This window comes from Dermacentor andersoni, chromosome 9 (genome assembly GCF_023375885.2).
Source record: "Dermacentor andersoni chromosome 9, qqDerAnde1_hic_scaffold, whole genome shotgun sequence".
Taxonomy (NCBI): Eukaryota; Metazoa; Arthropoda; class Arachnida; order Ixodida; family Ixodidae; genus Dermacentor; species Dermacentor andersoni.
This window is the reverse complement of record NC_092822.1, coordinates 54,915,605-55,192,500: the sequence shown is the minus strand read 5'-3', so window position 1 is coordinate 55,192,500 and position 276,896 is coordinate 54,915,605. Positions and strand designations below refer to the sequence as shown.

General features: G+C 44.3%; 7 protein-coding genes and 1 long non-coding RNA gene across 14 annotated transcripts in view; 5 read left to right on the top strand and 3 right to left on the bottom strand.

The window, feature by feature from the left end:
- LOC126528051 (protein tyrosine phosphatase domain-containing protein 1-like) overlaps positions 1-20,159 on the bottom strand; it is a 111,002-nt gene extending 90,843 nt beyond the window's left edge. Inside the window, exon 1 of the mRNA XM_050175911.3 lies at positions 18,600-20,159. Within this exon, the coding sequence (XP_050031868.1) occupies positions 18,600-18,685 (86 nt within the window). The 5' untranslated portion in view covers positions 18,686-20,159. The remainder of the gene's footprint in view (positions 1-18,599) is intronic.
- A 26,946-nt stretch (positions 20,160-47,105) lies between these two features.
- Positions 47,106-123,990, top strand: stan (Protocadherin-like wing polarity protein stan). The gene is made up of 33 exons (XM_050175905.3): positions 47,106-50,831; positions 54,540-54,765; positions 55,701-55,900; positions 56,724-56,867; positions 60,532-60,706; positions 61,607-61,732; positions 66,084-66,255; positions 67,651-67,855; positions 69,164-69,273; positions 69,897-70,061; positions 75,032-75,186; positions 76,629-76,795; positions 78,847-78,993; positions 80,996-81,097; positions 82,733-82,895; positions 84,705-84,967; positions 85,698-85,881; positions 89,186-89,287; positions 90,066-90,569; positions 92,593-92,772; positions 94,889-94,988; positions 96,780-96,947; positions 98,821-98,941; positions 101,482-101,700; positions 103,556-103,776; positions 105,525-105,591; positions 105,691-105,770; positions 107,217-107,385; positions 107,894-107,989; positions 113,466-113,625; positions 116,264-116,434; positions 117,155-117,584; positions 120,800-123,990. Exons 1-33 carry the CDS (start codon positions 47,589-47,591, stop codon positions 120,822-120,824), a joined length of 8,760 nt encoding a protein of 2,919 aa, XP_050031862.1. The 5' UTR covers positions 47,106-47,588; the 3' UTR covers positions 120,825-123,990.
- A 1,394-nt stretch (positions 123,991-125,384) lies between these two features.
- caly (ubiquitin carboxyl-terminal hydrolase calypso) lies at positions 125,385-134,664 on the bottom strand. The gene is made up of 9 exons (XM_055069105.2): positions 134,450-134,664; positions 134,272-134,356; positions 134,036-134,165; positions 133,829-133,948; positions 133,047-133,295; positions 131,781-131,921; positions 131,194-131,381; positions 129,176-129,332; positions 125,385-126,857 (listed from the first exon to the last, which is right to left on the bottom strand). Exons 1-9 carry the CDS (start codon positions 134,505-134,507, stop codon positions 126,675-126,677), a joined length of 1,311 nt encoding a protein of 436 aa, XP_054925080.1. The 5' UTR covers positions 134,508-134,664; the 3' UTR covers positions 125,385-126,674.
- A 98-nt stretch (positions 134,665-134,762) lies between these two features.
- Positions 134,763-166,517, top strand: LOC126528538 (uncharacterized). Its single transcript, XM_072284534.1, has 9 exons — positions 134,763-135,126; positions 136,224-136,463; positions 137,105-137,178; positions 139,705-139,929; positions 142,170-142,301; positions 145,421-145,685; positions 146,389-146,575; positions 148,430-148,614; positions 160,792-166,517. Exons 1-9 carry the CDS (start codon positions 134,928-134,930, stop codon positions 161,091-161,093), a joined length of 1,809 nt encoding a protein of 602 aa, XP_072140635.1. The 5' UTR covers positions 134,763-134,927; the 3' UTR covers positions 161,094-166,517.
- A 1,445-nt stretch (positions 166,518-167,962) lies between these two features.
- On the top strand, positions 167,963-171,338 carry LOC126528057 (uncharacterized). Its single transcript, XR_007598867.3, has 2 exons — positions 167,963-168,129; positions 171,172-171,338. It is a non-coding gene; the product is annotated as an uncharacterized lncRNA (long non-coding RNA).
- Positions 171,339-191,243: 19,905 nt separating this feature from the next.
- LOC126528055 (glutathione S-transferase Mu 5-like) lies at positions 191,244-205,380 on the top strand. The gene is made up of 7 exons (XM_050175915.3): positions 191,244-191,427; positions 195,482-195,622; positions 196,475-196,556; positions 199,203-199,303; positions 202,273-202,368; positions 204,127-204,237; positions 205,208-205,380. Exons 1-7 carry the CDS (start codon positions 191,392-191,394, stop codon positions 205,310-205,312), a joined length of 672 nt encoding a protein of 223 aa, XP_050031872.1. The 5' UTR covers positions 191,244-191,391; the 3' UTR covers positions 205,313-205,380.
- Positions 205,381-210,136: 4,756 nt separating this feature from the next.
- On the top strand, positions 210,137-233,364 carry LOC126528053 (regulator of chromosome condensation-like). The gene is made up of 8 exons (XM_050175913.3): positions 210,137-210,338; positions 212,088-212,184; positions 216,183-216,373; positions 217,263-217,526; positions 219,759-219,936; positions 227,284-227,476; positions 227,993-228,210; positions 232,939-233,364. The coding sequence occupies exons 1-8, from the start codon at positions 210,318-210,320 to the stop codon at positions 233,094-233,096; spliced, it is 1,320 nt and encodes a 439-aa protein (XP_050031870.1). The 5' UTR covers positions 210,137-210,317; the 3' UTR covers positions 233,097-233,364.
- Positions 233,365-265,344: 31,980 nt separating this feature from the next.
- FoxP (forkhead box transcription factor P) overlaps positions 265,345-276,896 on the bottom strand; it is a 442,873-nt gene continuing 431,321 nt past the window's right edge. For all 7 annotated transcript variants that reach the window (XM_050175910.2, XM_055069104.2, XM_072284202.1 and 4 more), the window contains 4 exons: positions 275,705-275,838; positions 272,039-272,144; positions 270,063-270,325; positions 265,345-269,035 (listed from right to left, as the gene is read on the bottom strand). In XM_050175910.2, the coding sequence (XP_050031867.1) occupies positions 268,759-269,035; positions 270,063-270,325; positions 272,039-272,144; positions 275,705-275,838 (780 nt within the window). In that variant the 3' untranslated portion in view covers positions 265,345-268,758. The remainder of the gene's footprint in view (positions 269,036-270,062; positions 270,326-272,038; positions 272,145-275,704; positions 275,839-276,896) is intronic.

Below are 276,896 nucleotides of genomic sequence, written 5' to 3'. Positions count from 1 at the left end.
AAGCGAAGAGGTGTAGCCGTCACCAGCAAACGGCGACAACTCCCCTGGTTGTTTTTATCTCAATAAAAAAGAAAACGCACAACACATGTAATACAATGTACTTGCAGTGTATTACATGTGTTGTGTGTTTTGGCTGTTCAAAACATCTGACTTTATATATGCGTACGTGGACTGAACTAATGCACAGAACGAACTTTGCGACTCATGTACTGTTGGACTGTATATTTTTTATTGATCCGGTGTTCAACTGAGTGTTATATTTTGTGTCGCTATTCTCCTTTTTTACACAAATTTGTTTCGTTTGCCAAGTGACAAGGAGTAGCCGGTGCCATCATAAAGCCGCCGACCTCCTAACTTTCACTTAATTAAAAAAAAATGGGGCATGGTGAAGGGGGGAGGTCATCAGAGCATCAGAGCATGAATGTGTTATGAGCGTTTTTTTTTTTTATTCCTGGCTATTTACTTACCTAAACAGGAAAGTGGCGTCTTGAAGTAATTAAGAGTGCTAAAGCAAATTATGCCTTCGGAGCGAACATTTCGACAGTGTTAGAGTACGTCTTTTGTGTTAAATTTAGGCTTCATTGCTTTCGGTTTCCATGACTGTTTTCAATTCGGGGGTGAAATGGGGTGTTATTTTTAGAGGCAAACCGAGGAGACAATGGGAATTCCCTTTTTTTTTTGTCTGACATTCGTATATTCGGGATTTCGCTGGTAACCTTCACAGACGATTAACACAGGCAATGTTCTGCTTTTGGACAGGAACGCTTTATTTGAACAAACAAAATCACTGGCATGAACACCTAATGGCAGAGCTACTCGCAAGTTATGCGACAAACGTAACTGTGTGCAAGTTCTCGTTGGCAGGCATTATGCCCACTTTGATAAACCATTGATAAACCAACATTGATAAAACCAACAGACAGAAACGTTTTTGGCGATCTTTTGTTTATTTTGATCTCTATAATGCAGTCTGACCAAACTTGGCCTACCCTATCATGTGCGTCTTGAGCATTTCCATGTCAGTCCTAAACCTGTAGGGCCTTTCTTTCTTTCTTTCTTTTTTTTTTTTTTGGTGTCGTGTTATTTTACTGCTTCAAGCTGTACGCCCTCTTAACAAAATAATGTACCATCAACTAGCCTGATCTGCTACTTTTCTTGAACGTACATCAACTAGCCTGATCTGCTACTTTTCTTGAACGTACCTTAATTCAGAAAGCGTCCTTTCAACGTCCCAGCTACCGTTTGCAATGCAGTGCGGCATCAGCACTGCGTCCGCTTTCTATAGCGCATTACAAGTTCATTTTCATGCATGTGTCGTGCTGGGTGGGCGATCTGACGTGCCATTGTCGTATTCATGTGCTAAACGGTCAGCAGTGTTTCGTTCACTCAAGGCAGGCACTGAAATTATTATATATGCCGGTCTTGCTTGAGTGCTGAGCGAAAAGAAAGCACATATTGTACTCAGATATGCCACATAATGCCAATCACTCAATCAATCAATCAATCAATCAATCAATCAATCAATCAATCAAATGTTTATTGTAGTGTCCAGGAACAGCTACGGAGCCTTTGTACTGGTGCACTCAAAACGTAATAAAGTTGAAACCCGATTTAACGATGTGATGGCCACGCTTGAACAATTTCGTTAAATCGGGAAGTTTGTAAAATCGAGAAAGGGATATTTTGGTCCTTCGACATCTAAAATTGTAACGTATTGACGCGCAAAATCTACTGCGGCATCGTATTTGCCGCTAATCCAGCCATTTGTCGCATAAACCGTGAAATAACGAAAGCAACCACCGTCGTCCCTACCGAGGCAGTGTTGAGTCCGCTGTCCCGTGCATAGGCGCGTCGTGTAGCCTCGTCATAATAAATCTAGCAATGCGAGCATGGCGGCTAGCTGTTTTAACGCGTTAGCTTTAGAGCACACGCTCAAAGAAAACCCCATCTGTGTCAAAATTAGGAAGAAATCACTCCTTTTTTTACTCATCTATTTCAGCAAAAACTTCGGTAAATAGAGTTCGGCCAAGTTATTTTCGTTAATTCAGGTAGATGACAACATTGAACCCTATGGGTACCCACCGGGGAATGTAAATCTTTTCGTTAGATTGGAAACTTCGTATAGCCGGGCTTCATTAGATCGAGTTTTTAAGTGTACGCAAGACAAAATGCACAGAGAAGACAAATGTGCTAGAGAAAACAATGTGAGAAAGTGAAACAAATAGATGGGACAGATGTTTGGACCGGTGTAGGGACTATGTGTAAAAATGGTGTAAGGTACGTTATATCTGTAATTACCTGTATGCACCTTATTTTGGCTAATAAAACATACGGGGCAAAGACTTTGATTCGCTCTCGTATATTTGTGCGGTTTTTATTTATGGCAGTCCGGGCCAAAGCTGTGCGGCTGCGTCCCATACGCGACAAGGAGTGATCGTTATATGACGTCGTCGTGACCCATAGTGAGCAGTTCGAAGAAAAATAGACACCTGAAACGTCCGACTCTGAAAAATGGCGATCTGTAGCCAACTTCGCCACGCCCGACAATACCGACGATGCTCTAACAGCAGCAGTGGCTCACATTGCGCTTGTCACCACTGCGCTCGGTACACTTTTAGCCTCCTGAGACCCATACATAATATTGCACATTGTATTCACTTCTTTACAAAATTACAAGAGTGCGCTGAAGTGGGGTGCTTGGTGTATCCTTAGAAGATAATCGAACGGCGCTTCAGGGAGGATGAAGTGAGGACGAAAGGGTTGTTAGTCAGCGCTGTGTCTGTCGTTTTTACTTCATCCTGTCTGACGCGCCGTTCGATCACCTTTTTTAAAGTTCACTCGAAAGTAATTATGTAAAATATTAACCCAGAATATGAAGTCTTGTACATGCGGAACAATGTGAAAGGTGTTTCTTTCTTGGTCTAAGCACATCGAATATGTAAACGGAAAGGCTCTAAAAAAGGTCGTTTGCGTCGCACTTTAGCTAAGACCCCTTGCGATGTTAAACTGCTATTGTATAACACGTTAATTCACCTTGCTCTAAAATGGGCACCTGTTGTTTGGTTAAGCTCGCTCAATAATGTTCAAAGAAAATCTATCCGTTTCATTTACCAAAATTACAGCCGCAGCTTCTCACCAACACAGGCTCAACAATCTCTGAACATTGAGCCATTACTTTCATGTTATCGCCTTTAAGCCTTAAAACGTTTATATGCAACTATATCACATTTACTAACGCAAGTTGTACCAGTAATTCGCAAACCTTGAACATAACACCTATTTTTGCTCGTACTAAGACATTCCAATAAAGTTTCTTTTTCACGTACAATTGAGCTTTGGAATTCTCTACCCGGTAACATTCGTTCGCTATCACTAAAAGATTTTATAGTTTCCACTCGCAACAACTTCGCTAACATGTAAAGCGCTTTTTTTTAATAATTGATCTTTTTGTACACATGCATGTTTTCAATGTACCATGAATAGTAATGTATGATGTTCCCACTCCTGCTATAGCCCCATATTGGGCTGCAGTATATATATATATATATATATATATATATATATATATATATATATATATATATATATATATATATATATATATATAGCGGTCTGATTAAGCTAGTTCACATTAGGGATTTCGTCCGCATGAGCTATTAGGCTACACGATCAAACATTCTGCAGTAAATGACGGGAAACATCTTGGCAGCTCTATTTCCAAGCACTTCATCGTCAAAATGACGGCAGGCCGTCACTTTCTAAGGCGTACACCATGACGTACTGCATACGGCACCCAATCGAATCTCTTTATTATCACGAGCAAGTATCACGAGCTGCCGAGAGAGAGCAAGTTTTAGAACCACCTAAACCAAACATTGGAAATTAGGCACTGTGTGCAGTGTGACATACAGATCGGTCAGGGTAAAATGAAGTTGCCATACCTTTTTACGTTATGATATCAACCCAAACAAATCGAAGGGTTTAAAAGAAGATGGAGTCGAAGTATGACCGAAGATGTTCGCGAGAGAGGCAGAAATTTACTATGAGAAAACCTGATAGGAGGACGGCTTGCACGAGCATGTTTCTAGTCTGCTGCGCAGAAACAGTGTTCGAAGAAAGTACGTGTTATGTTGGTTCCATGTTGAAGCTCTTCTTGTCCGGCCGCTGTTAACCATTATTTGTGACACGGCTACACCTGTCACCACACCGACACGCCAAGTGTAACGCTTAACGCAGCTAAAACACACTCGTGCACTTCAACTTCGATGCGCACTGAAGAACCGCGTAGGTGCCACAACCTCGGCAAAGACGTCCTTCACAACCCATATACAGGTTACCTTAATACGGTAACCTCGTAAATTATTACAAAGTGTACTGCAACTACCTTTGTTGTTAGCATCAAAATGTTGCACCTAGCTTCTGCAAAAACAAATCGGAAAATGTACCTGCTTCCACGGGTAGAATTATTTGCGTGGCTGTATCGGCCGCATGTTCAGACCTGTGCCTGTAGAATTTCTTCCTCAACTTCCCTTTTCATAATCTCGAAGTTTCGACGCCGTTTGATGATAAAATTTGAGTTCCAGAGTAAAATTAAAGTGGCTGATTGCTCCAGCTGCACCACCAATGTACCATACCACGGCCTCGCCGTCCATCTATACTAGCCCGGTCCCATACCTTACTGCAGTCAATCTACCGCCGCCATTACTATAGGGACAATGCCGATTGTGTTCCGTAAGCCTGACAAACGCTGCTTCCGGCGCTGTCTGGCCGACCTACTCCGGGCCATAACGACCCGAAGCACTGCCGCGTCAGGATTTGTGCGTCGACTCAGGGGGCCAAGCCCGTGTGGAAGACAACGCCTTTCTTAAACGGCCCACCGAAGGACAACAACGTGCACGGGCCGTTCACTGGGGCAACGACGTCAAAAAAACGACCGTTCCAGTTCTGTTCCCCTCGTTTGTTGCTCTCTCTCCCCCCTTTTTGTCGTTCTAGACAGCCCCGAAAGTTGTTAAACCAACTATAAACCCACTGACTCGGCACGAGAAGACAAAACCCTGTAGTTTTCGCGGCGCAATCGCGACAGCTTCGCGAAACCTGTGCAAGAACCGAACGCCAATCCCACCGCCCCCGGCTCCTCCGTTTTCGGGCACGAGAACCTGTCCTCAGATGTACACCCTATGTGGAGCAAAAAAATCACGCCGCGACGTGGCCGGTGAACCGTGAAGAAAACGGCGACGCCAGCGCCGCCTCGAGGCTATTTCCCGGTCGCACAGTCCCGAAAGGCAACGTTGGAAAACCTGATTTTCATTTTCCTCTTCTTTTCTGTCGCCTTGAGATTTTCTTCCTTTACTTCATCGGCGGCCTTAGGAAAGTAGTGCCTGCGCCTCCCTGATGGTCTAACCTCTATTATAAGACAGACCGAAAGCACATTTCACGAGGAGCTGGGCGTCCCAGCATAGGCGTCTCATCGTCTCGACACTTCTCACCTTCTTCGAGACGTTCTCTTTGGAATGCTTTGTTGAGTTGCTTAACGCTTTTTTCCACGTTCTCTCCCCTCTTTTTTCTTTTTATCTCAGCTTTTGTTCGTATACGTGGTCGTTAACCTGCGAAGTGAGAAAAGAAAGCACACTCGCTTACAAGCACAAAAGAAACACGAAGTAACCTTCCCGAGGCTCGAAAGAGCGAAATTCGTATAAAACGAAAGCGAACTGAATGAGGCGGAAGGGAAGAACAATAGAGTCCCCCGCTGTGTGTGTACGGCACGCGGTGTTTAACGACCGGCAAAAAGCACTTTAGCGAGCTTTAGTGAGTCGTCGCTCCGGTGGTACCGTCGCTGTGCCCGTGGAGCCGCCCGTTGGATCAGGGTCTGATGACTTTGTCGCTGACGTCGTTGACAGAGCCGGGGAGAATGCTAGCTTTTATTTGTTCTTATTCTCTCCTTTCAATTTCGTGCCCGTAAGGTGAAGAAACACAAGATGGCGAACATGTTTTCCGGGCGATGGTTCGGGGTTCGCTGCCCTCTTTATGAACGTTCAGAGTTCGTTGCCCTCATCAGATTTCTTTTGAAGAGCTGCTGTGGTTCTCTCTGACGAGTCTATTACATATGGAAGGCGGTGCACTTGACCATCACGCCGGAGCTGAAGAGTAAAGCTAGATACTTTCGAATACATGCCGGGCACTTTCGATCGTGATTGAGCCCGATCCGAATCGAAGCTCTAGATCACGATTGGTTTACTTCCTTAGTTGCGCAAAAAAGCCAATCGCGATCGAGAAATTTCATCCGGATCGGGATCGATCGCGATCAAAAGTGCCCCGTTGTGACAACTGTATTAACAAATGTTTGCTTTAACGTTTCATCACTGCTTGATGTCGCCGGAAAACAATCAAGGCTAAAAAGTTTTTTTTCTTTTTTTTTTTTTTTTGCACGTCGCTTTTTACAGCAGACGCTTCGTGCCAGTTTTCGTGGTTTTATGAAGAAAAAAACGGAATAACTCGCGAAGTCCATATTTTCCGAAAATTTGGGGATTCTTAAGTGCAATTAGGGGTTAGATGAAAATTGCTAAACCCTCGTTTTTGACCCGTATGGAAGCGTTATATGACACGCTTAAAATTCTTCTCTCTTCTGTGGGCGGACCATAAATGGCAGAGATTTCATGTTTTGAAGAAATGGGGGCCATCTTACGGATGACGTATACCGAAAGCTTCAAGTGTCTAGAGTAATTATGTGTTCTAAAATTAATTGTTGAATACTCTCCTTCGCCCAATTGTTATATATACACATTCGCGGCATGTAGTTGCTATTCTCTGGTCTCCTTGGTGAACTATGCCGAAGCACAAGGCTTATAGTTCGTTGAACTAGGAAGCATGTCGTGCGCGTTGAACGATAAGTGTTTCATCTATGTAGCTTAATCATAGCCTTTGTATAAAAAGTTTATTCAAGCATTCTAGAGTGTCATACTGCCGTTATCTTGCAATATAATAATTCCCGAAGTCTTAAGGCAATTCAACTCTGCACAAGACACATACTTCGCGTTAGGTGAAAATAGCTGGAATGTTAAGTGTAACGTGTGGCGCAGCTTTCGGGTTTCTGGTTAAATAAAAACGTTAATGACACAGAATTAATGACGCAGAACGTCACAGAATTAATGAACCTCAGGGGCTTGTTTTTTTTTTTTTTGATTTGTCACACCAGGTTTGCGTTGGCTTCCCTTAAAATGAAGGACAGGTTGTGGCTAATGTGTACACGAAGTACCAAATGTGTAGGGTAATTGTGGTAGTATTTCGAATGAATTATGTATGCAGGTGTTCCGGTGATTTATGAGTGTGCTTTAATGAGCAGCGCTAAATTTAGCCCGCTGCCATTAGCTATAGCTGGATATGCCACGAAGATCAAATTCAGCAAACATTGGCAGACTTCAATAGCAACTTTGCGTGCAGAACCTTTTGCGTGTGGATTTCAATGCAGCTTTTGCAAAAAAATTTCTTAGGCAAATGTTCGCAAGCGTCCCGTTGCCGTTATCAGCTATGTTACCCAATGCAAGGAGAGAACTCTGCGTTACGTAGTGTTCACTTAACAGTAATGAGGGGCATTTGATGTGCAATGTGTCCCAAATGCTGAAGTTACTGGATTAATTGGGAGCTTTACAAAAACTTAATCAATCCTCGTTCTTGCGGTATTTCCACACGTGACACGATATGCGACGTTTGCTCGCTGTCCTCGGTGAGCTAAAGGAGGTACCTCGTTCTAAGTTCCAGGTAATAAGTAAAAGGTAATGTGTAGGCGAAGTCCAAAGTGGGTGCGTTTTTTTTTTTTTTTTTGCGGCTTTTTCAATAACTTACTTATGCAAGGATTCCGGAGCATTATGAGTGTTTTACGAGCGCGAAGTATTTAGCCCGTTTACCTGTCAGAACGGCAAACGCAGCAAAGGTCAAATTTAGAGAAAATGGGAAAAATACTATGGCAAATCGTTGTGCTAAGTTCAATGCATAGATAAATACATCACTTACTAAAAAAAATTTGAGGATGTGTTCAAAGGTGTCATACTGCCATTATTAGTTGTGCTTCCCCAATAAGCCAAGATAACTCTATCTTACACCAAGTTTATGTTTGCTGGAAACGGGGGTCATTTTCAATACAATGTGTGCCAAATCTTTCACTTTCCTGGCCAGATTAGAAGCATTGCAAGTAATTACTGAAATCTCCTCTTTTTTCTCACTTACTTTTACATAAAACGAGTTTCGTAGGTTTCTACGGTGCCCTCAATGAACTACGAAAAACACGCTGTCTAGATTTGCTTAAAAACGCAGCGGCAGGTTATGAATAATGGGTAACCGAAGCTCAAAGTGTGTGGACAAATTACAGGCCTTAGCAGTAAATTACATATGCAGGCTATCATCTGGAGCGTTATAACTGTGCTTTATGAAGAACGCAGAATTTAGCATGCTGGGCCCGGGGGAACTGTAAACTGCAACAAAGTGACATCCGGTGAAAAATGGGGGAATATTATGGACAGTATTCTCGCAAAGTGAAATGCGCGTTGTTGAATTACTCCATATGTAAAACTTCATTACCAAGAGCCCGAACGCGAGTTATATGCTAGAAGTTTTCATATGAACAAGTCATATAGGGGCAACGTTTATAAGTGTGAATAATCGCAATCAGCTCCTCGATAGAAACAGCTTTGCTGGTTTTATTTTCTTTCTTTTTTTAATGATGCAACATCGAACTTTCTTTTCAGGTATGTAGCTGTAACGGCAGTGACCTTCGAGGGCAGCTTCGTGTTTTATGCGCGTTCTTGTGCCTCTGACTACCAATGAAACGTCAACTATTATCTGTCTCCAGTCAAAACGAAATGAGTGGAGGATGTTTGAACAGCCTGCAATAACTTTTTTTTTTTTTAGCTGCTGAGATGCGGGAGAGTACGTTTTCAGATATGTAGAGCTGGTCAGTTACCGTGAGTGCAACTCAAACGTCCACGGACGTGATTTATGAGAAATGTTCCACCGATAAAATAACTAAATGTAACATTACTGGAACGAATTCCCGCCCACCTCACCATGTTAACAGATTACACCCAGTTTAAAATAGGAGTCTTTACACAACATATTAAGTGAAAACCGCTGCCTTGATTTTTTTTTTTTTTTCGCCCACCCCTGATGTAATATCTAGAATCTAGAATAATTTCTGGGGCCACAAGTTTAAACGTGCTTCCGGCATCCTCACAAATCTGACCCTGAAGTTTTGGCCTACACATTCATTTTTTTTTCTTTTACAGTTTTCAATGAAAGGTTTTTTCAACAGCGCACATGCTTCCGCTTACGAGCTGCTATACAGAGACGCGAGAGAAGCCTCAACAGTGAATTCCTTTAACGGTCCTAGCCTAACTTATTGTTTCCTAACCTAGCCTCACGCATAAGCTTGTGCGAATAAACTGCTACCTGCTTAACAAAAAAAAAAAAAGAAAGGAGAAGAAAAGAAAATGAATGTGTGTGTAGTACGTCCGTACGGTCGAAGAATCCGACACCTGAATAGATGCGGCGATGTGGTTATGTTCATTCCATATGTGAAGTTTCCTAACGCGAGTGTCCAACCATCTGTCACAATCATAGAAGTGTTCACACAGTGCCTACTCACACGCACTGTAAGCCAAAGTAAAGTCGCCACCGACAACTGAAACTTACGCGTGTGACGTCCGAAAAACGGGAACGAATGCCCGTCTCTCTATATACGCCTACGTCCGGTATAGTTGTGCACGCGCATAGTTCTCAACACGGCAGCGCCTCCAGAAATGCGCAAATGCAGTGCCGACGATTGGAGAGTCTTGCACAAGTTAGCGAACGTGTAGTCCACATCCAACGTGAGACGGAACGGGTCATTTGGCCGCCTTTCACACGCCCATCTACCTCCCATCGACCTGCAGCGTCGACAGCTCCAGGCTCGAGCTTCGCGATATGCCAGCATATATCTCGTCACCCATGCAACCGAACGCGCGGGCCAAACCCCCTGGGCAGCGCTATCGAGCGCATTGCGCCAGTGGAATCGACGCGATGATTATCTCGACTTCCTTCGCACGCCCTTCGAAGCGCTTCATCATCGGTTTCGGCGTTGACCCCCCCCCCCCCCCCCCCCCTCGGCGGGCGTGGGAAATCAATTACACGTGCCCAGCCCACGCACGTATCTACCTACGCAGTGCCGCCCCTCGCGCTCGGTATGTCCCCGCCAAGAACAACAACACCGGACGGGACGGGCCCAGCCACACGGAGGAGGCACGTCGAACGCTCGTTTTAACTGAACGGGTCTGTCATCACGTATACCTCGCGCGCGCGCTCCGCTATCGGACGTCCCGTTCCACGACACACGTTTGCCGCGCTCTTTTATCGTCGTCGACGGCGGTCCGTGGCTCCGCCGAGTGAGCTTTAAATGTGGCCTTTTTTTTTTTTTCGATTACGCAGTGTTGTCCGAGCTGCGAGCTTGACGCCGACGTATTGCACGCCGCGCAAACGATGTTGCTTTCACTGATGGGACCGATGGTGCCGGTGTCGCAATTGCGGCGGCGTCGTCTGGAGGGGACGCCTCGAAGCTTTTTGTTGTTGTTTTTGCAGAGCGTGAGCTGCGTGGGAAACTCGCACAGAGAGCGGCGGGGGCAAAGAAGAAACCATTACGTCTCTCGCTTCCCCAAAGTCGCGTCCCACGGTGCGACTGCGTGTTACGGTTGGGCTCTGTGAAACCTCGCGTTCCTGTGGCTACTTGATTGCTCCTAACTCAGCTGCTGCGAACAGCAACCTATGCAGATGTACTCTGACATAAGTATAACACGCACCCGCCCGTACTCGACAACCTCACACGTCACCAAGTTGGGGAAACACGTTTTTTCGGCGACAATTGTGAGCGTAGGAAGTCTGCTGAACATCTCCTCTGCATCTATCTGTTCCAGCTATGTCGAATGGCACCCTCCATTCGGCATCACGTTACATCACTTGAACTCAAGAGCGTTGTAATGTATTTGGACTGTGTCTATACCACAGCCCTCCCTTCCCCCTTTCTTCTGCGCAGGGCTGGTACCAAACGGGATGCGCATCTGATTACCTCAGATGAGACTTCAGATGTACATAGTCGATATTGATGTAACGGGGTAGAATAAACCATTTTTCCTCGCTTCCAACTGTACCGCTTGTGGCAATGGCAAGTACGTATTTATTGCATTGCGAAGAGGTAAAATTAGTTTTCTTTTTTTTTTCACACTTAGAACGTGAAGCGAATCGCTTTAAAAGGCTGTAGAAGGGTTCTCGACGGAGTGAAGTTTGAAAATAAGCCATAGAAAAGCATAATACGGTCACTTTTGCTCAAAGTACGTTAAACAGTGCGGGGTTAACTGGTCAAGATTAATCCGGAGTCCCCCCTTCGCCCCACCCCTGTAAGGTGTGCGTTGTAATCATATTGATGTTTTGGCTCGGGAAACCCAGGAACTTAATTCATTTAAGTCGGTACAACACCGCGCAGTTTCTATAGCGTGAGCTGCTACGAAGAAAGCACTGGGAACAAATGGGCCGGAGCCCGGAGATGGCGCAGTCTAACACGACGCCCCAAAGCGCGAGCTGTCGCGAGAAAAAGACGAGAAAGTCGCACTAAGCGCACACATCGAGTTTTTTCAAAGAGGTGGTTGGCTTTGGAGCATGAGTGTGCGTGCGATTGTGGCCTAATGGCTAGAGCACCGTACCGCTGTGCTCGACGGCAGATGTTCGATTATATCCATCGGTCGCACATTATTTTTTATCAAAGCGGGACGAGACAGGAACCTATACCTACCTACCGCGAAGTGTCAAGAATGAGGCAGAGAATGTTCCGCATTAAAATAAATATGCGCGAACAAATATTCTGACTCCTGTGTGAGTATTCTGTAAAAGCCAACATGTCCATTTCGTCTGCTGTTGAAGTTCTGATTGGCTGGGCTGGGCTGCGCGTCCGCAGCTACAAGGCACCACAGCCAATCAGCACTTCAGCGGCAGACGAAATGGCCATGTCCACTAGGTGGACTCTTACAGAGTACCTCCCGTGGTCACCCGGCTACACATTGGCCCCGGTATAGAGGGGCCCAAACGGCGCTTACGTGCACCATGCCGAGCGGGTAGTGCTGAGTCACCCTGCAGCGAGCCCTCCCGCAGCCCCGTCCGACTTCCCGAGCCACCAACGTTTTAAAGCGAAAGCTTTACTGGCCGCGAACTTGCGATTTCGCCGGGCCGGTGCTCCGAGGAGGCACATGACGTCACAACGCGCCCCGCCTCGCCGCATATATTTCTCTCTCTCTCTCGCTCCCTAGTCACTACTGCGCATGCGCCACTAGTAGCACCGAGCCACAGGTGTTCCGCCGCTGTGCAGCGCCGCGCCTTTCCGCCGCCGCCGTTTGGGATCACGTCGCACCGCATTCCTCGTCGTTGCGCTCGCCTCCGCTCGCTTCGCCAGCTGCGTCGCATGCCTGATAACATGTCGGAGGATTGAAAAGGAGAGCTCGCGTGCGCCGCAACCACAGTTGAGGCGGCAGTATGGACGGCGACAATTCTGATAAGCAGGAGGAGGCCTGGAATGGACATCGGAACGAGATGAAGAGGAAACGAATCGCCCAGGGAACCGACGAACAGCGCGCCGAACGACTGGCTAAACGCCGCAACATAGCTAGACAACCAGACTAACTTGGACTTGCAATCAAGTTTAACCAAGGCTAACCATGCTATGCCTTAGCTTTCGCTACGTACATCCTGCCATAGCCGAGCTAAGCCACTGCCAATTATTTTACAAGAGTATAAAGGAACCCGGCGTACAATGTTCATCACGACCAGCAGATATTGAGCGCTAACTTCTTTCTCGTGCTCTTGTTTTGTCTACGCAAGCCTGAATAAATTAAAAGGCCCCCGCTTCTTATGAAGTTCTGCGTAGCTTATTTGTATGTTAAAGGTTTTTTTTTTTTTTTACAAAATTTAATAAAATCGGTTTAATGAAAACCGTACCTGGCCAGACCATTTTTCAAGGTTGCACAGGATGACATGTTGGTAGCGCATTTTCGTTATTGCAAACTTAAGCAATTAGTTTTAACAATGTTATATGTTGCACTTACCAATGACTGTGCCGCAAAAGTAATGTTATATCTCTGTCACACGAGCACACAAAACTCTTCAGTGGTCTATTACCAAGTTGAAAAACTCGTTAAGGAAGAGGCGTTGCGCAGCATACACACGGGCACCCACGACCTCTTTTTATTTTTTCCTTCTGCACACGCTATCGAAAGCGTGGCGCTGGCGTTAGAAACAAGATCAGGCAAATTAAAGTGATCTGTCTGGAAATACAAGTTCTTGTGTATAAGTATATAAGTGTTGTGGAAATATAAGTTCTTGTATTACACATTTTTCAATTAAGTTTAACAACGCCAGATTTAGAAACGTTGTAGCAAAGACTTATTCCCGCACTTTAAAGTGCGTTTGCAGGACAAGCGAAGTGCACAAGTTTGTCTGGCAACACTGGGCTTCTTCTGTCGCGTTGGCTGCAGCGTTCCCGCCATATTGTGATTTTTTTGCGTGGCGTTTTGCGTGCGCCCAGGGCTGTTTCGTCAGCGGCGTTGGCCATCGATGCTGCGCGCGATTTTTCTCGTCCGCGCGGCGCGCGTTGGTAAGCATCATCACGTGACTTCCGCGACCCGTTCGACCTCCTTACGAGAGTGCTGAAGCAAATGAGCATCACTGGGTTTACTGCACCTTCTGCGATACATGAAATAATTGTTTGGGATGAGCCTCGGCGACAGAAAAATACGCATTTACATATATATATATATATATATATATATATATATATATATATATATATATATATATATATATATATATATATATATATATATATATGTCTATTATGTTTCTTTATATGTTCTATATACTCTGTTAATCTTATTGTAACGCCCCCCTTACCCAATGCCTCATACGAGGCCTGTAAGGACATTGTTAAATATATATATATATATATATATATACTACTACTACTCCTTTTCTACTCCTTTTCGGCCGTAAAAGAGATCGACGAACTCCGTTTCCAGGAAAGGCCGCTTCTGGAAAAGCAATCGCTCCCTGTCGTGTCTGCGGACGAAACTCCTTTTCGGGAGAAGCCTTTTGGTTCAGAAGTCTTCCGAGTGCCCGTGCGACAGGGGTATTAAACGTGAACGATGACCCTAATGTTACTTACCTCCCAGCGTTTATTAATATTGCAGAAAAATTTTGGAGGACGCCTAAGCTTCGCCTTTAAGCGTAGAACGCGATAGCATACGTGTAAATGGTTACTGAGAAAGTGATTGAAGTACAGCCAGGCGTTGCCCAGTAAAAAAAATGTAATCGATCAATTTGAGAATTACCAAAAGACGCAACTGATTACGAATAAAAAATTGCTTGTATTCGTTGCGATCAAGTCTGGTAAGTCTTGTGCCTTGTCTGCTGCTACGAGCGAAAAATTTTCTTTTGTGCGCCACTTTTGAGTAAGCTAGCATGCCCGTATCGTAATTAATAAATGCAGGAGCATTCCTCTGACTGCCCTGGCTACTCCACTTCGGTCTATGTGGCCTCGATATGATGACTGCGTAAAAAAAAAACTCACTACCATTCCACTCTGAGCAGAGAGAGCGAGAGAGAGAGAAGAATACAGGAAGGCAGGGATGTTAACCAGTCAATAGTCTGGTTGGCTACCCTACGCTGGGGGATGGGAGATGGGGAAGAGAGAGAAAGGAGAGAGAAGGTGTGCAGGAGGACCAGCGAAGCTGTGTATGTGGGCCCCTTCATGGTGAACTGCACATCCGCCGCGAGTCGGCCCGGCATTGCACTATCTTCGGGGTCAGCCCACGTATGGAGAGTGCCTAACGCCTGCTTCACCTCCGCCGCGGGTCGGCCCAGCATTGCACTATCTTCGAGATCGGCCCACGTATGGGGAGTTTTTTTGCTTACAACGACCCGAAAATTTCCTTGGATGGTAGAGGTGTAGAGCTTCGCTGTAAAAAAAAAAAAAAAAAAAAAAAAAACCTAGCGCCTACGAGGAATCAAACACAGGTTGAAGTATGGCAGGTGAGTTTACCTATCTTCGCCGGCAGCGCGCCGACAGTTGAGAAGGGACGCGGAACACATGCGACGGTGAAGCGAAAGAGCACCAACGCCGTCACGCTATCATGATATCGACGCGCATGTGCGGTTCACGCGTAGAGGGCACGGTGAAGGATTAGGTCTCCATGCACAAACGCAGCAGTGCGTTTGGATGCAAAAAGCGACGAGGCCAAAATGGCTCACCGTCACGCTCCACTCAGTAGGCGGTAATGAAAGTTGAATAAAGTATACGTGTACTCTTCGGATGACTCTCGCATAACACAATCATCGTAAAAGGGTGCTGCCAATTCTTTTCCTTTTTTCCTTTTTTTTAAAGAAAATGAACCCCTTCGATAGCGTGTGGGCATGGTTACCAGGTCCTAATAAGGTTTTGCTAGAGCAAATGTACGTATTATGCTAATGGGGATTGGTGAATAGTAGCAGTTATACACAAAATATATACCTTTTGGTCATATTCGGGAACGGGTCATGACTTAGGGAACTGAAGCAGAGTAAACCACCGGGGTTTCTGTGTGGCTATAGTGTAGGGCTACTATTATAAGCACGAGGTAGCGAGATCAAATCCCGACCACGGCGGCCGCATTTCGATGGGGGCGAAATGCGAAAACACCAGTGTACTTAGATTTAGGTGCACGCTAAAGCACCCCGGGTGGTCGAAATTATTCCGGTGTCTCCCACTACGCCGTGCCCCATAATCAGATCGCGGTTTTGGCACGTAAAACCCCATAATTTAATTTTTAAGCAGAGTGTCACGCGTCGCGGGCCTGCTTAAGTGTGATGACGATCGAACTCCTGTCACAAGTGACGCCGGTGGCATTCTCCAATAAAATTATTTATACACAAAACGCCTGCGATGAGGCAATCGAACACAAAGATTGCGTACCTTCATGCGTTCGCCTCAACAACCTGCGCAGCTATAGGTTCCTCACATTCACCCAGCGTTTTCTCGACAATGCGTTCTTATTGTGAAAGTTTTTGTAATTTGTAATTTATGTAATTATGTAATTTCTAGAGCTCGGATGTCTAGGCACTAAAAATGCTGTTTTCGCTCCCTGTAACAGTCGCTAAGACGGTCATTTAGGCATGTGCATATAGGTGATATCAATAAGAACAGCCTTTGTCCATCTGATTATAAATTGGCATTTTCTGAGTAACACGGCCGCGTAAAGCCCTGTTTGTGAAAATTGTTTAATTCTCTCAATAAAACTGAATGAGGCAAGTTGCGTTGGTAACAAGATTTACTCAAAACCTAGTGCGATTGGAAACCACGGGAAGAGTTGTGAAAGCCATGACAAACTATAGCACCATCAGATTTCATGTTTGTGCCTTTTTTTCACTGAGTATTAGTTTGTGCAGAAAAATAACGCTAAACTTTCAGGGAAGTTAGCGCCACATTCTTATACTTCGGGAACGTTCAATATGATCCAATGCCACGTGGAATTACGGAATGTTCGCCGGTCAGAACGCTTCCTCAACGTCCAAAATAAGCCCTACATTCCCGGCCAGAGTTGCGCCCAAGCATAGAAATTTCTCGAGGACATCGGCTAAAAACGCCAAGTGAGCGTACAAATACGCAAAGTCTCATCTCCACGCGAATTGTCAGGCTGAACAGTTTGAGCCCTTCTCGCCTCGATGCTGCATAGTCTGCCGTAAAGCGTAACGCGTAATGTATAACAACAGTCTCTATACGGGCAAAATGTTTGCGGTAATATTCGGCTGTATCTAGTAGTGTTTCCCTGTGGGTTACAGAACACGGAAAAGGGCATATTTAGACTGGGAAACTCCCATATAGGCACCAATATCAACATGAGCGTTTATAGGCGCGATAAAGGTGCCACTAATGTTTCAAGACCTACAGTCCGTGCTTATATGTTGAACAGGCACAATAAGGACGTAAGGAAGAAATAGGCATTTTACGTAATGTTACAGTCTCCAGCAACGTCTCATCAGGCGTCTCAACGCGCTAGCGTTCCGAGGCGCCTCGTATAGCTGTCCGGGCGCTGCTCTTGCCTCGTAGATGCAGTTGCCTCGCGTGCTGCGTTGTTTCAAAATGTCGCGCCCGCGTATTGTTAGAACGTACACAGCCCGAAGAGCTTCAGCATATACCGGGTGTTGTCCCACGTAACTTGAGCCAAACATGAAAGATATGCAAATGCCGCATACAAGCTGAACAGAACCAAGGTAATGTTGTCTGCCGTCGCTTGGAGATACTCGGCTAATTGTTTTTTTTTTGCATTTAGCTAAATTACGTAATTAGTCTTAATTACTTAATCGGCTTCTCAAATATTATAATTAGATGGAAAGTGTCGAAGAGAAAATTGTAGAGCAACGTGATGAACTCCCAACACAGCTTTCTGTTGCTCAATATGCGCAACACAAAAGTGTTTATCCAAGCATGACAAAGGCCCACGAATACACGCAAGATTGCCGCGCCGCGCGACTGGCCGCCCGAGAGACTTTGCGTGTATTCGTGGGCTTCTTTCATGCATGGAACATACATACATACATACATACATACATACATACATACATACATACATACATACATACATACATACATACATACATACATACATGCATACATACATGCATGCATACATACATACATACATACATACATACATACATACATACATACATACATACATACATACATACATACATACATACATACATACATGCATGCATGCATGCATGCATACATACATACATACATACATGGACGCTTCGGCGTTGGCGATATGCTGTGTCGCTACACTGTCTCAATGCTAATCGCATTAACATCGGCATTCATCGTTAGAAGGGTTCTGCCGGCTTCCCCTTTTCTCTTTTGGTTTTGTATTTATGTACGACTTTCCTACACGGTTCCTTAAAGGGGCCTACAGTATGTTATAGATATGTCCAAAGAGCGGGACGACCTCCCTTCAGACTATCGTTTCAATGTCAGACCATGATTCCTTGATTTACAGATATTTAAGTAGTGATACGCTAATAATGAGTGTCAAACTTTCTTTTGATGTTTGCATGTACACTATACTTTGCGTCGCATTTGAATTCTTCTTTGTGCTGTGCGAGATCTTGAAAATTTCGTGCTCATATATGACCTTGTACATGTAAATACTACATTTTTTGTCGTTTATGCCGTGCTTTATTTGTATATAATTTTTGTATTCGAACCCCCTCTTTAAAGGCCTCTTCCCTTGAGGATAAGACAATAATAAATAAATAAAAATATAAAGACAGGTTAGATAGATAGATAGATAGATAGATAGATAGATAGATAGATAGATAGATAGATAGATAGATAGATAGATAGATAGATAGATAGATAGATAGATAGATAGATAGATAGATAGATAGATAGATAGATAGATAGATAGATAGATAGATAGATAGATAGATAGATAGATAGATAGATAGATAGATAGATAGATAGATAGATAGATAGATAGATAGATAGATAAACAACTCACCGCGACGGCAACGGGTTTCCGTAGCTGATGCAGTTCTGTCCCTCTGCGTCTGTAGGCGGCAGGGCAGCCTCCAAGTCCTCGCTCATGGCATACTAGAGCTGTGCCGGTCACTCTCGGCGGTTCGGCACCGTCGACCGCGCAGGGCCGGCATGACGACTGCGCAGCCTACGCGGGCATCCTCCGCACACCACACGTCGACTGCCGCTGACTATACCAGGACTGAAGGCGCGTGAGGCTTCGAGACTTGCTCGACGATATCGAACGAACCGATGCCCCCCTCTTCTTCTTCTTTCGGTTAGCGTCACGAAACGTGCACTTGAACCAGATGACCGCGTTTAATGAGACCCGTCTTGCGAGCTTCGGCGGCTTGACAGTCTGCGAGCGAGCGAAACTTAGTCTGCCAGTCTCCGACACGGTGGACGGTGGGCCGATGAATCTCTGACGGGCGTTTTTGTCAAGAGCACGCGCGACGCTGGCAGGCTGAAAGCATCGAACACGTCCGCTGTGACAGCTCGTCTAGCACGCGATAAAATCCTGCACCGTAGGCAGTCCAAGCACCAGTACCTGGCTCTACCTGTCCGCGATGCTTCTTCGGTCTATAGAACCTTGACAGTTGTCAGTGGCTACCTTTCAACACACGTACGGGAAGCCAATTGCTACGGCCCTCCTCCCTTCGAGCACAACATAACACACGCCGTCGCAACGCTGCCAGACGGGCTTTACTCCACGAAACGAAGATCCGCAACGACGCTCGCCACACCGGTACACACGCCTCTGACGGCAGCCGCGACTGCAGCGTGCTCAGGCTGAACGCACGCTCCAAACACCTATACTACTCTCCCTTCTTCTCTTCCTGCCCTCTCTCATCCTTCTTCTGTCCCTGTGGCTCTGCTACCTTTTTTCCCCTTTCGACTCCCAAGGGCGACGGGAAAGTGAAACTGACCGAACCACGTGGTTCGTTGACGCCACGACGCGCGGTGGGCCCCACAGCGGTTACCAGGGGCAACCTTCCTTTGTATGGAGTGCCGCAACGTTTGGACGCGTATATATCGACGCGTAGGCTTTCCTGTTCTCTTTCCTTTCGAATGATGCTCTCTCTCCCTTTCCCCTTCTAGTTACACATCATTACTTGCTTTTCTTTTCCTTTCTTTTTTTTTTAATGCCAGCATAACACGCTCTCTTATTCTTCAACGCCGCATGTGTTCCGCTCCTTTTCGTATGCCTCTCTTTAAAGAGCCGCGTAGCTAACGTGAACGAGGAACGAACTGCGCGAATGCCTTCAGATGTGGCGAACCGAGGCGCGCGGTGCGGTCTGCCGCTGTGTATATATGTACGTGCAAAAAGCTCTGGCTTTGCTGGAGCGTGTACGCTTGCTCTACTATTTCTATTATCCACTCTTTCAAGCCACGACCTCGGGACAGAGGAATTCCGCGGCGCGCTCATTATAGGCGGTGCGTTTCCCTCGCTGCGCCTCTGCCGACCTTGACTTTGCTGCTTGCCCTGAAAGGATTTCGATGTCCTGGCCCTCGCCCTCCGTCACCCTTCTCTCCCGAGCTTTGCTTCTAGCCTGCCTTCTTTCCCTGTAGCGGAAAACAACAACAACAACAAAAAGCTCTTGGTTCTTGGTTTATATATTTGCGCGCTACGAGCAGGGCCAAGAAAAGAAAAGAAAAAGGTGTCACGTTACTTTTTCGGTCATTTTCTTTTGCTCGAGCTCCTCGCGAGCCCAAAGGCATCGTCTGAACACAATTTCAGCCTGCACGACAAGGGAGTCCATCATTTTTCGTGTCGTTTCATCACTCCCTCTTTCTTTTTCAAGCTGTGTAAGTAAACTGTTGCCGTACTACTCTGGGGCTCGATTTAGCCTCAGTGTGTTGGCTCTATCCATACTAGATAGGTAACGCGACATACTCACTTCACTTTTGTTTGAGACATATGCTGAACGTGCGATTCTCCGGGCGTTGGCCTAAAAGACCACACTTTTCACGTTGTGCGCCACGTTAACCATGCGCGGCTTGGCTGCGAGGTTGCTTAAAGCATTCACGGCGCAAAACGTTTTCTGTAGCGTATAGCCTTTTTTTTTAATTTTTCCTCGCGAGGTCCATGTTACTGCCACGAATAATTTCACTTTACTTTGTACGGTTCATGTATTATAATGGTGTTTCCATTATGGTGTCAAAAGCATATTGCGCTCATTGAATGACTGGCCGTGTCTCAAAGTTATGGGGTAGCCTACAAAGAATTTCGCGCCGGTCAACAAGCCCACCAGCATCGTCTATCGTATGGAAACATAACCGGGAGAAGCTTAAGAGTTTCTTCGTCACTATTTGTTTTAGAGGGCGGGGGAGGGGGACGGGGGGTGCGCTGCTGGCTGAAGTGCATAGTCTCCCCCACTGACACATCGAAAGCAATACAGCAGTGCCACCGTCAAACCAAAGTGGCCACTTCATTTCAAAGCGCAGCTTTGTGAATCCTTCGCAACTGACTATGTCTGCTGTTGAAGTCTTGAGGAATGGAACACTTGCGCTTAGCAGCATAGGCGCCGACTACGGCGGCGCTCCGGGGCGCGAGCCCCCTCCGAAGTTAAACGGGGGAAGAAGGCTGAGCCCGCCCCCCCCCCAGGCGATGCCAACACCCCCTCCACCCCCCTTCACCCCCCCCCCCCCCACGCACACACCTAAAGCGCAATTACCAGAGCTTTGTCACCCACATCATTTGAGGTTTCTTTTAACTTTCCTCTACCTTGTGAATTGAAATTTTATTGGGGCTAATAGCTTACTGCATAATTGTTGGCGCGGACGTGCACGACTTTTACTTCAAACGTTTCGCTTTACTTCTGCAAATCCTGACAATATGAGGACAAGCGCATTAGAAGCACCAGCGGCGGCTGCTTCATCCGTATTTTTTCACTTCGACATTGTTTTAAATTTCCACTGCAAACACCATGCACGTATACAATATATTTAAATATGTGCACAGGTCAAAGTTTACTATATTTTTGAAATAGATGGAGGTAGCCAATTAAAAGTTATTTCTAAATGTATGGATCGCCTATGCTATAGAAAACTAATATGTTGCTGTATGTTCACCACGCTTCAAATTGCTTTGCGTGCTCTTTGGACCATGAAAAAAGACCTATAGACTTCAGTGACCCCTTCGGCAGAGTTTTTTTATCAATGGCGTGTGAAATGCACATGAATGTTGTTTGCTTTATATCGCTTCTCTTTCCAGTAAGCAATGCTAACGACTCACGAAAAAAAAAAAACATTTCCAATAATTTACAACATTTATTAGGGATGGAAACATCGTCACTTGCATGCACAGGTGATAAATATATACAGGGTGTCCCAATTAACCATCGTGCACAAAGATTTAAAAAAAGAGAGCAGTGCGTTACTCGAATAAAACCTAGTGCACATTGCAGTGGAGTAGCTGCCAGTAATTTTTCATTACTGAGATTTAGTTAGGTAGTTGTAATTAATTATCGAACTCGAGACGTACTATCCTTATTATCAAAGTGTCAATGAGGCATATGAAGGCACAGCCAATGGACAGCTAACTGCGGTATCTTCAGCGACGTACTAATTGCGTACTAATCTTTTTCCGAGTGATAAATAAACCCCGCGAAATATGGAGAATACCACGTGACTGCGCTCCCACCCGGATCATAAAGCAACGCCCTCGAACAGATTCCCTCTGAGTTATCCAGAACGAAATAACGGAAATAAAGAAAAACATCGTGATCGAGCTGGTGCCTTATCTGCCGCGCCACGGCTGAAGTAACACGTCGCGTTTGGTGCTAGTTGGAAACAAGCTGTGATAGATGTTGTCTTAGCGCAAATAAAGTACACGGATATTTTTTTCCCCACATAACCTATCATCACAAACGCGAATCGACAACGTCAGTGCAAAGGTCTAAAGGTGCGTCTTTCTTCGTCCCAGTCGCCATGTCTTTCTCTAATGAGCAGGAGGTAAACATGACCTTTGATCAGTTATTGAAGTGTGGCGGTATACCACACGCATCCACTATCATCAGAAATTATGAAAACCTGAGACAAAGCGGCCGCTTCAAGAAACAGCGTCGGAGGACTCCATTTTCGAGTCCTAGCCTACGCACTGATGTTCTAGCATTTATGGCCTCAAACCCTCATGCTAGCGTGCGGCACACCCGCCGTGGTTGCTCAGTGTCTATGGTGTCGGGCTGCTGAGCACGAGGTCGCGGGATCGAATCCCAGTCACGGCGGCCGCATTTCGTTGGAGGCGAAATGCGAAAACACCCGCGTACTTAGATTTAGATGCACGTTAAAGAACCCCAGGTGGGCGAAATTTCCGGAGTCCTCCACTACGGCGTGCCTCATAATCAGAAAGCGGTTTTGGCACGTAAAACCCCATAATTTAAATTTTTTAGCGTGCGGCACGTGGCCACCCAGGTACGAATTTCCAAGTCATCAGTTTGGAGAATTCTGACGGCCCTTCACCTGTACCACCTTAACCAGCACCAATGCTTAAAAGACGAGGACCTGTAGAATCGTCTAGATTTCTCGAAATGGGTCCTCACAAAATGCCGATGAGTCATCGGACTTTTTGAGGATCATCATGTGCACAGATGAAGCTAATTTTCGCCGAAACGCCTAGGTAAATTTGCATAATGCACTCTATTGGAGGGACTCTAATGTACACTGGGTAAATCGCAATCGGTACCAGTACCAGTGGTCGCTCAATGCGTGGTTCGGAATTTACGCCGGTGCAATAATCGGTTCCATCTTCTTCGATCACACACTGACTGGACAGCGTTACGTGAATGAAATCCTTGAAGGCTTGGTGGATTAGTTTCTCAGTGAAATGCCGTTGTCACGTCTTCCACTTCTGTAATATCAGCAAGATGGAGCACCGCACACAGCAGCAGCCGAGCACGAAACTGGCTTGATGCGACTTTTCATGCCCAATGGATTGGAAAGCACGGACCTTTAAATTGACCGGCTAGGCCACCTGACCTCTCTCTACTCGATTTGTTTCTTTGGGGTTATGTGAAAGATCGTGCTTACATGATGGAAACGGACGTCAGATTAGTTCGATGCACGGATAACAGATGTCTGCCGTAGAATTCCGGCGTCGGCCATCAAGAAAGCCACTGAAGATGTGATAAAACGGACACAGTTCTGCGCAGCTGCAAAAGGAGACCTATTCGAACACGTCCTCTAGGCTTGTGTTCAACGGAGCTTACGAATTCATAGATAGTAAGGGAACACTGAAATCTCATGTCTTTCTTTTCCTTTTTGTCTTTTCGTGCAGACATCCTGATTGCCAATTCGGCTCATTTAGGAGTGGTTTATTTACTTTCGTGAACGCGTTGGTTTTGCTTTTCTCTACACGTTGGTCACTTCCCGGTCTGTTTATTTCTCTTTTATTTTTTGACAGGAACCCTTTTTTTGCAGCCACGTATACACTTTCACGAAAAATAAAGTGCTCACTTTAATTTGGCTTGGGTCCGAAGCGAGTTTCTGGCGCGAAATGTAGCTTCGCGCGTATACTCTTTCGATGCGGCGCGAGCAAGGCTGGGATGTTGAAACATTCTATGCTTATTGCCTTGCTTTTCGCGCGTGGTCGGAGTGGCGCTTCGGCTGCGTTATCAAGGAACTTTTGTTATCAATGTGATCAGTCAGCCTTAAATTATTGGGTTTTACGTGCCAAAACCACGATCTGATTATGGGGCACTTCATATCTACTCAAGAATAACAAATTATCGAACCATCCTGCTCCATATGCCCGACCTTTAACCACAAGACAAACCGGACATCACAGCACTCTGAATCCTGAACTCCCGATCAGACAAGAACCAGTGCCTTCAAAGTTTCCTTTTTCCCCCATACTGTTGAAGAATGGAACGCACTATCATTTTTAAACAGCACTGACTCAATTGATATGATTAATTTTTGATCTGGTAATTTCGCAACGGAGATGTCAGCGAATTGTTTGTTTTGTTCTGAATGCATGTATGATTATTTTCGATTTTTTTCCCGCTCCTGCTTGGGCCCGTTAGGGCCTGCAGTATTTTGTAAATTAATAAATATTGGCGAACCCTGGAATAAGTTAGAAAACCTGGGGTTCTTTTTAACGTGCACCTAAATTTTAATACACGGGTGTTTTCGCACCCAGCGAAATGCGGCTGCCGTGGCCGGGATTTGATCCCGCGACCTCGTGCTCAGCAGCTCAACACCATAGCCACTAAGCAATTACGGCAGGTCGTTTTCTAAACACAACAATGCAATGCTATCTGTGCGCATGCGTAATCACTGCGAATTGTGGCATTGCTAGCGCAGTATTCTGTTGAAAATGGTCAATTTGTGGTTACAAAACCGCCAGAAACCAAAACGGGGAAGTTCAGGCAAATCCTTGCATGGCCCATGATTCCCGTGCTTGCTAAATTGTCGTACTTTCAGCCCTCGTAGACACTATAGCACCACAGTTTCATGCTGTAATTCTTGTAGAAAACTCGTGGTAAATTTTGTAGAAAAGAAGACGTTTCGGTGCGGCGACGGGCAAGCGGCGCTTCCCGGCGTGAACATCGGTCGCCGCGAGTCGCTCCTTTGTCGCCGACTCGCGGTCGGTCGCGCGATCGAGCTCCGCGATTCGCCTATGTGTGAATGCCGAGCGCGACACTTTTGCTATTCCAAAAGCGAACTTTATTAACGCGGCTTAATTTAGCATCCGTTTTTAGCGTCCCTTCAAGCTTCGATCCATCCGCGCTTATTCGTCCGGAACGGGGACCGTTCCATTTGCAAGCGACAAATGCGCTCGCGCTGGAGTGCGCGTCGAAGACAATTACCCGCTCGTCGTTACTGCATGAGTCCTCTTGGCATGACGCGAGTACCGTGTCGCAATGCCGGATAAAAAAAATCGAATTCAGTTCCTTTCTTCGGGACGCACCGCTCCAGGAAGGGCGAGTGCGATTCGAAGCGTCAACCGACGCGAGCATCGATATCGACACACCGCCGTCGCTGAAGTGGGGCAGCGGACACCGAGTCACGCGAGAACGGCATATCTATCTACGTGATCGCTTCAGAATATGACTGCTGCATCCAGCGCCCCACTGCGGCTGCGGTTTTTCTCTCGGCTTTCAGAAAACATGTGGTAGCAGCGCTGAACCGGAGAGCCAACATTTAATTGTTGTCTTATAGCTGCAGACGACAAGAGGGAAGGTAAAGGGAGGCTCTCGCAAGGCACTGGCAAAGAAACATGTACTGCGAGAGGCGCAAAACATTTATTGAGCAGCTTAGTGTGTGGTGTGGATCCTTGTTTCAGAGAGGCATGTGCCTTCTTGGCTCGACCGGCCCTCTCAACCAGCAGGAGTTGTTCTTGGGCTACGGAACTGGACAGCAGTATTTCCCACGGCTCGGGGGAAGGGAAAGGAGGCGGTATGTCTGGGTTGTAGGCGCCCTCCCATATGATACGTCTGGGTGTGTCTGGCTGATTGTAGAACTTGTATTGCGCATTGAATTGTGTCTGCTAAGCTTGTAGTGTTCAGAAATTTCTCGGTTGGATACGTGACCATTTCGACTTGCATTTCCTTTTTGCGTTGAATGAAAAACTCAACCGCTCTAAGCCTTTAAAAATACTGGCAAGCGCCGGAATGCCTTAATTAACTTGCTGTAACGCCGGAGTCTACGAACTAATTTCGGCTTCAGAGCACAGGTGGTGGATGCGTCATGACGTCACGAAGCAATGGTTTCTCCGGTCTTGCGATCAGTGCGGTCACTGCAGACGCGAGCGTAGCCAGAATGAACCGCGCGCAGCACTCTTGTTTATAATTTTCTTTTATGGGAAACGCCATCATGCGTAGCCTTATTGCTGCACCACATCAGCCAATTTGTCATTGTGTCATGACGTCACGACAATGTCGATTACGCCAGGACCACCATTTAGACACAGCTTTAGGGTAAAATTGAAATAACTTACTAGTGTTTTCAATCGTTCGTACTTCTTTAGTATTCATACTTTCCTTTTACGTGTGAGACGTGCGTGGTATAGCATCAGTACAACTTCGAAAGTATGTCAGTATTCCATCAGAAAATTGCTGACCCCGGGCTCCCAGCAACACAACCTAGCCCAACATACAGGCCTTCTAAATTTAATAAATCTTTCGACAAGAAAACCTCTGAGAAGACGATCGAGAGCTGAAATGATTCTTGTCTGGCCGGGAATTATCACCACACAGTGGCAATAAACAGGTAGTGTGGAGAAATAGTTTATAGATGTACCAGACCCCTCGACGAAGCAAGGTTTGGGTACGGGCTAGTTGGTATTCCATTGTTTCAAACATCACTTCAGCGCATGCAAGGACAAGGGACCCAAAAGAACGACGAAGCGCTGACTTCCAACTGATATATATATATATATATATATATATATATATATATATATATATATATATATATATAAAAATAAAATCAAAATAAAAATCAGTAGGAAGTCAGCGCTTCTCTTCGTCGTTCTTTTGATCCCTTGTCCTTGTATGCGTTGTAAGTGATGTTTGAAACCCTCGACGAAGCTTAAATTTTTTTTTTTTTTCATGGAACAAGTGTGTGGGTGAACAAGGCCTTTCAAGGCATGTACAAAACATGTTCTCAGTTATGAAATTGACCGACAGGAGGTGCTCGCTCTTTCGAAGAGCCGTTTCAAACAAAGCTTCTTTTTTTCTTTCTTTCTTTCTTTCTTTCTTTCTTTCTTTCTTTCTTTCTTTCTTTCTTTCTTTCTTTCTTTCAGTTGTCACACTTTGGTTTCAGTATGCACGACTTAGCGTAAATGAAGTAATACTAGAGCACGTATGCCTGGCATCCGAGTCAACGAGTATGAGCTTTCAAGCCGAGAGTTTTAATCACTACATTACGGATGATTGATTGATTGATTGATTGATTGATTGATTGATTGATTGATTGATTGATTGATTGATTGATTGATTGATTGATTGATTGATTGATTGATTGATTGATTGATTGATTGATTGATTGATTGATTGATTGAAGAACGCTGGTAATCACACAAGCTTTATCGACGGTCCTGTTCCACTACCTCACTTCTCAGGAGCGCGCCGATATATAAGACCTGCAAGTGCGCTTCTTTACACACCTCATTAACATAACCAAGATGGCTGACCAAGACTAGAATTTTCATTAAAGTATCAACATACGGATCGATGAGATCATTCGTGCGGCCTTACGTTCTCCGCACATGTCCAAGCTTTCAGAACACGTGCCTCAACTTTTACATAGCTACTTGCGGGAATGCCGCCAATTTGCATAGGGCACGTTATGTGAGTGGGGAAGACTGCTCACAAAATTTTTCATATCGTCTGTACTGCCTGTAGGTGATAACATTTGTTGGGTTCCCTGTATACGAATGTGAAGCGTGTGACCATTCTGTGGGAGGTTTGTTCGAGATTCCCCGAGTTTGGTTTCTCGATATCACTGCGATAAGGCCACCAGAAGCAACCTCCCAATTCTGGTGAAAGCATCGCTGATGTTCTCAATGGCGCCAACGTACCCTTGCACTCGCTACATGTACACCGTAGTGGGGAATTTTTTTTTTTTCGGCGGGTTTTTTAGCCTGCTCGAATCTGATTCTCCTGTTTAGGAAGGTATATATAATAGACGTTATTAAAGCTCCAATGGACTTCCTGACGTCCAGAGAACTTCTCTTTCCCGCACACTTACGCAGCCTTGCTCAATGCTCAACATTCAGTTCCCTTGGAACAGAAGTAATGAATGGATTCCAGTGTTTCATTTAGCCAAACAGGCTTGAACTGCAAATGTGTCACGCCGTTTTGTGTACTCATATTTTCTTTTTCAAAGTACAATGTAGCTAAATTTGAGACTATGGACCAAGCCACAACAACCAAGCTAGAACAGCTGAACGACAAGATCCATGAGGCAAGCAGCCAACACACATTGCTTTAGAACATGTAAAGGCTCACTCGATTTTGATGCCTGAGGATCATCTGCTGTGTTCCGCTGGTTAAACCGCGCTGTTCTTTAGAATGTTCTACAGATAAGCGTTGTTCAGGGTTTGCCTACCTGATTGAAGCACCGTTAAGTTATCGCTTTGCTGTAATTTGGCGTCAAACAGAGCTCACTTTTGCCCGCACAAATCGCCAGCCATCTTGCTCCATCGGTAGCTTTGTTTGCGCATATTTAGTATGGCATCTAGGATAACCGGCGGAGCTCGTAATGAATGCAAGACTTCTTCGACCGAAAACTTCGATCGAAGTGAATGACCGAGATCAGATGGAACGAATCAAATGTCGTACAGAATGTTCCGATAACAGTAGGCGCGCATACAAGCCTAAATTCGGCTTATATACTTGCTTGCAAAACGCACCGCACACTTATACGCCTCTTTCGAAAGATGCGTCAAAGCACCCAAAAGACCGGACTTATGAAGCACGCTGACGAAGTAGACGCGTGGTGCCTCGCTTCCCGCCTCTCCTTATAATTGTAGCGATGTGTTTACAGTGTCATTAAGACGCGCACGTACGTACCACCGCACCTATGAGGCACGTTATACAGAATGACCGCGGTAGTGAAAGTTAAGTGACCGCGAATCCGGATCATGAGACTGAAATAATCAGAAGAATAAGAATGGGATGGGGTGAATTTGACAGGCATTCTCAGATCATGAACAGCAGGTTGCCGTTATCCCTCAAGAGAAAAGTGTATAACAGCTGTGTCTTACCAGTACTAACCTACGGGGCAGAAACCTGGAGGCTTACGAAAAGGGTTCTACTTAAATTGAGGACGACGTAACGAGCTATGGAAAGAAGAATGATGGGTGTAACGTTAAGGGGGGATAAGAAGAGAGCAGATTGGGTGAGGGAACAAACGCGAGTGAATGACATCTTAGTTGAAATCAAGAAAAATAAATGGGCATGAGCAGAGCACGTAATGAGGAGGGAAGATAACCGATGGTCATTAAGGGTTACGGACTGGATTCCAAGAGAAAGGAAGTGTAGCAGGGGGCAGCAGAAAGTTAGGTGGGCGAATGAGATAAAGAAGTTTGTAGGGACAGCATGGCCACAATTAGTACATGACCGGGGTAGTTGGAGCAGTATGGGAGAGGCCTTTGCCCTGCAGTGGGCGTAGCCAAGATGATGATGATGATGATGATGATGATGATGATGATGCAGAATGACAACAACCGACGCGCGCGCGTTTTTCTCAACTGCCCTATCAGTGTATACGGTTTCCTGCCTTCCTGTGCGTAAGCAAGTATAGCTTCCTTAGCCGCGGAAGCTGCGAACTCGTATCATAGACTTCATATTTCTATGACAGGCACGTTCATTGGCCAAACTTCATTGGCTCATTGGTTTGAAAATCGACAGATTATACTTCCACGTGCAAATAGCCAAAAAAAAACCTCACCCATTGTTCACGTCGTTATGATTCGAGACGCTTGACTGTTTCTTGTTCAGACAATGCGGGGCGTGTACGTGTGATTCAATAGTTGCTAAAAATTCCTTGCCGGATAATTGAAGCAAAGTTTTTTTGCAATCGGTGTGTAGTTGAAGAACGCCGAGCAAATACACCCACGCACGCCATAAACCTTGACCGGCAAACATCGAGCGCTTTGAGGGGGCCGACAAAGCTGCGCTGCTTTAAGTTAGCCATGTTCAAAGGCGAGCACAAAGCCGAATCGATTCCGGAGAGTTTGCAGTCGACTCCTCACCATGCACGGTCTTCCAACGGCTTTGTTGGGAATTCAAAGCGCTGTCCATCCAATCTTTGCGTGCACAACCGGTGCGATCGAATCTCTACACGAACAGTTATACAGTCTTGTCTGGGCAGCGGGACCGTGGTGGGGGATAATGGGGAGGGGGGAGTCGTATTGAAAGGCATTGTAGGTGCGTGCGGCTGAGTCAACTTCGACGCTCACGGCGTGCACTGTGGTTTCATGCAGCGCAACTCGACGGCACAAGCCCCGGAACGTGGCAATCAATCGTTCTCAACCGTCACTCGCAGCCGACAGAGTCTTTTGTCAAACGATGTTTGCGCAGGGTTCGTCCCACGAAGAAGAAAAAAACTGTACTTAAGAAAGAAAGGGGGAGGGGGGGGAGGGTGTCGTTGCTGCGTTGCGCCCAGACAAAACAAACACGGTGCTTCTGAAGGTCATCGCGAGTGTGTAAAAGTTTCGGTTTTTGATAAAATCACTATAAAGTTTGCAAACTAACTATATAGCCACCTCGACTGGCAACGGGAAAATACTAGTCTAGACTTTTGCGAACCTTGAAGTATAAACGCGAGGTGCAGATTCAGAAGATGCTACTACAACGAGGTTATCACCAACATCAACACAATTACGAGCGGCAATTCTTGGTAACCGCGTTCACTTGTGACATGTTTTTACGCACAAAACCTATTGATTGTCCTTTTTTTTTTTTCAAGGCAACAACCGTGGGTTTGTAATGTATATTCTATCGTTTTTTTATTTGTTTGTTCTTTTCCGACTGTACATTAATTTGCACTTTGTACGAAATTTCTGATCGCGTCTATTACTAATTTGGTCATTGATAAACTCAAGGCGTCGACACTAAATGTTGGCCATTACGTGTAACTATGTGTTGTTGCTGTTTTACCTCCTTAATTCTTCGTGTTTTTTTCCCTGTCTGTTCATTTGACAATCGGATGTTGTGAAAAGGCCAGCAGAAAAATTTTCCAACATTTCAATTATCATCAAATAAATAATATCAAACTAAAACAGCAAGACTTCCACGCAATAGAGAAGCATTCACTTTGCTGATGAAGCCAACAAATGCAGCATTTGGCATCAATGATTGGTAACCTCGTACTCTGGTTATTGCTGGTGCACCACGATTGGTCACAAGATTTGAGGCTCTTGAAAGGGGTCGCAGGAGAGACTTCATTCAGAGCACTGCATGGGCCTGGTCTGGGCCCGTCTAAACGGAGCAAGTATAAAGCTAGAATGAAAAATCCGAAGAAATGCAAAGGCTGAGTTTAAAAATTACGGCAAAACATTTTACTTCAAGCTCTTGCGTAACACTTCGTTGAAAACGCTATAAGGCTTAGCATAAGGGTTTATTAAGTGGCTTCTTATTACTGAACAGTTCTTGCAGCAAGCAAAGGCCGAAAGTTATATTAGGTGTACAGCAAGCTAAAGCAGGGGAAATTTCAAACTAGCATGTTCCAGCTTGGGCACTAAATAAACGAGGCAATAATCGTCTACAGTATGATCAAGCTATCAGATTATGATCAAGTTATCACATTATGTTCAGGCTATCACTGCTGAGATGGTTTCCCACTTTTTTTCTTCATTTGAAGTTACATTTTCTTAGCTTAGTGACCTACGCATCTAGACGCACGCTAGCTGCCACGCAGGCCATTCCAGACCCAGGACGAAGCAAAGCTATCGTATAGATTTAAGGCCTACGGAGAACGCTACGAATGTCGTTGAGATTCACCTATCGGCACCGCAGTTACCATTAAGCAACCTACACTGCGGTGCAATATATAACAATTTGGCAGTTTCGGCAGAAAGGCAGAACATCAACAGCGATAGCGAAGTTTAACACTGTGCACGACGCAACGCGCAAGGCAACTGCTGCTCGGCAGGAGGAACAGCACCCTGGAAGCTGTAGCAGGCATCTCACAACGCTGGCGTGATGGGTAGCAAGCTAGTGGTGCTGCAGACATCACACCTCGGGTGCCTATCCTGAACATTGTCAAATTTCGCCATATCGTCGGATTTACTGATGGCGGCATTCTTAAGCCAATCGGAGAGGCCGTGGCACCAAACCTCTGGGCCTCTGTGATTGGCTAAAAAAGAAAGAGCTTGATTGAGCATATCCTCGATGTTGACGCAAACGCTGCTCAGCGCGAAGCTGGCGGGCCGTAGGCCGACCAATGACATCCGTAATGGAAGTTTTCAAAACGGACCAAGTGAGAATGCCAGTCTCATGGTTGCGGTACCACAGTTGCGCGATGTCAGCGAGAGAAAACATGAGTGAGTGAATAAATATTTATTTGGTCCAGCAAAACGCGATAAAAAGCGCACCCGTCTAATCGCACGACGGGACTGGCAGATCTAGTCTGCCGGCCCGATCGCGGGCGCGCTGGACGGCCAGGATTGGGTCCTGACGCGACTCTATTTCGTTGGATCGTCCCATTTGTTATTAGCGATGACACCTTCGTACGTCGACAACCAACCTTCAACATCTGAATCGCCTGAGCCATTGAAGATTGGCGGTTCCCGCTGACGGTACACGGCACCGCAGATGGCATGGGCGGCGGAAGGGTCAGTTTGAGCCGAGGTGCCGTTGGCCATAATGGCAGCAGGAACAGAAGGGAGCGTCCGAGAACGAAGTTCCAGGGTGGTGCAGGGAACCCACGCAACCTCTACCAAATGTCACGTGATTTATTGACGTCTAGACGTCAAGGAACGACGTAGGACGTCAAAACTGAGCGTCGAGAAACAGCGAGCGTCAAGCGGCCGAAAATACGGGCAAGCGCAAGCTTGTCTTGTGTCCCAGACAGTGGCGCGTACCCACTATGGGGGATTGGCCAAGAAGCAGGCGGTTTTCCGTATGGTTAGAAGTAGAGAGAAACTAGATTTGTATAGTGGAGCGTGGGACGATAGTACTGTAATTTAGAAGTGTAATTAAATATTGTTAGGAATTCCGATAAAATAAGTAAACGTAAAGAAATGAAATAATTTAAATTATGGATAATTTTAGAAATTCAGCAAGGTACTCTTTTTGTGTCTTAATAAAATTGTAAACTGCCAGAAAAGCATCCCTGTGGCTGGATCCCAGTGAAGTCGCCCCAAAATAAAGAATGGTTGGCGAGGTTAGCGAGAGGCCAAGTTTGGTAAATGAGTATTCTAATAGTTTTCTTTGTCTTAGAAAGCGGCGGCACGAGAGACAAGCTGGTGTCGCGTAGCTAACACCAACACTGTGGCTTGCTTGCTTGGCTGCTTCGTCGTCTTCTTGCCTTCTTCATTACAGCGCCATTTACCAAATTTCAAAATATGCCGGAATTCGGCAATGTCCAGAATAGGCACTGTTAGACACGAACCGTTAATTAGCATTGGTCTAGTTCTCCGAGAGCAACCACTCCGGGTTGCGTTCCAATTATGGCGCGCCGATGAAAGTCGACCGTGCTGCCGGACCCGCCAGACAGGCTGGCTGTCCCGCCCCCGTGAGGCGCGCGTGAAGCTTTTGTCTCCCTCCCTGTGTAGTGCTTCCCGAAATTGTACCTGGAGGCCGGCACCATTCGAGGTAATTGACCTTAGTCCCGAGAAAAGCTGCTTTGCAAAACTGGAAGGTCGTTCAAGGACGACCAAGCGAGGAGACAACGCTGGACGGATGCGGCCATCGGAGGATAGAGCCCAGGGAGTATCCCCATTGGCCGAACATGTCGCCACTGGCACGGGCCCTACGATTGGATGAAAATGACGACACCTGTACAGGCTCGCTGATTGGACGAAAATGACGACACCCGCACGGACTCGACGATTGGCAGAAAATAACATGACCCCGACGGACTGAACGGGTTATAAGCCAGAGAACCTACGGAAAGGGAGAGACGTTCTTCTTGCCACGGGCCGCAGCATGCGGTTTGCTGCCAACGGTGGATGAACTTTCAGTGTTATTTTAGCTGTTTCTAATCCTGTACTTAATGTACATAAACCTTCATTTCTCCAAGTCCCCCTCAACGTCGGCCAACTCGCGCACTCAGCAGCAAGATATAATAGCACCCTTTGACGGTGCCCGCGATGAGACCGAGAGGAAACCGTCGACGTTTGCCAGCGCACAGTGAAATATTGGTTTACGTTAGCTTGACCTTTACTGCCCGTTCCGCTCGGACCAATGCATACAATAGCTCAACAGGAACGCTAATGTACTTATCGTGTGCTTGCGCACAATGCTCATGTCAGTAGCGGAAGGTAATACGCTACCCCTCTCACAAGTCGATCGCAGCTCTGCCGAAGGTACGAGGCGTACACGGGTTATAAACACCCTTGCGCAGCAGAACATAGCTCCAGGGGTAACTGTCTGATTATTGGCGGGATTGGACGGTTTTATTTTTTGCTTGGCACATGATACGTTAAAGCGCTACATGACACGCTAGGATCTGTGCGTATGCGCGTTGTATACCGCGAATTACTGTGATCGTGAGCAGACGACGCGGCGCGGATGAACACAACTCGAGGGCAATTCAGCCTTCCTATAGGGCTGAGGAGTCCCGCAGCTTCCACAGGGCTGCAAAAGGGAAGCGAATCAAGCACAGCATCGACGGTGCTTCATGAACTCCGTCCAATTTGCTTCGTCGTTTTCGCAGCCAAACAAACTGCGCGTCTCTTTTCTAAAGCTTGGACGGGCGCCCGCGACGCCAGTCGCCAGGCCACGATCACACGCAAACTTCTCTCATTCCAAAGCCAGCCAGCTCCTTGAAACATTCAGCGAATGCGTCAAATATACGTATCATTCGATGGCACTTTATCGCCTTCTTTTCTTGTGACATTTCGCGCTTTGGGACGTTGTTATATTGCAGTGTCTTCGAGATCGGCCCACATTTCCCAGTACTTTCCGCGTAGCACCTAATGCTACTTATAAACTGCGCAACGTTGTACCGGTTTCATAATCCGCCCAGGTTGATTCCGTTGGAACACTTCTTCGCCGGAGTACAAATGGCATCGTCGTTTTACCATAGACATATGTACGTACGATTTTATAACACCACAGATAATGTCAAAATCTGTGTCTCTCTCACTAACGCCCGTTCAATACCTACATGCGGAACCCAGCCATCCGCAACTAAAAATCCGCGTTCTAGTAGAACTCAAGCCGTTGTCGTCAAACGATTGTGGTGAACGTTGTCGTTGTCTTGCTGCAATATAGTCACGCGTGCGTACACTCGCGTCACACACATGTGCACATTTAATCAATATATTCAGGCACGTTAGTTCATCTGGTAACGCTGTGGTGAACGCCAAACAATGCTGAATAGCCAGCTACCTGCAAAGTGCTTCCCGTAATATCGATTCCCGCAGTGCGTGGGATTTGCAAAGGAAATTTTTATGCAATGCGTTAGTATTAGAAATGTCAAAGTCGAGGAAGCGTATGGGTGTGAGGTATACAGGGTGTCCCAGCTAACTTTAGCCAGAGTTTAAAAATATGCAAATGCCAAACGTAGCTGGACCGAACCCAGGTAATGTTGTTTGCCATCGCTTGGAGATACTCAAGCTATTTTTTTTTATTTTATTTATGTTTTCTATTTCTATTTCATTCTGTGTTGTTCCGAGCGTGAAAGAAGCCCGCAACAGCACGCAAAATTGACGCGCGACTGGCCGCTCGACGTACTTTGCGTGTATTCGCAGGCTTATATATACACGTATATACAAGGGGGTACAGATATATATTTACATTTTCTATTTATATATATATATATATATATATATATATATATATATATATATATATATATATATATATATATATATATATATATATATATTAATAGAAAATGTAAAGATGTAGTATCTGTACACGCCCCCCCACCCCTTGTACTTGGTGATCCCATTGTTCCTGACGACATCGGTAAACCAGAATGCTTCAACGACTATATGAGTTCCGTTTTCACTCCTGAAATATCATTTAATGCTCGTGCGACTGTGACGCTTACAGGGGTTGGTAATATTGATGTTACCGTAATCGGTGAGCGCAGCATAGAATTTTTTTGCGAGGAGTATAGACTCTCTGAAAGCTTGTGTTCCTGGTAGCTTACCTCTCATTCTTTTCTTTTTTTTTTCATCTTGTGGTGCATCTGTATCATATAGTACTTGAAATTAATTTACGATAAACCACTTGCGGGGAGACTGGCCCAGAAGGCGACATGGAAAATTGCTATTATTGTTCCTATTCACAAGTTTCGCGCTCGAAGCGATGTAGAAAACTACCGTACAACATCTCTAACATGTGTTGCCTGCAAAACTTCGGAGCGTTTTTTTTTTTTTCACGAACATTGTAGCACATATGAATCTTCATTCTCTGATTACGCCTTGTCAGCATAGATTTCAAAAGCGCTTCTCCTGTATCACACAGTTAACTTAATTCATGCATGATCTTGTTTCTTCCTTAGATAAACGACTTTCTGTTGACTGCGTCTTTCAGGACTTCAGAAAGGCGTTTGATACGTTATCGCATTCTTTACTCGTAGAAAAAACGATCATATACAATATTCATCCTCAGATTATCTCTTTGGTCACAGGCTATTTTGCATTAAGACGACAGTTCGTGGGGTTCAGTCGCGTTTACAGAAATGTACTTAGGGCGTGCCTCGGGGTTCGGTTCTGAGGTCCCTCTTGTTTGTATTATAGGTAAATTATATTATTGAAGGTGTGACATCACAGATTAGGCCATTTGCAGATGACTGCATTTTGTATGGAGCGATTACTACAACGAATTATTCTGAAATCCTCCAGAAGGACCTATATCAAGTCTATCGATGGTGTAATTAATGGCATATGCAATTAAATTAAACTAAAAAATGTTCATATGAGGCACACTCTCAAAAACAGTCCTAGTCTTCCTACAGTATTAACGATGAACTAATAACTGAAGTCACAGAGTGTAAATTTTTAGGGGTGTATATATATTACACAGCCGAATTATCATGGCAGTGACAAGTTGACGACGTTGCAGCCAGAGCGAGTAAACCTTTGGCTATACAGCCTAAGAAAAGTTTACACCCTCTGGAGTGTATATTTGCCACACAACGATAATCGTCATCTGTCTTGCCCGCATTTCCTTTCTTGAAAACGCTGCGCTCGTTACTTTCCTGTCGGAAATGCTATGTCATGCTGATAACGCGCATGCCGTTCGTTACTGGAAAGTACCGGGCTCGCCGCGTTAAAGAAATGAAATGCGGACAAAACAGATGACAATTATTGTTGTGGGGCAAATATACACCCCAAAGGGAGCAACTGTTTTTAGAATGTACTCAGACGTTACTCTCTATTCTTCAGCCAATCTACGCGCGAGTTAATTTAGAAACTTATGTTAGATAAGTTCTTGAATATGCGTGTCTTGTAAGGGACCCTCCTGCAATGCGCGGCTGGGACGAGCTTGAGAGAATACAGAATTTAGCCGCTCGGTAATTTTAGTGCGACAAATGCTAATAAATAATTAAAGTGGAGGACGCTAGGGAGTAGGCGAAAAAGGCTCTGGAGACCATGCAAGGTCAAGCCCTACGCACGTACGTGTTTGGGGCTGCTTCGGTGCACCTCAGCATCAGCAACAATTGCTATCGCGAGATACAATAAGATCCAGACACACGTAGCTGTCGACTGTCTCAGAGCGCACATTCGCCATCTGTCAAGGATCCTCGACCATAACTAAGCTTCCCTACCAGCCGAGAGACCCCAAGCGACCTTTGCAAGAGTGATTACCGCTGATCAAGAGTGCTTACCGTCACCTTATACACCGGCGGCGAAGCCTTCATCTGCCCTGTGGTGCTTGCCACAGCGTCAAGTAAATTTTACTATTCCCGGAATTGCAAACAAGGCCAATCATCCATCGCCAGCTCTGAAACAACTGACGCTCCTATTACTGCACAAGACATAGCATGACTGCATACTAATATATATATACCGACAGTTCGACCTCACCTGCCAGCTCAACTGCCGCATTCGTCGTTCCACCTAAGCAGATTAGCTAAAATTCAAATTGTCACACATGACTACATCTACGTCGGCAGGACTCAGGGAAGTACACCGCCATGCTCTGGAAACAAGGCACAACATAATCTTTCAGTAGATTCCTGCTCACTGTAGCATTGTGGGCAACGACTTTGCTGACATACCCGCCCGGTCTGCCCACGAAGACACCCAGACAGGTCTAATACATTTGGCGAGGTCGGACGCTGCCAGGGAACTTCTCCTGCTTGCACGCAACAAGTCACAAGATTTCTGGAGTTCAAGTGCCTTCAATTGCCGATTGCATAAGCTGGACCCCACGCTACGGCTACAACTGCCATCTAGCCTTTCCTGCGGCAAAACAACCTTGCTGTGCCGCTTGGGGCTGGGAGCGGCGTTCACGAACGCGTGCTCCTATCGTATAGGAATGGCTGATAGACCGATGCGCGACCCCTGCAAATGCGAGGAAGCCATCGAGCACGTATTCTGTATCTATCTTCGCTACGAGGTACAACGCCTCTCTCTCAGGACAACCTTAAAACGACTGGTCTCGAGACTGTTCTCTGAGTCAAGGATACTTGGACCGTGGCCACACCCGTCACCGGCACAAAAAGCTATTCGTGCATCAATACACCACTTGAAGTGCACCGGTTTAAGAGTCTGCTTATAGTGTCTTTGTGAATCCTCCCACGTGCACTCAATGCTCTCTCTCCCTCTTTCTATTCCCCTTTCCCTTAACCACAGTGTAGGGTAGCTAACCGGACGCTCGTCACTTTGATCTCCCTACCTTTCCTTTACTTGCTTTCTCTTCTCTTGGCATATGTAGCATAGCAAACTGGCTCGCTATTCACATTGTCAGGAACGCCATTGCTCGCAGACGCCGACGCGTCCGTCACAAGCCAAGCGCGAATCTCGCGGAACTGAAAGTCAGCAGCAGCAGGCTGTTTTTATGTCCACTGCAGAACGAAGGCCCCTCCCAGTGATTTTCAATTGCCCCTGTCTTGCGCTAGCTCCTTTTAACTTGCCTCTGCAAATGTTCTAATTTCGTCATTTCACCTAATCTTCTGCCGTCCTCGACTTCGTTTCCTTTCCCTTAACACCAATTCTCTAATTCGAATGGTCTTCCGGTTATCTGCCCTGCGCATAATATGGCCTACCCAGCTCCACTTTTCTCTTAATGGCAACTGGAATATCGGCTATAACCGTTTGCTTTCTGATCCACACCACTCTCTTCCTGTCTCTTAATGTTACGCTTAACATTTTTCGTTTCAGCGCTCTTTGCGCGGTCCTTATATATAGCTTGTCCTCGAGCTTATTTGTTAACCTCCAAGTTTCTGCCTCATGTGTTAGCACCGGTAGATCGAATGCAATGATTGTACAGTCTTCTTTTCAGCGACAGTGGTAAGCTCGTAGGCAGGATTTGGTAATGTCTGCTGCATGCATGCACTCTGGCCCATTTTTATTCTGTAATTTTCTTCTCGTGATCAGGGTCTCATGTGAGTAATTGACATAGATAAACGTTCTCCTGCACTGACTCTAGAAGCTGACTGGCGATCTTGAATTCTTCTTCGCTTGTCAGGCGATTGAACATTACCTTTGCCTCCTGCATATTAATCGTCAACCCTATACTAACATTTTCTCGGTGAAGGTCCTCAATCATTCGGTGCAATCTATCCCCAGTGTTTCTGAACAGAACAATGTCATCAGAAAACTGAAGGTTGTTGAGATATTCGCCGTTGAGCCTCACTCGCAAGCCTTACCAACCAAATAGTCTCAAGCCCTACGCAATACGTCGAGCGAATTGGCACCAAACGAACGCACGAAAACAATGCGGCCAACGTAAACTGGGGTGCTATAACGTAAACTATTCCAAACTTTTCTATTCCAATTCTGCTATCAGCCCTCCACGATTGGTCAAAAACTTTTTTCGACCACCCCGACTTCACCTGTCTGTCACGCGACGTCACGAAAACTGCGATACCTCCCCATCTGATATGATGTGTACACACTGATTATGCATGATTTGACAGAAGAAAGAAAAACGGTTATTTCTTATTCGACCCCTTTTCGCCATTAGCCCTCAGCTATTGGTAAAAAGCTTTCGGGCTGCACCCACTTCACCTGCCTGTCACGCGACGTCACAAAACCGCAAGAACTCACCGCGTCAAAGTGACGTGTATGCGATAAATATGTATTAATATGCCGAACAAAACTGAATTTTCTTCGGAATAGCCGCAGGCTGCCCCGTTCCGAAAGGAATAGAAGACGGCTGCCGCCGATCGCTCAGACGCTGGCTACTCGCACCTGCCGGAGAGCATGGGTGTATTTGCGTATAATAAAACTTCTTGCGTGGCCGTGTAACGTTTTCGAGCATTTTCGGCACGTTTACCTCCTCATTCTGCCAACTCTTATTTGCTGAGGGTCCGTTTTAGCGTCATTCTTGAGCTTCCGTTGCATGCCGCCGCGATTTTTGACCAGCCACCGCAAGCTAAGTAAGGGAAAGCCGACCAATCGTAGCCGCCGGCACCACCCTCTTCATCCGGTTATCGACTTTCAGTGCAGTGGCTCAGCCCCATCGAATCCCTCTCCACTTGAGCGTTCTCCTCGCCTCTTGTCACCCAATTAGATACGACAAGCCGCTCAGTGTAAGCAATGTTATTCGTTTTTCAAGCAAACAAAAGTGACCTCCTATGAACGAGGAGAGCGTTTGATTGGTCTGTTCAGACAACCCTGTGGGTGACCGCCCGGTGCTTGCGTCGGTGGTTACGCAAATTTGACGTCAAAAAATTGGAATAGAAACATATTGGAATAGTTTTACGTTATAGGGCCCCTGAAGTCTGGAAAGCGAACGGGCTGGCGAAGGTGGGCCCCAACGGCAGGGACGCTGCAACGAGAGTCAACGTGAATAATGCGGCCAGCGCAAACAATGCTCTGAAGACTGGAGAACGTACGGGGGAGTATACGGCGGTGATGCTGCAACGAGAGTCGACAGATCAGCTTGCGGAAACGCCAGACCATGCACCGTACTTCTGCATTACCTCGGCTTGATTCGTAATCGTCTATGGAGCAAAGCGTGCCTAGACATGGGAAAGGTGTTCGCCATCCGACCGCTTGCGAGGCATATTTCTGCGGGGCTCATCACATCCAAGCGACGGCGTTCACTTTAGCACGATGTAGAAGAAGCGGATTCCCAGAAATGCGCGACACGGTGGTGTTCAACTGTTTATACCAGCAAGGGATCCCAAGTGTGAAACCTAAGACCCTGTATGTGACCACTTGTTATGAGAAGGAACAACAACACCGACGTAGCAGTTGTTCTCACGCTGATCTAAAGTCTACGGGGGCGGAAGAAGGCGGCAGCGATCGGTCCTCAAGATGAACCAATGATCGTTGCGGTCACGGTGGTTGCTCCCCCCCCCCCCCCCTCGGTCGTGCCATGGGAGAGGTTGCTGTTGAGTATGAAGCCAATGAATAACTCCTGGGAAAGACTGCTGCTGAAGTCGGGACCAATAGACAATTTCTGGGAAAGGAAAACTCAGTTGATTAGTTGATTGGAACTAGCATGGCGCTCTTTCGTCATACCTGGCCCTTGCGCCACTAAACATCAAACATTCATTCATTAGTTGATTGGACATTACTGTACACTGTCTATGAAATGATGTTTGAGGAGAGGATCTAGCTTTTGTGGGGAGGACTGGTCAGAGAATTAAGATCTCAGAAATTTCCATTGCTGGTCTGGAGAAGTCTTCTAATTGAGCCGAGAGTAGCAGAACAGAAGCAGTGTTGCGAATAGGAGTCTCGGACCTTGAATTAAGCGTATGACCATCTGAAAACAGTCGCATCAAGCTTCGTCAACCTAACTAATAACGTCAATACTTATTCTAAGCCTGCAGTGAAAGTATATGCTTGAAAGTGATCATCCGGAACGTGAACATTCTCGGAAGAGAACAGCAGTTTACGATAGGTAGCGAAGCACTGGAAGTGGTAAGGGAATACATCTACTTAGGGCAGATAGTGACCGCGTATCCGGATCATGAGATTGAAATAATCAGAAGAATAAGAATGGGATGGGGTGAATTTGACAGGCATTCTCAGATCATGAACAGCAGGTTGCCGTTATCCCTCAAGAGAAAAGTGTATAACAGCTGTGTCTTACCAGTACTAACCTACGGGGCAGAAACCTGGAGGCTTACGAAAAGGGTTCTACTTAAATTGAGGACGACGCAGCGAGCTATGGAAAGAAGAATGATGGGTGTAACGTTACGGGGGGAATAAGAAGAGAGCAGATTGGGTGAGGGAACAAACGCGAGTTAATGACATCTTAGTTGAAATCAAGAGAAAGAAAGGGCATGGGCAGGGCATGTAATAAGGAGGGAAGATAACCGATGGTCATTAAGGGTTACGGAATGAATTCCAAGAGAAGGGAAGCGTAGCGAGGGGCGGCAGAAAGTTAGATGGGTGGATGAGGTTAAGAAGTTTGCAGTGACAACATGGCCACAATTAGCACATGACCGGGGTAGTTGGAGAAGTATGGGAGAGGCCTTTGCCCTCTAGTGGGCGTAGCAAGGCTGATGACGATGATCATGGTGATCATCATTCGAGAATACATACCATGCTTGCTCTGTCTGGAAAAGAAAAAAAGATTGTGCTGAAACCATCGGCGATGATTGCCAATTTAATCGAATAGTCGAACGGCCTCTATAGAAAGCTATTCGCTTTTATTAAATGAATGATGTGCTTGCATGGAGGCGTAGATTTGTTGCAGTGGGGATATTTAGGTCCCCCCCCCCCCCGTTGCGTAATTGCGTAGCGAACAGATCCGTTAACCAGAGAGACAGAGAGAGAAACGAAAAGGTAAAGGTAGAAAACTTGTCCAACGACATACCCGGTTGGCTACCCTACACTTTAGGTGGGGGAAAGGGGTCGAATAGATAAGGAGAGAGAAGAACATAACAAAGAGACAGTCATTCACAGAGTCAGTCGCCGAGGACCGTCCACTGTCGCGAGTGCTCGTACAGTCCAGTAGCTAGCGCATCTGTAGTGGTAGTATAGGTGGCTCTGCATATAAGCGCATTCGTAATAGACGTGCGTTTATCTCAGCGGTGCAAGCGCCGGCATGGAAAGCGGGTGCAATATCCTCCTATCCCGCCGCCGCCAAAGCGGTAGAGGGCAGTGGAAGAGGAGGAGGGCTGTCCTTCCCGGGCGCTCCATCAAAGCATCTGAACCTTCAGGCGCCCGAAAGCTCTCGCACGGGAGCACGCGCACTTTGCATCGGCGCCTTCGTATACAGGCGGTGAAATTCCAACCACGCATGCAAACTAATTTACACCTTTAAGGAAGCACATGGGTGTGAATATCGCAGTCTCGCAGTCTATAACGTACGCCCCCACACCCATAAATGTGTAAGGGTGTGCATTATAGATCAGTTTATACCCGTCAGGGTGTAAGTTCGTTTACACTGCCGTTTATAGACCGATGCACCCTTAAGGGTGTAAATCAGTTTACAGTGACCACAAAAACGGGTGACAGAGCCAGAAAAAAAACTATTCGCTTATATATATCCGACTAGCAAGCGACGTTCAACGCGACAGGGCCTTCCGACAGCCTTCATCCCGAGAGCCAGTGCGTATCGCGGAACGAAACACGTGTGGAAAACGTGCCACGCGGCACGTTCGAGAAAAAAAAAACAACGCGAGCGAGCGGGACCGTGAGCGTGTGCGTCCACGGCACCATAGATACAGAGGGCTCGGTCGACACGTGGCAAGGTATACCGACGCTCTGGGAAAAGAAAGTGCAAGGCAAGCATGCAAAGTCGAGTATTAGAATAGACCGCTAATGTCACGTGGCAACTGCATGGAACCAACTGCCGACGTGTTTTTTCCACGTCGCGTCCCTCGCGTGTACTTTACGCCGGGCAAGGCCTTTACGCTATACAACCAGTGCTAAACAGGCGACACGCATCCGCGTTTCCTGTTGTTCGTTTCTTTATGCCAACTGTTGGACTTCTTGTTATTACTACATGAGCAGTGCATGAGACGAATACAAAATAATCATAATAATGATAAGAGTCGTGGACTAAGCGCAGTAGATCAAAAAGTCGCCCTGTGTAGTGCCTTCTTTGTCTTTTTTGGTGCCCTCTTCCTATATGCGCTAGAATGCTTTTTTTTTTTTTTCAGTTATACCAACTCGCCGTTTTGTTACCATTACCTTTCGTTCGGGCCGATTCGCACTGCGTTACCGTGTCGCATTAAAACGTTACATGCACAGCTGCGCGCATATGTCGCCGGCCTGCATTTGTTGGCGCCTGTGCAGCCGCGCGGTCCCTAGCTTGAAAGCGATCTGCGATAGGGACAGTGTGCGCCGAGTGGTGATAGCTTCGTGTGCGCTGTGTTCTCGCCGCGCAGTTCGCGTTGAAGCGAGAAGCAGCACGAAGGTCAATTCGCTCGCTGCTGCAGGCCCCAGCTTGAAAGCGATCTGCGATAGGGACAGTGTGCGGCGAGTACTGATAGCTTCGTGTGCGCTGTGTTCTCGCCGCGCAGTTCGCGTTGAAGCGAGAAGCAGCACGAAGGTCAATTCGCTCGCTGCTGCGGGCCGTATCTCAAAAGCGGTCGTCTTATACGGACGGGCAGGTTTCCTCGTTGGGTAGGCATAGAAATGCTTACGCATTTTAAGAACTGTTTGTCCTAAAGTGGTCGCCGTTTATGACAGCTCTCGTATATTTACTTCCATAACGGAGCACTCATTCTTGCTCAGGGAGGCTACACTGCACTAATGAACGAGATAGGGGGAAGGGGCGGAGAGGGGGGCTACTCTAAGATTCAGTTATATGTGAAACAAGCAGTTACTCCTAGAAGAGGAGTTGCCAGCATTTCTTTTTTTTTTGTTCCAAGATTGTATAGCTACGAGTGACTATACGACGGCTTGGCTATATAGCAGAGAGAGATGGACAGACCATCGTCCGACTGCATTCACTGCATTCTTCTCCAAGCGCGAACTCTTCGGTATGTACGTACGTCGCCGATCAGCCGACGCCATTTTGGGTCTGTCACTCGACGACGTAAGATGAAACCACATGAAACGTGTTCGCGACGGGTTTCCTTTGCTTGTACTTCGTGACGCAGCTCGGCCACGCTGCAGTGAGAAGAACGAACATCCTTATGGCGATTAAAGATTGAGACACTAAACCTTCGTTATAACGAAATTGCTTTATTCGCAATTTGACAGGCATCTGTCAGGGCGCTGTTCCTGCTGCGCAGCAGCAGTAAATCGCCTCGCATGCTGAGTCCCCTGGTGGCCTCAGCATATTCTTAGAACAGCGTACGAAGAGCTAGAGCGCAACACCTCGCTTCCGCTGTCAATGCTACGCCTTCTGGTGAAACTGTTACATATTTTACGAGTCGGCATAGTTCTTGGGGTTTACAACACAAATTGTTGTGCACTTGTGTAGAAAGAAACTCCCAGAAATGATTCACCCAGACTTTGCTTAATCTGTCGGCCTTTCCAGGTTTCTCGGTTTATCAATGTTTTATTGTCACTGCATTTAGTTTTTATTGTAATGTCCTATCTGAAGAAAACCACTGAGGCAATGACAGTTCTACTGCGTAGACGTGTTCCTCCGGCGCGGCCTGGCCGAGCCCGTTCATAAAGTAACAGGCCCGGGCTTGGTCATGCAGGCATAGGCTCGGGCGGGACCAATGCTTGGATTAACGATCGCAGGCCGAAAAATTCGACCCGTGCAGTGCTCTACTATGTGGTACACATACGAAAGTCTAAAAAGATCCGTCGCGCAAACAGGGCTTACGGCGTCGGCAAACGAGCCGGCTATGGAGCGTGTGATTGGTGGTCGTTATACGCGGATCGACCCGGGTTTGTCCCGCGGGGCTTTTCATTGGCTGTCGCGTGACACGGTTGTGTGATTGCGACGCGTCACGCCAGCCACACTACTGGTTTGCCGGCAGCGCTCATCACCAAATTCATGCGGCGTACGGCCGGAACTGCCGTGCCCACTGGTTGTTTGTGCGCACGCTGGGCTCAGTGATATATTTATGCCCGTCCTTGTGCAAAACGAGGTGCACTGTGCACGTCATAACGCCCGATCATTTCCTATATCGAAGCACTCTGAGAGTTACGGAATGCCTCCACCCATAAATCCGCAGTCGCTTCGCGCCCACCCGTCGGAGAAAGCGCAGCCTTGACCAAATAAGTGCGCCTTCAAGGTAGGCGCTCAGCATGAGCCACATATACTGACCTCCTCCTACAAGCCGCTCTACACAACGAAGAGGAAGCCAAGAACAATGCGTGCACCATAAACAACAGTGCCGTGTTCACCGTAAACGCGCAGTACGTTCGACACCGTACAGCAAAGTTGCTCCAGAAAACGATTCCTCTTAGCAAGCGGCCTTTTTGCCTAATGCCCTTTTGTTCGTAGCCACGCCGCGGGCGGTAGAAACAAGGGAAGACCCGCCGCGAAAAAAAAAAGCAGGGCGCGCTGTGGAGAAAGCCAAAAACATAATATTCTAGAAGCACGAAGTGCCCATAGAAGTGCCCGCGAGCCGTACGTAATGACTTGTTTCCGGACTGCACGCGGGCAGGCAAGCAGGGCAACCGCAGCGCCCCGCAGACGCCTAGCGGTAGTCGCGCGAATTCGAGTCGCGCTGTCCGCGCGTCTGTTGGTGCGTGGCGCACTGAACCTGCCTTGTGCTCTTTTTCATTGACTCCTTTTTCTCTCTCGCTCGTTGCGAAGCCGGAGCTGCCGCCGCTCTCCGAGGGTGCTCCTCCTCCTCCGAGAAGTCGCCGCGGCGCGGCGATGGGAAAGACCGGTTTTCGGACAATGAGGGCCGATGGGGCCACAAGGATCCTTCGAGATGTCGTCGTCGCCGTTGCATTCCGTGCTCCGAGTGACTCGCTTCAAAGCGGCTAGGACTGCCTGAAACGCGAGCAGAGTTTGACAAGGCCGACGCGTGCGATATGCCTCTGTGCGGTCACCACGCGCGCTTTGTTTCCCGGAGTGCGGCTTCACCCCAACGCCGATCGATGCAAGGTGTGTGCGTGCGCGCAGTGGAGCGGCCGTAGAAACCAGCGCAATAATTGATGCCAGCCGTCGTGGCCCCTGTGGATACCGCGCCATGTCGGCGATGTTGTGCAGCTTTCGAAAAGTGCCCGATTATTTAGCCTGTGACGTGACGACAATGGTGCGGCCGTCTTGCTCCGGAGACGCCGCGTTTGTTGTGGTTTCGGCGTGCGCGCTGTCATCGTGGTCGCCGGCACCCGACGCGGAGTTGTTGTGACATGGGCGAGGGGGTCGCGCCGTCGCCTCTGCGGCGACGGTCGCTGCTCTGCTTGGCGTGCCTCTTCACGGTCGCCGACTCTCTTGTGACCTCCGTGGGGCCCGCGGATAACCGGCGTGGCTTCGCGGTCTTCCTCGCCGCGCTTCTTCGCCCCGACGAAACGCCGCCGTGGACTTACGACCTCCGCGTGCCGGACTCGACCGCCGATGCACGTATATTCGACGTCGGCCGTCATAGCGGAGTCGTCACGTTGCAAGACTCGGTGCAGTGTGGTTCTCTTTTGCAGAACCCCGTACCGGTGACAGTGCGCGCTAGACGACCGTGTTGTTCGACCGAGTGGACGACGTGGGTGCGCTTCTCGGAATGCGAAGTCACCGACGTCTCGCCGGACACCTCGGATACAGTGCGCGTGACGCTATATCAGCTTCAAGAGGCGTGCTTTGTGCAGAGCGAACCAATCGTAAGATTGGCTAGCCTCCTGCCCCGCCTTGGGAACTGCAGCCTTACGTACGGATACTCACCACCGAGCCGGTGCTGTGCCATAGAAAGGGTCGCGGGAGACCTGGTAGCCCACACGGATTTCTGTGGTCCCGTGGCAGACACTCTCACAACAAGGTTGGCTTCGCCTTGTGGAAACTCCAGCTATGACTTAATTGTGGCCTTTGGGCGCCATCGAAGCAGGCGTCACACACTTAATTTTGAGAAGAACCTTTACATTGCTTCAGTTCCAGAAGGGAAAGATCGTGGCTACGTAGTAGAAACCATGACAGCATCAACTACTGGGGCTTCATCATCCGATTTGTCGTATTCACTGCATGCTGTTTTTGATGCAAGAAGCCAGGCTATGTTCAACATCGAACCTCTGTCGGGTGTCGTGACAACTACCACTGTTCTGGACAGGGAATTTATGGACATTCACTATTTAAGGGTTATTGCCATAGATGGAAATACACACCCACCAGCAACTGCTAGTAGCACTTTGCAGGTGAATGTTCTTGATGAGAACGATCATGCTCCTCTGTTTGAGCAATCAACCTATGAAACCTCAATCCGAGAGTCTGTTCCAATAGGCTACACTGTTGTTACAGTCAGGGCAACGGATCAAGACTCGGGTTCCAATGCCATTATTGACTACTCAATCGTGAACCCAGATGGTACAAATAGTGCCTTTGGAATAGACTCAAAAAGTGGCATCATTACAACACAGACATCTCTTGACAGGGAGTTGATCTCCTTCTATTCACTCACAGTTCAGGCAAGCGACTCGGGTTCTGTCACTGATCGGAAATCAGCATCAACAACCGTTGAAATTACTATCCTTGATGACAATGACAATTACCCTCAGTTCTCGGAACGTTCTTATTCTGTCAAGGTGTCCGAAGACATCAATTGGTTAAATCACCCTGAGATAGCAAAAATCCGTGCTGTAGATGCTGATGAAGGTGCGAATGCAGCTTTAAGGTACAGTCTTATTGGCGGCAATACACAGGGCCATTTTGCTATGGACAGCTTCACAGGGTCTGTGACTGTTCTGTCTCCATTAGATTATGAGTCAGCACGCAGCTATCGCCTTGTAGTCAGGGTTCAAGACGGCGGGACACCCTCTCGGTCCAACACAACTCAGCTACTTGTGAATGTTCTTGATATTAATGACAATGATCCAAAGTTCTACACCTCCCTCTTTCACGAAACAGTTCCCGAAAATGTTCCAATCAGTCACAGTATAGTGAGAGTCCAAGCCTATGACGCGGACGACGGGGCAAATGCCGAGATCTCCTACACCTTGTCTTCTGCTGAGCATGCAGACTTGCCCTTGAGGATTGATGACATCACCGGTTGGATTCTGACAACGCGAGAGCTTGACCGAGAGGAAAGCGCCAACTACAACTTCCAAGTGATTGCTCGTGACCATGGCTCTCCTGCACGATCTGCCACAGCCACCATTCTTCTTCGAGTGCAGGATGTAAATGACAACGATCCGGTGTTTGAGCCACGTATCTATGAAGGCACAGTCTCTGAGGCCGATCCTCCTGGAACTCCAGTGGTGAGCGTCACGGCCACAGACCGGGACGAAAATTCGCGTCTCGTCTATCATATCACAAGTGGAAACACAAGGGATCGTTTTAGCATTGTTAGCCATAACAGGCAGGCAGTGGTGTCCATAGCACAACCTCTTGACTACAAACTCGAGAAGCGGTTTGTCCTGACAGTTAGTGCTACAGACTCTGGCGGCCGGTCGGATACAGCCACAATCTACCTCAATGTGAGCGATGCAAACACGCATCGACCGATTTTCGAGCGAACGCCGTACACCGCTACGGTGCCAGAGGATGTACCAGTGGCAACGACTGTCCTTGTAGTGGAAGCACATGATGGTGACGTCGGTCGAAATGCACTCATCACCTACACAATGGAGGAGGATGTCCCGGAGTTTCGAATTGACTCGACAACCGGTGCAATCGTAACCACGAAACCTCTTGACCGAGAAAAAGCTAGCGGCTATACATTAGTTGTCATGGCTCAGGACAATGGCAACCCACCACTGTCTGACACAACAAATGTGGAACTGGAAGTTGCTGACGTCAATGACAATGCACCCACTTTTCCCACAGCTGGCTACACCAGCACGGTCAGCGAAGACGCTCTCATCGGGACAAGCGTTGTTCATATCTCAGCGACAGACAGTGATCTTGGCCTAAATGGGCAGATTCGTTACACTTTTCTTGGAGGGAATGACGGAAGCGGTGCCTTTGGAGTTGATCCGACGTCGGGTATCATTCGGACAAACAGGGTACTTGATCGTGAGACATTGGCTGTGTATCACCTCGCTGTCTTCGCCGTCGACCGCGGGTCGCCATCTCTTTCAGCGTCTGTGCCTGTGACAGTTTACATAGAGGATGTCAACGACAGCCCTCCCCGTTTTTCGGCAGATCGAATCCGGCTGTTTGTTCCAGAAAACAGCCCGATAGGTTCTGTTGCAGGCGAGATAGAAGCGCACGACCCAGACGAGGGACCGAATGCAGTCATCCAGTATGCCATTGTTGGTGGCCCTGACGCGGATGCTTTTTCGCTGGTAGCCAGACCAGGAGAGCCAGCTGAGATTGTTACCAGAACAGACCTTGATTATGAGTCTCCTCACAAGAAGTACACTTTGATTGTGCGAGCATCATCTCCGCCACTCCGAAATGATGTTGAAGTTGAAGTTTGGGTGACAGATGTCAATGACAATGCTCCTGTTCTTAAGGTAAGTTTACGGAACCCATCCTCAGTGCCCAGACGTGTTTGTTTAGCCAAAGTCTTTATGGATAAGTGTGCCAGAAACACAAGGCCATTCACTGGTCCACCCTTTTCAACTTTGATGCCCCTGTTACTTTGGCTAATAATATAAAATAACCTGGTATGAAACCTTTTAGAAGAAAAAAATAGGTCCAAGATGACTGATTTCATGTGTGCATTTGTTTTTGCCGGCTGTGTTTGCTACTGCTATACAATTTGTTACTTTCAGTTTATGTTAATGAATCCCATTCACTACCCTTAACTATTCCTTCATGGCCCATAATTGCTGTTTCATTCAGGCCATGTTTTTGACTGTAGCAGATACACAGTATGCTATAGTGATTACATTGAACACGAATTTACAAGTGCATGTAGCAGTTGTAAATGCAGATGCCACTTTTTACTGTGAATTTAGTGTGGAGCCACTTCTTTGTGTGAAGCCCAACCATCAACCATAGTGGGAATTTAATAATACTTATTATGCAACATTTATTTGATACTTTTGAGAGTAACACTGTAAACTAATTCTCTCCACACTAAAAAGAACTAATGTCATGGGTTGGTGCTGTCGTCTTTCATTTTTCCTCTTGCATGAATAATTGTAGTAGAACTTCATTGATATATGGTGAGTTTTTAAAATGAGTTATGTACAGAACTTTAAAGAAATTGTCTGTGGCACATTTCTGATCATTGAGGTGAGTTGATCGAAGAAGCGGACATTAATTGCACAAGAAATCAGTATGCATGATTGACTAATTAACAAGGTTGCACTAATCATCTTCATAACTAATTGCTTTTATTATACAATTTAAAAATTGTAGCGAGTGAGTTCACGAGGCGAATCCACATGGAATGCATATCCGTTTCTACATGCGTTCCTAAAGTGTGCAACAAAATGCATTAATGTTTCACCTATTTTTGTCCTGCAATACATAAAAAGGTGCGTTGTTAAAAAGAAAGTGGAACAACCGTGCATATTACTGAAAGTACAATAGTGCTTATCTCAAAGCTGCTGCTAGACTCAAAATTTGTTCCACAGCTCACCGGCTTCGTAAATTGTAATAAATGAGCTGCAAAGTAGTTAGTTAAAGACTGTTCAGCTAAATTTTAGTATCTGTTCAATTACGTGTTTCATTGTGCACATGCTTTGTTCCTCTCTCTTTGTATTTCCTTGTCTTTCTACTTCTCCCTCCTTCCCCCCCTCCCCAGTGTAGGGTAGCAAGCCGGATTTCTCCCCATTGCCTTTCCCCTCTTTCATTTCTCTCTCTATCAGTTTCATTTTCTTGTGTAAGTAAAGTATGCCTCTACAAGTAGTCCAGCTCAAGGATTAGAATATAGCTATCTGCCATAGGGGATTCTTTAGGAAGTAAACAATATACAAAATGTTTTTTTTTTTATGGTATTATAAGAAATAGCCTGTGGCAGATTGCACAATTCCAATTCTTTAGTTGAATTGTGGACCTTCTTGCACAATAAATGCAAAGGCTTGAATGATTAAGTAACAAAATATCACTAATATACGCTTCTAATTTGTGCACCTACTACAGTTTACGAATTGCAGTTGCTAGGTTTGCGAGGCATATCCACTTGGGAGTGAATTTCAAGGATGGCACCAGTTTCAGGATATGCGCTCGTCAAACTTGCAGTAAAGCTACATTCTTGTTCCATCTAAGTTTTTAACAAAATGCTGTTTATGCATTGAATCATCCAAATAACCGAAAGGCCAATGTATCTTTCGCAACGTTGGGAATGAATATCTCAGAGCTGGGGTCAGCCTGACAATTCATGCCAAGTGAATTATGTATTTAGATTTCTCATGCAAGTAATGTCCACCTCTTCGTGTAATTCAACTGTTGGTCGCAGCCAATTTTTTAAAATTCTGTATAGTAAAAATAACACCTGATATATTCCTGAATGTCGCATTTTCCTGGCAGCTAGGCCGCTCCTGCGCAATTCCGGCACCATGCATGTGTGACCTGTGCACGTGTGACCTCTCAGTTCTTCCAGTTTTGCAACTGTTATGTTCTTTTTCCGGCAGTCCTGTAAAGAGCACATTGATTGGATCCTAATATACACACTATATGTGTGGGAACACTAAGAATTCAAGTCCTTGAAACCTCTTACATTTCACTGTTAAAAAGTGTGCATATTTTGCTTTTGGCTAAGCTCACTGAAGAGTGTAATGGAGAAATTAACCAAGTAAGATCGCCGTTGGGCCTGGCATGCAGTGTATGGGAAGACATAGCCCACTTAATCTGTGCTTGCAAACTATTTGCATTAGTAGAACAGCCCTACTGTCCGTGCTGAATATTCATTAAAAACTGCCATTTCCTTGAACCATGACATGTACTTGGCCCATGGATTAATGCCGCCTGTGCACCTCATGCAAAGGAGGCACTCTTAGCTTTCTTTAGAGGCGCTACTCTTGGTGAGATAGCTTTTGTTTAGTGTTGTATGTTTTGTGTATGTTGCATATCTATGACGTTCACTGTGCATATCATTTCATTTTTCACCATACCCATATGGAGTAGCACGCTAGGTAGGCTGCGAGTCAAACCTATCCAGGATTCGTTAAAGAGCTTCTCTCTAACTCTCTCTCTCTCATGGAGGAACGAAACAAAGTAGAAGGGAGTATTATGCAATAAAATCTTCAGGTACAGGCTGCTATCGATATATACTGTGCTGAAATATGAACTGTACTCAGCTGCTGAATCGTAGACATGCTACAAAACATTGTCAAGCTCAGTAGAGCTTTTACTTCCTGGCCCTGTGCTCTTTAAAGTAGAAAATAAAGTGATCGATTGATTGATTGAAAGCCAACCAAAATTGTACTCCACTATGTGATCATGTCACAGTAGGTTTTAGTGCCTCCCACTGTCAGGCTTTGCACACACTCTTCCTAAATGACAATAGACAAAAGTGCAGCAAGCAGCTGCCACAAGCACACATTGCACCAAACAACATAAATGTGTATGTTGCAAGAAACAACCAAAGTTGCACAACCATACTGGGAGAAAATGTGCAGAGTAATTGGCAGAGCACCTGAACAAGTGCACATTGATTAAAACCTGTGGGGAACAAAGCAGACTGTACCAAGTCTGCCGAGTGGAGCCAGAGGTCACATGTCAAGCCGACTTTTGGAGAAATGAGAGTGAGAAAAAGTGAAGGGGGCAGCGTTATGGAAGGCTCATTAAGTGTGGCTTCATGATGGCATGCACCCTTCTAGTTTCTTTCCTCTGTGGAGTGTGTTTAGACATATGGAAGAAAATTGGGGCAAACCAAAGTTCAAGCCAATCCAATTCATTTAACGCCGATGTGGTGAAGGTGGTTGACATTTCTTCGATTTGCTTGCTAATCCTTTTTAATGCAAGTTTTCTTCTTTGTATGCAATATGAGAAAAATAATTAGCTCGTTGATAACATCGTTTTGTTTGCTTTGTCAATGTCTTAGAAAGCCACTGACATTGTTGCCGCTACTACTAGCTGTACACAGAAGCCAGGGGAATGTCATAATAAAACACACAAGTGGTGAGAAGCTCTGTAATCACAAAGTGGACTGACCTCTATTTTTCTGATACCAAGCCTTGCTTGCTTGCTTTCTTGTATATTCGTCTTTTTTTTTTCTATTTTGAGAATATGTAGGACCTCTGATGATGTCACTTTTGTGTTGTCTTCAGGACTTCAGCATCGTGTTCAACAACTACCAGCATCACTTTCCCGTGGGCTCAATCGGACGCGTCCCTGCCTGGGATGCGGACGTTGCCGATCAGCTGCGATATCGCTTTGTCTCTGGCAACAATGCCAACCTTCTTGTGCTCAACGAAACATCCGGAGATGTCCGGCTTAGCCCGAGCCTCAACTCTAACGTGCACATCAATGCCGACATGGAAGTCAGCGTGTTTGGTGAGCCCTGCTCCCATGTACCAAAGAACCGAATTCATACTTGTGCAGCGTAATCCACTTGTAAGAGTGTCGAGATGCTGGAAAATTTTACCTTTAAAGGGACTCTAAAAAGAAAAGTTAGGCTGTATAAGTAAAGTACATTTATACAATACCAAAATGGCCACTCTTACTATGAGGACACAATTGGGGAGGTAAAAAATGGGCAGAAATTAAAGAGGGATGCCAATGCCGCCTTGAAGTTCCAGCACCAGCCAGCCGGGACACTATGAATTTTGACGGCCTCTACCTGGACCTAGTTAACATTTTATCAGCTAAAGTGGGCTATATTGTATTTAAAAGACTTAAATCCTGAAGTTAGCAAGATTCGAGAATGTTTAATGAGCCACAACATTCCAAATGCGAAAAAAATACTTTGAGATCCGTGACATCACAGTGACATACCAGGCATTGGTTGTCTGGCATGAAATTTGAACAACCAAAGTTTGACCTTCATTTTCCCTGCTAGCAGTACACAACCTATTGTCACAGACTGAAAGAATATAGGGTTACAGAAGAATACTTTATCAGTTTAAACTGACTTAGTGCCTCTTTTTAGTGTTCCTTTGAAATGTAATGTCACATTCAGGCTGGTTTTATGCACTTTCAGCATGCAAGCAGGCAAACCTCTTTTATAAGGCTCATTACTAAAAATGCAATTGGACCCTGTGTTCTTTCTGTTTTTGTTCTTCTGGGTTGCAGTCGATAATTCTTTTGGTTCATAGCACTGGGCCAACTCTAAGGACCTATGCAGTGCATTGTGCAGTTCTTCCACATCTGATGTGCCTCCAAAGTGTGTACCGTGCGATAGCATGCGTCCTATAGCAGTGGATTTCACTGTACCATTAGAGAGTCTAGCGTGAATTTGGCGTCACGTGCTTGTCCCAATTCCCCACCAGATGGCATCAACGAAGTGTCGGCGATGTGCCACCTTTCGGTGAGGCTCGTGTCGGAGGCCATGTTGTTCAACAGCGTCACCGTGCGTCTGGGTGGAATCACCAAGGAACAGTTCCTCTCGCCGCTGTACGACCAGTTTGTCAGCGGCCTTGCAGCGATTGTGCCCTGTGCCAAGGAAAATGTCTTCATATTTAGTGTTCAGGTAAGGTTTGCAATGCTTCAAGGGGCAAGTGTCTTCTAGGAAGGTGTTAAAAAAACTTTGAAACTTATCTGAACTTGCGTGAACTGGTTCACAGCAGAGTGCTAATTTGGGCCAGCAAGTTTGTGCACACTGCTAATAGAAGAAAAAAAAGGAGAACAGCAGTTACAACGAGACATAACACAGAGAACAAATGTAAATGACCGTGTGTTTTTTGTAAGTGCTCTTTCTTTCATTAACCAAGGGAAGTGGCTCTCAGTGGTCTCAGTTGAAAAGAAACTGGTTTGGAGCTGGTTTAAAGCAGTTCTAGTTGTAATGCTAAGGCTTTGCAGCTGGTCTTTGCTTGCCTAATTGCTTTAGTTGAGGAAATCTGCCTGTGGTATCAGGTGGTAATTGTGTGGGCTTAAATGATCCAAAAAATATGTCATCAGCCAGCATTAATCCTTTTTACTTGCTCATTGGTGCTGTTAGTTCAAGTATTAACGGACTTGCCCAAATATACAGTAAAGTGCCAAAGTAATCATGAGCTCCTTTGGATTGAGGTTCGATAAAAACACCCACACTAGTAGCATTCGTTTTGCTACTTATGGCGTCAGTGCATGTTGGCAAATTTTATTACACATGGTGAGAGCAACGCTTTCAGCAATTTTATTTAACAGTGCTCACGCTACAGCAGCCTAGGCATCGCAAGAGCTTAGTAGTGCAAACTGACAACTTTCTTTCCACCCAGCTTGCAAGGACGGGTCACTCTTATTTGTATAATTCCTTTTTTGGAATTTTTACTTTTATTGCTAACGTATATCTTAAGCAATGCACCTAATTCCAGGACGACACAGACGTCGACACCACTGTCCTGAACGTGAGCTTCTCGGCACTAAAGGGCACTGAGGATGACTACTTTCAACCGCAGTACCTCCAGGAGAGAGTCTACCTCAACAGAGCCATACTTGCCAAACTCACAAATGTGCACGTAAGTTTTCTTATTCCCATTGCTGCCTTAGTGATTATTTGGCAGAAATGATCCAGGTTACTAGTGTTTTAAAACTGTGGGGAAACAATCTGGCAGTACCCATTTATGACTATTGTCTAAGTTAAGCAAGAGCACTCGTGCAGTGCTCTTGTTTTAGTCGAATTCCATTACAGCTAATTGAGTAGAACATGACACTATGTCCATCTGGCTTCATCACTTTTGTAGCCAAGCACATTGTGCTTCTCTAGAGTTACGCTCATTTTACAGATTAAGGAAAAGAATAACATTGTAGTCGGCTGCATATGGTATAGCATAAGCCATGAGAGATCTACTTGTGTTTAGCAAAGCCTTTGCTCTTACCTTGACTTTTCAAAATCATGTGAAATGTGAAAGTGCTCCTCTTAGGCAACTACTGCGTCAACTTGATGAAAATTTGCTTAACTGTGAAGGGAAGGTCAAGTTGTACTGACTATTAGCAAGAGAATTTAAAGTGAAAGCCTTTCTGGGCTCATGGTGAAGTTTGTGTCAGCAGACCTGACTGCCAGAGTGTCCGCCGAAGTGTCATCACTCCATATGAAGACAGATTAAAGAATAAAAATTGATTGATAGTGACAGTTAGTGAATGATATCGTTATAAGAGAGATTGGTGGAGGTTAATAATGACTAGTAATGACTACTAATGACTTGTAATGACTACTAATGACTCCAAAATTTCCAATATGTCTAACGATGGCTTGTAATGACCACACTTGATTACAAATGACTAAAAATGCTTACTAGTGAGCAGTAAGGACTAATAACGACTGAAATGACCTGTAATGACTAGTAATAACTATGAAATGACTAATATGTCTAACGACAACTTGTAACGACTACAACTGATTAGGAATGACTAAATATGCTTAGTAATGACTGAAATGACTATGAAATGACCAATATGTCTAACGAAGAATTTTAATGACCACAGGTAAGTACAGATTATTAAAAATGCTTAGTAGTGAGCAGTAATGACTAATGACTTGCAGTGACTAGTAATGACTACGAAATGATCAATATGTCCAACGACAACTTGTAACGACTACAATTAATTAGAAATCACTAAATATGCTTAGTAATGACCAGTAATAATTAATAATGACTGAAATTACTTGTAATGACTTCTAATGACTATGATAGTACCAGCATGTCTAACGACGGCTTCTGATGACCACAATTGATTACAAATGACTAAACATGCTTAGTAGTGAACGGTAATCACTAAAAGAAAGACGAGAAAGAGAAGAGGCAGGGAGAAAGAGGCAAACGAGAAGAGGAAGAAGAGTAGGCTTTTGCCGTTCACCTCTTTAAGAGAGATCTTAAGAGACGCTGTAATTTTTCTTTACTTAGACCCTTAAATGTCTCGCGAGAATTGATGGAAATCTTTAAATGTCAAAAAAAGATTCACACATATGAGGGCACCATATTTATGTAAAATATGTACTTTGTTGGCTAAGTCTTGCAAGTCTTCCTGTTTTAATATTTTTCTACAAGTACTTTTTTTCTGGAGCCAATTGCTACATTCAAATTTCGTGTTTTAAACATTCTAACAGATTATGCTTATAGAATGGCAATGTCTCATTCTGTTGCAAGGTTATGTTGTTCTAAAAGATGCTTCTTTCTATATTTCCTTATTTTTACTTTTCAGTTTTGGTTAGTATTAGTAAAAAGAAGTCGTAAATAAACATTTGCTTCCAACAGTCTCTGCTATATCATATATTTTATTTTTGTTTTTTGATGCAAAAGGGTCCACTGATGTCACTATGTTATCTAGTAAGTAGATTTTATGCATTTCTTATTTATTTGAAGAGGATTCAGTAAGAGCTACAGCATTCTGCTAAAAAAATTTTGCTCATGCTTTGAACCATTCCTTACTCAAAAGTTCTTTATGGCTGCCCCACTCAAAATCCTTACTAAATGTTTTTGTCGCTCAACAATGTGTACAGGCCATCTTAATCAGCACTGTTGACACACTGTTGTCAACCATTCATCACCACATCACCAGATACATGGTATTATGGGTGTACAGCAAGAGGGTCCTAGATGAATTTGCACGATGTGCTATCACAAGCAGCGAAAAGACAGCACAGGAGATAATTGAAGCCCATGAAAGAGAGAAGGCTTGTACCTTTTGTGTCAGTGCAACATCCATTGTATTATCAAAAAAGAAACGTGTACCTATCGATAGACAGGGGACGACCTTTGTGATTGTTAGTGAACAGTGGTGGTGGTGCGCAAGTATCTTGCTTTCCTTGTGTCATCTTGTCTTATACTGATTCGTCCTTGGCATAAATTGACGAGCCACTCTCATTAAAACTTAGTTGGAAGTCAGCACTCTGTCCCATCCCGTCTTGCATTTTTTCCCTACATTGTATAAGCTGTAATACTGTTATGAAGAATCCATCACCGACTATCCCAACAGCAAATACAGTAGAGCCTCGTTCATACGTTTTGGGGGAAAAAAACGCGAGAAATAAACGTACTAACAGGGAAAACGTACAATCCGAAGTAACTAAAACAATTTGACAGGCTCAACTATTGTTGAGATCTACATAATGCAAAAGCGTCGCACGGATCCTTGCGGCACGATACGCCGACGCGCGTCGAGCTGGTGGTGCTACGGCGGCCTGAGACGGGTTTTGTTGCTTTCCTGTTGCGTGGTGTTTTAAGACGGCGACGGGAAACCGAAAAAAAAAATAAGAATCGAGCTGGTGGGCGATGCCGGATGCCGCCGAAGCGTAACGTCGCCTGCTAAAAGCGTGCAGTACGCTACCAATGGCACTACGCACCACGCCCTGTAAAGCAGATAGGTGATAATGTTTATCGCAATAGGTTTGGCGGCGATAGCTGTGAATGCGGCGTGCGACGGCCCGGGCGGAGATTTTCTGGTACCGGAATAAGAAATTGTTCGCGCCATCGTTCTCACGTGAGACAGGCGGCTATATACTGTTCTCGATCGCGCGCGCCTCGCGCGCTTTCTTGTTCACATGGGATCTAGCGGCCGGAAAACGTATACGATCGCAGTATGCAGCAGGGAACGGCGGTGCGTTTCGGTTATCGCCTATTAAAAGCGTGCGCTTCCGACGGCACCATGCGCTGTGAAACAGGTAAGCGAAGATCCTTATCGAAATAGTATTGGCTGTAATAGCTGTGAATGCCGCGTGCGACGACCCCGGAGAATATTTGCCAGTGCCGAAATGAAAAACTGAGTGCGCGCCGGCGTTTTCACATGAAACAGGCGGGAGAGTATTGCGGTAAAGCTGCCGTGGCGGGCAGCTATATACTGTTCTCGATCGGGCGCGCCTCGCGCATTTTCTTGTTTACATGGGACCTAGCGGCCGGAAAACGTATAATACGATCGCAATTTGGCGACGTAATGAACGTTGGTGCCGAAAAAACGTGTTTTCCGGGATCGTATGAACCGGTATTAAATGAGCGTAACTCTGTTAGGTGATTTTTTTATGTTCTCGAGTGCGAACGTTGGCGCCGGGAACGCATCAACGAGGTTCTACTAAATGGAACATCACATGCACATTTTCTTACTTACAGCCTCGCATTTTCAATGTGAAGGCATCACCCAACCTTAGCTAAGATGACCTATTTTAAGGTTTAGTTGGCCTCATTACAGGTGCTGCCCTTCGATGACAACCTGTGTGTCCGTGAGCCCTGCATCAACTTCGAAGAATGCCTGTCAGTGCTCAAGTTTGGGAACGCATCCTCGTTCATCGCATCAGACACAGTCCTTTTCCGACCCATCTACCCTGTCAACACGTTTGCTTGTCGATGCCCTGTCGGCTTTACGGGTGGGTGGTGGTCGGATTATGTTTTGTCACACAAAAACAGCAATAAAAACAAATTACCTTTACATTGTGCCACAAAATGGAGGACTGGGGCAGTTCATTGCTGACAAATTGGTGGAGCAAATGTGACTTGTTATCTCACTGGTGTCTCGAAGATCTGGTAGATATTTAAAGAATGGTGGCTGCCAGCTGCATGTTGCTGTGCCCTTCACGAAAGTGCGACTTTCATTTGATTGACTCATCAAGCTCCGAAGATGATTAGCTTCTGCATGAAAGCATTGATAGTGACAGGCAGTTTTTTGTGTGCTATAGGCACATCTAGACGATGAACGAAACGAGAACAAGGTAAGAGCGGGAGCCAGCGTTTCGATAAGTGGACTTGTCTTTTTCAAGGCAAAAGACAAATCCACTTGTCGATATGTTGGCTCTCGCTTTTACCTTGTTTCGCTTTGCTCATTGTCTTGAATTTCCATCTCCCGCCTTCCCCGTGTTTTCCATAGGTACATGTAGTGACTATGATGTCGCCAACTACAATGATAGTTCTAATTCGACGCAGCAATGAATGTAAATCAGGAAAACCTTCTGTCAGTGCCAAAATTTTTGTCTTTCAGACACAAGTTGTGAATTTACTACCCCCATGTCATATATATTTCGCATCTGCAGAAATGTTGCTATCCAGATGTGCAATAAAAAATGAAATTCATTTTCTGAATGCATTTTTGGATTTTTGGGCTTCACTTTTAAATGGTAATGTTTTCATTGCTTGTCCTGTAGTCATTAGCCAGGCCTCATATGTTGGTATTGTGATTCATTTACCTGTTGAGTTGTATGTGCTCCTAAATTACCGTTTTGCAATCACCGATTGTGTTCGTGCTCACTGCTACCTTTTGTGCTGCATTTCAGGTATGAAAAGGAAGTATGACTGCGACATTGAGATCAACCTGTGTTATTCGAATCCTTGTGGCCAGAATGGGACATGCATTCGACGAGAGTCAGGATACACATGTATCTGTCAAGAAGGTTTTACAGGTAATACACAATTAATAATTGCCGTGTTGTATTGTGAAAATTGTAGTATAACACATTTCCTGTTGTACACAAGTTCATTATAACAAAATGCTGCTCATAACCACCTGACTTTTGAAGCATCATTCTGAGAGCACTGTTTTTAGGTGCTCTGTTGATTCCTACCTGACGAAGTTTTGACAGTTGATATGTAATGATAGGCATGGTAGTTGATATGAAATAATTTGCTACGATGGTAAGTAGAATGGTAATAGACAGGAAGACAGCAGCGAGTGAAATTGGAGAGAAAAGGGGTGTAGCTGGTATTCTAGATGAGATTTAAGAGAAAAAATTGGAGTTTGGCAAGCCATGTAGTGTGTAATGTAGTGTAGTGGCTGTTGAGGGAAGGGATATGCAGTTGTGGACAGCAGAGAATGAGTCGGCGCGATAAAATTAGGAAATTTGCAGGTGGAGTCAGTTGATTCAATATAGGGGTAACTGGAGAGATTGCTGGCAGTGGACCTCGTCATCTGTAGACATAAATTTATTTGATGATGATGACGATCTGAAAGTGTTGACCTGTGGGGCCAGAACGCAGAGCATGACAAAGAAACTTGGGTGGACACCAAGAACTGCATGACAAGAAAATGACCGAAATGGGACAGCTCACTTTTCTTTTTCTGCATCACTTCGCTCTGCAACACTTGTATTGCATTCCCCCTTTTTAAGTATACTTGTATAAGTGCATTGTATAACATCACTTTATAGCTTTCTTTAGCACCAGGCTTTCTTTTCACTTCCCACACATTTGACTAAGTAAACTTACTTAATAGAGTAAAATTTCATAAGAAAGTTGCATATGACACGGAAATACCTTCATTATATTCAATATTTGCTATAAGCTCATATTTGTTACAGGCTGATAGCGGCCAAAAAATTTTTGGATTTACTTCATTGTATGTCATAATTCGTAACCTGTGTTTTTTACATTGAGCTTCAACTGTAAAAAAAATAAGCCAGTTAGAAACTGTGTGATAATGCCATTCATAACTTCACTATCACCGTAATAGCACTTGTCAAATGACCATTGTGTGTGATTTTTAGCATGATAGGCATGTGCGGGAAACAACACTAGCAGGATGAAGAGGCTCTTACAAACACTTCATCCTATCGCTTGTGCTTATGTTGATTCATGCAAGTTCATGTTCTTCTGAAGTGATGTTCCTTGACTCCGTCTTTTTGTGATTCCAGATATATTGTAAGGAGCAATAAACATTTTGACTTAGGGCATTCAAATTTATCTAAAGAAAGAGTGTTATAGTCCTGAAGAGCAGTGTTATCAACCAAAATTAACTATTATGCCAACACACCTCTAGAGAGATCTGTTTCTCCTTACCTAAATTATAATATTGTCCTGCTGTCTCCATGCGAGGTAAACATAGTGATGCTTTCTTGTCTTCACATAAATACATTTAAACCTCGATATGATGAGCTTCAAAACAACGAAATTCTCGATATATAGAAGTACTTAATATTTATAACTTCTTTCCATAGAACACCATCTACATTGAACCTCAATATAACAAAGTGGGTTTGTACATGATTTCAGTATAACGAAATTGCATTGCCACCACAAGAAAACAACGAGGCAATAAATAGAAATTGCCGCGAATGCAGACGGTCATCATATGGTTGAATTACATGCGGCTACTTGCAAATGCACCTCTCAAATCGTGCACTTCATAACAGAAAGCAGCTGCAGAAGTGCAGTAGCATAGCAAGAGCCTCTTGCCATCATGTTCCATATAAAGTCCACATGCGATGAGATCCTATTGCGCCCTATACACTGTATGCTGTGGGTGCAAGGAATAAACATGCAAGGCTGAGCTGAAAGAGATGGTGGATCGATGTGCACCGACCTCCCGCACGAGCAGGGGAGAGGAGGGGGGCAGCACAGTATAGTCATCGCGGCTCGGCACATATGCAACCAGCGCATCCTATCTTGAAGGTAATCTGCGGCAGGCGCATAAATTGGGTGAGCCTAGATGACTGCAGTGGCTTCATTTGCACTGACTTCTCACGCGTTTAGTGCTGGAGATTGCTTAATCTCGAGTTGCCGATACACGTTGAAGCGAGAGGCAGCCAAATCTATCACACCCCTTTGCCTGCGCTCTTCGTGATAGAATCGTCTCATTGCGGGCGACACTGCCAGCCGCGGCGGCAGAGTGGTTGCGAACACTCCACTTCGTATCGCCGATGTGCAAATATTGTTTACATGGCATGAAACCGTATCTTTGGTTGCAGACTCTCAAATTCAATAAACTGAATATTTTTCTCATTAAAATTCTTGTTTTCCGATTTCGCGATAATTCGGAAAATATTACGGCCCCTTTCGTTTAAGAAAAATCTGTCGGCGTCTGTACTTATATGTATGAAAATTCGAATTTCAAGTAACGAAATTTTGATATACAGTTAAAGTCCGATTTGCCGGACTCTCTAGGGACCGGGAAAACGTCCAAAAAGTCTGGCAGTCCGAAAAATGAACGATGTCTTCAACTGCCCTGAAGGGCTCAAATTGCCGCAGCCATGTCTGAAATAGCTTTAAATACCTGCCAGTGCGATTATTAAGCGTATCGGTGCTCGTACTCGGACATGTATTGTCCGGTGCGCACGTGTATAATTGAGAAACACATTTTGTGTCCCGTGACTGCGGCCCCTTTTCACTCTTGGTATGCTTCACCGCAATACATTGCGTATGTTTGATAGTATAACATTGCTATATTGCGGTAAAGCTGACTTTCGGTAACCGGTATTATGCAACTTGTTAGACCCTTGCTGTGCTTTGCGTGCTTCAAAGCGACCGGCGAGGATGACGAAGCCGGAGTCGGCGCCATAACCGATGGTAGCGTATCATTTCAATGAGAAAAATGGCCCCGAACTGCGAGAAGCATCATAGCGAACGTCGAAGCAGCTAAGCCTAACGACAGCACAAAAGGCATGTGAGGGCGCTGGTTTAAGCTTAGGCTGCGAGACAACCAAAGTAGTGGCTGTGGTGGCTTCAGTTAAAGCCGTGTCGGACCTGCGGTCATATCAATAAGTAAAAAAAATCGGACAGCGAAGGGTTTCAGAGGCCAAAATTTCAGACGTCGTTATACATTGGCGCTATGGGCTACATGCCGCGAAGGCCTCCGAATTATGAGGCATGACCGAAAAATCGGTTGTTGACTTAACAAAGTAAAATGCCAATTTAACTGACTTCATTATATCGATGTTCAACTGTATAGTTCATAAAATACATCTTTGAGGTTTTATTAAATGGAGTGATGACATTTGATAGTTATAAAGCTTGTCTGAAGGGCGAGATATCATGCCTCTCATATATAGCGATGTAACTGTGCAATACCTTTGATAGAAAGTACGTGTAAAAAAGAAAGAAAACAATTATACTACCATAGCCTATTGGTTCAGAAGGATACAAGCGCAGCTGCAGATGAGACACTGAAAAAAGGTCACTTCACAAGGCGTTATGTTGAATGTATATACTATTAGGGTACTTAATAGTTGCAGCTACAAAAGTCCTGATGTCTTGGGGCAAGGATAGCAATGCACCAAAATGCAATGAAAAGGATACTAAACTTTTCCCATGCTTAAAGATGTGGCACTTATATTTGATAATGCTGCTGCAGGCCAGGTATAGACTTGCAAAACCTTGCTTTGAATCGCTTCCTTGTTGATTGGGGGCCAACCGGAGGGCAGTGATTTCCTTAGTTCTCGGTGAAGTTTAGAGGGCCCTTGAACAACTTTGAGCTGGCAGGCGAGAAGGCGCTTCCTCTCACACCTTCGCTACCCTCCCCACAGGCACTTGTTTCTCCTTGCTGCCAATTCCCCTAGAAAACATGATAGATACCACGTGAGTACCAAATGTCATGTTGGTGCCCTTGTGTTGTTTGAAAATCCCATCAGCTTCCCCTTATTGGGACTCTGCGCTTTTTGGCTACACGCTGTTGCCACCTCACGTGCTTTGCAAAACACGCTACACAAGATGAAATCGGTTGACTGCGCACGACAGGTAAGCGAGATGAGGAGGAAAAGTGATCATGCGACAGCATGGCAAAGGCATGCTAGCAGACAGGTTGCAACTGATGTCCCTCATATCTGGACCAGTCAACAGCTTTTACTCCGGTGACATCACGTCACCCTGTTGGCATAATGACGGACGAAGAAGTGACTCGAAAATCATCGAGTGGAGCACACGATTGTTTTTCTAATTGTCAGAGACGGTTTAGGCTTTAAGGTATGATGGCTTAATCGTTGTAAAGGTGTCTCCATAGTCAAAACCACTATAGATATCCAAGACTGTTTTGTTCCTTACTAGGGATCAACTGTGAGATAAAGATCAAGAGCTGCGGCCAGGAGTGCACCAACTGCACAGAGGACCCATTGTGGACAAACAGCCAGTGCCAATTGAGGGCGCGCAGCTTCAACCGTGGCTCCTATGTCACGTTTCCATCTCTGAGACAGCGTCACCGAATGCACTTGCGTCTCAGGTGTGTGCAAGCTCATGCTGTCATCACTGTTTGTTCGTTGTCTCTATAGATTGTCTCATTAGATTTAGCATGTTCGAAATGTACCACTGCAGACGTGCACCTTAATTCTAGGAGACATGGGTGCAAATAGCAGTGCTAGTAATGGCATCTTTTGACATGGCACTTAACTAAAACATGCAATACTTCTTTTTTTTTTCTTTTTTGCAATGATTGAATTTACTTCACTAATTTTCCAATGCTAAGTGGCAAAATCATCATGAAAGCAATTTTGTATCTTCTTTCAAGATGAAAGTTGGGCAGAACAAGGATCTTTATGGTTTACGGCATGTTGTGCTTAATCAAATCATCACAAGACTTCAGCACCAGCACTACTGCACTTAGATACGTCTTCTGGTACTTCAGTACGTGTCCGCACTGGTACATTTCCACTGTTCCAGATCACTCTACCAGAAGGTGTTGGCATGCTACTTCCACTGTGACACTACCACTGTGTCACTCAGTAATTGTATGCACTGTGTGGTGTGCTGCTGCTGGTGATGATGATGATGAGGTTACAAATAGTTGCTTTGCGTGCTTGATCACGTTTGCTGCAGTCTAGCGTTTTGCTTATCTCTGCCTGATCTTTTCTTTCTTCATTAAAACCTCTATCACTATATTGTACAGTTATGTATGCCTGTAACACCTCTGACTCTATCAGTTAGCTAATCTTGACTGATGGCCAGATAATGCTTCCATCTGCTTTGAATCTCAGCACCCCTGAAAGGTGGACGTTCGCTACACTTCTTGCTGGGTAGATATCTTGGCATTCCATCAAACCATAAATGCAGCTAACATTGTGCTTATGCAGTAGTGGTAAAGACAACATGGTTACAATCTGGTGTAATGCTCTACAAAAACTGTACAATGTTCTGGAGGCTGGAGAAGGGGTCAGAAATTGGGGACCAAGTTTACAAAGCTATTTGCTGAAAAGAATAGTGCTCTATTGGCAAGCACTCATGCAATGACCAGTGTGCAGCAGTAAAGTGCTGGCTAATTACAAACTGTTATTCCAGTCCACTGTGCCACTTCAGTAATATCAGTAGTGATCCCTGCTTGTGTAAGTGTACTTGCTTGCGGGACCTGTTCACATGTAGCAGAAATCCGGAAACAACCACTGAAAGAACGTGCTGTTTGTTCCGGGGTTTCCAGCATTTGTCCTGCCTTCTTTGCCTTTGATGTGTTCTTTACACCGAGGTGTTTTACTACTTATTTCCTAAGAACTAAAGAAGTATGGCATTACCTGTGGCTATCACCAGTCAATCGCTTTGAAAATCACTGTGACTTTGAGGCACATATGCTTACGTTTATCCCTTGCCTTTCTTTCTTTTCTCTTTTTCTGGCTTTCCTGCAATGCAGCTTTGCCACACAAAAACGGGATGGCCTGCTGCTCTACAACGGACGCTACAATGACATGCATGACTTCGTGGCCTTGGAGGTCGTGCAAGGCAGCATTGTGTTCTCATTCTCGACAGGTGTCAACATGAGTCAGGTGTCGGTCGCAGTGCCCACTGAGGTCAGCAATGGACAGTGGCACCAGGTTGAAGTCAGCTATTACAACAGAGTAAGCTTACCTACTGCGCTTCTTTTTCAATCAGCTTCACCCTTTGCATGTGGTGCTGTACGTGACATCTTTCAACTACAATTACAACTGCACTCTGGGAGGTTGAAAAAAAGATCACTAAACAGATTGCATTCGTTATTAGTTATGTGTTATCGCATTTGCTTTAAATACGGTATTTTTTGTAAATGTAACCCAGAGAGTAGTAAGTGTGCAGGTTATGTAGATTTGCTTCAATTGTGGCTTTATGGTAATGGGTGCATTTCCATGCAGCCGCATATGCTTGAACTGTGGTAGGGAAAGTGGCAATGGCCAAACGTATGAAACAAGATGGTTTCTGATGCTTTGATTTGTGCCTTCAGCTATATATGGCTGTTCATATTAAGATTCTAACTTTGTTGCTTGAGGTTGTTTTCACAAGTTATGTAGTTTCCTTTTTTCTAACGTAAGTTATTGGTGGTGTGGTTATATGCAGTAGCGAGTTAGCAGTAACATGATAATGCGGCACCTAACTGTCACGCAGAGGGTCAGATTTATGGGCCTCACAGTTTTTTGTGTCATTTGATTGTTTGAACTAAAGGACATGTTGTGGAACCACTTACCTTGATTAAGTTTGTCGGGACTGCCGAGATGCTGCTGACTGGTAATCGGTATTAATCAGCAGCCACCTCCATGTGTACATTACAATGCTGTGTTGATGGTGGTGCCACAATGGTCATGTGATGTTCAGGGCATCTTAGAGCAAGCTTGGCCATGGCTTCATAAGCCAGCGGCAAGATGAATCCAGAGGGAGACTGCTTTGGGCCATTGCACCAAGTACGCATGCATGAGGCGTACACTCTGCTGGGGCAAAAGTTGATTGGCGAGCCCAGGGTGGCGATTGCAGTGAGAACAGACATTTTTTAGCATTGTAATGTTTTCTTTATGCATGCAGTTCAACCTGTTTTATAGTTATTGTATTATTGTTTGATTCGTGCCAATGGCTACAGTGGCGGCCTCTCCTTGGCAAGGACTGCATTGAACCTAGCAGAAGCACAGTCTCTTCTAGTTGTACGAATAGCTTGTTTCTAATATGAAATTTTTAAGTTAAGTGTGCTGTTCTGGAAGGATGCAGACAGTAGTTTCAAGTTTCAAGTTTATTCATCAATAATGTCAGTTTTACATAGAAGTGTGCAGAAAACTAGTACTACACAGGGAGCCCCAAAGTTAGAAACTGTCAGGGGGACTCCTATACATACACTAGTGAGCACTACATTAAAGATGTTACATTAAGCCATGCTTTTCTGAAACCTTGGTATTTTTATATTTCAGACGGTGACATTATCTGTGGATGGCTGTGACTCCGTACTGGCCACCCGTTTTCAAAATCGTCTGGGCAACTACAATTGTGCTAACAGTACAACACACTACCTAGAAGACAGGTGAACTATTGATTGCTTGTGTTTTGCTTGTCACGCAATGTCTTTATTTTGAAGTATGTACATAGTTGCACTAGAACACACAATTATATGGTTGAGTTAGAAAAAACAGGAACTATGGGATATGTGAATTATCTTGGTAGCTTTTTATTTTTTGTTTTGCATTTACTGTTGGTGGCAACCTATAGGGAGGAAATTTTAATTTAAATACATGCACAATTCAAAAATATGCTTAGACATGTTTGTTTATCTGCTTGGAATGAATCAGTTCTCAGCATAGTGCACATTCCATCTACCTCATGTGTATGTCTTTGTGTTTCTAGCATGTTTACATATTTCTAAAAAACAGCTAGATAACCAGCAAGTACTTATAAGTCATGTAATGCCAGGGGCCTTCTGGTGGAAATTAATGCAGTGGAACTAGGTCTAAAAAATGCTGGTAAGCTTCCAGCTTCCAAAAGTTGCAAGTGACTTTTCACTTCCAAGCAATCTGTAATTTGTTTATTTTGCTAGTTTGCTTAGATTATTTTTAGAGCTTTGTGGCTTGTGTTTGCTGAGGCGTTATATTTCACTGTGGTCTGTCAAAGAAGCAATGTTCAGAGCCTTCTTTTTCTTCTGTTCTGTAGGTGTGCTGATGTGATGCAGACTTGCTATCGCTTCCTGGACCTTACCGGCCCGTTGCAGATCGGCGGCCTGCCAGATCTGCCGACACATTTTCCCGTCTCCCAGATGCACTTTGCGGGCTGCATTCGCGACCTCTACATTGACCACCAACTTGTTGACCTCAACAAGTAAGCCTTTCTGTACTAGTCTTCAAGAGAAGGAAGTTTACCTTTGACACTTACATTTAGGTGCAGTCAGCATCAAGAGTTTATGAACCACAAGATCTGTGAAAACACTGAATTTTCAAGCAATTCGTGACTTTAACCTGTAAGACTTAACACTATTTTGTTTGTGTATACCAGTCTAAGCTGAAAATCCAAAGATGAAACTGCGGAAATAATTGAGCCTGTTCTCAGGTCCTGCTGTACGTGAACATCTTACGCAGCTCAAAATTGAAACAGTGTAGGTATAGTGAGTTTTCAAGTGCAAGTTCTCATTTTTTTTCTAATTAGAAGCTACAGCAGTTATGTAAACAACAGTATTATTTCAGAAATATGCCCATATCAATAGATCATTCCCTTCCATTACAGGGTGCAACAGGCTGTTTCAAAATATACACCCAAAACATCAACTCTTCCTAAAACTGTGTTTTGTTTAACGTTTTGCTAAGGTTGTTACACGTTCCCAGCTAATGTTTGGTATGTCGTCAGGTTCAAAACATTGTATGTTCCATACAAAGAAATATCTCAAAAATCATTTGCATCCAGGTGTGATGTGCTCTGTCTCAAACTTCGGCCTGCTTCTCAAAGGATGTCATGTCGTCACCTCTTGCTCAGTAGGCCATCTTAAGAAGCCTCAGTGATTTTGGAAGGACCTAGCTAAACCTCCACATTGTGTCACTGAGCACTGAGGCACAATAGGGCCTAAAGCATAAAAGAAACTGAAATAGCTTCTGCAGTTAATATTGTGATCATGACAGATTTAACTGTTTTGTTGCCAGTAGAAATGTGCACATTTTCGATAGTTTTATGTTTTAATGTCTTATTTCAAGACGTAGTAATCACAACGTATACCGCTGTGCATAAAATTATAGCCTGATCACAGGTGTTTTGGGATGATGTAAAGCAGTAATAATTGCTCAGACAGTTTGGTAGACCTCTCATGTGAAACTTCAAAAAAGCACCTCAAAGAACAAGACTAAAAGTGATAATTTGCTATTTTTAGTATAAGTACCGAGAGTAAAAAAAAAAAATCTGAAATGTGCTAAATATACACCTGGCTCCTTGTTCCCAACTTCTTGAGGTCAGATCGCGCAAGAAAGATATTACATAGACTTGTTAGCATCAATACTAGCCATAGTAATGCCCATGATATGGAGGAAAGCGATAGCTTTGAAAATGTGAAAACGGGTCATTTCCTATTGGACCAGGAGCATTTATTTTTGCTCATTGGAGCAGGCACCTGCTTAATGATTTAACTGCATTTTTTAGGCTTGCAAAGCAATGGTTTTCTGGTCAGAGAGCATGCAGAAGCCTCTACCTACTTGATTATTGTGTTCAGTTTTTCTATGCAAGCAAGGTGGTCTAATGTGCATTCAACTGGCAATGGAACCTCCATGTGCTTTCTTCAGTTTCTGTACAGTGATGCACAGTAATGAGGAGTGTTGCACAATATCGTACAGTAATGACTAAGGGTACTTGCATAGGCAATGTTCAAAATGCAAGAAATTAGGCTGCTAGTCAAGATTCAGTCGAAGGTCGATCTGAAATCGACTGCGTGCTCTTGTGTGAGTGAAAACTCCATACGACGTGAATGATTGCTTGCAAGAACTTATACATGCGCTGTAAAAACGCTGATGGATAAAAGCAACTCGCGGTGAGTAAAATAATGTTGCACTTCATATTAGTCGAACTGAATTATCAAAAGAGCCTATACGTCAAATTGCAAAATTAGACAACCCAACAGAAGCATCTGTGTCTTCACTGCGGTTTTCATTTAAAAATGATGTTGCAGAGTCGACCAAAGTGCAACTTTTGCGTCATTTTATCGTTTTATTGAGGAAGTGCTAGAAGGACTGGCGGCTAGTTTCGACAATACCTCCAGTCAAAGTTTTATTTTTCCCAACTCCCCAATTAGCCAAAAATTGTAAAATCTGACAAATAGTTAGAGTTCAGTCATCGCAGTGCATGGCACTAGTAGAATAATTCCAATGGAAATGGTTAGCAATGCATAGAAAATTGTAACAAGAAAGTTAAAGATAAAAATGGCAATTATTATACCGATGTCACACAGTGCGCTTTCGATTGTGATTGAGCCCGATCAAGATAAAGTTTCTTGACTGCGATTGGCTTCCTTCTGCATTTTGTCCAAGGAAGCCAATTGCAATCGAGAACGATTGCGATCATGAACGAAAATGCACTGTGTGACACTCTTATAAAACAAACAATAAAGGGGCATGTACCCTTTTTAATGGCTTAGCACCAGAAATGAAAAAGATTATTACTTACTTTGTAAGTTCATTTTTCTTGCTTTTTTTTTAACCTATCATGCTTGAGTTGACTATTGGCTTCATACTTTATGGCACAATAGCGCACCTGTGTTTTTCAGCCAGCTAGGTTTTACCTGCAGGCTTAAGTATTCGGAAGGTATAACCAAATAATGATAATTTTTCTATTAGCTTTATATTACAAATTTTATAAACTACAGTTGTATTTAGACGCGGAAGGAGCAGTTACTCCAGGCAAACACCAATCTAAGAAATTCTTCTGGCATACTCACGCTTCACAATATGTGGTAACTTTTGTCCACCTGAATGGTGTAGTATGGAAAGATCCCATGCTCTGCTGAGTTTGGGATCAAAACAAATTGGCACATTTGCATGGGCTCAAGTTTATCTGTGAAACAAGACATATGCTGCTTGGTTGGCAGCACCTGAATATTTTGTTAGAACTGTTTGAACAGAAAAATGTTAGCTACCTCATCCTTCCACTCTGCTTACTCTACAGGTCGCCCAAAATACTGCCTTACAAATTATCCTGTTTCTCTCCGTTTTGCTTTTCTTTACTAAACATCCTACCAATAAGAGAAATCGCTTAACATAAGAAAATCATTCTGGCATTTAAGATGCTTCGCAACGTCAAACGCTGTACAGTTGTAAGATTGCAGCAAATCACTTGGTTGTCTTCCATGCAACTTGAAGTCCCAGCTATTTGAACAAACTATGTAGCATTTTCATTTACTTGTAGCACTTCTAAACTGTGGAATTCACTCCCTTCAAAAATAACAAGCAAAAAAAATTAATTTAATGCTCATACCTTTAATTTGCACAGGCAAGAGATGTTTGATCGTCATCGAATAATAAAAATTAATCACCTCTATAACTACCACCTGGCGCAATCGTACTCCCTAGCTAATATATACAATACCCCATTCTATGTCAACCTGTCAATGTTAAAGAGAAGGTCAACAACAACATCTACAACACGCGCTGTCCGGAAACATGGATTATTCCTACACCAGTGAACAATTATCACTTTCAATCACTAACTTACATGCTCCCCCGCCTGTTAAACAAGTTCTCAGGGAATAGTGCTGACCTTACTGAGCTACCACGGAAAATATTATATGACATCTTTCTCTCATCGAATAAAATTACTGATTCTGTGCTATCGTAATTACTTGTTGAGGTGTCTTAAACATTTTATTTGCTTCTGTTAAAATGTGTCATCTTGTCTGATCTTGTTATGCGAAGAAAAATCTCCCATATGACTTAAGTGTTAGGATAATCTTGACTGCCTCTCATTGTGCTTAGCAAACACCCTTTATGTTTGTCTGTTCCTCATGAAGTGAACGGTTATCTTGTATATACTTTGGTTCTTTGATATGCCATATGTTGTTGCTAATATAGGGGCCGTCACCTCGTCTACCTCCTTGTAAAAGTATGCTTTTAGTGACTGTTTCATCCTTTCTGTAACGAAAGGAAAAATAAATGATTTGTTTTTGTATTTGTGTTCCTTTAAAAGCGATTTAAAACAGTAACTTTTTCTTCTCCTGGTATACAACTAAAGACTACCTTAGTTCCCATATTTTTCATATTCCTTCAATTCTTGCATTGAAATTGGAATAAACAGATGTTTGTGCCACTTTTCTGTGATGATAACAATGTTCCCTACTTTCCAATGCCCCTCTCGTAACTCTTCAATGAGTTCTGGGGTTCAGCTGTATGAAAATCTTGTAATATTTCTCTTGTTTGCAAGAAAATAAATTGATTGATTTATTGATCTATATGTCGAAACATTGAATTTATAATATGGCTTCAGCTGCACAGCTCACAGCGTTTGCAAATTCATTGCCAGTAGCTTGATTCGCAGGCTGCCATTAGAAGCATTGCTTCAGTCAGGCCATAGTAATACTCAATATGATAACAATTTGCCTTCGAAATCATGTCGAAATAAACAGCAACTGGTAGAAAAATGTGCATAGAAAATATAGATACAACTGTATTGAGCATTGATTGCAAGTTAATAGGAGTTGGTCGCTTGTTTCATTAAGGTCAGACTTTTTCTGCATCGGAACAGAAGGCAGACTATTGTTGACCAATGGACTTTGCCTGAAATTAAGCGTATTGGTTTCTTGCTTTTAGAAGAATAAGAAGATTCCTGGCTAAAGTCTGTGGGTATTGGCTGTACCTTTTTGTAGCACTAATGCAGAAATGGTGTATGGACTTGGAAGAAACGAACTTTTAATGAGCGCAAGAAGGTTTTACAAACCATGTGTATATAGGCAGTGAAACATTTCACAAGAACATGCTCCAGAAAATCACGCAGATAATTAGAACACCATAGGAAGAGAGCACCATGAAAAATGTATCTCTACTGGCTCGCAGTTTGCACATTTAACAAGACTGTTGTACTCTTGAGTGCAGTACATGTCCTTGAGCTGAATGTTCTTGTGACCAGGCGTGTAACAAATCAAAACACTAAGCACACATCTGCGCACATACCTGTAACTATGTAATAAAACTCAGTTGATGGCCAGCACTTGACCATTCCCATTTTCTCTTTTTTCTTTGGCCACGTGATCACCTAATTCACCCTGCCAATACATACAAAAGCAAAACTGAATTTCTGTGAAGTTCCAGTTCTTACGTTTCCTGCAGATTCGTCGCCAACAACTCGACGACAGCCGGCTGCCACGAGAGGCGCGGTTTCTGCCATACAAGGCCTTGCCAGAATGGCGGCACTTGCTCGGAGGGCTGGAACACCTTTGTGTGCAACTGTCCACTTGGATTTGGTGGACGAGACTGCAGTGAAGGTAAGCGGTGTGTTGTGGGCTGTGTTGACTGTAGGCTGATGCAGACCATCTGCGGCATAGAGCCTGTCACTTTACCAAAGCACTTATTTGACGCAGATCTCCTCTGTGTCTACACGCTGTCTGCGTTACACTGACTGCTTTCATGGTGATGTTCCAACAAACCCACATTGAACAGCAACAGTGCGCACATGCTGTGAAAGAAAGACATGGCAAAACAGCACAGCATTCATGTTCCCTTCTGTCATATTTCTGACCAAGCACCTCAGTGACATGTGCTACTCTGGCACTCTAGGTTGGTGTGTTGCCTAACACTACAGCAGTAGCTACTAGTGGAGAAGCATGTCAATCAGTGACGAGTTATGCAGCACAAAAAGGTACTTTAGCCAAAAGACAAGAAGCTCGATGGCTGCGAGAGGTGACTAAGAGAGCTAAACAAGAAGCTTTTCTTACTTCAATCATCTTCGATAGTCTTTGCATATATTTTTGGCTTTTTCTACACAGAATTTTAGGCAGAGGTCTTACTACAGTAGACATCCGTTAATAGGACTCCGGTTAATTTGATCATCCGGTTAATTTGATCCTGACTGAAGGTCTCGGCCAGCACCCGTGCCCAAACTTTCAATAATTTGTTCCTAAAATTGGCCTTGGCCGGATAATTCGAACTTGACCAGTCAGCACACATGCGTCTGACCCCTATGGTGACCCTAACAGACACCCCTTTGGTGGCAGCATCTATCTCAGCAGAGCTTAGGAAACAATGATTGCGTTAAACACACATCATCTTTCATAAAAAGAAACACCTATTTTCGGCCTGCCTTAGAAAAATTTAAAGCAATAACCATAGTTCCTAGTGTCTGATTACGGTATTTACCCAATTCTAATGCACTCCCTCTCTTTTTTTTTTTTCAATAAGACTGAGCTGAAAATTGCCTGCGCAGTGCAGTCAGATACGAAACCAAAACCGTCTTCGCATCGTTTGTATGCTTTACCGCATAACACGAATGTATTGCGGCGAAATTTCCATTAAACACCGTGTGCTGAAGCTGATTTTAGAAAACCTGCCACCGTTGTACAAAATGTATTGGCCCCTGCCAATTTTTCGTGCTAAAACATCAGGTCCGCATAAGATTTCTGCTTTGTTTAGGAGTTTTAATGTCATTTCTACGTTAGTTTTCTACTTTGGCCACCTAGAAAGTGGGTGTGCGTTTGATTTGAGGGCGTGTTAAAATTGGAAAGATACTGCCAAATGAGTAGCTGGTGAGTTTTTTTCTTTTTTTCATTTTTTTCTGTATCTTGTTTAATTCGACCCACCGGGTAATTCGATCAACTTGGTTCGTCCCGTCAGGGTCGAATTAACGGAAGTCGGCTGTACATAGCTCCTAATGTGAAGCTGCTAGAGTGTGCACTACTGCAATGCATAAAAAGCGAGCGCTTTATCGCAGGTGTGGAACCTGTGCGTCGATTCGATGGCGACGGCTTCCTGGTTTTCAATCCCCTGCTGCGCCCGATCCAGTTTCCCTGGTCCTTGGGGCTCACTTTCCGCACAAGAGCCACCACGGGTCTCCTCATCCACGTCCACGTGGGACAGAGCTCAGAGATGTCCCTCCACGTAAGCCGATGCCTCTTTCGGCACATTTTAGGCCGCTGTTGCCTCTTGCACCCACTGCCAAGGAAACCATAGCCCCAGCTTTTCCAGCAAGATGTTCAAGTATACCTACCAATTGCTGCCAGAGTTTTGTGAGGCTCAGCTGTTCTCATTTTTAAGCTTTGCACTTTGAATATCCCCTATCTATGTTCTGTATACACCACTTATCCCTTGCATATGCTGATGTACAAAAGTTTTTAGTGTTCTGTTGCTGAGCTCTAGGTAACAGGTTCAGTTCCGGCCGCAGCAGCTGCATTTCGATGGGAACATTGATATTCATGTAGTACTTAGGTTTAAGTGCACATGAAAGAACCCCAGAGTGTCAACATTATTTCGGTGCCTCTAACTACAGCTTGCCTCATAATCAGATTGTTGTTTTGGCACGTAAAAGTGCAGAATCTAACTTTTTTGGAAGGAAAGTTTTCAGCATGTAGCAGCAGCACAAGCACGAAAATTCATTGTGGTCACTATGTTCAATTAAAAATCCAGCTGCAACATAATTTCACTTAAGGCAAATGGTTATGATTGAGTAGTACACACTATCGAAATAATCTTTACAATGTAACGGGGTTGGTAAGTACCTAATCTTTTTATTGCCAGATTTTAAATAGCATGTTAGCAGACGGTGTGGACATCTGGTGGTAGCAGACGCGATGCAGATTCCAGAACTGTGTACGTCTGCTGATGTCGCTTGTCATGCCTGAATGGCCAGGTGGGCAGTAGTTCTCAGTATTCTGAGTTCTGCCTCATTTCCAGTGAACAGTAGAGGTGGCTATTTCTTTAGTTTCACCATCAAAAATGCAGTTTTCATAAAAAGCGTTAAAGACGAAGACGAATCGTCTTCGTCTTTAGCGCTCTTTATGAAAACTGGCGAGATGAACCAACTCGCCCAAATCAAGGTATTGTTGCAAAAATGCAGCTTTTTGCTGGATTTTTGTGGCATGTCCACTCTGTTTTATGGAGTAAATTTTGTATGGATATTGCTTTGTATTTACACTGCCAAAAATTAACCATTTTACACAGTTCTAAAATCTTGTTGCAGTTGACTTTTAATACCATGATTGGATGCAGTAATTGCTGGTTTCATCAAGAATAAGTTGCAGGTACGAGTTGTCTGCGGCGTGACGGACAGGATGCGCAGGTTTTCTCAATCAAAAGAACACAGGCACTGTACGTAACTGCTATGATGGAACACAGCATGTTCCCTTATGTCTTTTTTATTGGGCGATAGAACTCTGGACATTTTTGTTAAATGTCATTTAACTGGGTTAATTAAAAGTGCACAAAAGGAAAATATGAAGTTCAGCTAAATTGAAAGATCAGGTGCATCAACGAATTTGACATTTGTAGTGAGAACAGAGCTTTGTAAGTGCGAAAGTGACAAAAATGAAAAATCAGAGTGATGCCAGTTATTCTGGACTGCAGTACCTCTCATGTGACATCAGTGCTGGCAGTTTCACAGAGAGCGACAGAAAGGGAGGTCATGTGGGGATTGTGTCAGCAGCAGTGGGACCTTCAGTGCAGTTTTCTATGCTACAAAGTCATATGGGCACATTGAAAATGATAGACTTCCAGATGAATGATCTGTTGATCTTACTCGGCTTTGTATTTTCCTTTAGTGTCCCTGTAAGCACTGAGGTGAAAGATACTCGGCGTTACACAGGTGATGGGAATGCAAAATGTAGACAGAAGAGCCAACAAGCTGGAGGGTCTGATGCAACTTGATACTTCGTCTCCTTGAAAAGCAGCTGCAGAAGTAGACACAGGTAGCAGAGACAGACGATCCTGAAGTAATTCTCAGCCAGCAGGAAACTTCACACAGAAGGCTGGTGCTATCTCTCGATCCTTCTAATAACACTGTACACCGCATTTTGCTGTAGATGATTGAAAGACTTGATTCACATGGCACACAGAAGTTAGTGGGAAGCAGGAAGTACTGAGCAGAATATACCTAAATGCTGTCTTAACTTCTTACGACTTTGAACTAGACCTGTACATTGTGTGATGCATTGCAGGTCGAAGGGGGCCACCTCAAGTACACGATAGATGGCGAGAGCATCTCCCTCGAGGACATTCGAGTCAACGACGGCAAGTGGCACAACGTGGCGGTCAAGTGGATGGTGGGTGATGTGTGGCTCAGCCTGGACTACGGCCAGTATGAGGTACGCTGGACCAAATGCTCATGGAACAATCTTTTCATGGACCAAAGTGAAAGCACTTTGTTTGTCTGTAGGATACTTAAATCATATCCCAGTATCTATCTCCTACTTGGAGACAAAGAGGTCTCCCGTCAGAGGTCTTAGTTTGCACCACTTTGGTTACAGTCGAACCTCATCAATAACAAAGTCGCATCCAACATGAAAATAACTTCATTATATTCTAGGATTTTTTATAAGCATATAGATAGTATTTGTTAAACCCTGATATCGACAACCAACATTTTATACTTTTATAACATTTAATTTGTGTTATGCTTGATTGAAAGCTGTAATTACTTGAAAGAAATCGACTGTAATCACAAAATCCTCTGCAAGTCTTAAGCAGAATGTGCAATTAGGTAAAGCTTTTTGAGTCGGCATTCTTAGAAAATACATAAGTTATGGTGCACAAAAGAGGCTGGAGACATGGTAATCTTGGCGCATAATATATAATGAAACATTATATCTGACAACTTGGGATATCCATTTTCATTATGTTGAAGTTCTGTTGCATTTATCAAGGATGTTTTATGCGTATCATACATACTTTGACTCCTTTGGGCACTTGCATGCAAAAAGAGCTCTCCCCCAAAAATCGGTCTTTTGCTTTCTGTGGTGTAGAGGGTGCTTCTAACCCTACTAACGTCACCAACGACTGCCGCTACATATTATTTGTCTGTTCTGTTATTCTGTTGGCCGGTGTAAAACATGCAATAATAAATTAAGTGGATGTGTACGCCTGCCACGATGTGTCATGCAATGCTGCTTCGTTCAGTACACTTTCTATATGAGAAGAATGTGCTCTCTGGTATTTTCCAACTATGCGCCAACATTATCATGTCTCCAGCCTCCTTTGTGCACCATAACTTACGTATTTTCTAAGAATGCCGACTCAAAAAGCTTTACCTAGTTGCACATTCTGCTTAAGACTTACAGAGGATTTTGTGATTACAGTCGATTTCTTTCAAGTATTTACAGCCTTCAATCAAGCATAACACAAATTAAACCTGCTGGATCTTTCACGTCACTCATTAACCATTCGTTGTGACACTGGCCTATTATCACTATTTCACAAGTTTGTTCACAGTAGAAGGCTGTCATCTGTTCATTTTAAACCTTCCAATCGATCAACACGCAGATTATGCAATAACATCAGCTTTGTGCGCATTTATGGAAATGCTGATGCTCTTAACTTGTCGACCCTACCACGAGCTATCTCATAATGAATTGACCTTCCAGACTACATTGTGTCTGAGCATAATGCCTCTGAATTTCGTGATCGCCTTAATGATTATTTCTCAACTAAACATTAATCTATTTGTAGTGCCATTTCTTTTTTTTTTTCTCTCAAATAGCCTTCACATAGTGCAGGATCACTTTTTACTTTTGGCTGACATGCTTGATGATTTATTTGCTTTTGTTTTCTCTTTTCACTGCTTGCCAGAGTTTTAGCAAGCTTACTCTCTGATTGATGTTGGGTACTTTGCGCCAGATTATTTTCTTTGTGTGTGTGCGTGTGTGTGTGTGCTTGCATGTGTATTTAAGATATGCTTGATTGCAGTGTTGTGGTATCTACATCGTATACTTGCTATAAGTATGTTAACTGCATATTTACTAATGTATTTGCTGTTTATTTTAATTGTTCGCTTTTATGTTTATTGATAATACAACACTTACATTATTTACATTGTTTACATGAGCTGTTCTGACTCATTAATGATATGTATAGCTTTCATGCATCGTCCCCCTTACCCTATGCCCCAGTTGGGCTCTGTAAGGTATTATTAAATAAATAGAATGAATAAATAACTTGGCCAGAACACTTGTGGTGCTGCCTATTAGTACTTTATGCATGAAAGCTACAGCTTGTTTACCTTGTTACTTCTTAGTAGAAGCCAGATGCGGTTAGCCCACTTGGCAGTTTAAGCAGGCAATCCGCACCGGCATTCTTCCATTCACGGTGCAGGTATCCAAGGAGTTTGCCGCAGCAATTCAGGGATTGTACGTGGGCAAGGTATCACTTGGAGGGCTCGAGGAAGGAGGTGCCAACTTCTATGGCTGCATTCAGGTAACGGCAGCTAACCTTATCTGTTTGCCCTTGAAAAGAGCAGGGATTAGTCCACTTCAGGCATTCTTTTCAACAAATTCTTCCTGTTTTTGTTCATTTAATTTATTCTGTTTGCCACTTTCCTGCTCATTGGCATCCCATATTTCTTTATTTAAGTTAGTTAGTAGCTTTGAACATGTCCAACACTTCAAGGCATGCAACATGTTTTTTCTTTTCTTTTCGCTTTGCTAAATAAAGTCACATTTTTCCTGTGCCCTGCTGTGCCATGTGGCCACGGTAAAAGCACTTTATATATGTTCAACAGCCTAATTTAATATGTACAACTACACCTCAAGGGCTTTTGCAAGCATGCAAAATGGCTGTATATTCGAAGGATTTGTTAACATTTTGTACCATTACCACAAAGAAAATATTGGTAAACTTGGTTAAGTAATCGTTTTCTATTCCTCAATGATAAGTCTTGTGCGTTGAAGCTGCTGCTAAATTTTTTAAAATATCTTACACTTAATGACTTGTGTAGCTTAGTTCACTTGTGCTGTCTGTAATTACAGCGAACTCCCTGTTTTTAGGACTCCCTCGGGGCTGCAAAAGCATCCGGAAAATCAGGCTGTCTGAAAAAAATGAATGCATGCCTTTTACTGTCCCCGAGGTCTCAAATCGCCACAGGCACTTCCAAAACAGCTCTGAAGGACACTTTGTTAGGCGCATCGGTGCTCGCATCGAGACAGGAAGCGGCGAGGGCAAGCGTGTATAATTAAGGAATGCGTATTGTGTCCCATCACAATGGCCTCTTTCTACTCTTCGTATGCTTCACTGCGTAACATTTGTGTATTGCGGCGAAGCTGACTTTTGAGACCTGGCATTGTGCAACGTTTAACCGTTGCCGTTCTTTCCGCGCTTCGAAGCCATTGACGAGGATTACGAAGGTGGAGTCGGTGCCATTGCTGACAGCGGCGAGTTCTTTCAAAGAAAAACACGGCACTGAGCAGGAGGCAACTTGGTAGTGCACATCGAAGCAGCTAGGCCTAGCGTTGCCACGGGGGGGTGACTACGGCTGCCAGCCGATCGGCGAGCGAGAACGCTGGTTCGAGGCTGCGAGATAATCAAAATGACATCGGTGGTGGCTTCTATTAATGCCGTTTCGGACCGACGGTCACGGCAAAGAGTCCGTAATAATCGGACGGAGAAGGGTTGCGGTGTTCGAAATTTCAGTCATTCTTTGGCTCTATGGGGTATGTGGCGGTGCCCTGAAGGCGTCCATAAAATCGGGCGTCGACTGTATTGCTACTTATGGGGATGTACGTTGTCTACGATTTTTTACCAATGAAGGAATTGAAGGAATTTAAAGGCAGCCACAACAACGTAATGATACACAGTCATAAAAACCACTTTTCCATTTGTTTTGTAATCATTACAATGAAATTGCATTTTATTAGCTGAGCAGGAAATATTTACTGCGCAAGTAAGGCCTTCCACTTTGGGACAAATGAAAACTTGTGTGTGCCTGCAAGCACAGTTCATTTTGAAGCAGGAGCAATGCACATGATTGTGCTTGTAAGTTTTATATTTTTTAGTAGGGCTGGAGGACATTGCTTTCGGTGGTAATGGGACTGACTCTTGCCTCAAACAATGCAGGACGTACGCATTGGCACAAGCAAAGAAGCATGGCTGCGTCCCGTGATGGAGCAGAACGTTCGAGACGGCTGTCACGTGCCAGATCCATGCCTTTCGAGCCCTTGCCCTCAACATAGCACGTGTGTTGACACCTGGGAGGAGTTTGAGTGCCGCTGTGATGCAGGTGACCTCATCTCTACTTCGATATTTTAACGCTGCAGCCACTATTACCTTTTGTCACAGTGATGGCCTCTATATAGACTCTTGACTTTCTTAGACACGTTCCGAGTCAGCGGTTCTGTAGGCAACACCTGTTGTGTAACATCTTCACCACATGTTAATTCGCAAAGTGTACATAGTGCTTGCAGTAGAATCATCACTGTTGACAAACAGCATAAATGTTTACGTGTCTACATAAGTTTACATGTGCTTTAAGCATCGCATACCATTTCCCAAAATGATTACAAAGTATGCTTAATGATTGCATGCTACATGTCTCTTTTTGTCGTTGCACATTATGTATTACGCATCTGCACTGTAACTGCTAAGCTTTTATAAAGGCTAATAGCCCGTCTGTGGGAACTATCAGTGTTCATTGCATTACCTTTGTAGTCGCCTAAGTGTCATTAAATTGTATCTCTCAGGTTATGTGTTACGTGGTAAACTAGCCTCTTGACAAGCCTGCTATTCTAAACACTGTTGAAGGACAAAATTAGATCAAGAAAAGGGAAGAAAAATTTTCACCAATGCGGGTCTGTGGAGTTCTGCAGTCTATTACTCTTGCTGCTTTGCAGTTGCAACATAATACAACGATGTTTTTTAAAAAGAAATTATAGCATTTTTATGCTAGAAAATGACCAGGTCACTAATAGGCGGTGGACTTCCAGAAAAGCATATACAGTCAGCTTTCATGACTTCGACCCTGATGGTACCAACGAAATAGGCTGAGTTATCCGGCAGGTTGAATTAAACAAGAGGCAGAAAAGAACATCAGTACACACTGCTGAATCATTTATCAGTATTTGTTCCAATTTGTCCAGATCCCGAAATTGAACACGCGCCTGCTTTTAATGGGTTCAAGGCAGAAAACCAACATATAAATGACACTAGTGTTTCTAAACAAAGTATGAATCAAACGTGCACCCAATTGTTCTAGAAAAAAGAAAGTAGCATGCCTCCGATTCTGGCAGTAACAAAAAGACAAAACCAACAAACTTTACGTTCACAGAATGAAAATTTCTTTGCTTCATGTCCGACACCATCGCTCTCAGACAGTGCTTTATTGTTCTCTATGAAAAGCCACAAAATATCATCCTCCACACAGTCCACAGCGAATTGATCGTCACAATGCCTTGTGTTTCGCGCTGGTGGCATCATATTTCGACATGGCCCAATAGGTAGATTTTGTCAAGGTTTCTTGTCACCGTCTTGACGCACGCAATAGGAAAACGACAAGCCGCGTCTCAGCTGCTGCCACTATTGTAGTCACCACTATTGGGGTTGGGCACGTGCGGGATGACCAGCAAAGTTCCGAGTTTGAATTATCCGGTGAAGACTAATTTCAGGATCGAAATAACGAAAGTTTGGTAGCATAGAAATGTATGAGTGCCATCCGGGACTATTTGTTGGGATCTCATTAACAGAAAAATTGAATTAATAGAAGTCTACTGTAATTAAGATAATCTCAAATGCGGCTTGCCTACAGTATGAGTTACAGCGTGCACAATTCTTGTGCACCGTACTGTAACTAAGTTGTGTGGAAAAATGCTATTGTCAGGCTGATACAAAATTTTTCAGTGTACTGGAAAACTAGTCTGACATTGCTGGTAGTTAGCGGTGATGTTTGTCTAGTTAACGATTGACATCAAACCTACGTTCTTCATTTATTTTCATTTGATTCTTATATCAGAGGCCTACTTGCTACATGTGTTGCACCTTCAGTTCCTCTGGATATCTTGATCAGTCAGGTCAACGTTCGTTTGAAATGCCGCAGGTTACGTTGGTGAGCAGTGCACGGAATCGTGCGGTCTGGACCCTTGCGAAGCAGACGCCAAGTGCCTCGTGTCCGAGAAGGACCCCGGTGGCTTCCGCTGCCAGTGCGGCGAAAACCGCTGGGGTCGCTACTGTGAGGAGGCAAGCACGCAACCGTGCCCCTTCAACTGGTGGGGCTACCCGGTGTGTGGCCCCTGCCACTGCCCCGTCGAACGCGGCTACCACGCCGACTGCAACAAGACCACAGGCGAATGCTACTGCGAGGTGAGCCAGCATTTGTGGGACATTTCATCATTGACAGACAAAATGCCCCCAGGAGGCATCCTCGTGGCAGTTTCTGGTATCTGAATACGCACTAAGATTGAATCGGTTCCGACTGGTCAAGTACTTTGTCCTAAAAGAAAAATTATTTCGGATGCCTGATGACACCATGCCTTGTGTGGCTAAGTATTGTACAATTCCTAAAGCGATTTCACTTGGACGTTCTGCAGAGAGACGGTTTTTGTCGGCCATTTAATATCCAGGGAAGCATGCCGAAGAAAAAAATTTTTCTATATGCAATAGAAAACAGTTGAGCAAAGTGTTATGTGGTAGAGCTTTTTTCCCTATGACAAAGCATAAGAAGCTGCACTTTTTACCTATATAAACCAGTATGATAGACTTCCATTAGGTAGTTCGGCTGTCAGAAGACTTGGAGAATAGACTTGAACACAGGAGAAGGGTAAGTGGAGATATCTGGGTTAGGCTTTTGTCTTGTGTTGGGCCAACTTAGGCTTATGATGAAGAAGAAAAAGCATGGTGGTCTGAAAGTTCAAAATAAGTAAATAGTATTTAACTAGCATGATCTCCGTCATTTGAAGACCACGAAATCAAAAAGAGGCTGAGTTACCCATTGTTACATAAATGAGAATGAACTGAAACTTTCCGAGTCAACTGAGTATTTCTGTGCTACTCCTATAAAATCTTGACAACATTTCCCCTATGTTTCCTGCAGGAGAACCACTACCAGCCGGAGGACAGCGATGTGTGCTATCCATGCGACTGCTATGCCAACGGATCCTACAGCAACCGATGCCACCCTGTCACAGGACAGTGCCGGTGTCGACCTGGAGTCATAGGCCGCCAGTGTGATGCCTGTTCCAATCGCTTCGCCGAGGTCACACTTCGAGGCTGTGAAGGTCAGCCACAGCTCCTTGGCTAACTCGGACAAGTGCAGTTTATACAGAAGTTATCCAAAATGCTTTAGAAATTAGATCAGCAATCTGACAGTTTGGGCTATTTGATTGTTATTTGTGCCTCTTTACTCCAGTTAGGCCCTCCAATTGTGCTCCAGTGGGGAATCGAAGTATGTATAATGGAAATGTGTTCTTAGCCTAGACAAATACTTGCTGAAAGCCACATTTGTTACTAAAGTGACATAAAGAAGCATAAATGACTATGATGGTAATGACCCATGTTGTCATCAGCATTTTGACGGCATGGGTCACTTTGCTTGCATCTGTGTCATTTTGACAGCAAATCTGTCTTTCAGAAGAAATTTCCGGTTATTAGGCTGAGCTTCGGAGGCTGATGAAACATACTGAAACGAATGCTTAGGATAACAGGTAATTGAGGAGTGGAAAGGAATTTTATTTGCCCAACCTTGAGATATAAAGTAGCATTGATTAGGAGGTCAGTTAAAGTTGATTTTATTCTGGCTTAAAGGAGCCCTGAACCACCCATCAGGCTTGGTGAATTAACACATTTCACGGGTAGTACACGCTGCTGTGAACATCTCAGCCAAGTTTTGCTATCGTACACGATGCGTGGAGCTCGCAAGCCGATCACAAAGTCACCTTTCTCTCAAATGCTCTCATTTCAACAGAAGGCCCTGTCCTCACTCTCTTCTAGACACTGTATTTTGTCATTGGATGCACTATTTTGTCATTCCCTGAGACGGCTGCTATTGGCCGATAGCCGACATCAAGCTGCAGTCAGCTAGATGGCGTAAATACCGCAGCCATCATGGGATGCCGCCACGAGTCCACCGGCTAAACGCACTGCGGCTCGTTGAGGGCAACTGTGTTTGGCATATGTTTAGCACGTCGTAGGCACCAAAGGCCGTAATCGTGGCGTCTACGTTAACATCCAAAATGAAATTTGAACTGCGCGCCACGGTGACATTTAGAAGGTAGAGCGTTGTGGGCATGCCCCACTGCGCCGTAGCCTTCGCAGTGCAAGGCATTGAAGAGGAAATGGGAGCGCAGCGGAGGCCATGTTTGATTGCCAATAACTCCGCTTCTGCTGAACGCATTGAAGTACTTGTTGCAGCAAAGTATTTCTGGAATAGCCTATTTTCACTTCGAATGCATTTCTCCACTTCGATAACAGGGTGTCTACCAACCGGTAAAACCGGGAAAACCGGGAATTCTCAGGGATTTTGAGTAGTCTGGAAAAAGTCAGGGAAAACTCAGGGAATTTGAGCCTCTATCAGGGAGAATTAGCGGCAATATTATTGAAAGGGTCGAAAGTCGCGGTAATGCTGGCTCGAGTTGCAGACAGGAATCATAATGAATCGTCTTTGACGCTCTGTCGTCGGCACGAGGAGTTGCCAGTGTACAGTCAACGAGCGACTTTCCGGATTCCCGATAATTTGGACGGCTTCGCGGCACCACCACGTACCCCATAGAGTCAACGTATCAGAACGTGTGAAATTTCCGACGCAAGAACTCTTTGCCGTCCGATTTTTGCGGACGTTTTGCCGTGACCGCAGGTCCGAAACGGCAATAATCAAAGGCACCACCGCTGCCGTTTTGATTACTTCGCCACCTCGAACCGACTCTCTCGCACGCAGATCCGCTGGCGCCCGTTGCCACCACTGCGGCAACGCTAGGCCTAGCTGCTTCGACGTTCGCTATGAAGCTTCTTGCCGTTGGGTGCCGAGTTTTTTATTGAAAGAATTAGCTGCTGTCAGCAATGGCACGGACTCCACCTTAGTGGTCCTCGCGATTGGCTTAGAAACTTAGAAAACACGGTGCGCTGCATAATGCCGGTTCCTGAAAGTCAGCTTCGCCTCTGTACAGTAATGTTACTTGGTAAAGCTTACGGAAAAGTATTGCAGTGAAGCATAACAAGCGTGGGAAGGGGCTATTGCCACGGAACACAGTATGTATTCCTTAATTATACACCCGGGCACCCGGTATTTCCTGTCAGAGTACGAGCACCGGTATGCCTAATATGTGTACCGACAGGCTTTCAGAGCGTTTTCGAACGTGCCTGTGGCGGTTTGAGCCCCTAAGGGCAGTAAATGACACGCATTTATTTTTTTCCAACTGGCCGATTTTTCGGACGTTTTCGCGGCCCCTAGGGAGTTCGAAAAATCGGTCGTGGACTGTGCAATTGATCAAGATGCTTCAAATGGTCCTTGGGGAGAACGAGTGGTGGAAGGCGGACAAGAACAGAAGTGACCTACACATTGAGGAATAAACGAGAAAAGAAGCCTGCTGCCGCCGTTTTGAAGGAGCTTGAGCTCAAACCATAAAGTTTTGGCTTATGCCGAGATGCACGTGTCCCTCATCCAAACCAAAATAAACTCTTTAAAGCAGTGAAACACAACACTCGGGCATCGTGCGCGGGCTGAGAGTATGTTAGGACTGTTGAGGTTGACTTACGAGCTGTTGAGAGAGAATCTCAATTGTGACAGAGTTCGGGCCTCATCCCACTGAGGTTGCTATCAGTTGATAGAAATAGCTCATATTAGAAAATATTTGCTTCTATATGCATCTCCTTTTTATTCGTATTTGATAATGTCCGACCCCATTTGCAATTTTTTTCGAAGACACTTTATTTGCTGTGCATTTTACTAACCCCTGCCTTCTATTCTGTTTTTGAATAACATAAACACTGCTCCTTAGTATTCAAATTGGATCGCTTTGTTATTTTTTTCATGTGCTTACTAGAGAGTAACAGCATCAGGCGGTATGGTTTCACTCCGTCTTGACATAAAACATAGTTCTGCATCACTCAGGGAAACTTGCAATGGCACTCAGGGAAAACCTGGAAAACTCAGGGAATTTGGAAATGTCAACTTGGTAGACACCCTGGATAAAGAGTGGTTCAGGGCCCCTTTAAATTAAAAGGAACCAGTTGCTATGTGACGGGCAGTCCAGAGCTCAGTCAAGCCAGAGCATGGCTTGTATTCCCAACCTCTGCTTCTCAGATGGAAAATAAAGTGAATTTAGCTGAAACACATCACTCATAGTATAGGTAACCAGTAATCTTTTAATGAAAAATATACTAAGACAAAGAAAACGTAGTTAGGGACACAGCTGAGCATGAAAGGGAAAGTTGAGGTTAAGAAGTTTGCAGTTATGGCAGGAGTGCAATCAATGTGGGACAAGGCTAGATGGAGCGAATTGAGAGAGGCCATTTGTGCAGCAGTCAGTTTAATTAGACTATGGTGATTATGATGACTGCAAGCAACTTCGCTTTCTTTGCTTCCAGTTATCTATGATGGCTGTCCAAGATCGTTTGGTGAAAGGGTGTGGTGGGAACGAGCGCTCTTCAACCAGGAGATGTCTCGGAGCTGTCCCAAGGGATCTCAAGGTAAGTAAATACTAGGCTGGTTTTTCAGCCAATAGACAGCTTCAGTCTGTTGGCAAATGTGTAACCGTTTAAGGTACTACCAGTGACATAGACGGTACCACTGTGCCAATGCTATCCTGTAAGGTCAGAAGGTGAAGGATAACATAGGAACATGAAACAAAGTTAAAAGCTTTGTAATTATTGAGGGAACAGAAAATTATAGGCGTAATGTTACAAAATAGGAAAGCAAATGTATGAACTGAAGCGCAAACATGGGTTAGTTATGCTCTACTAGTTGCCATTAATAGGAAGAAGTGGAGTTGGGCACAAAATATAAGGCTTAAGACATATAACCAGTCGTCTTTTAGAAATGCAGGATGGTTGCAACAGCAAGAAAAGTGAAGTCACTGAGGGCACGGAATAAGCGAGAGTGATCGGATTAGGAAATTTGGAGCCACAAGGTCGGTGCATCTGATCAGCAATCAGATCAGTGACGCAGGACAGGAGTAACTGCAGATCACTGGGAGACATCTTCCTCCCACAGTGGATGTAAAATAGGATGACACCATACAACTGCTTGTCTTCATGGCGATGACAAGCAGTGATGTGTGAGACCTATCCCAGCTGCTGTTGCTACTCGTTTGGCTGTATGTTGTGGCACTACAGAAACTGTCAGCACAGTCTTCCTGTAGCAGCAACTGAAAATATCAGCTTGTCCCTAACGTTGTGCCCCAGATAAATATCTGTTTTGATATGACTGTTCCACTGTGTGTTTCTTCCTCTCTTCTCTTTTCAACAGGCAAGGCAACCCGCCTCTGCGACCAGGAGAGTGGCTGGCTGGAGCCAGACACATTCAACTGCGTATCCGATGCATTCGTGCCACTTTCCGAGCAGCTGCGCGTCCTGGAACGTGACAAGCTCCCTCTCAACACCTACAGTGCCGTCCGCGTCGCCAAGCAGCTCAGGGCCGCCACCAACGCTACCCACTCGGACCCGATTGGCCTGTACGGAACCGACGTCCTGCTGGCGTCTCGGCTCCTGCACCACGTGCTCTCGTACGAGAACCACCAGGCAGGGCTCAACCTCACTCACCGGCAGGACCGGAGCTTCATCAAGAATTTGGTGAACGCTGCGAGCATCATCCTGGACACTCGATATGCAATGCACTGGGAGCGCGTGGCGTCACTCACGGGACAGGGACCGGCACACTTGCTGAAGATGTTTGAGAAGTACGGCCACACGCTGGCGTCAAGCCGGCAGGACACGTACACAGAGCCGTTTGAGATCTCGGCTCCCAATGTCGGTAGGTGCACAAGCTCGGGAATGTTTACCGCATAGGGGCACTCTTGAGAGCTTTCAAACCAACCGTGGTGCATCAGTGGCTGTGGCATTCTACTGCTGAGCATGAGGGCACAGGTTTGAATTCCAGCCATGGCAGCCCGCATTCTTGTGTGGGCACAATGCAAAAACTCTTGTGTACTTAGATGTAGGTGCATGTAAAGAAAGAGCCCAGACGGTCAAAACTGATATGGAGACTCTTACTGCAGTGTCTCTCATAGCCTGTGTGTTGCTTGAGGATATTAAACTCCATTATTTGAATTTTTGAGTAGTTTTCGAACTTTTGAAAAGGATTTTACTCTGCATATGTCACATATATAAATGTAGTTGGACCCATTTATAACAAATTCGATATTTCCGCAAGAAAAGTGGCCATTGTATCAGTAGTTTGTTATATGTGAACTCACCCTTCAAAACTTGCAAAATTGATGGTGCTGAAGCTGCCATTGGCAGTGACAATTCGACATCATTCTGGCTGAAAGTCTAATTTTCAGTATCTTCACTTTTGTTCCCGGCACTTTCCCACATTTAACTGTGACTTTGTCAAAAAATGTCACCTAGATAATGAAATGCAGCGTCATACCTCTTTCAAAACTGCACCCGGCTGTTTCTGATCACGTGCCATATCGAAAATATGAGTGCAGCCACCGCCATTCTTTCTTCCAGAGCTTGTGATATATTTTACTATCAGTGGGACGCATGTGGATTCTGCACATAGTAGTGAAGCATTCTGATTGACTGAAAGCAGAAACTACTGTGGCATGGCGGCATTTTGCAAAGTCTTGCCGTTAGGGCTGCAGCATCAGCCACATGCATGCAAAGAGCTGTGAAGTTACATTTTCTGTGTCGCTTGGGCCAAGAAAGTACCAAGTTCGAAAGGCAGATCGCCATTGCAAACCGTTATCAGCAACGACACACTGCGATCTCCCAATACCGATGTGGTAACCCCCAACTCTTTGCAACTTTGCATGGCAGTGGCATGTTGTGCCACATTCACGCCGACTCGGACCATGTGAATATAAACAGCAATGATGGAGTAGGAGGTCTTTGCTGGGATGCGTCTTCAGGCATGGTTGAGCGCAGGATATGGGATCGAAGTTCCAGGGTTGACGTTGTAGGCCAAAGCAACCTCCACCATTTGCAAAGGCGTTGATTAGTCACCATTGTTTGGGACTGACTTAGTGCTGGGCACGGACTCAGCATGAGCAGCATTTACGAGCAAGATCACTGAAGAGGACGACCCACTATATCGTTCCAATCCTTCTCTACAATAGCAACATGTCCCGCCATTAGTCCAAATCATCCTAATAGGCGCAGTGCGTACGGTGTCACACAGAGAACTGTACAACGAGTGCCGGAGGCCACCACTGCCGTGCGCTGTACGAGTAATGTTGCGCTGTACTGCCTCGCCCTAAAGCATGCTGGAGTCGAGCCTTGAAATCATGTTTACCTAGTATGCTTGAAAGCGAGTGACTTTCCTTGTGGCTTCAGAAATCTGTGCATGGCGCTCACTCATCACGACGACCGTATCTTCTTCGCCTTTAGATTGAAGCGAGGTAGTGCGCTGCCATGTGCCCAGTTTAGTCACGCTTCTGTGATTTGGGTGCGCGACCAAACATCACGTGGCCTTCCTTTTACCATGACCGAGTTTGAAGTGTTCTTTGTGACAGCACGATGCTTTCGAAAATGTTTGTTATATCTGAATGCAATTTCAACAGGCCGTATCAGAAAATCGTAAATGCAGTGAAATGTAGTCGTTATAATCAATCATTTGTTATATCTGGGATCATCATAAGTGGTTTCGCCTGTGTACAAACTACTTTTTATTTGCATACTTCTTACCCATTCTGCACAGAATATTTTCTAAAAATCATTTTACAGTTCCTATGTTTCATATACTTTTAACACCAACAGTGCATACCTGCATGCTCTGGCTTACTTCCATAGTGGTACTTCATGCCCTAAAATGGCTTTTGTCTTCTGTGCAGTGCTTGGAATGGACACCATATCAGCAGCTGAAACGAAAGGTTCCTTCATTGAGCACGGAGCTCCTGACGGACCATCAGTCTGGCTACCTAAATACAACAACTATGTGCTGCGAAAGCCAAACCCTGAAATCACTTCCATCTGCCTCTCACTGGCATCCCTTGGCATCACTGCAAAATCAGGTGTGTCTGTAGGCCACGCGCATTGGCGCGCATATAGCGCAGAAACTTGGAGGTTAACAAAGAAGCTTCAGATAAAGTTAAGGACTGCGCAATGAGTGGCAGAACGAAAAATTTTAGGCATAACGTTTAGAGAAAGTAAAATTGCGGTGTGAATTAGAGAGAACAAGGGGTGTTTGATATTCTAATGGAGTTGGGCTGGCCATGTAAAGCATAGGGCAGATAAGTGGTGGTCTACTAGAGTTACAGAATGGGTTCCAAGAGAAGGAAAGCGCAGTGGAGGACGGCAGAGAATTAGGTGGTGTGATGAAATGAGGAAATTCGCAGTCCTAAGATGGGGTCAGCTGGCACAAGACGGGGGTAACTGGCTATTGCTGGGAGAGGTCTTTCTTTGTCCTGCAGTAAACGTCAATAGGCTGTTGATTATGATGAATGGCGCACAACTGTTTGGCGGCCAGTCGGCACCTCAATACCCTGCCAATTGCTCCCACATTGATCACAGCAGAATTGGCAGGGGCTTAGTAGCTTTGGCATTCTGCTGCTTAGCACAAGGTTGCAGGTTCTACACCTGGCCATGGCGGCTACATTCTCAATGTGGCAAAATACAGAAACATTTTGGTACTTAGATATAGGTGTGTGTTAAAGAACCCCAGCTGGTCGACACTCGAGTTTCCCAATATGTTGCTTCTCATAGGCCATGCATTTCTTTAAGGCATTGAACTGTATAAACTAACTTTACCTTTTTTTTTATATAGATTGCATATTCACTGAAAGAATTGACTCTTTTCATAATCGTTAAGCAAGCTTTCCGTGAGGCAGTTTGCCAAGCTAATGGTGACACCATCGTTTGTTGCGATTCACACACATGAACACAGTTTGCTTGTCTTAGGACATGGGAACTTAGGTATGGCCCCTAGCTGAAAGCATTGGGAGTTGAGCAAGTCGGTGTGAGTTCATGATGTATGCACAATGCAAGGGAACATTACACGTGAGGGCAGAAGAGGCAAGCCCCAGCATGCGCAGCTAGCACTTTGTCTTCATTTGAACCATGCCTGGTGCTACCATTAGTTGGGATAATAAGCAGTGCAAGGAGGCAAATAAGCAATGCAGGGAAGCAAATAAGCAATGCAAGGAAGCAAACCTAAAGACAACGCTAAAGCAGTGGTGTAACCGAGACTTTACTTTGTAAGGTGTTGTGTGTTACTTGTAAGGTCATACATGGAAGAGTTTCTCTATCTTGCTTATAACCAGGACCCATATTCACAAAACAGCTTTTGCACAATCAATTGTTCGTAAGAGCAGGTGCGAGCCAATTGTGATGTTGGACATATGATTAGCAAAGGTGGCTTGCCAATAGCGAACAGCATTTTCAAGCAAATGGCGTTGTAATTTCGGTCCCAGTTCCTTCGTTTGAGCATGGCCGTCCCATTGAGGTTGATAGAATTTCAGGTGCTTTTCTGTCATCTCAGCACTCTCCCTGGCTACATGCCTGTGCTAAAATGATTGAACTACTCCGGATCAGGAGATTTATTCTCTTGGAAATCACTCATAATGCACTAGTTGGGAAAACTAAGTTATGGTATTAGTGAACGAAATTGTGACTGAAGTCAGAACTGCTTGTTCTCACTGCTTCTTGCTTCCTAATGAAGGTCTGAACTATATCTTTGCTTGATATGACTGATTTCGCAGTGGTTTTGTAGATTAAGGTCTTTTAGCCACATGAAAGTTGGAGAAAAAGCTACCAGGTTGTGTTTTTTGTTTACTATGAATACCAAACTTCTTTTTTTGGTGGTGGTCATTAATTGACTAAACTTGAGCAGTTGTTGCCATTTTCTGTAACACTTGAAGCTGCCTTAGAAATACAGAGATTTCCTCGATACCTTTTATTTATTTTTTTTTCTTTTACCTGTGCTCTAACAAACCAGACATTTACTGATGGGATAAGTAGTCCATTGGCTAATTGACAAGCCTAATTGGTGAATTTACCTGGAATTAATAAATTTCTCTAGTGTTCTATCAACACTGTGGTTCAAAGAGACCTTAGCGAAAATTGATGTTTTTGAGTGAACGAAAAATGTGCTAATGAAGCGTGTAACTTTGGCGCATCTGTTGTTTTCAGAACCACCTTCACGTAGCTTCACAAAGAAGGCAGTTGTTGTCTACAGTGTCTACCCAAACTTGGATGGCCTATTTCCAGCTGCTTTTGATCAAACCATAAGGTGCGTAAAGCACTTAATTTTTTTCTTTGTATTGACATGCCTATATATTGACACATTTACATTTTGTCATACCATCACCGCAGTGTAACGGTATGAAAAAGCCTTCACAGTTTGACTAGAGTATGATGATGCTATGCTACTGTTAACCTACATTAACTTAGTATTCATGAGGCCAAAATTATTAACTGTCTGAGAAAGGAAAACCTAGAAAGACAGAAATATGACTTAATATGTGAGAAAATATATATATAGAACATGCAATTACTGTTTCATGTCCAGGACTTTAAATACTATCAGATGCAGAAACGCTTAAAGACAATGAAAATTTGCAAAATAGGATTGTAATATAGGAGTCATCATGAGCCTAGCAATTATTATTGACTGCTATGTCAGTATGCAAGATTTCAGGATATGCAATCTATATTTTGTTTATCCAGTTATCATCAAATGTAATCTAATAATTATTAAATTTTTTTAAACCAGATCACTATTTAGGAGTCATCACAAGCCTAGCAATTATTAGTATTAACTGTATTATCAACACTTTTTGTTATCAAGCTATTCTAGAAAGTAATCAATTGAAAATTAAAATTAGAATTCGTAAAATGTACTCATAACTTAGAATTGATCACAAGCCTTGAAATTATTATTGACTGCTCTGTCAACATGGAGTTCAATGTCTGTGAGCAATATTTTTGATATATAGTTATCATTAAGTGTAATAAATCTATGATTCAGTCCTGAACTGAATTTTGCATAATGGGTGATGATGATGATGATGAGGATGAGGATGAATTTTACTGGTAGTAATACAATACAGTCTACTTCCGTTAATTCGACCCTGGCAATACCGACGAAACCGACTGAATTATCTTGCGGGTTCAATCAAACAAAATGAAGAAATAACTCTGTTACACACTGCCTATTCATGGCAGCGCTAGTATTTGCCAGTCTAAACACGCCCCCCGAATCAAACTTGTGCGCACTTTCTATGTGTCCGAAGTAGAAAGCTAACGTAGAAATTACATTAAAGCTCCTAAACAAAGTAGAAACCTAACGCACACCTAATTTTTTAGTAGGAAAATAATGTGTTGAACAATGGTGGCCGGTTTTCTAAAGTTAGCTTCGCTCCAAGGTTACCTTTAAAGTCAGCTTTACTGCAATACGTTTATGTTATGCGGTAAAGCATACGAACATCGCGAAGTCTGACTTGGTTTTGTATCCGATTGTGCTGTGCAGGCAATTTCCGGCCCAGTTTTTCTGAAAGAATAAAAAAGCCACGTGTTATAATTGGATAAATGCCGTAATCGGACATTGTGAGCTACGGTTATTGCTTGAAACCCTTCCTAGGGCTGGCCAAAAATAGGCGTTTTCAACGGGTGATGGCGTGTGTTCAATGCATTCGCTGTCCCCTAAGCTCCACCAAGACAGACACTGCCACAAAAAGGATCGCTATTGAGGTCACCATAGAGGCCAGGCACATGAATTCTGACTGGCCAAGTTCAAATGCTCTGGCGAAGGCCAGTGTTAGGATCAAAATAATGAAACTTGGGGCTCATATAAATGCATGGGCACCAGCCAGGACCTTCAGTTGGGATTGGATTAACCAAAAGATCAAATTAACTGGACTCGAATATAACAGAAGTTTACTGTACGTACACACACATATATAGGGGCACTTTTGCGTGGCCAACAGATTTAACCTAGATTCCTTAGATTTTTAGCAGAGCATTCGCCTAATTCATGTTGTCTTGCTGTGACATGGTTCTGCCAATGTGTCCAACTTTGCAGGCAAAAGTTTGGCGTGGAACTGGCACTCGGAAGCCCTGTAACGACGCTGGTGGTCCAACCCGCCAACGCTGGCACTCCCGTCGGCCAGATCAAAGTCCGCTTTCGTTTCCCGAGGATTTTATCTCGTGGCGAGCACCCGCAGTGTGTCTTCTGGATGTTTTCTTCCAGGTGAGGCTCTCAGTAAGCGGTTTGGGTTAACTACTGGATTTGCACGAATACAGCACAACCCAAATTTTCTTTTCTTTCTGTAGCTGCCTGAGAAAGAAGCTCGCATTGTGTTTAGTACCTTGCTTATAATTGGACACCTTGTCCCCATTTTAGGGCTTTGAATTGCAGCAAACTCGACCACCAGACAACTGAGATGAGGGGAAACACGGACGTGTCAATACTCCAGAGAGAATAGGGATGCACGTGCACAGGAGGGAGTGTGTATATGTGAGAAAGTGACTCGGTGTGATTTAATGCAACAATTTAGCAGTCAATGTACAGTCCTTTATTTTAGGAACCTTCTATGGGGAATACAGGCTGAATCACACGATTTGCTACCATGCACTTTGCTGCAGTGAATTGCATGTTAATTGTTTGCTAGACGTTGCAGTTACATTACGGTTTCTTAGTTCTCATTATAACACTTATGTTGCTTTTCATACTATCCGGTCCAACAAAAGTCACTCCTCACAAAATATTAGTGGTCACCTTGCATTCATGAAAGTGCAGTAGTGTGCCAAGATTTGTTGCCTTCAGGTTTAGCTGCACGTCCCTCATGTGGTTCTGTATTTATTGAGCTTAAACGAGCATTGAAGTAAATTAATGTTCACATCGAGTGCTGTTACGTGGCCGCTCTCAGTTGCAGTTGAAGGCACATACAGCACTTCATGAACTGCAACTGAAATGCACAAGGTGCATTAGAAGGTGCCATTTCCAACTTTGGACTATACGAGCATCTAACAAGGATCTGAAGTCTTGTAAAATGCTGGTACTTAATATTTTTAGATTGGGGAATGTGGGTGTAAATTGCAGCCCTTCCTATTTAATACATGGTATTTAGGAGATATTGGCACCTAGTGGTGCCGGCTACTCGTTTTCACTTAGAACAAATATATAATAAATGCGAAATAAATACAGCCTTAAATATTTTAAGGACTAGTGGTGCCACATGGTGTATGTGTGGTGAACTTCACAGAAAAAGGTCTAAGCTGAATTGCCTAGAATCAGTGCGTCGCTTGCATTCGAAAATTTTGCTGTAAGCTTTATCAAAAGCCTGTATGACAGGTGCCTTAACATTGATTACAAGAGCAATTCAGTTCCAACATTCGCAACCTCCGAGAGTTACATTCTAAGCAGACAGTGCTTACCTTGACAAAACCTGTTAAGCTGTAGCTGTGAGTGGTGGTTAACTACAGATGATAATGTGTGGTTATCAAGAGAACATAGAGAACTGATGTGAGCATTCTCTTTTTTATTGATATAACAATTATAAAGAGTGTCAAGCTGACGTAAGAGCTTTCGACTTAGTATGTTTAACAGCTGCTAAACAAAATTTAGTTAACTTTTAAGAAAGTAAAGCCTCTTTACTGAAGATGAAGTAAGAACTGCACCAACTGTGAATAACACTACCAACTTTCGCACATTCATCATTTCATCAGAGAAATAGTGTTGCGCATGTTGCATATGATGATGCATATGTTGCATATTATGGGGGAGGAGGAGGAGGGATAAACTTTATTGATAGAAATGAACTGACATTGAAATCATTAGAGGTGGCTGGCGTCCCTAGTCCAGCATGCCATGTGCCTGGGCTAGTAGCTTGGCCCTGGTCATTCAAAAACGTTCTTCCTTTTAATGATTGTTATCTTTTTTTGCTGGAGTGACCATTGGCCGCAAGAACTCCTTGGTCAGTATAGGTGTTTGAAACAGAAAGCCATTATCTCAAACATTATTAATACTAGGTGATGGGATAGCATAATAATTTCAACCTTGATTCATGCCTGACCTTGCTGAAGTTATCTCCTTCTTTCCTGTCCTGTGTTTTGCATCAAAGTGGTCGCGGCAAGTGGTCAAGCCGAGGCTGCAAGGTTGAAGGATTTGACGCTTCGTATGTCAACTGCTCCTGTGACCACCTCAGCAGCTTTGCAGTTCTGACAGACATTGTCAGCCGTGAGGTATGGGTCAGCACAACATTTTTTTTATTTTTATTTTCACGGGCAGGGTACTTGGTTTTCATTGTATGTACTCAATAGTATTCAATAGTCGCAGGGCACCAAGTTTTACCAGAGTGGTTTCTTCAAACTGATTGCATGCTGCGAAAAATGTCTCAGTGTCTCAGTAGTTTTTTCATGATTACAACGAAGGCGCCAAATAAAACAACGGACGTTTCGTCTGCTGTTTTATTTGGCACCTTCATTGTAATCACGCATAACCAACTTGCCCACCAGCATGTGCTCAGTAGTTTGTGATGCCATAGTGTATTCTTTTTTTTTTGCAATAAAGTTCCAATGTGAAAATAAATGACGAAACTTACTTTCAGAACGTCCCTCATACTAAAATGCATAGTAAATGTCAAAGAACACCGTCCATAATTGTCAAAGCATAAGACCTCTCAATCCATCTTTTCTGTTTCATTTTTTTTTTTTTTTTAGGCCAGTGCCTCATGATCACTTACAAACTTCTCCTATGTGCAGCTATTACTCATCTCTCCTTTTGCTACATTGAGGCCACATTTGTGTCAGTGTTTTACAAAGTGAGGAATAAACACTGCAAAGAAAAACATCTTCAGAATGGCTACATAGTCACACTTCTTGTGACTCACGCTTTCTTATCTGCTCATGGCTGAAAGGGCAATTGTATGCCATCATTCCGTCACCCCAGTTGATGCAATAACCAGGCATATCGCTTCAAGCTTGTCTTCAATGCCACCATATTGTTGCCTGTCCATCCCCTTCTGCACCTTTCGCCACTTGAGACACTATCCTGACTTTGTCTAGTAGTTCAGTCAGTTTGTCTAGCACTTAGTGAAATGAGGCACACCAGTTCTGTGCTCATACAAGATGGTACCTGCACTGTCTGCACAATAGTGCTTCTAGCGTATCATGCCACTTTGACTGTTGCACCACACGTGTCCCTTTTCCACTGCCTTCTGTACCTGCCAAGGTAGGTCCATTGTGCACATATCTAGACAAAGGAGGGAGCGGCACGCAACATGTCCTCTCAGATAGGGTGCATACTTTGTCTCGAAGGCCATGCTCCATGTGACCGCTCTTTGTTGTCCGCTGTACAACAGCACACTCAGCAGAATTTGCTGGTTGGAAATGAAAGCTCATATCTCATATTTTTTGCAGTCTCCAAAAGGAGAGTTCTAAAACTGCAAGATTAATTTAGCAACTCTGTCGTACAAAGTCTGCACTACAGCTGTAAAACGAACAGTTACAGGTGACTTTATGCTCCATTGGTGAAACAAACAGTTATGTTCGGCACCTCGTAAACTACAGTTGCACCTCTATGTAATGAACACTGATTACAAAGATCAAGTTATGGGATGTAACAAAGCAACTCTGAAATGCTTCTCGTCAGTATGAGCATTCAATGACTATTGTATTCTTATAACGAATATTAAATGTAATGAAGGTATTGTCATGTCGGATGCAACTTTTTTTTTATAATGTGGCTTAACTGTAGTAAGCTCAAGAACTGCAGATGAATCAAGTAAACCTAAGCTTTCTTTGTTCAAAAGGATAAACATTGTGTTGTATTATCTAGTCAACTGCGGATGTTATGCTGACAGTAATGGGTAGTGTCTGCTTCTAAACATACCCAGTAGACTTCTGTTAATTCGGCTTTGGTTAATTGGATTTTTCGTTTAAATAGATCCCGGCCGGCACCCAGCATTTCTATGGGACCGAACTTTCGTTATTGCTATCCTAAAGTTCGCCTGTGCAGAATAGTGGGAATTTTACCAGTCAAAATGCATGTGCCTGGCCCCTATGGTGACCCCTATAGTGGCCCCTTTAGTGGCAGAGTCTGTCTCGGCGGAGCTTAGGAAACAGGGAATGAAGTGAACACACGTCACCTCCAGCCAAAAACACCTATTTTCTGCCAGTCCTAGGAATAGTTTCGAGCAATAACTGTAGCTTACAATGTCTGATTACGATATTTACCCAATTCTAACATGCGCCGTTTTTGGTTTCCAAGAAAATTGGAATGAAAATTGCCTGCACAGTGAATCGGACACAATACCATAAACCGCCTTCACGGCGTTTGTATGCTTTACCGTGTAACACAAATGTATCGCTACAAAGCTGACTTTAAAAACTATGCAGCGAAGCTGATTTTAAAAACCAGCTACCGTTATGCAACACATTAAATTCCTGGCCTTTTTTTTTTCTTGTGCTAAAAAATCGGGCGAGTGTTCGGTTTCTACTTTCTTTAGGAGCATTAATGTTATTTCTATGTTAGTTTTTTACTTTGGACACACAGAAAGTGGGCGCATATTTGATTCGTGTGCATGTTAGAATCGGGCAAGTACAGCACAATGAATCAGCAGTGTGTAATGGCGTGCAGAAATTTTCTTTCATTCGACCTGCCGGATAATTCTATCAGTTTTGTCGGTCTCGTCACGATCGAATTAACGGAAGTCGACTGTACTATGTTGATCTGTCGCCACCCTTGTTTACACAGTGCCATTTCATTTTCCTTCTCTCTCCAGCATTTGGCTGAGGTTTCAACGGCAGAAGGAGCCGTGGCCTGGTCCGGTCTGGTCGGCGCACTCGTCATGCTTTTCCTGACCTGGCTCGTGCTAAGCCTTCTCCGTGGAACCTGTACAAACTCCAACTCGATCCACCGGAACCTTGTTGGCTGCCTTTTCGTCTCACTGCTTCTCTTCCTGGTTGCCCTCAAGTTACGTCGAACGCTCCTGTACCAAGAGGTCAGTGTTACAGTACGAAGCAGTCGCTGGTACTGGCAAATTCCACAAGTGAAATGTGGCATGCTTCGACACAAAATTGAGGCTTTCTAAAGTTTGTGATGTTTTTCTATTGTAGACAAATGAAATGTGAGCATGTTAGAATGCACATGTCTTAGTGTCCCAGTGTTTCAGGTTGTCGATGCATTCACCCTCACTCTGTGACCTGCAAGCCTCCTGTTTTTCTCAGATGGTGGAGTGATCGCACCGGAAAGGTGTTGGTCCCAGGTTCAAATCGCATACCAGGGCGCATTTTTCTTCCTCTGTGAAGTTTTCTTTCTAAGGAACACGCACAGGTTTCCTTTGTAGGTTTGTGCTACACTTAAATGAACGACAATTTTTTATTTCATGAACTTTCTTCCACCCTATGCATAACTGCTCCTTCCTTTCTGGTTTTGCCACTTTGTGCGCAGTCTGTGTGATTTGAACTTGTACTCTTTAGTTGGGGGCATGCATCATTTCTTGCGACCAGCTACATAACAGTTCGAAATTGAACTTTTAAGGTATTCCCTATCAGAGCTGTTCCATACTATACTTGCCTATTCACATTAAAATTGTTGTACAATGTTATGTGCTCAAAACAGCTCAACAGGCAACAGGATGCTGCACAGGCAAAGGCTGTGTGGTTGTTGCTATTGCTTCCTGCTTTTTTTTTTTCATTTTCACTAAGTAATTAAAACCACCATTGTTCCTAAAGGCCAGCTGCAACGAAATTTTGGATTTAGCAAAAAGCCTAGCTTCAGATATAGTATAGATATAGAGCACTCCGGGCAAAATTTTAGGTTTGAAATAAGAGTGGATGCATCACGAAACCTTCCAAGAATATGTTTTTGATACATACCGAAACTTTAAAAAAAAAAATGCATTGCCATTACCACTCGCTGGAACTGACACACAACCCAAAATGTTGAAAACCAGCACGGCTTGTGACCTCCAAGAATAAGCTGTGCCTGCAGCTGCCCACAACACTCCGAAATTCTCGGAGACAACGCGTTGGGATTTACGTCACAACCACTAGTCACAAGGTGCATGCGTCACCTGCTTAGGTTCTAGTTAAAGGCTGGTAAAAGAAAATTAGATGTTTACAGCCCTGCAGTTTTTTAAAGATGGCTTCGATAATATACGCTACTAATTTCTAACCAATTTACCCAAAATGACTTTGAAGTTGGCCTGGAATCATTGGCCTTTCTAGGCCAATGATCCCTGGAGTAATCATAACGCTTTACGGCAAATATCCAACGTGAAAAAAAAGCACGCGCTAACACTAGTCCTAGAAATCTGACTCGCCAACTATGATGACATAACTCATCATTTTCAAATGGCATATAAATGTGGCTCTTCCTGATATCTTGTAAAAGTCCAAGAGTCGCATCAAGCCCAACTCAGGCCTCTGTGCATCATCTTTGGAGCATGCTGCCAAAGACATGTCACTTGCCTTGGGTGGCATAAAAATGTTGTTCGAATATTTTGTGGCCGAAGAACCGTACACTGTCTTCAATGCCTTCATTTGTTGGCAATTCATGAGAAAAGGCTTTAATAGGTTGCAATAAACTGCACTGATATTTTTTTATTTAGCCTTTCTCATTTGGATATGCAAAATATAAGTTTCTCGCTTCGGTAATCAGATTAGGAACAGAAAGCGTTAAATAAAGTTAGTTACAAGTCAGAACTGTGTGTGTTTTCGTTTCCTTTGTTTCACTTTCCCCATTTTTCGCTGTGTTCTCACCAAGGCATGTTTTGCTTTGACTCGGGCGAAAACTTTGTACAGCTTTATCATCTTGATTTTGATGCTTTCATTTCGAATGCCCTTACTCCGCAGTTTCCTTGCAAGCTGCTGGCCATCTCTCTGCACTATGGCTTCCTGTGCGTCTTCTCGTGGCTCTCACTGGACGCTGTCCACCTGTACCGCATGCTGACCGAGATGAAGGACGTCAACCACGGACACATGCGCTTCTACTATTCTCTCGGCTATGGCGCACCAGCCGTGGTTGTTGGGTTGGCCGTCGGGGTGCGGGCTGACCACTACGCTACCCACAACTTGTAAGTTGTTCTGAATGAAATTACATATCTCTGTCTTGCCTGGAGAGAGAAAGGTCTTTAATAAAACCTGCCGAATCAGTTCAGCGGAATCCCACAAGGTGGAGGAAGCATCATGAAAGGGAAAAATTGTCATCCACCCGAATGTAGCACAAAGCCACAACGGAAACCCATACGGGTTTCTCAGAAAGAATGCTTTGCAGTTGAGGAAAAATTCGTCCTGGTCTGGTGTTAATTAAACTTGTAATGACTGAAAGTTGAGGAAGTTTGTAGGGATTCATGTTACTAAAAGGGGGCACTATGTGTGTTGTCTTTTTAATTTCTTCTTGCGTCTGTTTTTTCATACCTGCCTTGCAGTAACATGATTATCTTTAATAAACACAGAGAATTAAGCTGGCACATACGTAAGGACCTACATGCTACTCTGCATAGGAAAGGGGACAGAAAGGCCCTAGGAGGAGGAGGGTGGAAAAAGGGAGAGAAAAAAGAAGGCAAGGAAATATATAGTCATTGTATGTACAGGTGTGACAAAAGTGATGGTATTGTTGCAAATAGGATATCTAGAGCTTGTCAATTATGCCAATGTCTTAAAGGAATGACAACGGAAAATTTTAAAAGCTTGACGTTGCTCTGAAGGAGAAGGCATAAAATTTAGTATATTTCCTTGATGTAGTGATTCTTGGGAAGGCAGACCTAGGTTTCTGTCACCTGAATAGAATTAGATGTATTGCAATATCATGTAACTCTCTCAAAATGTAAACCACATCCAACAGACCCCATCAACCCTCCCACGTGATGTTCAAGCACTGTGATATGTTTGCAAAATAGCATACAAGCATTCTTGTGGCATATCTTTGACCGGTCATGTCAGAACACTCTGAAAGATCTTTAGTGTTCATGCAAAGCAGCAACGGAGCTGTATTACAAGGACGAATTAGTTTAGTGGCACATTCTGACTGTGTTAACAATATAGAAGGAGCCTTATTATCGTAATAAGGCTTATTTGCTTTGTTAAATCACTTTTGAAGCTTTACAGGAGTGCTTGGAAACTACGGTCAGTCAAATGTGTTATCGGCTGTGCGATTGGACAGGTTGGGTGAATCGGGCTCATGCGAGTGGTGCTTGTGTCTTGGCAATTCAAAATAACTTCTTATTTCTATTAAAGAACAAGCTGCCGACAATTACTAGCCTTAAGCGAAGCCTGCTGAAAGTTATAAGCACCTTTTTACCTGCGCTGGTCGCCGTCGTACACTCACTACCGTAGTATATAATACTAGGTGCCAGGTAAGGCACGTAACCACATAGCTACAGTAGGCATTTGGCTGCATGCCCTTTCTGATGCTTGTTCAACTCGGGTTGCCAAATTTCAGTAGCTGCACAATTTTCTACTGAACCACTCTTTAATTGGTCATATTTTGCAGTGAACCCTTTGTTTTAACCGATATTTCCTGAAGGTCATGTCGATTTTTTTTCTTGGCAAAGTGAAATTGCATATGTGCTGTGACGAACATGTGATGTGCACATATGAAACACGGAGAAAGGTCCAAAGCACAGGTCTTGCTTTGTTTATTGATATGCATGTGGCACCTGAACTCCTACATATGGTGATGTTCACCCGAACATTGGCTAGAAAATGATACGAGCTTCTCTTTTTTTTTTAGTTGCTGTAGAGTGTTTTCTTAGGCCTTGGCTAGAAGGAGTGAGCTGTGAAAATCTGAACTTTATGAAAATTTTTTTTTTTTTCTTTGCAGTTGCTGGCTTTCAATGTATGAGAACATTGTCTGGAGCATGGTGGGACCAATCTGTGTCATGGTTCTGGTAAGCTTTTTATCACGTGACATCGTAGCGAGGGTTATTGAATTGAGGGAAGAAGTGGTGGTTCTTCATTTCTTTTTTTTTTTTGCCGCCTTTACGCAGGCAACCCTTGTGATCTTCTCGCTGTCAATACGAGCTAGTGTGCAGATCAAGGACACTGTCATGGACTTTGGAAACTTGAGGTTAGTGAAAAGCTAAAACGAACCACCTATGCAGGCCTCATGATTATTTTTATTTGTCTACCTTGAAAGCTGTTTTTGACACCACATGGGGAAGAGACAAACATGTCATGCTTACATGGCAAAATATTAAAGACTAATAATTTTTTTGCGTGTACCTTACACAGCCTCCGAGATGGCGGCGACATGCTGTGTAGTGTAGTCTACCGTGGCCACCACAGAAAGCTGCGACAAGCCATTTTGCCGCCGCGACACTCAACTTTTAGTCGAGACTTTGTCCGCTTGGCTTCTCCGCTGTGTAGCTTCCAGCGCGCTAGTGGAGATCAAGAGAGGGAGAAAGCCGGGTATTGGCGCGATAATTCTACTTATAATTTAAGGATATGAAAAATTTTTGCAGCATGAGATTCATGGGACAGCATACTCTAATAGTGAGGACATTCTATGACAAGTTCGAAAAATGTTTCAGGGCTTCTTTAAAAACGAGAGATTCAAGGCAAAGGAACCAGTTTTGCTGGCCAATGTTAAGAGTAGTGGCACATGCCAGAAGTTGTGATGTTGAACCTTGTTTTTCTAAGTCTTACTTGTTTCCTTATCTTCTGGACTATTTCTTTATCATTTCACAGCAAACCAAATTCACCAAACTGCTAGAATTCTTACAAGACGGCAACATCATAATGAAAGTTATAACGATTTTCGCTCTCAATGGTACTAATTAACTGTACTTGTTTATTGATTGTAAACACACAGAGAACTCAATTACGGAGCCAGAGGAAACTTTGCAGCATAGCGAGAGCATAGAACAAACAGTAGAGAGTCGGGGCTGCAGTGGTTGACCACCTGCAAGGACCACTATGCACCACTGTAGTTGTCCATGATGCCATGCAATACTCCACGCATGGATTATACAACATCATAGCTGTCCTCGTGTAAAAATGAACAGACAAACAGTATGGGAACTGCAGCAACACGTGGTTAAGAATTACCTATTGGACTTTAATTAAGACTCATGTGACAGAGACTTACATGGTCTTGTTGTTCTTGCAAGCACCATCTTGAAGTACTAATACACTGTGAAAGCAGCAGGCAGAGTGGAAAAAAGTGGCATCACGCAGGCAGTGTCAGCATCTGTGTCGTCCCACTTGTTTGTTTTCTCCATTTGTTTCACTGCTTCAGGATATTGCCTACGCACTGTGGTGGCCATGTAGCTATAGCATCCTGCTGCCGAACAGAAGGTCGTGGGTTTGATCTCCTGCAACCGCAGCTGCATTACGATAGGGGCAGTGAGCGAAAGCATTCATGTACTTAGGTTTAGGTGTGTTCCAAAAACTTCCCCATGGTGAAAAGTAGTCCGTAGCCCTGTACTCTGGTGCTCCTCATAGCCTGTGTGTTGCTTGTAATGTTAAACCTAATCAATCTGAATCAATTAATCAATCGCCTGTGTTTTTGCAGAGTCTTGCTGTGGGTCAGCGTACTGCTTCTGCCGCTGGTCGGCAGTTGCTGGACGCTTGCTCTGCTGTCGGTCAGCGACGAGCCACCAGAACTGCGCCTCGCTTTTCCAACAGTTTGTCTCATCACTGGCATCTACATCTTCCTCGGCTACTGCATTCTGAACAGAAGGGTTTGTGTGCAGTTCCTTGCAGCCTCGTCGCAGCCCACGTGTCTCACGTTGTGACAGCCCCCTTGGTTATGCAGTCACATGCAATTTTTGTCAGTGCTGAACAGTAATGGTATACTTGCCACCACATTAATTACATCGTCTGTGTAGAATAAGCTCAAAACTTCCTTACACAACCTCTACAATTACTCTGGTAACTAATGGGCTTCTAGGATTACAGGAAAAGGAAATACAGAAAAAAACACACAATTCTCTTATGTGATAAGCGATACTATAATGGTTATGAAATGCTGCAGCAAGAAGTAGATGCTTCATGCAATTAGTGATAAGATATAAACCACTCACAAGTGTTTGTGGCAGTAACTGCAGAATTTGCACATAGTTTTCTAGCAGCTTAGTTGTCAAATTCTTTTAAAAAGTTGTTACATTAGTGTTGTCACTAATGCGACAACACTGACAGTGTAAATAACTGCCTCGTTGGTTTTTCTTCTGTTTTGTTTTGTTTGTTTAGGTTCGTCAACATCTGTGCTATGTTTGGGCTAGGATGAGGGGCAAGAAAATTCCTTACGACGAGAGTCTCAGTGGAACCAGGGCTTCCATGATTTCGGTTCGTATTGAGTTAGTACAGTACTGTCATGTTGATGTATAGTAAGGTTAGTGTCTCTATAACCCCATTGCACTAACACAAATATATTGCTACGGCACAATATGCGCGATCACGAAAGGCCAGCAGTGTGAAGACGACGACGACGATTAGAAGCTAGCGCGGGCTGTTGCCTCTTGGCCAAGCGCAGCGTATTTTCCTTGTAAATATATTTGTACATAGCTTTTCGTCTGCGTCTTCCTACGTAACATATCTGGTGGAGGTGGACGTTCCCTGTGCCTCGTCACGGAGCTTCGCAGTGGACGGTACGTCGAGCCTTCCTTCATGGCTCCCGGCGACGACAACCCGACTCCGCCGGCTCCGACACCTGCTGCCACTTCGACGACCTACATCACTCTCCCCGCTCCCCGTGATCCTGGCGTATTCTCGGGCCAAGATGGGGAAGACGTCGATGACTGGATCAGCCTGTATGAACACGTCAGCCGCAATAACCGGTGGGACCCTACTATTATGCTCGCCAACGTAGTCTTTTACCTCGGTGGCACACCTCGAGTTTGGTATCGCACGCACGAAGATGAGCTCACCAGTTGGGATTCACTTAAGACACAGCTTCGAGACTTGTTCGGCAACCCCTACGGTCAACAACTTGCCGCGCAGAAGGCGCTTTCCGGCCGTGTGCAGACGTCAACAGAGCCCTATGTCACGTACATTCAGGACGTCTTGGCTCTGTGCCGCAAAGTTGACACCCACATGACTGAGTCAGACAAGGTTTCCCACATCCTCAAAGGCATTGCCGATGACGCCTTCAACTTGCTCGTTTGCAACAACGTAGCGACGGTGGATGCTGTTATAAGAGAGTGCCGCCGCCTGGAACTCGCCAAAAGCCGACGTATTGACCAGCAGTTTGCCCGTCTGCCCAACACCCCAGCGACATCTTCCTGTGCCGACGCTCCTCGTCCCAACAACACTGCCGATGTTACCAGGATCGTCCGGCGTGAGATCGAGGCCGCCTATCCGGCTGCCTTCGACTCCAGTCCCACCAACACATCTGCAGTCACGGTCTCACTGATCCAGGCAGTTGTCCGCCAGGAGTTTGAAAACATGGGTCTTCACACCATCTGCTCGGCCCATCGCCCTAATACCCGCCCGGCTTCTTCGATTTCGCCCCGTCCCGCATCTTCTTACCCACCACGTTTCCGCAACCCATCTGAATGGCGCACTGCTGACGACAAGCCTATTTGTTTCCACTGCCATCGAATCGGGCACATTTCTCGGCACTGTCGTAGTCGCTGGAGTTCCCCGAGCCGGCCTACTTATACTGCCTACTCTCGCCCCTCAGGTGGCCCTTCTCGTCCCTATGCCGCACGCTCCGATAATGCCGCCACTGATTCTCCTGCAACGAACCTCCCCTATTCTCGTTCGCCTTCGCCCCAACGACGACAATCTCGCTCTCCCCAGCCCCGTCGCTCCTATTCGCCGACTCCCTTCGGACGCCGCTCCCAGCCGGAAAACTAGACGATGCAGCGCCTCGAGGTGACGCTGCATTGCTCCCTACGCCGCCAAATCCTCTACTGACTTTGCCCACTCATCTGAACCTTCTTGACGTGCAAGTCGACGGTGTTTCTGTGTCTGCTCTCATAGACACTGGGGCGCATTTGTCCGTAATGAGCGCTGACCTTCGTAACCGGCTCAAGAAAATTATCACGCCCGCCACGACGCCTGTTGTCCGTGTCGCCGATGGCGGAACAGCCCCCGTAATTGGTATGTGTACCGCCCGCGTCTCCTTCGCCGATCGCTCAACAATCGTGCTATTCACAGTCATCGCCCACTGTCCCCACGACATCATCCTCGGCTTAGACTTCCTTTCCGCACATTCTGCTCTCATCGATTGTTCCGCCAGTACTCTCCGCCTTGACCTGCCTGTTCTGGATCCTGCTGAACCACACCCCAGTCGCCTCAGTTCCGCCGACTTCGTTCGCTTGCCACCTTCGGCACTGACCTACGTTGACCTAGTGTCATCCCCACCAGTCCCCGACGGTCACTACATCGCGGCTCCTATGCAAGACGTCCTCCTTACACATGGGATCACAGTACCCCATACAGTTTTATCTATTACGGCGAATTGCGTCTGCCTGCCAGTGGTCAACTTTGGCTTGACGACACAAGTGCTGCCACGTGGGATGTCTTTGGCCCAGCTTTGTTCATTCGAGGATCACTCAGTAGCATCCATTGCAGTAGACGACACTTCATCCGATACTCCTCTACCATCGCAGTCGGCAAATTGTACCATCGCTGACTTACGGAAAATGATTGCCCCCGACTTGCCCTCCGAGCACGCTCGTGAACTCTACCGCGTTCTGTTTTCCTACCACGATATTTTTGACTTTAACGATCGTCCTTTAGCCCAAACTACAGCTGTCAAACATCGCATTAATACCGGCGATGCCCCTCCTATTCATCGCCGCCCGTATCGAGTGTCACCAGCTGAGCGTCAAGTTATTCACGCAGAAGTTCGCAAAATGCTTGCCAAGAACATTATTGAACCATCATATAGTCCATGGGCGTCACCTGTAGTACTGGTCAAAAAGAAGGATGGCTCATGGCGCTTTTGCGTGGATTATCGGCACCTTAACAGGGTTACCAAAAAGGACGTGTATCCCCTACCTCGGATTGATGACGCCCTTGACTGCCTCCACGGTGCTCGCTATTTCTCTTCTATTGACCTTCGCTCCGGCTACTGGCAGATTGCCGTGGACGATCTCGACCGCGAGAAGACTGCTTTTGTCACACCCGACGGTCTTTATCAATTCAAAGTGATGCCGTTTGGTCTATGTAACGCCCCTGCCACTTTTGAACGCATGATGGACTCCCTTCTTCACGGTTTCAAATGGTCCACGTGCCTGTGCTACTTGGACGACGTTATCGTATTCTCCCCAACGTTCGCTACGCACCTCGAGCGCCTCTCAGCAGTCCTGGACGTTTTTCGGCGAGCCGGTCTGCAACTCAACGCATCGAAGTGCCAATTCGGCCGTCGCCAGATTACCGTCCTTGGACATCTCGTTGACGCAAACGGAGTGCAACCGGACCCAGGCAAGATCCATGCTGTTACGCACTTCCCTGTTCCGAAGTGTGTCAAGGATGTGCGCAGCTTCATCGGCCTTTGTTCGTACTTCCGCCGTTTCGTGAGAAATTTCGCCGCCATAGCACGACCACTAACCGACCTTTTGAAAAAAGACGCTCCTTTCCAGTGGGGCGATAACGAGGTCTCTGCATTCTCTCATCTAATCGACATTCTCACAACGCCTCCCGTTTTGGCCCATTTCGATCCTTCTGCGCCTACCGAAGTCCGTACTGATGCCAGCGGTCACGGAATTGGAGCAGTACTGGCACAACGCCAGCGTGGCCACGACCGTGTTATCGCTTACGCCAGCAGGCTCCTCTCACCCGCGGAGCGCAACTATTCCATCACTGAGCGTGAGTGTCTGGCCCTAGTTTGGGCGGTTGCGAAATTCCGCCCATACTTATATGGCCGATCCTTTTCCGTTGTCACAGACCATCACGCGCTTTGCTGGTTATGCTCACTGAAAGATCCTACAGGAAGACTTGGTCGCTGGGCCTTACGCCTCCAAGAATATTCGTATACTGTCACCTATAAATCTGGCCGACTGCACAAGGACGCTGACTGCCTGTCTCGCTACCCGGTCGACGAGCCTGACGACGCCGACAGTAGTAGCGCCAACGGCATTTTCTCTGTCTCTGCCTTCGGTAACATCGCCGATGAGCAGTACCGAGACCTATCGCTGCGAGCACTTATCGAGCGTCTGCGCTCTACACCTACCGACGCATCCGTTCGCCGATATGTCCTCCAGGGTGGCATTCTGTATCGAAGGAACTTCCTCCCTGACGGCTCTGACCTTCTTCTTGTCGTGCCAAAACAGCTACGACAGACTGTGCTCTTTGAGATGCATGACGCACCCACTTCAGGACATCTTGGGGTAACCCGCACGTACGACCGCGTCCGCCGCCGCTTCTATTGGCCTGGTCTCGCTCGCTCCGTTCGACGCTATGTTGCTGCCTGTGATCCCTGCCAGCGTCGGAAGACACCTCAGGTGCTACCTGCCGGTCATCTCCAGCCGATCACCGTCCCTGTGGAACCGTTCTTTCGTGTTGGATTAGACCTGCTCGGTCCCTTTCCCACGTCATCTTCTGGGAACAAATGGGTAGCCGTCGCGACTGATTACGCCACCCGATACGCTATCACTCGGGCTCTCCCTACCAGCTGCGCCACTGACGTCGCGGACTTTCTCTTGCGTGACATTATCTTGCTTCATGGCGCCCCGCGACAGCTGCTTACTGACCGTGGTCGAAACTTCCTCTCGAAAGTTATCGCTGACATTGTGCGTTCCTGCTCCATTCAACACAAACTGACTACTTCATACCATCCTCAAACCAATGGCCTGACAGAGCGGTTAAACCGTACTCTTACCGATATGCTGGCCAAGTACGTTTCCAAGGACCACCACGACTGGGACATTGCCCTTCCTTACGTAACATTTGCGTACAATTCTTCCCGGCACGACACCGCCGGATTTTCTTCCTTTTATCTACTGTACGGTCGCGAACCTACCTTGCCCCTAGACACGGCACTTCCTCCTGCTGCGGTCTCAACAAGCGAGTATGCGCGCGACGCCATCGCCCTCGCTGACCATGCACGCCAGCTTGCCCGTGCTCGACTGACGGCCTCACAGACCACTCAGCAGTGTCAGTACAACGCCCGCCATCATGACGTACAGTTTTCACCTGGTGCGCTCGTGCTCCTGTGGTCGCCCTCTCGTCACGTCGGACTTTCAGAGAAGCTCCTTTCGCGATACACAGGGCCCTACCGCGTGCTGCGCCAGGTTACGCCTGTGACTTACGAAATTGCTCCTGTGGCCTCAACCTCGTCCTCTCCTGTGGCATCTAGTGATGTCGTACACGTCAGTAGGCTCAAGGCCTACTACACTGCTTCCGAGTCCGATCTTTAGTCACTCCGGGACGGCGCTTTTGCAGCCGGGAGTAGTGCTACGGCACAATATGCGCGATCACGAAAGGCCAGCAGTGTGAAGACGACGACGACGATTAGAAGCTAGCGCGGGCTGTTGCCTCTTGGCCAAGCGCAGCGTATTTTCCTTGTAAATATATTTGTACATAGCTTTTCGTCTGCGTCTTCCTACGTAACAATATATTAGTTTGGTGTGATTATTAGAATGAATAGGTATTTAGCATAGGTATTTCACTGCAGAGTGTGAGAAACCAAATTGTGTATTTTATAATTGACTCTTAAGGAATTCAGTACATTGTGCAGTGCACAGATAGCTTTGTTCCTCTTATGTTTACTCATTATCAAGACTGAGTTAGTGTGTGTGAAGCGCAGCATGCCCATACGATATCCATGTGCTAAATAGGCTGGTGATTTTTTCCCTGCTCTGTCACTTCCCAGAGGTCGGCGCTAGCGTACCACAACTCATCCTTTGACATACTTCACCGCAATGTTGGAATATCAACTTCGTCGACGACGAGCCGCTCCACAGCTAAGACATCGAGCAGCCCCTGGAATAGCAATGGAAGGGTTCATCATCGCAGAAGCCATGTGCACAATGGTAGGAAGACTACGGCCTTTCTGTCTGTATAGTCGATGTCAAATCAAGCATGCAAGATATGCTTCTGCATTCCTGCTCCTCTGTGCTTAAAAAAAGGGGGGGGGGGGACTTGCAGATGCCACACACTGTGGCAATCTATGTGTGCGGAGAACTCAGCTGTGCATGCAGGCAATTGCCTCTCCTCGTCGCCACAAACGACGGAAAAGACATGTACGGTTAGACCTCCATATAACCAAGTCGGGAAAATCAGCAATTTACTTCGTAATTGTGTAATTTTGTTGTATTGAAAGTCAACCTTTTATGCAAATAAGCACTGTCACCGCCGGATGTTTTTTACACGGAAGCAGCCATGAAATTTTCCGAATTATCAGGCAGTCATAAAAGCAAGTTTCAATGGGAAAGAGAATCTAATTTTGTTGAATTTGAGAGTTGATGAACAAAGACATGGATTCAGGTTGTGTCAACGATATCTTCACATTGATGGCACGATGTGAAGCCTGTGATGCATTTGCGTTCACTCTGCCGCAGCAGCTTGATAGTGTCGCCTGCAGCGGGATGACACTATCATCAAGAGCGCAGGCAGAAAGGAGCAAATGCTTCATCTGCCTCTCACTTCAACTTGTCCCCGAAACTCGAGATTGCGCAATCTCCAGCACTAAACATGCAGAAAGGAGGCGCACATATGAAGCCACAGTTATCTCGGCTTGCCCAGCCTTTACGCCTGCAGCAAATTACCTTAAAGGTAGGGCACGTGGGTCGCATATGCGCTCACCCGCGCTAACAGCCAGAGAAGGAGATGCGTGCTCACATGTCCCCCACTCCCCTCCCCCATCATGCGCTTGCCCCCTTCTCCCCTTCCCTTCCCTTGCTGGCGCATCAAGCCACCATCCTTCTCGGCTCACATTTGCCCACTTTTCCTTGCATCCACAATACACGGCACGCAGGGCTTGATAGAGTCTTAGCGCACTTGGACTTTATATGGAACATGATGGTGAGGAAGTCTTGCTCCTATGCTGCTATACTTCAGCAGCCACTCTCTGTAGCACAGCGCATGATTTGAGAGGTGCGTTCACAAGTAGCTGCGTGTAGTTCCATCTGTGTCGGCAGGAGTTTTCATTTATTGCCACAGTATTCATTCGTGGCGGCAGTGAAATTTTGTTATATTGAAATTGTGTATAGATACACTGCCTTATATTGAAGCTCAAGATACATGGTGTTCTGTGAACAAGAAGTTATAAAATGTTGAATACTTCATTATATCAAGAATTTCGTTATGTTGATGATTGTTACATTGAGGTTTAACTGTGTAGCGAGAGTCTCACTACAAATGAATGGCATCATCACTTGTGTCATCCATTTGGCACCGTGGCTTTCCCTTCAGGTGCTCCCCTCACCCTATGACAACATCACTTGTGGCAATCAGTCAGTACAAGGACCACTACCTCTCTTTCCTCCTCTCAACCCTGAGCCTACCTTCCCCCTCCTCTATACATATCAACCACCACCGACCACATCACCTAAAAGGCTGTCAGAAGCCACAAAGAAGCTTTTAAAAAATTTTCTTATCAGGTAAGAGACACCATCATGCTTCAGTAATAAACAACCACGCACACCATGGTAAGGCACACATGGCCATAAATGGCAGAAAGTAGGGTTGCCGACCGTCTTGAGTTTAGCGAGACAGTCTCGATTGTTTTGTAAATGTCCTGTGTCGACCCAGTCGAGATGGCCACATGTCATAACTTTTGCTGTTGGTTTTCTTTTTCTACTGAATATCGATAAATACACGCGATTTCATTTTTATAATGCCTGAAAACTCGTTTGCACATCCTTCTTTTTTGTGTTCTGTTGCATTGTCTACACGCATAAACATAAATGCAGTTTTGTTTTTGGCATGGTTCTAGTTTTGTTGCAGGCTTTAACCATTCACAGTACCTCTATCCTTATTGATAGCTGTGTTAGGCACCTATAAGGCACTTCTCATGTTGTGAATCACGACACAGTCGTAATGCAAAAAATTGTTCTGCTTTGTTGCACATACCGACTGGCATCTCTTGGAACTGAGATGGGAGGGAGAAGGGGGAGGGAGGAGAGGTAAGCAACAGCCGACCCTGGCTGTTGCCTTACCTCTCCTCCCTTCCCCTCCTCCCGACTTCATCCACTCGAGAGTTGGCAACCCTAGCAGGAAGGGTAGTGTGAGGCAAGCAGACACTGAGAATAAAAATAACCGAACACAGATGCGCGCACAAAGTGAGAGCTGTTGCGGTTGTGAGCAGAGCCGGCAAAGAAATGTGCACAGGAATGTGTGTCAGTGACACCAACAACAGCATGTGTGCTTAGAAACCAGTATTTTACTTAAACATACACACCAACACGCATGGCAGGGACACGCAGCAGCTCACTGCTTGTGTTGAATGGGGTGTGGCCTTTGCTGTGTCGAATGCTGCAGACGTGCGTCGACATCGGGGAGAGAGAAGGTTACGGGTGATGCTGCAATGAGGAAACAAAACATGTGCACGGTAGGAGGTGCACGGTAGGAAAGAAAGCTTGCATGGGAATTTGCAGTGCAGTGACCTATTCTTTGTATGCGCTGCAAGTACAAAGTGTTGCTTATGTGCGCAAAATTATTTGACGATAGATCCCGACGCGGGCGAAGTGGTACGAAAGCGCCGCACCACGTCAGACTCGGACTCGGAAATGTCCCTGGACCACGCCTCCCTTGACCTTGCATCAAGTCACTCTTCAGATGAGGAAGAGTCAAAGCCATCCTGGAGAGATACCTCCGGCCTCCCAACTGTTCGTGAGGAAGGTATGGATCTATGCTAATATAGAATTGCTAATATGCTAATATGCTAATATAGTTTTCAGGGGTGTGGTTTGTTTGCAAGTACATGTTCTTTTGGTGGTGGCGACTTCTGCAAGATGGCTTGAGTCCCTGACTTACGCTAGCCCATATGTTAGCATCAAGCTAAAGAGGAACTGCTAGTGGAAACAAGTTTCCAGGACTGGTCAGTCTGCACTGATATGTAATTAACTAGGCTACACATGGCTGCTAGCTTAAATTTGGCTGACTGCTACGTATGCAAAATACATTTTGAGCAAATTTGTGAAACAGATTATTGATTGTAGCAGGGAAAGTCTTACTCCTAAGATGCGGTAATTATTGCACACTGCTAACAAGCAAATTGAGCATACCGTGATGTCTAAGCAATTAAGTCTGTGCTGCACCGTTATTTGCAAGACCCAACCGAATGCTGAAGTTACGAAAGAACTGAACTTCTTTGCAGCTAATGCATAAATCTGGGCAATCAGATGTTTTCAATATATTGACACCTTTTGTACATGCAACTGTCATGATCTGGGTTTTTTAAGGCTCTGTGCTCAGGCCATGAGAAAGTCTTTCCTTTGCACGAATTATATTTCACAAACTTTCTCAGTCCCTCGTAGTACTCTATGCTTAGGGCTATCCAAACTGTGCTCGAACCACGAATAAAAACAACGTCATGACTCATTTCGTTTTCCTTTCCAGATGTGCCGCTTCCTCCCACGACAACTATGTCACCCATGTCTACTGCTCCAGTCACCATGTCCGACGTCATGTCACCGATAGTCTACAACGGTGGCAGTCTGTGGGACTGCGGGTTGCCTCCACAGTTGGGGCAGCAGCAACAGTCGCTGGCTTCGCCGCAGCAAGGGGTGCTCACGTCTATTCCCACCCTGGGCTCGTTGACCACCTCCCACAGCTACGGCACAGCAGCTGGGATAACCTCCATCTACAGTCAATCGCCGTTGGTGCCAACTTTGTCATCCCCACAGGGCCTGCTCTCTCCCTCGTCTAACGTTCAGTGGGCTGACGAGGACGGCGAGTTCAGGAACAACCTCGATCAGCCAACACCTAAGGGCAAGGACGGCCTCTGCCACAAGCCAAACATGCCGCCACTGGCCGCGTCTGATTCTGAGTAAGTACTGCAACAGCCAGGGTTATTGGAGCTGTATCCTCAATCTGTTGTTGTTGTTGGGGACGCTTTAACTTTTATATGACACGTCACCCAGCATACCACGTCATAGAAATAGTGGCCATTCTGCAACCGGGTAAGTTGCACTATACATCCTGAGGCTAATGTTATTGGGAGTTGTGTCATTGCTTTTGAATCTTATTGCATTATTGACCATCAGGTATTACGTTTCGGGTAGTCTTATGCTTGTGGCAGCTGAGATGCGATGAGCGGCCTCGTTTATTGAAGGAGCCGGCATGGCCATGGATGCGGGCACATTGAACATGGCCAAAGAATCAATGAATATTGCGACCATTTAGCCAGGCACCTAGCTCGTTCTCTTCCGCATGCCTAGCGAACTAGCTCTTTATTGCCACCATATTAACGGTGGCCCTTCAGGGGCCACCATCTAGCGCGAACGAGCAAAAATAGTCACAAAAGGGAATATGCATGTACATGTGAGCACACCGAAAATATTTACATAAGGGAATGACGTTAGGAAGCTATACACACAATGTACAATTATGTGCAGTTTGACAATCAAGGAGCGAGTCGGAATGAGTCGAGGTCAAAAAGGTAGAGGCTGAGAGTGTATATGCGATATACTCCGGTGGTGTGGTTTGGAAGTGGAGCAACGGATGAGGTCTTGGCTGTATTGGGATACCGTATGTAAGTAGGCAATACAGACCTGTTTCTCGAACCCGCAAAAGGCAGGCTTGCCGTAGGTTTCCGTCGGTGGCGAGTTTGCGGTGACGGAATCAGGCTTGCTTGATAGATGCAACCATGTCGCCATGGTTGGAACTTTAGTCGGGCTTAGTAAGAAGAGCTTGATGGTGTGCTTGGATGCTTCGAATTTAGTGGCATAGTCTGCGACAGCGAAGGGACGGGTGCCTGTGGGTCTGTTGTCTGCAGTAGACAAGAGGCTTTCCGTGTCCAGTTGTGTGAGCTAAGGAGGTAACTTTTGGATGAACCGTCACACCAGCACCTGGAGCGTGTGAATTGAGAAAGTTCTGATGCACTTTGAGTGAGGATCAGAAGGCAAGGGTGCCATGGGAAGGGCACAGGATTGCCGCAGGATCTCGGTGGCAACAGATGAGCCGGTACGCATCCCGCTGTCAGCAAAGGCGTTGCTAATGGCTGTAGCGTCTCCAGAACTTGGAGGCAATACTTGGAAGTCATCACTGAGAAGTAGCGGGCTCACTGGTTGTGGATTTGATGGAGCTGGCAGTGGGGTGGGAAGTTGTTTGTCGCCGTAGAATGGGGATGAGATGCAGAAGTCACAGTTGTCATGTGGTCTCCCCGTCATGGCTCCTGTGGTGTAGGTGTTGTGGTAGATTTGCGAGCAGTGGTGCAGCTCTCACCAAGCGCCAATAGCAAAGAGGACGATGCAGGTTGAGTGGCTCCTTCAGAAGCGTCAGCCTTCAAAGGACACTGCGTGCTGCATAGTAGATGAGGAATTGGTATGCTGAAGTATTTGAAGAAGGCGGTCTTGAGGCCTTCCTACAGGTTCTCATCTGGTGGCAGAAGGTCAAGACGAGAGAACACGTTGCGGGTATCTCTCGTTTGAGGAGCAGGTACTGCCATAGCTGTGATGATGTGCCATTGTTGTACAGCTGCACGTCTACCTGAGCAAACCACATGATAGGGTTGTGCAGACGATGCGACCACACTTGCGCATGCCAAGGGTCGTTGAGCATCATCAGCGGGCGCCACTCTTTTTCCAGCTGGTCCATAGCTGCAGGTGGGGCTTGGTGGCCGATGGTGCCGAGCCGGTCCTTGTTGGTGCTCTGGTTGGGATGTCTGTGGTCACCAATTTTGTAGAGGCTGAGATGCGATGAGCGGCCACCTTTATTGGCTGAGCTGGCATGGCCATGAGTGCGAGTGCATTAAACACGGCTGAGGAATCGGCGAATATAGCGACCGTCTAGCTGGGCACCAAGCTTCTTCTGCTCCATGTGCTAAGTGAACTTCCTCTTCATCGCCACCATGTTAACGACAGCACTACGTGCTTATTGGCTACCAAATGCTGTCCATGCCATGCCATCATGGCCTTCCATCTTTTTTTTTTAGTTGTCACCATGGCCACTGAGATCAGTCCATGCCTATACCCAATCCTGGAGGCCATTGCATCAGCATAGCAGTATTGTCATCTGCCACTAGATGGCGCCGCTGGTCATGTCATAATGGTCATTCCAGAAGCACTTGTTAGACACATCTAAAGAAACCTGACCGATGGTTACTGTCTTTGTAAGTGTGCAACAAAAAACAAAAAAAGAACGTGGCAGGGAATTCATCAAGTTTAAGGGAAAGGCAGGTAACCTTTTGGTCAAGCACTCACGGGCCCTGCTGAATGTACGGTCAGCAACAAAAGTTTATGGGACATAAGATTTTTGAAGAAAATCAAACTCCCACAAAGCCTCAGCACATAGCCTCAAATTCAAGGTTTCTGCGTGTAGTGACTTTTTTGACCAACACACTGATGTGTGAAATCAGAGGCAGCACGCCTTCACAGAGCAAAAATTTATATTTACCAAAGAAGTGAACTGGCCTTCATGGTTTGTCCAGGCCTCTCCCAATCCCAGTGGAAGTGGAATAAAATGAAACCTCTGTCCTGTACGCTTTTGTGGCAGATTCTGTAAGCTCTTATAACAGATTGTCAAGCTTTAGAGGAAGGTAGTTGAGTGAAAAGCAGGTTTTTCATTATGTGTTGTAGAGCCCCTTTTACATTTGGCTTCTTGCATCCAGCATCCTTCCATACTTGTACCAGTGTTATAGCAAAATTCGACACATTTCCCATATTTTTTAAAAATTTATTTAGAGAATACTGCAGGCCATCAGGAGGCCCTAGCAGAAGTGGATATAGATATATTCAACTAATACAAAAATAAATGCAATTCAGATCGATCAATACAAAAACACTAAGTATTGTCTTGAAAAACCAAGTTGCGCAACTTGGTTCTTCAAAGCAATGCACCAACTAGCCCAGCAAGAACTTCTTCTAAACTACCAAGTATTGTAACAGCAACAACAACAAATAAGGTAGAAAGTGTGATAAAAAAAATAGAAAATAAAAGAGTCGCAAAAGAAGGCAATACCAAGAAGCAAACAATTGAAATCAAGAGTTCTGACAGCATTCTTTATTTCCACATTTTTAAGCCACCTTTTTTTTTTCTTTCCAGGGACAGCAATGAAACGTCCGTATAGAAAGATCTCAGGGCAGCGTCTGTTTCACTTGCCTCCCAACTCTGTACATAAAGACGGCAACAACAGGAACAAACGTGTGGCAAGGCAGCGACAGACTAGCAAGGTCAAGATGATGACCTCGTGACCCCCATGACCTCGGGAAGGGGGGGAAAAACAAATGTTCACATTCCATCCACTTTGGGACCAATCCATCATCGTCGCTTTCACATGATATACATGCATTGTACACACACAAACTCAAGAAGGGCCCTATACAACAGCCCAGAAAGAAATAAAAAAAGCCAATAAAAACCACATGGTAGTAGTAGAAGTGGTTGTGAGAAGCACTGCCCTTCCCCCATTTATATATACAAAGTTCACAAGGAAATGTAAATGTCACACAGGTGCATGCTGGAAATGCTTTTCTCTGAAAATAATATTTGCATAAATTTGCATCTGAAGTTCGAAATGAGAAATTGACATTAAAGTTGACCACGAAACAGCGAACACTCTATTGATGGCTATGGACAAAGCTGGCGCCGAGTACGTTGACACATGTTTTTAATCTTGCCAATGCTTAATCATTCAAAGGTTAATTACTTCACACATCACATGTTTAGAAGGTGTTATTATGATTCAAACTTATTTTAATTTCTTTTTCTAGCCCCTAGTGCCCGTGTCAAGGCTACAACCATGCAACAGTGTGCAGACACTACAAAGTTCAAGCTAAGTGTGTCTCCATTTCATGGAGAATGAGACAAGAACATATAATATATATATATATATATATATATAGCTGCACCTGTTACACAGGTGCAGCTAGTCGAACCTTGCTGTAATGGAGGCGCATCTAACATGAAAGTACCTTGACTATACCCAAATATTCGTTACATGCTGCAAGATGTTACCTTCGTCATATCTGTGTCTGTTATATAGAGGTTCGATTATACTATGCATGTGTTTCTTTATGGCATTTTTTGCAAACCCCGACCTCAACAAGAAGAAAGGCAAAAGCAGATATCACATGTGCCTGGTCACCTGGAGCATCTCTAGCAACACATTGGAAGCCATTTTTTTACAAAGCTAAGTTCTTATATTAGAGAGAAGAAACAAATTTTTTCACCCGTGATTACGATACTCGCAATGTGAAATTTGAGTGCAGCTCTGTACGTGTTTTCATTTCACTATATTTTGGACGGAGCGAAGAGTGGTGCGACTACCTCGCTAATCAGGAGATCGCGAGAGGCAGCACGTGGGTGAGGCGTGGGCGCATTTCACAGTAGCAACTGCAGAGAAACCTGCACTCATGCAGTGCTTTGTTTCCATACAGACACGCACTACTCTGGTGCCATCTCATAGCCGTCGTTGCCGCACCGACTGCCTTGCACGGCACTACACTTTTCTTCTCATGCTTTCACCATACCTTCCTCCTCCGCTTCCCACCTCATGTTGCCGCTGCACCCTCCTCCTCCGCTTTCCTCCTCGCACTCTCTTCGCCATTGCCGTCTGAGCTGTGCTCCGCGTTCGCTTCCATTTTTCGCTGTGCTCGTTCACTCGGTTATCAAGTATGATGCTGACGCTCGCAGCAGGAACGGGCGCCGAAGAGCTGTGCTCTGAAAGAACTGTTGCGGAGAAAGTGGTGCCTTCAGCCTACTTCCAAGATGACCTGAATTGAGTCCCTACTATGCAAAATTTGAGATAATCACATTTACCACTCCACATCTGTTGTGCCCGTTTGCATACCTTAGCACGGATGCCAACTTTATTTAGAAAGTACTGGAGTCAAAAACTAGCAAATACTAAAATTTTGTGAAAAGCACTAAAAATTGTTATTTAACGCATTCACAGTTTATTAAAGATATAGGAGAGCTTGTTCCGTGGGAACACCGTGAACAAGCTCTCGGCCCTATAGTCGCAGTTTGGATGACCTATGGCGCAAACAGAAATATCCATGGTTTTACCTTTGAAATGCCTATGTAGCGGCAGCTGAAATTTTAGTTGCCGTTACACAATGATTCTCTAGAGTGGGTGGTAGTACTGCTGCTAGATCTGAATTATCAAGATGGCAACCAGTCAAAGTTATGAACACAATAGTAGTAGGGGCAGCTCGCCAGTGGCAAAAAGCACTTACAATTGAGACATCCTCTGAATTTGACTCGGGAGTCTCAAAAGTCAATCGGTAACTGTGCCTGTATTCTATTGAAATCAATTTTGCCCTAAACAGGGTGCCAATCAAAAGTAATAGAATTATTGTCATTACGACAATTACAAACAAGCTCCAAAACTGAGACCTTTCACAGTATGCTTGTGGAAGCTGACTGATGCAGTGATCTAAAGAACACTGTAAGTGCAATAAAAAAAACTGTAGACATCACAGATAGCCCAGGATTCAAATGCAAACCAGCTTTACCGCTCACCAATTCATCATCGCTCTGTAGAAATTCATTCTGCAGAATGGGCGCTGGCAAGTGATGTACAAGTCTGTATTCACTTTTATGCACAATTGCACTCACCATTTTAACAAAAAGAAAGAAAAACGGCTTTATTTATGATTATAGCTTACACTTCTACCTCACTGTATTTCCAATAATGGTCATCATAATTACCCAGCAAGCACTTAATTCAGAGCGGGCATTAGTAGTTTGCTAAAACATTGTGAAGCTGTTTCTAACTGCTGGTCATTTACCTGTTAGGTAACCTTTTAAATCCTGACCCCTGCTGTGCCACCTGCCATGTTCCTGTGCGTATAACCCACAATGAAAAACTAAAATGTTTAAATTAGGTGTCGGTTACCCAGAAGCTTTTCTTTCACAGTTGTTTTTGCAGCGAGCAAGTCTTCACAGCAATGCACTCATCACTGCCGTGAAGCCACACCCAAAGGCAAAATTTGCACGTTAATTCACTCTGCGAAGCCGCAGCGTACTTCAACAAGGGACAGCAGAAAGAGTAGCGATGACTGAGCAAATCAAAACTATTCTTGGAGCTTACTTTAGGCTGGAAATTGGACTTATACAGTAGAAGTTCGTCATAACAAATTTGGATCTGACACAGAAATACATTCCTCATAAGCAGAATACTCCCCATACAATAATGTAAGCAAAAAACACTTTGCTTTGTTTGCTTTGTTTCATCCGGTGATTCATTACATCTACATATGACTGCATATAAAAATTTGACTGTTGTTTTATACGGTTATTCATGCGGGTTAAATGTTTACCTTTGCTTTGAGGAGTGTAATTCATGGTCATAGATTGTACTCAAGAGTGGGCTACGACTGTGAAAATGTTTGTTCCATCAAAAGTGGTTCTTCCCTTTTCATTGTAATCACGACAATGTAATCACGACAAGTAAGAGGCCGCTACAGTTGCCTTGGGGATTAGAGAGCTTTAGATTAGAGGACGCAAGCCGCTTATGTCCCCTAATCTAAAACTCTCTATTGTCAACGTTGTACGAATTGCAGTCGCCGAGAAAAAGCCTCCGCAAGCTCTTTAATACCTTTTTTGGTTGACGCATGCTGCTCAAGAAAGAGCAAGCAAATGTGAGAAATAGCATGCCGCTTCGTACAGTCACCCAGAGAAGATCCTAACTCTGCCACGATTGACAGGCCACAAGAACAGAAACAAGTTTAAAATGGGATGCCAAAGAGCAAAATTATTTCAACTGTGTTGGTAAATTACTCTTCCACAATACCAAAAAAAAGCCTCTCTTACTATGAGGGTAGGCTTGATAAGTCAGAAAAAGAGACGAGAACTAAGGACGGGTGGCTCCAGCCTACCGTATAAACCGGAATACAGGTTGAGGTTCACCCCCCCTCTCCCCCCAAACAGGAAACGCAGCTAATGTTGCTCCTAGTCTTATATAGCAGTCTTCAGCACATTGTGAGTCGCCATCCGGCCAAGGTCAGGAGTCAACCTATGTTCCGGGCCAACCTATAATCTGATTTATTAGGGTAGTTTATCTTTTATTGGTTAACAAGGACTAAATTGTGCTCCAAAAGAGCCAATGACTGAAATTGGGAAGTTTCAAGTACTTTCGCCCGGACAAAAGGACCCAAATATGGAAAAAAAATTACCTTGAAATCCGCAACTTCACACTGGCGCTGGAGTTTCGGCGCGAAATTAAGAAATGGAATTTCTAGTTATCAACCTTTTACTGCGAAATGAACAAAGGAGTTTCATAAGAATACGTCATCAGACTAAAGTGACGTGTTTCTGTTTACTGTCCTTTTAATATAGCCCACGCACCATCCAACACACTTCCGTAAGCTTCAGTATGCTCATTAGAGAGAATGCATGCAGTAGTTTTAATTTCATTACTATATTAAGCTATATTACTAGCTTACACCAGCCTGGCAGATTTCTTTAATGACAGATACATTATAGCACTATTGTAACAATAGGCAGAGATGAAAACTGCCAACAAGCATGAACACATTTCTATCTACACATTTTTGACCAATCCATGACTTGTTTTTCATGCCTCTGATGTACATTCAGTATAATTTTGCAGAAGTGACTTGTGATCACGTTTTGCCATTTTACATTCTATTTCAGGGATATAATAAAAAAAGGAACACTTAAAGCATGGGCTAGCAAAACTTTAATCGAAAGCAAGAAACAGGTCCAGTCAGGTTGTCAAATGAATTAAACCACTCGCTGCGCCTCCTTTACGCACTCGTGATGCAAGACAGTTAAAGATTTACAGATGCAGTACAACTAATAACCGTACTGCGAAAATGCGGTGATGTGGCCCTTCTGCGGCTAAAAAAGGGTGGTAAAGAGACCCCTTGCTTCACCACATATGAGCAAAGTTATCACATTTTTAATGAACGGTTATTAGTTTTGCTACATCTGTTGGCTGCTGTTCGAACTAATGTCAAGTAAGCAGCAACCCGTGATGGTGGTTGAATGCCCCAGTTCTGACAAAATAAAATCCGATGTGGCTTCAAAGAAGAGCACTGGCGGGGACGGCGGTAGTACTCGCCGGAAATGCCAACCAATGTGTGCATACACGCATACATACACGCACTGCTTGAGAACACTCTCGTGACAGACGGCATACACAAGCAATCGAGGTGCCAGCCTGTTGCTGTCGGAGCAACTATACAGGGAGTGCCAATATGAGAAGGATATTCAAATAATTATTGCAGAAGTACGAGCCGTAACATGGCTCACTGACGCATGATAAGTAGTTATGGTGTTCAAGGAAGTGTGACACGGCATCATAGTTTGCAACGTAAAAGTATAAGAATTTATTTTATAACGAAGATGTAGGGTGCCATGTAATTCAGTGTGTCGCAAACTATGGTGCAATTACTATGATTCGATTAATTTACTGTAAGCCATGTAATCAATGTAAAATTATCTCAGGCATTTATTTCGCAAACTATGATTTGACTCATTTTACTGTAAGCCGTGTAATCAATGTAAAACTGTTTTATACTTTTTATCACAAACTATGATGCGATTAATCTCTCTGTAAGAAGCAAGGGGGCATAATGGTCAAGAAAACAAATCCACCATTCCTTTTTACACTGGTCCACAATGTGTAAAACAAAGTGGGGTTCTGTCGCAAAACATACAGACCTGCCATGTGGACTTGTAAGAACAGTCACTCAGGCTTAAACTAATTGCAACAGACACGTAAATGCTATGGTGGTCGCAGTGTCTTCCTCTAGGTGACCATGCACAACCAACAGACGACAGGATCCGGCCAAAGCAAAACGGACAACACGCACACGCTTCGCCTTGTCGGTGCCGTCACTTAAGACAGACGTGTAAGAAATGCAACAGCGGACACGTGCGTCTTCAGGTGGCTGTACAAAGAGAGAACTCCGTGCGAAAGGGTCCAACAGATGACGTGCACCACACGTCAGCGCCGTCGCTTGGCTTTGGCCGCCGGGCGCCGTTTGCGATCAGGCTGCTTGGCGAGCAGACGACGCTTGGGCTGAAGCTGCTGCTCCACCAGGTCGGCCAGCTTTCCCTGCTCGGCCAGCATCGACAGGAAGGTGCAGATGAACTGGTCGTAGTTGTGCGTTCGCCGGCAGTCGTCCACCTGTGCAGAAGTGGTACCAAGAACACTTTAACGTGAATCAGAATGGTTGTTAGCCAAGCCTGCTGTTATGACCATGTAATGTGACAAACGGCACAAAAAAGGGACAAAAGGTTCTGGGAACAGACGACACAGGTAACTGTGTCGTCTGTTTCCTTAACAATATTTTGTCACATTTCTTGCACTGTTTTCCATATTATAATGTACACTGTCTACGTGGCCATTCCACGGCGATGACAGTTGTAGTCAGTCTCCCACAAAAATTATTGAGGAAAATATGGCGTTAGCGTGGGAATCACGGGTACTACTGCATACATTGCCCTATACTTTGTCTGGACTCAGTTTCGTACATAGCATGCAACAGGGACTTCCCTCAGTTGCTTGCATTTATTATCAAGTTGCGTGTCACATATTAAAGAAAGATATAGGCATGCATCAAGTAATTAATAAGTAATAATAATAATAATTAATATATAATCTCGTACTACTGTGTTACACAATATGACAATTATTACATGGAAGGAATCGCAGATCTGGATATATTTTTACCATCCGGGATTCTTTAAATGGAAGCTAAAGAGAAAAAATTTATTTGAGCTGTGTTAGTAAATTACCCTTCTACAGTACCAAAAAAGCCACTATTATACAGAAAAAAGCGTAAAAAGGAAAGACGGGCGGCAATGCCACCTTGAAATTCCAGCTCACCGAGATGTGATGGATTTAGATGCCGCCTACAAAGGCCTGCCTAATTCATTCCTTATTGTTAAATATGGACTTCATATAACAAAGCCAAAGACCGAATTCGGCAAGTTTTAAGAACGTTTACTCAGCTGCAACGGCCCACATACGGATAGATGCCTTGAAATTTTTTATGTTACACAGACGCTGAGGCTTCAGCATGATATTTGAAAAACCGAACTTTGACCTTCATTTTCTCCTCTAATAATCAACGAATTACTGCGTAACCAACAAACATACTTCAGTGTTTCCCTTCAGTATCTCTTTAATGTGCCGATCATGTAGTTGAACATACTCTGATGCTTAAAAGGATAATAAAAGGAAACACTAAATCAGTTTACATAGATAAAGTATTAATTCAAAACTCTAATTTCATTAATTTCCGGGTAACAGGTTAATTATTTAAAGACAAATCGAAGATCAATGGTCATGAGTGACTAAACAGCATGTTGCTGTCAGTCCACAAGTTTGGTCCGGAGCTTCTAGTTACTAAGAAGTTTTCCAACCTGCGCTTCAAGCACTCAAGAGAATCGGCCACTAAGTTGTCGGTTTGCCTAATCTCTGATGCTACTTAGCAAAGTGCGCAGGCATTGCCTCAGACTTCATTCAGAGGCCCACTGCAGTGAAATTTTGAGCCACGTCGAAAGCCTAGTTTCGGATAGTGTCAGCATAGAGCAGCCACTCAGCAAAAAGTGACAACTGAAACATGAGGATGCATCACAAAAAAACTAGCAAAAATAAACATTTGTCATGCCAAAACTGAACAATAAATAATAAACAATGAAAGAAAGAACACATTGTCGTTCCCACTGTCTGGAAATGATGCAGAACCCAGAAAGCTGAGAAACACCAGGCATAAACTCCGAAATTGAGCAGCATCTGTATTGTGCTGACGATCTTGCAGACCATGCTCCAAGATTTGGTATCATATCCGCTAACCACTAGGTCTCAGTGTTATCTGCTTAGGTGATATTTAAAGGCTGTTTTAAAAGGTAGACAATTACCAGCACTGCAGCTTTACCAATATTGCTTAAACGGTATATGCTACTCATATACATGACCAGTTTAGTCAGTTTCCTTGCAACAGGCCTTCAATATTAACAGCACAATATGACAGCAGCCGGTGCTGTAAAATATTTTCCTTGCATTGAAGTGCTGTAGAAGAATGTTAGTACTATTTCTCTAATCAAGCAACTACCCTTGCCGCTTTCATTCAGTCAAATCGCATTACGACAAAGTCGCGTCCGACATAAAAATTATTTTATTACATTCAACATTTGTTATAGACATTTATTCTTTACATGATAATATTATTGATAAAAAGTTATTTACTTAATTACATCCAATTATCCATTATATCAGGGTTTGTTATATTGAGGTTCGACTAAGTTACAGCTATGAGCTGTCACACTACAAATCACATCCATAAATACTGCAAACAGGCCTTCCTTGCCACAATACACCACTTCACTTCTACGATCATTCTGTGCTCTTAAAGTATACTGAAGATACTGCACAGTTTTGGCCACAGTGGCTGCTATGAAAGTACAAATGGTCTGGTCAATGCTCAAAAGAGCACTCACCACATATTTGCGCCGCTTGTCGACTTCGTCCTTGAGTGCACTCTCACATGCATTGATCTCGGCCTCGACTGTCTTCAGCAGAGCCAGCAAGTCATGCGGTGCAAATGGGTGCTCCTCTCCTAGCCTCACCACAACGAGCCGGTCTATTTCTCCACTACTTGCTGCCCCTGTGGTAAGAGAAAAAAGAAAACGATGGAGAGATCAATGAGATGCCTGCAACTGTAATGCATTAGCATTGGTTTTCCCATGTAGAAGGCATGGCGTCCATCGTTACAACTAATTATACAGCACACAGAACACAAACGCAGCCACTAATGCAAATTTGAAGTGGAGCTGCTGACGGCTGAGTGCCAACAGTGCTATGCCACGTTACAGCGCGCTGCCTCCTCTCCCCATCTTTGCCGTACACAAGCAGACAGACGATTTTTCGTTCGCTTGACAGTTCTAATGCTGACACATTAAAAAACAAACGCACACAAATTACAACACGTTCAATGCGGCTTGAGTCACGGTAGTTATTCCCGCTGTGTGGATGTGCAAGGCTTTCCTCCAGTGTGCAAGCGATGTCTTTGCTAGAAATCAATGGAGAGGATAAATTCTTGTTGCTTCTGGTCTGGCGAGTCGTGGTGCCATCTCTCTACAACTTGAGGAAGTTTTAAAGGAAGCACAACTTCCGGGTGACTCACTGGTGGGTCATGACACACAGGAATCAAGACTTCAAAAAGTGCTGCCTCAGTGAACACGTTAAAAAGTATAACTGAACAAGTTAGTGTTGAAATTTATTTACATGGAATGTCTTGTGCAATCCTTGAAACCATTTACACTTGTTAACTCTGATGTGTTTTTCATACACACTCCTGTCTCTTCTTGAGGCTAAATACAAGCCCAAGTTAAGCATACTGTGTAAGTTAGAATTCCAGACATTAGTATATATGTTACGTGTTCCATACATAAAAGCATCAAATTCAATTACAACACACAACAATAACAATAGCAATGCCTGAAGTAAAACTGCCATGGCAGTTGATATACCAGGTGCCTGCGCTTCATGAAACCAATACGTAAATACAGCACGACAACACAAATATGAGAAACAGTGTGCAGTCCTCACCAAACAATCACTTCTTTTCTCCTGCCTCCGCCATCACAACGTTAGAGATGGAAATAACATTATGTTATTATTGTTATTAAAGCAAAGCATTTGTTGCCTCTTCCCTCCCACTTTGGGGTTGCTGGCTGCTACTGTCCTGCCGGTCATAGAGCATGGGCCAATGGGTACGAGTCTGAACAGACAACTTAGGCCACTGGACACGCAGAGCTAGGTATGCGAACATTCTTGGCCAATCCCTCAGAATGGGCAGACGAGCAGAACAAGAGGCAAGAAATGAAGAAGTCGGCAACAGAAAATTGAAGACGTCGGCTACAGAGATGTCAAGAAGTCAGCATCACAAACTGCTGAGTGTGGAGAAAGAGGTAAAGGAAACAAAATGGGACCATAGCGTGCATTGAGAAAGGAATGCTGAGCCACATAGAAGTAAACAAGAAAGGAAGACATTTCAGTAAACAACTAAGAAAGCTTTGCTTTCATCCACCATATGCATGGGATCAGCCAATTTTATTATTAAAAGTATTATTATTTACTGTGGCAACTATGCCAGAAAAATCACAAATGCAGACTCTCTGTTCACATACTCAAATCGGCAAGAAAGTTTCACAGCGAAGCTGGGGTATTCACGCAACAGTTTTCACGCTGACGAAGGTCCCGGCACATGGCAGCCTTCGTCGGCAGGCCGCTCAGGCCTGGCACTGACGCCCATGTATCAAGAGTGCTGCTCTCTCCAAACGCATCCCCTTCTACATGCTGCCTTACAACAATGTTCATGCCTGTGGATGCATTACTTCAGTGAGGCCCCGCAAGACAGCTCAACTTGCCTGAGGACTGCGGTGCTATGGACTGGTGTGCTGCCGCCTGCTGCGCTGTTGATTGCTGCTGCTGCTGCAGCGTGTGTTGTTGCTGCGGAGATGTGACTGGCTGTGGCGGTGGTGACGCACCCGGTGGCGAACCTCGTACGGGAGAGTTGAACGCACTGCCCACCTCGGACGCAGTGTCTGTGCTCGAAGAACCCGAGCTGGGTGCAGGGGAGTGCGCCTCCATGAGGGGGCTCTTCGCATAGTTGTGGCCATCGAGCGCTGGTTGCTCGCGAACCTGTAACGTTCACGGAACTGGAGGCTTACAGGGGAGTGTGGCGATCGTGCAGTGATGCTCGAAGCACTAAGGTTCACTGTTCACTGACTACAGGCCTACTACTGTTCCCACCGATAAGATTTGTCACTAAGTAAGTTCATTGCAGTCTAATGGACACACATTAGTGCCAATGTTAGACAGGGCAGAAAAATAACAGTATCAACGCCAAAGAATGGTTGCAAGAAATGCAGTTCCTAGGAGTAGGGTTATACCGAGCTAGCTGGTATGGCTTTACATTGAAAGCTTGCTTTGCTGTTCTGAGACAGCATTCTCCACTAAAACAGCTAATGCTGTCCCAAGCAAACCTGATGAATAGACAGCATAGCACTGAAACAGATAACAAAGGTAAGGGGTGCATACCATTTGCTGAAGGGCTTCTAAAACGATGCCACGATTTGTCCTCAGTGTTCGCAGCTTCTGTTCGTAAGCCTGTCTCCGGTCAGGAACGACAGCCATGAGGTTAAAGCGGATGTCTCCACCACCGAGTCTCTCAGTAATGACCTGAAAAAACGTGTTTGTTGGCTTGTTGAAACCGGTGTACATGTCAGGTCTTGTCTGTGTCAACCAAATAACCTGCCAGAACAATATGACCATTTGCTATGTGTATCCTTAAGAACATTGCAAGCTGTAACACAAATAGTAATTTCTGAGGCTGAATCAAATATAGACAGAACAGTTCCAGAAGCGAATCAAATCAAATACCATATTTGCACATATATAAGGCGAGTTCTTACCCAGAATTCCCCACATCAGAACATGTCCTGCGTTATAGTCATGTTCCTGACACAAATATAACACTTTCTTTATCTCAATTAAATTTATTTACGGCGCGTCAAACCACAGTGGGCTAAGCCAGTATAGGTATAGAGGCACTACCACGTACAGAGCTGTTTTTAATTGTACGACGGGCATTCTTGATGCGATGCCTCTCAAATAACTTTGGCAGCAAAGGCGATTTTGTTCTCGACGACAGTGACAAAGACTTAATAAAAAGATGTTATAATCATAACAAAAACGTTTTTTCTTTTCTGAGGAATGTCCCCTTGTGTCCCCTCGCATTATATTCATGTTCATGTTATCTACATTAAATATGGTATTGAATACTTTTCGAATAATAAGCAGCCGCTTTCATAATTCATGTAAAATGATGTTCACATCCTAGTATTCATCATGTTAGCGAGTATCTGTCAAGACAACGCACATCATGAAGCACTTTTTATAAAAAGCACAAATGGGGCATCAGGAACAAATCAGCAGTTAGTTCTCCTACACAGGGCATTTCGCAGAATTCGAATCGCCGCGTTTTAGCTGGAAAATCCTGGCTCCATGAGAAACATAGCCTGCTCCGCTATGTACAAAGCCTGCGGGCATGAAACTTCTCATACCTCTGTCCCAATTTTATGTTTGATTACGCACAGTTGACATAGTGAAATATTGAAAAACAATTTGATAAATATTCATATTTAAGCTCACACCAATTAATCAATCAAGAACAATAGTTGTTGCCCTGAAAAGACAAGCCTCCTCGTTAAAATGCTGTCTTCAACCTGAGACCTTGTTTGGCGTCTGCAAGTACATTGTTGTTTGGCCACTGTTGATGACTTAGAAGAGCAAAGAAATCCTTGCCATGCGAAACTTGTCCGTCCAGTCTTGCCCAGGAAGCCATGGCCCGTGGTCTATAGGGTATGGTTTCAGGCCGTCCAATTCATAAAGGCGGCCATCAATGGGCACGTAGCTGACAAAGTGGAATGCTTCCATGGTCCGACCCATGGGCACGCCGTGGGGCTTCTCCTGGGGCTGCCTGGGCTCTGGCTTGGCATGTGTGTTGTGTGCCCTTGCCAGCTCGGGAGTGTTGCCAATGGCATAGCCCTTGTTCTGCATCAAAAACATTATGGCCTTAATTTTAGTACCATGCGATGCTATGACATGAACAAGTTCCTGTTAAAAGGCTTCCATAATGAGCATCAAGCCATGAACTTGTGAGTATTCTGATTATATAATTTATTGTGTTATCAAAAGAAGTACAATCAACTTCTGCTTTGTCTTGGCCAAGCAAGGATTTCGTGATGAAGTGGTTAATTAGGTGCACACCAATATGAATGCAACAGTTTCATAATGATGTAGTGAAGAAGTGTTTCATTGATGGCAATCTCTCAATAACGTGTGTACACATCACTCATTGCCAAAAAGAAAAAAAAACTGCTTCATAGCGACAGCCGCTGATTGTTCAAAGCAGGAAGATGTAAGAACCAAAACACTGCAAACAAGGCAAGTCTGTCGTATGTACATTTGAAGACAAAACGCGGAAGTTAATGTGCATGCCTTGAAAGCAGGGGCACGTCTCGTGTCATCGCCACAAGAAACCTAACAAGCGCTTTTTTTTTTTTTTTAACCAGGTGCCCTCTTACCTCGGGGTCCATGTTTCGCGTATACTCTTTGAGCCTTGTGAGAGTGGAACCCAAATATATCTTGGAACAGTTGAGCAGAATGCTTAGGAGAGAATGCGTGGCGCACGAGTTGGGAACAATCTGCAACCAGAAGAGATGGGTAAGAAAGCGTGTCATGTGTGCCAACGCTACTGCAACAGATGCACACATTCATGATCGTATGTTTACCTGGTGCGCGAAAAAGATGGAATTGACGATTTCCTCTTTCTCGACAAACTTTTCCTCCTGGACGACGACTTTCCTCCGCGACCGTCTTTCTTCGATCCATTTGAAGAGAAATATAAAGCCGTACACAGGCCTGTGGAGCAACAGTGTGAAACGAAACGTTCCATGTCGTGTTACCGCCAGCCGCTACATGGCAGCCCGTGCTTTGCTCGCGCAAATGATGCTAAGAAAACGCTCACCCTTCTATGGATTTCTGAAGATCATATATCTCGTCCACTTGTACGCCTTTCACGCCAAAATCTTCCAGCAGAAGCGTGAACAAACCTGCAAATGCGACGGAGCCGGAAAATACGACGACGTCAATAACCGCAATCAATGTTTACGTCGATTGCAACTCGCCGCACGCGCATATGTTACCTGGGTCGCTTTCAAGTTCAAGCCAGCCATCGGCGAGACGATTGAGATCTACGGGCATCGCTCCGATGACCAGTTATCTGTCGACGGCTAACAACAACATGCTGACAAACAATCAGCCAGTAATAAAAGCCGATTGAATACTTGGCCGTTGGTGTGGTTGTCGTTGCCACATGCCTGCGACTGCGTTTTCACCGTCGAGCAGCGCACATTGTGGTTGACCAAAAACGTGTAAGCGCCCCAGATGTGACGGCAGCGGCCTGTATTTTCAGAGCACACGCGGGTGGTTGCTCTCTCATCCTTTAGTAGCCGCAGCGGCGCACGCATCCGTTTCGCATGCCTGACTGTCGACTGCTACCATCAACTGCTAACTGTTTCGACCGTGTGTTTTACGGGCGCATCACGCATTTTAGCCTTTTAGCAACTAACGTACGTTAGTACTGAAGTTTGAACGTAACCATTCGATGGACAACCAGTCACCATGAAGTTCGCTGGTCTGCTGTTTTCCCGGCTAGGTGTTAAAAATGTGCCTGGTGCCAGGCGTTTGGCAACGTTATCGGATGAACTTCGATCAAGATTTTCAGCTTTCAAGGGCGGCACCGTTCAGCTGACAAAGGATGACCATACGGGAATCGCTGAAGTTTACTTCAGCAATCCTACGAAGAGAAACTCGTTTTCCGGTGCGTTAAGTTGTTTCGAATCCCATCTGGCTACGACGTGACTAGATCGGAATGTGCTACGTCTCCCATGCATATGGCTCTCGCAGCTGCACCCGGCTCGTACCTACTCATACTGCTCACTAAAGCAGCATTGGGCAGTGCGCTTTGTTTAATATTATTCTTACACGCAGTAACTGTCTCATTAGAAACCGCCGCCTGAGACCATATCTTCATAATTCGAGCGCCGCAAGCCAGCAGACTAGCTGGGCACACATTTTAACCGGTATTCGGCCCTGAGCAACATAGCAGCACAGTTGCATGCACAATGCTGTACTTGTGCAGTAGCAATGGCTGCACCGCTTATGGGTCTACATGATGTGCTCTAGAGTACGGTGTTCCGTGTCGAAACGGCAGAAGCACTCATGCACGAGCTAGCTGTCAGGAATATTTATAGCTATTGTAAAATTCCAACACCGGACTTGAACATTGACTGTCCGGTACTTCAAACACCTGCGCTGCACTAGCCATCTTACATAGTCTATATGAGCAGCTGTATCTTTTACAGGCCCGTGTGTGAATCAACATACATTTACTTATACCGCCACCAGCACAAATTAATATGCGAAGAAAATGCTGATCAGGACACCCAGCCGTTGCATGTAATTATATACACAGGAGGGACGACACATGCAATCACTTCATAGCTGGTTTCCAAGTATTGCAGTCTCAGATTTACGTTTTGGGGCCTAAATAAATTGAGCTTCATTTACAAATGCAAGCGAATAAGGAAGTGAAACAATACACTGTAGTCATTTTCGACTTGTTTGCATTTGAATTTATGCTGATACTATGTTGTCCTTTACCACAACATGTTCTTTTTTTTTTTCATAAAATGTTGTAAAAGACATTAATGTAGAAGCATGCTGCATTTCACAAAGCACTAAAAAAATATCACATTGAAACTCTAGAATTCTTACATACCTCACAAGATTGTTGAGCAGAGAGAGCAGACTGATTTCATACGGGCACGACTATTAATTGAAATGCGTTATATATACACAAATACGAGAATTCGTATCAGCTGTTTGTACATGTCACATTTGGCTGCTTGCTTTCAGGGCACATGATGCTACAGCTACACGATGTTGTCACTGAGCTGCGGTCTTGGAAGGAAGGCAAAGGTCTCGTGTTTTATGGTGGCGACGGCGTCTTCTGCTCCGGTGGTGACCTTGACATGATGAAGGCACTGAACACACCAGAGCTGGGCGCCCAGATGGCAACCATCATGCATTCAGCTCTAATGGGTCTCCGGGAGCTGCCTCTCATTAGTGTAGCCCTGATCCAAGGCAGGGCCTTAGGTATGTTTGGACATGCATCCATTCACGTATTGCAGTCTACAAAATGTTGCATGTGTCCACATGATAACAGGATAATGAGACTTCTGCCTTGGACTGTTGTCATAAGATGACACCAAGGCAAATGATTAGCGCCTTGCAGGAGCTACTTGGCGGTTAAAACATGCCAGTGGCTAAAACAGCAACTCACATAATGCAGGGTGCGGAGGCTTTGCTGGCTACTCTGTATTAGCCAGAAGCATTGCTACCACATCTGTGTGACATCATGCATTTGTTTTACCATGAGGTCCACCCGTTGCCATCATCTACCTCTTTTGTCCCTACCTTTCCCATTTTCTTTTTGCCTTAGTGTGATGTAAGTCAGAAACATGCCCTTCAAGCTTTCCAGATGTTACTGTAGTCTCTAGACTATAGTCGTACAACCACAAGCGAATTTATTAAGAGGAATTGTTTTGCCAACATTACGAATGTTGTCATCGACCATACAGTTGAAGAAACCTCAGGATAGAACTATTGCTTTGCAAGATTGCAGAATCATTTCTTGTCATAAAGGAACTAGTCACAGCTCATAGAAACGCTTTGACTATGGTTAGCCTTGTATCTTTCTTCATCTTGCTGCAAACATCACTTTTGATGCCTTTCAGGCGGAGGAGCTGAGCTGACAACAGCCTGTGATTTTCGCATCATAGTACCTGGGGCTGAAATTCAGTTTGTTCAGGTGGGTTTTGTTGAGGACATTGTAACAAGCTTGCGGCGACAAGTAATGGGAGCATGGAACAAAAACTATAATTGCTGACAACCCAGGACTGCCAATACCACCACTGTGCAACTCAAAGAAAATTTTTATAGATGCTCCAGCCTGTTGCCACATTTACTCATGTAAGACCAGCCCTCATGTAAAACCCCCACACACTCCCGCTTTCATGGTAAAAAATGTGAAAGAAAAGAAGTTATGTCAAGGTTTTACAAGGGTAAATCAAAACGTAAAGGCAATTTCCACATAGCGTCCTTTACTTAAACACAGGAAGTACGTATCACACTTTCCACATATGCATCCTGCATGGCAGTCTGCTTTTGATATTGTGCAATCAGCTTCTCTATCCCGTCCACGAAGAAATGTTTGGTTGCTCATGAAGCCATGTCTGCACTGTTTGTTGGACCTGGTGATCTGAGCTGAACCAAAGACCACGCAGTGCTTCCTTCAAAAGGCAATAGGTACGGTAATTTAATGGCTCCAGGTCAGCACTGTATTTTGGATGGGGAAGCAAAAACAGCCTACCGTGGATGTCCGCTGGTTCTACACCCTTCGACCACGGAAAGGACAATACAGCGTGCTGTTCTTCAATGGCGCAATCGTAGATTGATGCATCCATATGTTTTGGCCTCTTTTCTCTGCAACAATCGACTGAATGAGGCAGTGATTGATACTCCTACTTCCACATCACTCCAAGTAGGCACAGGGTGATGTCGACGCACCCAGCCTTCATTTATTCCGTCAAAAACACGAAATTGCCTTTACTTTTTGGTTTACCCTCGTATTTTGAATACATGTAATTTGCTATCCGTTGATACCATCCCTAAAGCTTTAAAGTTGCTAGAACACCTAACGGCATAGATGACACCGAGGGCAACCGATAGAATTGAAAGTTGTGCGAGTTGGTATAACTGCATTTCGTAACAACAGTGCAAAGATAACACGAAGACGAAGATGGCCACAGGACAGTGCTTGTCTCGTGGCATTCTTAGTCGGCGTGTGTTGTCTGTTTGAACTGCGGTTACAGGAAGAGGACAGCCATACTTTGGGAGTGAACCGATGACATAGCTCTGTTGATGAAGGCAGCAACATCAAGAGTAGGCGCAATAAATAATGCAGTGAAACTTGATCACTGATGCTGAATCTTGAATAAATATCTGTTTGCTGTGTAGCCAGGGTTTGCATTATGCCGTACGTCATTCGCAATGTCATTCACTGTTGTAGCAGGTGTTTCTGTTATGGCAGGTGTGACAATACACATAGCGTCTTTTTTTAATTATTATTGTTAGCGGAACTTTGAAAAATCACCCGTGACATGTATGTACAATTCTACTTCTTGAGCTGGATGGCACTCAGAGATGGAAATTATTTGCACGAGAAATCAAAATGAATATTTTACTAATTAGCAAAGTTTTACCAATAACTTTACGTCACATATTGCAATTTGCAAATCGTAGCCAGTGGCTTATAATGGTTTCACACGGCACACTTCATATCACAATCGATCCAGGTCTAAATTCCTGACTGTGATTAGCTACCTCCTGCAGCTTGCAAAAAGGTGCCAGTCATGACCGAGAAAGGAGATTCCGATCTGGCCTAATCACAATCGAAAGTGCGCTTTGTCACATTCCTATTAGAAACTCCACTTCGAATAAAATTATGAGGATGACACAAGTTTCAAGATATGCATTCTCAAAGTTTGCGATGAAATTACGTTGTTGTTCGAGTAAATTTTAGCTTCAATGTATAAAAAAGCATTTTTGTAAAAAAGTAAGTGGAACAACAGTACATTTTTGCCACAAGTTTGACAGCACTTATCTCAAAACTGGTGGTAGCTTCAAAATTTGTTCCCAGTGGACATGCTTTGTGAAGTCGCTGTATTCAATTCATATATCGTAATATGTGGGCTCAAGTAAGTAGTTAAACATTTATTAGTGAGATTTTGCTAATTAATCGATTATGCATTTTGATTTCCAATGTAAGTAATCCCTGTCTCGTTGAGTAATCCTGCCCAAGGAGTAGACTTGTGCTATATTCCATAGGCGATTTTTAAAATGTGTTAACACTACAAAAGAACACCGGGTACATTTACAATCTTAGTATACAAGCACAACCAAGATAATGATCTAATTGCGATCAGCATGAGTTTGTCTTCCCCATCTTTTTCGCTGTACTAGGCACCTTGAGGTGGTATTCATCAGCTGTTGTCCTTATCTATACACCAGACTTCTGTAAGATTCGTCCCTGTGAAGATTCCGAAAAGCTGTGCAAGTCTTACATGAGTAAGTGCAGTATTTTTTTTCATTTCCATGACGTCATTGTGGAGAACTTCTTTCAGTATCAGTGTCCCATGGGAACTGGGTTTCGGAGCACACAGGGCAAGTGCATATCACATATCACAGTTTTGTGCATGGAGCTTGTACTGAATTCCTAGGTTGTCACCGAGTATGAAGAAGAGGCGAGTAAAAAACACTTATACCCGGCTTGCAGGTGCGGATGGGCCTTGTTCCAGGCTGGGGCGGGACCACAAGATTGGTGAGGCTTCTGGGTGCTCACGAGGCACTCAAGCTGCTGTCGTCGGGCCGAAAAGTTGGCGCCGAGGAGGCTCTGGAACTCGGGCTTGTGGATCACATCCTTCAGAACTACGAGAGTCCTCTAGCTGAAGCCAGAAAGTGGCTTGGCCAGTACATTGCTTGTGACACCCACGTCATAAGGGTATGTTTCTTAGAAGCCAGTGTACATCTACTGGTGGTGCTTTACATCTGGCCCTTTTATTTTATTTTATTAATTTTTTGGAAGCAAAGCTTTCTTTGTGTAGCCACCCGGACTTTTCCGATTGTGGCTGCTGTCTTTCCATACAGCTCACGCTTAAAGAAAAGGAAGCTTGGATTACGTGACTGATGGTTGGACCTTACTTCAGTCCCCTAGCACAGCAGCCCAGTGCTTTAACCATTAAGCCACAATCGCTTGTATGGTTCTATTGTATTAATGTCAACTAGCTCTTTCAGATGATTGCCTCATGTGTGAAAATGTGTATGTAGCAAGCATACGCGGCAGTTTCCTTTGCACCAAAGACGCAGGAATGAAATGGGCAAATTTATAGCATTTGACTAGCCGCTTCACACAAATTCCAGTATGTAAATTGAATCTGCGTAATCTTTTTTTGGCTAAGTCGGTTGTCTGGTGGCGTGGCTTGATCTGTGACGAGTCGTCCTACGTGTCAACCATGCGTAAAGTGTTGGTGAGCTTAAAAGTGCTGATACTGAAGAAGTGGTGTACACTGTGATAAAAGGTTATTTCAAAAGATTAATTGGTGCATGAAATAATGAATCTGTTCATAAGGAAACAACAAGCCATTTGGTGTTTGACATACAGCACAAGGAGGGGTACAGCAACTCTGCGCAGCTACGCAACTGACCAAACAGAAAAAGTAGGAGCAGGAGGCAGGAACAGCTGCGTTTCCATGGTCCGAGCTGGAGCAAGGAGAGGGGCTTGACGGTGCACAAATATGCAGAATGTGTGAATCATGTTCCCTTTCATATTCATGCATGCAGTGCACAAATGTGAAAGGGAACAGCAGATTTCTGTTTAAAGTTGGTAATTTTCCTTGTTCCTACTTTACAAGAAAATAAAGAAGGTTTCATCAGCGGGATTCTACAATGTGAGAACGATGCATTGAATAGAAGTGAGCGAGTTTCTCATTTACACGTTTGCAGGAATTCCTGTTTGAACACAGAAGAAATGTTCTTTCACAGATTTTTGTAATGTGTACATTTGTCATAAAAAAAAGATTAGCACAAGTGATTGATGACTGTGGTGGAAAAATTCTGATGCTCGCTGGCTTCCCTTGGCTTTAAATATGGTCGCATGGAGTTAGGCAGTTGAAGTGACAATGGCTGTCTTTTTCGATGCAGGAATCACAGTGTTTTTGGAACGTTTCTTTTCCTAAAGTAAATAATTACACCCGGAAAGCTCTAGTGAGTTTTATTCAGAGCTTCAACTTGGCATTTACAATTGCAAAGAAGAAGTCAAGTTTTTAACAGCCTCTCTCACGTGGCCAGCAGCTCGATGAAAACACTTTGCTGCCAGTGCTCCTGCAATGTATTTTCCTAGCACCACCAGGAACAACATGTCACATGGAGGACAACAAAATCACCCTTGATTTCTCGAGCTTCATATAGACTGTTTCTGTGGCCATGCCTATTACGAAAACACAAAAGAACTAGCTGTCACAGAAAACGGGAGATAACGAATAAACTGCTGATGTTGTAATAGCACAAGCTTTTCACTCATTAAGAAGATTGCCATGGAAAAAAGACTATAGAATTACCGACATGACATTTTTGACTTTTTGTTTTTTACGTTAGATAAGGCCCTGTGCCTTGAAACCATAGAAAAATGAGTGGCAAGCCTCAGCGTACCTTAAATGCCTTACTATAATAACTTTTCTGTGAACCAGTTTCGATCTTGTTTCCCAGGACTGGTATGTGTCATTATACAGAGAATGGCCAAGCGGGAAAAGAACATTGTGACATTTTGACACTATCAGGCTTGTCTGTTATGCTGCTATTCATTGTGCGACTCGATGTAGCAGCATAGCAGACGACCAAGCTAGCCGGAGCGAGTAGCCGAGCATTGAACAGACAAGAAGGTAATGCCCCGGTGAAGCTTAAATGTAACTACTCATTCGCTAGGTTGAATTGGTTGATTAATTAGGTTCAGCATCTCAAAGTAAACACCATTGCTCTATGATAGACAGTACAGTTGAGAGCTCCAGGTTAATTTTAACTATCAAGTAAGTTCTTAATTACCTGAATCTAATGCACTAGTGGTCTTGCAGCCCCCACTGAAATGCATGGGCAACAAATACATGACCGGGTAGACCATTTAGAAGCACCTTATCATAGCTACTGGGCTGCCATGTCATTGTGGGATACTGTTCTAATTTTTTGCAGACTCTGAAGGAAACTATTGTGAAAGCGAGAGAGCTCTCCACAGACGATAGCCTCCGAGAGGAGCTGAGACTCTTCTCCACCGTGTGGAGTGGCCCAGCCAACCGAGAAGCCCTGAATAGGAATATAAAGCACTGACGGGTGTTTAATGTCCACCTGTTCCTAGCACTTCAATCAAAAATGTTTTGGCACAAGAAATGTGATAAGTGCATTGAATACCAACTGGGTTTGTTCTATATTAGAGACCCAAGTCTATGCTGATTGGCACTGACTGTTTTAGGTTATGGGAGCGTCTAGTGTCTATATAAAATGGACCATTCTTTTACTTCAGCAGAGCACTTTACAAGTTTGCCGCCTTAATTGGTGGCTTCTTTTGTGTGTGTGAATCAAGCTTTCAAATAAAAGAAGTTGTGAGTGGAGATCAGTGTGTCTATATGTTTTGCTTGTTTGTAACCGAATCTTTTGAGTATATGTGAGGCATATTGGACCAAACAGCTGGTGGGTGCTTGGAGGGATGTGATCAAGTAGCTGAAAAGTGTGTGTGTATGTGTGTGGGAGAGAGAGCGAGGGAGGGAGGGAGGGAGGGAGGGAGGAACTGGCTAAATTTTTGTGAATGACAGTACAATCATAGCAGATATTTGCAGAATATACCATTATGAATGGGAAGATGTGATTGAGCAAGAAATATGGCAAAAGTGTGACCCAATTTCACTTGCCGGTACCTGTAGTGCAAAAACAAAAGTAATCTGCAGTCTTGAATTTATATAATGTGTTTCTTTTTGTATTGAACTACCAGGCAATCTAGAGCGAGATAGTATAGTGACACTTGTAACACTACATTAACCCAAACAAAGAGCTTGCAAGAGGATAGAGACTTGAAGTGATCAACATTGAGCGAAAAAGGGACGCCTTAGGCTAGAGCCAATTTATCTCACCTTGATGATAAGTTCCCTTGGTGAAACTTTTGATCCTGCCTGAGGCTTCTCTCGTTTGCTCTCTGTTAATCACTACACTTCAGCAACTTTTATTGCAATAACCAACAGTGCTATATAGTACTTATATCTTCTGGACATAAACAAGTCAGCAGCAACATAATCATCACTAGCAAAGAGAGGTTCTGTGATGAGTATGTACGTGTCAGTTTTGTTATGTGTGATCGCAACGTCGCCTGATATTCCAGTGTATTCTGCCATATATGTTCTAAACTGTGTACACACGTGTGTGTGTGTGTGTGTGTGTTTGTGTGTGTGTGTATGTGGAGGAATTCCTTCATGCCTGTTTTGCAACCTGTCCCTCTCTTTTATATGCAAATTGTATTAGCATTCATTAGGAACTTTCCCACTTTCTGGTTTGTACATTTGTATCTAACATCTTTCCCCAGTGACCTAAGTTGTCTACTAGCTTGGGCCACTATAGGTATGTGCTAGCTGTAGTCTTGCAGAGAAGTACAACACAGCCCACTGGGTATGTGGCCGAATAGACAACTTCTACTGACAGTTGTCTGTGCTAGTAGGCAAGTTGGGTCACTGGGTATATGTGCCATTGGGAATGTGCCCAAACAGACATCTTTGACACTGCATGTATGTACGTGTGATACTGGTGTGTGCTCATTCTTGGCCAATCCCAGGTGTATCCGCCAAAGTGGTGCAAGGTATGCAGCCTCGAACATATTGCCCCATTCATAATAGAGATATATATATATATATATATATATATATATATATATATATATATATATATTTACAGAAACGCAGAAAGGTCAGCCTGAGCCATAACTTGCTCTGGCCTGCTTCTCTACCCTGGGGAAAAGGGACGGGGAGGAAAAGGGCTGATGAATGATGATGATGGTATGAGGAAGAGATGTGTATGTACAAATTCACAAAGTTGTAGCATCTCTAAAGCTGCGCATCCAGCCCAGTGGCTTGGAGAAAAGCTATAGGGGCACTTGTTATCAGGGCTGCGCTGTTTGCATTAGGCCAAGGACCTAAAGGAAACTCGTCTGATAGCAGCTTCTTATCGACGTTTACAATGGAAGGGACCAGTTGCTGCCATTCTTGCATGTACACAAGACATGCAAAATATATGATCAAGTGCTTCCATTACCTCACAGTATTCACAGTTTGGGCTTGTATCACTACCACCTATCATATGTTTGTAATAATTGGTGAATGTGACACCAAGGCAAATCCAGTGCACCATGCTCGTTTAGCTTCTTTTGAGCTTGTGAGGCATACGAAATTTCATTTCTTGGTCCCATTTGTGCACTAGCTTGTATCGTCGATCTGGTTGGGCCCAGTGATCCAAAGTAGGGTTGCGTATTACGCGACGAAGTAGGGTGTTTGTGTCTGTTCATGAGAACAGAATGGGTACTTCAGAAGCATTATTTAAAGCAGTTTTCACTTCAGGTTCTGCCTGCTCGTTGCCTATCACGCCACAGTGTGAAGGTATCCACTGAAAGGTGACATTGCGGCCATTTCTATTTGCATGGTCGAGATGCTGTGTAATTTCTATAGCCATGGAATAATACGGGCCCCATCTGAGGACACAGTCAATTGTTTGAAGAGCTGGCTTAGAATCGCAGAATATCGTTCATGCATGAGAAGGCACCTCGGAGAGAAATCGAAGTGCCTCCCAGATAGCAACAAGTTTTGCAGCAGTTGATAATTACACCTTCGTCCTGAATGTGGCCACTTGATGGAGAGCCATCGCAACGAAGTTGCAGCCAGGATACTAAAAGGATACTAGGAAGTTTCAACTGGGGTGCATGTGTCATATGGCACATGTGATTTGTGATTGGCTCTTTGTGATTGGCCGTGAAAATCCCACTTTGTGTGTCTACGTTGGCAGTACAATGTGTTGCTATGCAAATGTTTTAACGTTTACATTCATGGCGAGGTGGGTGCTGCCGTAATTTTTTTCACACAGGTTAGGTCATATAGAGTTTCTTGCAGTATTGTAAGCAAATCCGTCCCTCCAAGTTTCCGGCCTTCATGACGCCAAATACATTTGCACCTTTTTTTTTTAAATTCTCGCACAGCGTCGGCGCACGTATTTTATTCCCTATTTTATCACTAGCGTGAATCCCCAAAACTCCGCACCTGGCGCTGCCGTCGCAACAGCAGACGCGACGCGCGCAGACAATCGAGCGTGTTTGTTGACCTGTCGAGTGCAAGCTGTGGTGCGAGTTGCGGGCGTACGGCGCCTAATTTACGCGACATTTGATCTTGAGTTTAGCCATAGAGGCTATGGTTTAGCTCAGCCGCAGTAGCCAGCTGTGTACGTGTATGTCGCATGAAAAATCGGACTGGCTGTCCACGCGTGCTGCTCGTGAGACTGTGCTACAGGTGTGCCGGGGGAACCCGGGTAGCTGCAGCGGCGACGGCATGCCGCTCGTCAGCGAAGAATTCCGTGTCAAATTAAACTCTCTCAAGTCCAGCGGTAGAATCGAACTCGTCGAGGACGTCAACGGCATCGCACGTCTAAGCATCAATGATCCGGCGAAGAGGAACTGCATCTCCGGTGAGTGATCGAGCGCCGAAAATTAGCAGGAAAGTCCGCGACGAATGCGAAACATCGGTGAATTTCAACTCAGCGGACTGTGCTCTTTGTGTAAATGGCTCGTTTACTTAGCGCTCTTGCACGTTTGAGGCCGCACGTGTCCACGAAAAAAAAAAAAAGAAAACGATAGGAAGGAAGCCTTTCGCGAACGATTAGCGCGATGATTGAGAATATGTATGGGTGAAAACATCGCATTTGCTTCCTCGTTCCTTGACGTAAGGTCGCGTGTCTGAATAGGCCGACATCTTCGGGTTTGCCTCATTAATGATGTGTGTTATAACTCGTTCTCTTATATTTATGGCTGTGTACGTTCGCAAATACAAAGGATTAACTAATTAATTAAATTATGGGGTTTTACGTGCCAAAACCACTTTCTGATTATGACGCACGCCGGAGTGGAGTGGAGCAGCCTAACCATAGCCACTGAGTAACCACGGCGGGTAATACAAAGGATGCCGTTACACGAAAGGTTATGGAATCGAACTGCAACGCCTAAAATCTCTCATGGGTACGAAACAGAGCGTCATTTCGTGATTTTACAGCCGTTACAATTGCATCCACGGAACTCAGCTTATTGCGTTTAACACGCTTGTTGCATTTATAATTTTTGACACTATTTCTTCCTTCCTTTCTTTCTTTTTTATTTTATTTTATTTTTTGTCAGGAGAGATGATGTTGGAGCTGGCCAACGCCGTCAGAACATTGGAGCACTGGCCCCATATCAAAGCAGTTTTGCTCTACGGCGAAGGCCCGTTCTTTTGTTCAGGGGCTAACCTGGTGTCAATGAAAGGCATCCCCAGCCCCGACGAGGGACGCCAGATGTCCGCTCTTATGCAGGACACGTTGACAAGGTGATCTTAATTAATTGAGTTGCACGTGTACCTTAATATGCCCCCACAGCTGTATCCGTCGTAATTGAACAAAGCGCTGGGCATCCTGTATTTTATGACGTTGCCTCAGTACATATGGGTGCCTCAGCATAGTTTACTTAAAATATGTACTAGTTGAACTCAACTTGAAGGTGTGCGCTTTCAAGTTTTGCGGTATTTGTGAAATTGAAGGGACTTTCACATGTTTTCCTGAACTATGCCATGTCTAGACATTTGCTATGCAGTATTTGTACCTCACAAACTGTATAGTAACCGCATGTGAGCTAGGTGCTCTCATTTATTATTGCATGCACTCCATTTCAGGCGATATAAGAAGCATAGACACGCACATGTAATGTTCTCCCTCTCTTTTTTTTTCATTTTCTGGTGATTTTGAAATTATTTATTGCAAGCGTCAATTGAGACTTGTAATTTGCAGCTGTGCATTCATGAACTAAAAAACAAACAGATCAGTTTAACAGTTACTTAAAAGTCACTAGTGCTTCATTAATAATAAACAAGTATAATAAATGAAACATTAGAATGTTTCAAAATAATTGCATCATGTACAGGGGCTGTAATGGAAACAAATGCTATGCCAGCCAATTTTCAGCTTGTGCAAGGCATTATACAGCCATTGTGTCTTTTTTCTTTCTACCTGCAATGAATTGCCGCCAGCATGTAATTGGGTCATTCGATGCCTATGTACAGCTGCCTCTACCATAGCACTCAACTGTCTGAGATTTCCTGTTTTAAATTTAGGTGCTTCTCTATAACACGAAACGTCATTTTATGAAATAATTTTTTAGCAATAAAATGTTTTGTCTGGCTCCAGCAGTACTAGAACTTTTTCATGGTGTACGAAAGTGTGCGTCATAAAAGGCATCACTAAAAACTGTGTTCCTTCATTAAAAAAGCAACACATCATTTTCTCAGGAGAATGAAGAGAGGGCCTTACACCTTAAATTTCATTATACTCTCATGTATACTTTGACAAACGCTGTACATACTTATCTGCATAGATATGCACTTCCTCCATTCACACACATACATTGTTCTTCATATATGCAGATGTGTACATACGCTAATGTGCATGTAATATACATGTAGGTAAGTGCAAAGTGAAGAGACAGGAAGATGGCAATGTGGATTAGAGAGCAAACAGGGGTAGCCAATATTTTAGTTGACATGACAAGGAAAAAAATGGAGTTGTGCAGGCCATGTAATGGATAGGGCAGATGACCAATGGGCTATTAGAGTTACAGAATGGGTACAAAGGAAAGGGAAGTAGAGTTGAGGATGGCAGAGAATTAGGCGATGTGATGAAGTTACAAAATATGCAGGGCACACCTAGGAATCGGCTGGTGAACAAGGTAATTGGAAATCACTGGGAGAGGCAATTCATCCTGCAGTGGACGTAAATGTAAGCTGATAATGATTAACGTGCATACAGTACAGCACTGCACCAGTACAAAATTCAGCTGCATTTCGTGCCCTCAAAAGCACAAATGTGCTTCTGGTGTGGACAGGACATGGCATAGCAGAGCTATGCCTTGCCCACCAACAGAAAAAAGAACAGCACAGTCGCAGAAGGAAGTCTAAGAGTACAAGCTAGAATACCAGATAGAACATTAAGGTACAGGCCGTGAGGTCTACTCACTGCACCACGTCACAGAAATTCCAGTATTGTATAAGACTGGCTGACACAGCGACTTTGCTGAAGGTTTACATGGTTTTTATTCAAGAGTGACTATTCCAATATATATTTGCATCTTTTTATTTATACGAATGCTGCAGAGGCACCAACTGCTTATTATACTATGCTCTCTCCACCAGGTTCAGCAACCTACCGATGATCAGTGCCGTCCTCATCGAGGGCCGCGCAATTGGAGGCGGAGCAGAACTAACCACGGCAGCAGACTTCCGAATCATGGCCCCCGACTCCGAAGTTCAGTTTGTTCATGTGCGCATGGGGATCACTTCTGCGTGGGGTGGCATGAGCCGACTGACACAGATTGTTGGTGAGTGCCAGATGTCTGCCTAGCTTTTTTTTTATTCTTGTACTTATTGTGTCATGCATTACATACTTGCTCTAAGCCAGTCACCAACCTAAATTGGTGTCATTCAACTGACCTACATATATGCATGTGTATTGGCAGTGCTATCTCTTAATGGCAACATGATGACGATGATGTGTGGCTGTTCCCTTTGTAATGGGCAGGCACAGATACACCTGTGCCCTATCCAAAAAAGAAAAAAAAGAAAAAACAAACAAAACAGCTGTTCGTATGCACACACACCCACATTTGCCGATCAGCGCCGCACAGTGCTCCACCACTGCACAAGTCTGTCTTTAGTTATGTTGATGCTTGCATCGAGGCGTGTAGCAGCTGAAGAAACCCCAGGGATTGCTGTATGGTGGTGCCCTCTGTGTGCCGTGGAGACAAACCTGCGCATAGCAATACGAGGTGTCCAATAAAGCCCCTTAAACTTTGTAAAGTAGCGACACTCTCCTCCTCCACCTTCACTCCTCCTCGTTTCTCCTCCCTTTCACGCTCCCTCCTTGACTGTGATGCCACCTACACTGCTCGAGCGTAGAAACGGCACCAACATATGCTCCTCGCCACTCCGTAGATGCTTCTCGAGCAAAAATGGCGCTGAAGCAAGGCGCGAGGGCCCACGTGAGGCTATTAGGCCAATAGCGACGCGGCGTCAGCCTCGGCCAGAGTGCGCGAGGAGGAGGCGGCATTCTTCAAAGCATGGCTCTACTTTGCGAAGTTTAAGGGGCTTTAGTGTCCAATGGTTTCCTCTTTTTCTCCGCAGATCTGGCTCAGCGCAGCTTGCACTTCGGGGGAGAGATCGAAACTGCGCTGGTGTGTCAGGGTGCGTAGGGCTCCCACGCGCGCCTCGAAGAACAGTGCCCTTCCGACGCCATTGTCGTAGAAGCGTTCTGGTGCGATGGCTTGCTTGTGTGCCCGATACACCTGTAGATCGGACTTAGTCGCCATCGCCTCTTGCCACTGCGAGGTTTCCTCTTCGCTTACTCGTGTCCACACTTCCAGTGACCATTTGTGTTGGCTGGATTCCTGAACCGTGTGAGCGATGATGCCAAACTTATGCTTGAGTGTCTGGACTCGCCCGCACCATCGAGTTCGAATGCCCTTGATGGATATGTATCGATACAGGCCGACGTGCCCATCGCTCATCGTTCATGAGGCGCAGTCATCCCTCATATGCCAGTTTGCTGCGTGTTTCCCGTGCTTCAAACAACGACCACCCTATGTCGCCTTGAATGGCCTCCACGGGCACGCAGCCATGGCAGCCTAATGCTACTCAGTCAACGTCTCTGTGCCCATTCTAGGCATGCCCTGGTACTTGCCGAAATAGTGATAATGGCATTTGCAAATGTCAGCGCCGGCACGTGCACCGCTTTCCACATTTCGCGTACAAGCAGGAAACGATTGCAGCCCCATAGCGAGTGACGGCGTAGGATCCTGCTAGTGCATCTTGAAGCCTGCTAAAGGTGGTCTTCATGCATCCCAAGTGCGTCTTCTGATGTGCTGATGGTGACTCCCAGGTATCGGCACTGCGTCGCCCATGGTACTGGTTCACCGTTGGGAAGGGTAACTGCTGTGTCCAGCTGCGGGCCCGAGAATTGCGGCACGGCTGATTTCTTGGCGTTAAAACATAGGCCGAGGTGATCTAGCTGAGTCGCGGCCATTGTCAGCAGACGTTGCAGCTGTGTTACATCCTCGGCAAGTAGAACCATGTCGTCCGCAAACACGAGTCCCGGTAGAGTCCACGTATCCGGCATTCCGTCCCACATGCAGTGGAGATCAAAGCCTAGACCCGACTTTAGCAATGCCCGTTCCAGTCCAGATACGTTGATCATGTATAGGAGTGGGGAAAGAGGGCAGCCCTCTTTTAGACCTCAATGGGCCCCGTTTGGACGTCAGCAAAACGCGCTATGACCTCATTCCCCGCATACAGTCTACACATCAGCTCTACCCAGTGTGGCGGTAGACCCAGGGCAGTCATGCTGCTGAAGAGGCGGCTGTGCGGGACACTGTCGTATGCTTTTGCAACATCGAGGAAGCAGCCGACGAGGCCTCATGTTTCTTTCTTTACCACTTCAATGCACTGGCAGAGCACAAATAAATTGTCTTCGAGCCGCCTGTTCTGGTGGAATGCATTTTGAAGTTCGATGAAGATGCCCTCAAGCTACACCCATGTGCCCACCCATCCTTTGACAATGTGTGCAAAGATACGGTAGAGGACATTGGTGACAGTAATCGGGCGATAGTCTAGTACATTGGTCGCGTCACTGCCTTTCTTGGGTACTAGGGTGACTCTACCGAAAAGCCAGTCTGTTGGGATCGGGTCACCTTTGATGATGCCGGAGTATATGATGGCTAGTTGTTCACGCGCATAAACATAAACCATAATACAGAGACACCTGGCGTCTATGTTTAACATCACAGGGCTGGTAGCCCAAGTAATTTCAACCATCATGGAGGGCTAATGGCAGATTTGGAATAAAAACAGTTGGAATAGTTTTAGAATGGCAGAAAGCTGAGCTAGTTGGTAAAGCTTCATAATGTAAAGAAGGGGTGAGGATGTTCGTGTTGTCCACTTCTCTTTTCTTGTGTCCATGTCTGCACGCCTTACCCCTTCTTTGCATTATGGAATAGTTTTACATTATACCGGCCCAGGTTTGAAACTTATTGTGGTAGCTCACATGAATTATCAATTTTCTTGAAAAGCAGTGGCAACAAAATTATTACACACTTAACATATGGTTGCCTGCATCTAGCTTTATGTTACACCAGATTATTTTAGCTTATCATTTCTGGTTTAATTTCCTAAATGGCAAAAGCTGGTGTCCACATCTTTAGACATAGGGTTTAAAAGGTTAGCTGGTGTGATTCTGGAATTTAACTCCAAGTGGATAAGCTTTGCAAGCTCACCGGCTACAATTAGTAAATTTCAGTATGTGCCATAACATAATTAATTAAAATAATTAGTGTTTTTCTTTTAATTAGTTGAATATGTGTTTCAATTTCTCATGCAAGCAATGTCCGTCCCTCTGAAAAATCCAGCTCGCAGACTACAATTAGTTATCTGCAACAGGCAATTTTTAAAAATTCTGTCAAAATGATCAACCCCGTATGTGCTAAAGACTGCTTCAAAATCAGAATTCGTCTTCTCCAGTTTGCTCCAGAATGAAAGCTTCATCTTCTCCAAAAATTGCTGCAACGTGACTTTGGGCATTCCCACCTCTCTTCATTAAATCAACTATTGTACACTGTGACAGCAGGAAAAAGCACAATGATGCAAACCTGCTTCTTGATCGATGTTAACTATCGGCCAATGGCAGCACTCTATGAGAATCTGCCCACTGACATCAAGGGGCAGCCATTGGCAGCCCTGAAACGGGTGAAGAGAAGGCCACAAGAGAGTGTTTGAGAAATAGGTGACTTCGCGCTTCGCTAGCGAGCACGAAGTCACCTTGAGTCACCTTGACAATTTGGCTGAAATGTGCGCAGCAGCGTATGCTATACGTGAAATGTGTTTTTTCACCAAGCCCCGGATGGGTGGTTCCGAGCCCCCTTTAACCCTTCCACAGGCAAAATTTTCGTGTGTGACAGAAGGGTCTACCTATGTGGTCTTCCACAAGGCATGGTTGCGGATGTTCACTGTAAAAATTTCTAAATTCTTTCAAGTAACATTTGCATAAGTGCTTAGGTAGGATGTATTCTTGCCCACTGCCCAGTAAGCATCCCCCCCCCCCCCCCGCCCAAGAAAAACATTACTTTCATATTATCCAGGGCTATCTATAGCTCAGAAAAAAAGAAAGTAATGGTCATTATACTGTTATGGTCATTATACTGGTCATTATACTGTTGTGTAGGGGTCAGCATTAAGTGGCCCAGCACAGCCCTGAGAAATGCATCACACCTGCCCCTCTGCTATCTTCATGCTACAGGACCGGCACATGTTCACGATAAAATAGACTTGCTGCGAGATTTAAATAAGTGGGGCTTTTTTGTCGCAAAGAAAATTGTTTCAAAGCATTTACACGCATTCTGATGCCACCACTTAGTAGGTTTGTGAAACACTCGAGCAGACAGCATAGCTGAGGTCATATCTCAAAGTGCAGGAAATGCTGTAGATTCACATTTACAGCAACAAAGGAAAGTACTGTATTTATTTTATTTTGTGAAGTTTTTTTAAGATGGCATCACATTCTTGTGATAACAGTAACGCTCCCCTTGGCCTAGTTAGTTACACACATATAACAAGTGGTAAGTAAACTTGTTAAGTAAAATTGCCGATGAATGGCTGCATCAGTTTGGGCTGTTTATCCTTAAAAGGAAGCGTTAGCTTGGGCCCATCTCTGATGCCACCTATTCAAGGACGTGGAAAATGCAGAAATGCTGTTGTGAGATAAATCCCGACCAATGTTAATGAACTTTGGTGCATTTGAGAGAGAACGTTAAATTCTAGTGACTGTACAAAGCAGAATGTCGATTCAAAGCCTGAATTTTTTCTACAAAATTTGCCAGAAATTCGTCAGTTAAAAAAATACAAGTACGAGAGAGAGAAGTAAACTTTATTGGAGGCACAAATTAGTCGTAGAGACCCTGGCAGAGGAGCTAGAGTGGAGGTCATGTGGCCTCCACGCAGTTAGCCCACTCTGCCCGCATGACTTGGCATTCTGGGCCATCAGTCTTGACCGCACGCTCCCAGACCTCGAGCGTGGACGCTTGCCGAACAATCGTCCTTGGCGGGGGGGGTGGATGGTACGAAGTTTGCAAATCCGTAACTCAACACAGAAAGCAGATATGACAGTTCTGTAAACTGCAGCCATTAGAACATCCAAAGGGCACAAATTTGGTATATTAGTTTACAGCTTACATGGATTTGTTACAATGCTTACAAGGGTTTTGCAAAAGGCCTATTCACAAGTTAGTAGGGGGTATGCAATACCAAAATTGTTTAATATGAATCGAATATGAATACTTAGCACTGAATATCGAATAATAATATGCCCATGCATTTATTAGCAAGTTGGTTTATTTTAACATGTTGGAACATTGCAATGACATTATCATTGGTAAAAAAATTAAACTTGTAAGCCGTTGTACTGAAAGATTGTGTGTTTGGATCATGTTAGCTTCGGAAAATTGAATAATTTCTGCTAGTTAGCTGTCCTCGTCAGCCTGTGCCTTATTATACCGCATAAGATTCCCGTAAACTCATAGGCATTTGACCCTGTACCAGTCGTCATTCGTCGCATTTTCTGTCAAGCAATAAGCTCAGTATTGGTTTGGGGATGGAACCTACAAAAGATTGCACCCTCGCTGTTCGCAAACCCGCGCCCCCTTGCTACTGAGAGGCTGGCTTTCTTGCAAATGTTTGACGTCCAGTGGCTAAGCATGTTTTACCGGTGAAATTTCGCTAGCAGCATGAAATTGTCGCAAAGTTTACCACAAAATCAGACACGCTTTTTTAAATTATATAGAAATAAACGCTAAGAACCATCTTTGCTCCCGCACAGCCAGAAATACATTGGATTTGTTTCGAATATTCGTATCCCATCGAGTATTAAAAATATAATATGCACAATTTTCGGATATTTGCACACCCCTACAAATCAGTGATGTATTTCACACAGGTGTATAATATATGAATTTTGTCCAGTTTAGACGTATTATTAAACGCAGTTTACAGAACTTTTATATTGTTTTTCATTGCTGAGTTACAAAGTTGTAAACTTGACAGTTCTGATTTTCTAAACTTTGCAATTATCAGCAATATTTTTTAAGATATCTATGGCTTGCATCAATAACCTGCTTCCTACAGTCACTATATTTTAACTTATTCTTATAAATGTAACAAACTTCATCACATTCGGTACAGTAGTTGCAGATAAAAACGATTTCTCCTTTTCCATGTATTTAGATAGAAGTCCCCGAGCTAAAGCTTCCTCTTAATGCTTTGAAGGGCAAGTAAATGCATAGCCATATTCATTCAGCACAAACTTGACCACACAAAGAAGATACAGGAAAATGTGCTATTGATGTAGTTACCAGAAGTTTGGACACATTTAGTGCATGCTCGGTGCTGTAATGACTCGTGCAAAATTTTGTTCTGTGCAAGTAAAATTTAAGGAACTTGTCGTGCCTCAGCCTACTATGTGAAGAATTTGCCTACTTTGAGTGAGTTCTACTGAGTGAAGTGATGCTCCGAAAGTTCATCATATCACTCCCGTTTCAATTGATTTCAGACATGACGCAAGGAATCGGCACGTATGGTGGGGCACTACCTCGTAAAATCTGTGATGGCACATCGTTGTGAACGATTTTGTGAAAGCCGTGTTTAAGTTGACTTCCGTTTATTCGACTCCCGTTAATTTGATTTTTCGGTTAATTTGATCCCAACCGGAGGTCCCAGTTGGCGCCTGCGCATTTGAGTAAGCCCAAGCTTTCATTATTTGGATCCTAAAATTGGCCTTTGCCGAGTAATTCCAATTTGATCAGTTGGCAAGTACGCGCCTCAGCTCGGCTGACGACTCGGCGCGGCCTGGGCCAGTCACGTGAGGCGAAACTCAACACAAACTGAATGCGCGTTTCGAACAACGATCTCCGACCGCACCCCAGTTTAGTGGTAGTGTTTGTCTCGGCGGAACTTAGGAGACTCGGAATGCATCGAACACGCGTCATCTCCTGTAGAAAACTCCTATTTTTGGCGTGCCCTAGGAAGATTTTCGGGCAATAACCGTAGCTCGCAATGTCTGATTATGATATTTATCCAGTTTTAATGATCGCCTTTTATTTTTGTCGAGAAAATTGTGCCGTAAATTGCCAGTCCAACATACACAGTCGGTTACGGAACCAAAACCGCCTATATGGCGTTTATATGCTTTACCGCATAACACAATTGTAATGCGGCGAAGCTGATTTTCAAGGGACGTTTAAAGGGGCCCTGAACCACCCCTCGGGCTTGGTGAAATAACATAGTCCACGGGTAGCATACGCTGTTGTGAACATCTCAGCCAAGTTCTGCTGTTGTACGTGGTCTGTGGAGCTCGCAAGCAGAGCGCGAAGTCACCTTCCTCTCAAACGCTCTCATTTCAAAAACCCCATGATCCTCGCTCTCATCTGTGCGCTTTATTTCGTCATAAAGCACACTCCAATACGTGGCTGCTATTGGTCGCTGCGCTTGGCTACACCGCGGCCGCCGCGAGGTGCCGCCACGAGTCCAGTGGCTAAGCGCACTGCGGCTCTCTGAGGACAGCCGTGTTTGGCTTACATTTAGCGCGGCATAGGCACGAAATCAGAAATTTGAACTGCGCACGAAGGTGACGTCTCCGCCGTAGCCTTCGCAGTGCAAGGCATTGGAGGAGGAAGGGGAGCACAGCTGAGGCCGTGTTTGATTGCCGATAACTCCACTTCTGCTGAACGCATTGAAGTACTTTTTGCGGCAAAGTGGTTCTGAAATAGTCTATCTTCCCTTCAAATGTCCTTCTCCACTTAGATAAAAAGTAGTTCAGGGCCCCTTTAAGGTGAATAATAACTCAACGTGGATGTTTAAAGTACCAGTACAGAAATAGCGCAGCTTCGTGTTAAGAAAAGACTTGGTTTAAGAAAAAAATCACATCTGAAGGGTTCGCATACCTCTAACGCAACTAAAATAGCCTGCCCCTGAGCTCCTGGGAAGTCGTGACGTTGCCTATGCATCACCGTTCTTTACAGCTGTCGGTAAACAAAACGGTGCCCGACAGCTGGCGCTACACATTTGCTCGCACAAAACGCAATAGCGCTGGCAGAAACCGAGGTAACACAGCTGACAGTGCAAAAAAGGAAGAGAAAGTGCTTGCCGAATCAGGAATACAATATTCAGCATTTGTTGTGATGGGCTTCATTCTCTGCTATTTGTGGTTTGTACAAGTTTCATGAGCCAGGAAAACCAGCACAGCACTATGCAATAATGTGACTACTGAAATGCAAAGGCGTAGGCAGGGCAGAGTCGAATGAAAACGAAATATGTAGATCTCCCGGTTGTCAAGTATAATGTCATTGAGGTATTTTTTTTTCTCTAAATATGAAACAGAAGTAGACTAGTAGCATGTTCTTCCATCTTATAATGCAATGCAACAATCTTTTTGTTAAGAGTGGTGTAGTACTGGTGACAGAATTATAACCACGTGTTGCTACGTCATCAGGCTAGTACTTGAACGTGCCGATGGCATCTTAAATTGTGTCCTGCATTTATAGCAATTTCACATTCTCGAAAGATTTGTTTGCGATAATACTGACGCCTTGGACGTCCTCGAGCATTAGTCTATCACTTTAGCTTGACTTAATGTTTGCCCTTAAAAGTCCCTTTAAGAAACTGGCCACCATTGATGCAACACATATTAGACCTTTGCCCATTTTCCTTGCCAAAAAAATCATGTGCTCGTTAGATTTCTACTTTCTTTAGGAACTTTAATGTCACGTCTACATTGTTTGTTTTTACTTTGAACACAAGAAGAAGTGGGCATTTGGGGGCTTTTTAGATTCGGGCAAATACTGCCAAATGAATCGGCAGTGTGTTATGGCATTTTTTCTGCTTCTCATTCCATACGACCCACCAGATAGTTCAGTCAGGTGTTTCTTTTGTTTTTGGTCTGTAATGGTTGAAGTAACAGACATTGATTGTAAAGGCATGTAAAAGGGCAGGGTGGAAATGGCTGTTATGTAATATCATGGTATAATGAAGCACTGCACCTCGTGCACAATCCTGCCACACAATTGCTTGTTATTGTGTAGTTGGTATTGCACGATGAGAGCTGTAAAAACAGCTATATTTGTTGTTTATGACTCTGAGCACCACATGCATACGCAGATTTTAGGGGTTTTTTACATACCCGCCAACTTTCCCGAATTTCTCGTACAGTTTACAAATTTGGGCTACCTCTACGATTCTACGAATGCTGCGTCAAGTCTTATGAAAAATAGGTTTCGTTTGTGAATATGTTTTAAAGCTCTTGTAAGATTCGTGCAAAAAAGGACATTTTGACGGTACCTGCGTCGCCTTCTTGTGACGGCACAAGGCATCCTGTAAGCCAAAGAGTACTTGGTTTGAAAAAGTTTATTGAGAAAAGTTTTTAAGCAGGGGAGATCACTAACAAAAACATTACTAAAAGTTAACTGATCTAAAGACCATGTGTTGCTTGTCTGTATCTGATGGCCTAAGTTTGCTGCTGCTTGTATGTTACGCTTAAAGGGCCCCTCACCAAGTCTGGCCATTTTGAGCTGACAAGCGCAGAGCATACAAAGCATGCTAACAATTGTGTTTGCAAAGTATTACATCGCTATGTGCTGCGGAAAGGTTTGAAATTTCAATCTGAACGCCGTTTTCCCTTTCCCTCGCGACGACCACACTCCAAGCCGGACGGTGACCTCGTCCCTGTACCTACGTACTCGTGCCCACAGTGGGATGTCATTCATCGAGACACATGACTTCGAGAATTATTCGAGGCAACATCTGTTATTTGTGTGATCTGCTGCTTCAGTTGACGAGTTTAAGTGTAGAGAGTGAATAAAACACACAAAAGGAATGTTCACATGGTTTTTTGTTTTACTTCGCACCGAAGCAAACGAGATGTACTTCCGCTTTGTCTGCTTGTTCCCAGACACATGCACAGGTACCAAAACTATGCCATTTTCTACCGTGTTCCAGTGCGTGAGCATGGTCTGTGATCCACTTGTGTCGGGCTCAGCATTTGTGTAGCACTGAACTATACCGGTAGTCATGTGTCCTTGTGCACAGCGCACAAAATCGTGCGCTGCACGAAATGAGAGAATCACAGCAGTGTGCGCGTGATGCCGGCAAAGAAAGCGCGCAGCGCCTAACAAAAAAAAAGAAAAACAAGAAAACAAAAATGAAGGCGTATGCGTCACGTATGCATCATGTCCCTGATGTATGCATCACACCATCCTCAATGTCCAGTATGGGACAATGAAGGGAAGGAATTTCACTTGCGGAGGCTAGACGAGGCAAGTGGAAAGAGTGTCTCGCTTTGCAGTGGAGCTCGCCTTCTGAAATCATGGGTTCGCGACACTGAAATATTTCCATCTCGGCTATTAATGAGCCAATGTGAAAAATTTTTCCGGCAGAATGCTCCCTAGAGGACACTTAACAACTTACAGCGTATAACCAAAATTTTCTATAGGGCCTGGTGAGGGACCCTTTAAAGGTAAACGATCGTTAATGAAGTGTGTATGTACCCACAAAAACTGTGGGTTCAGAATAAACATCTTTAAAAAGTGCATGCTACTCGCCCCCTCTCTCACTCATGTCGTTCAGGATTTTTACAAATTTTAATGTTTACAGGTTGGCAGGTATGTTCCTATCATAGTGAAATTTATTGTAGGAAGTAGCCAAAGGCATATCTTCAAGTCGGATCAGCGTAAAAAGGCAGGAATCGATTTATGCTGTACAAAGTCTTTCTTTCAGTCCTTTTTTTTGTTTCAGCTACTACCAATAACATACTTTTTCATTCAGCATTAGCCTACATATTCAGGAGAATCTTTATGCTATTGTTGACCTCAACTTGCTGTGCCTGTTGTGTTCTGTTGATCTTAACAACTCCCTTCTTTAATGCACAATGGCCATGAGGGTAGCATAAACTCAAGCGGAAAAAAAAACATTGGAGGATGAGTGCTTAGTCTTGGTGGCTAGTTGCTGCGACAGTGCGTTTCAAATAACTACAGCTACTGTTTGTTTCTGTGTGGGCGAACAGCTGTGGCCTTGCTTATCTCGAGCGTTTCATGCGTTCCATTTAGAATGAGGAAAAAGACTGTCAGAAAAACAGTATCACTCTAGAAATAGTTTCATTTGGCCTTTGATCTAAAGTGCTGTGGCTTTCCAAATGAAAAGCTCTGCGTTTTTCAAGTCGTTTAGTGGAATGGTTAATACTAGTTGAATAAATTAGCTAATTAACATTTAAGGACGGTAATAAATCCGAAAGAAACATAAAAAATCAGGTATCTTTTTATTCGTGTGAATAATTTAAATATGTCTAAAACACACATTCATGCTTGTAATCTGCGCATAAAGGTGTGTACTTTATTAGAGAAAAAAAATTACATTGTTACAAATAAATCTCGGCATGGACACAAGGGATGAAAAAAAGAAAGTGCACAGCATAAGCGCTGTCTCACAACTGAAATTTTTATCGGGATCTACCCCTAATATATATAGACAAATGCAAACAGAAACGAGCTAGAGAGAGAGAAGAAAGAAAGAAAAAAGTGAACAAAGTAAGAAGTGTCATGTACTTGAGAACATTTTTCTTTGTTCTTTGTGTTCGTGCTGAGTTTCGTTTGTAACAGTAGATCAATTTGAACTAGCCTAATTTACAGTCCTAATTTAATAAATAATAGTATGGTGCAACAGAAAGTGGGCTTCACTGCACACAAGCATCATTTGGGTCATTGGGCTCTTCGTTGAAGATTTGAAGGAAGTAACCCACCACAACGGCTTCATCATCACGTTGGAGGTACATTTTAGGAGACCCAGTGAAAGGGCATATTACTCTTTGTGGCGTCAAGTTTTGTCCATACACATGCACAGCTTATGTCATGCACCTTGTGTTCACTGTCATCAGAGCTGGGGCATAGAGCTTATGACTCGCCAGAATCGTTCGAGGCCATTTTGACATCGCTTCCACTTAAGGATGATGAAGTTTTGGAGAGAATGCATCATCTTTTTGTATCAACACCACATGCTTCAAATGAGGGCTGCCATGTTGAAGTTGAGCGTATCCGGTGCAACAACAAACCCCCACTCAAAGAATCTTATCTTTGCTGGACATTGCGCCCCATCTGGCATTGTTATCTATAAATGCAGTGCAATGGATGAGCCGTATCCATCTCCAGGATTGTATTATGAGGCCAAGATTGTTGGGACAAGCTTGGCTTGCCTTCACTATTACCTGCACGTAAACCCTTGATGAGCTGAGCTTGCTTTCCTTACGAAAAGGGTACGAACTGAGGTAAAAAGAAGTGTTGCCGCTCATGGTCATATTATATGATGTTGTTTTTGGCCATGACATATTGGCAATTTCTGTACTGACTACTGGCACTGAGGCAAACTTCGTTAAGCATTGAGGCTGTCAAGTTTAACCTTGGCTCTTATCACCGCAGGTCCCACACTGACGTTGGACCTGTTTTCCTCGGGACGGCCACTGCGTCCCGACGAAGCAGTACGGACAGGCTTCGCAAGTCACATCCTGAGCGGCCAACGGGACGCCAAGGAAGAGGCGCTAGAGTGGCTCAGAGAGCAGACCAAAGGTCCAGTAGAGATCATGCAAGCAGTCAAGCTTGGCATGGTGGCCGCCCGAAGCCTGCCCCTCCAGGAGGCATTGCAGCGTGAAAATGATCTGTTTGCCTCTGTGTGGGGCCGGGACGCTCACAGCGACGCCCTGAGGCAAAACGTCAAGCACTGATCTTCGATATTGTTAGTGTTCCAATAGTTTAACGTTGTTGCTTCGCTGTAAGGATTTTATTGTTCTGATAGTTTAATGTTGTTGCTTTGTTGTAAGGATTTATGATGCTTCTATGTAAGACTGCATGAAGCCAGCTTTAGCGCGCAGTTGCACTGGCGACTGACGAAGGTCACACAGTCGACAGTGATTAGCAACCAAGAGAAAACTGATGGGAACCGATCTTCATGCGAGCAAGCACATCCTGCCTGTTGTCACATTGGAATGCCTCGCAGTTATTGTTGTTCACACCTGCTCGCGCAGTTATCGCTGTCAAATTACTGTCAGCATGTTCCCATGCTACACCTATGCCACTGATTGGTTCAGCAGCCTTGTGACTCCAGGCACGGAGCTGAAAAATCAAGTGGCAAGCGTCTCACCTGTAGCAATCGCTTTTTAATCAAAACGCCTATTTGTGACCAACTTGTTTGCAGGACCTCTGCGACTCGCCAAAGCGACCGAGTTGAAACCCAAAACACCCTATTTTTTGCTTTGCTCTGCCTAAATAGTTTACTGCTTGCGTTTGCATTTATGCACTTTATAATTCGTACTTTTGTGCACTTTATTTAGAGTTATGGGCATCGAGAAAAGCTAATTGCATCTCGTTTCTTGCCACTCAAGGTGTTACCACGAGATGCTCACCTGCATGGCTTTGCCGTAGGTGTGCGATTATACTTAGTTTAAAAGTGGGCGTTCGCAAACCATGATACTGCTGCACGTGCATCCTTTTTTGTGAGTCACTCGAGTACTGATAGAATCTCATCTAGCGATCTAGCAATTGATAACTGCAAGTTTCTCGCATGCTTTATTTTTTTGACAATACACAACACTGAGATTGCTTGCAGGTGCTCACATGGCATGTGTCGCTTTTGATATGGGCACATTTCCTGGGGCCTTATTCTCTAACGATCCACTTCATTTTGCATTATTCTGGTTCTTCATTGTTTTAAATTTGGATCGGAGGCCATTGCATTTCCATCTTGGCTGGAATGGCACCCTCGATTTGACGCATGATAAAAGTGGAGAGTGAAATAGAATATTTTGAAATACGCGCTTAGTTATGTCAAATATATTGAAAGCAGAATAAGTTGTGTCAAGTTTATTACATTTTTAAAAAAGTTATGCTAGTTCATTCAAGTGCTCAACAATAAAGCGCTTATAAATCTATACATACATTACAAAGAATTTCATTCCTATTTTTGTCATTTTAATATTATTAGCTCACTTTTTGTCGAAATCAGTTGCCCAGATGAACTAAAATCTGCAATTTAAAAATGTTGGCCTTGAGGGCACATTTCCTAAAAAGATGTTAACCTCTAAATTACCTCCTGAGGTAGCGAGTCACTGTTTACAATTTGAAAAAGTAAAGGTGTCCATTTTATAAATTGGTGTTAAGTCTCAAGATTGTGCTTTGCCTCGAAAAGCGACTTTGACGCACCAAAATGACTCACCAATAGGCTCTTAGGTAAGTGTAATAAGCATATATATCCCCTTTGAGGGTGAGGCAGGCAAAGCATTGAAATTAGCCAAAGTCACTTGAATAATTTTACCAGGCCAACTTTTACTGGCTACTTGTCACCCAAATAAGTAATTGTACCGAAACCATCAGTGATGATTGCCAATGTATGCAAATAGCCACTATCATTATTATATATTATATTGTTATCCTGCAATATATGCGAATAGCCAAAAACCAAAAAAAGTGGTTTACTTGATGTATGTTTGTTGCATTGACAATGTTTAGGCAGTGTTTGTAGTTCCGTTGCCTAATTTTGTAGGAAACAGAGCCGTTAAGTCACACATCTGTATGAGTAGGATAGGTAGACAGCCTGTGCATTTCAAAGAGCTGTAATAGTTAGCATTTGATAGTTAGCAAAGACGTGTAATAGTTAGCATGCCCTGCAACTTGATTGCTCAAGCACACGCACCCTTTGTGTCGGCGTCTTTGTATTGGGGGGGGCGAAAATCCGCTCACTGACCATGAAAACAGGCAGAAGAGCCAAAGAAAGCTGCTTGCCTTAAATCTCACTAACAAAGTTGCTAAGGCTTCACAAAAGGCAGCGTTGTTAAGATGAATAAAAACTCGCGACTGCCTCACTAAGTTACCAAAACTGCTATAGAGGCTCTGTTGTCTCTAGCATTGTTAGTGCGTAAGACTGTGGTAAATTAAAATGTATTGTTTAGATACTTAGTTTGTCATGGCTCTGTAATGGCAGCAGAGGAGCAGGGCAGCCAGCATCTTAAGATCATCTTACCATCTCCTGCATTATTTGTGCTGGTTGCAACGTGTGGAAAGTGTTAAGTTCTGCAATAGAGCATGGTGCTTTCACATGCTGTTTGTCCTAAGCTCTGTGCATTGAGTTGTCATGTCTGAAATGCTAGTGTATAAGGCTAAATGAAGTTTTATGTATCGCTCCATTTCTTTACAGCTCAGTGCTTTGATGCTGATCTGAAGCGTTGATGTTTGGCACCACAGGAATGGCCTTTCTAATTACTCTTGTCAGCACACAGTGCTTTTAAAGCCTGCCCACAGCAAATTTTTTTTCTCTTTTGTAACCACAGCTGTCATGATCACTAATGATAATGCCATTTCATTGCAAAGGATTGATTCCTGCACGCCGTTATGCCCACTGGCTGTAGGGCCTTGAAGGGCCCCTCGCCAGGTCTGGTCATTTTGAGCTGACAATCGCACTGCATACAATGCGTGCTAACGATTGTATCTGGCAAGTGTTACACCCCTACGTGCCACAGAAAGAGCTTAAATTTCCTTATGAAGGCTCATGTTCCTAAATGTATGGTGTGCAGAGCCACATGAAAAGCCTTTCCGAGTGTGCCACTTCAGGACATCTGAAGAGGTTTGTAGATAACTGAGGCAGTCAAGCACGGGTAAATCCAGTGCAGGAGCCCTTCTTCAACTAGGACTGACCCTGGACACACAATGGACCTACTGACCTTATTTTCAAAGCACATAAAGTACTGTACTTTAGCATATAATCCTGTCTCTCTGAGACTTGGCTGCGATCAGAGCATACTGCTTGCTGTGGGCTTTTTGGAGTTTTCTGCTGTTCTGCTGTTTGTCTAGGCTCGCCATGGTGACTCAATGGCTCTGCTGCCATTGATGTCATTTGAAAGTTGCATTGATGAAGGTTTGATGCCAAGCCACGGCAGTCGTGTTCTGACAGGGACCAGACGCAAGGACTCTTGCACGCTTTTTAGGTACACCCAGGCAATCGAAATTGATCCAGAAGCCTGTTACTGTTACTTTGAATTGTTGAACCCTATTGATTGAATCTGTCGGTGATGGCATGGGTGAACCCATATGGCACATTTTTGTTGTGATGCGAATGACAGTTAGTGTTAGTTTTACACACACATGTGGCAGTTTGCATTGTTTCTGTGTTAGGTTTACATAGGTTCAATGGAGGGTTACTTTTGCATACTTTCAATCGAGGGTCATGCTTTCCTGTTTTTTTTTGTTTCTTTTAGTGATGTATGGAATCTGCAGTTCTATTAGCTCTCTCTGAGTGTGATATATTGTAAACAGTTTTTCAAATATTTGGCGGTCATCTTCGATTGTGCACATTGCAGGATGGAGCATGTGGCACATAAACCGACTGCAGACGTTTGTTATGCGTGGGTTAATAGCTGGTGTTATCGTGTCACGGTGAGATAGATTATCTGTACATATACCGAATGCGCATGCATCAGAATTTAGTTGGCATTCATTTTGCACGGAGGTGTCAAGGCCATTGCTTTGGTGTTCTTTATAGCTACATTATATTTAGCATATGTCATAAAATTTTATTGCAAAAGAGGCCATGAAACCTGTCGCATTGGCTGTGTAAATTATTATATAGTGCAATGTGTACTTGCCGGAAAAGGAAACAGTAAACTTGTCTAACTGGATCATTTCCCCGTTTCTTTTTCTTTCTTTTTTTAGGAGGGGGGGGGCAGTTAGAACTTGCAACTAAACCAGCAAGATACAAACAGTTCAATTTTTGGATTTGAGCAATAATTTCAGTTTTTGCTGTCCTGTCAGTTATTTTCACCAGGGAAGCTTATCATAAGCCTTAAATAGTTCTTTTTTCCATTCACTAGCAATAGAGTTTATTTGTGATATGATTAAGCTTACCACTCATAAAGTGCGAAGATGGAAAAAAGAAGTGTTGAGGTACTTTCTCAGCATTGCAATTATGTAAACACGTCAAAAGCTCGCATTATATTCCTTACAATAAAATTGCAGTCCCTGGATTGTGCCTGAATATACTGGCCAGGTTGGGCCGTGTGCCTCCATCCAGGCACCATTTATTCACGTTGACACAGCTTCATTATATATAATGAGGCCAATCAGCTTTTGCACATTTAGCATGACATTCTAGTCACAAAACATGTGTTAATTCTATTTACTCTTTAAAGCTCCACTTGCAATGTATCTAAGCATTAGCACTGATAAGAAAACTTAGAATGCTAAACTTTGCATGACAAAACTGCAAAGAAATGCAGTTTCTTGGAGCACCAGGTAGGTTATATTATTTAAGCTCTGGGCATTAGCTGCAGATTGTGTGGGATGCAGTTATTAAGTCTGCTTCCTTAGTGCTCAGATATTCTCTTGCCCTTCGTACTGTTTATCTATGCAGCTTAATTTGAAAATTTTTCATTTTTAATGTGAATCAAAGTGCTTAGTAAACCTTGATCGTGTTCTATAATCAAGGAATATGCTGTCAGTTTGGATTGGATATGAAACGATTGGTGTTTATACTAAAGCTCTACATGTGAGAATTTAGCTAGGTTCCTACTGCTCTTTTCATGAGATTGTGTTTTATCTTTGTCTTCATTTGCAGTATCTTTTTTTATAGATTTTCAGAATCATTTATTGTTATGCTTGATATTTGGTCTGAGCACCACTATGGAAAGAGGACAGCGCTGGAAAAAAGTGTATGATACATACTCCTAAGTTGACAGGATCATGCTCAGATGAGATGTCTAATTGTTGGGCACATTTAGGATGTATGTGATACGTGCTTGTCACTTGTGGATTAAAAGTAGTCGATCCTGCACAGCAGATTAAGGGTGTGCATGTATATATATATATATACATGCACACACACACACAGTTTGTCATTTCATATTTTGATGCAATGTATATGCTGATGTCCTGCGAAAGCCTCCATGTGGAGGATAGCACTATGTATGAAATAAATAAAGACAAAATTATATATGTGCGTGTGTGTGAGAGAGAGAGAGAGAGAGAGAAGTAAGCAAGTGCTGAATTGTATTTCAGCATACCACGGCCTTTCTTATGGAGCAATAGATCCATATCATATTTACGTGCTAATATGTTCAAACTTGCTTTAAAAAAAAAAGGAATTGGGCCCACGACCTTTGTCACACACACCTTGCACAAGGAACTTGCGGATTGTAAAAAATAAAGGATGCATATAATGTATGGTCAGCTTGTTGCACTTTTTTGTTAAGTTAAATTACATTTCTGCAATAGCAAAGGTCCACCATGAGAGGAGGCTTGGTGACCGATAAAATATGCAAAAGCGAAAGACAGGTGGCGACGCTTCTCTAAACTTCCTGCGCCAGCTTGCCGCGACCATGTCCTTCGATATCGGGCGAACGCTGGTAAACCTGCGCTTGACCTCCAATAGCTTGCTGCGACATTGTACACTTTGACAGCGTCTGCACGGGCCTGGTTAACCGTTTATCGGTGTATTTCATTTGGAAGAAACAAAAGCATCAACCTTAACAAGTGTGTAAAATTTTCCCTGCGCCGACAGCCTAAATATTCAAGCAAAACCGTAAAATCCGTGACGTCATGCTGACGTATGCCGGCTCTGTGTTTGTGGCGGGAAGTTCAAAAAGAGGAAGTTTAGCGTTCATGTTTATCCGCTAGTTATCAACCTTTTTTTCCTGCAAAACGAATAAAAATTGAGTTTTTAGAGGATACCCTCCCCATCTCTAAAAAACGCCGCGATCACAGATTACGGCAACGACCTGCTTGGTCGTTCTGCTGGAGACCAGCTGCGAGCACGTGCTTCCGCGATGTCTTCAATCTCGGAGGCCATAACTCAAGTCAGTTGCTTACCAGTACTACTTGCTGCAGTAAAGAAGGAGTACATGGTGTAAAAGTGACCATATCCAACGTGTAAACTTTTGTAACGTTATTATGTACAAGAAAAAAAGGGATACGCGAAAGTACTACTCTGCGAGCGAGACTGACATATCGGCTCTGTCTATGCGCCAAATTAAAAAAAAAAAGAAAAAAGTTTTCTCAGTAAGAAAATAAAAGCAAAACAATAGCACAAGAAGAAAGAAAGTAAATATAGCGCTCTTAAAGAAAGAAATTGCACTTTACTGAGTTGATTTAGTGCCTGAGCGTCGTTGCATTGATTAACGCGTTCATGTATCTTTTCGTATCACATAATTGCATGAAAAAATTCACTGTACATGATTCGGAAGCCACATAAACTATACGTTCAGTGCTACAAAGGTGCGCGTGCCATGCAATGTTTGATGAATTGCCGGTGGATGCGACGGCCTCCGACATATGTGCGAGCGAAACAGTACGAATATGTACTATATGTCTCTATTGACGCACGCGGGCTTATGCGGACCGCAGAGGTTATAATCAAAGACCGCGTGCGTGGTGTCCCTGTATGCTAATATGCTTCGCTCGGACAGGCGCACGGCCCGCCCAGAAAACGACTGCGTGCACGGAAGACAAGAGCCTAGACACTGCGCTCAGACCGTGCAAGGACATGAGTCACCTACGCAGACCAAAATTATATATTGTTATTCTTCTTCCAGCGTTTTGTAACGGCCGTGTCTGCTGTGCCCGGGGCACAGCAGACGAAAGGTGCCCGAAATGTCTACGTTCACCCATGACGTCACGTCCGCTATAACCCATGATGTCACATCCGCTCATTTCCATGGCGTCTGTCTTGCGGAGCCGGCTGCGCTGCGAAGCGGTTCGTATTCCGTGCCCACTTAGAGCGTGAGTAATTCATCTTTCCACGCTATATGCGTGTAATAAAGGATTGGGGCTGTGAGCTGTTTGATGCGTTACCATTAGGTACCTTGTGCGCATATTTTGCCTCATGGCCGCGTCAAATTGCAGCCGGCATGTGGAATGGGCCGTGGCATCTTATATGGAGCTGCTCATATGTGAGTGGTATTGCCTCCGTCAGGATCGTCAGTGCGTGCACAGAACCATTCAGTAGTCTTTTTCAGGGGAGGGTGCGCGTAAGAACGAGGACGTGAGAAAACACTGGCATGACGAGCTGTTCCGTCAGATCGCGTTACGTCGTGCTTTTTGTCTAAGACCATCTCGCTCGAGCGAGAGGATCTTAGAACAGCATTACTACTGCTTTTTTACAGCTTTGCTGCGGCTCATTTAATCATCGCCTGCATTCTTTTAATAATACGAATGGCATCGCTCCGCGGAAGAGCGTCTCTTGAAGTTTCCAAACAAGAGCCAATGCCGCCGTGCCTGCTGCATATACGCTTACCTTTCCTAACGCAGTTAAGACGCGGCACCAGCTCTGCTACTGCGTGATACAGGGTCACTATGATAAGAAAATTAAAAAGAACAAACGAAATTAATGCAGAAAATGTCAAACGTTGCCAAGCGTGCTAAACGGACCTGCCTCGCTAGATAAGTTGAATAAATCGGCGTCCTGAAGTCAGCTTCGCCGCAGTAGACTAGTGTTACGCGGTGAAGCATGTCAGAAGTGAAGAGTGACCGCTTTCACCGACATATATAATATGTGTTCCTTAATGATGTACGCGTGCACCTGCCGTCTCCTGTTACATTACGCGCGCCGAGGCGCCTAATAAGTGTACTGGCTGGCCTTCAGCGCTATTTCGGACGTGGCTGTGATGCTTTGAACCTTTGGTTTGTCGGCCTCGTAAGCAATTGAGTTAATGTTTACACAGCCATTTGTTTCTGAACTGTTGATTTCTTCCATAATAGCTACGTAATTTCGTAGTCTCCTGTCTAACTGCTTTGGTCATATGCGAGTCAAGGTGTTTTCTTTAGCCGAGCGCAGTTTTCGAAAGCGAAACGACGCTTTTGCATCGATCAGCATATAGTGCCGTCGCCCATTTACAACACAGTCAATCAATGTCATTTTGTATGTCACTGGGAAACCGCCGAACGCAGGGAACTCACTCGCATGCGGGGAACTGCATAACTAGCCACTGGATTAGCGTGCCTCTTGGGAAGCTGCTTTGCATCAAAGGCCAGGTACCCTTGCTATGATTCACCGCAAAACATTTATCTCTAACTGCTTAATCTATTTGTATTGCGGTGAAGCTAACCTTACGGAACCGAATTTGGCAACGCTTTTTAGACTCCTGTATCTCTACCAGCCACTACCAAACGCTTGTCGGTACGTCTCTTGGCAAAGGTCCAGCTAAATCTCCCTGTTGGGAATTGGGGGGACTCACGTATATGAAAACTGCCAAGGAAAGCAGTTGCCCTGATGAAGGCACGCTCCCCTGTCGAAACATTTGCACCAGCCTGTTCGACCACCGTTATCACCGCAACATAGTTGTGTGTTGCGGTGAAGCATGCCAATATTGGGAAAGATTTATGTGAATCTGGAATGTATGGTTTCTGTTGGCGACGAACCTAATATTCTACTCTCAACAAAGCAGATTTTTGCGGCAGGATGCACGGTGTCTTAAGAACTTTTGTTGGCTAAAGCCATACATGCCAGATTAGCTCTTGTCACAATAATACACTTTACCGCAATACACAAGACGCCTCGCTGCAGGACACGCCCGCCGTAGTTAGCCAAAACCTTACATGACCGTTCACTGCAAAACACCTCCTGTATTGCGGTGAATCGTAATAAAGCACATTTGTCAGTTTAGAATGTAAAGACCCTTGCCCTTCGCTTTTGTAATATTATGACTCAGTTTAATGAGAACATGTATTCACTGCTAAAAACATCCACATTGAACTAGAGATATGAACACTGATGGCAGCCTGTGTGATGTTTTATCTCTTTACTTCTTTTGTGTACCTGTCACGCTGCCATTATTAAATTTTCCTGTACTTTGTAAGGTGCTGACGTACATAACATTACATCGCAAGGAGCCACTGTGTAATTAGTGTTCAAGGACCAGTGTGATGGTTTTTCTCAAGAAAGGTTTGGGTTATTTTGTTGTGAAGGTTTTTTTTTTAGAGAGGTAGCTTTCTGAGAAGAAATCAGATGTCAGGAAATAGACCTCAGTGGCACAGTAATCTTGGCTGCCTTTTGCTGAAACGTGCCCTAGACATAATTGAGTGATTTGCACTTGCAACTAGACAGCAGCCTTAGCTTGGGAGACCAGTGATATGGCATATTTTATCAAACTAGGCGGCACATTGCATTACCAGTCCGAACAGAGACCTGTTTAAATGTTTGTCACCTTTAACACCTAGATTTTCGACCATGAATTCAGAAAAATCTGTAGCACATTTAGAACCTAGATTTTAAATGCTGTATAAGTTGGCTTCTTGTTCACTGCAGCTGTGCTCGGCTTCTGTCCAAACGGGAGAGCACTTCTGCACAGCTTATTAGGGAACATCCTTATTTACATACCTTCTTTTTATTTATCTTGCCTACAATAACAATCAAATGTTTATAGCACATGAATGTACTATGCATGAATCTTAACTTACAATGCCATGTTCAACAGCACAGTGCATGTAGCTTGTGTTGGTTCATTCAAGCTAAGCATTGCTATAGCCTTTAACTGTAGGTATCATGGTATGAGAGCAGAGAAATGGATATGCAAAGACAGTTGGGTACATTGAGACAACATCTTTGTTGTGTGTGAAAAGGTGACAGATACACAATATGGGGAGAACGCATGCACTTTCATATTTTCTCGCGCAATAAGGTTTCTTCACTGTGCCATAGAAACTATATGTTTGCTCTCAAAGGTAATTCTGATTCATTGGATATGTTCCTGTGCTGTGTTTATTTTCTTGAGTGTGCTTTAGTTTTTGCACGTTAATGTTTCAAACTCGTTTTTGTTTTCACAGACTGAACATCCCACGTCTTGGTTTGACTTCCTGGTACGGGATACTTGCACTTAGCATGGAGTGATGAAGCAGAGCAGTGTACTTTTATTAAATGTGCAGATTTTAGCAGTATAACAGCCGTTCATTAAAAAAACATGTGTGCTGAAAATAAAGTGTTCTTACCCACATCCCTCGTTGTCTATTTATTTATTTATTAATACTGTCAACCCTCATAGAGGGTCATAACAGAGAGGACAATCCAATTACATAAATCAAATATGGACAATGTCAATGTACGTAAAGTTGCTTAACACTTGTCAATTCACAGTGAATAAGATGTTCACTTGAATGCTGTTCAGCACACTTCTGACATTTATCAAAATACGTACAATGAATATCAAGTTGCACATATCACTTGGCACTTCAAAACTAAATCGAAAACTCCCATAAATATGCCTCAGCAGCATATTCAAAGTCGGTGACATCTTTTAGGCTAACAATAGCGTTTGGCAATTGGTTCCACATTTCTATCGCATCCAGGAAAAAATGAGTATCGATATGTATCACTATTGATACGGTCGGCTTTATGACATAGTCGTGGTTAGTTCGCGGGTATCTTTTGCCTAGAGCATGTAGATATTTGAGCTTATCAATCTAAAGTTGATCCTGCATTATTTGATAAAGCACCTTCAGCCTATATTTTTTTCCTACGTACCTCAAGAAGATAGAAGTTGTAACGCTGTAACATAAGCGTGACCGATTCCTTCCTTCGGTATGTCGAACAAATGAAACGTGCCGCCAGACTCTGTATCCTTTCCAACTTCCTCTTAAGCGTCACTTGATGGGGACTCCAAACAACGGCTGAATATTCTAGTATCGTCCTAATGAAGGCGGTGTACGCAATAAGTTTTACATTACGCGATGCACGTTCCAGTTTTTTTTTCTCAGAAAATATGACTTTTGATAGGCAGTCATGCAGACGTTATCTATATGTTGGTTCCATGTCAATTTTGCTCGTATTCCTGTATTCTCATCAGCAAAACCACTTATATGGGGAACTGATCATGATAAGTGCTCATGAGCATTTTAAAGAACAGCCTTAAACCCTACTCATGCACTCGTAAAATGTATAGATGCAGTGAAATTGAAACAGAAGGCAAAATAGCAAACATGATGCAGTATTTGTCAGACAATTATGTCAGAAATTTTTGCATAGAACAATTTACTTAGAGCATACTAGCACTACAAAGTACCCATATTTCTTGTTAGGCATACATTACCACAAGCTTTTAAATGTGGTCACAAGAGAGATGCTGGCTTTAATGAGGAACTATAGAGGTTAAAGGCAGCCATGAAAATGTATTAAGAAATAATGCAATGCATAGCATTTACTCAGTTCAGAGAGCTTCCAAAGTTGCCATAAGGCCTTGATAGCTGTGGATGAGGGAACAGTTGTAGTCCAATTGGAGTATGAGGAATGAACATTAAGATCGAAACAAGTAACAACTTGTATTGCAATTAAAAAATATTGCTATACCTTTAAAAAGACAGTGAAATGAAATTTGTGTGACAATTTCCTTTTCCTTCTACTTCATTTAGGTGCAACATACTTATTTTAGTAACACAAAAAAGCAGAGGCGTGAAGCACATAAGAAAGATGCTAGTCTGTTTTTATATTCTGCCTTCTCTAAATTCAAAGTTCAGTAAAGTTAACTTAGAAAGCTACAGTGAAGCCGTTGCGTCTGCCTGTATGGTGCATAACAGCAGCAATCGCCAGCCTAACTGATTGGGTTTACAGTGCCTTATCTGTATTGTATACCTTTTAAGTGCTGAGCTACTGGAAGATTGATTAAGGTGGCCAACATGCTGAACCAGTAGTTTACTGAGTAAAATACATGGAGAAGGGTGGAAAGATAGGACAGAGCACAGGGGATGTATTCCGTGTCCACCTAGTGGAAATGTCCATTTCATCCGCTGCTGAAGTTCTGATTGGCTGGGCTGGGGTAAGCATGAGAAGGAGACATGCTCCCCCAGCTAATTCAGCAGAAGAGGATATGGACATGTCCACAAGATGAATACTTACAAAGCTATTTAATAGAGTACTTCTGTAACCAACATGCCTGCTATGCCATCCTTGCTTTCAATGTCTGTCTTAGTAAAAGTGTGAAAGAACCAGGTTTGTGCATGAAAAGTCTTCCTGAGGGTGTGTGCCTTGAAGCCCATAGTGGTAATCACAGGAAACGGGGGTGGATCCGGAGTAGCACCAAAGGGCAAGCCTTCATCGAAACAAATATGGAGGGAAGTGACTGCATGCTCAAGCTTGTCAGCTCACAAGTTTGCCAAGACCAAGTGATGTCAGAAGTTGATGAAGCCTACATGGTTAATGTATAACCGCTTAGGCCAAAATTATTTAGATACTTTTTATGAGAACTACGTATTTACTGGAAATCTCAAAATAATTATGTTAGTGCAGAATACCTTCCACTAGTTGTGACTTCCTTGAAAGAATGAAAATGTTTGAGTTGTACTTGTGTGGTGCATGAAGTTACATAAAAAAAAAAAAAAACTCAGCAATGGAAACAAAATGCAAAGAGTAGTATTTGAAATAAATTGCCACCTCTTTAGGGCTAGATGAATTCAAATAATAATAACAATAAGCAAATGAAGATCGGGCATACAAGATAGATGCTTCGGCTCCCACTTGAAAGCCTTGTTCGCAAAGATTGCGAACAAAGCTCCAGTTGAACCAGTTCTTATTTTTCATTTTTATGGTTAGCACCTAATTTTAAACTACTTACCGTGCCTCTTTTGACCAAACCAGACAGGCTGCCGTCAAACTCTTCACTACTTCAATGCAAATAACTGGAGGTTGGCAAATACATTTTTCTAATAGGAATAGTAGGTAACGAATAGTCAAACACTGATGCATACAGTTACAGCAGGCATATTTATCTTGGAATTAAGCACCATGCTTATATTGTCTAGTAAATAAAGGACAGCTATCAAGGAAGATTAGGATTATTTTTAAGCAAAAGCAATTATACCTCATATACTTGAAGCAGACGTAGTGCTTCTCAAGAATCACGTCCAAACTGCACACACTAAAACATTAAGCTGGGATACTCAAAAAGACAAGTACATGTTTTGCTCGCCAAGTGACTTTTAGTGTGCTCAATTATGTAAAGTGTGCTATTATATGATTAATGTAATTTGCTAATGTAAAGAAAGAACAAGCCAAGATCTCTTGCTTCATATATATGCGCTGAATCAAGAAAGTAATTAAGGAAGAAGAACACCAGAAATAAACACAAATATTTGTGTGCTTTCTGGCATAAAATAATTCTCATGTAAGCCACATAACATGCTTTCCAAAGCATCCCCTACCTTAACTTACAGCTGCATTACATGAAGGCACTTTCTAAGAACCCACATGCTTCATGATCATTCATTGTGTTAGTTACTCCTACTGAAGTAGACTGAGAACATATCTGGGCATTACATTCAATAGCTGATGTAAAGTGAAAAGACGGCTGCTTGTAGGTATGAATGAACCAAGTGAATAAGAAATATAAGTTCTCAAACTTCTAGTAGTAAGTGTGGCAGCACTTAAGAAGAACATATTGCAACTAAAAATTGCAACACATGATGAAATAACTGAAATAGCTAGGGAGAGTTTAATAGACAAATAAACAGGAAACTGCAAATTCCCAACATTTCTGAATACTTTTCTTCACATGTACTCACCTCATAAGTATGACTTCCCTTAATGCTCGAACCTCTGCCTCAATTTCATAATTCCCCATTCTCGCTGCTTCGCTCATGCTGATTGACATCTAGCACAAAGGTTGGCAAAAGTAGCTCAGCATGTGCATGTGTTGTGAGGCAAGCTGCCCACATCTGGTAGCCGCATGCCAATTTCTCAGAATAGATGAAAGGGAAGCCTTGAGGGTAAACCATAGAGAAGACGGATACCTTGGTTCAATGATAACTGAAAACACCAACATGGAAAATTTGGACAGCCCACAGAATCAGCAGAATTGACATAGTTTGGAAAAACTGAAAAGATGCATTATGATATTTATGTTACACAAGTTCCAGTCAAGTTGAAGATTTTCACTGTCTAATAAACTTACAAGACAATACATGACCAGCAATAATGTATGGAACCTAAACAATTTTAATAAAGTCATCTGATCCCGAAGAAGCACTAAACAAATTCTGCACTTTATTTTTATTGGCCGTTTCGACTAACACAGGCACGGTAAATTTGGGAAAAAGTATAAATATCCGCGCAACCCATGGATGACGGAGGGTCTTCTAGAAAGTTTAAGAAAGAAGGAAAACATGTACAAGAAAACTAAATGTCAGCCCTTTAATACTAGACTAGCTAGACGCTATAGTAGATACTGTAAATTACTGAATGTTTTACTTAAACATGTGAAAAAAAAGTACTACAAAAATAAATTTGATCAGAATAAGGATAACCCCAAAAAGCAATGGCAGTTATTGAACTCTTTTCTTAACAAATCGTCTGTTGATGCCTCTATAACCAAAATAAATTACAATGGCCTCACTCTTTCTGAGCCCAACGAAATTGCTAATGCTTTTTTGGACTACTTTTCTTCTGTTTACACTAATAACAACACACATGCGCAGTTGCATAATAGTTTGAGCCGTACGACACAATCGTTCTTCTTGTTACCAGCTACACCAAATGAAGTGTGCTCCACGATTGCTAACTTTAAAAATACAGGGCCTGGCTTAGACAATATTTGTGTCAGGCATTTAAAACTGGTTGCGCATTTAGTTCGTCTGTATATTTGTCATGTAATTACTTCTTTTTTTTTGGAACCAATAAATCTGAATCTGAAATATGAGAAGTCAGGATGGAGAAGTGACTACATTGAGGATGCTAAAATGGATGAGCTGGAGGCAGATTGTGAAGACAGGTCTTAAAAAATTAACATTCAACACACACTTAAGTTGGCAAAGATTGGACTCAATGTTCAAGAAGAAATTGACTAATATAATTGATTGGTATACATACATGAGAGAGCAGCAACAATACAGCAGAGATAACTGTCATTCAAGAGGGAAGGACGTCAGTCTAAAAATTAACATTTGATCAGAAGAATGGTTATGCATGGGCTAAGGCTCATGTACAATTCTGTATGGTACGCATGATGTCAGAGCTGCATCGCATAAGGAACTGTGGCCTTACATGCCTCGATTATGAAATGATGTGGGCCAAGAGTGGAACAAGGATAGCACCAAGAGGGGGCCTCCTCCAAAAGTAGGACGGTAGGGAAACAGGGCGAGAGAGATTTTCTACTCAACAGATACAGAGTTATATGAGTCATAGTCATAGAAACCATGACCCAAGGAGCTGAACAACAAGGTATATAAATTCAAATCTCTATACAGTTAAGCCTCAGTATAACGAAATTCTCGATATAACGAAGTATTTAACTTTTCATAACCTCTTCTCCATAGAACACCATGCCTTTAGAGCCTCAATATAAAGAAGTGTGTTTGTGTGCAATTTCAATATAACGAAATTTTGCTTCTGCCGCAGAGGAGTGCCAAGACAATCAATGGTAACTTCCGCGGACGCAGATAGTCAAATGATTGAATTACAAGCGGCTGCTTGCAAACGCACCTCTCAAACGGCGTGCAGCGCGACAAGAACAGCTTGGAGCCGCATCATGTTCCGTATAAATTAAGTCCAAGTGCGATCAGATCCTATCGCGCCCCGCGCACTTGTGCTTTAGGTGCGAGTGAAAGTGTGCGAGGGTGAGACAAGAAAGATGGTGGCTTCATAAGTGCGCCCTTCCCACGCGAGCAATGGCAAAGTGGGGAAGGAAAGCGAGCTGGCGGTAACGCGATCAAGCGCGCGCGAGGGGGCGGAGTGGGGGGGGGGGGGGGGGGTAAGTTGACGCGCGTCTCGGCCATGACTGCGCGTGGCTGTAAGCGCGGCTGAGCGCATATGCAGCCGCGCACCCTGCTCTAGAGGTAATCTGCTGCATGTGGAAAGAGCGGGGATGCCAAGACGGCGTGGCATCATGTAAGCTGTTTTCCAGTACGTTTAGTATTGAAGGTTGCGCAATCTCGAGTTTTGATGACCCGTTGGAACGAGAAGCAGACGAAGCATTCGCTCCCAGCTGCCGGCGCTTTTCATGATAGCGTCGTCGCAGTGCGACCGGGCGACGCTTTGGGGGCGGAGTGCACGCGAAAGCATATGGCGTCACTTAATTCGTACCGCTGATGTGAAGATATCAACGTGGCATGAAACCGTATCATTCATCGCCGCTGACTCCTATATTTCTCAAAATAAATTGTTTTCTCATTCAAACGCTTTTTTTTATTGCCAAATAGTTAAGAAAATTGCATGGCCCCTTTCTGTGCAATAAAAATCGATCGGCGACTGTACTCATTTGCATAACAGATCGAATTTCAATGCAACGAAATTTCTATATAACGAAGCGAATTGCCGATTTTACCTACTTTGTTATATCAAAGTTTAAGTGTATAACGAAATTTCCTGTTCTCTACACGGGGGCGGCAATGTGGGCTTGTTCGTTGATCATCATGGAACAGCATGTAGTGTAGCGCAGCAAAAACAAGAACACAAGAAGTGAAACACAGACACAAGCGCCTAATTATGTCTGTGTTTTGCTTTTTCTTGTGTTCTTGTTTTCGTTGCATTACACTACATGACATTCAATACTTTCACTGTCACATTCATGAGCACTGAAAACCTAGAATCAACTAATAGCTTGCCTGATTTGCCATAATTAAAAAAAAATGTGCGTATAGTAGGTCTAATTGAGTTCTGGTGATTTTAGTATCACTGACATGTAGCTTTTAAGAATGTTTAATCGTTTCTTCTGTTAAGGCAGAGTACATGCTCAACTGCTACAATAAGTGTGAATGTAGGCAAAAACGACATTTCTGGCTCTTGCATCAATTTTATGGCATGTTGCGTGATCTAATCAAGTGGTTTGAATTTGACTAAGTTCTCGATTTAACAAAATAAAACCTCACATCCCAATAAAATTTATTAACTAGACTTATTGTACTTTATAACCAAAGTACTGTATAACTATAAGCAGCTACAGCCGCCAAGAGTGGCGAGCAGAATTGAAATGAAATTGCTTTAGTCGAAACACGCCGAGCGCTGCTGTTAAAGTACGCGCCACATGCATTGGGCAACTGCGGGAACTGTGGTACCACATGCAGTTATTCAAAGCAGCACATTAAAGTGCCGCGGACTCAAATTGGTTGGTAAATGCATTCGGAACCAGTCTTTCGATTACTCAATTGATACATCAGCCACACACTCGCATAGCACGGTCACGTGGCAAACGCAGCCATGCGGACGCTTCACTATGCACGGATCGGCTGGTTGCAATATTGGGGCACTCTATGGGTGCATGTTTAAAGCACAGCGTTTTTTGCCTATCGCATGATCATTGCGGGTGCTCCATGGCTGAGTGTATTGCGTGGTACAGAATTGGCCCCAGTACCAAAAGTACACAGGTAGGGTGGTCCGTGTAGACGAAGCGTGAACGCGAGCTCAACATAAGCACGTCGTCATTATTCTATAGCGATTATTTATGCGAAAGCGTCAAATGGCCCATTGAGCAAAAAAGCCGGCGTCTGTCGTCTCAGCGAAACAGCACCTAAAATCCCATTGGCTGCGACCACGTCACAAGCGCACCTCGACGAAACAGAGTGGGTGAAAGGGTACACCTGCTGTCGCTATAGTGCACCAGGTGTTGCGTGAGGGGAGAGGGCGTCGCCGCGACGCCACGTCATCCTTGCTCTCGCAAGCCGCCGCCCGGTCCGTATCTCCCCTCTCCACTGGGCTTAACTGCTGCGCGTGCCTGCCGGCCTTGGTGGCCACTGGTGTTTCCTGGTCTCTGGTCATGCAGCACGTCGGTGGCATGTGGTGTTGGCACCGCAGGCTGCTGCTGCTTGCTAGCTTGGGCCCAATGTAGCTCTAGGGTGCATCACTTGTAGCGTAAAACTCGAAGGACTGCTCAGCTGCATTCAATTGGGCATTAATGCTTTCGCAATCACAACTCAGATAAGACATGCTTAGCTGTCCTCATATGTTTTTCTTTAGTTGCCAAGTGGATGCAGCATTGTTCACCATTCACAGTCTTCAATCTGTCGTCATCATTGCATTGTCATTTCAAATTAGTTGTAATATCACGCCGTCGGATGCTGCCGCCTTCACGCTGTGTAGTAAATACGCAGTCATTGCCATGCATGCACTCATCATCCCAAAGTCGTTATGCCTCAATCGTGATGACTCTAGAATTGTCATCCCATCTTTGATCATGCCATCGTTGTCACCGCATCAGCATCATACTGTTGTCGGCATTCGACAGATGCATTACACAAATTAGCATTACCTTTTCAGCTTCTAGAACAGAATGCACGTGGTGATCTGCCGCAGTAATATCATGAGAGACACTTGGGCGGAACAATTGCTGGCCTCAATTGCCAAGCCTCCCTGTGACATCATTTATTTCAATCTCCATAATAATCTTAAATTGTGTCACAAAACTTCTACAACAAATGTCAACATGGTTTCCATAAGACCTTGTCTCTCATGAAAAACACAACTATATTGTCATGTTCACTAACTTGATCTCCTCCATTGAACTTAGTTCTTGCGTTGAATGGATGCTTCTAGCATTTTAAATTCTGCTACTTTGTGCCACTGCCTCCTTCTCCTGAATAAGCTAACTTAATATTGATCCACATGCAATTACTAAAATTCACTGAGTGCTTTCTTCATGACTAAACACAATTTGTATGTTAACAACTCCAATTCATAAATCTGTCTTTTGTCACTTCTGGCATGCCACAATGCTGAGTGTTTAGGCCCTTGATTTTTCTCATTTTAGATCTCGCAATGGACTTAACGTAGAAAACTAAACTTTCTGTTGATGACTGTGTCTTTTGTCGTGAAACAACCGAACTCTGGTAGGTCCGTTTCTGTTCAAACAGACTAAACAAATGGCCCAATCAGTAAAAAAGGCAGCGTCAGTCGTCTCAGCGAAATGGAACCTCAAATCCCATTGGTTGTGACCTCTACGGAGCAGAGCGGGTGAAAGGGTACATCTGCCGTCGCTCTAGCGCGCCAGGTGTTGTGTGAGGGGAGAGGGCACCGCCGCAATGCCACGTCATCCTTACTCTCGCAAGCCGGCGCCCAGTCCATATCACCCCCCCCCCTCCCCACTGGGCTTAGCTGCTGCACAAGTCCAGTGGGGCAATGTCTACACTAATGTCTCTCCGGGGTGCCATCACTAGTTAAAAACCTAACATATGTACCCTAGCAAAAAAAACTGATAGAAATTTCTATAGTCTCTTAGGAATATGTATAGGTTGTACGGGTCCTTCTAAGAGTGATATACATTCCTACCTGACCCATAGAACTCTTTACCAGACTGGCAGGCAGCAGATAGATCTCACTGTGCTGCCTACAAGACCAAATAGCATGATGTACGTATCAGTCTTTTAAACCCAGATAGAGATCATCATATGACATACAGAAATCTGATTGAGGCACTGATAAAGCATGTTAGAAATAGCACACATGCCGGTGCCCACATGCCTGAAGAGACGTTTTTAAAATGAACTGAATATACAACCCTGAATGCATTGCCTGCCACGTGAACAGATTAACAAACACAGTTGGGATATTGGAGTATCAAATAAAAATGAAGTTTGTAAACTGTGCAATTATCAAAACTTTTTACAGCTTGTATGCAGATATATTATTCTAAACATGTTTCAACATAAATTAAAGCACACGTTTTCAAAGCACAGCAGCGTTACTTAGCCTGTGAAACTACATTGGGGAAGTTGCATGAGAAAACTATCAGTCCATCTTTGTAGCAGGTGTGCTCCAGCTCTTTTAATACAAAATTACATTTACAAATTTTGCGAGACGGATGTGCAACATTTAATGCATATCCAAAACAGGATTACTGTCATCATCATCATCATCATTATATTTATGTCCACTGCAGGACGAAAGCCTCTCCCTGCAATCTCTAGTTACCCCTGTCCTGCGCCAACCGATTCCAACTAGCACCCGCAAATTTCCTAATTTTGGCGCACCACCTAGTCTTCTGGCATCCTCTACTGCACTTCCCTTCTCTTGGTACCCATTCTGTCACCCTAATGGTCTAACGGTTATCTAATCTGCGCATTACATGACCTGCCCAGCGCCATTTCTTTCTCTTAATGTCTATTAGAATACCATCTACACCCGCTTGCTCTCTTGTCCAAACTGCTCTCTTTCTGTCTCTTAAAGTTGTACTTGGCATTCTTCGTTCCATCCCTCTTTGCACGGCCCTTAACTTGTTCTCAAGCTTCTTTGTCAGTCTCCAAATCTCTGCGCCATATGTCAGCACCCGTAAAATGCACTGATTGTATACTTTCCTTTTCAATGATAATGGTAAGCTCCCAGTCAGGAGCTCACAATGTCTGCCGTATGCGATCCAGCCCATTTTTATTCTTCTGTGAATTTCCTTCTCATGGTCAGGGTTTCCTGTGATTAGTTGACCTGGGTAGACATACACCTTCACAGACTCTAGATGCTGACTAGCGATCTTGAACTCTTGTTCAATGTGCCCGGTTATTTATCATTATCTTTGTCTTCTGCATATTAATCTTCAGCCCCACTCTTACACTCTCCCTGTTAAGGTCCTCAATCATTTGTTCTAACTCGTCCGCAGTGTTCCTGAATAGAACAATGTCATTGGCAAACCGAATGTTGCTGAGGTGTTCGCCGTCGATCCCTACTCCTAAACCTTCCCAGTTTAATAGCTTGAATACTTCTTCCAAGCACTCAGTGAATAGCACTGCAGAGATTGTGTCTACTTCTCTGATTCCTTTCTTCATAGGTATCTTCCTACTGTTGTAATAAAGTTTATTTACAAAAGCAAAACAAAGCACTTTCAAGACTGTGGATACTAACTGTAGCTCTAACATGTCCGGCTGAGTTTGTGAATGCCATAAATTAGATACTACCAACGTGATTTCATTAAAGCTACTTTCTGGGCTAGTTTGTGCATACTTGATTTGAAAATTAGAACAATGCTAATGCATCCATCCACAAAGGAACAAGGACAAGACACAAGCAACATGACTACAAACATGACTAGGGTTTATTTTACACTCCACTATCTAAAGAATAAGCAAGCAACTTTAGCCACATTTAAACAAACACATAACAGGAAGAACACAGACTGAAGTACCAACTTCACCATGCCCATTTGTGCTCACAGATGCTGTATAGAACACCAGGTCTACTTGGCATATGCTTTTATAATATTACAACTTCATATGAAGCTATTTTCTCTAGACTATGCATTTTTGCATTCACCCCAAAAGTGTTGTGATATGTCACAGAACACAAGTGAGCTTGTGCAAAAAGAACAAACTGGCATGGCACACTGACAGGAAGCAAGGAAACAGGACAAGCATTGCTACTGGTACAAGATCTACAGCAATATATCAGAACATGACAATGCAGCAATATTATTTAAGCAAAAGTGAGTACAGATCTGAGAACTTATTCAAGTAAGAACATGGATTTACCATTTTTAAAACCACATAATCATGAACAAAAACAGCTAAACATCAGTGCACATATTGCAAAATCAGAAGACACAATTCTTCACTGGGTGCTAGTTCAACCACCGCACGTTGAAATGTGTAAAAGTAGTTTAACCTGTGTAGCCTTCAGCATGCGAAAGCAAAGAAGACTATCAGAACAGGCTTCATATATAGTGTTTGGAGTCTTTGATTCAAACCATAATACACTGTTAAAATAAAATTTCAGAGTTTGCTTGTTTGATTCAGAAAAAAGATAGTGTCTGAGTCATGCTGCCACAGTTAACGGATAAACTTGCACCAGCTACATTGAGTCAAAGGAGTAAATAAAGTGAGGAAGACAGATGCACGGTGTGAAAATGATGCTGTTGTATCAAGTAGCATAACTGCTCACTTAACATTCAGCTGCTTTCCATGCCTCTGCATACAGACTGATATAATTTTTATTAGGTTGCTCTATCAGATTTTTTGCTAGTGATCTTTCAGTGTAAATGCATGTCAACTTTTTGACTAATGCTATAATAACTGAACACATGTCTTTTTTTGCTGCAAGTTTTCTTGGGACTCCTGCTTCCCTTAAACTTATACTGAATAATATGCTTGTAAGATCAAAACTGGAGTATGCTTCATCAATCCGGGATACACCGACAAAAAACACAACTCTCATATTTAGTTGAAGCCATACAAAACCAACCTGTACATTTTATTGTAGCTGCTTATTCCCATACTGCAAGCATATCAACAATTAAAACTTGCCTTGATTGGCCAGGCTTGTCAACAAAAAAACTTACCCATTTATTTCACAAATTCTCAATTGAAACATATGTTATTACCTCCTTGTATCTCATTGAGAGTGAACTACAACCTCAAGGTACAGGTGCCAACTTGCCATACCAATCTTTACTCTTCCTGTAAAAGGCAGCCTCAGAACACACACACGCACACACACGCACACACATATATATCAATGAGCTACAAGGAGGTAATAAAAACATGTTTCAATTGAGAATTTGTGAAATAAACAGGTAAGTTTTCTTGTTGCCTAGCCAATCAAGGCAACCTTTAATTGTTGATATGCTTGCGGTGTGGGAATAAGCAGCTACAATAAAATGTACAGGTTGGTTTTGTATGGCTTCAACTAAATATGAGAGTTGTGTTTTTTGTAGGTATACCCCGATTTATGAAGCATACTCCAGTTTTGATCTTACAAGCATATTATTCAGTATAAGTTTAAGGGAAGCAGGAGTCCCAAGAAAACTTGCAGCACAAAAAGCCATGTGTTCAGTTATTAGCATTACTCAAAAAGTTGATATGCATTTGCATTGAAAGATTATTAGTAATATGAATACCTATGTACAAGGTGCTTAATTAGAACAGAGTGTTTAATTTTGTAGGTAAATGTGTTAAAAGGACTAGTCATGATGTGAAAATCTCTTCATTTTACTTTTACCACCCCACCTTACCACCATTTTACCTTTACACACACACACACACACACACACACACACACACACACACACACATATATATATATATATATATATACCACGGCACCCATTCCGTAACTCTAATGCTCCATACGATAGAAAATACGATAGAAAATTGGGCAAGTTGTTGAAGCTTCATGGCAGCTACTGCATGACAGATGCTGACAAAAGTAATAGAATGGGACAGGATACAGCACTATCAAATGAAGTTTATTGAAAGAAAACAACCAATATATAACACACATCACGTGACCAACACCCGGCCCCCTAGCATATGCAGATACATACCAAAACAACCTTCACATCACCGAATGCACATGTTTTGACGGCAACACACATGTCACGGCTGATTAATCAATGTAAAAAAACAATTACTAAGGCACAATGCAACTCAGTGGCTTTACTTAAGATCTAACACGGCAACCTCGCTATCTTACAGCGAGATGGATGGCTGGCTAACACATAGTGAGCCTTTCTTTCTAATGTGATAAGCCTCCATTAATTCATGTGAGAGCTTTTCACAGTGTGTGAACAGCAGAATAGTGCTTTCAAAAACTGGATGACGCCCAATGCTGCAACAATGCACAGAAAGGTGTGGATGTGCAAAAACCCTTAAAAAACTATGGTACTTCCTTAGTCGAATGTTTAAGCACCTTCCAGTCTGACTGATATATATTTTGTAGGCTTCAAGAAAAAGGAATCGAATAAACAACATTTCGTGTGCAAGAGACAAACTGTATGCTATATTTCACTTTGCAGTCCTCCCTGCTCAGACACCCGTTGTGAAGAATGTGCTTGTTTATTGCTTCACATATTCCCTTCAGCTTATCTTTAAATGAAAACCCAATCCTCTCCTGGAACTTAGAAGCCACCTTTTTCTGCCTGTGCGACAATTAATAGAGGGGATAATGGCAACTTTTTTCCGCTCTTGCTCCTTAAGCTTCTTCCACCCTGGTTGCACCTTAAGTTTCTTAATTAACGTGCTTCAAGATAAAAAAACCACTGAAACTGAATAACCTGCCTGATTAAGCCTTGTCTCCAGATTCCTTACACTTTCAAGGATAAGGTGAGGATAGCTCTTGGTTAGGGCATCTCTAATTGCGTGAGTGGCAATACTGTACTTAATAAGTTTTGAATGGCTAGACCTATAATCAAGAAGGAGCTTAGAAGTTCTCGACTGATATCCCCAGCATACGTGATCCCACATAAAAGTAAGCCTGACATAAGAAGTTGCAGCACATTTTTTTTCTGGAACTTCTAAAGTGAAGTTGAAACTTTGCTATTGTTCTTTAAATAGCTTAAGTACTTCGATGACAGCTCTGCGAAAGTTATCATTTGCTCATGAAAAACAAATAATGATCCGCGTATCTGAAAATTTTAAGAGCAAGCCCACTCAGGTTTTGATTATTTTCTGGTCAACATAACTTAAAATATTACTGAGCACTGGTGCAACACCGGAACCTATGCAGATGCCAGCATTCTGGACACATATTTTACTTTCCCACCAAATTGACCTTAAATACAAATCAAGAAGCTCCAGAATGTTTGCAACAAGAATTTTACACCTTTCAGCAAATTCCAGCTAACCTATTTGCTTGTGTATGCAGTCCTTAACAAACTGCAAGAGACGCACCTGCGGCAAAGAATTGTATAAATCTTCTGCATCTATACTAAAGCCTGCCCATTTTCCCAGATTATGCTCCTGCAGGAAGTGTACAACAGTCTGAGAGCTGGCAGCAAGGAATTCGTTGTTGATTCCCAGCCTGTCAAGGTGTGTCTGCAGAAATTCTGAAACATGAAGCCATGATTTACATTCCAACACAATGGTTCTGAAATGGATTCCCTAAGCTTGTGTGTTTTGCACTGAAGAAGGCACATAAAAGAAGATCTTTTTCCACCTTAACATCATTTGAGACTGTTGTCAAACCAAACTGATTTAACTTCGTGACAGCTCAACATTTTATGTCAGCTATATTGGTATAAATTTCATTAAAATTTGTCAGTGGCTGACACACCCTCCTCCGGAAAAGTGCTTTCCAACATGACAACACAATGCCCTTTTTTGTCTCCAAGGAACCTCCAAGTTTCTGCCCCATACATTAGCTCAGGTAGAAGGCAATGATTCTATGCTTGATTGTACAAAATTATATATATATATATATATAACTTTGTATTCACCATCCAGGGCCAGGGAACAAGCGAAGCCAGACACCATTGACCAATTTCTGACTAAAAGACTTAATTTTTGACCTTATACATCTTGTTTTTACTGCACATGTCCCTCACCTCCATCCGGGTTCCCAACATTTATATCTAAAAAGCTTGTCTATCACCACATACAGGGTCTGTCCTGAAAGTAATGTCAGTAAATTTATTGTGATGTGACTGTATGTCAGAGCGGTCTAACTGGTTGAAACTAGTGGTGACGGAATCCAGCTAAGCAGCGGTCCGTCAGTCAGTGTGCTCCGAACATCAGAGAGTGTCGGACGGGCCCGTCCATGAGAGCTGTTTTTTATTCTTGTGCAAGTGAAAATGCAGCGCTCATTAGAACAAAAATTTGCGATCAAGTTTTGTGTGAAACTTGGCAATACCGCTGCGGAAACTGTTACTATGCTCAAGACTGCTTATAAAGAACATGCATGGTCAGATCGGCAAGTGTTTCGGTGGCACAAGGCCTTTTGGAAGGCCGAGAAGAGGGCGACGACAAGGACTGCGCTGGATGGCCATCCAGACCACTACGACTGACAATGTGACACGAGCGAGGGAACTGTTGAACTCAGACCAGCGATTAAGTGTTCGTTTAATGGCCGACATGTTAAACCTTTCGAAAACTCAAGTTCATGAAATTGTTACAAACGATATCGGCATGCGGAAGGCGTGCACGAAAATGGTTCCAAAAGTGCTCACTGACAACGAAAAGTCACACCGCGTTGAAACATGCCAAGAAAATCTCAACATGTGCAAATGTGAGCGAAAATTTTTGGACAACGTCATTACAGAAGACGAGACTTGGGTATTTGAATATGACCTGGAGACCAAAAGGCAATCATCTGAGTGGCACACACACTCGTCCCCTCCCCAGAAGAAAGCCAGGATGAGCAAATCAAAGATCAAGATCATGCTCATTTTTTTTTTTTTGACATCCACGGACTGGTTCATCATGAGTTTGAAGAACCTGGAACCACTGTGAACTCCAAATTTTATGTGGATGTCCTCGAAAGACTGAAACGCAGGGTTCAACATATCCGGCCGGACATTGCACACAACTGGAAGTTGCACCACGATAATGTGCTGGCCCACAGTGCCTTCATCGTCACCGACTACCTGGTTAATGCAGTGGGGCCAACGATCCCCCAGCCCCCGTACAGCCCGGGCTTGGCTCCCCCCCGACTTTTTTCTGTTTCCATGCCTCAAAACACCCCTGAAAGGCAATCATTTTGGGACAGCGGATGTGATTAAAGCAGCTAGCACCACAGCATTAAATGCCATTCCGGAGGAGGACTACCACAACGCATTCGAGAGCTGGAAGTCTCGCTGGAGCCGATGTATTGACGCAAAAGGAGAGTATTTTGAAGATTTTTAAACTTTTTGTAACAGCAAAATCAATAAATGATTTTTAATCGCCTTACTGACATTACTCTCAGGACAGACCCTGTACATGCACCTTGAAGGTATGTATGTGGAAAGCATTTCAACCTCTGCTTGCTTTTCTGGCATGGAATAAAATGGCCTTTTGTCTCTAAACCACTTACTTTTAAACTATTCCATTTGGTTCATTTTTCTAACTTCTGCAGAGTTGCATTCACAAGTTTCATAGTTAACCGGCTCCGTTTTCATTCTTGCTTCCTAAAATATGCCCTCCTGTCATGCATAATTTGGAAGGCCTTCTGTTAGCAATGGGTATTGTATTTCAAGACTATCAGTGCAATGTTCCACGAAGGAAACTATTGTTGGAGTAAATTATTGTTCAGCTTGATATCATGATACTACTGCATGGTTGTTATTTATCTCTGCAAGAGAATGGTACTGCCATCCTACCAAGAGGGCATTTCATGGGTATTATTCTCTATCTTTTGACATTAGTTTATGAGGCTCACAGATATGTATCTGTGTCAACAACACCACCTGACATCTAATTTTGTGCAACATACACTACATTTAATCAGATAAAAGTTGCATGTTTGGTCTCTTGGACCAGTCTGCTCAGTGGTAGGAGGTCGAGATCGCAAATGAGAATGGCTGGCCAAGATCTGTGGTGTATGTCCCGTGTTATGCATCTGACAAGATTTCATGGTGGCAAGAAGACATGTCAGACATGATGTGATCTTTCTAATTATTGTGCACAGAGTTATCAGCATGATAATATCCTTAATGCTATGAAGAGTACCTCCAGCAAGCAGTCTATATGCTTATGCCTTTTTGTTGCTTATGGCAACAAAATCCAACATCCTTTGAAACATGCTCACTTGCTGTCTGATGCACAAAATGAAGAACGCTGCCTTCTGTAAATTTATTAGCAACAAGAAAGCCACTCTGGAAGCAATTATATACATACACAGCAACACACACTAAAACCTACAAATGGGAGAAAAAACACAAACTAAGCTAACAATAAAAGAAACCAGGCACTTAACAAGTGTTACATGTTACTCATGTAGGCACATTCAACCTGAGTTAGAGAGATAGATGGTCGACTCCCGCACTCCTGTGCATGCATCTGGATATATTAAGCCTCAACTACTCTTTCTGTATCATAACTATCCCCATGTTTGTGAAATCTGGTGTACAACAGCAAGAACAATGATGGCTTGACAGGTGGTTCACCTTTCAATGAGTTCTATAAGGAGGATGCATCAACTCTTCCAGCCAATCTACACATTACCACATGAAAGCAGCAGCTTATAAACAGCACAACACCATACAGCACAAATTATATATTTGCCACGTGTTATTAAACTTACATCATTAAAGTACATCAGAATTGGCGCTAAGGCTGGTGCACAATATATGAATATACTTTAATCAATCATAAATAATGCAGGAGCTTGGAATATGGTTGACTATTCTCGGAACTGCTTTGATAATACAGAAGTCAAGGCTTTGTTTTTGGCATCACCCACTCCAAGCATCACCCACTCCAATTCGTTTTCTTTCTTTTTCCAATTGAAGCGTTGGCAAGGTTTGTGCCATGCGCTTCGACCGTGATTTTTCCTTGTTCGCGCACGGCCATGACCATGATACAAGAAAATCGCCCCAGTAACGCAGTGGTCCCTGCCTACTTTTTCATATACTTTACCGCAATACATTACATGTGCTTCACGGCATAACATGACTGTTTTGCGGCAAAGCTGATTTTATGGAACTGACATTATGTAACGGACCTTTTGTCCTTCTGCTGCTCGCATGAGCATAAGCTCGAAAAAACACAAAATAAAGACTTGGCTTGCTGCTGGTTGATTTCTCGCTAACATTTCGAGACGTCCACGTTGTTTACAAAAAAAATCGGTGAAGTTTCTCGCGCTCGACGCGCTTCAAAAGGCAGCGTGACCACCTATACTTAAGGCAGTCATAAGCGGCAACGAATTCCACACAAGGTACACCAACTTCCACAAAGCTACTGGGCAACGCCATCAATAACTGGCACACGGGCCACCCAGGAGCTGGCAAACGCTGCGATGACATCCACACAAACCACGTCGCTTTCCACAAAGCTATTGGGCAACACGATCAGTCACAGGCACAGGTGAAGTCCGCAAAACACTACATGGGCAGAACTACTACGGCCATACTCAATCACTTCGCCACAAGCTCTCACATTTAACGACATCAAACAGCTACAATCACTTAATTCTCCACAGCCACGGACACAGGCGAAGACCGCACGGACAGAACGGAAGCACCGATTCAGGGCTCGATCGTCGCGTTCATCGCTTTAGCGCCACCTATTTAAAAATAATATACGGAGCCAAGCCAAACCATTATTCAGCGTCTATTTGGGTGAACCTAACGCTTTCGGGCCCTAAGCGTTCGAACGACCAGGGCACTATAACGCTTACCCCCCCTTTCCACTCCTGCGACCGGGTCGCAGGAACGGCGGCCTTTTGTAACCGCCGCGCCGCAGTGAGAGGAGGGTACGAAGGCGCAAGACAAGCTTTATAGACAGCCTTCACAGACTTCACTCAAGGCAGCACCTAATTAAAGCAGCGTACAAAGAGCTACGAAGGACGCCGTCGCCGCGGGCCATTGACGGGATTCAGCTGCCTTTTCCGGCACTGCCCACCGCCCAAGACCGGCTATTATGCCGGGGAAACAGCTTTCTTATGTGCAATGCTTCTTTCGTCAAGTCTCGTGTCCACACGACCCATTTCCACTCGAGGCCGTAACCCTCCTTTCCCTGGCCCTTTACTTGTCAAATAGCACACTGCCGCACACATTGTCCAAAATATTTGTACAAAAACTGTGCACAAATTAAGTACACACAGATATTTGCGACATCTATGGACAGTCACGTAAACTACTTAACGTATTTTTTAACCTAAGTTTTTAAAAATGTGTTCATTTTTATAGCTTAAAGGGAACAGGACAGTTAGTGAGTGTCTGCACGTTTGGGCTGTAATGCGCTAGTTCTTGAAGCGGAGTTTTGCAACTATTACCTCGCTAGACTCAGCTTCTTCAGCGCTACGCTTTAGCACCCCTCCTCCTCGTTCCTACTGAATCGGAAAGACATTTTCCTGCGCACAGCTTCACCAAGGTTTTTAATGTCTACGTTAGTTACCAACTTTGCCGCTGCACGCAAAGACGTTCAGTCAAGCAGAAGCGTAGCGCTGTAAGTCAACCACTTTTTTAAGACATTTATTGGAGTGCACGTGCAGCGCCAGTATCTTAGGTTATCGAAACAAAACGTGTTCGGAGCGGCAACTTCGTCAACTACTCCGTCTTTGGCAAGTGCCGCGTAAGGGCTGATTCAAATGGTTCGTGTTTCGTTTCCGCAGTAGGCTTGAGGCAGTTTTAGCGGACGGCAGACAACCGGGAAAATCGGTCTGTCTGCAACATTCGCTTCTTGGCGCGCTTTGGGAACGGTCGTGGTACTTTTCCGTGCGTGGCTTCTTGATCAACCATGGCTCCCGTCCTCGGCTACTGGGACATTCGCGGGGTAAGTGAGACTGTCGCGTGCCATCAGCTTTCGTTATAAGTAGTGCATACTTTATCACCTTTGCATTTCAGTCTGCCTGCTTCTTGACGGTGTTTCTGGCATTTTTCTTTTTATCTTTCCCAAAGACCCGTTCAGAGCCGGCCGGTTTCGCACGCCGGCTGGAGGCGCGCCATCTTCTTTTATTCAACTCGGCAATGCCGTGGAGTTCGAAATCGGGTCATCTGCACTCTTGGTTAACTTTTATGTGTCGTTGCTGTCTTTGAAGAACTTCGCTTGTGCCGCTTTGCTTTGCACTTTACTCATGCCTGAGCTTTGCTTTTGGATGGTCGTCAGTGGCATCTTGAGGCATTTTGTGTTATTGAAGTGTGCCTCCCATAAACGGCTAAACTACGGTTAAACGTTCAGATAAAATGTTTATATCTCTGTAGCGCGGACAGCCTCGCTCTGCAAGCAGTTCTGTATCAGCCTAGCCCGCGTACGTTCGGTGAGCGCGTCATGCGCGTATACAGCAAAAAGCTTTAATTTTATGGCAATGACAAAACTGGTCACGAGCTGTTTTTAAAGGCGGGGTCGCGACGTTGCATTGCCGGACACATATCCGGTGGAGGCCGGCCGACGCGGCACGCCCATGCGTGCTCCTCAAAAGTGTAGGCTCTGCCTTGTTCACACTTCGACATGTCGTCGGACGTTAGCAACAGGTCGCAGTTCAAAAAAGCGCCTGCTTTTGCGGGCGCTGTAAAGTAAATGGCTTCTTTATCGCGACAAAAGATGTCCGGTTGTGAGTGCCCTGGCGTAACTTGTGGTAGCTCAAGAGAGAGAGAGAGAAAGATAGACAGAAAGCTACTTTGCTCGAGCAGCGGTTTTTCGAGATAAGGCCCGGCGGGCAAGCGGTTCCACTGAGCTAGCTGGACAGGACGTTCACGCGGGAAAGATAAAACTGTCAAGTAGCTCGTACGACCACTGAGGAGGGAGTAATTGTGTACCGTAATAGTGTTTGAGTGTACCGGGCGGCTGATTTTCAGGAACACACGAACAACGATACTGCAGACGCACGCCGGTTCATTTTTTTAAAATTTTATTTTGCTGTTTTGCGTATAGCGGGTGATAGGTTTTGAGAATGTCGCGAAACAAACACAACTGCTAGACATTCCCCCTCCCCCCTCTCCCTCGTCGTTTCTGTAATGAAGTTTGCACAGTTCCAGCTGCGACGCGTTGGCGATTATAGCGAAATTTGCGTGGAGGTACACCTTTCCGCTTCGACGCGCTCACTTTATCGACAGCTGTGATTATACATAGTGAACTATAGAGTATAGATTGCAGGCTACTAGAATCGCTGAATGCGTCCGGTCGGTGCTTGACATATCGAATTTGCTAGCCCCGGGCGCGTTGCCGAAATTCTTTGACTTCGTATAATTTATTCAGCAACATCGAATATGCATTTAATTTACGTTTTCATGATTTTTAAGCTGCTATTCAGGCCATCTTTTATTCCCGGAACTGAGTGCACCTGTTGGAGGAACGCGGCGTGCCCTCTGTGCGCGCCTGCTCTATCACGGCTCCGCGTATAACCATGGCAACGGCTGCATGTACGCGGGAGAGGAGAAAGGCGCTTGTTTGTGGGAGGGAGCGAATCTGCCCACCTGCCAATTTCCTCCTCTCTGTCGGTGTGTGCGTAGGAATACATAAAAGCTGAAGGACATATCGCGTCGATATCGACAATCGCCGCCGTGTTTTTGTCCGACACGCGCGCACGCACGCACGCACACGCGCACACACACACACACACACACACACACACACACACACACCAGCTATTTCTGCAATGACTACGTAACGTTCAAATATTGCCCGTGGCAGATTCTATTCTATTCCATTCTAGTCCTTTGGCTGGCCTACTCGTAGAGGCAGACGGTACTTGCATGAGAAATTGAAATGCATCGTCTAAAAATTAACAAAATTCACTATTTAAATTTGTAACTCGTTACCTCATGTAACATATTGCAATTTACATATAGTTTGTGAGAGTGCAAGGCATTTCCACTTGCAAAGAATTCTATGGGTGGCATCATTTTCGAGATATGCACCATCAGACTTGCTATAAAGATGCACTGTCCCACTTAATTTTAAGAAGACACTGTAGTGCATTGAAGCACAAAAGTAACCGGACCGCCAATATATTTCTTCACAAAGTTTGGGAATTAATCTCGAAACTGGTGCCATTGTGAGAATTCATTCCAATTGAATCTACCTTACGAACTCCCCGGCTAATATTTGTGAATTGCAATATGTGCCATAAAGTGATGAGATAATTAGTAATCTCTGTTAATGAGTCGACAACGCATTTCCATTCCGAAATGTCTGCCTGTTTGGGGCGATCCTGCTCAAGGAGCTTAATTGTGCCATAGCACTTGCTGTGTGTATGTCTATACATATGTTTATTTATTTAAAGATACCTTACAGGCTTCAAATTGAGGCATTGAATAAGGGGGGTAGTACATGGAAAATACATAGAGTACATGTTGCATAAAACAGTAGTTCACATAACACAACCGTAATTACAACTGAGGTGGAAAAGAAATGATTCATGTATCACTAGTAAAAAAGATAATATAATAAGGAATTAATCACACAGTATTTTCAATCCAGTCGTGTAATTTAAAAGACCACAGTGTTATACAGTATTAAAGATAAAATATGGTACTACGTAACATGACAATAAGATGCAAAACATAGTGCCAATACAAAAATAAAGGTGTGATGCGACAACCGTAAAGTCTCACATTTTATTAGTCCTGTAGTCGGTAAAGGGGTCACAGAACGAATCGTAGTTGGACAGGCATGCGATGCTGTCGGGGGGAGAATTCCAAAAAATTTGATGGCACAAGGAAGAACAGAGTAATGGAATGCATGTGTAGATCCATAAATGCGGGCATAGCTGAAATGATCATGAAGCCTGTGTGTATGGTCATTTCAAGCATGCTGATGTTCGAGTGGAGTAATATATATAAATATATATATAATCTAGAGAGAGAGAGACCGGGTGTCCCAGCTGTCATGCATTGTGTCTTTTTAATAAAGACTGGCCATTCTACGTGAAGATAACCAAGTGTGTATTGTTCAGTTGAGTTGACTAGCCGCCAGTAATCTTTTGTTGATGCCATTCAGTTTAATAATTAAGTGCAATGAGCTCATTTTTAAGTACTGCTCTGAATGCTGTACTGTCAAGGAATAATTTGTAGGAAATTGAAAAACTTTAAGGCTGGCACGTTTTCATTCGGGTAGTTTTTGCCCTTCATAATGGTAACAGCGCGATCAAAATGACAACTGAGTGAAAGGACACAGGTTGAGCGCCGACTCGCAACTAAGTTTACTGATGTGCGTTTCAGTAAACTTAGTTGAGTCAGGGCTCGTCCTGTGACCTTTCACTCCATCGTCGTTTTGATCGCGCTGTTATCATTATGAATGCATACCAACTCGCCCAACTTTCCACTTTAATACTCTTTACCTGTTTATTTCTTCCGGCCGATAAAATAATGCCTGCAAGAAATGAAAAGTATCACGTGGCTGTCTGGCTGCATTAAAAAGCAGTGCTCTTAAACAAGATCCATAGCAGTTAGCAAAGGTACCTGGGCGTGTCCCAATGCATCGCCAAGGTATCGTGCCATTGCAGCCAGGGCGTGACAGATTGCCCACTAACTCTTTGCAACTCCTAATTTAGGACTCCTAATACATGCTTTCAATCTAGCATTTTTTTGCATACATCTCTCAATACTTCTCTATCTACCTTGTGCCGCTACCTATGCCTGTAATGGATCCAGTCGTAGTAATCTCTTCCCTGCTTTTTTTTTTCCGCCAACACTTTAAAAGTTTGTTGCTTAGCTCGACTGCTGACCAGTGTTCCTGATGGGTAGTAGCGCCATTTGGCGACGGCCACTGCACTGTGGTTTTCTGGGCAGAGCTTGTACGAAAGTCTCGGGTTATCGCCGAGTGCAGTCCCTCTCAATGTTGGTGGTTGAACGTAATATGAACATTTTGTTTCATTTTGCTTTCCCAGTTGGCACAGCCCATCCGGCTGCTGCTTGCACATGTGGACACCAAGGTTGAGGACAAGCGCTACTCGTGCGGACCCCCGCCGGACTTCGACCGCAGCACCTGGCTCAAGGAGAAGACCACGCTCGGCCTTGAGTTCCCCAATGTATGATGACTTCTCACTTGTTGCCAGTTTCACATTGTACGGGAAAACCCACCGCGGTAGCTTAGTGGCTAAAGTGTTGCACTGTTGGGCTACACGTTGGTACCCATTGTGTTCAACATTAATTCGGAGTCTCCCCGCTAGGGTGTGCCTCCTTATCAGGTTGTGATTTTGACACGTGGAAGCTCAGAATTTAACATTGAGGGAGGAAAAGATTGATTCCTTTTTATGCGTACTTTTGTCGCATAACTGTCACTATCTCGTTACACCAAGGTAGCATGCAACGCGCAAATATTACGTTCATTATATCCGATATTAATTATGCGCATATATTCTGATATTGGCGACAAACTTTATTTACTTCTTTATATCAGGTAATTTCTTATTTCGTGTTCATATATCAAGGTTTAACTGTGTGCTCTTCCTCCCTCTAGCCACTAGAGCTTACAGGACACGAGACATGTGAAAAAGATGGATTCCTAAACAGCCTGGCCAAACAGCTTTTAATTCAAAGTTCCAGTGTGTAATAGCCCTTGCAAACTACACAGTGACTTATTAAGTTAGAAGAGCAGCAGTTAGAAGCGCCTTAACAGAGCAGCAATTAACATTTGTCATAAAACTTGGGTCCTGTAAAATTTTTTTGGCCGACTGTACGTATAGTGCTTGCCCCTAGGTACCACACGCATGCTTAGCATTATTGACAGGAGCGCAGTCTTTGCTTCCTGTATCAAAAACAAGAATTGGGGAAGGGGCGAACTTGTTTAGTTGTCTCTTTATATGTGGCATCTGAGGAACTTGATCCCAGAAGAGACATTCTTCTCAGCGCGCTGTACTGTGTCCAATCTCCAATTGCAGCTGCCCTATTACATTGACGGTGATGTCAAGCTCACCCAGAGCATGGCGATTCTGCGCTACCTCGCCAGGAAACATGGTTTGGGTAAGACTGCTCAAGCCCTTCTTCTTGCTCGCTTGGTGCAAAATTCTTTGAATTCCATGAAGCACTCCGACGTGTTGCTCGGCTCGAATGAGGTAAGTTCCGCAGAAATTCACAACGTAGAGAACGTTCATGAGAGGGAAGGCTGGCGTTCCACCTGAATTTTGAAGCAGCTAATTGCAGTTTCAGTTTGTTCAGGTTAGTCAGTGGTGTACATAATGAAATATGCAGAAGGAGGTCCCGAGCGCAAGGCTGTATGTGCTGTATAAAGCTACATCACAAGGTTCATAGCTTTGTTGTATCTTCAGGCATGTGCAAGCCTTAACATACTCAGTGGTGGTGTAGTGGCTATGGCGATGAACTACTAGTCCCGAGGACGCGGGGTCGAACCCCGGGCACGCATTTCGATGGGCGTGAAATGCAGGAACGCCCATGTACTGTGTATCTGGTGTGCGTTAACTAACCCCAGCAGGTCAAAATTAAACTGGAGTCACTCACTACGGCGTGCCTTGTAATCAAATCGTGGTTTGGGCATTTAAAACCACAGAACTTAACTGAACCTTTTTAAAATCTAGGGGTGTGCAAATGCTAATACTAGATTTCAAATCGAATATTGAATCGAATATTGGACAAGCTTTTATGCTTCAGAGTTTTGTGCAAAAAACTTAGTGCTGAACACGCTCAGGAGACTGATCACATTACTTAACAAAAAACTTGCTAGCTATCAATAACTTGGGTACCTATGAATTGATATGCATAGTTTGTTCTACTGTAACTAAATTGAACAACAAATTAGTGTGCCATCACTGATAACAACTCAGTATATGAAGGTCTGGAAAATGTTTTTTATCAGTTGAATGTCTGTCGAATAGAATTAAGTGCTTTTTTCCCTCTGAAGCTGAAGAACTGGTGAAGTTACTCGCTGTGGTTGCTTAGTGGCTATGGTGTTGGGCTGCTAAGCACGAAGTCGCGGGATCGAATCCTGGCCATGGCATCCGTATTTCGGTGGGGGCGAAATGCAAAAACACCCGTGGGTACTTGGATTTAGGCGCACGTTAAAGAACCCCAGGTGGTCCGAATTTCCGGAGTCTCCCACTACGGCGTGCCTCATAATCGGAAAGTGGTTTTGGCACGAAAAACCCCATAATTTAACTGGTGAAGTTGTTCTAAATACCAATGAGTTTTTCACTTTAATAGTGGGCCATACTGTGCTTGATGACAGTCCTTTATTGCTTAGAAAGTACTGCTTTCCAGTTTTCTTCCCTCTCTTACGGAGTCTCCTTCTTCCACAAAACTGGAGGGTTTGTCCATCTTTATGGCAAGCGGTTTCTGTCTGTTATCGTCGGCTCGTTTAGGCCAATCTGTGCGACAGACAAAAGCAGGGAACGGGCATCATGTCACTCGGCACTGCTCCGTGCGGTGGTCTGCACTGCATGCTTCAACCGTGCTCGACGCAAAGCTAGGAAAAGGGACCGTTGTGTGCCTCTGAACACCATTCGAACTAAAGCCCCTCTATACACGTTTTCAATTGGCACTGGTGCATGGATGGAGGGGCTCCATTTGGAACGAGGGGCCACCGTACAGTATTTTGCAAAGATGGTGATTGTGAACATGCAGCTGTCATCCCGTGCACTCGCTATTGCTGGCGAGGTGGTTTGTCAGCCTTCTGAGGATTGTGCGATCACTGTGAATAGAGCTGCATTGATTTGGTAACTGCTTTTGTTGTTCCCTCTGTTTGCGTGCGCTGATTGTTTCGATTGGTCTGTTTGACCTGGTCGAACCTTGTACCGATGAAAATTGCGTGCCATAGGAATGCTGTACGCTATCAAGGCACCGGCCACGGCCAACCCATTCAGTGAAGGTGCCGATATTCGGGAAATCAAAATCTAATTTGACTCTCAATTTCAATTCAATTCAATATGAAGTCCAAAATTCGAGTATTTGCACACCCCCTATTAATGTCTCCTCCACCTTCCAGAACTGATGAATTAAAGGGAAAGGGGGTTACACTCGCACGTAATGTTCTTTTTTTTAACACTATTCTGCCATGTTAAATGCTACAGTAAACAGTTTTGCATTTTGGACACATTAATGCAAGATTCAAAACTGCGATGCAATCAACCGTGATTGCCGAATGTTGGTGGGACAAAGAAGTGCACAGCATGTTGCTGACAAAACATTCTCGAAATGTGCTGTTAATTCAAATCTGTGTCAGCCAATGGGAAGGCTGTCTGGGCACGTGCAGCAGCAGTAATCAAATTGTAATGCTTGTTTTTATTTTCTCTTGCTTCTTTTGCTTTTGTTTTGCACGGCAACATATGGTGCTGCTACTATCAATCTCCTCTTTACAGTGGTATCAAGCAGTATCAAAGATTCAATTCTGTAGTTTTTTGACAGTAACAATATGGCAGTGCTGCATTAATGGAAAGCGGCGCGATCTGTGGTACAATGGCATCTCAAGTTGGCTGTTCTAATTGCCTGGTTACCCCTCAAAGAGGTGGGCAATCGCCTGAAAGTGGTAGGCAACATTTTCCTCACCGCCCATAGTAGAACTCAGAGTCAGACTAGCACTATGTGGCTGTAGTCTCGCCTAATACTAGCTTTGAAAAGAGCTCATTTGAGTGGTTTTGACATTGATGTGTTATGCAGAGGGCAAGACTGAGGCCGAGAAGCAGCGAGTTGACGTTGTCGAGCAGCAGCTTGCGGACTTCCGCATGAACTGGGTTCGTCTCTGCTACAACCCTGACTTCGTGAGTATAGCGCTTTTGTCTTGGTCCTTGGCACTGATTTAGCAGCATCATTAGTTTACCGGCATTGCGGGACATGTCCATCCGATTCATCCGAGGCTTGCACACTCGAACATGTTTGAGCGATTTCGGCTAGCGGCTACAGGAAGGCAAAGCTATGGTTGGAGACGTATTAACTGAGTAGACCATTTTTTACGTACTCATGGATGTCTTCACATGTGTGTAGCTTTAATGCTGCAAGTCGTAATTATGGGACTTCTGCAAATTGCATGCTGCTCGGCGTAGCGTAGCCTAAAGGTGTGCTACTTCTAATGGCCATAACTAGAATAGCCAAGATTTCATGATGAAGCTTCGCACAGAGCTGGGGCGCTCTTTGCAGTCATAGGTGGTAGTTGTCAGAGTTGCCTGCTGCAATTCGAAGCGCTAGAATTGCTGAAGGGATAAATCTGGCCAGAGCGCCTCAAGACAGCGGAGGGCGTGATGTGCATGACAGAGGGCAGCTGAGAAAGCCGACAGTGCTGCTTACAATGCCACTAACACAGGCCACAAAAAAACGAACTGAAGGAGTTGAAGAAGTTGTGGGTGGAAGAGTCGTGTGTAAAATGTGTATTGCAGGATGACACTGCATTTCAATTTTCGTTACCAAGAGTTTTCCAAGTCTTCTAAAGTTTCCCAGTTTTCCTTTCCTTTCTCTTGGTCTAGTTTTCTTTTTTCTTTCTTTTTCCTCTCTGGTCACTTGTGCTTTCGAAGACCAACTGCGACGAAATTTTCGACAGCATAAAAGACGAGTCAGTGCATTGCGACAAGCCTGCAGAAATAGACATTCTAGATATCGAAACTTAACATCGCTAGTCATGATACAGAACCCACATTGTTGAGAACCAGCATGGCCCCCCCAGACGGCAAACCTCCTAGATGAGTCAGTGCTCACAGTCCTCGCAATATCTGCGTCAGGCACGTACCCAAGGGGGACACCCCCCCCCACCCCGAAATTAAGCAGCATACCCCCTTCCTCCCTGCCCACGCCACCACTCCTCACACACATTCCTGAAGCGCTGCCAAATCAATCTTGAGACTTGACAGCTATTTGGAGATCAACATTTTGCTGCCTTTTTCGCTCCTTTTGGATGGCGTTAGTTATCAGCATCTCCTGGGGTGTGAAGGCCAGTTTTGTTATTGATTTGGTGCCCACGCAAGTAACTCGAGATGCGTTCAATTGTCACCATCTCTTGCAACGGTCACGCGCATTGATTTTGCTTCGTTAGTTCAACTTTTGTTTAGGCTGATCCAGGGACGAGGAAAGCGATTCAGTTCGTAGTCAGCTGGTCTGTATGCCGCCGCAGAAAACACCAGTTGCGTTCAACTTTTCCTTTTGCTTCATTATTTCCTCGAGTGACTGTTCGGCACGAGGCTGGCAGATCCTCGGAACTATATACCCTTCATACGGGTTAGATAAGATGGAAAATAAAATGATGTGAAACAGCGTCCATCATCAAACCCTGCAATAACTGTTAAGCCCATAATCAGTGTAACCCATATATAACCCATCTATGTATAACCCATATACATATAACTCATATATAATGAATATATGCAACAAATAGAAACCCATAAGCAACCCGTTACCTCATCTGGTTTTTCTCTTATTGTGCAGCACTTCTCGTGCAAAATTGGCAACTGGAAACAAGAGTCGCAAGGAGTTGAGAAATTAAGCGGTCCACTAAGGGGAGAGAGCCGTGGCAACAGCCAAACGGGAAGGAAACCCTAAGATTCACAAATTTAACCGTTGTTTGTGAAAATATTTATGGATGAACATCCCCTTATTTAAAAAGGAGGTAGAGAAAACGCCACCAGAAGTGGAGAACGATTCCATGTGTTTTGAATAACACTTCTACAGTTATCAGTCAAGCCGCCTGACGTAGCCACTTCTTTGCTGTGCTTATGTGGGTCTTTTTCTAACCTTCCGCGGTGAGCGCAGTACATCTAGAACCGCAGCGTCTTGCGCTCCACGCGGTTGTACGGGACTGGCCACCGCACATCGCTACGCAGCTTCCCAAATAACAATACGAGTCGGTTTTGCAACTTGGCAGAGCAGTGAACGAGGGATCAGAAAGAACCGTGATTGTTCCGTAAATATATAATTCTCTAAAATTCTTCCAAAGCCAATTAAAAAAAAAGCTACTAGAAATCTTTATTTTACGCATTCATTTGTTTACTTCTTCTTGGCAGTGTTCTTTCTGTGCTTCTTTCCTGCACGAGTCCATTTCATGTGGTTCCTTGTTTGTCAAGTAAAGGAGAGGTGTATTTGACATGCGTACCTGTGAGATAGACCTTATTTCATTTCTCTTTTGCGGGTTTACGAGTCATTATGGCGAATGGTGGACATCATTCACATTTGTACTTGTAAAGGTACTACCCTCCCTCATTTGCATAGAAAAGTGACTTTGGGTTGCCCCCCTCCCAAAAAATAATCCTGGGTATTACCTGATCTACGTCATGTCCTCATGGCAGCCACTAACACCCATGTTGTTTGAGCTGCTATTTAAAAGCTGTTAATAAAGAGAAGTGAGACAATTACCAGCCCTGCAGCATTGAAAAGATTTTACGATATCACCCGTTTATAACCAATCTAGCGGAAATGAAATTTTGTTGCATTTAACCTTTAGGCGAGGTGAGACTTGCGAAAAGGTATAGCAATGTAGAGAATTCAGGACTTTAGGAACGAGCAGTACAGGGTACACTTAAGCACTACTCTTCAAGTTTAAAATAAGAATGACGGCTCGCAGATCACGGACCCAAAATCAAGTTCGTTGGAACAGCTGATATTTTTGTTCGTTTGGTCCGGCATCTTGCGTTGAGAAACGTGATGACAGGGTATCAGATATAGAAGCCGTGAAAGCAGAATGAAATCCACGCATAAAAGTTACTGTTACTTGCTATTAATTTCAGCTTTGGTTCTGATGTTCTTTCAGGAAAAGCTGAAGGGCGACTACCTGAAGAACCTGCCGGCGTCCCTCAAGGCTTTCTCAGACTATTTGGGAAGCCACAAGTTCTTTGCTGGCGACAATGTAAGTGTGGCCTATTGTGCACTGCACATTTCAAGGAACTTAAAGGGAACCCCGACACAGTTGTTGAACAATTCTTAGTTAATCATTGTAACTGAGAGTAAATGGGCAATATAAGATCGCTGCCTCTAAGCCCCTTCTAGCGACTGCCGTTTTTGCATTACCATATCTACTAGAAGATAGGTCAAGCACAAATATAGGCCGACCCCTATATATTGTGCTCTCCAAGAGATAAAAATAAAGATTGAATATAAGTTGACCCATTAGAAACGCTGCGTTAGGATTGAGTACAACCCTAAATATGCTTTACCATATCGTCAACGGCATTTCAAAATGGCCACCTCGTACATGCTTTGAGCCTAGCTGCAGTAGCTTCCTTCATGTGCGGTATTATGTGTGCTTAGGCATTAGTCCACCTTCTGTCTTCCCGTTTTCTGTGTTTGCTTTATCAGCATGAAGTGCCAAGTTCGTCATGATGCCACTTTTCGAAGTGATAATGTGTGTGGAGATGGACAGAAATCGGGCCGCATCATGGGCGTTTGGAGTACCTGAAACTTGTGTGTGGGACTCGCACGAACAGAAGATGGTTTTTGCCAGCAAAGTAGCACGGTGGACCAAAGCAGGATGCATTTGCGACGATCCGCTTTGGGGATACGATCGCCTAGGCCATATCTTAAAATCTATCTGTTACGAGGACAGTCTGCTGCGCGCTGTTTTCGCCATTTAGAGTTTGCGTTGAAGGTAGAGGCAGCTGCTGCTACACTCCCTCACTCCAGCGTTTTGACGAGTTTCTCCGGTCATCGAGTGAGATGTGTTCACGTTTGCTAGTGCACGTGTGATACTATGCTTGTTAATTTAGTTAGTACTGTACTGTATGGGTGCGCATTACAATCAGTGTGCTTTAGAATCGAGTAAATAAGGTGATTTGCGATTTATGCGACTGCAGCTTCGACATATGGTATCGACGTGCATGGCAGCTCATTTTGTTTTGTGGCCTTGGCCCTCGCGGCTCCGGCAGTGGCTCTGTTCCACATTGGAACTCTATTAGCTCAGTATTTTCGCTTGCTTTGATCAGAAATATAGGTTGGTAGCTAATTATGGGTAACATTTCTGGAAAAAAAATTCAATCGATATTTGACGAAATATGGTAATTGTGGGGTGTCGGGAAGTGCAGCGCCGTTGTAGTTTGTCGCCACTCAGTGTCAGCAGACTGTCTTTAGAGTGTCGCTGTTGCTTAGTGTTGCTTGAATTAGCCGGTGTGTGGCCAAATACCTTGTAATTAATGAGAGTTTGATGCCATTAAATAAAGCATGGGTCCTGTCTGGACCAAAGGACAAGTCCAAATTTGCTGAATTAACGAGGGTCGCAATAGTGAGGTTTTTGCTGTATTGGTATTTGCTTCTAATACTAGCTATATAAAAATTTTTGAATATTTGGTTAGATACGAATATTCAATGCAAATGGAACTTATTGCTGGCTGTGTGGGAGCAAGCACTGTTCATAGTGTTCTGATATTGTGCTGAATTTAGGATGTCGTGCTGCTGGCGATGTTTTTCCCTGTAAAGCATGCTCAGTTACTGAACAGTTCAGCTTTGTGGGAAAGCCAGCCTCTCAGTAGCAAGGGCCATGGGTTCCCAGTGACTGCAATGAAAGGGGATGTGAGAAGTGCTGTGAGAAACGATTAAATTTATGCTGCAGTGACTTCAGCAGATGACATCAACTTCTGTGTGTGTGTGTGTGTGTCCATTTTTGCTTTTTCAGCTCACTTACGTTGACTTCATTGCCTACGAGATGCTTGCCCAGCATCTCCTTTTCGCGCCTGACTGCCTGAAGGACTTTGCCAACCTCAAGGCCTTCGTTGACCGTGTTGAGGTACAAAGCATTGACTTTAACACTAGAGAATGTGTAACAGTGCTCATGTGTTGCAACTCTTTTGAATGCCAGGGGAGATGAACGACTATACAGTTTGCATTGCAAATATGCCGCTTGTGGTGAAAGGCGTCTGGGTACTATTATATAGCTGCCCATTGCCTGGCTGAGAATGGAACCCGAATGGCTTCAGGGGTGTGCTCATGGTGGCCACATTTTGATGGGGGACAGTGCAGTCGTATTCGAACCGTGTTGTAGCAAAGCCGTGTCTGACACGAAAATACCTTCATTATGCCTGGTAATTGTTATAAGCCACCCATAAGTGTGGTTTGCCACTGATGTTTAAAAAAAATGTAAACGGATCCGTGTGAAAAAAATGCAAATGTGATGCCTCCAGTGGGCTAGCGAAAAGAGTCTCCTGTCAATTTTCATAGCTTGCGCAGCGGTTTGCTGTGCCGATACGTGTGCACAGGAACACTAAATCGTAATCATTTTTCTAAATTGTTGAGCCAAGCCGTTAGTCAAAATGCACATGCGCATCTAGAATGTGCTGTTGTCATTTGCTCTTGCTGAGTGTTTGATATTTTTACTCCCGGAATACATATTTTGAGCTGCAATCGAATAAATATTCCCTTCACTGTAGCTATATATTCAGTTTAGTTAAGTAGTGTTATGGAAATAAATTATAGCACACGAAAATATTATATTTGTGTCATTATATTTGTGTTTGCTATGTTGAAGTTCAACTGTACTTAGTTGCACGTGAAAGATAAAGAAACTAAGCGTTTTGAGTTTATTAACCGTAACTATAGCGCCAATAGCACTTCACTACAATGTTCCTGCAGACCACTGTGCAACATTTAAGTGTTAAGATCTCTAAGGTCATTCTTTTGCTATAGATTTAGTGTAAGAACACGTAACTGTGATAGGAGCAGTAGGGAATGTGTTCGTAAACCGCTTTCCTTTCCAACAGGCTCTTCCTCACGTTGCGGCCTACCTGAAGTCGGACAAGTGCATCAAGTGGCCCCTCAATGGTGACATGGCCAGCTTTGGCAGCAGGCTGCAGAAGAAGCCATGAACAAACATTCATTTCTTTCGTTTCGAACAAAATTTGCACAATAAAATAAGCATAGAGTTTTACTCCCATATGCTTTTGCTCAATTATTGCATGTGTACAGTTGGAATGTCTGGTATTGAATGCTCGTCGCAGTGCTTCCGCTGCTAGTCTCTCTGCTTTGGGCTTTTAGTGTGCCTCATGAGGTCTCTTCGTTTGGACGGTGCTGTCATTGCGGCACCATAATGAGGTTGAAACGTTTGCAGTAACACTTCGCGAAGCTCGTTTCGCACCAAGAAAAGTCTTGGTTTACGAGAAAATTGCGCCTGAAGAGTCCGAAGGGCTTTTTTTGAAATTCGGATGTCCCACCACTCGACCAGGGAAGTGGCGATTTTGCATACACCATCACTACCCTTTGCTGCCGTCGGTGAGTAAAATGGCGCCCGACAGATGGTGGCACCGAGCCAAGACAGAGCAGTGGATTCGCCGCTGCAGCAGCTTTTTGGTCAAGTGGTGTAGACCGTTCTGGCATCCCGCGACATCGCATGGAGGTTGAATACTTTGCTACATGCAGTTTGTGCGAGTTTCGCAAGCCAGCAAAACCAGCGCAGCACTACGCGATAAGGAAACTAGTGAAACGCGAAAGCTTGGGCGGCGCGGAGTCGAGCGAAAATTAAACCTTCTGACCGTCAGCGTCGTTGTCAAGGGCAACTTCAGGGAGTTTTTTTTTGGTCTAAAAAATGAAATAGCACTGGACCAGTAGCATTTTATTTCGTCTTTTAATACAATGCCAGGATGTTTTTTTGCAACGAATGGTTGAGTACTAGTGACAGAATTTAACTGAGGAGTGCTTTCGTAATCGGCAAGTACTTGAATGTCCTGGGGGAGTCTCTAACCATTTCCTGCATTTACCTCAATTTCTCTGTTATTGAGGCTCTGTTCACGATAATATTGACGCCTTAGAGATTCTCAAGCACTATGACTTTTGCTTGACTTAATATTTGCCTTTAGTGTCCCTTTAACTATAACACCGAATCCTGTGATTGTGTGTAATGTGGGAACGACAAACACTGGGGGATGCAAGAGTTCAGCATCCCTGATGGCTCTTGCATTGCTTGAGTCATGTTATTTCGGACATTGATAGGTTTGCTTTGGCAAGAGAGAAATGGCAGGGATGTTAACCAGAATCTGGCTACCAAATAATGCAATGGCAAGCCACTGCATTAAGAACAGGTAGCCAGCATTCTTGCTTGCCAAAATTGTCGGGGCTGTGTACCTGCGTGATAAATTCCTTCTGGTGATGCTTTTGCACAACGTAATGTCAAACAGGTGCCTCGTCGGAGCAATGGGCATCCTCCTATGGCTTATTTGATCAACATCCAAAGAGCCAGGCCCTTGTTTCACCAATTTGCCTTTGTTCTCCGATTCAACTTTCTTTGAAAGGAAATAAAATTCAATGACGGCCAAAAGCTGTATCCCCAGAAATGATTGAGAAAGTGGCCGCAGTTTCCTAGGTGATGTCTCTGCAGTATGGCAAACTGCACAGGTTTGTTACTGTGATGGGGGCACATTCATGGCTATAAGTGAAGGACAAGGGCACAAGACGTGACTGGGACAAAGTTGGTGCTATTTCTTTTTGTGCCTTCCTAATTCCTCTTTGCTGTGCCTGCTTATGTACTCCCACCCCACCCCCGTCACGTACGTACGCAAAACTTTTTATCGTATGTCTTGTAATTTGTGAGTGGGGCTCCATGGAGCAGTACTTCCTTTTTTTCTCTTTACGTGTTGTTTTGGTCACGAACAATTGTTATAGCTATTGTATGCATCGTGCAGACATTTGTTGCAGTAGGCTTCTTTTCTTTTAGCCCCAGTGTGCAGTTTTAACATTCACTAGACAATGGGGACACTACTATGCGTACATAAAGGATTTGAATAGAGTAACTTTGAAGTTAATATAGTTTCGTATAACCAAGTTTATCAGGTGCAGTTATAGTGAGCATGCTAACACACATTGGTGCACTTGGTAAAACTGCAGTCCCTAGTTTATTGGGCACAACTTGAATGGAGCAGTTGCTCTCTTATTCTTGCAGTGTATGCTTTAGCACAATCTATGCACTTTAATAATGCAAGTAATATGCCTGATAGCTTAGGTCAGCATGCACTCTCTCGCGTGTTGTGAAAAATGTCATAGCAAAAAAAAAACCAAGGACACTTGCATGTTGTGAATGCAAAAGCATTAATGTCTACTTGAATGCCGCTGAGTGGTCCTATGAGTTGCGAACTCCTCGTGGGCAAGCAAGTGCATTAAGACACTTGGCTCGTGTTGATTTGGCCTTACCAAGGTGCAGTTGGAACGTAGGCGAGAGCTTGTATGGACAGGGAACGTGTGGATAACACAGGCTTGCGAGAATGAGGGTGCTTTGGGAAGAGCGACAAAAGTTGAGCAAAGACCTTATACGTGCCTCGACAAACCACTGTTGTCAGTGGACATTAGGCCCTTGGCCAGACGTTAAATCGAATTTTATGGCCATCCAGGCCTTACTTTTTAACATGTACAGGCCTGGACTGTAGGCTTTGAGCAGACCAAATTGCTTGCTATATGTTTTACATCCTCCTCTCGTCTTCATCACCCATAATGTACCTCTTCCCTTCCCAAGTACAGAGTTGCCAGAGGAATATATCTCGGGCAGACCTCTGCATTTCGTATCATTAAATTGTTCTCCCTCTCTCTCTTGGCATCACGGCAACACTCCCCTCGCGCAACACCTGGTGCGCTACTACGGCCAGCAGGGGTTCCCTTTCACCCACTCTGCTCCTTTGAGCCACGCTCGGGCCGTGACGTTGCAGCCAATCGGAACTCCATTGAAGTGTGCTTGTGACATGTCGTTGCAGCCAAGTGGAATTTAGGTGCCATTTCGCTGCTACAGACACTGGATGCCAGCTTTTTCACTCAATGAGCATGCTTTCGCATAAAAAAAAGGAATAATCACAATCAACGTAATGCTCAGAAGCACAGTTCAGTGAGTCAACTAACCAGCATGACCGTAGTTCACTCGAAAACTTTTTATGCTTCATTCCACATGCGACCGTAACGCCGTACCAGACATTGCAAATTGAGGCAACCACACAGCGGCAGGGAATGCGCATGAGCACAGATGTGACCTCCAACACCAACATGCTGTCATTGTTTCATTGTTTTCATGACGCTGGTCATTCTTCCGTTGTCATCTCATCGTCATATTTTGACTGTTTTTACTCTGTTGCTGTCACTTCATTGCCAGCACGTCGTCTTCGAGCCGTCGTCATACAGGTGACATTGTTCAGTCGTTGTCATCACAAAGTTGCTGATATGACGTAGTACTCGTTCTATTGTCATCATTTTGTCATAGGGATTCCAATGTCGCCAACCTACTGTCGTTAAGCCGTCGTCATGATTCCACCTTCGTCATCCCTTTGTCGCCATGCCTCGACACACCACTATTGTTATACTGTCATCATCAAATCAGTTTATTTCAATACCAGAGGAGACTAAAGAACAGTCACGACATTGTTCTCATGCCGTTATCGTTGTACCAATGTAATAATTTTAACATCATTGTCCCATTGGCATCACATTGTCAGTATGCCATCAACGTCACAGACTTGTCGTCACTGGAGCGTCATTATACCATGGCCAATGTGCCGCCATCACATCATCTTCATCATACTATATGTCGTTGTCACTCTAGCATCGTCCTCCTCTAGACGTCATCACACCATTATCGTCATACCATTGTCTCAACACTTTGCACACATACATTTCAGAAATGCTTTGAAGCATGTAGATAATCTTCAAGGATGATAGACATATTGTGGGGCCAGCCGTGTTAGAAGAGCTAAAGACAGAAGCAGTAACAAACAATCCTCAGAGGAGCTAGAAGATATTTGTTCTGCTTTAGTCTAACTCGTAAAGCCTACACAAAAGGAAATTTTGCATAAAAAGAAGCGCATTAAGGGATCTAGCTTAGATATTGACGCTGTAATTCAGTGAAGGATGACGTTATCAAATTTTAAGGAGACTTGTATGAAATTCAGTGGCAAGAAATATATTCAATTTGTTACACGTAAGTTGTTTTTCAATGGTGATAATTTTTGCAGCTCTGTCGGATTCAATGGTATTTTGCATGATTCTAAAAGATACTCGTAACAGCACGGTGTACAATTTCTGCTCATAAAATTGTGACCGTGTGTTTGCTCAGTAAATTAAGTTTGTTTGGGCATTCTCGCATGAACATCGACCCCTGCTAGAATACGACGAGAATGTGTTTACTGCAGGCGATATATATTGCACTGCGGAGAAGTGTCGGGGTGAAGTGGTCAAGAATACAAATTATTAACGTAATACTAACAAGAGCAAAATGCTCCGTCCTGAAAGTGTGCGCAGGTGATGTGCACCTGCGCTCTCGGTAAGCGTCTATGACGTTCCGGGTGGTGTCCAAAACCCGACATCTGTGACGTGTATTCAGCTCCCATAATCGCTTCCAGCACCTTCAGCCAGCAAAAGCATAGCCTTTAAAACCAGCATCTTAAATATGAGCCGTGAATTGAGCACCAGCAGGTTCCAAACCCATGCTTCATATGTCCTCTGGAGTTTGAGTGCGGATCTTAAAGGCCATTTTTTTGTTGGTTGAATGCGGTGAAAGCGATTTTGGGAGCCGGAAACACCTCATAGACATCAAATTTTGGGCGTTCAAATTCACAAATTATAGCATGGCGCCATCTAGAGTTAAAATGCGGGTCTTGTGATCGGAAGTTGAACTAGAATATCGGAAGCAACTTTTCATTCCTTAAATGGTTGCATCGTCATCGACAGCGCTGCTTGCCACGTGACCTGCCAGCACAGGGAGGAACCCGCCGCCTGTTCAATTTTCAAGCTGCTTGAAGTCTATGCTTGAAGTTGTGTCTGTTCTGTGTCTGCGTGGCGACACATATTAAGAAATAAACCGGCGTGGAGCATAAGGGGTAACGTCTTCAATTTCCAAGCTTTGAAATGCCTCGCCGAAAGCCCACGGTAAGTGATTTTTTGTTACCACGCGGTCTAAAAGAAAAGGCGCGTGGTGTGCTTTCTCGTGGTCACACCGGCATCGAAGCTAGCGTAGCATAAGCGTTTTCGGTGCTCTGAGTACAGAGACAAAAACAAGCGGCTTATTCGTTGTGGAAATGTACTTCACGGGCCGTCGAGTTAGTGCTGTCGTACGGTCTTGCTTTTCGAATCGTCGAAAAATTTGTGCGCGTCGTTCGAAAATGGAATTTGCAAGTCTTGCCCGGAACGCGGCGATATCGCACACCTCTGCCATGCTTCGACAGCGTAGTGTTATTACTATGAACGTTGCTGGCTAGTCGCTACTAGCACTGCCGTGTACTGCGCATTGTGTGCACGTTAAAGATCCCCAAGGGATCAAAATTCGGAGTCTGCACTACGGTGGGTCTCATGAGGTTTTCATGAGTTCTGGCACGCAAAAACCCAATATTTTTTTTTCTACTAGCATTAGGGTTTCCTAAGCGCGTACCTTTCAACTTCAGGGACACGGTATTGCACGGCAGCCTTTTCCCCGCGTTTCGCGTGGTCATTGGCCCCATCGCGTGGGGGGTGGGGGCCTCCAGGGCTCAGTGTATGACAGCGTGAGGTGTTTTAGTGGTTTCCGTGAGCAGAAATGAATTACCGGTTTTATGCGAGATTGCGGTGTCACTTACAGCTCAGGTTTTGATATAAGCGTGGAAGTTTTCATTTGCTTACCTGCGTTTTCTCTCGCGTCTGATGTTCTGAGCATAGACGCGCTCGCTGTTCATTAACCGAGCACGTCCACCGCTTTTGCAACTAGGGAGTTTTAGATTTTGCGTACGCAAAGTTAGTGCACGCAGCCCGTCGGGCTTGCGAAAGAACAGAGTACAAAAGCACGCAAGCTGGACGTGGCGTTTTGCGTGCACTCTTAAAGTTTGCATCCTTTGAGACTTACCTTGCCCTACAGCGATAATCATCTGCCGCAGAGAGAGAAGGAATAGTTCAAAACCCAAAGCTGCCACAGAGCTGGCTCTTCCTTGCATTAGCTCTGACAGGCATGTGTCGACCGTGTACGACAAAATTAACTACCTTAAGCATGTTTGGGTCGAAAATATTTCTTGCGCATGCACAGAACATTTTTGTTAATGGTCAATTGTCTTTGAACCTTGTTTTGGCTAGTGCATTATTTGAGCAGTCACAAAAGCTGTTTCATCGGTATTGTAGATGTGATTTGTCGCTTTCCAACTTGCGGGCTCCCCAGAATTGGGCGGATAAGGTACCTCCAGGGTGGTATCGACACACGCTAAATATGGTCAAGGCCCCGTAATATGGCCCCCTGATAAGTAATGTGAAATAATGAAAACGTTAATTTTATTAATGACATTTCTTAAAATATTGCCTACGATTTTTTTTTGTTCACATTACAACTGGCAAACAGTATTCGCTGCAGCAATTATAATTGTGGCATATAATTTAAAATGCAGGCTTAGCTGTGACTTTAAATATAATGGCATGAAGGAACCTAATGTCCCAGGTCCTGAATTGCATAAACCTTGGTTGTGGCACGGGTAGTAGTAGCCAGTTGGCATCTGCTGAACATGACATCCCCAGAAGTGATTGACCATTCCTAAATTCACTTACCCAAATGCTGTCAACAAATTAAAACTTCAACAGGTGTTCAGGCAATGACTACTCAGTTTTATGCATGAGTTGTTCCTTGGTTTTACTTCAATATTGCTTGCTTGCTTTGTTTGTTAGGAGTCTCGGGCTCCACAGAAGGCGGCGCCTGCCAAGAGGAAAAAAGACGACCAGGAAAGTGTCTCTAGCTCAGCTCCTTCCATCAAGAGACCGAAAGGTGACAAGTTCAAATCTTGTTTGTCTGCTGCTTTCTTATGGGGCCAATGAACTACTCTCATCGCTACGTGTTGCTGGGTTAGTTGGTTCCTACTTAATATGGTGTAATGGGATGCCAGGTGATAATACCAGCTGATGCTGACAACCTGAACTGGCTAACAGGTACAAGGTACCAGTTTTATTGGCTCCACGAAAGCTGGCTGGCTTGCGCCAATGTGTTTCAGCACAGCAAAAGCCACCCTGTGTGGGAAGAAATATCCTAGGCCATACTTTGCCTGTGGTGTTGGTGTCATGTACGAAACTCCACTCTCTTGCTGTTGGGTGTATATTTTCAAGACAGGACACTGCTTTAATCCCTGAAGGTGCTCTGCACGCAATTGTGTCGCCAAAATACTGCATCAAAAGCATTGATGAAAATATTGATATTTAAAACATCTCGAATACATCTTGAAACACTTCTGATTGGACCTGCACTACAAATTTGGATGTGTATAGCATTTTAGTAAGGCACATTGGAAGGTAGACTGATGAATGTTTGCTCTTGGAGTCGTTATGCTTTCATGTAGTGGCTTCACTTCTCTTGTCATCTTTCAGTGTTTTACATCCGGCATCTTTTTCAAGGAGCTGGATAAGTACTTTCCAACTATGCTAGGCATGCAAAATTTGCCTTATGTCTGATGTTGCTGTAGTGAGTTATCCCATGGAATTCACACACTCAAGGTGTCTACCAACTCGGGGATTTCGAATAGTCTGGAAATACTGAGGGAAAACTCGGCGAATTTGTGCTTCTATCAGGGAAAGTTAGCTGTAATGTTATTGAAAGGGAATGAGTCGCAGTAATGCTGGCTCGGGCAACAGAGAGGGATCGTAACGAATCGTCTTCGACGCCATGTCGTCGGCTGGAGGAGTTACCAGTGCCCCGTCAGCGACCATCTTTCCGGATGCCCGGTAATTCGGACGGCTTTGAGGCACCACCACGTTAACCCATAGAGTCAATGTATAAAAACGTCTGAAATTTCAGGCGCAAGAACCCTTCGTCGTGCGATTTTCCAGACTTGTTGCTGTCCGCAGGTCCGAGACGGCATTCATCAATGCCATCACCGCCACCGTTTTGATAACATCCTCCGGCGCTCTCGCACGCAGATCTGCTGGCAGTCGTAGCCACCACGTGGCAAACCTAGCTGCTTCGACGTTTGCTATTAAGCTCCTTGTCGCTCGACGCCATGTTTTTCACTGAAAGAATTCGCCGCTGTGAACAATGGCGCTGACTCCGACTTTGGGGTCCTCACGATTGGCTTCAAAGCTTGGAAAGCACGACTCATTGCATAATGCTGGTTTGCAAAAGTCATCTTCGCCTCAATACAGCAATGTCGTGGTGAAGCATAGGCGAAAGTATCGCGGTGAAGTATAAGTGTGGGAAGGGGCAATTGTCACGAGACACAGTATGTATTCCTCAATTATAGATGCGTCCACTCGCACCGGCAATCTCCTGTCACAGTACGAGCACCGGTTTGCATAAGTGTACTGGCAGGCCTTTTCGGACGTGCCTGCAGCGATTTGAGCTATTCAGGGCAGTAAAAGACATGCATTCATTTTTTTCGAACTGCCTGATTTTTCGGATGTTTTTGCGTCCCCGAGGGAGTCTGAAAAATCGGACGTTGACTATACAACTGACCAAGAGGATGCTTCAAATGGTCCGTGGCACGAACGCATGGTGGAAGGAGGACGAGAACAGAAAGGACCCACGCATTGCAGAATGACCGGGATAATAACTGTGCCGTGGCTTCTTCCAAGGAACTTGAGCTCAAAAAACAAAGCATTGGCTGATGCCGAGATGCAGGTGTCCCTCATCCAAACCAAAATAAACTCTTTAAATTAGTGAAACGCAACCTTGAAGCGTTGTGAACGGGCTGAGAGTATGTCAGGACAGTTGAGGTTGACACACCAGCTGTCGAGACGGAATCTCGCTTGTGACAATGTTCAGGCCTCATACCAGTGTGCTTGCTATCAGTTGATAGAAATACAGCTCGTATCCTCTTCAGTCACAGCATCCACATTTCTGTAAGCGACCTATTTTCGCCATTTCTATCCAGTGGTAGCAAGGAATAGAGCAGACATTAAGCTTTGGGTAGATTGAACATTCTGATAACCTAAATTCTATTTTACTTCTGAGTGGTATGCACTGCTTTGGTGAAGGCACTACTGTGTTTTAAGTGATTTTTGACGTGGGGCATGTTGATGGCAACCTTAAAATATACTTTTTCCTTTCTTGAATTCGAGCGGGGGATTTAATCCTTTTTATAAAGAAATGTAACATGACTGACTTCGCAATATTCAAATGTTTATTTACTCTAATTCTGACGACTCAGCATAAAATGCTCAGTCATTCTGCCACCTTGATTTGCTTTCAGTGAAGTCTCAAGCACCATCTATAACCATAGCATAATAGAACTGTGTAAGGTGCTTGCACTCAAGAAAACTGTGTGGTTGTTCCCGTCAAGAAAGTAAAACATGTGACAAACTTCTGCTAATCTTCATCTTATCGCCAACCAGAGGCAGTTAGCTTTTGCAAGACTCAAAAAAAAAAGGGGGGGGGACGTGGACAGTACCATCCTTCCTATGCGCACCCCTGTGAGCACTAAACAAGCGGTCTCCCTTTGAGCGATTGGTAACGGGACAGCCATCAGTTTTGCAAGCGCAAGAAGCCAAAACCGCCCTTGCGCGAGCCGTAGTATATAGACACGCCAGAGCAAACTAGCTCTAATACAAACCGTGCAACGAAAACCGAGAGAGGGAGGCATGCAAAAAAAAATCCCTGTATTCCCACATAGTGGCAGCACATGACAGAAAAGAAAAAGTTACGAAATTGGCGCGCTTTTTAAACATGCAGACAGCGCCGTAAATATATGGCATTAACCATTTTGGACTTGTTTGTGGCGCCGAAACTTAACCCTGAAAGGGTTAAGTTTTCCATGGAAAGAATTGGCGCCCGAAGGGCTTAATGACGGCACGGGAGCACGAGTTTTCCGTCAAGAGTAAGACAGCTATACCTTCTCCTCTGCACTATGGTTCCTTCATGTGCGTCAAGTCATCCTAACAACCACATATACGGCAGAAGCAAAGATGCCTTGCCATGCAAGTTAATGGATGCATATAATGTAAAAAATACACATTTGTATCAGTGATGCACCTGTGGCTCTGTGCAGCACTGAACATCAATTCTTTGTGTAACAATAAGTATGCGTTTTGTCAATTTCAGCTGCGTGGTCTGCACCCAATGTGCCAATGCATTTGTGCATGCGGGCACCTTTTCTATAAAAGTGAATCTGCCTGCTATGACAGCGTAGTTGCCAGTGACTTTTTCCAGGCATGGGCTTACATTGCTTTATTTCACGTTCCATCAAAGCGTGATACATATGACCTGCTTTTGAAGAAATACTGACCCACACTTTCAATATTGCAGAAACTGTGCCGTGGGCTTCTTATGCTTAAGACACTTGGAAAGTTTAATGGCTGGTAAAATCAAGATATTTTTCATCTTATGCTAAAATTAGCCTCGCAACGACAGTCCTGCCATCATCGTCATTATCTGAAGGCATTGCACAGATCTGTATTTGCTGACGTGTAGAAATAAGGCTAGCCCCCCTCCTCGTATTCTAGAACGTTCCTTCATTCGGCACTCCACCTTGGCCCCAGAAAGTAGATAGCAGCATCACCCCTTGACAGAAGTGGTCGCTGAGCTTTCATGATCATTTTTGAGAAGCCTAGGGTGTTGATCAGCCAAAGGGGGGGGGGGGGGGGCACTGTGCTCAACTTGGCGGAATGGAGGAAGAGCATAGTCAAGGATATGGCTTGATCGGCACAAGTTTCACCAAGTGCAGAACATGTTAGCAGAAATGTTTCATATGGTTAGTGGAGCTTATGCGGAACAAGATTAAGAGCGTAAACTGTGGCTGGACCGCAGGAACCTTGTGAGATAATTGCGTAAATCTTTTGTAGGGGAATTGTCCGTGGAACGCCGCAGTAGCCCTGGAAGCGTCTACACCGTTGGCCAAGGGGATGTCGGCCAGCTCGGTTTGGGGCCTGATGTCATGGAGTTGGCACGGCCCGCTCTGGTCGCCGACTTGAAGGATGTGGTGGACGTCGTGGCCGGCGGCATGCACACTCTGTGCCTCACAGCTGACGGCAAGGTGAGGGTTGTCCAGACGATGCTGCAGGAGTGAGTGGAGGTATGGCATTTTTTGGGGCTAGGAAACGGCGCTTTTGGAGGTGGCAGGAGTGGGTGACTCACACGAGTGCAGTCTAGCAACCGTAGTGTTTATTCGTAGCAAGAGGCTACGTGTCATCGCTATGTGCATGAGGGCACGACACATTTGCACATCACATTCAAGATACAGAAACTCTCTTCTTTCTTTTTTTTTTCTTTAGCAAAAGTACGGATACTTCATTGAGCACGCACGTCTCTCGTAGTGTGGCCATGGTGGCACATGGATGTCAGCCCATAGGAGCGCAGACGCGACCTGCACACCTATACTTGTACGTAATATGAATGTAATACGCAAGGTTAAGGTTGTAATACGCAGTTCCTTAGTGAAAGCAGATGAGAAATGTACAAAAAGGCACAGGAGAAGTACTCGTCTGAATGTTTGCGAATGACGCTCAAGTAAAATGGTAATAAAGGGCACCCTTGCATTGAAACGTTCTTTTCACTGTTTTCTGACTTTGCTTGAGACCGTTTCCTTTCTTTCCCAATTTTTGTATTTTACTTTTTGCTCCTGTTTCTTATACTCATCCACGAACCTCCCCTTACTAAATTCCATGCATTGAGCTGTAAGGTTTAATAAATAGATGGCTATGCATGATAATTTAAGAACAGTGGCAGCTTTCAGTACACTGGGGCCACATTATGTAAGAATTGTTTTCACATTTTCTTACTGGCTTGCACGTCAATGCTGAGGTGGCATGCTCGAAGCACGCCATCCGAGCAGCGTCCGAGTCGGTGAGGAAATGCAAGAAATATCTAACAAGAAAAGAATTCTTAAATAATACGACCACTGACTTCTTTCCCATTTGACGCAGGTGTGGTCGTTTGGGTGCAACGATGAGGGCGCCTTAGGACGCCAGACATCAAGCCTGGATGGCACCGAGACGACACCAGGAACCGTGGAGCTCCCAGAGCCAGTTGCGCAACTGACAGCGGGCGACTCCCACTCGGCTGCGCTCACAGTCTCTGGAAAAGTCTTCCTGTGGGGTAACTTCAGAGATTCCCGAGGACAGATGGGCCTTGTCACTGAGGGCAAGGCCGAACAGGAACCAAAGCTTGTTGTCTCCAACATTGTGCAGGCAAGGCTTATTTCTCGTGGGCCATATTTACCCACTTCTGGAGTGCAGCCCATTTTACACAAAAAAAAAAAGAGGGTTCGGAAATTGTCTGAACTTCACAGTATACCAATTTAAAAGCAGTACCAAAATCGTATTCATGTCATTGGCGTCACAGCCATTGTTGTTGCCATAGTCATTGCAAGATGGCTGCAGGATAAGATTTTTGCCGGTTGGCAACATCGGTGTGCCATTTTCACAACAAAAGCTTACTGTTGTACTGTGGACTTTCGTTAATGTTCGATTTAATTTGATTTAATAGCAAAACCATGTTCACAGCATTGGCTACTGGCTGAGAAAGCGCCATTGGCAATATAAGTTGGCAACAGAAGTTCTTGTGCAAGTTGTTGACAGTGGCATGCCATTTTCATTACGCAAGCTCACTTTAAAACATTACTGTACACTTTTAATTCGACTCCATCTGATTAGATTTATCGGTTAATTCTATTCGAGAAGTGGGTGGCACAATGGTACATGCCTACAACCAAGAAGCGGGAGGTACCTGTCGCCCCAATGCCAGCTAGGTCTTTGAGATTGCAGTTGCAGATGTCTGATAATTATAGTTTCCGTATTACAGTAAAACCTCATTATAACGAAATGGGATATAACGAACTAATGGATAGAACGAAGCAGTCGTGATTCGCCTTAAAATTCCAATAGATGCCCATGTATTGAAAACTTCGTTTTAACGTAGCTGAAATTTCCTCGCAATGGGTATAACGAACCTCTATGCCATGTTGACTCCAATGACAGATGCTGCCTTCTGTGGCAACGTCTGTCTTGGCAGAGCTTAGGGAGCAGTGCATATCTTGAACACGTCATCTCCGGTTGAAAATGCTTATTTTCGAGCTGCCTTAGAAAGATGTGCAAGCGACAACTGTAGGTGACAATGTCTCACTACGGTATTACCCGATTTTATTGCGCACTTTTTTAAAAAGAGAATTAGACCTAAAATTGCCTTCACGGGGGTTGTAGGCTTTACCGCATGACACATTTCTATTGCGGCGAAGTTAAATTTTGTAATCGTGTGGCGAAGTGGACTCTAGAAAACCGGCTGTCATTGTGCAACAAATATTTGACCCTTGCTCCTCCCCCCCCTTTTTTTTTTGCTAAAAAATCCTGTGCGTGTTAATTTCTTTGTTTAGAAGCTTTAAAGAATCGGGTAATTACTGCCGAATAAATCGGTGCTGTTTTGGTGTGTTTTTCTGCATCTTGTTTAATTCAACATGCCAAATAATTCAAACGATTTTGTTGGTCTCGTCAGTCGAATTAAAGGAGTCCTGAAACACTTCTTGAACATAGTAGGAAAATGCTGCCGATCTGTTAACGAAGCTACTGTAAACATGTGAATGAAATATTATTGGACTGTATGCAGCGGGGTCTTTTTAAGGTCCTGTGTCAAAAGAAACGAAATATGCCTTGCTCACGCTTGTGCAATCTCATCATGCAGTACCGTCACAAGGAGCTGGACCCACAACAGCTATTGGCTGATTTGATTGTGAGGATGTGCTCAGTTGTATGCTTATTGCTCATTTGAGTTAAATAAATGAAACATATATATATATATATATATGTCTGCTATCTCTAACAGAATAACCATTTCATCTTCGTACTGCCAGTCTAAAGACAGTTGCGTGTTGCTGCATCTGCTGCGCATGGTCCCCGAGACAACAAGCGCAGCATAAATACTGCAACTGTCATGAGGTGTCTCCACAAGCAGTCTCGCATTCAACTTTTTATTTGGGGGGGGGGGGCATTGTTCCCTTGCACCCCCTTGCAGTTTCAACGAGACTGAAAGCCACTGATTGGTCCAATAACTACGTCTGACTTCACTTGTGTTTGAAGGATTCGCAAGTTTTTGCAGCAGGAGATTCTTGAGGTGACGTAATGCAATAGTGATGTCATTCTGTGATTTAAAGGGTTTCAGGGTCCCTTCAACAGAAATCAACCCTACTTTCTTGCGTAAACAAGGTAACGACAAGGGTGCCCACTGTTTGAAGGCCTTTGAAACATTGGTAGAGAATAGTCAGCTTTTCTAGCTACCAGTGTATCAGCATGCACTTCGCTGCTGAGTCGCCAAATTCTTTTTTCAAAGGCTTTTGAAAAGGCTTGCCTCACACTGGTAGAACTGGAATGAGGCAGCATGTTATTTATTTGTGTGCTCGATCTGAAGCATTCGTTGCTTGCGTGACGCAGATTGCCTCCGGCAGTGATCATGTGGTGATGCTGACGGCTAAGGGTGATGTGCTGACTATGGGATGCGGAGAGCAGGGACAGCTGGGACGAGTGCCTGTGCGGACCTCCTCGCGCAGAGCATGCACTGCTTCACTAGAGCTGCTCAAGCCCACCAAAGTCTCCATACCGAAACCCAGCGGTAAGTAGACACCCGAGCTGAACTTACTTTATGTCCATTACTTTGCCAAATATCTTTCTTTCTTAGTCATTCCTACTCAAAAAAAAAAAAATGACTGTTATATGTCAACTCCAAACTAAAAAAAGGTTTCAAACCGGTTTCAACAGGTTTGGTTCTTTGCGTAACCTAATATTTATAGGGAAAACACCATAAACTTTTTTCGTGCAAAACTCAACAGCGCTTTTGTTCTACGCACAGACTCCACTAAAAGGTAATGCGTGCTGCACTTCAAGCCAAAAAGTACTACAATAAAACCTCGTTCAACTGTACCCACGTAAACAGTAGTTTCATTTTAAAAGTAGTCAAGTCAAATCCCCAACTCAGCCGCCAATGAACATGATGCGTTTTGTATCCGCATAAACCATACCAGCTTATTGCTTATGTATTAGTTAACACATAGTGTTTCCACTTTTCATCGCGTAATCACGGTGGTGCATCGTTCCAAGCGGGTGACCCGTCAGAACAAGCCTCTGAGATCGGAACAGTGGCCTCCAAGCGCCCTGTGCGTTTGCGCGTGAAGTCACATCGTCAACATCATTTCGATGTCATGCAAGCAGGGACTCACGTCATGCCGAAGCTTGGATAAAAAACACCAGGTACTCAGCACAGAAGAAAAATTGGATGTTGTTCGTGCTATTGAATGTGGCATGAAGAAGTGTGGTGCTGGCACGCGACACGGATCTGCCATTGACTACGGTGTGTGGCATTTGGAATCTGAAGAAGTTACTTGGCACCTGCCGTGGTTGTTCAGTAGCTATAGTGTTAGGCTGCTGAGCACGAGGCCGCAGGACCGAATCCCGGCTACGACGGCCGCATTTCGATGGGGGTGAAATGCGAAAACACCCGTGGTAGGTACTCAGATTCAAGTGCACGTTAAAGAATCCCAGGTGGTCGAAATTTCTGGAGTCCTCCACTACGGCGTGCCTCATAATCAAAGTGTATTTGGCACGTAAAGCCCCATAATTTTAATTAATATTTAAGTTACTCAGCAGCTCTGCTACGACCGCCAAAAGAAATGTCGGCTACGAGGTTAGACTTTTCGTCATCATTGTCTCTGTTGCCAAAGTGCCGCCTAACGACAGTGATGAGGATGACACGGGAAGTGACAGCACGGGTGGTTGAGGCTGGACAGTGGCAGAAGCTGCGCGTTACATCAGCCTCATGAATGCAATCATCGCGATGAGAACAGCACCCCGCGATGAAAAAGGTGCCCCGTGACTTCTGCAGCGCTACTGTGTCCGTGTACGGAGAATATGCAATGCCAACAATGAATCTGCCATGCGAGTGTTTGCCGACGAGAGGGGGCTGGGTGAAAAGCTGGCTCGCAGCTTCAGTAAGTTTGAGGCTGTGGCATAAAACGAAAATAAGACGTCTGTTGCGCGAAGTGAATAAATACTTCATGTTTTTGCCCTTTCATCGCACTCTCTCAGAGATCAGTTTTTGACAGGTATGTGGGTGATCTCGTGCTATTTCGGTTAAGCAGTACTACCGTTTAGTACATACTTTTTCCGAGCTCCGGCCAACTACGGCTTAACAAGGTTTCACTGTAGTTGCAAAGTAATTGTACTGTGGAAGGCACACTTCAGCAGCAGTATGTCACTTCTATCAGATCTACTTCCATTTGTATGCCTGTGTTTTCAGGAGTGATTGCCCAGCTAGGAGGAAGTGCTTTATGTGCAGGTCTTTCAGCTATTTGAGTCGCTAATTTCAAGTCGTCATGAGTGTATTACTAACATGCCTGCCTGCTGACGAGCTGCATTGAAAACCATACCAACGGTGCTTCACACCATATGCTTGTGTGCGCCTACAAATCTGGTTACATAGTTGATGCACAAGTGCAGGAAATGCGCAAGGATGAAATGCCCTATAGACGGTGGACAAGTGAAACTTTTTTTTCTCACTCCTGAACAAAACCTAAATGACCACAGGTCCGAAATGGCATTACTAATCAAAACGACCATCTCTGCCATTTTGATTATCTCGCACCCTCAAACCAGTGCTCTTGCATGCTGATCCGCTGCCAGCCATAGCCGTCACAGCAATGCTAGGCCTAGCTTCTTCGTCGTTCGGGATCAAGCTTTCGTTCTTTTTTTTTTTTTTTGTGCTCTGTTCATTAAACGAGCCCTGAAGCACTCTTCCTTTATCGAAATCGTGACATGCACTTAAAGCTAAAAACGATCGTATTTTTGCGTGTATAACCTGCTACAAGAATTAAAAAAACAAAAACAATAAAGTTGGGGTGCAGGTTATATTAGATTATATTGCCTTGAGGTGTGGCTTCACGGCAGCGCGCGCTTCGCTGCCTTGAAGCCACACTTTGAGTGAGGTTCTCTTTAATTAAAGATGAACTAGTCGTGCATCTGCAGATGAAGACTGTTCTTGCAAAGATTTGAGTGTTGTTGTATGCTGTTATTTCCGCACGCTATGCGTGCATTTTTTCTTTTTATGCGAAAGCTTCATATGACTAATTGAGTGAAAAGGCCAGCATCTGTAGCAGCGAAATGGCAGCTGCATTCCGATTGGCTGCAAAGCCATGTAACGAGCGTGGCTCGACGGAGAGGGGCGGGTGAAGAGGAACATTCTGCTGCGGCAGTGCCAAACGTCTCGTCACCCTCGCTCTTGGAAGCCAGAGTGCAATGCCCGAGCCAGCATCGCAGGCTCCTGCTGCTTGCTGGCTCGGGCAGCATGTATTGCTATGGCGCATTACCCGCAGTGCAAAACTTGAAGCACCGCTCAGCGGTGTTCAGTTGTACCTTAATGCTTTCACATTCACAATTCATAAGTGCTTAGGTGTCCTCGTATTTTTTTCTTTCCGGGTTGTTATTGGGGGGTGCAGGTTATATGTGGCGGCTCGTTAGACACGAAAAAATACGGTACACTATTTCAAAAATAGTTTGCAGCAAAGCATACTTCGGTGCAGTCAGCAGAAACGGAGCGATTGGCTATCAAATAATGCCTGTGATCCCCCTTTGTGGTGCTCCGGCTTCAATGCCTTGCTGTGCAGAGGCTACGGCGGAGTGGGGTGTGCCCGCAAAACACGCCCTACTGAATGTCACCCTGGTTAAAATATGATTTTGGGTGTTCATGTAGACGCCACTGTTTGAGATTTCAGCGCCACAACGAGCCGCAGTGCGCTCTGCGAGTGAGGTCATCGCAGCACCCTCAGCAGCCATGGTATCGGGCTATGTAGCAGATTGCAGCTGTTTGCTTTGCGAGACAGGGCTTGAGTGCGCACTCATGCTTATGTGCTCCAGTGTGGCCGTGCTACATGGTGCAGGCTGGCTTTGTTCTGCACCAGCTTGAATCATGGATAACTGCCACATCCAACTGGTTCATTTTGAAGCGCTATCAATAGCTCAACACAAAGAGAAGTCTGCTAAGGTGTCTAGCCAGGAGCATCCAGGAGTGAGCGAGCGTGTGGTCTGACCTTAACCCTTTACTGCATAATTTTTTGTTTCCTCAAAACATTATCCGTGGAATTGTAGGGAAGCATAACAGTAGCTGTACTCCCATGGAAACTAACTTTAGCGAATTTCTGTGGTTTGAATTTGCAGGAAAAGGGTATGTTGCATATTTGCAACAACGCGCAAATAAAGAAGTTGAAAGTGAAAGATACTTAGTGCAATTCATATTCAGATGTTTATTTGCTTGTGACAATCATTGGTGCACCTATGATTTAGTGTGGAAAAAAAAAGCAATTGTACTTGCTGGTGCAGCACAGGTGGTTCCCACACTTTGTGCAGTATGTCATGCAGATTCCCATGCAGCCAGGAAACAATGCAGTGTTTTCGCGTTATTGTCAAAATTTAGAACATAGAAGCGCAAACGTAAGGCTGTGCCAGTGAAGACGCGACACGGCAGCTTGCGGATGCACCACGTCCTTTTGAAGAAAAATAAAGGGGGGGGGAGAATTCGACCAGAAAACATCTTGCACGCGTATTGAATCGAAACGGACTTACACTCGTGGTTGTCATCACTACTGAAAAGGTCGCTGCATTCACTATCAGGAGGAATTGCTCCGCCATAAATCATTTGGGACCATTTCACTTTTCCGAAAAAAATAAACCATATACTGTCGCCGACTGTTTCTTCGGACCTCACGGGGACTGCGGAAATGTCCGAATAAACAGGTGTCCGAATAAACAGGTGTCCGAAAAAGCAAATTAAGGAAAAAGAAATCCTTTATGTCCACGCACTTATTCAGGTTGGGCAGTAGGCTTGAAGAAGCCGTGAATGCGCCGTTGCACGCTGTTCCGTTTACGCGCAATCAGTTAAGCCTGAATCTCGGAGAGGGTCGTACGGTCACTATAGGCGGCTGAAAGCACAGTCACTGCTTGAGCACGCTTCGCATGCGAACGCAGCGTAGCTCATGGTGCGTCATCTTCCGACTCGGAGCCATTGTTCGGCAGTGCAGCAGAAACTTGACGAATGATCTCGCCATCATAGAGTTCTGCGCATGTCAGTACAGCAGTGTGAGCACCTGTGAAACTGTCAAATGAGAGTGTCCGGAACCACTGCACAGGTCTCGGAACACTTTCGGCATCAGTAGGGTGCACATCGGAAGGCGACAAATCCTAGGCACCCGGCACCCGCTTGCCGGCGTTCCCCAGCGCAGTCTGCGCGGGCACTGTCGGTGCCATTAGACACTTGACGCTATGTTTCCGTATGCCACATTGCATCACCGCAACCTCGACACAGCACACAAAGCAAACATCACCACACCGTCACGCTGATACCAGTCGCACAAACGAAAAATGTGGCCTACTCGCAGCGTCGTGCACGAAGAAACAAACAAATCAGCTGCTGGATTGCCTTGACATGTCTTACTAAGCTGAGACCGGAACTGGTGTAGCCACGAACCAGGCAGAAACGATGATGAGCGGGGATTTGCAGTAGCGCCACTTCGTGGGGCAGCAAGGAGGCTCCGTTCAAAACAAAAATGGCATTGAGCAAGTCGAACCATGCACCGGTCAGTCGGTGCATGGTGCTTTCGATCGAATTGGCTCAAGGAGTCCGAAAAATCAGATGAGAGGTTTCAAGGTGTCCGAACTTTCGGCAGTTATACATTATGGTCTATGGAAGCAGACAGAATAATCGAGCATGTCCGAATTTTTGGAGTCCGAAAAATCAGTCAGCAACTGTACATGTCGTTGCATTTGCGCAACATAGCAATGTTTCGTCACCAGGAACAGACTATTCCGAAATAAGAATGTTTTCTTGAATTCACAGAGTCGGGAGGATGTGGAACTCAGCGTAAGATTTCTTTTTCGCTTTGTCTTAAGGAGAAATACATTTACAATTGGCAAAATTTACCTGTATCACTGCTCGCGTGCAAGCACAGTCTCCGCCATGTTTGTTTTGGTAGAAGATGCGAACGTTGAGCACAAATGGCAGCACAAAGCAGTGCGTTTTCAGACTAACGTTGCGGAAACTCAACATGTACAGCAGCTCCAAATGGACTTTGCTTCTGTTTTTAATGCCGTTCATTGGAATGTTGTGTAAATGCAACAAGGTGCAGTAAAGGGTTAAGTTTCGCAAGGTTTGAACATAGTTGAGTGTTCAAAACTAATGGAAATTAGTCTCGACGGCTATGACACCGATAAGCAAGGCGGCTACAGTTCTTATGCAGGCGGCCATAGCCGAGCATGAGCATAGTCTGCTTCTTCTGGAACTACATAATTATTATTGAATTGAAAAGCAAATTTTCGCTTACTTCAACCTGTTTATTAAAATGCATCAATAAATATACGCACTAACAGGAAGAATTGGACAGATCCAAACATCCATCTTGATTGATCTCCATCCTTAGCGAATAGCAGCCATCTATGGCAATATTGCATAGGATGACATATACAAACCACCACCAGCTTTAAAGAGGGCAAGAAGGCATTGTTGGCAAAGTTTTTGAGAAATATATGTAAGTTCATGCTCAGCTTGGGAGCGCCACAGGCCGTGCTCGTAAAATTTTTCTGTGTTCACAGCAGTGTATGCTACAGTGCACTGCGTTTTCTTGCCAAGCCTGACTGGTGGTTCAGGACTCCTTTAAAAGGATCTGCCACTGCAAGCGATTGCTTCGACCTTCTAATCTTGTCGATGGCTTTGAAGGGTGGAAAGCACTGCAAGGGTCAAGCATTACATAATGCCGGTTTCCAAAAAGTCAGCTTCGCCTCCGTAGAGCAGTGCTACGCGGTCAAGCATAAACGGTGTATTGTGGTGAAGCATACCAAGAGTGGCAAGGGACCATTTTCAAGAGAGAGAGTATCTGTTCCTTAGTAACACACGCATACAACCTCCTCTCGCAGCACGAGCATCAGGACACCTAAAAAGTGTACTGGCAGGCCTTCAAAGCTGCAGTAGAATTTCGCTAAATGGAAATCAGTTAAATGGAACTGCCCATTAAACGGAATAACAGCGTCTAAATTGGTTGGTTTTGCATTTATATAATGGTAAAAAAATTTCTTTCATGTACTGGGAGTACACGAACTACAGAAGTAACTATAGAAGCAAGCTCTAAAGTATTTTTGTTTCTTCACAGAAAAATTAAAAAAAAAAATTTTTTTTTGAGGCACTTGTCATCTAAGTTGAATGCCATCCCTAAAGAACGGTGGCAAAGATTCAAGCAAGCAAAAATTTGATATAGATACGTAATGCATAGCATGCGCAGTCCTGGCAGCTTCACGGAACTGCCACTCGCACCATAGATGCCCGAAATAATTGGCGCCTTGCAGCATGCCATCAGAGAATTTGTGATCCAATTTGTGAGAATTTGTGATCCGGCTATTGGTCCAATTTTGGACCAATAGCTGGAGCTAGTTTAGGCCCATATTTCTGTACAGTTGCAGCAGGAGAAATGAAAAAAAGAATGTTCAAGTATTGTAAGATATAAGAGTCATTATGTAAGTCAAAGTGATTGTCAAACAAAATGAAACAGTCAATACTGTTATCACACGAAGCCGTCTAATGCTAATATTAAAAACAAAAAAGTGCCGTGGATATTAACAGTAAACTCGCAACAGTAACAAATTATTCAAGTACATGTGTATTGTTGTGTTGTGCAATGATAGATCACTCAATCTTTCTGAAATGAAATCTTTTAATGCATTTTTTTGTAAATTTTTAATGCTGTTTGCATTGATCATTTCTTTGTGCATATGAGACATATATTTTGCAAGGCACTGGCAGTATTGAAGGTAAAGCAAATATTTAAATAAATTAGCCACCAGCGGAGCTCCTAACCCTTGTTCTTTTTCTCCCCTTAGATAATTTGTGTTTGTTTACCACTGGCATCCATTATTGCATCATGTCCAGGTTGCAAGACACGAGCCTTCGACAGGATATGGGCCGGAGCATATGCTACATATGCACGGCTGCGTGAAAATGGCAAGCTGTACGGGTTCGGTCTAAACAACTACCACCAGTTGGGTGCGCAGGCACATAGGTCGAACGAGAGTGGCCAAATTATTTCTGTGCCTCGACCACTGACCTCCTGTCAAGGGCATAGGTAAGTCCTTTCTGTACAGTCAAGCCTTATTACAATGGACAAGCTCATTAGCAAGGAATAACCTGTCGCAGTGGGATAGGGGCTACGGTGTTGTGCTGCTAAGCATGGGGTCGTGGGATCAAAGCCCAGCCGCAGTGGCCGCACTTCAATGGGGCGAAATGCAAAAACGCCCGTATCCCTTGCATAGGGGGCACATTAAAGATTCCCTAGTGGTCAGAATTAATCCGGAGTCCCCCACTACGGCGTGCCTCATAATCAAATCGTGGTTTTGGCGCGCGAGTCCCCAGAATTCAATCATTCGTGCATAACGCGGGGTGTGTTCACACCTCAAAGGCTGACCATGCCTGTGGTTTGGGACCTCTCAACCTGATATGGGCGGACAAAACATAATGCCTGCACTGCTGAAGTTAAGCTGCACAATTCTTCACTTCTCTCTCTCGTGCATAGCTGCGAACCAGTTTACAATAGCGCAGGTGAATCGAACGAACCTGATGTGACGTGCTTCTGTTGTCCCAGGTGGAAACTGGTCAGTGGAGGCCAGCACCACACGCTCCTCTTGAGTGAGGAAGGCTCGGTCTTCACCCTCGGCCGCAAGGACTACGGCCGGCTTGGACTCGGGGCCTCCGTGCCTGCTGGTAATGAAGACCAGGGGACCCCTGCCCCAGTGCCTGGCCTCTCTGGCTGCGTGGAAGTCTCGTGTGGAGAGGCAGTCTCATTTGCCATTGATGGCGAAGGTTGGTCTATGTTAATTTTTTTTTTTTTCATGATGTTCTAGTGTTTTTTTCTTTTTCTCTAATGTTTCCTACTTGAACTACTCAAGCGAAATCTGGCGTAATATCACTGTGTGCCAGGGGTACAACTGTGCATCTGGTGTGGGTATACAGTCGCCGACCATTCATTTGGATGCTGAAAATGTGAACACCTTCACAGCACCGCCTCTCGTCCAGTTAAAGTAATGCATAATTCGATTTTTTGGGCTCCGGCTGCCTCATCAGGTGTGACGTCAAACACTATGACAAGCTGACATCGGTGTTTATATTTTGCTAGGTTGCCAGCACTGAAAGGGTGCACTGGGTATGGCTGAATAGGTAGCGTCAAAATCCACACAGTAGCAATGGTTGCCTCCAAGTTACAATAGCCGATCTCAAAGGCTGTTTTGTTAGCTGCATGTGACGGTTGCAGTGTTTTTGATTTAGCCAGTCCAGTATCTATTGACTATCTACCATGGCCAAACCGCAAGCCAAGCGACTGAGCTTTGAAGTTGGTGCCCGGCATTCACGTCTTTGCTTTGTCAGTTGTTTCTTGAGCTAGGCCTTGTCAGCTGCTACATTTGAATCTCGCTGTTCTAGTGTTTGTTGCTTGCTGTGCTAGGCTTGATCTGCTTCTGCATGATCTCATCCGGTCGTTACGTAACATGAAATGACTTCTGTGCTGTCAGGACCAATGAAAAAAAAAATTCATTGACAATTGCAGTGCTCCCTGACATGAAATTTGAGTGAAGTGCTAGAAGTGCTTTCATTTGGCGATATACTGTATTTATGCGAATCTAACAGGCACTTTCTTTCCGATAAAACAGGTCCAAAAATTGTGTGTGCATTAGAATCAAGTACGAGCCTAAATCTGCAGTACCATATCGCCCTTGGCATTTCCAAATAACCACTTCACGCATGCTTCAAGCCTAGCTGCTGCAGCTTCCCCCATGTGCTGTTGTACGCGTGCTTAGGTTAGTCCACCATCTGTCATCCCGTTTATTGCGTTTGCTCTATCAGCATGAAAGTGCCAACTGTGAAGACATGCAGTGTTCATCATGACGCAGCGATTAAAGGAAAGTGATCATGTGTGCGAAGACGGATAGAAATCGGGCCACATCACGGGCGTTCGGAGTTCCCGAAACTTGCCTGCGGGACTGGTGCAAGCAGGAGAGGTTTTCTACTTCAACGAATGCTGCATACGGCATGTCCACGTGGCCCCCCCCCCGTCTTGAAGCGATCTGCGACGGGGGCAGAGCTTACGTGTCTAGGTGTACAGCATTGCATTCTTGCCACTTAGTTTGCATTGAAGTGAGAGGTAGCACAAAGGTCAATTCGCTAGCTCCTGCTACTATCGTTCCTCGCTCCATGTCTTGATAGCGAGTTTCCACAGTCATCGAATGAGATGTTTTATGTTCGCTTGTGCGTGCCTGTCACCATGCTTGTTAATTTTGTTAGCAACTGAATGTTTGCAAGTCTACACGGCCGACAAGACTACTATCCTTACTTCATATAGCTGTCTGATAATTTCCTATCTCAATCGATGCTTCGCCTTTTGGGCAAATCTTGATCGCAGCTTTAGTGCATTGGGAGTAAATTTGTTTTTCCAAATGAGCGAAAGTTTCATTTCTGTATGAAACAACGAGGTGCACGGTGCTGTAAAGGACTTCTCTTTTTTTACGTCGCGGCAAATGCGTGTGTTACATTACAATTGAGGGCGCGTTACAACGGAGTAAATATGGTACAGTGAAACCTCGTTAAACCGTAGTTGGCCAGAGCTCGGGAAAGGTACGTACTAAACGGTAGTACTGTTTAACCGAATAGCATGAGATCGCCCACTTACCTGTCGAAGACGGAACTCGGAGAGAGTGCGATGAAAGGGGAAAAAACATGCAGTATTTATTCACTTCGCGCGACAAAAGCATTATTTTCGTCTGATGCCGCGGCGGGCTAGCACGACGACGACAGCGACCTCAAACTTACTGAAGCTGCGTGCCAGCTTTTCAGCCAGCCCCCCCTTCTCAGCAAACACTCGCATGGCAGATTCCTCGTTGGCGTTACGTATTCACCGTGCACGTGCGCAGTAGTGCTGCAGAAGTCCCGGGGGCGCCTTTTTCATTGCCGGGTGCCGGAGTTTGGAATAATTTTCATTTGGAATAGAGTTACGTTATCGCGCCCCTATTGTCGTCACGACGATTGCATTCATGAGGCTGACGTAACACGCAGCTTATGCCCCTGTCGGGCCTGAATCGCCCGTGCTATCGCTTTCCGTGTCGTCCTCGTCACTGTCGCTAGTCGACACTTCGGCAACAACACAGGCAACGATGGCGAAAAGTCTAACAACTTCTTCGCATTCCAAATGCCACACACTGTAGTCAACAGCAGATCCCTGTTGCGTGTCAGCGCCGACTTCTTCGTGTCACGTTCGATAGCACGGACGATGTCTAATTTTTCTTCTATGCTGAGCACCCGGCGTCTTTTTTATCCAAGCTTCGGAACGACGCGAGTCCTCGCTTGCACGACACCATAACGCCCTCTGGCACCGCGTCGAAATGATGTTGATGTTGATGTGGCTTCACGCACAAACGCACAGGGCGCTTGGAAGCCGTTGTTCCGATCTCTGAGGCGATCTCTGAGGCTTATGGCTATGGTGTCGAGCTGCTAAGCACGAGGTCGCAGGATCAAATCCTGGCTACAGCGGCTGCATTTCAGTGGGGGCAAAATGCGAAAACAGCCCAAACACCCCCCCCCCCCAAAAAAAGTGCAACCCCTCTGTCCCTCTTATGGCAAAATGTTACTACTCAGAAGTTTCTTGGGAGATCTCTATTGATCTCTATTTTAACCTATAGTTAAAATAGAGATCTATTGCGCTTACTCTGATAAAACTTTGTACTCCATGTTGCCTTGTACGCATGCGCGGTGTTTTGGAGGGCTATATATGTCAAGTGCTTTCACCCTCATTAAACAGTTGAAGTAGTGCCCGTGGTTTCGTTGTTTTCTGGCGCAAAAAATTTTCAGTATGCAAGATCACCAACTAGCCCAGCAGTTAACTCTTCTAACCTATAGTCATTTAAAACTTGCCATATGGCAGTGGTCGGCCTTATTTACTTTCAGATTCCTACCATGGTGGTGTTTTCAGAATAATGTGCATTGTGATTAGGTGGTTGCGGCATTGCACTGCTGAGATGGAGGTCGTGGGTCCTGGCTTTGGAGGCCACATTTTGATGGGGCGGGATGCAAGAATGCTCACGTACTGTGCATTAGGGGCACGATTAAAAATTAAAAAAAACCAGGTGGTCAAAAATTATTTCGAGTGCCCCCTCCACTAAAGCATGCCTCCTCACCAGTTCGTCATTTTGGCACGTTAAGACCCCCAAATATAAACTTGTTTCCTGTGTGATCTTTTATTCCCCATCTACCATATAAACTCCTGTAAGGGACACACCCCCAACTTAGCAGCCCAAAATCTGGAGAGAAAAAAAAATCCGCGTGGAGAAGTCGTTGCATTTGTTGCCCGATGCCACGCGCAAGCATCAACATATTCTTACCCTCTGCGTACTTCCACAGCCTGCTACTAGATGGCGAGAGCCAGGGTATGCACAAGTCAACGGCTGGCTCGGCACCACTTTGACCAGAAGGTTCGGTGCCATGTAAGGTCATCATTGAAATTGTAAAAGAAAGTGTGGCTTTTACATCTGTCTAACGGTATTTGGCAAATTCATTAATAGACTAAGGGCCTTATTTTGTGTAACTTTCCATTACGAGTATGTCTAATGCACTAGGCCTTGAAAAGGCTTTACTGCATGGCACATAAGCTTTCTTACATAACGTAGTGCTAGCTTTGGTTTCTCTGGCCTTTATAAAGTTGCCTGTTATGTACTATATATGAAACCTGATATGGGGGATGATAATTTTTAAGTTTTCCAAGAATTAACGAAAAAGAAAAGCTGTGGCGATTGGCGGCCTTCCTCACAGTCACGTTTTCCTGGCTCTCATAGTTTTTTTTTTTTTTTTTTGCGGGCCTTTGAAAGACTTTTATGAACGAGGTTCTACTATCTGTGTGCGTTTTCGTGCCCAAATCAACGATGGCCTTCTAGAAGGTGTAAAAATGCGTGCCATGTGACCTTGTGAATGTTTTCGCACACAACTGAACGCCTCAGCACGTAGAGTGCACGGAGCATTTTGGCTGTTGTGGTTGCTGCCGCGGTCGTCGTTGTTGCAGTGGTCCTTCTTTTTTCGTCGCTGGTCAAAGCATCGGGCTGTGATATGGCCCGTTCCACTCGATGAGGGGCCAATGAGAGATTGCGCAGCCGTGTGATGTAGCCGGTTGCTTGGCGACTATAGATCCTACCCAGATCCCGCTGTGCCGGCTTGTCTGTGCCAGCCGCTAAGCTGGCTTGGTCGCCGCTGCTGTTCCCCATGTGTTCGTAAGATCTGCAACAGTGTGGCAACGCGTTCGGAACAGCCGATGTTTTTCGTATTGTAAGCAATGTATTTTGGACAGGGAATGTTAGGAATTTATATCACAGTGAAATTTGCACCAGCCGTGATCGTATCACCATGGTTTTACTGTATCTGCAAAGGCGAATTTTAAGAATACTGGAAAACTTGACAATGATCACGCCATATATGTGAAATGGAGTGTACATAGTTATACTGAGGCTTCAGAATTGTAACACAACTCTCTCACTTTCTTGGTGTACAAATTTGCAGGACGCTTGCACTCCTGGGGCTTTGGCACAAATGGCCAACTGGGCCATGGTGGCGATGACGATTTGTTTGAGCCGAAGGTCGTCGCAGGGAAGCTCACAGGCAAAAAGGCGCTAGTCGTCTCCGGAGGTGGCCAACATGCTGTCATCCTTGCCACATGATACAGGCAGTTTCCTATGAATTTTTTTTTTCTTTCATCAGTACATTTTTTTGTTGCGTTTCTAACATGACACACCGCATTGACATTGTTTTTTGTTTTTTTATACATGACACAGCGCAACATTGATTGAAGGTTTTACAGATTTTAACAGTTGGACATTAGCGTTCGGCGGATGCTACAAAGTTTTATGACATAAATTGTTAACGCTGGCTTGTGCTTTTAGGATGGTGGCGACATTTTCAATAAATCGGTTTGACTGATTGCCATTATCTTGGTGTCTGTGGCGGTGTCCTGTTACTCGGCACAAGGGTAGATCTGGCTCCTTGACATTTTTCAGGTGAATGTTGCAATGACGGCGCATCTTTTCTGGGATTAATGATTCTTCCACATGGTTTCCTGAGTTTAAAGATTGTGGACTTCATGTGAGAATTCTGTACAGCAGGGGTTCAAAAGCTTCCTGGCCTTGGGGGAACCTTGCCTGCTTTACCAGAGTGCGGCGGCAGGACTCTCTCCTCCCTCCCCCCTCCCACACACACACTTGCTACTTTCTAAATGATGTGATTATCCGCAGCCTTGTGACGATCGCAACGAAGCTTTCTCATGAATCTTTCTTGTGCGTAAGTGTGGAAGTGGTGGTTTTAATTGTTAAATTCACTCTAATGTAAATATCCAACCAAGGGGGATCGATTTGGTTTCGTTCGGGCTGCTTGCAGAACCCAAAAGCCGTTCGCTGAACCCGGTTTTGGGAACTGCTGGTCTATAGGAACGTCTGATATCAGAACATAGTCTCTTTCATGAATGGTACACCTGGAAAATATTCATACAGCTACTTCAAATGTTGCTGTGTGTAAAACGTGAAAACACCAAAGAAATCTTTTTCGCTTGCTACCAAGTTGAACATAGCTGTGATACGAAGAGCAAACACTCAGATTTCTACAAACTCGTATTGCTAAAATGCTTTACGCATATTATTCAATCTTGATGTGCAGATCCAATCCGGAATGTTTTAAGACACTTAAAACTAGTTTTAAATATTTTCTTGAGTGCTTTTGCTCTTGATGCACACCGTGCCTGAAGTAGATAGATATGCTGTGCATTGTTTTAACTTCTAGCCGTAGTGGTAGCACGAGCCACCTTCGAAGGTGGAAAACTGGCAGAGTACATAAAATCATATTTTTCCCCCTGTGTGTGCCTGGATAGAAAATGTATTGCAGTTTGGAAACCCAGGTCAGACCTCCGTAATTATTTTATGAAATGAAATGAAGCTACAATGTGTCTCGCCAATATTGGCACGTAATGAATAAATGCTTGCAGCAAATAGGAGATATAATGAAGGTATTTGTGTAGGACGTGGTTTCGTCGTAACACGATTTGAATTTTTTCGACTCCTGCTCACTAGATTCGGAACTCTTGTATGGAAATGCTCGAGAACCACGTATGAGCAGTACCTTTGCCCAACATAGCTTCCGATGCTGCGTCCAACAGCAAACCCATTGGAATGATTTCATAATTATTGGAAAAAAGAAAAATATACTGTTTCATTAAAAATGATGGAGTTGTGTGGATGAATTTAGTTTGTTTTCACACTTGAGGGATACTGAGACAAAAATATTGTCATGCACTTTTTTAGGTTAGTTCACTGTAATTATCAGCCCCATGCAAGCGATCTTACACGCGACACGATGGAGATGGCTGTTGCGTTCGCTCGTCGCCTACAAGTTGTACCCCATGGGAGCAATGACTTTGAGCGACGTCTCCCCAGTGTTGCCGGTATGAGGGCAGCAATACAGGCGCCGAAACTAGCGTGACGCATGCTTTATTAACTTAAGTTGATGTGGTTTACTGTAAAAAGCAGCATAAAATATTTCTGAAAGTCTTGCAGTAAGTTCTTATCCTTGCACATAAAAATTCAATCGTTTGCTAGTTCCGTGCGACAATCGGAAGTACTTGAGTTATGTACATCCAGTTCCGGCTTCATTCGCGCTATTGGCTAGTCACTCTTAGCACTTCCGGGCAGCGAGAGACTAATTCTGGATTTGCAGAACCGAGCGATCGCGCAACAAGACCCAGTGATCTGTTCATGCGACGGCCTGATCCGTCGCTGTCGCGCGCAAAATCGCGCTCATGGGGTTTAGCCTTTATGCTATGGAGCCCCAATTCTGTGACAACACATTACTCTTTTCATAATAGTAAAGCTAGCCTTCCAGCGAGGCACTTTGCCCTACTTACGGTGGCTGGCTTGGAAATTGTAGGTGTGGCTCTAGTGACGAAACCATGCACAAAAAGCAAGCACCAGCATGTGTAGCTAGCACTGTGTGTTCATTTGAACAATTACCGGTGCTGCCTTTAGTTGAGCAAATGTGCAATGCAGAGATGTGCACTTGGCAGACTAAGAAGTGGTTTAAATATTATGTAGTGTCCTTTATATAACCCATTCGAACCTGTGCAGCATGGCTCTGGACGTGAGAGACTCGAGATCACCGGAAGTGGAAGTTGCAGCCCTGTGGTGTCGTAAATATTGCAAACAATTTAAGAGCCTGCCAGTCAGCCTGGTAGTTGAAGGCCATGCAATGACTGTGTCGCTGAAAGCCACCATGTTGGCCCTCCCAAATGTTCGAGTCTCATGGAAATGCAGGACACACTGTTCCCTCTTGTCACGTCATGTTGCGAACGGAGTTGGCTTTTGGCAGCTCGGCCATATTTTGTGTGTATGCATCAGTGGCGTCGGTACAACGAGATTGCCACATCAGCGCAACAAGTTTTGGTGATGCGAGTCTCCTCTGTCAGGTCAAAAGCCTGCTGCATTTTGAACTGCTTGCATGCAATTATTTGTTGTGCTCTAGGAGAACCGGCATTCCACAGCATATTTACTGTGTTGACAGCTGTCCAGTAAAGCAGTAACAAAAAAATTCACTGTCAGTATGCTCTCAAGGAGACAATAGACAACTAAATTGGTTTGGACTAAAAAAACTCATCTTTGAAAGCTATGTATGTTACATTTGGTGGAGAAAAGGTCGATTATTACCGAAGAAAATAGATGCCAACCTTTTCTCTCTCAAATCTTACTTCGAAGCTGCAGTGCCTGTACGTCAAGTGCAACATTGCTATTTCTAAGTGTGTATTTTCTGTAACACTGATGTAAATTTTCTGGGTGAACCAAGATCCTTCCTATGCTTTCAAGGCACTTGCATCCACTATTCTTCAAGCTTTCTGCAGCTCAGGTGTAGGTTTGGGTCAGCAAATTCAGTCTGGAGAGCATGCATGTCTAGGATGTTTCAAACAAATGCTATTGCGCGTACAGGTAAGTCTCTACTGCTTTAGTCACCAGTGAATAGGACATCTATGGCAAGTACTTCATCTAAGTGCTTGTAAGTGCTGCATGAGTACTGATGGCTACAGTGTTAGGAATTGACCATATAGCCTGCTGAAACTGGGTAAAAGGTGCCCCTCCAAAAAAACCACAATTACATGGTTGTCCCTGCCAAGATGGATCCCGATGCCTGTGTGGGTATCCGTCGGGGGTTTTTGAGCAGGGAAGGAGATAGTCCCGTCACTGTCAAAACGACAGAAACCAAACTTCTGCAACCCCACACTGACATCCCACTACCATTGTGGAAGTAGTATCCTTCAAAGAATTTGGCAGTCACAGCTCAATTAGAGCGCTACCAAATGTGAAGCATTGTTGTTTGGTAGTAGAAGAGCACTCGCAAACTGTGATAATTTTCTTAATTGAAATGTACATCACAAGTTGTGCAGATGAAATGTTTATGACATTGCGTTGTTGGATGATAGTGATTATGTACAATTTCACATTGTTAGAGTATGTACTACTGTGCTCAGTATGAGCTGCAACATGCAACTGCTTTGCCAGGTGCTTTTGCATTGTAGTTCATAATGAACACGGTAGTATAAATATACATACACTCGTATGTATACAGTGCTCAACGATTGAAATGCAGTACTCTGAGCACGTGGTTGCTGGCACTTTTTGCACCACAGGTAGGTACTGGGGACACAGAGCCAATTCACTTTTGACCTTATATATGCACACACACACACATACATACACGCAGGTATCCTACATTGCCCGTGGAGTGCATTATTGTAGGGGAAAATAATTTTACTGAGTCCAAGGCATAGTTTCACACAGGTCATGCAGAAGTATGCAAATGCGTGACATTCGTCACTAATTATAGGCACTGAAAATAGGCTGGTTTAACATTGTGTGTGACATGATTTATTGCAACAGTAAGAAAATATTAAAAGAAACAAATACAGAAGTCAGATTAGCATGCAACAAAATACAGCTGTAAACAGAGTTTGTAATGAGAACAAATTAATTGATATTGAAAAATGAACTTCTGCAGAAGCCTGGAGAACAGATCTGGTGCGGTAGCAAGCAGTCCCACTATTGTATTATTAGAAAAAGAATGCTAATTTAAAGGCACGTGCGCAGGAGTTATATTAACTTTCAAGATGTGGTCACTATGAAGTGAAATATAGCTTGTAGTTTTGATGTACATGTTTTTGTTGATCCCTGTTACTTCATGAAAGGTGTTGAAGAGGCATAGTCTAAGGTACCGAGGTCTTTCGGATAGCAAAGGCCATTGGAACTCTGACAAGAACACTGGATCTGATCTTGAAGTCATAATTGTTGTGCAAATGAGCTGTGTGTTTCTGCATGCGTTTTAATTCCTCTGTGTTTGGTTTAGTAGCAAGATCCCAAACTTTATAAGCTTATTCAAGGACTGGACATATAGAGAGTTGCTTTCAGTACTAAAGGTGCATTTCAGAAGTTTGTTCACAGAAAGTTTAGTACTCGACTCACCTTTGCTATCAAATGGGCTTTCCAAGATGAAGTGACAGCAAGATCCAATCCTAAATGGTTGTATTCGGTTACAACATAGAGAATCGAGCCATCCATGCAATGGTCGATAGCCAATGGTGTTCATTTATTAGTAAACCTAATGAAATTGCATTTAGAGAAGTTAGGCTTCATGTTCCACGTTGCAGACCACTGAAGTACAGCATTGAGATCTTCTTAACTGCTCTGAATCACGCGCCGTGGTTGCTCAGTGGCTATGGTGTTGGGCTGCTAAGCACGAGGTCGTGGGATCGAATCCTGGCCAGGACGGCCACATTTTGATGGGGGCGAAATGAAAAACACCTGTGTACTTAGGTTTAGGTGCACGTTAAAGAATTCCAGGTTCCAGGTGGTTAAAGAATTCCAGGTTAAAGAACCCCACAATTTAACTGCTCTGAATCAGTCATTGAGCCGATCTCCCAATACATGCAGCAATCATCAGCGTATAGCTGGACACGGCTTGAAATATCGTCGGCAAGGTTGTTTATATAAACCAAAAATGAAGTGGTCCTAAGAATGAGCCTTGTGTGACTACAGATAGAAAAGGTACATGTGATGAAAACCCACCATCTATGATAATGCATTGCTGTCAGTAAAATATGCTTTGAGCCACGCAAGTATGTCGCAGTAAGATTAGACAGCTTTAATAAAAGAACAACATGGTATGTACAGTCGAAGGCCTTTCTAAAACCTAAGAAATTACGAGTTTAGTCGTTTTTTTTTTTTTGAAAGAGGAGATGGTACACCAGGTGAAACAAACAACCGCCATAAGAATCCACACCCATTGCTGGTTCAATGACGGAAGGAGTGCCAGTGGAGGAGGAATGACCCATGTGCAGTGTGCCGAAGCAGAGAGAGTACCAGCAGACTGGCATGCCCAAGGTTATTCGAGCACAAACTGCGATGGCAGACAGACGTGTGCTGACACCGTACTCGCTAATGGAAGTGCAAGCTGTTATCCAGTATGAATGGGCACCTATTCCCTGCATTGAAAGCCGCACTCTCAGGAGGTCAGTTCCAAAACAATGCTGAGGTGGAGCAGGCTGTGCGACAATTCCTTGCATTACAGGGCACAGAGTTATACCAGAGCAGCTTCTTCAAACTGATTGCATGCTAGGCGTGTAGTTCATGATGCCATGGTGTATTTGGGGGGGGGCAATAAAGTTTCCATGTGAAAATGATGAAACTTGCTTTCGGAACGTCCCTCGTACATTAACCGACTACCATAATTAAAAGCAGTGGCAATGTCATGGCTGAATTCCATCAATTGCATTTCACACGAGATCCTGTTTCGAAAATCATGTGCCTGACAAAAAAAGTTGTCAGCGATAAGGTGTTTGGTTAGATTTGTGTAAATAATGTGTTTGAGAATTTTGCAGCATCTGCACGTTGGAGAGATAGGTTGATTGTTTTTCAGAGCCTGCTTTGTTGCCCCTTTTGTGAACTAGAACTACATTTGCTGCTTTGCAGTCAAGAGGTAATTCACTTTTAGAAAGATTTTTGGCATATAACTGTTAAGGAAAGGCTAATTGAAAGAGCACACTTATTTAAAGTGAAGTTGGAAATATTGTCGGGGCCAGAAGCTGAACTTCCAATAATTGGTTTTAAAAGGGAAACGACACCGTGCTCTGAAATAGTAATGTTGGCTGTCTCCGAGAATCCTCTGTCGATGGAGGTTCTGTCTGCAACATTTGATGTAGGCGAGAACACTGATTTGAAGTATCGGTTTAAATATTCAGCTTTACCTGTGTTAGCTGCAGAAAAACTGATAGTGTTGATGACGTCTGGAACGGTCACTACCATTTTCTAATTTTTCTTGATGTATTTCCATACAAACTTTGGGTTTGTTTTAACCTTTTCACCTAGGTTGCACAAACACACTTCTTGCACTTCACACATATCTTTTTTTTATTCTCTTTCTCAGTTCCTTCATATTATGGTGCATGTCAGCATCTAGCAAACGACAGTGCATAAGTAGTTTGTATTGATTTGTGCTTGACGTTCTTTATTTAGCTCGTGTTTACCTTCTCAGCATTTCACTGATAAGACTTGCAATGGGATGAAAGTTCAAGTTAGAAGTTTTATTTTAAGAACGACCCATGACATGTTCACATCATCTGAAGACAGATCTATCGATTGGGATTCTGAGAGGTATGCATCAAGCTAGCTCGAAATGTAACTATAGTCCCCTATTTTGTAATAAAAACTGGGGTTCTGAAACATGATGCCGTAGTACAGAACAACATGATCACTAATGGCTGGCACTGCAAGCACTGACAAAATTCCGGCTGTTAGAAACAAACAGGTCCAAAATATTTACACTAGCGCAGGCTACCCTTGTAGGAGCAGTCGCAAACGGAGGTAAATTGCCGGTGCTCATTGTTTCTTGAAGGGCAGAATGGACCAATGATGCACTGTGGCATGTTGGTCTCAAGGAAGCTCGCGTAATGTCGGGCAGGTTAAAATCACCCACGACTGTCATGCGAGTTGCATTGAGAGTTGGCAAAAGGTTATTTAAGTTGAAGAGCAGTAACAGTGTACTGGTCCCAGCTGTTGCCCTTTAAAAAGAGCCAACAGCCAAAGTAGCGTCATTCTCCAATATAATCTTGTACCATAGTCTCGCATGAATCGTTGTTAGTGTTCATGTACACGCTGCTGAGACTATTGTGCACAAGAACAAAAATACCGCTGCCGTGTGTCGTCCGGTTGTTCCAGCACACTAAATAGGTCAATCGGTAAAATTCGTGATTGCCTTTAGTGTTTTCGACCCACAATTCAGTGCCAAAAATGATATGCGGGTCAATTGTTCCTAATAATGAGGCGAATTCCGAGTTCTTGTTCTCTAAGCTTAGACAGTTAACCACGACTGATGTGAGCTCACACTTCTTGGTAGATCTATGCAGCACGAGGTGGCTATCGAGGCACAATCTCCACTGCATTCTTTGCACTATTGTATTGGAAGATTTGGCCAGCCATGATAAGCTTGTTGAAATGCAACTTCGAGTTTTCTCTCTCTTCTTGAGCATACTTTAATAGTTGCTTTGTTTCAAGTCATACTTTTGGTTAGTAACCTTCGCTTATATTGAAATGCGCACCTTCGAGTTTCGCGGTGTTTATGAACACACATTCTTTATCTCTGAATGACAGAAATTTAGCAATCACAGGATGGGTTTTCGTTTAGGTGAATATGCAAAGTCTGCGAGCTTGCAGTAAAGCTGAAGATTCAATGACAGTATACAGGTGATCTGAATAAAAAAAATCGGTTTCCTTGAATTCTGCCCATGTTTCTTTTTGAGACAAAAGATCAGGTTTTTGCGACGAGAGCACTTATCCAGGTCACCGCAACAGTCTCGAATTTCTTTCTGGTAGTAACAAGCGTCTTGGTTAGATTGACCATTAGCTCGCATTCCATTTTAAATGAAAGAATACCCGACATGCTTTCTTCCACAAGCATTGATCTGTGGCTTACAGTTGTTACTTTTTGTTCAAGAGCTTGTTGGTCCTGTCTAAACGGTATCATCATAACATTGTACGTCTGTTTTTCTTGTGCAGATGACAGGGGGCTCAGATTTTGCTCCATGTCGCCCAATAATAATAAAAGCTTTTTCAACATGTGAGCAACTGTGGAAAAAATTGCGAGCAGATTAGACAAGCAGCCAAACTTGTACACTTTCATGTCGGGATCTTGATCATCCATCCAATGTCCATCGGTTCACTGATTGTGGTTGCCAATATCAGTGCGTAAGTGCTTACAGAAGAACCCAGGCGCACTGTGCCTAGAATCGAGAGTGGACGATAAGTGATTGCATATTGTTTCATTGGCGCTTTACCTGGTCTGCAGGTCACATTGAGCACTATCTTGGATATTTGATAACAGCTGTGCACTCCAAGTGCAATCCTAGGTCACTGAGATGTGTCAGATTACACTGCCTTTGGGATCAGCTCACAAAAATGGTCAGACACCCAACAGGAAAAGCTGGTCTACATTCAACAAGAATATAAAAAACATAATAAGGACTGCAATGTAACTTCTTGTGCGAGATGTTTACCATAAGACATGCTCTTGTAGCCATAATTTTGAATAAGGACACTTACAAACAGAACAATGTATTGGGGAAGATGTGGTTGTCTTCATTCGTGAATTTTCACAATAAAATTACAAGAAATCTGGCATTGCGGTACCTAGATTTTTATAGGCTCTGGCACAGCCTCATTGCCAAAGGCACATTGAAACTTATTTTATGTTTCTAGTTCAAGATTGCTGTTCGGGCCTGCTGGTGTGCCATTGCTAGATTACATAGCATGTTATGGATGAGGACACAGGAAAGAAGGAAATGATACACATACGACCGTAGTCAAATACATTTCTAGTTCAGTTGTGTTGTGCCCTAGACTTGCAATATATCTTTATATCTTTACAGTGTCTCACTGTGTTATGTTTAAGACTTCATTGTATCAATTTCCAGTATGCAAACAGGTGTCCACACTTTTGTGTGTGTTTGTAGTTCGGTGTAGGTATTCATGGGCAGTGAAATTTTACACTTCCGAGATGTATTCCTAAAACGGTCCAACGGTAATGTTAGAGGCTTGGCAAGCCGTATTATTGCTATGTAAGCATGTGGAATGAAAATTAATTCAAGGAAGTTTAATATAGCAAACCAAAAGGTTGTTGCCAGAGGGAAGATGTTTCCATCCTGAATACAGCACACACTGCAGACATCACAAGATTTGCCCATAGTATTTTTAAAGCAAAGCTGTCCAGAACTATTCTCCGTCAATGATTAACTGGCCCGGTTATATAGTATGTGTTGGCCGTTTCGAGTTCTTACTCAATGTACGGATGTTTGATGAGACTAATGTTTTGGTGTGATGAAGCATCTGGCTGAAATTAAATCACAAATGGTAAATGCTATTAAAAATTACTTGAGGTAAGAATTCTTGGGGACTCAATGCCATCATTGTGTGGTCCCTTAGGTTACCCGTCTTGTCAGCTGAGTTGGAAGGAATGTCGACCGAGCAAGTATTTCAGATTTCAGTTTAGGATGAACTCTACACGCTATTCTCGGGGGAATTTCGTGCGACCCCGATTAGAAGTTGCCCGCAGGACATCTGCACTGGCCATCTTTCCTGCTCCGCGTTTTTGAAAGCCTTCAAGATCCCTGCCGCCAAGGACAAATGAATAAACTCTGTAAATCCAACATTGCTGAGCGGCCGGCGCCTTAAAATGGTGGTTAGCAGCAGGATCTCGCGTGCGGCAACGAAAGACGACGTCTCCGCGAAACGATACTTCACGTTTTATTACAAACTACCACAGCGAGTAACCTATGCCGAAAGATGACACATGATGTCGGAGAACCGTGAAATGAAGGAACTTGGCAGACGTTCCTCGCGCATCTTGTCCCGAAGCCGGGCTCACGTGTTGGGAACGCAGCGAAGGAACACCGTGAAAACAGCACGACCCACAGGTGGACGCACGATCACGAATGACACTCGCTAGCCGCGTCCTTTTGCCCCGAGTCGTGAGGACGGCTAGTGCAGTCCCTTTTGCGCAGCTGCCATCGCCGCCTCGTTGGTCTGAATCTGGAACTCTTGGAAGCGCTGCGATATGCGCTGGTTCATCTTCATGTACTTCTCCATACAGTTCATGGCGCATTTGTCCTCCTTGTCCCTCACGTGTCGCACCGTGAAGTCGTGCACGCAGTCGGAGAAGCAAAGCTCCGAGAGCTTGTTGTAGGAGACTAGAAAGTCTTTGAACTGTTTTATCTGTTCGGCTTGCGGGTCTGCAGCTGCCATGGTCGCCGCCATATTAAAATGTGCGTGTCGGCTTGGCTTGGCTTGTTTCGGCTTTGGTTTTGCTAAAGCCCTTCATCCACGCGCCACCGCCGCTGGTCAGCGGAAACGTGTATGGAGGGGCTTTAGGTTTTGCATTCTCAATAGCACGACCTACTGGGACTCCAGACCTGCACTGATATCCGGTTTCTATGGGAGCCACTTGCGCCCACTCTCGTTCAAGTTCACCATTGGCCGTTGGTGTCGCTTTTAGAACATGTGGAGAGTGTTCAGGTATCTGTACAGGCAAAACATTGATTCACAGTGGAGGAAAAGAACTACACTCTTAGGCAAAGTTACACCCTTTGGCTTGCCCCTTCTGTCACACAACAATAATCGTTATCTGCCTTGATGCGTTTCCTTTCTTTAACGCTGCCAGCCCGGAACTTTCCAGTAACGAACGGTACGCGCGCCCACACACATCTTAAGGGGCATTCGCCCATCCTATTGGCTAAAGAGCCGTGCAGTTTCCAACGGGCTCTAAGGAACCACTGAGATAGTGTCAGTGATATTAGCCGAACTGAGCGCAATCTCAGACCTGTTATATTGTTACTAGTGTCCGGGGTCAAAATGTCAGTACAAGAGCTGTCAAGCTATATTTGCTCAGAGATTGTATATGTTTGACTGAAATTTAACTGGCCGTTATGGTAGACTAGTCCGTCTGAATAATATATCGTCATAATGGCATGCCAAATGAGACTCAGCGTTCGACGGCACAGGTCCACCCTATCGCGTGAGCAAAGCCGGCACGTCCTTCCCATGCCCATCTGCATCGAAGCGTAGACCGACCAGTGACCTTCGCAGGCCTTTATGTCGATTAGAATTTCGCTCTCAAGGCAGCTTAGCTTTTATTTATTTAGCAAGGTTAAAAAAAGAAGCGAATCATGGCGCAACAAACTGGCGAAAGGCAATGCGCGGGTCACTCAAACTGGATGTTCACGTAGAGCGCCCTGTTGCCGATGTAACCATGCTCTTCGATGTCTTTCCAGCCGAGTTCATCCGTCAAAGAACCCAAGTTCGCAATTACGGGGTCTGGTTTCTTCGCGAGTTCGTGATGTTCCACGCTCATCGGCAGGCCAATGTCTTCCTCTTTGGACTGGGGTGCGCGATAATCAGCGTGACCTTCTTGCAGAACGGCCAGTCTACGTGATCGTCTCAGTCACCGAGGCACAAGGCACTTCGCCCCTTCCCTTCTTGAAGAGCTCCCACATGAGCTTGAACGTGTAACCAGCGAGTGTGTAGACGCCAGTCAGCGCGCCACTCGCTCCTTCACCCTGCCTCAGCGCGTTGCATCCGCTGTAGATATCGACGGACTCGCACGTTGTGGTGTCGACCCCGGGCTTGGCAGCGGCTCGGTAGAATCCTGGAGAGATCGGTGCCTTCGCAGGCACTTTAAGCGCCGCATCCTCTTGGTCGCCACGCGCCCCGTTCTTGGCCTCAGCGCTTAACAGGTTGCGTTCGATCCAGGCCAATCGGTCCCATCAAAGTGTTGGCGCCGTTGTCAACGGCTTCGCGGCTAGCTGTCTCGCTCGTGACCGGGTACCGAAGGATATCCAGCACCGTTTCGACATCTACGAGAATCTCGCGCATAGTTTCCACTTCCGCGTCGCTCACGGTTGGTGGCGGAGCAGCAATCTCGCGGCGACAACGTCTCTAGTGACCCGCCATTGCGCTGCGATCAACCAATTGGTGGCACTCGCCGCACGTCACCTCGCACCTACCGCACTCCGCAACATGATGCCTCAGCTCGGAGAGCTTGCCAGAGAATCCGCACTTCCAACCGCAGGTGGCGCCGAGGACACTGCTCAAGGTCCGTCTGCTTGAAGACCATCAGGGCCACGTCTGCTTCGGCGAACTTCTTCCCGTCGAAGGGGCAGCCATCTTGCTCGCTGATCTGACCCCCCGCATAGCTTGCACAACAGACGACCGCAGGGCGATATCAGTAACCAGCAAGGCAGCACGCCACAGACGCTGCAGACGCGAGTGTAAGGCGACGGCTCGACTAAGGCGACGCTTCGCTGCTCGAGGAAGTCGCCGAAACCGGTCAGCTTGTATTCCCAGGTGGCCATCTTCGAGTCCCGTTGTTGTTGCCGAAAAGGAGGTGCGCTGTAGTCGACGCTGAAGTGCTACGGGGGCTACGCATTGAGCAGCAGGGGCTCCGTCGACGTGTCGATGACGACGCGCCTCAATTGCTTGCGCGTGCCCCCTTCACCCCCCCTCCCCGTACCGGGTACCGGTGGCCAAGAAGCCGGCGGTTAAACGGGTGTGGCGGGCGGGGGGGGGAGGAGAAAGCTTGAGGGAGAAATCCTATGTCAGGGGTACAGTTGAAACTGTACAATGAATTAAAGCAGGCAAACTAACGGTAAAAATTTTTTCCCTTCGACGAAAGCGTGTTCGTGTGAAATGATATCAAATTAGAAATGAATAAACTTTAACAAACTTAACATCGAATTTTTCTGAAAAAGTAAATAATAAATGAGTAGATCAACAAGGTCTCCTTGAGTGACAAAGGAACTCGCAGACGACCATGCATACGTTTCTGTGGCTGAAACACAATGTAAGTGCCCCAAAGGAGAAAATATTTTCAGTGTTTACAGCAATGCCCAACCTCTGAAATAGAATTTCGAAGTACTTCTTCATTACGATTGTAAATCGGCGTAAGGTGAATAAAAAAGAATATCAATGGTTTCAGTTGCAGGGTGAGTTACTCAAAGGGAGATGACGACCAGCACTTTCGAGAGAACTTCCTGGTCCTGGCTGACACCATATTGTTATATTGCTTGTCTTTTTTCATTTTTTAAAAATAAATATTTGCCTATTAGTTTGTTTATCGCGTGAATTGGTATCGCACGTGCTTGGGCAGGGGTGCAAGCAGATAACCAGCTGTTTCGAAAGAACCTTCTGGACCTGCAAAGTAAAATAATTTTACACTGTAGCTGAGACGATACCTTCACAAGGTAAAGGCTTCCCATTTTTCCATTTTTTCGAGAAAATTATTCTTTGCCCATTCGTTTAGCGCGTGGGTGGCAGTGATATATGCGAAGACCGAGCGCTTCAAGTGAACTTTTTTGCTCGGGCTCAAATGATACTTAAATGGGCTATAGTCCTACCGTTTATTTTAATGGGCTATAAGCTTAGTGTTTTTTAAATTTTTTTCACGGAAATTATTATTTGCCCATTAGTTCATTTATAGCCTAAATCGGCATCAGCGCGTGTGGGGCAGTGATATATGAGAAGACGCAGCCCTCTCGAGTGCACTTTTTTGACCGGGCCGAAACGATATTTTCATGGGCTTATCCTTTTTTCATTTTCTTTCACGGAAATTATTCTTTGCCCATTCGTTTAGCGCGTGGGTGGCAGTGATATATGCGAAGACCGAGCGCATCAAGTGAACTTTTTTGCTCGGGCTCAAATGATACTTAAATGGGCTATAGTCCTACCGTTTATTTTAATGGGCTATAAGCTTAGTGTTTTTTAAATTTTTTTCACGGAAATTATTATTTGCCCATTCGTTTATCTATAGCCTAAATTGGCATCAGCGTGTGCGGAGCAGTGATATATGCGATGACGCAGCCCTCTCGAGTGAACTTTATTGACCGGGCTGAAATGATATTTTCATAGGCTTAACATTTATACAATTTTTTCAAGAATAGTCTGCCTATTCGGTTATTTATAGGACAAATCGGCATCAGCGCATGCGGGCCAGTGATATATGCGAAGACGCCGCCCTCTCGAGTCAACTTTTTTGACCGGGCCGAAATGATATTTTCATGGGCAATATATAGACTTAGCGTTTTTTCAATTTTTTTCACGGAAAATATTATTTGCCTATTCGTTTATCTATAGCCTAAATCGGCATCAGCGCGTGTGGGGCACCGATATATGCGAAAACGCAGCCCCCCTGGAGTGAACATTTTTAACCAGGCCGAAATGATAATTTCATGGGCTATAGGCTTAGCATTTTTTCAATCTTTTTTTCAAGACGAATATTGTCTACCTACTCGGTGATTTATAGCATAAATCGGCATTCTTTCAATTCTCGGGGAAAATTTTTTTTTGCCTAATCGTTTATTTATCGCGTTAGCTGGCGTCTGCGCATGCCGGTGAACTGGTATATGCGGAGAACCACCGCTTTCGAGGCCCTTTTCCTCCTTCGGAAAAACGATATTTTCATGGGCTATAGGGTTACCATTTTTTCAATTTTCGAGGGAAATTATTCTTTGCCTAATCGTTTATTCATGTGTCTCAAAAGCGCTCGTTCTCCGCATATATCAGTTCGCCAGCATGCGCAGACGCCGTCTAACGCAAGAACTAAACGATTAGGCAAAGAATAATTTTTCCCCGAAAATTGAAAAAACACTAAGCCTATAGCCCATGAAAATAACGTTTTTCCGACGAAAAATAAAGTGTCTCTAAAACGCTAGTTCTCCGCATATATCGGTTCTCTGGCACGCGTAGACGCCGTTTAACGCGATAAATAACCGATTAGGCAAAGAATAATTTTCCCCCGAAAATTGAGAAAACACTAAGCCTATAGCCCATGAAAATAACGTTTTCCCGACGAAAAATAAAGTGTATCTAAAGCGCTAGTTCTCCGCATATATCGGTTCTCTGGGACGCGTAGACGCCGTTTAACGCGATAAATAAACGACTAGGCAAAGAATAATTTTTCCCAGAAAATTGAGAAAACACTAAGCCTATAGCCCATGAAAATAGCGTTTTTCCGACGAAAAATAAAGTGTCTCTAAAGCCCTAGTTCTCCGCATATATCGGTTCTCTGGCACGCGTAGACGCCGTTTAACGCGATAAATAAACGACTAGGCAAAGAATAATTTTTCCCCGAAAATTGAAAAAACACTAAGCCTATAGCCCATGAAAATAACGTTTTTCCGACGAAAAATAAAGTGTCTCTAAAGCGCTAGTTCTTCACATATATCGGTTCACTGGCACGTGTAGACGCCGTTTAACGCGAGAAATAAACGATTAGGCCAAGAATAATTTTTCCCCGAAAATTGAAAAAACACTAAGCTATAGACCATGAAAATAACGTTTTTCCGACGAAAAATAAAGTGTCTCTAAAGCGCTAGTTCTCCGCATATATCGGTTCTCTGGCACGCGTAGACGCCGTTTAACGCGATAAATAAACGACTAGGCAAAGAGTAATTTTTCCCCGAAAATTGAAAAAACACTAAGCCTATAGCCCATGAAAATATCGTTTTTCCGACGAAAAATAAAGTGTCTCTAAAACGCTAGTTCTCCGCATATATCGGTTCTCTGGCACGCGTAGACGCCGTTTAACGCGATAAATAAACGACTAGGCAAAGAATAATTTTTCCCCGAAAACATAAAAAACACTAAGCCTATAGACAATGAAAATATCGTTTTTCCGACGAAAAATAAAGTGTATCTAAAACGCTAGTTCTCCGCATATATCTGTTCTCTGGCACGCGTAGACGCCGTTTAACGCGATAAATAAACGACTAGGCAAAGAATAATTTTTCCCCGAAAATTGAAAAAACACTAAGCCTATAGCCCATGAAAATAACGTTTTTCCGACGAAAAATAAAGTGTCTCTAAAACGCTAGTTCTCCGCATATATCGGTTCTCTGGTACGCGTAGACGGCGTTTAAGGCGATAAATAAACGACTAGGCGAAGAATAATTTTTCCCCGAAAATTGAAAATGACGTTTTTCCGACGAAAAATAAAGTGTCTCTAAAACGCTAGTTCTCCGCATATATCTGTTTTCTGGCACGCGTAGACGCTGTTTAACGCGATAAATAAACGATTAGGCAAAGAATAATTTTTCCCCGAAAATTGAAAAAACACTAAGCCTATGAAAATAACGTTTTTCCGACGAAAAATAAAGTGTCTCTAAAACGCTAGTTCTCCGCATATATCTGTTCTCTGGCACGCGTAGGCGCCGTTTAACGCGATAAATAAACGATTAGGCAAAGAATAATTTTTCCCCGAAAATTGAAAAAACACTAAGCCTATAGCCCATGAAAATAACGTTTTTCCGACGAAAAATAAAGTGTCTCTAAAACGCTACTTCTCCGCATATATCTGTTCTCTGGCACGCGTAGACGCCGTTTAACGCGATAAATAAACGACTAGGCAAAGAATATTTTTTCCCCGAAAATTGAAAAAACACTAAGCCTATAGCCCATGAAAATAACGTTTTTCCGACGAAAAATAAATTGTCTCTAAAACGCTACTTCTCCGCATGTATCTGTTCTCTGGCACGCGTAGACGCCGTTTAACGCGATAAATAAACGACTAGACAAAGAATAATTTTTCCCCGAAAATTGAAAAAACACTAAGCCCATGAAAATAACGTTTTTCCGACGAAAAATAAAGCGTCTCTAAAACGCTAGTTCTCCGCATATATCTGTTTTCTGGCACGCGTAGGCGCCGTTTAACGCGATAAATAAACGACTAGGCAAAGAATAATTTTTCCCCGAAAATTGAAAAAACACTAAGCCTATAGCCCATGAAAATAACGTTTTTCCGACGAAAAATAAAGTGTCACTAAAACGCTACTTCTCCGCATATATCTGTTCTCTGGCACGCGTAGACGCCGTTTAACGCGATAAATAAACGACTAGGCAAAGAATAATTTTTCCCCGAAAATTGAAAAAACACTAAGCCTATAGCCCATGAAAATAACGTTTTTCCGACGAAAAATAAATTGTCTCTAAAACGCTACTTCTCCGCATGTATCTGTTCTCTGGCACGCGTAGACGCCGTTTAACGCGATAAATAAACGACTAGACAAAGAATAATTTTTCCCCGAAAATTGAAAAAACAATAAGCCTATAGCCCATGAAAATAACGCTTTTCCGACGAAAAATAAAGTGTCTCTAAAACGCTAGTTCTCCGCATATATCTGTTCTCTGGCACGCGTAGACGCCGTTTAACGCGATAAATAAACGATTAGGCAAAGAATAATTTTTCCCCGAAAATTGAAAAAACACTAAGCCTATAGCCCATGAAAATAACGTTTTTCCGACGAAAAATAAAGCGTCTCTAAAACGCTAGTTCTCCGCATATGTCTGTTTTCTGGCACGCGTAGGCGCCGTTTAACGCGATAAATAAACGACTAGGCAAAGAATAATTTTTCCCCGAAAATTGAAAAAACACTAAGCCTATAGCCCATGAAAATAACGTTTTTCCGACGAAAAATAAAGTGTCAGTAAAACGCTACTTCTCCGCATATATCTGTTCTCTGGCACGCGTAGACGCCGTTTAACGCGATAAATAAACGACTAGGCAAAGAATAATTTTTCCCCGAAAATTGAAAAAACACTAAGCCTATAGCCCATGAAGATAACGTTTTTCCGACGAAAAATAAAGTGTCTCTAAAACGCTACTTCTCCGCATATATCTGTTCTCTGGCACGCGTAGACGCCGTTTAACGCGATAAATAAACGACTAGGCAAAGAATAATTTTTCCCCGAAAATTGAAAAAACACTAAGCCTATATATAGCCCATGAAAATAACGTTTTTCCGACGAAAAATAAAGTGTCTCTAAAACGCTACTTCTCCGCATATATCTGTTCTCTGGCACGCGTAGACGCCGTTTAACGCGATAAATAAACGACTAGGCAAAGAATAATTTTTCCCCGAAAATTGAAAGAACACTAAGCCTATAGCCCATGAAAATAACGTTTTTCCGACGAAAAATAAAGCGTCTCTAAAACGCTAGTTCTCCGCATATATCTGTTCTCTGGCACGCGTAGACGCCGTTTAACGCGATAAATAAACGATTAGGCAAAGAATAATTTTTCCCCGAAAATTGAAAAAACACTAAGCCTATAGCCCATGAAAATAACGTTTTTCCGACGAAAAATAAAGTGTCTCTAAAACGCTAGTTCTCCGCATATATCTGTTCTCTGGCACGCGTAGACGGCGTTTAAGGCGATAAATAAACGACTAGGCGAAGAATAATTTTTCCCCGAAAATTGAAAAAACACTAAGCCTATAGCCCATGAAAATAACGTTTTTCCGACGAAAAATAAAGTGTCTCTAAAACGCTAGTTCTCCGCATATATCTATTTTCTGGCACGCGTAGACGCTGTTTAACGCGATAAATAAACGATTAGGCAAAGAATAATTTTTCCCCGAAAATTGAAAAAACACTAAGCCTATAGCCCATGAAAATAACGTTTTTCCGACGAAAAATAAAGTGTCTCTAAAACGCTACTTCTCCGCATATATCTGTTCTCTGGCACGCGTAGACGCCGTTTAACGCGATAAATAAACGACTAGGCAAAGAATAATTTTTCCCCGAAAATTGAAAAAACACTAAGCCTATAGCCCATGAAAATAACGTTTTTCCGACGAAAAATAAAGTGTCACTAAAACGCTACTTCTCTGCATATATCTGTTCTCTGGCACGCGTAGACGCCGTTTAACGCGATAAATAAACGACTAGGCAAAGAATAATTTTTCCCCGAAAATTGAAAAAACACTAAGCCTATAGCCCATGAAAATAACGTTTTTCCGACGAAAAATAAAGTGTCTCTAAAACGCTAGTTCTCCGTATATATCTGTTTTCTGGCACGCGTAGACGCCGTTTAACGCGATAAATAAACGATTAGGTAAAGAATAATTTTTCCCCGAAAATTGAAAAAACACTAAGCCTATAACCCATGAAAATAACGTTTTTCCGACGAAAAATAAAGGGTCTCTAAAACGCTACTTCTCCGCATATATCTGTTCTCTGGCACGCGTAGACGCCGTTTAACGCGATAAATAAACGACTAGGCAAAGAATAATTTTTCCCCGAAAATTGAAAAAACACTAAGCCTATAGCCCATGAAAATAACGTTTTTCCGACGAAAAATAAAGTGTCTCTAAAACGCTACTTCTCCGCATGTATCTGTTCTCTGGCACGCGTAGACGCAGTTTAACGCGATAAATAAACGACTAGACAAAGAATAATTTTTCCCCGAAAATTGAAAAAACAATAAGCCTATAGCCCATGAAAATAACGTTTTTCCGACGAAAAATAAAGTGTCTCTAGAACGCTAGTTCTCCGCATATGTCTGTTCTCTGGCACGCGTAGACGCCGTTTAACGCGATAAATAAACGACTAGGCAAAGAATAAGTTTTCCCCGAAAATTGAAAAAACACTAAGCCTATAGCCCATGAAAATAACGTTTTTCCGACGTAAAATAAAGTGTCTCTAAAACGCTAGTTCTCCGCATATATCTGTTCTCTGGCACGCGTAGACGCCGTTTAACGCGATAAATAAACGATAGGCAAAGAAAAATTTTTCTCCGAAAATTGAAAGAACACTAAGCCTATAGCCGATGAAAATAACGTTTTTCCGACGAAAAATAAAGTGTCTCTAAAACGCTAGTTCTCCGCATATATCTGTTCTCTGGCACGCGTAGACGCCGTTTAACGCGATAAATAAACGATTAGGCAAAGAATAATTTTTCCCCGAAAATTAAAAAAACACTAAGCCTATAGCCCATGAAAATAACGTTTTTCCGACGAAAAATAAAGTGTCTCTAAAACGCTAGTTCTCCGCATATATCTGTTTTCTGGCACGCGTAGACGCTGTTTAACGCGATAAATAAACGATTAGGCAAAGAGTAATTTTTCCCCGAAAATTGAAAAAACACTAAGCCTATAGCCCATGAAAATAACGTTTTTCCGACGAAAAATAAAGTGTCTCTAAAACGCTAGTTCTCCGCATATATCTGTTCTCTGGCACGCGTAGACGCCGTTTAACGCGATAAATAAACGACTAGACAAAGAATAATTTTTCCCCGAAAATTGAAAAAACACTAAGCCTATAGCCCATGAAAATAACGTTTTTCCGACGAAAAATAAAGTGTGTCTAAAACGCTAGTTCTCCGCATATATCGGTTCTCTGGTACGCGTAGACGGCGTTTAAGGCGATAAATAAACGACTAGGCGAAGAATAATTTTTCCCCGAAAATTGAAAATGACGTTTTTCCGACGAAAAATAAAGTGTCACTAAAACGCTAGTTCTCCGCATATATCTGTTTTCTGGCACGCGTAGACGCTGTTTAACGCGATAAATAAACGATTAGGCAAAGAATAATTTTTCCCCGAAAATTGAAAAAACACTAAGCCTATGAAAATAACGTTTTTCCGACGAAAAATAAAGTGTCTCTAAAACGCTAGTTCTCCGCATATATCTGTTCTCTGGCACGCGTAGGCGCCGTTTAACGCGATAAATAAACGATTAGGCAAAGAATAATTTTTCCCCGAAAATTGAAAAAACACTAAGCCTATAGCCCATGAAAATAACGTTTTTCCGACGAAAAATAAAGTGTCTCTAAAACGCTAGTTCTCCGCATATATCTGTTCTCTGGCACGCGTAGACGCCGTTTAACGCGATAAATAAACGATAGGCAAAGAAAAATTTTTCTCCGAAAATTGAAAGAACACTAAGCCTATAGCCGATGAAAATAACGTTTTTCCGACGAAAAATAAAGTGTCTCTAAAACGCTAGTTCTCCGCATATATCTGTTCTCTGGCACGCGTAGGCGCCGTTTAACGCGATAAATAAACGATTAGGCAAAGAATAATTTTTCCCCGAAAATTGAAAAAACACTAAGCCTATAGCCCATGAAAATAACGTTTTTCCGACGAAAAATAAAGTGTCTCTAAAACGCTAGTTCTCCGCATATATCTGTTTTCTGGCACGCGTAGACGCCGTTTAACGCGATAAATAAACGACTAGGCAAAGAATAATTTTTCCCCGAAAATTGAAAAAACAATAAGCCTATAGCCCATGAAAATAACGTTTTTCCGACGAAAAATAAAGTGTCTCTAAAACGCTAGTTCTCCGCATATATCTGTTTTCTGGCACGCGTAGACGCCGTTTAACGCGATAAATAAACGACTAGGCAAAGAATAATTTTTCCCCGAAAATTGAAAAAACACTAAGCCTATAGCCCATGAAAATAACGTTTTTCCGACGAAAAATAAAGTGTCTCTAAAACGCTAGTTCCCCGCATATATCGGTTCTCTGGCACGCGCAGACGCCGGTTAACGCGATAAATAAACGACTAGGCAAAGAATAATTTTTCCCCGAAAATTGAAAAAACACTAAGCCTATAGCCCATGAAAATAACGTTTTTCCGCCGAAAAATAAAGTGTCTCGAAAGCGCTAGTTCTCCGCATGTATCGGTTATCCGGCACGCGCAGACTCCGTTTAACGCGATAAATAATCGACTCGGCAAAGAATAATTTTTCCCCGAAAATTGAAAAAACACTGAGCCTATAGCCCATGAAAATAACGTTTTTCCGACGAAAAATAAAGTATCTCGAAAGCGCTAGTTCTCCGCATATATCGGTTCTCTGGCGCGCGTAGACGCCGTTTAACGCGATAAATAAACGACTAGGGAAAGAATAATTTTCCCCCGAAAATTGAAAAAACACTTATAGCCCATGAAAATAACGTTTTTCCGACGAAAAATAAAGTGTCTCTAAAACGCTAGTTCTCCGCATATATCGGTTCTCTGGCACGCGTAGACGCCGTTTAACGCGATAAATAAACGATTAGGCAAATAATAATTTTTCCCTGAAAATTGAAAAAACACTAAGCCTATAGCCCATGAAAATAACGTTTTTCCGACGAAAAATAAAGTGTCTCTAAAACGCTAGTTCTCCGCATATATCTGTTTTCTGGCACGCGTAGACGCCGTTTAACGCGATAAATAAACGACTAGGCAAAGAATAATTTTTCCCCGAAAATTGAAAAAACAATAAGCCTATAGCCCATGAAAATAACGTTTTTCCGACGAAAAATAAAGTGTCTCTAAAACGCTAGTTCTCCGCATATATCGGTTCTCTGGCACGCGCAGACGCCGTTTAACGCGATAAATAAACGACTAGACAAAGAATAATTTTACCCCGAAAATTGAAAAAACAATAAGCCTATAGCCCATGAAAATAACGTTTTTCCGACGAAAAATAAAGTGTCTCTAAAACGCTAGTTCTCCGCATATATCTGTTTTCTGGCACGCGTAGACGCCGTTTAACGCGATAAATAAACGACTAGGCAAAGAATAATTTTTCCCCGAAAATTGAAAAAACACTAAGCCTATAGCCCATGAAAATAACGTTTTTCCGACGAAAAATAAAGTGTCTCTAAAACGCTAGTTCTCCGCATATATCGGTTCTCTGGCACGCGTAGACGCCGTTTAACGCGATAAATAAACGATTAGGCAAAGAATAATTTTTCCCTGAAAATTGAAAAAACACTAAGCCTATAGCCCATGAAAATAACGTTTTTCCGACGAAAAATAAAGTGTCTCTAAAACGCTAGTTCTCCGCATATATCTGTTGAAAAATTGAAAAAACACCAAGCCTATAGCCCATGAAAATAACGTTTTTCCGCCGAAAAATAAGGTGTCTCGAAAGCGCTAGTTCTCCGCAAATATCGGTTCTCTGGCACGCGTAGACGCCGTTTAACGCGATAAATAAGCGATTAGGCAAAGAATAATTTTTCCCCGAAAATTGAAAAAACACTAAGCCTATAGCCTATGAAATTAACGTTTTTCCGCCGAAAAATAAAGTGTCTCGAAAGCGCTAGTTCTCCGCATATATCGGTTCTCTGGCACGCGTAGACGCCGTTTAACGCGCTAAATAAACGACTAGGCAAAGAATAATTTTCCCCCGAAAATTGAAAAAACACTAAGCCTATAGCCCATGAAAATAACGTTTTTCCGACGAAAAATTAGGTGTCTCGAAAGCGCTAGTTCTCCGCATATATCGGTTCTCTGGCACGCGCAGAGGCCGTTTAACGCGATAAATAAACGACTAGGCATAAATAATTTTTCCCCGAAAATTGAAAAAACACTAAGCCTATAGCCCATGAAAATAACGTTTTTCCGCCGAAAAATAAAGTGTCTCGAAACCGCTAGTTCTCCGCATATATCGGTTATCCGGCACGCGCAGACGCCGTTTAACGCGATAAATAATCGACTCGGCAAAGAATAATTTTTCCCCGAAAATTGCAAAAACACTGAGCCTATAGCCCATGAAAATAACATTTTTCCGACGAAAAATAAAGTGTCTCGAAAGCGCTAGTTCTCCGCATATATCGGTTCTCTGGCACGCGTAGACGCCGTTTAACGCGCTAAATAAACGACTAGGCAAAGAATAATTTTTCCCCGAAAATTGAAAAAACACTAAGCCTATATAGCCCATGAAAATAACGTTTTTCCGACGAAAAATAATGTGTCTCGAAAGCGCTAGTTCTCCGCATATATCGGTTCTCTGGCACGCGCAGATGCCGTTTAACGCGATAAATAAACGACTAGGCAAAGAATAATTTTTCCCCGAAAATTGAAAAAACACTAAGCCTATAGCCCATGAAAATAACGTTTTTCCGCCGAAAAATAAAGTGTCTCGAAAGCGCTAGTTCTCCGCATGTATCGGTTATCCGGCACGCGCAGACGCCGTTTAACGCGATAAATAATCGACTCGGCAAAGAATAATTTTTCCCCGAAAATTGAAAAAACACTGAGCCTATAGCCCATGAAAATAACGTTTTTCCGACGAAAAATAAAGTATCTCGAAAGCGCTAGTTCTCCGCATATATCGGTTCTCTGGCGCGCGTAGACGCCGTTTAACGCGATAAATAAACGACTAGGGAAAGAATAATTTTCCCCCGAAAATTGAAAAAACACTAAGCCTATAGCCCATAAAACTAACGTTTTTCCGCCGAAAAATAAAGTGTCTCGAAAGCGCTAGTTCTCCGCATATATCGGTTATCCGGCACGCGCAGACGCCTGTTAACGCGATAAATAAACGACTAGGCAAAGAATAATTTTTTCCCGAAAATTGAAAAAACACTAAGCCTATAGCCCATGAAAATAACGTTTTTCCGACGAAAAATAAAGTGTCTCGAAAGCGCTAGTTCTCCGCATATATCGGTTCTCTGGCACGCGTAGACGCCGTCTAACGCGATAACTGAACGATTAGGCAACGAATAGTTTTCGCCCGAAAATTGAAAAAATGCCAAGCCTATAGCCCATGAAAATATCGTTCTTCCGACGAAAGATAAAGTGTTTCGAAAGCGCTGGTTCTCTGCATATATCAGTTCGCCAGCATGCGAAGACGCCGTCTAACGCGATAACTAAACGATTAGGCAAAGAATAATTTTCCCCCGAAAATTGAAAAAATGCCAAGCCTATAGCCCATCAAAATATCGGTTTACCGACGAAAAATAAAGCGTCTCGAAAGTGAAATGAACAGCGCATGCATTCTTTGGAATCACGCATACAACATACAGAACAGCAGACGTTTCAATAAAAAAAAAACAAGTTCAAGACAAGCATCCGAACCACATAACTGATGGTAAGGAGCTTCTGCGCCTACATGCAATGCGAAGCACCGTAGCGCTCCCCGCCTACGCTTCCCGATAAAGATAACTGTTGCCCAAGCTGCCGCGGCGACGGCAGCTTGACAGCAGCATACGAAGAGTGACGTAAGTACACTTTCGTACGTAGAAGAAGAACGCCCCTAGCAACTGACTTGCGCTGAGATCGTGCTAATGGAAGGCCACGTATTGTGAGGGCTCCTAAAGTGCAGCGTGCATACACGAGGCGCGGCGAATTTCTCTTCTCCCTGCTGAACTGCCTGTAGGTGCACGAAGTAGTGCATGCGCAAGCAAAGTCGCAAGACGTCGCAACGTGTTAGGGTAATAATTAGGCAAAGTGCATGTAAATGTTACCACGTGATTGGATTGGATTGGAGCCAACTTTATTTATGCCTGCAGTTGGGCGCTCGCGCGCCCCAACGAGGGCCTACGTCATGCTCGAAGTCGCCGTTACTCGGCGCGGGTCTGCGCTCGCCGTTGCCGGCTCGCTGGGTCCCTGCCTTTCGAGCGCCTCGAGGACCTGCTGGACGGCCCAGAGCTGATCGTCTCGGTCGCAGCTCTTCGCGGCTGCCTCGAGCCGCGGTGGGAGCGTTCTTGATTTTGCTTCCTCTGGATATTCAACGCAGTCCCACGTGAATAACTTCAACCAACGTCGCAATGGGTAGTCGTTCTAGTTGTCATTTACGGCGTCTCTTTCCAACTACCTTCACAGGGTGGATTGGAGACCATTTTTTTTTTCGGGAAATACAACTTGCTTGTATTTGTTTATTCATCGCGCGAGTATGCGTTGGAACGTGCACGTGGAGTTATGCACGCATTGAACTAGCGCTTTCGAGAGGAGGGATTCCACCTGGCTATGATAAGAGTGTAATAGGCTATAGGCTTGCGTTTATTTATTTTTCCTTGTAAACCAATCTGCGCGTATTCGTTTGATCTTGGCATAAATAGGCGTCGGCACGCGGAATTCCCGGGAACATATATATGCACCAAACTAGTGCCTTCGAGAGAAGTGATTGATCCTGACTGGGCCAGCTTTGTAATGTAACATTGTAACGTTGCAAATTTTATCATTTTCCCAAGATATCTAAGCTGCGCGTACTGACTTATTCATCGCGTAAATAGGCGTCGGAACGTACACGGGCAGTGATGGATGCACAGAACCAGCGCTTTCTGGAGAACTGATTAAACCTGGCAAAGCCAACATTGTAACGTGCTATAGGCGTACCTTTTTTCTTTTTCATTTTTCCGGGCAATCCAATCTGCATGCATTCATTTCTTCATCGGAAAAATAGGCATTCGAGCGTGCACGTGGAGTGATGTATGCACCAAAATAGCTCTATATATACAACTGATTGGACCTGAGTAAGCCGATATTTTAATGGACTATTGGCTTACCTTTCTTCATTTCTTTTTCGGGCAAGCCTATCTGCACGTGTTCTCTTATTCTTCGCGTAAATAGGCATTAGTACGTGCATGGAAAATTATACATGCAGCAAACCAGTGCCTTTGAGAGGAGTGTTTGAAACTGGCTGGGCCAACATTGTAATGAGCTATATACGTTTCTTTTTCTTAATTTTTGCAGGCAAGCCAATCTAAAAAAAATACGGGTTTTTACGTACCAAAACCACTTTCTGATTATGAGGCACGCCGTAGTGGGGGACTCCGGAAACTTTGACCACCTGGGGTTCTTTAACGTGCACCTAAATCTAAGTACACGGGTGCTTTCGCCCCCATCGAAATGCGTCCACCGTGGCCGGGATTCGATCCCGCGACCTCGTGCTCAGCAGCCCGACACCATAGCCACTGAGCAACCACGGCGGGTCAAGCAAGCCAATCTGCGCGTATTCGTTTATTCATTGCGTAAATAGGCATCGGCATGTGCCGGAGGAGTGCTGTAAGCATCTGACCAACGTTTTCGAGAGGAGTGATCGGACCTGCCTGGGCGAACATTATAATGACTGTAGGCTTACTTTTTTTTTTCATTATTTTCGGGTAAACTAATCTGCGCGTGTCCGTTTATTGGTCACGTAAGTATAGGCGCCGGCACGCGCAGCGTAAATTATGTGTTCACCATACCAGTGCCTTAGAGAGAAGTGGTTGAACCTTACCGGTCTAGCATTGTAATTGGCTGTAGGCTTAACTTGTCTTTCATTTTTTCTAGCAATCTGCGTACATTCATTTATTCATCGCCTAAATGGGCATCGGAGCGTGCATCGGGGACCGATGTAGGCACCGAACCAGATCTTTTGAGAAAAGTGATTGGGCCTGGCTGGGCAACATTGTAATGGGCTGTAGGCTTACGTTTTCTTTATTTTCCCGTGCAATCGTCTAGCGTTGGAAGTCGATCACGTGACCTGAGTTATAGATTCGCTGCGCAGTTGAAATGGTGCAGCGAGCGGCAGCAAGAAGGGTTCGCTTCTGGACGAGTACACCCGCTCACCGCTTGCGGCACTCATCACTGCAGCGTTGCGTTGTGCTTGCTAGGGAAAGCTAGGGAAACGATGGAGCATGTTTTATCAGAATGTGAAGATATCTGCCCAGTGGTCGATTTAGGCGCCAATGGACTCCTTGAAGCCCTTGGGTTCAGCGAGAGCAGGGGGAAAGTAGACATGTCCGCAATAGAGATTAGTAAGAGGCGATTGGAAGATTGGTGGAAGAAAAGTACAGAAACGACAGAAAAAAACGGAGACGTAACAAAACAAAGTTCACAACAGGGGGTCAGAAAATTTGGTTGTGGGAATTCATCGAGCGTTTATTTTTATTTATTTCTTTACCTAGGTAGTACATTAGGCAGTATAATAGCAAGAGCTTGGTGGCGCAACCCACCGCCCCGTTCCAAAGGGGACGCTCATAACATCCATCCATCAATCCATCCATCCATACATGTGACAGCGAGAGCACGCAATCTTCGAATTCGATCTAGTCACGTTTTTCTGTGCGCGCGTAACTCCACGCTTGTTTAATTGGCGAGCGCATGTTTAGTGCAATTTATATGGCCTACAAAACTACGAACATTTTCGTATTTCTTGTTATTTTAAATACTTGACTATCGCTATGAGCGCTTCACCTTGCGGGCGAAACCGCGACCTTTCTTTTTTTGTTTTTAACGCAGCAATTTAATTCACCCGTTTAAGCTGCTAAATGATGCGTGTTTGCTTTGAACGTGAAATTAAAAAAAGTAAGAACTTGGTTTGAAGCATTCTGTTAGGGCAACTCACCAAGTGCAACAATAACAATTTGATAAAAGACATTAGAGAGCGAGAGAGACAGCGCTTTATTGAAATTTAGAGAATTCTACCCGCGTGTGTGTACTACATAAACACCGGCCATCAGCTTTTACTTACCTGTAGATACCACGATCATAAATTTTCTTGTTTTTCTCCCCACCTTCTTCCCATTAGGGCATTTCTGCCCTATACCCTTCTTTTTGTATTATGATATATGTTCGCTTCGAATTAAAAAAAAAATGGGCACTTGGGCTGAAGCATTCTCTCAGGGAATTGATGAAACCCAGTAATAACATTTTAATAAGGTATAGTAGAGCGAGCTTATATACTAACTGAAATGTAGGGATCTCTACCGGCGCATATGAAGGTACCTAGATCAACATCAACATCTTCATATCACCTCTAGATACCATGACCATATATTTTGTTACTCTTTCTTTCACCAACCTCCTTCTTCTGAGGACTTCCGGTCCCCGATCTTCTTCCCTAGGCACAATAGTAAGATAAATTGCAACCTTATTGTTATGGCGACAGCCTTGTCTTGCCGATCGCACCTTCATGCACAAATGATGCGTCGGTGGCACAGCACTTCACCGACAGGGTGCTAACATTCGCACCCGAGTTCGTAAGCGCACCTGAATTGCACGTTCGGAATAAGGGCCACAGGAGACGAAAAGTTGCAGTCACTCCTTTTTTATTATAATCTTGGTCCACGCTTCATTAGTGTGGAGGTACACATAAACCGACAAAACACACTTCTCTACAGCTTCCAAAGTGGGTGAGGGGGTTTTTCCGTTTTTTTTTTAAAGTAATCAAGGTATCTCGCCTTTTTTTTATTGCTCTGGGATGTACTCTCTCACAAACACCTTGCCCCATCAGCTTATATATATGTATAGTCCATCCAAAGAGACGTACATACGTATCTGAAGCCACCGCTGAAACACTGTTTCTGTCTTTCTGGCACATGCACTACTCTCCCGAATACTGGTTACTGTTTACGGATTATACGATCTCCTACCGTGACAACACTCGGTCGAGTACAACAGCTTTTCACGAAAAGATGAAAACGCTGCGGAAATTTTGCCCACGTTAGGAACAGTCACCATGAATTGCTTAGAGGAAGAGCAACTGAATCGAACAAAGAACCTGCTTCGGGGAAAACTATAGCACAGCTCTCTAAGGGAGGATTCGCGCTACAGAACTTTCGGGTTGAATACATCCAACTTCGCGAGCATGTATTCGAGGGAGAGAAAAAAAAAACGCACCCGGCTCTGAATGATGTGCGACGTTGCGAAACAAGTTGTTTCAACACCGGTTTTGAATAAACATCACTCACAGTAAAGTTTGGTATACTGATCCACAAACCGCGAACGCACGTACAGTCAGGACCTTGCACCAAGGACTTTCAATTCAGATTACGGCACCAGTCATCTTGTCGCACAATTGGTCGTTGATGATATGTCATGAGAAGAGGCGCATTGCTAATTATGCTCGATAACTGAGCGCTGGTTCTCTCTCTACAAATGCCCAGCAGCGCTCGAATTTTCACTTTCACGTTGATGGCCTCGAAGGCGGAGGCCCGTTTTTCGAGGATCTTTTCTTTCTTTTTTTTCCCCCCCACGTTTCTTCGGAATTGAACCTTATGAAAAACCGCGCCGTGTGTTCACATTGCCGAGTACTTAACGAACAGAATGGAGCGCCACGAATAAATAAATATGACGAAGGAAGGCGACGTGGACGACGGGAGTCACAGAGATGAACGGGGCCGCCTATCGCACGCACGTGGTAAACCTAACAGCTGCCAAGGACAGAAACGAGCTGGCACACACGCTTCCATGGGAATTCCAAGGGACACGCATGCTTGCGATTGTAAACACTGTTTCGACACATTTTCTCTCCTCGCGGTGTGCTCAAAGAAACCGACGTCACGGCTTCGTTACGGAAAGGAGACGTCGACCATACGTATAAGGAACATGCGACACTAGTGGGACACAGTCTATGTACACAGGAGCTCTAGTGCCAGTCCTTTTAGGGTCGGCTAGGATCGGTTCAAGGAACATGACGTAGTTTAACAGCGTCTACAGTCGGCTGGACAAAGTGAACCGGAGGAACGAGTCGCGACTCCACGCATACTTTTTATTTTATTATTCTTTTGCAGGCGGAAAAACGGAGCGAAGCGAAAAACTAGAGCGGGACAAGTAGGCTTTGTTTGGTGCGGCAAGTAAGAAGTTGCGGCAGCCGATAACCAACGTTTGTCGCTGTTAGCAAACACGCAAATCAAAGGCTACCGATTCGAAATCAGGGGGTTAAACGTCTCCGCACGACCATTGTTGTGCTGGACAGAGGATTCCCGCCTACACTGGTGAAAAAAAAAAAAAAAAAAACCCTGGAACGTTGTCTCAGCCGACAGACACGATGCGAGGAACTGTTTATTAGGTGTTTCGCGTCAGTTATGTATGCACAAGCACATGAAGTCGTATAACTACAATGAAAAACGGCCTCCACAAGACATGTCCGAGTGCTGGTAATATCGATGCCCTTTCCTAGCGCGTATACTATGTACATTCACATTGAGGTGCACATTTTACAAATTGCTCATGACCAGGACTAGTGCGAACAGCCCGACAATTTGACCGAACTAAGACTGCCAGCAGCACACTGAAAAGCAAGCAGCCTCTACAACTGTATTTGACCTCCACCTACGCGCTAGCCTTTAGACAAAAAAAAAAAAAAATAATAACCGGTAGTTTCTTCACTTGTGCCATCTGATGCCTTCGACATAAATACTTGTAACATCTCCCCATTAAAAAAAGAAGTTCAGTGCGCCAGGCCGATAGGAAACAAGTATAACAAAAAATAAAAATAAAACCAAATTGAAAAATTTTCTGTGAAGAAGACATTTCGAGAAGATGTGCTTTCATCGTTTACTCTGGAAGAAAATTTTACAATATAGAGCTTTGGACTAGGTTAAGTGCTGTAAAACACCTTCAGCCTACTCCTTCTCCATTTAATGTATCCTAGAAAGTAGATATGAAAAAGAAAACAGGGGGGAGGGGGTACAAAAAAGTTGACGGCATCAAGTTTCGGCACCCATACTTAGTGTGAAAATAGTGTTGTACGAGTGTACATTCAGTGTACACTGAGTGTACACAAAGCGTTTGCCACAAGGCCTAACTTTTTGTTTAAATCAGCAAGAAACATAAATAAATGTAAATAGCTGCCGCTAGACTTTAAAGGGCACATGAGAGGCCTGCCTGCGTGATCTACACAACATGCATACCCAGAAGAACTTTTAGTACTTTAATTGCGTTATATTTTCTTTTACTGAAATAAAAATTACTTCCTCCTGCTCTATTTCAATCGAAGGGCCACAGAAAATGCCCATTACACTTCTGCAAATGCATACCTATGGCTTTTACAAGTATTCGCGATTTCGTATTAAAAAGATGGGCACAAGCTGAATACAGTCAGCAAAAGCCACATTAAAATTTTCTTGGCTTGCGACGCCATACATTGCAGTAACTATCTGGTTGAGACTTGTTAACCGCCGAGTAACAGAAAAAAAAATTATTCTGTTTGTAAATGAACAAAAAGTCATCGTCGCGGGTACTGTACGCTTTCACTCCTCAGACTCGAAAATGATGCAAAATAAGTCTTGTTGCGCTGTCATCGTCGGTGCCACAGTTCGGACACAATATGTTATTAAAATTGAAGTTTGGTTTTCATTTTCTCTGCTCATAAATAAGCTTTAGCTTTTACCATTTGATAGCAGACAACATTGGAGATGTATTTTATTTGCTTAGATTGAGTTAGAAAATCTTAGTGCCTGCCTAAAGCTGATAGATAAAAGAAAATTGCAAACTGGGAACAGAATGGTTACTGCTACAGATGTGTAATCTATTGTTCTCTAATGTGTAGTGGAGAACCAAGGAGAAAATAAAACACAACACAAGGAATCAGGGCAAAAAATACTGTATTGACAACATTGTGGATATGTGATTTGCGAAGATGCAGGTTCTCTCTCTCTCTCTTTTTCATTAAGTACGTGGAAGCATGAAGTGATATGTATGTTTTGCATGACTGGCTTGAAACACTACCACACAGCTTCTAATGCATGACTGAAAAAATAAAGATGTTACACCATTCCAGAAGAAACAAAACACAGATATGGGACAACGGAACACGTAAGAAAGAAAACAAACAAAAAAGCATCACCAGTATCTTTCAGTTCTTTCTTTTACGAGTGCTTGAGATGTGAATGAAAGTAACACATGCCTTCACCACGCATCCAATGTACGCTATCTACTCGAAATGCACGACGTTAGTGCTCTGTAATGGCGCTAGGTGAGCCACCAATAATGAAAACCGTTGGCTTGATTTTTCCACAAGGAGTGGGAGTTGCCCGGTCGTGACTATGCAAATGCGAACACAACATGCACAAAATCAAATGAGTTGAACATGATGCCATACAGAGCTTACACTAGTATTAAAGAAAACTACCATCCTCTACTGGCACATGTGCACACCAGAATAATTAATAATATGTACAATCATCAATAAATACCTTAAGGACAAAAACCTTCACTTAGAACACTCATTCGCTATCTCTTTTTCTTCCCGGCTCTCACTTTCAATAGACAAAAAATATAAAACACTACTACAAAGTATTGGACATTAAACTTTGAATAGAAACAAAGCAATAGAAGTAAGCTAAAGAACTACAAGAGCACTCCAAAAAATTATCAGCATTAAAAACTTTGTATTTCTGGTGCAGCAGATATAACTATATTTGTAAATAAAAAAAAAAACATCTGCGAACTAAAGTCACTGGGTATTTCAGACAAGAAGTGGTGCTCAGAAATGCAAGCAGAAAATCTAGGTGGAAAGGAAAATAAACAAGTAGCCAAACGTCCACATGCAGATGAGCGGGCTGCGACGAAAAAGGACAAAGGAAAAGCTTGACAGAAGCTGTAGACACCTAAAAAATAAAGCAAGCAGTGCGAAACGCTGGGAAAGAAATTGAGTAAAAGGCAAGCGTGAAGATAGAAGCACACCAACAGCACATGGCGCACATGACAACGTGGCAGCCTGCTTGGTCATAAGGAATGCAAAGTCATTGTTCATGTGGTGTGATGGTAACACGAGAGTAGGGTATGGCAACAAAGATGAGAAAACCATGAAATTGAACAAAGGAAAATGAATGAGGCACGCAGAAAAAAAAATTGTACCGATGGTTTGCGTTGCCTTCTTGTTTTTGTACATGTGAAGGGAAACAAAAAATGAAATGTAATGCTCTTTTAAAGCAGATTTGTTTAGAGGCTCGCGCGGGATGCCAGGCAATGTTCGTGATGACCCTCTGCACGTATAAGCAGTGAACAAAAGACGAAAGAAGTGGTGAATAAACTAGTTACTGCAACTGTCCTTAGCACAGCACTCAACTTAACAGCACAAGGTCACATCCCATATATAAATCACACCGCTGAATGGAGTTTCATTTGCGTTTTGCTCATGCCTTATCAGTGGGAGGCATCACAGACCCTTGAGGGCTACGGTAGGCTCAAAATGATACGCATGGTAGTATGATCATATCAGGCCAAAGTTCACAGATATCAGAACAAATGGTACAGGAGAAACGAGCAGAAACAAATGCTCCCGACATTAGTGGCAATGTTCACACTTTGCAAGAAACACAGATACTTGGGTTTCAGGATGTGCAATTTCGACAGAGAGTCCACAGTGAGAAGCTCAACTCTCTAAGACAATGAGCCAAAGCTTTGCCACGAATGCGAGTCCGTGGAAGGTAAATGTACCACACAGACTGCTACCAAAGATTATCGCTACCACCTACACAAGGTACTGCCACCTGCTTTCTCTAAGTACTTAGTATGAAGACTGCAAAAGTGACGCCGTTTACGTAGCACTATATTTCTTGTTACACACAAACGAGGGAGGAGGGAGAACACGAAGTATACTATAGTTGGTAACTTTTACAACTTTTTTTTTTCTGTGGTTCATCGATCGCGTTTTTTTTTTCGCGCTTCGTTTTGTATCTAGGAAAAAGCTGACACTGCGTAGTCACAGCGTAGAACGATATGCACAGAGGAACATTTTTCTCCCGAGGCTCTTCGGCTAGAGTCTGCCAGGACGCTGCGCTGTCATCGCAATGCTTCCGTTCAATCAATGCCACCTTCTGCATGCAAAAGGGGCGTGAGGCTCTAAACCTCGCTGCCTTCCGATCGGGCCGGTAACTCTTCTTGACCTGCTTGCTTTAAGAATGTCGTGCCAACTTGGAGGGCAAACTTGGAGAGAGATAGCTTGGAGGGATCGTCAACAGCACTTTGACACATGATTCCGAAGACTACACAGAACTCGCCACTGTTCTTTCGTGCAAACAGGTGCGTGGAAAGGAGATGGCTTTTGACACTTGCTACACAAGCAGTGCGCTAATTTTCCTTTTTTCTTTCTTTTCAATTTTCGAGCTTATAGCTACTCAATATCGAATAGACGAAATTAAGCTCATATTGTTTTGTTCACTACTGAGCTGGTTTTGAAAGCTTGCAATAGTGGATGTAAACAGAGACCGTTACGTCACTTTGAATACTATGCGTACGAAAACCCAACAACTTATATGGTTCTGATAGAAAAAGCTTTGTTTCCGATTGTAGCAAACGAGTGGCGCCACTGAAAATATGACATTAGGAAATCTTAGCCAGTTCAAGCAAGAAATGACACGGAGATCACCTTGGGTGCACTCCGCATTTAACTGCTTCAATAATGACTGGTAAGCTTAAGACTCGCGTGGGCCAAACGCTGCCACATGCACATTCTGCTTGCTGACAGGTGCTCCAGCACATCTTCCACCAAACAAGCAACACGTACGACTGTCCGTGAAGATGACATCTTATGCCACTCCTTAAGCAGAGAGCCGAACCAGATTTTTCTCTCGCTGCGTCAACTCTTGCGGCCTCGACTAAACGCTCCGCGTCAAACAGTCCGCCGTAAAACAACCACAGCCTGGAAAGAAAGGGGAAAACACTTGTCTCTGCCGGAAACAACTCGTCGCCCTTCCCACTGAGGTAATTGTGTTTACTGAGGTACCGGTGCGATAGAGGTGTATTCGTCGACTGCTACAGTGACAATGCTGGCGTTGGTGCTGCTGCTGTTGCTGCTGCGGCTGCGTGGAGACGAAATGAAATTCGTGCCATGGAGGAGGGTCGGGGCATTCTTGGCTTGATCCGCCGCGACGCCGGCGGAGCCGCGCGACCTCTCTCTGGAGAGGGCGGAAGGAAGAGGAGGATGGAGGACTGACGGGGTGAGTCGGGAGGTGGGAGCGCTGGGCAGGTGAAGTGGGGGGGGGGGGGGGCAATGTCCTACGTCGAGTTCGAGACTGGCGTCTCGCAGGGGGTCGTCGTGGACGAAGACAGGGACAAGTCCTCGGCCTCCTCGTTGTCCTCCCGTTCGGTGGCCGAGTCTCGGCCCCCGATCGCGGCGTCCATGCCGTCGGAGGGTCGTGGTGCCTCGTCGCTCCCCAGGTCGTCTTCGAGCACGGAGCCCGTGACCAGTTGGTCGGGAGTGGCCTCCATGGGTTCCTCCAGGTCACTGCTGGGCTCTTCTACCACTGGTTCCTGCTTGATGTGGACGCCATTGCTGCGAGGCCGAGAGAGAGAAGGCAGATTGATGTGCTTGCAACGTCAAAGTCACCTCCTCGGTCGCGCACATTCATCAAGGCTAACCGCATTTCTATATTTAGCGTACATGAATGCAAACACATCTGGTATAAACGGGCGCCTTTGTCAGGTATGTACCGATATCAATCACTGCCGAGTACCACCTTAACTGGTGTAAACGAGGCATAAGCCGTTTAACCTAGACAAGGTCCACCCATCGAAACGTTGGCTTGCTTATCTGAGGAACATAACCTTGATCGCAGCTGGTGGCTAGCAGAGCACGGCTTTCTGCCGCGACACTGAGTTACAGATTACGAGAACGGTTCTATTTAGGAATAGTAAATTCAGCAGATAGATCAAGAATGACAGACGATCGAGAATCTCCAACCTGACGCGGTGTGAAAGAGACGCAAGCACACACTCCCTGCAGAAACGTTTCACGATGCGCTCCAATTTCCCGTTTCCTATACGCTCGTAAAAGGAATGCAGAAAAGGTGACGTGGCACCACTACCATCATCGCGCATAAGGGGCACGAGATGACGCAGTTTCTAGGCTTAATTCGCGCAGCCGTCATTCACCGCCCATGCCGACACCGTCACGGCAGTGGCGTCCGTCAGGAGAAAGCAATTCGTCGTCGGTTCCTCCTCAAAAGCCGGACGCGGTCCAACGTCGGCCAACACTGGCCAACGTCGGCCAGCATAAGCCAACGTCACTTTTGTAATGTAATAAAGGCGACACCGGCGAGTAAACGCCTTTTCCTGACAGACGTCGGTGCCGTAACGTTCATTGGACGGCGCGGATGGCGTCTGACAGAGCCCGGACCAAGCTAATGTAGCTGACGAACGTGCAATGACTTCTTTCTGCAGACTACACCGCTGGATATAGAAATCGTACGGATTCCGCACGAGTTCCGTACGGTGTCCGTGGGAATGGAACAGACGCGCGGACCGTTTCACAGTCGAGCGGCTGGCGCGAGAATCGCAGCCAAAAGCGCGAGGAGCCTCACCTGGTGAGTCTCTCCCCCGGGAGTCCCTGGCCGAGCATGCCGGCGACGAACCGCTCCGCAGCGGCGGCGTCCCCGTGTAGCTGTGGGGCGGCGGGCAGCAGCCCACCTGAGGAGACCACCGGGCTGCTGAGGGGTCCGTTGCCTGCGCTCGGCGGCCGAGCCCCGGGCATGACTACGCCACCCGCAATGGACGCCGCCGTGCTCACCGCCGTGCCGGAAATCGCTGCACTGAGGAATGACAGGTTGCTCTCGGCCAGCGCTGCCTGCAACAAAACAGAGTGGAAGAGACGCCCCTTAGTAACGTTTAGTCAAAGCAATGAACGGGGCTATGATTATGAGGCACGCCGTAGTGGAGGACTCCGGAAATTTCGACCATCTGGGGTTCTTTAACGTGCAGCTAAATCTAAGTACACGGGTGTTTTCGCATTTCGCCCCCATCGAAATGCGGCCACCGTGGCCGGGATTCGATCCCGCGACCTCGTGCTCAGCAGCCAAACACCATAGCCACTGAGCAACCACGGCGGGTCGTTTAGTCAAAGCAATGAACGGGGCTGGTTACTGGACGTTCGCGATTGCATTGCGCTTAGTGTGAAGTATAAAACCATGCAAGCGATCTTGCGCAAGACAGTGACAAGTGACGCGATGGAGATGGCTGTCGTGTTCACTCGTCGCCTACAAGTCGTACCCCATGCGAGCGGCGTTGCCGGTGTGAGGGCAGCTATATAGGCGCCGGAACTAGCGTGACGCGTGCTTTATTAATTTATTTAAGTTGACGTGTTTTACTGCAAAAAAGCAGCATAAAATATCCCTGAAGTTCTTCCAGTAGGTTCTTATCCTTGCACTATAAAATCGTTTACTCGTTCCGGGCCACAATCGGTAGTACTTGAGTGATGTACATCCACTTCCGGCTTCGCGGTATTGGCTAGTCGCTCACAGCACTTCCGGGCGACGAGCGACGAATTCTAGATTTCCAGAACCGAGCGATCGAGTGACAAGGTCGAGCGATCTGTTCAAGTGACGGGCCGATCCGTCGCGCACAAGATCGCTCTCAAGGGTTTTAGCCTTTACACTGACGGAACTAATGGACGAACACAAAAAAACAAAACGTGGACGTACGCGGCGCAAGCTAATAACATTGGTAGCTTGTAGTTGGTAGTTTGCGCCACGTACGTCGACGTTTTGTTTCTTTATGTTCGTCCATTAGTTCCGTGAGTGTAACACCAAGCGCAATACGACCGTGGACTCTTTACTAACACTCCATTGCAACAAAAATGGCGGCCGGAAAGGCGAAGTGGAGCTCGTTCTTTTATTCTGTGCTTAACACACTTCTCGATGAACGCGTTGCGTAACGGATTGTCAGCGCACTTATAGAGGGAACTTTGTGCACGACAGTGGTACTTAGTTGCAAGAATGTCGTGTCGCGACCACGATAAAAACTGTTTCGTACGCATTGCAATATTTCCACAACTTTCGCGTAGCATTCCTGCGAAAGTTGCCTATGCCGCATCGATTTCGTAAGATCTTTTGTACGAACGATACGAAAAACATACGAAACTGTACAACAGAGAGGCCTACGTTAGGCGTAGAAGGTGTAGGGAACAGCACTAAAAAAAAAAAAGCACTCAGACGAGAGGAGGCAAACACAGCGCCGTGTTCTTCTCCTATCGTATTGCTAGAGTTTTTCAGCGCTGTTACTTCCACAAGTTTGGAAATGTACCAACCGGCCGAATTAAGCTAAGCTACTGCATGAAATTACTCAGTTCAGCTAAAGAAACGAACATTTATCAGGCAGCAATACGGCGCCACGGCCGCGATCCGTGCGCATGACCAAATGTACGCATAGACTCGTACAGCCCAAGTCCTAAACATTAAGCCGTTCATTCTGATAATTGCGCGGGAGCTCCACATGCAAAAGACGACAAAGCTTTTCGATATAGTGGAAGTGAGAAGAGACAGATGATTTGAAGGCTACTCACTTGCAGTGAAGCGTTAAGGGACTCTCCGTACAGACCCGGACTTTGCTGGAGGGTCGGACTACGGACCGATCTCTGTCCTACTTGCTGGGAAGGCACTGGTAGGCCCCTAAGGAGTGAAATAAATCTCTTTAGCGTCGGTTCGCTTCACGTCCGAACATGAATCATTGAAAGCGAGTACACTTGCAGTCCACGCGGAAAAAGAACAGCGGTTAAAGAGTAACTGAAAAGCTAAAGTACAAGCCCGCCGTGAGCCTCGAGCAAAATAGAAAAGTAATTTATTTGGCTATAGGTTGCCGACTTGAGGTGGAATGTCGCTCGATAAAAACGCTTCTCTGCACCTCGTTTTGAATAACGGAAAATTAGGAGCTACTCTGCACGTGATACAGCAGCAAAAGCTATAGCGACGGTGACAAATTCGAACAAGGGTGGGGGGCGATGCTCCGTCGTGATTTTTACCGGTATCGCATTGCACCATTAGATGGTTTATGATAGTCATTGCCGAATGATTGCTTCTCGTATAGAATGCAAAAGAACTGAAAGATCGGCGAGTTTGGCATAATTCACGGTAACACCGTAGCTACCACAAAGAACGAGGGACACGGGTAGGTTGTAAGCTAGCGCTGTAAACAGCATTTGTTCGGCAAGCTACAATTTTAGCACAATTTATTGTGTAGAAGGAGGGCAATTATATTCTCTAAAGACAGACAACACTTACTGCTGTAACAATTTTAATGTTAAACTTTCTCATGAGCTGGTGAGCGAGGTATACAGTTTCAAAAACGCAGTTTCATACAGTTAAACCTAACCGTAATCACAGACTGTAGTTATACGAAATAATGCGTTCACTTCAGGTACAGCTTGAACGGATTACAATTTTCCAAATAACGCAAAGGATACATAAACTTTTCATTGCATAAACAAAACAACAAGCATTCGGAATAATCATGCACTATTCTACTATATCTACAATCTAGGTGCGTCAACAATGCTACGATTGGCTACGGATACTCTAAAGGTTGGAGAGCCTCGGTAAGGTACTCCAAACCTACGTGTTTAAAAAGCAAATCACTTGAGCACTACCATAGGTATTTCGTTCCGTTGGCAGACCCACATTCCGGGTTTTATTTTTGCGCGGTCCGCGAACATGGCCTTAAGGACGTAGTTGGAACGGTCGGATAATGCCATTGTCATCGCCAACAAAACGAAAACCACGGTATGCTCGTTAAGCATCTACTGCACGAACACTCACATACACATGGTAACACATTAAAACACACATAAGGGTTGCATCAGTGACTACTCAAAACTTGCTTCAACTAAACTTACGAGGACAGGTAAAAATGAAAAGCACGAAGGATTGGTAAGGGTCAGGGACGTGTTTCTGCACCCAGGACTTCATGCTCGAGGTCTGGCATGCAAGGATGCCGGAGAGCCTGTACGCAGGCACAAAGATCACGTGTTCTACCACCGGCTCCGCTCGGCTCCCTTCTGCTATTCTCTACCGAGACCGTTCCTGAAACGTTTCGGCAGCTAAATGATGCACGTCGTACGGCGTTGTACTAGGCGTACGCATTCGTCAGTGCACTGTCAAAGCTGATTCGAGACTCGGATCACGCGAAATTCAGCATACGTTATTGAAGCTAGCGGCTGCTTAATGCTTCATTCATCCAAGTGCACTTTATCCATCCAGGTGCACTGTTCTGGATAACGAAGATGCCATTGCACAATGATGGTAGGCAGGTCTTTCGAGAAACGGCTTATAGACTTGCGAACGTGATAAACTTCTGCGATTTTGGCTGACGATATGAAATACTGACGTGACTTATCGTTCATTGTCTTCATGCTGGTTTCACTCGAAGGCCTCTCAGTGCAGGCCATGCAAGTCTGGTGCGACACACCACACGCATATTTGGCAGATGACGAAAAGCAATACCTTTAGGCATCTTTGACAGTGCATTTGTGCATCAACTACTCAGCCGTCTAAGGCATCGACCTCATCGGTCGGCAGTCCCTGACGTCTCGGGCGAGGACTGTCTTCTGATTGGCACAGCCTCAGCCGTCTAAGGCATCGACCTCATCGGTCGGCAGTCCCTGACGTCTCGAGGACTGTCTTCTGATTGGTTACAGCCTACGGCTTACTCGGCCAATTGCGGCGGTGCGTTCCGGAAGTCGGTGAATTTCCGGGGACGGCCACGGCTGAGGTGACGCCGCTTAACGAATTCGCGATCGTCCACCATCCAAAACGAGCCGTAGTCATCCTCGTAACGAACAAAGCACTTATGCAGCGACAAGTTGGTTCTGATAGCATTCTGCGTTCGTCGACGTGTGGTTAGGTCCGGTAGCGGCGGAAGTTTTTTTCACGGGGAATGGTTTGGGTGTAAGGGCGGGTTTGGGGGGTTTGTAAGATTGAAGTGGATAAGTTTTTACCAAGGAAGCGAAATTTGGGTGTAAAAGGGTGAGAAATATATTGGGGGAAAATCAACCACAAGGAATATGGGCGTGAAATAATATGCAGTTAAAAAATAACAATACAGTAAAGATGCAAACAAAGAAAAATTTGAGGACCGCAAGAACAAAGCAAGCGAAGTTTCGAGTTTGTGGCAATGAAATTCGCGGGGCGAAATTTGCAAATAATATAGAATTGGGATTTTAAAAAAAAGGAAACGTAAATTATAAATGAAGCACGACGGTCAAGTTTTGAGGTAGTCACCGATGATTGAGGCACCCATTCAGCATTTACAAACAAAATGGCGCAGAGAAGATCCGATACGAAGCATGCGTGGGAAAGCAAGGCGCAAAGGCAATGCAAGTTTGTATTTAAAATGGCGGTTTGGCACGTTTGCCACGAAGCAGGAAACCAAAGGTTAACGAGAGGCATGCAAGTGAAAATCCAAATAAATGATAAATGAACACATCACACAGAATGAACAAACGAATACGCAATAAAAGAAAACAGAAATATACATGAGATGATACAGGCAACTCAGGGTAAGAAAGAGTGTAGCGTAGCATGTGAAATCACAGGAAGGGCAGAAATGAACATGGATGTGTTGAAACATAGGAAAATGAAATGCAGGAAGAAAGGCAAGGGAAAGAGAGAGAGAGAGAAAGAGGAGAATGTGTTAAACAAGCAAGATAGGCACAAGATTTGAACAAAACATCCGCCTGCTCGTGCACATTCATTGGTCGCCAATCAATGCTGAAGTACAAAACAGTTAGCAGTTAACTAGCACGCGATTCCAATATGCCATGAACTCAGCGTTAAGCATTCTTGCCGCAGTTAAGTCGCAACCACAAGGAACGTATTTCAGACGCGTTTTACGCGTCCCGCCGCTGGGTGTTAATTTCACGCTGCACGATAAACCGAGCTGCTAACGTGGGCGAAACACTCATCACGAGGGTTACAGTTTTTGTCGGTACCGACCTGCATTTCGACCTGCATTAAGCGGTACGATGCGTCACGCCGTAACGCGGCGTGAAGTTGGCGCGGCGACGTCGCGCCGCAAATACGCCGCAAATACGCACCATGTGGTTGCCTCTTTACCCTACTGACCGCAATGTGCAAGAGCAGACGGAGAAGAAGTGCAAGGACGTCGCAGCAGTTAGTACACAGAAGAAGCAGGCTGTGCGGAGACGCAGGGCGTGTTCAAGGCCGGTGAGATTTACCCTGCTATCCGATCTTGGAGTCGCTGGGGCCTACGCTTGTAGAATTCTATTTCGTCCACAGTCCACACAGCCCCTTTAACGTTCTCAACACGCATAAAACATTTGTGTAGGCTCAGGTTGTGTCTCACCGCATTCTACGCGAAGGAGGAAAAAAAAAGCACATGTTTGGCCTTTAGCATCTGTATCAACATGGTTCATGACGAAGTAAGCTGCCTGCTTGTGAACTAAAGTATGGTCTAAAAGCAGCACTGGGGTAGTCACGTATTATCGAAAGCCCGGACTCTTTCTCGAAAGCTGTTCCTAGGTATGAAGGAATCATTTCGATCAGCTAGCAAAAACTCATTACATCTAAATGCACACCATATCGGCATCAACATGCACAGCACACTGTAGCAAGGATATCATGAGAAGCCAACAAACAAAGACACCAAGGACAACATAGGGGAAATTACTTGTACTTACTAACTGAATTAGAGAAATGATAAATTAATGGCAATAAAAGCGGATGAAAAAGCAACTCGTCGCAGGTGAGGAACGATCCCACGTCTTCGCATTAGGCGTGCATGTTCGTAGTGCGAAGACGCGGGATCGCTCCCCACCTGCGGCATGTTTTTTCATCCGCTTTCATTGCCATTATATTTATTATTTCTCTAATTCAATTAGTAAGTACAAGTAATTTCCCCTATGTTGCCTTTGGTGTCTTTGTTCGCTTCTCATGATATGAATAATAAAAACCGGTCCCCTTGGTTAACCCGCCTTCTTCTCGTTGTAGCAAGGATAGTAACGTATCTTTTTTTTTACCTATAAGTGATTTATTCCAAAGCTATACAAAATTTCTTCTTATTAGAACAATTCGTAAAACATCCCAACTCCAAAAATAACTGCTTATTCTATCTTATCTTGAAGCAGTGTTCTCACAATAAGCAGTTATAGACCTGATTTAACGCAATGCTAACACAACAGCGAAAAATTTCAGGAGGCTACCCCTCTTCCACGTAAGCATGCAGTGCCTCCTTTTCACAGCTTTTCGACGTATAGCAAGGAAAAACTAAACACAGTATACGATGGACTGCAGTGGAACACAATTATACGAACTTTAGAAGGATGGCGCTAGTATGAAGCTTGATTCGAGTTGAGTAATAAACAGATGCATTACGGTTGCAGGCTTAGGTAACCTCTAAGCAGAAGGTCA

Excerpts from the sequence above, each read along its gene's own strand:
- stan (XM_050175905.3), top strand. The coding sequence starts at position 47,589 with ATGGGCGAGGGGGTCGCGCCGTCGCCTCTGCGGCGACGGTCGCTGCTC. Across the intron at positions 50,832-54,539 it reads ACAATGCTCCTGTTCTTAAG|GACTTCAGCATCGTGTTCAA; the intron begins GTAAGTTTACGG and ends TGTTGTCTTCAG. Across the intron at positions 78,994-80,995 it reads TGGACTACGGCCAGTATGAG|GTATCCAAGGAGTTTGCCGC; the intron begins GTACGCTGGACC and ends TTCACGGTGCAG.
- caly (XM_055069105.2), bottom strand. The coding sequence starts at position 134,507 with ATGCCCGTAGATCTCAATCGTCTCGCCGATGGCTGGCTTGAACTTGAA. Across the intron at positions 134,166-134,271 it reads CTTCAGAAATCCATAGAAGG|GCCTGTGTACGGCTTTATAT; the intron begins GTGAGCGTTTTC and ends GTTGCTCCACAG. Across the intron at positions 126,858-129,175 it reads ACAAGCGGCGCAAATATGTG|GTGGACGACTGCCGGCGAAC; the intron begins GTGAGTGCTCTT and ends ACTTCTGCACAG.
- LOC126528538 (XM_072284534.1), top strand. The coding sequence starts at position 134,928 with ATGAAGTTCGCTGGTCTGCTGTTTTCCCGGCTAGGTGTTAAAAATGTG. Across the intron at positions 136,464-137,104 it reads GATCCAAGGCAGGGCCTTAG|GCGGAGGAGCTGAGCTGACA; the intron begins GTATGTTTGGAC and ends GATGCCTTTCAG. Across the intron at positions 139,930-142,169 it reads GTGACACCCACGTCATAAGG|ACTCTGAAGGAAACTATTGT; the intron begins GTATGTTTCTTA and ends AATTTTTTGCAG.
- LOC126528055 (XM_050175915.3), top strand. The coding sequence starts at position 191,392 with ATGGCTCCCGTCCTCGGCTACTGGGACATTCGCGGG. Across the intron at positions 196,557-199,202 it reads CGCCAGGAAACATGGTTTGG|AGGGCAAGACTGAGGCCGAG; the intron begins GTAAGACTGCTC and ends TGTGTTATGCAG. Across the intron at positions 202,369-204,126 it reads AGTTCTTTGCTGGCGACAAT|CTCACTTACGTTGACTTCAT; the intron begins GTAAGTGTGGCC and ends TTGCTTTTTCAG.
- LOC126528053 (XM_050175913.3), top strand. The coding sequence starts at position 210,318 with ATGCCTCGCCGAAAGCCCACG. Across the intron at positions 216,374-217,262 it reads GCCTCACAGCTGACGGCAAG|GTGTGGTCGTTTGGGTGCAA; the intron begins GTGAGGGTTGTC and ends CATTTGACGCAG. Across the intron at positions 217,527-219,758 it reads TTGTCTCCAACATTGTGCAG|ATTGCCTCCGGCAGTGATCA; the intron begins GCAAGGCTTATT and ends TGCGTGACGCAG.